This window comes from Pezoporus wallicus, unplaced genomic scaffold, assembly GCF_028554395.1.
Source record: "Pezoporus wallicus isolate ANWC-B61680 ecotype Strahan unplaced genomic scaffold, APGP_CSIRO_Pwel_v1 contig_818, whole genome shotgun sequence".
Taxonomy (NCBI): Eukaryota; Metazoa; Chordata; class Aves; order Psittaciformes; family Psittacidae; genus Pezoporus; species Pezoporus wallicus.
Window position 1 is genome coordinate 6,464,598 of NW_026636248.1, and position 217,143 is coordinate 6,681,740.

At 39.4% G+C, this 217,143-nt stretch overlaps 3 protein-coding genes across 5 annotated transcripts; 1 reads left to right on the top strand and 2 right to left on the bottom strand.

Annotated features, from left to right (window-relative positions):
• Positions 1-2,840: 2,840 nt before the first annotated feature.
• Positions 2,841-4,723, bottom strand: MC4R (melanocortin 4 receptor). Its single transcript, XM_057399243.1, has one exon. The coding sequence runs from the start codon at positions 4,258-4,260 to the stop codon at positions 3,265-3,267; it is 996 nt and encodes a 331-aa protein (XP_057255226.1). The 5' UTR covers positions 4,261-4,723; the 3' UTR covers positions 2,841-3,264.
• A 67,850-nt stretch (positions 4,724-72,573) lies between these two features.
• Positions 72,574-122,198, bottom strand: CUNH5orf22 (chromosome unknown C5orf22 homolog). 2 transcript variants are annotated; one of them, XM_057399419.1, is made up of 9 exons: positions 122,070-122,198; positions 114,915-115,060; positions 113,611-113,760; positions 109,060-109,516; positions 106,671-106,733; positions 100,062-100,183; positions 99,109-99,175; positions 98,363-98,502; positions 72,574-72,718 (listed from the first exon to the last, which is right to left on the bottom strand). In XM_057399419.1, exons 1-9 carry the CDS (start codon positions 122,154-122,156, stop codon positions 72,712-72,714), a joined length of 1,239 nt encoding a protein of 412 aa, XP_057255402.1. In that variant the 5' UTR covers positions 122,157-122,198; the 3' UTR covers positions 72,574-72,711. The 2 variants fall into 2 exon arrangements, with proteins under 2 accessions (XP_057255402.1, XP_057255401.1); XM_057399418.1 differs by lacking the exon at positions 72,574-72,718 and adding an exon at positions 96,581-96,987.
• Positions 122,199-122,238: 40 nt separating this feature from the next.
• DROSHA (drosha ribonuclease III) lies at positions 122,239-191,125 on the top strand. Of its 2 annotated transcripts, XR_008970918.1 has the most exons (33): positions 122,239-122,350; positions 124,453-125,310; positions 127,361-127,453; positions 128,434-128,665; positions 129,611-129,752; positions 132,427-132,581; positions 135,641-135,721; positions 137,465-137,551; positions 137,659-137,745; positions 139,481-139,552; positions 141,365-141,446; positions 142,716-142,790; positions 146,182-146,351; positions 150,988-151,112; positions 154,226-154,325; positions 158,682-158,789; positions 163,452-163,559; positions 166,190-166,328; positions 167,012-167,072; positions 168,987-169,046; positions 170,375-170,474; positions 173,159-173,261; positions 175,031-175,101; positions 176,182-176,226; positions 178,763-178,920; positions 179,778-179,883; positions 183,522-183,663; positions 184,472-184,554; positions 184,694-184,797; positions 186,778-186,870; positions 187,680-187,726; positions 188,208-188,317; positions 190,693-190,826. XR_008970918.1 is itself a non-coding variant. In XM_057399420.1 (32 exons), exons 2-32 carry the CDS (start codon positions 124,460-124,462, stop codon positions 190,821-190,823), a joined length of 4,011 nt encoding a protein of 1,336 aa, XP_057255403.1. In that variant the 5' UTR covers positions 122,239-122,350; positions 124,453-124,459; the 3' UTR covers positions 190,824-191,125. The 2 variants fall into 2 exon arrangements, 1 of the variants encoding a protein (XP_057255403.1); XM_057399420.1 differs by lacking the exon at positions 188,208-188,317 and having other exon boundaries at positions 190,693-191,125.
• The last annotated feature ends 26,018 nt before the right edge of the window (positions 191,126-217,143 follow it).

Genomic DNA, 217,143 nt, shown 5'->3' on the forward strand with positions numbered 1-217,143 from the left:
CAGAAGGAGCAGAGTATCTGAGAACAGGAAAATTATCTATGTAGGAGGTTTGCTGTCAATTTCAATAAATTATGCTGTAGAAGATAATACCAGAAATGAAAAAGTCCTCTTTAATAATAAACTCATTTTAAAATGTATGTGTATATATTCAGTTTTATTTAGCTTTATACAATAAATGTGTAAGAGCTGCTAAGGAGGCTCAGAGCTGCTAAAAATCTGAAGTATGCTATTTTTAAAAATTAGATTTCTAAATTAAATTTAGAGCTTAATGGGGTCACAACTATCTTGGCTAGTCTTTGTCCAAATAAGTGCAAAAGAGAGACACACCATTTTTGGAAACTACATAGAAACCATTGAAACAAATTCTCTTCCCCTTGGGTTGCAAATATAATTGAAATTGTTAGTTTTAAGACAACTGGGTATTCTGGAAGTAATGTATGGAAACACAGCCTCTTCAGAATTCAGATGTGTTTAAATTAGGTGTTTGGTCCTTATACAGCTTAAGGGGAGAAAAAGAGACTTTCGAGATAATGTTCAAAGGACCTAAGGTAGTATTTGCTCTTGTGCCACTTTCCACTGGAATCTCTCTGCATCCATAGATTACAAAGGGACCATCTGGAGCCAAATACCAGAATTTACAGTCATATAATAGGTATAGAAAATAAGGCAAAAAAAGACCAAGTGAGATTTGTGTCTTATTCAAACTGACATCAGCAATTTCTTTCATTATTGCCAGAGTATTTTTGCATCATGTCCCATCTCCGTCTGTGGGAGAGGGAAAGGCCTTTAATAGCATCCATTGGATTTTTTATAGAGTATCAATTTAAGTACATTTTTTTTTTTTTCCCTTGAGCTTTAATCCTCCTTCTTTGACTTTTTTTATTCTTCACCTGGTGGAACCAGGCAGGAATGTATTATTGAAATGTTTATAGTTTCCTCCAGAAGAAAATAAGTAGAGTTAATGTAATAGATATGTTTCAACATCTTCCACACTGCCACCCTGTGATGTGGCAATATCCTTTACTAAAGCTGAGAAAATGTAACAGTGTGTGTTGCAAGAAGTGTGGTGGATGGAGTGGCGCAAGGGTGTAGGAGACCTAAAATCTCTGCTGCTGGCCTTCCAAGGAACTTTGATGCACAAAGTCAAACAACTTTCTTGTTCTCCCTGTAAGTAAATTGAAGTTAAAGACACTGAGACCCACCTTCATGCTCTGTCCTGGGTTCAGCAGTAGCAGTCAATTTTCTCCTTCTTAGTAGCTGGTGCAGTGCTGTGTTTTTGACTTTCATCCTGGGAACAACACTGAAATAACAATAAGGGAGAAAACAAGGGAAGAGAATACAACCACTCACCATTCGCTAACCGATACCCAGCCAGACCCGAGCAGTGATCTAGCCCTTCCCAGTAACTGCCCCCAGTTTATATACTGCATATGACGTGCTGTTGTATGGAATACCTCTTTGGCTAGTTTGGGTCAGGTGTCTTGTCTCTGCTTCCCCTTGACTCTTGACTTCCCCTCCTCCCTGGCAGAGCATGGGACTCAGAAAGTCCTTGGTCAGAGTAAACATACTGAGCAGCAACTAAAAACATCAGTGTTATCAGCACTGTTCCCAGGCTGAAAGTCAAAAACACAGAGCTGTACCAGCTACTAAGAAAGAGAAGACTGACTGCTACTGCTGAACCCAGGACATGCTCTTTGACAGAAGACCAAATGTTGTCACAGTTTTATGATAGCCTGAAAAGTTAACCACCATTGAAAGATCAGTTTCTGTCTGGAGGAGAATCCCAGGAAACAGACATCAGGCTCTTCATTGTATGTCTTTTTTTAATGAAGGAACAAGCAGCTTGAGGTAACAAGCCCTTTCCAAGAAAACTAATATTTAATATAATTAATTAATTCACTACTCACCTTGGTAAAATCAGGCATCAAATATTAAAACCTAAATTATTCTTTAAATTTAATTTTGACTTTTTAAATCAGAACTTTCTGGGGCTTCTAACAGTTTTCACTGTGTTTTTATACACCCCCAAAGGTACTAAAATTAGAGACCTGAGGTCCTTTTTATAATCTGTGGAGAGAAAGTAGCATTTCAGACTGAAATGGAGCACATAAGTTAGACACCTGAAAAAGTGAACTGACTTCAAACAGTAGTAACACAGGGGGCTGACAGATACAAAGAAGGGGTTTACAGACTCACCAGCCACATTCTTTCCATGTGATGGCATTGCCCTTGCAAAGCTCATATGCACCTGAGGTGCTTAGGACAAATTAACACAACCTGAGATCTCTGTGGATCTGGAACCTGGCAGTGGGTCCCATCAGCTAATGCCACACTTCAGAACAGAGGACAGTTTGTCTCTAATTAGGATATATTTTCTTCTGAAGCAGAGAGCACTTCTTGCTGACAGCACCCAGCATCTAAGACCAAGGAAGAACTGAACGTTTAAACTGAATTCCTTCTTCATTTACATCAGGTAAATCTCTCAGTGAATCTTTACATTGATGCTGGCACTGTGAATGTTAATACTGTACCTGCTTCAGGCTGGATGCCAGTCTAGAAAATAAATCCATGGCTAACTGATGCTCCAGGGAGTAATTTCAACTTTGCAAAAGGTACTCTCAGTCATCATCTTGAAAAAAATAAAACAACTCAAACCTCAAACATTCAATTGTCTGTATAGCAGGCGTTTGAAAAATCTTGTTGTTGTAGGCAATAACTGTAACAAAGAACAGAATTACTGCTTGTGGAGTAGGAGGAAAAAAGTTCAAAATAAACGAATACTACTCATCGGTTCCAACAGCCTTTATGAAAAATCTGTTTTCTGACTCCAGAGAACCTCTAATCAACTAACAGAGAAGCATATGCTCTATTTTAAGCTGTGCATAATGTGATGGATAGCTATAATTACTTCAATAGAATAAGAACAGTATCAGTCAATACGTACTGTAAGTCATGCAAGTTAGTTATTTTTTCAGCAGTTGGAACAGACAGCTGATCATGTTTGTTAATATTTCACATTCATAATTATATTTATTTACCTACTTACAAACTGGTATGAAGTGCTACTTTCCAGCCAAATAAATCACAAACTGTAGATAACACAAACATTGTACAGAAATATGAATTACACGTGAATAGGATACAAACATGAGAGGGATGGGGGACAGAAAGAAGTGCTCACTCTTCATGATTTAAACCAAAATTCATCCAAAGGCTTGCAAGTCTTTGCTGCATGTTGTATACACTGTAACATATCCGCCTGGTTTAATATTTGCCAGGAAAATCACAAAGCCCTCTCAGGCTACAGCAGCATATAATCTCCTTGAATGTTTTCCTGAGCTCCTGACTCCGAAATGCATAGATAAGTGGATCGATGATGGAATTGCACATGATGAGAATGAGGTAGAAGTTAAAGTGGGACATGAAGCACACACAGTAAGGGTTGTAGGGGCAGGAGATGTAGAAAATCAGATGCAGGAAAAATGGAGCCCAGCACACAACAAAAACTCCAATCAGGATGGTGAGAGTGATGGCTCCTTTCATGTTGGCCCCTTGGCGAATAGGGCCAGTCCCTGGAAGAACAGCAATCTTTTTGATATGTGTTCGAGCCATCATAAACATGTGGGCGTAGAGGGATGCCATGAGAATGAGCATAGTGAAGAACATGCTAATAAGGCAGATGATGACAACACTGCTGTCAGAATAAATGATAAACAAAATGCCTGAGACGGTGCAAGCAGCCCATATGCATGTGATGATGACCCCTACGCGCTTCACCGTCATGATATTATGGTACTGGAGGGCATAAAATATAGTAAAGTACCTGTCCACTGCTATTGACAGAAGACTGCAAATTGATGCAAGCAAGGAACTGCAAATCACTGAGTCAATAACATTGTCAATGTTTATGGTAAAGCTCTGTGCATCTGTGTCTGTATTGTTTAGCAGCGTGATGACAATAGTTTCTGATCCATTAGATACACTCACTAGCATATCAGCCACTGCCAAGCTACAGATGAAGAAGTACATGGGTGAGTGGAGGTTCTTGTTCTTGGCTATCGCCACAACGACCAAGACATTCTCCAGCAAGCTGATGATGCCCAGAGTCACAAACACTTCAGGGGATACAAAGAGTTGCTCATAGCAGCCTCCTGAGGAATGGCCCTTTCCATTCAGCTCGCTGGCACTTCCATGCAGTCCATAGCTGTGGTTCCAGAAATGGAGAGGCTGGAGTGTCCCACGGTGCTGGGTGAAATTCATCTTATGGAGATCCACTTTCAGCTTCCTGCTTTTAAAACTCCTGGTCCCTTTGCATTCCTTTGAAAACCTTCTTTGCCTTTTCAGCTTGGGAAGCAAATTAAAATAGCTAGCACCAAGGCAGGCAGCAATTCAGAAGACTTTGACTGCTGTTGCAAAATAACTTTTCAAACACAGAAATTCTGATTTACTTTCTCACAGACGCAGTTTCTAATCATCATCGCATTTACCTTGGTGATCTATGTCACAGAGTCCCAACAGTCTGTTATTTTGCATCAGATTCTTCGCTATGGTTAGATCCCATTTAGTTCACTGGTAAGCTGCAAGACTTTTTTGTTCCCTTCCATTAAGAGAGGCAAACATAAAATGCCCAAGTGACAGCTGCAAAGCAGAAACTAATTTCAAACTGCAAGCACTGGTCTCACTGTCAGACAGTGCATGCCAGCTGCCTGTTTTATCGTGTGTGGAGGAGAAAAATATTCGGGGCAATCCCCGCCTCTGCTTTGCCTTCTAGCCAATCAGTCTGCAGAGCCGCAGAAAGCAGAGGGGCTTCTGATTCTGCAAATCTCTGAAATGTCAGACAGCGCAATAGATTTGGATGCAGCGTGAGCTACCAGCAGCTGCAGGAAAGCAGAGGGGCTGCCGGAGATTTGTTTCTCTTCTTTAACTTATCAGAATAGTATTTTAATACCGATTTTTAGTTAGCAATAATACAGGACTGTACTAGCAATCTTACTGCATTCCTGCAGCTGAACTGATCACTTTTCATTTTTCAGACTGTGATTTACTCCTGCCCCTTCTGGGGCACACAGGTGCTCTGCCTTGAAAGACAAGGAAGCAAGAGAATACTTATTTCCTCTCAGTTCTGTCTCCCAGATCTCCTTTGCATTGCTAACTTTTCTATGCCTTAGTTGTCATTTGCAAGATGTGTTGTTACAGGGTTGCATTATACTCTCTAAGCTTCTTATAATTTTAAAGAAATTGAGGCTATATAAGGACCAAAACCAGAAAGGAGCTAAAGTCACAAATGGCGTCATAAATTTTCCTAAGAAAGGAGTTTTCCCAAGGTAATAGCCTTCTTCATTGTCTTATTTCCAGGAATGAAAAGATGATGCAGTTGCAGAAGCCCTGTTGCTATCAGGAATTAGAATGTTGGGCAGAAAAAGAGAAGTCAGTATTTAGAGCAGATGAAGGAAAGCAATGGGAGACAAACTTGCATTCTGTAAGAAATGGGGCTTATCCAATGGAAATGACACAAAAGCATCAATAAACCCCTTAAAAATCCACCCAGAGGGATGTCCTTGTGCTTACCTGGAATGAGCTGAAAGGCAGCTTGTGTGCAGTATTTCAGGGAAAGCCCTTGAGAAGAAGGAACAGAATGCCAAATGAATATGAAAAGACAGGGACAAAAGTTGCTTTACTGTTTCCTCTTCAAGCATTGCAATTGAGGATTGAAAAACAAATTTACTGAGCAAAGCCTAAAGTACCAGTGTGTTTTAAAGGTATGGAAGCTATAGGAAAGTCAGTCATTACACCTGAGAGTAATGTTTGCAAGGAAGTTGTTTCAATGAACAGTCCCAGTCAACTACCAGGAAGGCTGTGGAGAAGTCTGTATCTGATGCAAGAGACTATTTTCTTCAACTTCTCAAACTTTCTATATCTTCTATGCTTTAGCTGATTTTAAGATGAGCAGCAATTAGGAACATGGCATGTATGTGGAAGCACAACTATCTATACTCAACATCCCAGTACCAGGGTGAATTGTGATTTTCCTTTTACATTTGGATCTGCTATAGATCTATGGTTATAAAGACCTATATGAGCAGAAAAGCCTCAGCCAATTATTTCTGGACCTTTCCCTAGACAGATTGCTTTATAAAGCTGAAACATAAATATCTAAGGCAAACAAAACAACTTGCAGCGCAGGAAATCCCATATTTATCATCTTGGAAAACATCTCTCACCAGCAGCATCCTTGCAAGGAAGGAATAGCTTGCTGCTGAGAGTGTGAGATTTACTTTCCTATCAAGACATAATGTAAGCCAGGATTCAAAAAGATTTATTATCTAGTTACTGATCCCTGGGCCAGTATACATTAACTCCTGCAACAGACAGGACTTACATGCCTAACCCTTAAGCACATAGCTATAATGTGAGATCAGTGAGAAGATTTATATCAAGACTGATGTGGGAGAGCAGCATCTCCCCAGACAAAGTATTTTTCTGTACCTGCAGCCAGAAATGTGCAATCTTCAAGTTATGCCAGGGAAACAGCCAGTCAGTGTCCCTTCCTCCATAACTCCCCTCCATGCTGGAAGCGCCGTGGTATAAGGATCTCTCCCTTTCACCTACTTTGGTGATGCCAGGGCAAGAGAAGCTGGCAAAAATAGAGAGGAACTACCTCCAGCCGATACTGCCCTATTTGCTCCTGATGTCTGTCTGTCTACCCCTCTTTTGCCTTTTCCTTTCTCTGAACATTGTCCCTGTTCCCATCCCCATTTTTCCATTTACTATGTCTCTTCACCCAGAAGCTATCCAGATACTTTTCTGTGCTTGATTCTTCTCTGGATGTGGTCATAAAAATGCAATAGCAGTTTATAACCAAGTAAAGAAAAGGACACTTTCCTACCCACAGCCATCGTTCACCTCAAAAATTTTACTTATGCTCTGTATTCTTGGGTCAAATTTGTTTTGGTGTATTAGCCATTCATATTTGTGGGATGACAGTACATGACTGGAAGCAGTAGACTTATGGTAGCTTAGCAACTCAGTTGAAGAGGTGATATACTATTAGCATGCTCTGACTAGAAAGTAAAACAAGTTACATGAGCACTTTTTAAAATGAGAGAAGATATATGTACGTCTAAATGCTTCTGTGGAAGAAAATGGATACATGTCTCTGCCTCCCACTTACCAAAAATCAAACCATATAATGTTAAAATCATTCAAAGGATCCTAATTCTCTCATGCCTGAAAATATGTTAATATTTCAGTCTCTTTAGTCATAGATAGCAGGAGTATTGCCTAACATATATTGCCTAAAATGTTTCTTAAATTTTAAAAGCAAAACCTGAGCTATTCTATCTTTCACGAGTGGAGGCTGGCAGTCTTTTCAGCACCATGGAAAACCAGCTATGGCTGCAGAAAATCATAAACTGGAAAGAATGATATGCAAATATGAGGTCCAGCTCTTACAAGAAATGAAAGATCCATGAAGATTTTTATACCAGCCTCCCCTTTTAACATAAAAAAAAGTCCATTTAAAAAATTCCTCCTACACAATTCCCTCTTGTCCTATGTTCTGTTTCCAGCTATAGCTACTCCTGGATGCCCATCCTCCAAATAGGGTTTAGCTATCTTCACCTCACAACATTTAAAGAGCCTAATTATTTTCTGACAGTTTCTTTTGAAACTCAGAAGAATTCATTCACTGGAATCAATAATAAACAGATAAGGTCCCAGTAGTGATACAGGAAGATGGGCACAGTCATAAGCAGTCTCTATAGGTCTACTATGGAAGAAAACGACAAGTAGAGGAAGTTAGCACAGGCACTTCCTGGCTCAAATGCACAGTCTGAGATCTGTTTGAATTCTATGTCTATATTGGTCAAGCAGGGAGATGGTATTCACCACTCCAACGGTTGTCAGTGAAAACAGAAGGGGTTGTGAAAAGCATAGTAGAAGGAGTACCCAAACAAACAGATTATTAACATTCAGTCATTCCTGAGAGTTGTGTGTGTGTGCCAGCGCTGTGCAAAATGTAAATGTTTCATTTACATGTGCAGGCATAATCAAAAGAAGTTTTTGTCACATGTGCTTGATCCAGTTTTTCAGTGTCCATAAAGCAGTAAAAAAGACTGTAGTATGCTTTAGCATGCCGAATTTGAAATACAAAATGAGCTGAGCAATTTAGCTTTGGAAGCTCCTACGAGATTTTAGGCTGCGTCATATCTCTAAACTACAGCAAAGGTAAATTCCTCCTAACTCTCAAAATACTTACCAAAAATGGCTCAAATAATGCAATGTACTTTTCCATCCTTCCCACAGATGTCATTGGAGGAAACATTTCTTTGATTCTTTCTAGCTCTAGTAAATTAGCATGTGATCGATACAGAGACACTTGTTTGTTCTTGTGATTTGGATTGGTAGCTTTTTTAAAGTAGGTTCTTGAATGTATTGTTTTATTTTCCAGCAAGTCTGATATATGCATGAAAAGACATATCAATACAGACCTGATTATCATAAACTTCAGGTGCTATCCTGTTTAAATTTATGATGTTTATGATGAAATATAGGATACAGAGAGAGCTGACACTGATTTTGGGTGAAGTAAAGGTAATGTCTATTGCCGATAGATAGATAAAAAAATCCACACAGGAAAAGGTCACTAGTTCGGCAGTATAGAATTTGAGATCTCTATGTGTAATGTTACTTCACAGGCAAAAATATGATTGTAGACCAAAAAATTACTATTCTTTGTGCTTGTACATACACGTTCTAAGACTGTGTAATGAATCGGTGGGGTTATTAGTCAATCGAGAATAAATTGTGGAGTCAAGCTTCTGTTCAGAGTCACAAAGATGTTGGTTGGATTAGACTTCTGGAAGTCACCTCATCCAGCCTCTGCTTTGAATGGGATTACCACCAATACTGGATTAAATCAGCTGTGGCTTTGTCTATCCAGGTCTTGAAAACTTCCAAGAAAGGAGATCCCACAACCTCCCTGGATAACCTATTCCTGTTCTGCATTGCTTTCCCAGTTAAAAAGCTTTTCCTAATCTGAATCAAAAAAAAAAAGACTATTTTACACACTCTACAGAAGGGGCAGAGGAAGCTGCACTGGTAAAGGTTGTTGAAGAGAATGCTAAAGTGTGATCTAATAGATTATTCGAGTTTAATAGCTAATGGAAAAGAAGGTACAAAACTTATAGGGCCAAGCTCCTTTTGGTAGTGCCAGGGAATACAGAAAAAAGCAATCACAGGTTGTGGTTTGGTTACACAACCTAAGCTCCTGCCCATGATGACAGCCCTTCAATGAACCATCTTCAGTTTCTCCACATCTCTCTTGAACTGCAGGGGCCCAAAGTTTAACATTGTTCCAGGTACAGCCTTGTCCATGGCAGGTAAGTGGGGATAATAACCTACTTCAATCTGTCAGCTGTGCTTTTTCTAATTTGGAAAATTATTTCTTATATTCAAGTTGACTTCCAATGTAACCCTTCTGCTGTCCTTTTCAGTAACACTGTTACTCAAGCAATCAGCGCCCATTGCGTAGTGATGCATGGGGCTGTTCCACACATGCAAAGAACTTCGTACTTCTTGTTCACTTTCATAAATATTCTGTTGGCCCAATACTCATGTCTCCCAGCATCCCTCTGGATCAAATCTCTGCTGTTTAGTGTGTCCACATTCATCCTCAACTTACTACAATCTGCAAATTTGTGGATGGTACATTCTTTATCAACCTCCCTGTTAGTGATGAAGATATGGAACAATCACTCCCAGTAGAGACCTGAGGGTACTCAATTTATTTCCAGATGTGCTGGTTTTGGTTAGGATTTTCTTTATGGTAGCTAGTATGAGGCTATGTTTTGGATTTGTGCTGAAAACAGTGTTCATAACGCAGGGATGTTATATGTTAGTACAGTTAGAGCTGTAAAGTACTTTCACAGTGTCAAAGCATTTTCTGCCTGTCACCCAGCCACACCAGTGAGTAGGCTGGGAGTGCACAAGAAGCTGGGAGGGGACACATCTGGGACAGCTGACCCCAACTGACCAAAGGGATATTCCAGACCATATGATGTCATGCTCAGCAATAAAAAGCTAGGGGGAGAAGGAAAAGGGGGATGTTCGGTATGATGGTGTTTGTAACCATTCCCCTCAATTAATGAAGATGTACTTTCCTGGAGATGGCTGAACACCTGCCTGCAAGTGGGAAGTGGTGAATGGATTCCTTGTGTTGCTTTGATTGTGTGTGCAGCTTTTGCTGTATGCACTAAATTTTCTTTATCTCAACCCATGAATTTTCTCACTTTTACCCTTCTGACTCTGTCCGCTGTCTCACAGGGGGAGAGTGAGTGAGTGGTGATGCTTAGTTGCCAGCTGGGATTGAGCCATGACACCAGCTATTAGCTGAACTGTTGCCCAGTGTCCGTTACTACCTTTTGAGAGCATTAGTCCAAGCAGTTTTCAACTCATCCGTGACATGCAAATGAAAACAATGGTCAGTGGGAAACTGGCCCAATATATTTTCGTCTAGCCTTTTATTTTGGAGTCCTGATTACCCTGTAATTTTTGTAACTTAATTTTAACCTTTCTCACCTGAGGTGAGAACAGTTTTTAACCCAAGGAGCTTCAGTTTTGAGAGCAGGAGTCTTTGTAGCTTGCCTCTTTTCCTCAGATTTGTTAGAAGAGCAAGAGGACTCCAGCCAATCTGTCTCTGAAAGTACAGAAATGTATATTCTGCTGGCAAATGATACATTTGCACTAATTTGAAGATGCTATAAATGTGCAAAACCAGAATGTTTTCCATTAAAATGGCATGAGGAGCACAGAGGGTTTAAGCACTTAACTGCTTAAATCCATTCTCATTTCTATTTTAGGTGATCACTGTTGTGATCATGGAGATCATTAATTTGCAGTCAATGCAACAATCACCGTCCTTATCCTAGTCTTTTCCCCCCATTCCCTCCCTCCCAAATAATCAATTTTCTTTTACTTGCTCATAGATTTACTTCCTTGTCTGTTCAGACTCATCTGAAGCACTTTGTTCAAATGACTACACAATCTCCTTAGTGTTAATATTGCTCTCCAAATAGATCTCTAAAGACATACAGCAGCATGCAGGAAGATATCAACAGCTGTGGTCAGTGTGTGCACGATATCATAGTGCTGGATGGCACATGCTGTAAAAAGCTTGTGCCTTCAGAGTTTTGGGGCTGAAATCCTTGGATGATTCAGGTGTGGGGGGTGATGACACGCAGTTAATTCTGAACGTGTGATAAAAGAAGAGGGAATATTACTCCTACAGAAATCACAGTCTGACAGCAACTTGATGCAGAAAAAATGTATTAAGGAAGTACAGTTCATTTGCTCCAAAATAAATAAACTCCAAGCAACCCAGCATTTAAAATTCAGTGTTGTAAATTTATGCTCCCAATGGTTTACAGTTATGGGGATTACATTTGCATCCAGCTGGTTAGTGCTTAATGTCTATGGCTATAAGAATGACAGTCTTTAGTTCTATACCAAATTCCAAATTCCTTGTATTGTTTCACTTATACATTGATTATCTGATTATGCATTTTCTGCATAGGAAAAGTTCACAAATTACTAGGCTACCACTGTTACCATGACATCATTTCTTTAGTACCTTTAGAGAGAGTTGTGTGCATAGCAACTGGTGTTCAAGATACATACTTTATGTCCAGAGGGGCTTAGATATATACAGTTACTGAAAACCAGATTATTTTAATCCTTCCTGAATGTTCTTCACACACACACACACACACATGTATATATAAGAATATAAACCTCACCTCTATCCCACCTCCATGTGGTGCAGCCATATTCTGTATTGCCTTGTGCTCTCTCATGTAATTCCACATACAGGAGGTAGGAATTAGTCTTCTAAAGAAAGTCTAAAGCAGCTTGTGCTCTGTTAATACAAATGGTCTCCAATTATGTAGCTGCATAGTTGACATTCATGGCTTCTACCTGTTTTGATAGCCCCTCAAAACACTGATTTTTAGCAGAGATATTGGACAAATCCTGGGCAGAGTCTACCAGTTCTATAGAGAGTGCTTAACCTCCTTTTGACTTGTTTTTTTCCATAGGAATTAAATTGTTTGAAAACAATTAGAAATACTGGAGTCGTGGTGTAAGACATAGAGGCACCAAGTCATATGTCAAATGAGTGAGTTAGCCAGCAGTGGTGTCAGGATAAGATTAGACTAAAGGACAGCCTGAGAGTGCTGTCTTGAGGTAAGAGCATCTTCATTGACATACAATCCAAAACAGTCATTTTTTTCTGAGAACTCATGCAGAAAAGGAAAATACAGAATGTCTAGACTTTTGAAGAACTATAGTGTGTCTGCAGTGACCTGGTTTCTTGGCAATCTCTTTACCTCAGTCATTAACATATGGTGACAAGAATACCCCATTTCATTTTGTGGCAACTGCTGCAACACCTGGAACTCTCTTGAAGACCTCTGATACTTAAAAAAGTCTGAATTAGAAAACTGTATTGATAGTGAAGCTAACTCACTGGAAAGCAGAGATATTTTATTTCCAAAGCTCTTATGAAAAAGTCATCTTAGAAAATGCAAGGACATAAATCAATTCAGGTTTTGGATAGCAGAGGTGGTCTATGCTAGTTCATTACTCAGAACTTCTAGTGAAGGGCCATTTTTATTAAACTCAGGAAGAGCCTCCTTTCTTTTCTTTTTAGGATAAGGAAGCATGAACTATAAATTGTTTTCCTCCCTACTACTTGGGTAGAGATTGGCTGGCTGTGAGAGGCTGATAATTTTCTGTCATAGCACTTTCAAGGAAAGAAAAGGGTGAATGGCTATATGACAGCAGTGCAAATAGAGTAGCTCTTGCCCTTTTGGTGTTCAAAACTCCATATTCTAAGGTTATTAGAAAAAGAACAGGAGGGAGAGGAGGCAGTCACATGAGTCACCCACCTTGTCATGAAATGGTGCAAAGCAGGATGGCTGGAATATCAACCTGGGCTAGAAGATGCTTTTTCTTCAATGGAATAGATAGCACTGGTGGGGGTCTAACTCCTAAAAGTGAATTAAAGATTGATAAAGGCTCAAAGGCAGTTTTTTTTTCTAGAGAACTGCCACTGAAAGTACATCATCTTCAAGACCTGACGAAGAAAATCCCCAGAGGCCTCAAGTTAGACATGGAATCTTTTTATATGTTAGTAATATTTCATCTGTCTTTGTACTGTCTTTGTACTATTTTGTTGAAGCTAAATGTTTAATTGAGAGATTAGAGGGTTAACTGAAACCTTTGATTGTTGAACAGGAATAGCCACAGTAGTGGTAGTGGATGCTGTGTCCAAACAAACATTGCATTGTTGTTTTTTTTTCCTTTGATTTTGGTCTTGGACCCAGAAATCACAGAAAGAGATCTTGGAGTTTGTAGGTGGAAGGGAGACAAATGAGTTTAGGCTATCCAAGAGTTTATACTTGAAACAGGTGAAGACGACGTTCTAGTTATATAGCAGGGGGTGGGGAATTAAAAATAAAGTCTGTAAAACAAAAAGGAAAAAACAGGGGTATCTTTGCTTGTCTATGAGACCCGGTTTGCTTAGACTTTCCATAGACAGCTGTTGTAAGCAGGGAAGAAGAGGTTAGAATAGTAGGAAGATTTCCACACCCCTTGCTGGAGCCAATGCTTTCTAGAAGAACAGGGAAACAGAGAGTAACAGAAGATCCTGACATGCCGTATACAGACTCTACAATGAATAAGGCAGTCTGCAGCCATGTAAACTAGGATGTCCAGTGACTTGCAGGCAGATTTATTCAGTTAGCCCTTTACTCCAGAGTGAATTTTACTGTAATACTGTGTGAGCAACAGAGATGAGATTTTTTTCTCACATAATGCTGTGCAAGAACAAGCTAGAGAATTGTAAACATGGGATGAAAGTGAAACAATGGCAATTTAAATGTGTGTCACATTTCCTTTCCACTGAAGGAGAACAGAAAACAAGCTAAGATTCCCTCCAGGGACTGCTAGCCTGAACAAACATACTGATAAGCCGGTGTCCTGCACCTTAAGATACTGTGCATTGCTGCAGATAACTAGAAAAGTATCAAAAGAAAAAAAAATTGAAAAGACTTCAGAAATTAGTTAGGTAAAGAGCATCAAAGAAAAATTTCAAAAAAATTTTAAAACTCAACAAAGAGCCAAAATGATTTTTCATCACCCTGGGAAGCTTTTAAAGTCTTACTCAAAATTATCATGGTATATAACTACACCCTGAGAACTGTCTGATCTAGATTTCTTTTTGAGAAAGGCAACAATTTACAGCAATTATCATTGCCAATATTAAATAGAACTTCCTTGGCATCTTCTTTTTAACAACTTTGAGTGGTTTTACCGGTTGTCTTCAAACTCAGTCAGATACACTATCTACATAAACTCAGACCACATCTTACATGTATTCCTAAAAAATTCTTTTTTATCCTTCTTTCTTTAATAAGTGAAATTCAGAACTTCTTTGAATGAAATTAATTATTTTTTTTCTCTGCCTAGAAAATTTCCTTTGTAATTTTAGAAAATGCTTATGAAAACAGAAGGAGAATAGTAAAATACAGCTGCAGGAGGGAACTAGCTGATTTGTGTTACTAAATCTATCTGCATTATCATATGCTTAGTCACAGAATAATTCAGTTATAATCGCAACTTTGCATCATGGCCAAAAGTACAGAGAAAGATAAAGGCACAACACTCACCCGAGACAAAAATCACAGTTTCTTTAAGAGAACTTTTCAGCAACATGGAGTACCTCTGCTTACTTCAGATTAGAAAGAGCTGTTCTTGTGACTGGTAGAGCTTCTAAGATCCCATCTCAAACCCACAGACGCTCTAAGAAGCAAGGAAAGTAAGACAGTGGAGGAAAGCAGCCTTAGCTTCAGCTGAGAACTACTGTGGGAAGGGTGCAACCTTCCCCCTCAAGTTCTCCAGGTGTAGTTAGATGTCTCTCATCTATTGGGAAAACACTGCTAAGTCCTGAAATACTTTTATTTTAAAATAGCCCTTATGAGCAACTCTCTGTATGGGTAACATGTAGCATGAAAAAGATTTTCTGCAATTAAAGGAATATAGCAAACTCCTTGTGAGGGCCATCAGCTTCTTTTCCACCTCACCTTGTACAAAGTCCACACAAATGACAGCTAGCTAGGTCATTAAAATTCAAGCAAGTGATTTTCTGCATTAGTGTGATTCAGATCACTCTGAGCCAGAAGAGAATAGTTTTCTGCGCTGGGGTCACGGAAGACATGTAATTGCATTTCAATTAATTTAAAGGATGGAAAAGAGAAACAAGGATGAAGTTGTGTAGGTCTGTTTTAACTATTAGATATGAGAATGTGCTCCCATTGCTTTCTATATGAGAATATCTAAGAATTTCATATTACACAAGCAAGTGATTTAAAGGCCACTGGTGTTTTAGTTCAGTTGAATAGCAGAAATCCTTCTCTCATTTGAAAAAAAGATACTATTTTCTTTAAATTTGCCCTACTTCCCCAAAGACAATCTTCAATATCACAGAATTGATGAAAGTAGCAAGATGAAACCTTTCTAATGCTTTTAGAAAGTCAGTGGCACGAAGGGCAATTTTTTTTAAAAAATGTGTGACTTCCAAACAGTCTATTACTCTCTGCAAGCAAGTATCTACAAAATTAGTGGACTGTCACTTTTAATCACTGAATTTGATATGAAGTGTCTGATATGTTTATGTGAAGGAACCAAATGAACATGGAACCCCACTATCCCAGACACTGTGCAAAATACAATCTCTTTCTTTTTCAGAAAATAGTTGGCATCTCAGAATGGATTATTTTTTAAAAAGAAAAGTAATCCTTGCCTGGCATCTACAATCTCCAGCTAAACTACAAATTTTTATTGCACACAGTCTCACGAAATACTCAATATGGTGCAGTTCGCACTATTTTTACCATTTTAGAGCACTTCCCAGGACTAGAGACCAACTTGAATCAAAATTCAACAAGACAAGCCATTTAAAGGAAAGGTCAAACTTCACAGGAGGCCTAACTTTGTGGTGTCTTTTAGTAGCTCCATCACACAGCATATTCTATCTAAAACAGGGTTTCCAAGCCAACACTGCAAAGGTTAATGACAGACAGAATTAATAAGCTATACTTCAAAGCAACAAGATTCTTGAAAAAAACTGTATGTGCTTTTAGGAAGCTACTAAACTCTCATAAATATTCCAGTCTAACTCAGGGCTTTTTATTGATTTCTTTTCATGCTTTCTAACCTAAGGAGGTATCCCCTTTTCTGCCTTTGTATGGAAAGTCTGTAACCTTCACCGGGGGTTGCTATGCAGACTACTTTTTTAATTCAGGCAGTAAATACACTTTATGTTTTACTTGTGTGTCTGAATTTCTTTCATTTGGTACTTTGAAATGACATAGAAGTGGTAATCTCTGGATAGAGACATCAGCATTTCTCACTTTCCCGTTGTTATATTCATGCAAGAGTTGTATAATCTCCTTTTAAGTTATTTCATGCACAGCAGGTATCATAATTTTGGCTGACACTACCTAGGTTTTCTGCTCAGACAGAGACACTTTCTGGAGCCTGTTACAAATTTTACTTTTAAACCTTCATTTGAATAAGTTCATTTTCTGAAATACTAATTCAGTTCCCTAAGTTCTTCTCAAACTTTTGGCAAGCTTATTCTAAGAAATGTAAGTTAAAAAAAACCTATAAAACTTTATTTGTATTTACCAATAGTAATGCTCTGAAACTTTTCAATTATATACTTTTTAGAAATACAATGTCTTCTGTTGAATATATTGCTAAAGCTCACCTGTTCAATGGAAATATATTCAGTCACTCAGCAATGGAAGCTGTCCAGAAATTGATGGCAACTTTTTACCAATTCATTAAAATCTTGCCTTTAGAATCTATCTTACTTACAAATCAATTACCCAAAGTCTGCCTTTGACTGCTATCTTTTGTTCAAGCGAGGACATACAAAACAAAAAAAAAGAAAGATCAGATTCTGAAGTGTATGTTCCTATTTATTTTTCCAAATAGCTGAGAAACCAGTAATTCATTCTTAGTGAAAAAGAGTATCATTATTCCTTTCTTTATAAAAATATTAATTTACAGTGAACATGACAAACTTTTGCCAGATATAGTATTGCACTTTCCAAAGCAACACAGTCTAAATGGACTGAAATTATGTGTCCCAAACAACTGTTCAAGCCTGATAAAGCCTAACTTTATGTAAATACTGTGTGATTGATGGTTTGGGATGAACACACAAAATTCCACTAATGCACAAATTATTACCTTCAAATCAGAATTTCAGAGCAATAGACTCTATGATATTTAATCTCTTAGCATAAAGCTGGAATTGTGCACATAAAACAGAGGCTTTGTGTTAAAATTAGTTTCTGCCTCTCAAAGTAAGAGTTTTCTCAACTCTGGTCTTGAACTGATTTAATATCATTCCTTATAGCTCTTTTACTGCACATTCAGATAATATGGAAAATTACATAATTTTTTTCAGGAAGGATGAATATTGCTTCATAAAATACTTTATTCACTGAAAAATTCTACCTCAGATTGGCCGAAATTATCCACAAAACTAATGAAGTAACATTAATACTCCCTGTCAAAAACATTTGATAGTAAAAAACCTGCATTTAAATATATTTTCATTTCCCATTTCAAAATTTTCACACTAAAATTGAACAAATTTTATTCTTAAACAGGAAATTAAATTAAAAAAAAAAAGTTTTTTCTTCTTAACTTGCAGTGTTTGGGCAAATCCTGATTCCTTTTTTCTGCCTTGAAGTTCTGGTTCAGGCAAAACAACCATCAAAACCCTGTAATTATTCACTGTATAACTCTGAGCTGATCAGGAAAAAGGGTGAGAAGTAGCAAAATGTACCCACATGTTGATATTTTTTTAACTTGCACATTTTAGTGTGCAAACTTAGTGTGCAAACTTACATACATTCAGGGCATTCAGCAAAAACATCTGAAGTGGCCCATATCAGCTAATCCAGACAGCATCTCTGAAAAGACGGAAACTAATCTGCTGTGGCTGTGCTTCACTTAGTAGTGACAGAAGACCCATTGACCAGGCATGGCATCTATAACAGAAACTAAAGCAAGAAGCTGTGCATGCAGCAATAGAAAGATCACAGAGTTTTCTTTTTTTTTACTTTTTCTTTTTTCCTTCGTGTACAGTCACATGCTAAATGCACTGAATGCTCTCCTTTTCTCTTTTAAAGGAATTCCAAAGACAGAATAGGTGGTTGTGACTCAGGAAAGAGGATGAAATAATAAGCTGTTCAGTCTCAAAATTCATCCCTGAACAAAATCATCAGGGTTGTTTTCCGGATTAAGGTGTTTCTCTGCTAAATGCCACCACACATAAATGTATTTATCCATCTCAGGAATGCATATAGAGTATGGGGATGGCAGGGGTGGGCAGTGGCTGGACACAGTTTAGCACAGACAGCTTTCACAGTAAGATGGCTACCATGTCCCAAATCTGCAGTGTGTTGCTCTTGTAGCACAGGACGCATTAATCTAGCAATAGCAACATAGAGTTTAGAAGGATTTGGCTATCACCTCACCCTCACAGTCAATTTACTTCTCCATCTGGATCCTATGTTTTCTCTGTCTGTGTGCACCTACCATGACCACTTAGGATGCAGAAAAAATATCTCTGATGCATTTTTTGCCAGAGGTAGTGCATGTTAACAAGGCATAGACTCCAGATACTCTTTTTGCCTACTATAGGTTAGGTTACTTTAGAAAGCAGACTTAGTGATTATATCCCACTGCAAGATTCTCTTTAAAACCTTTAAAAGCTGCTACCACAGAATATCTAATAAAAGTATTTTGTATAACACCATGAGCTAGACTGCATGTCACAAAAGCTTCCAACAGAAGCTGATTCTTTAGTGATAATTAACAATAGTTTTATAAAGATTCAGCTATCAAGTTCAAATGCAGTTTTCATGCAGAAAACACTGCCTGGTGGTAGTTAATCACTGCTGTGAAGGTGCAGTCAGACCAATTTTCCCAGCTGTTCTTGGGCTGGGGTAAATGGTTGGGATCAAAACCAAAAGATTCATTAGATTTTTAACTGCTTGAGGGGAACTTAATCCATGACTATAAAATCCAAGATTTCTTTGGACCGTTTGCTGAATATCAAATACTGATCACCATTGATGGGGCTTTATTACACTAAACAGCCTTAGATCATAGAACATAGAATATCTCAAGTTGTAAGGGACCCAAAAAGCATCATTATGTCCAACTCCCTGCTCCTCACAGGACTACCGAAAACTGAACCATATGACTAAGAGAATTGCCCAGAAGCTTCTTGAACTCTGACAGAGTTGGTGCCATGACCTGAGGACCACTTCCCTTCCAGTGACCAACCACCCTCTCAGGGAAGAACCTCTTGCAGCCTGATGCTCTGAGGACTGACTTCAAATGGCTCTATGATGGGGCTCCTTTTATACCCTGGCTGTCCAGTGTTCAGCAGTAGCAGTCATTTTTCTCCTTCTTGGTAGCTGGTGCAGTGCTGTGTTTTGACTTTCGGCCTGGGAACAGAGCTGATAACAATGATGTTTTGGTTTGGCCAAGGACTTTGTGAGCCTCATGCTCTGCCAGGGAGGAGGGGAAGCCAGGAGGAAGCAGAGACAGGGCACCTGACCCAAGCTAGCCAAAGAGGTATTCCATACCACAGCACGTCATGCCCAGGATGTAACTGAGAGTTACCCGGAAGGGCTGGGACTGCAGGGTTGGAGGTGGTATCAGTCAGAGCTTGGTCAGGCTGGGGGGGGCGAGTTGTCAGTCAGCTGGTGGTGAGATGTTGTATTCTCTTCCCTCGTTATTTCCTTTATCATTGTTATCATTGGTGGTAGCAGCAGTGATTTGTGTTATACCTTAGTTACTAAACTGTTCTTATCTCAACCCGTGGGAGCTGCTTCCTTTTCGGTTCTCCTCTTTGTCCCTCCGGGAGTAGGGGGAGGGCAAGAAGGGGGGGAAGTGAGTGAATGAGCTGTCTGACTGGGTTTGAATCACGACACTGGCCAAGTCTGAGCTGTGGTCAAACATGGCCATGTAGCCCCCATGGGCTCAGGGCTAAACTTCCTGATCCTGCACCCACTGACCACCACCACGTAGGTGGGACAAGAGCTGTGCATACAGTAGGCTCTCCAGGGCTCTTGTCTGTGGTGGGAAGCTTTCACGGGCTTTTGTTTGTCTTTGTCAGGGCTTTGGTCAGGGTGCGTGTACCTGCCACAGGCACAGATATACAAATAGCATTTCTAGATCATTTCCTGGAAGTCAAGCCAAGTACTGGAGAATTTAATGAGAAAATTTTCAAGTTAAAGTTCAGTGAAGCATCTAAAATTAAACTCTAAACATTGCAAGGTTTGCTGATCATTAAAATACTGATTTGAGTAAGCTGAAGATAGATTGCTGATTTTGTAAATGCTCTAGATAATCCTACTGTTCAGAGTAATGGAGTCTGTACCTGGCAGAGAGAAACAGACTGGAGCTGAAATAAACTAAAAAATCACTTAATTGATTAACTGATACCTAGATTCATAATTTATTGAAACAAAAAATAAAACTCATTTTTTTTAAGACAGATGACCAGAAGTAAGGGATATAGATGTCAGAGACCAAATAATAACAGTGTTATAGATCTGGGTGAAGAATGTACTTTGTGATACTCTTCAATTAAATAACTCTAAAATTATTGCAATGTGAATAATCACCTACTCCAGCATTGGGCAAGGCGCAAAAAAATAACCCCAACAGAATTATTCTGATCTTCACTTCAATCTACAAATACATAGCTTTTAATTACTTTACCCAGTTAGCATGTTTATAGGTGACTTCTACATAGAAAGAAATATTCAAGGTTCTCTGTAATGATCAACAGCAGCGATGCTCATTGCAGCTCGTCACTTTTCTTTTGCCCATGAATGATCTCTCTGCACATTGTCCCAGATGGGAAAAAACTTCAGGAATATGAGTGGTGTAAAAAATGCGAAGCTGAAGACAAGCATTGTTGTGGCTGATGAAAAAAACAATGCAGTAAAAGAGCAGACTCTACCTTCCGAGACCCGAGATCATGTTAACAGCAAGGCTTGAGAGAAAGGGGGAGACTTACCAGCAAGTTATATTTTATGATCTTCAGATTCATTCCTTTTTTTTTTTTTTTAAGGTATTAGTAAGGTGCATGTCAGTTACTACCTAAAGGTTCTGTGTATATTTTGATCCCTTAATATATGAGGCGTTGATGACTTTTGTTGGTTTATTCAAGGTTAGACACATAAACACAGCCTGCTCCACTGAGGACTCATGAGGTAGGAAGGAGCCCTCAGGCATCTTCAATTCTCTCTATGCATCTATATTGTTCCTGAGAGACAGGTCTCCAGCCTGTGTTTAGGTGGCTGGAAGTGACTGATTGCCTATTCTTACTTACGATTCTGATTCTTACGCAACATTCTTATTGTGAGAATGTTGTTATTCTCATGACTGTTTTCCTAAATCTTTGCTGCTATAATTTATGGCCACTGGTTTTTTTTCTCACTCTGGACCTGAAAGCAGCTGGTTTAATCCCTGTGCAACTGCCTCATATGTTTTATATTTACCTATTGGATTTATATCCCTCATTAGCTTTTCTTCTTTAGTTAATTCATTCAATCCTTCCTCATGGGTTATGTTTTCTGGACCTCTGGTCATTCTCATTGCTGTCCTCTGGACTTTCTCCAACTGGTCTGCATCTCTTTTGAACTATGAGTCAGCAAGGTTAATGAAATTCGGATTTATGCTATTGCATGACTGACGCTTATTTCTCTGAGCTTATTTTGCTAATGCTATTAATCTATATTACACTATTCAAAACAATATGAAAGGTTTGTCTAAGAAGCTTACGTTTCTTTTTTGTTTGTATCGTGAATGCATAATGTTTAGAAATCATCTACAACAATCATAAGCAATAATTAAAAAATAATCATTTCATTAAAAAAATAACCAGGAAGCATTTGGATAGCTCTTTTTGCAGCTGCAAAATTCAGAACTTTTCAAAATTGTTTAATTACTCACTTTCTATGCACTTCCGTTTCTGACAGCCAGGAAAACAGAAACATGGACCTGACTTTTGTACTTTTCATCCATGTATAATGCATTCCTTCATGCCAACAGAAACAGAGCAATTCTCAAATTATTGTCCCAGGCGTCTCTTTCCAAGTCCCACAGAAGCAAACATTTAAAACAGTTTTCTACAAAACTGTAGCTGTTAGTACACTGGTAGCACTAATCTGCATACTGTTGAGTTCAGCACCTTTACTGCGTCACAAGCTTTCATATCAGAAAAAAAAGATTTTTTCCAATGGCAATTTTACCCTGAGCTATAGGACTCATATATCTGAGATCTGGATGAATCTCATTGATTGTCTTGCTCACAGAATATACTGTAATTTTTCCACTGAACTCAGGGACATTAAAACCTCCAAACAGATTAGTTTTTCATACAGAATTCTGTACTATAGTGCAAGTAACTCCACTGCAATGTTGATACACAGCCAAAGCTACTGATACCTGTAATGGGGAGAGGTCATACAAACTTGAAGTAGCTTTCAGGCAGTAGACTGCACTGAAGGAGAACCTGTTAGTCTCTTGGAAAACTCAATTTACTCAACTTCATACTGCCCCTGGAAGAAGCAAAAAATATCTTAAAACACAGGGTGAATAACGTAGCTCATTCAAATGCTTGTTAGGAGTGAATAAAAGAGACACCGTGAGGGAATCATTAATATTTTACATTGAACAGATTCAGCACCCAATAACTACTGAAATGAATGACTCATGTTCCAGTTTCCATCAAAAGCCTATTGGTTTGACATCACAGGAGTCACTGGATCATAAACTTCTATTAGTTTTGCTCCTATATACTAGCAGCAATTGAAACGATACCTGTGAATATGCAAAAGTATTCTCTGGATAGAACTGGAGTGCTAATGGAAGGTTGTTTTCATTCTAGCTACAACTTGGCAGCTAGAGATATCAGCCATAGCCCATAACACTAGATGCAGCATAAAAATATCTGGTTCCCAGTGAGGATTGTTTTTTCATGCACACATGAGAAAGCAAAGGAACACCCAGTGCATTTTTTCAGGAATCTAATCCAGAAGCAAAATACATTGTAGAAATGTTTCAAAGTTATGTCATGGTTCTGTATTATTAGTGCATGAAATAAGCCTGACTGATCAACATCTGTCCTGGATTCATGATTATTTTTCCTATAGAAATCTTGTACCTACACTTATTCAAACCTCTAGCAAGAAAATTTACAATGCATTTATGAGCACTGCTATCTTAACGGTTTCATGATCTGCAAAAACTCAAATCTTATTCCAAATATCTTCTTCAGTAATGCACAATATCACCAGAACAAAAGTGAGTGAAACCAGCGAAGAGCATTTCCTAATTAGGAATGAAAAGTTGGGGAAATTAACTTAGTGCTATAAAGCTGTTCAAAATAAGAAAACTACAACAGGGAGAATTTCCAGGGAAACCTAAGAGCCTGCTTCTTGCTATTGTATACTTGCAAGACCTAAAGCCTCTGTACTGTGCCAAACAAAATTGGTTTTCTTTACTTGGAATGGGTAGGTGCAAGTATAAAACAGAGAATGCATTCACTCATTTTACTGTAATAGATTAGAACCACTGAAGATCAATTCAAACTCTATATGCCTTTGTCAAAACTTTTAGAGTTGCATACTCCAAAACTCTAGGTGCAGAAAAGGTCTCAGGAAGACAGCCTAAATTCTGCTTGTGTTCTCATGTCTAATATTACCCATTAGCTGGCTGAAAAAATGAAAAAGAGAGCTGAAGCCTTAATGCAAGGGAGAACACTACACCTGAGGATGCATGTGGAATTTGGTCTCCCTGAATATAAGTGTAAATATGTAGCCATGAAAGGGGGCATACTTATTAGATAAGAGTTGAGCAAATACAAGTGATTTAAATAGGAAAGCTGGATCTTCCTGCTGCATGTTCTATCTCAGAACTTGAGGCTTGTAATACAGTGCAGTGAATCACCAGAAATAATGTATTGAAAAACCCTTGAAGCTTCTACAGAGTTCAACAACTGTCTCCATTTTCTCTATCAACTCTGTCATGTCTTTCAGACTGTTTCTGCACTTAAAGAAAGTACAGAGAAACAGTGAAAGGGGAAGATTTTAGTTCAGTATAAATTATGTTAACTTATAAGAACCTTCTAGAGGAAAGAGTAATATGTATCACCATTGTGCAAAGAAGTTCACATAGAAAATTACTGGCAAGTATTAACACATACACATTCAAGAACATGCACCCTTGCTATAAAACTCATGTAGCTCCTCCCGGTGGGTCTAATTCTTCCTTCTACAGTCAGAATTCAGAGAGATAAACAAAAACATAATCTTAAAACCCTACAATGTTTGAACTCCTAAAGAGCAAGATTATTTTTATTTCAGAATGCAGCTGCATGTGGAGTTATGAAGACGTGAGTTCAAGATGTGAAATAACTCAGTTCCTTGTTTGTTAAAAAAATACAACAAAATAACACAACAGCTATAATGAAGCCTTAATACTGGGACAAATATTTTAACCACTGTTTAACTGAGTATTTTAGTTGAGTATTAAGATCATTAGGGAGATGCAAGAAGTCATCTCTCCATGCTGCAGAATCAGCATATTTTCCAGTCTTACTGTATAACAACCCACTAATGCTCCCCCAAGAAACTTTAGTTACAGCTTTGGACACTCCAACATGGTTGCCTATTTGACATACTGCAATAGATGCTCAGCTTCTGGAAATCAGCAAAGTCCCACCAGCATCACTGGAATTACTCTATTACCAGCATTAGAGGCTTGGCTTTAAGGTCCTGAGAAAAAGAGAGAATTGAGAGATAGTGTTGAGCTTTGCAATATTAACCTTTAAAACTTTCATAATGAAATGTATGGTTCCCAGGTATTCATAGTCCTGAGCTGCATGTGGTGGTTTTAGACTAAGATGTAAGACACCTTTAGGGCTGGGTGGTAGCTATGACAGGATTTTGAGGGCAGTAATTTTGTAGGTCATATTCCTACCTTGCTGTAAGCAGGTCTAATAATTCTCATCTGTTTGCCTAATAGTAAAAATGTATTATTCATAAAATGATATTGTGCTTCCTTTTATCTAGTTTCAGTGGTGGTTTTAAGCAGTCTTTTTGTTGTTTTCTATTCTTCGCCCAATTTAAGTATTCTGAGAAGAAATCGTGTATATGCATCCTCATAGCACCTGTCAGGATTGCAGCTCTAGAGAGGAAAAGAATTTGAATCTATGTATCACCAGTACTTTTTAACATGAAACATATTTCATCAGCCTAAATTTGAGCTTGCTTTTCAGGGACATTATATTAGCCTTCCAGCAACACTGATTAACGGGCTTAGAAAGCTTCTTTGTATTTCCCAGAGACATCCCATGGGCATTGATGTGGGTTTTCTTCTCTTATTCCTCACTCACTGCAGTAAAGATCACAGCCTCCCCATGAGGCCAGGGTGCCGCTGCTGCACTTCACAGGAATGAACTAGCTACCTGCACATTGCATCCAGTCACAACATCTGGGGTGTGCAAGTCCTGAAAAACAGAGAGGGATCAGTAAAACAATGCAAGAATTACTCTTGTTCTGGAAAAAAAAGAACCAGTTTTTCTTTGACTGAGACACTGAAGGAGATCACAACATATATGAGTAAGGGAGGTTAAGAGGTTACTGAATCACGGAGTATAACTGCTGTCATGTAATAGAGCATTTATATGACTGTGCAGAAAGGGTGTAAGTCACCAAGATTATGTGGGAGGTTAGCTGACAAGGTGTAACAGTTGTCTGTGACCTGACATCCAGATGCTGAGAAAGTTCATACTTTTAGCTTAAAATATTACTGATAATAACATGTCCTGACAAAAAGATATGGAAAATTATCTACCACTGAATCATAGCACTTCTGAGTGTCTTTTGAAAATAATTTTTTTAATGAATAAAAATATCTGGCACACAAAAGGAAATTTTGGGTGGAGCATCTGTCACAAAGATATCCAAGAGGTCAGACTAGAGCATCAACATCAAGTTTTTTCCAGTCTCAAAAGCCTGAAAGTTTAATAATTAACTGTGGGGTACCCATGCTATTAAATTTTATGGAGAATTGTCAGCAATGTATACTGGATGGCTTTGAAAACACTAATATGTTTATGCATGCAAAATTTGGGCAATATTTTGGAATTTCTATTGCTGATAACAAGTATTGACCAACTCAGGAACATACTGAATAATACATGTCAGCATACCATCTATATCAACTACAGAAGCTGTTTCCTTTTTTTTTAAATAATGCTGCATGCTTCCCCATATGCATGCATGTGTACAGCGCTCAACCAAACAGTTGCATAGCACTGTATATTCCCAGAGGATTCAGTAGTTGATTCCCAAAGTTATTTTTAACACCAGGGAAGTAAAAGAATGATCCACAAAGACATACAGGCACTTTTGAAATAATTGGAGCTTTGAATTGGAAGCACTCATCTAACTCATGCAGTACTCCAACATCCTTGATATCTTCAGCCACTGACGTGGATCCTATTCATGTGAGTCCGACCTTCATGAGCACACTAAGCTGTTGTGGGGCAACATCTGCTAAACTATCTTAGTGTTCACTGTGGTTTCAAATAGGATGAATATAAATTAAAAGATCCAAGTACTACAAGCAAACCCACCATACTTCATAGAATCATAGAATACTTCAGATATCTAGAATTCAAAATAGCGTGCAGAGATGACCTTGACATGATAAACACAACTACGTAAATCAGACTTAAAGTAAAAATATTATGCAGGAGCATTACTTGGAATTAGTCAAACAAAGTGTACTACTTGATTAATACATTCTGTGTTATTTTCCTGAATAATACAGAATGTTATAAATACAAAATGTAATTAGAGTGGAAACTGAGTAGGTAATTTATCTTCACTGCAGTTTAATTTTTATCTTCAGATGTCATCTAGAAGGACAAGCTTTCAGTTTATCACTGGTGAAAAATACCTTGCTCTTCTTAATAATGGTTAAGCATAAAAGGGCATAGGCTTGCAGCCTGAAGTAGAGAGAAATATTCTTTCCTCTCCAGTCATATCTCAGAAAAGACTAAAAATACATGAACACTTTTATCAAGGAACTCGTCACTGGTTATTTGATAATTCTCAATTTAGGCTTTCTAAATCTGTGGGTAGTATGTAAAATTATCATGGCCATGGCACAGATTTCACTGTGGAAGGAGAAAAATTAATCCAAATAAGAAACCTAAAATGTTGAAAAATTACCAGTGGAAATCTATTAATTCTTTTTCTTTTTTTTTTTCCAATGCCTGCATCCTTTGCTTTCCATTCAAAAACCAGCGCCTCAGACAGCATTTTCATGGTTAGTTAACCTCATGTTGTTTTTCTTACCTGTTAGTGGAAGAGTCTGTACTAAAAGCATGTTAAAAGTTCAGTGACACATACGCTGTTTCTCATTTTATTTCCTAGGTCTTTCTAAAATAAGAGGACCTGTAGAATGGCTCCCATATGATTTAATATATTTTTTAATGGATAGCACTTGATTCCTGTGGAATAGAGGTTCCAAGAGTGTTCATTTTAAAAATAACACTATAAAATATCCTTTTCCTAGATAGTCAGTGAACTGAAACACACTGTTTTTTCTAGAAGAATTCTAATACTTATTTATCCAGGCCTTCACATGCTTTGGCTAAACATTCAGCTAACAGTTTTTCCTTCATTATTCCTTGGCGCTTTAAGAGGGTCTATCTACATCTTGATCAATCATGATTATCAGTCATAAATCTCTCTTCCTTTTTTTCCTTTCCCTTCAAAGCCTCAAAACATACTTGACACCTTTGAACAAAAACTGATAGATTTTCCAGCATAAAAAAAAAAAAACAAAAAAACAAGCATCACTGTGAAAGTCATGGAGTAAACCAGATGCAGTATGGCTATTTAGTGAGATTACTAACTTCCCAATAGTAACTAACTTCCCAAATAGTAACTCAGATAAAAGAGAATCTCAGGAAATGTGAATTTTCCTTTTCTTTCAACAAGTGCAGAATTACAGCATGGTTGAAGTGGGAAGGGACCTTTGGATGTCATCTTGTCCAAGTCCCCGCTCAAGCAGGGCCAGTTAGAGCAAGGCCCAGGACCATGTCCAGTCAGGGTTTTGAATATGTCCAAGGATGGAGACCCCACATTCTCTCTGGAAAACCTGTGCCAGTGCTCAGTCACTCCTCACAGTAAAAAAGTGGGGGTTTAAGTTCCAACTGAAATGAATTCCAGTGATTTATGTTTTCCGATTGCCTATAAAATTAAATAATTTTTGAGGAAAATCAAGGAAATAAATATGCTACCAGGGTGATTTCTGTTAGCCTTCCTAATTCTCCTCAATTCCTCTGTAAAAATAAAAAATAATAATAATTAAAAAAAAAAATTAGATGCCTCAACTTTGGAGAAGACAATAGATATGGATTTATTTTAGTAATATTTTCCATAAAAATTAATTTGCATTTTAATAAAAATTTTTCTCAGTCACAAGATGGGCATGACATTTATGAAAATTGTATTTTTATCTGGCCTGTCTTCAAGCTGCTGTTACTGTTTCGAGATGTTTATAATCATCTCAAAGCTGATGGGTTTTGTTTTGGTCTTTGCTTCTGATCTCTCTCTGATAAGTTCAGTCTTTACTGCCTTAGAAATTAGCCAAATGAAGTGTGTGAACAATGTTTTATTTCTTGTTCCATGATTAAGGAATTTTTTTTTTGTTCTTTCTGACTCAATTTACCGATATTGTGCACTTCTTTGTGTACGTTACATGAGGCTTTTGTCTATAAACAGGTTAGATGATGCAATCCAAGTAAATAACATTAAGTTCTCAACTGCAACAGTAACCAGCCTTTCAAAAAGATGTAAGTACTATTGATCTGCAATTTTTCTGTGCATTAGACTGGACTTCAGAGTCTCCCCTAGAAGTATTTCTGAACACGTTTTTCAAATCCACTTCACAACCTAGTACTTTTATCACATAATCTGGAAGAGAGAATGAATGTTGTGCCCTAGAAGTTACCACGAAAAGCTGTACTTCCCATAAAATTGTCAGAATCTTTATTTTCTTACTTTAACTAATACATTTTTTCTTCACCTATGTCCCTGGTTTGGTCCTTTCACACAAATCTAACTTTTACCATTTACAGAGTAATCACCTGCTTGAAAAATTCTCATCCTTCCTCAGAACCCTAAACTCATCTTACTTCAAACAGGCAAATATGTGTCAGTTCAAGGTAAAGCAGCTTGACTATTTTGTTTTTAACAACTCAAAAGAAACTTGCATCTGTGTAAACAAAATCAACTTTTCTGTAGTTGCAGGTAAGTGAGATTGGCAAAAGAACATGTAAGTAGAACTCAGCATGCCCTGTAATGGGGTCTTGAAATGTTTTAACAAGTAAAACAAGCCAAAACAATAACACAGGAATGTATTCTAAGAATACTCATGTCAGGCACTAGGCAACTCCATTTTGCATCTTTATTAAGCAATTTCACAGACACTCCAATCAGTTCTTTCATGAAGACAGTGCAGTGTAGTTTTCTTGCATCTGAATTGCTTGGAGTATGTTAAAGCTTCAGGGAAATCAGTAAGAAAGAACACTTTGTGTATGTTATTCAGCCATAATCCTTTTGGGTCATGCTCGTTTCCAGCTTTCATTATGAGTGCAAATGGGGGTGAAAAAAGTGCAAACTGGCATCTTTAATAAACTTCTATTTATAGCAGTCAATTATAAAATGTGAATGAAAAAAAAAGGAAAATTTCACAAACTCATATTGTTCTGTTAGAAAGAAAAAGGAATTAAAATTTCACAATACAAAGAGCTTTAGCTTACTTTTAGAGGTTACACAGGAAGATTGTGATGGCTTATTTATTTGCAGGATAGTTGTTACTGAAGGGTCCAAAGAGAAATAAGTGTAGCCCATTCCTGTAGGGCTACTGAGTCATTGGAGAAAAGATCTATGACCAAAATGACAAATAATCTTTTAATCAACAAAAATGCAAAGAATGAGAGAAAGATATTGCAAAATATTGGCAGTGATTGAAAAATCTTCTTACACCTCTCTTCTGGAGCTTAGATAACAAACTGGCTGGTATCTTATAAGATTAAGTTTCTCTTTGTTCCTTTCATATTGTGTGAAGATCAGTTTATACCAGGTGTTCCCAAGAAAATGGCAAATGGTGATAATCTGTTACTGATTACCCTAGAGAACTTTAACAAATTATCCAATTCTATGAAGCTCTGAAACATATGGGTTTTGACATGATTTTCAGTTTCCTTCTATTATTTAGCTTCCTGATTTAAATCACAAAAAAATGATGATAGATTTTCTAATGCAAATCAAAACACAACTGAAGAGTTACAAGTAACAGTATTACAAAGATGGCATTGTTCAGTTTGTGCATGTTCCCACCATTCTATTATTTATTTTCTGCATGACTCTGCATTAAATATATTTTTTATCAGAGAATCAGGCTAAATCAGTCATTATCAAAAGGTAACAAAAGAAATAAGTTCCTCCTTGTTAAAGGTAACAGATTCATTCATTCTAAACAAATATAAATTTCAAAGATTGCCTGTTCTTTTAATACAGTTCATATTGTAATAGATGAAACGAAAGATAAATCATTTGATGGTATAAGAATGCAGAGCTTTCTGATAGCAATTCAGTGCTTTTTCAGCACAAAGTATTTTCTATTTTCATTGAAGTTGCCATAAAAAACAATAACAAAACTGTGTATGGTTTTGTATCATTCTTTTTCTTCTTGAAATGTGAAAATCTCTTAGTCTGCAGATTAGTGCTTTCTCTTTATTTAACATTATAACTAATTTGTGCTCTCATTGATCTTGAGGATACACAAGAGAATAATCCAAATCTCAAGTTTCAGTATCAATAATTTAAAACATAAAGCACCAAATCTTTGCAAAGTGAGTACATAAAATCTTAAATGACTAATAGATTCGCCTAGTCACATGCAGATTGAGTCCAGGACCATATATCACATTAAACAGTGAGAGCAGAACCTGAATTTTGTTGCACTGCAAGAGCAGGAATAGGGCTTTCGGGACATGAGCTATACTTAAAGGTCCTGCCTAGCCAAATTTTTCAGCAAATGATTAAGTTTTCACTTCCTTCAGATGTTTTGCTAGTCCTCCCTATTTTGACTATATAGATTTTATGAAGCAAAGACCATCATTATTTCAATTTTTGCATGGAGCCAAGAACAACTGCTTCTCGAGTGAGCTGACAACACTAAATAATACAGTTTTTTCTTATGTGCAATGAGCCAGCAAAATTGTCATTCGTCTGTGTCTTCCCTGCTCTTCTACATGCGCTTCAGTGTTTGGGCAGGGAAAATCAAGGGTACAGAAACATATGTTGAAGGAAGATTTTGCTTGTAACACTTCTTTTGTGTCTGCTACAGAAACAAGACTGAAAGTTGCTTTTGTAGTTTGCAACTCTTCCTGAACTCCTGAGTTAATAAAACTACAGTCTCTGTCATAGTAGCCAGTTTGGGGGTCATGAGAAAGAATGATAACAGTGTTTCCATTTGTTGTAGGAAACTTAGACACTCTGTTATCTCCTAAAACACAGGGAGATACTGCTGTTTATGCATGGATCACCGTGCTCTCCATAGCCGTACAAGTCCAGATCTATGAAATCTTGCAAAGGAAACAGAGGATGTGGCAATTCCTGACAGAGTAACAGCCTCCAGCATTACACTATTCAGAAAGAAGAGAGGTTTGCTTCTATATGGCCGTCTTTGAGGAGGTAAATGTGTGGTCTGAAATTCCTGCTCTCCCAGACAAAGGAAATAGGTTCAGCCTGCCTCTTTGAACTAATCTGTTCTATCAAAATGCTGAACCTTATATAATGACTCCTTTGTGGGGGTTTGTCCTACGGCAAATATACTTTCAGCATCAGGAAATGAGGATGATGCTTTCTGAGTCATTCTCCCAGCTGGATCATGTCTGGATCATGTTGTCAATAGTAATTTTAACATGCTCCCCTCCCTGCTCCTACATCACTACCACTAGCAGCATGAGATGTGAGCATTCAAACAAAATGCCAACAACAGATAACTAGCTGGTTTGGCCTTGCATATTCTTCTGCCTTTACTTCTAAAGCAGACAAGAAGCATAACTACTAAATGACTCATTATTTCTTTTCTTTTTTTTCCCTCTCTTCTGTACAAAGCAAAACAATGATTTGAAAACAAGCACTTGAAAGCAAGCAAGATGACAGTTTATCTCTGTGTTAAGAAAGAAAACCAACCTTGCAAACAAAGAAAAGAAAAATAAATAATGCCCACCATGAGACTGTCCTCTTGGGATAGCTTTGTAGTGCGCTGTAACACTGAGGCTTGACGGAAGTTCAGTGTTGTCACTGCTGAGTGATGCTGTTAGTCCATAAAACCTCCTTAGACCTGTGGCAGGAAGTTCAAATCCCTTTATAACGCTATTGCTGCCAGGAGGAAGCTGCAGCTTATTTTTAACGCTAGTTCTGAGCACAGAGTAAACACAAAACCAAAGCACTGTGAACTGATCACCACAGATGCATCACATAGCTCTGTTAGCCAACACAGAGGGTATCATTTGAAAGAGTATGTTTACTGCATTCAAATCTCAAACAAGGATAAATACAAGGGATGTGACAGGTCCATGTACTTGACATGAAGGCTCTGTTCCTCACACATGCTATTTCAACATAAGCAGATCTTGCTGTGGTGCCAGCAATTACATTCACTTACACTTCCTTTCTCATCCTCCTCACTGAAGCTTAGTGAGGCATCTGAGCAGAGAGTACCACTGGCCTCCAAAACCTGGTGCCTGAAACTCCAGAATCCTTTCTTTACCATGGCTTTGGGTCTTTATGGTGTTAAACTCAGAGGAGGTGGCCCATGGCACAAAGAGAGGACATTATTGCTGACAAACATCACAGTATTTGGTCCTTCATACCTGGAAGTCCTGAAGAGTTTGTTTCTAATTCTCTGCTATGAGGATGTAAAATAAATGGCTTGGCTCCTTTAACTCTTTCCTAAGCAGTGTCCTTGAAGCAGAGCTGCTCACTGTAATGGATGCAGGTGTCAAAAATCTGTGCCAAATAAATGGAATTAATCCATTGAGTTAAAGGCTCTTCATGAAAAATATTGCAGCAAAATATGATTGTCCCTCGTCTTCATATGCTGAATATTCACAAAACAGATTATAAAAAAGTCACCGAATGACATAACTATTCCATACCTCAAGTAATTCATCTTATGAAACAGCTGCATAATTACTCTAACATACAACATAAATTGATACAGAAGGGGGTAAAAGAAAAAAAAAATACAATAAAGACTACAATTTCTTAGTCACATAGAAATTATTTCTTGAACTCTGTACATACACAGTAAACAGAAGTGTAGCCATGAAGGCCCAGCCAGGAATTATGCACAGAAATCTGAGAAGGACCTTCACTGGTGCCCCTACTTCTCTATGGTAAAATGCTCCTTACAGGCTGTTCTTGTTCCTTTACCACTATTTTATTTCCAGGTTTTTTTCTGGATCTGGCTACATAATTCAAATACATTTTCAGCTAAAAGAAATACAAGGAGAAAGGTTCAGTTTCAGTACCCATGAAGCATACTTCCATTTTGTAAATACTAGTGGATGTAATACTCTTGATGAATTATGCATCATACCAGACTTCTCTATAATTTAATAACTATTGTTCATTGCATATATTGTATTTTAGATTTCACTCAAACTTTAAATAAAGGATAGGGTGTCTAATCCTGATTCAGTTCCTCACATGCCCTTGAACGAGTCTATCTTGTAGACTCATCCTTGAGGGTAAAATTATCAAAGAAACAACTAACTTCACACACAGACAGAGCCAATTGTGAGTATTCTGTTCAAAGAAAAGTCTTGTTGTTACATGATCATTTATTTGGCTCTTCATTACTTAGAAATATTTACCACCTTAATCCTGGTTGTTTAGTTTCCAGGATATTTCAGGTGATTGTGACTTTGAAACACATGATAAGATGTGCTAGGCTGTCTGTTGACAAATATGATTCAGTGAATAAACAAGCCTGAAATAGGAAGAATTAGTGCTGGTGAAAATTGAAATGAAAGAATACTCCATTTCCCAAGGTGAAAACACTTTGCATGTCACAACTAATGAAGCTTATTTACACCCATACACATGCTTGTACACAAATACTTTAGACGGGGAAGATCAAATTAAAATTTACAGATGATTGCTGTAATTGATTTGACTGTAATCTTTTAGGTCTGATTTATTCACCTGCTACCCCACACCTTGATCAATAAATACTATAGACTGTGATTTCTCAACGTAGACAAGCCTGCTGTGTTTTGAAGCCTTGACCATGTTTATGTGTAAATGTATACGATTTCAGTGTACAAGGACACATTGCATCCTCCCACATGCAAAATTATTTGACCCTTTCTGTTCCTTTTAGCATCAACATATTTGCATAATCTTCAGTACCGGAAGAATTTTTGCTCCCAGGAGATTTCACCCTAAAGAAGGAAAGCAGAGTACTAGCTTGCTTGAAGAAAACATGGGTTACTCAAACAGATAATAATAATAATGAAAAAAGAGCATCTGTGTTAACTGTTGTAGTATGTGCAGGCTTCCAAAAAATTCTGGCTGCTTGTGATATTAGCAAGGCAAACATTGCTTATACTGTTCCATAATATATACGTCTATACTCTGGGTTTCAAAAGCACACAACTGAGGGAACACACTTAAATACTGTGCTAGTGTTCCATGATGTGCTGCCTATATGTTGGATATGTTGGTCTAGCTGCTTTAAGATTACCACAGAAATATGTAAAATAAACACGAGAATAAAACAGATTTTATCCATTCAGGTGAAAAAGTTCATGTATACTGCTGCTTCACTGAAAAACTAAGAGGATAACTTCCAGTCGTTCATGTAAAGTAATGTAAACAGAAGGTAACATTGGCATTAGGGACCTGCTATCTTGAATCCACATGAGCGTACTGCTCCAGCTGAAAGTTTAAATTTGATTCTTTCAGTTTCAAGAGGGATCAGATCACAGCCTGAATGCTAAGACAGAGCTCATTTAGCAGAAAACAAATGAGATATGGAGAGCCAGTTCCATAATTACCAAGTAATTGCCAGCTCCTGTTTCCTGTTGTTAAGGCAAAACCAAAGATCCTGTCTTGCCTTTCCTTATTGGCAAGCTTCCATGTGTAGTATGAGTGTGTATGATGAGTCCCGACAGCATAGTTACTGGCTTCAGTTTTAAGTTTAAATACAGATAATTGGGTATTAGCTACAATAATCTAAATGCAGAACACAAAACACACCTTAAAAGGCCTGTGAAGTCCAGCAGTTTGTTTTTCTGTATTGATCAACATGCCACAAATTGGCTTTGTATTTTCTCAGAGCTGACCAAGGGTTTTGTCCAATTTTGCCCTCATTTCAAAAGCAAATCAAGATATCTCCAGTAGTGTCCCAAGGGTTTTTCTTGTATGGCCGTGGATAACATTTCTTCTGAACTAATTACACTGTTGAGACAGTGTTGAACATTTTCCACAGCTAAGCAAACTCACTGGCATGTTACAATTTTAAAATGGAACTGTAACTCCATTGAGACAGCAAAGCTTTTCCCTACTGAGTTCAGTAGGGAGGAGATGGCAAGAAACTATAGAATGACTTCAGTGTAGATAATGTAAGCTTGTGCATCTTGGGAGATGTCATCCCCACCCAGAATAAAGAATTTGCAACTGGTGGCTGCAGCTGAGAAAGGAGAGCTTTGAGGCAGATTACTGCACTAGATGGACTACTGGTTTCATCCAGCAGGGCATTCCTTAGAGGAAGTCTTCCTGAAACAAGGAAAAGTGCTTCCATGCAAAACTTTAAATACCATTCCTTTCCAATTATCTTCTAAAACATTTTTAACGAGTAGATGTCAGAAGTAACACAATTTTCCCCTACAGAACACTAAAACAATCATTTACAAGGAGACTAGGAAGGTAGATTTGAGAATAAGTGCGGACCTGGCATTTCATAGAAAAGACTAATGGATATATGCTGACAGAACTGCCTATTGCCATCATTAGATACCCTTTCATATGATTTTACAAAACAACACCAGCTTGAATATTACTATCTTTTCACTAGCACAGGATTACATCAGATTTAACATAACATAGACAGCTGCAGTGTATCACACTAGCTATCACAATAAATCTGGAAGTGGGACACAAAATAGCTGACATTTTAAAATGTGAGCTTCCTAAAGATTATTAAATGTCATTGTACATGTGAAGAACATGCACATATTTTTTCTGTGCAGATATGTTCTAAAATTATGAAGCCAAAATTGGAATAAACAAATTAATCAGGAAAAACTTCCTTTGCTTCTGTTCTGCAAAGATGTTGGAATTACTCCAAGGAGTCCATCTTTCAGAGAAATCAGCATTGTACATTTCAAGAGCAGGAATTTATTAATTCTTTCTTTTAAGATGAAAGCATCCTGTGTGTGCTAAGAGAAATTCATTATTTTAGCTAAAACCATCTCATTGACATAAATTGACAATAGAGATAAAAAATATGAGCTAAAAATCTTTCTTCTGAAATGTTCATCTTTCACAAGAGTCCTGCAGATCTTACATCACGGAAGGATAACTTAGTTATGACATTGCTCAGAGGACAAATGGCGTTTGATGGCTTGGAATTGGGAATGGAAGCAATAGGTAAGGCAGAATTTCTCAGTGTGAGATTCTGTTACTGGAAGTCACAAAGTATGAATACTGAAACAAGTTGTCATTACTATAAAATGCTCCGAAGCACCATTTTGCTCTGTAACATACTAAGGTGTTCTATCTTTTACAATAGATTTTAACTATTATTCTCTTAATCTTTATTAATTAGGCAGAGATTTTTTTAAAACCTCATTGTAGGCATTTGTCAGTGAATTAAGTATTCAGTGAATTAACTATTCCTTTGAATAAGGCTGTATGAAAATGAGAGTAATGGATTCAATTTTTTCAGCAATCAGATACAAGACAAAAGTTGCTAGTGTGTTCCAAAGAGTGAATCATTAATCATTTTTACCAAACATAGTTTTGGAACACACCCTTTGGGATTTATTTTATGCAGCCCATATATTTGATTGCATCTGCCATAATTACTCAAGAAAATAAAACCATTTAACAGGTTTAGAATGCGTATATATGTAGCAGAAATAGGTCTTTTGAATCCTTTAGTACACATACTTTCAAGCTCAGGATTGAAGTCTTTTCCCTCAAGTTCAGTGTCTGAAACAGATCCAGAACAGATCAGTTGGCAAAACTTGTTCTCTATAAGAAAAGCAATGTGTTTCTCTGATATTTACTTGTGTTCAAAAAAGGGACATGTGAGAATAAGCAGCACCAAAGTAACTGCTTAAAATAGATGAAACCAATGTTTCACACATACTCCTGTTTGGAAGAGGGAGTACATTTGAAAAAGTGTCTTTGATTGACCTGCAAACTCATATCTCAGGCATCTCACTTGCTGCTACTAATACCACAGAAATCAGCAGGCACATCAACACATACTTTTTGTGGAAATTTGAAGTAGTATTTCTGTTGGGTACTAGTCCTTATAATCTGCTTTAAAGGCATATTCTTATAAATATTGAAAAGCCATGTGGGATTGGGGTGTATTTTTAGTTTACTCATTATCTCCCTTCTTGACTTAATATTGATTTTGGTTGCTCTTTTATTTTGCTAGAAGGCATCTTGGACTGTAGCCTCATGAAAAAAAACAATATTTTAATTACCTTTTTTTTTTCCCTATTGTGAGTCCTTCAAGAATTATTGGCCACCCCCAAAGTGTGTTGGTGCTGTCTGTTTTATTTCTTCACAGTTGTATAGTGTCCTTCAGTCCTCTTTCTGTTGAAACTTTAGTCCCAGAGCTATAAATCACAGGTCTTTACAAGTCAGCTCTGAAGTTTCTTTTCAAAAAGAAATTATTTACTTTTTTTTGCTTCTGAAGATGAAAGTTTGAAAACCGTTCTGTCATAATTTCAGGTTTTTGAATTAAAACCAAAATAGAAATGATTCCCTGACAAAGGTCAAGAAGGCCAAGATACAAAGAGAAACAAACTCTGTTGAATGCCTTTCAGTAATACAGAAATATACTGCTGATATCATGAGGAATAGAGAAACCCATTACAAAAGGTAAAAGAACTTTTCACTTCCTTTTCAGTTTCAGCAGGCAGTTTTACATTGTAACATTGTCAATCACTTTTCATTTCGCTAAAATAATTGATAAACCTGCTCTTCTTATTCCTTCAATTGTATTCATTCTCTCTTTCTTGCTTACACCACATATTACATATGATTCAGTGAAAAGTTCACTAGAACCATACTTCAGACATCAAGAGTGACTTTTAGAAGAGGTGATCTTATCTCTGTGTGCATGTGTTTTTACTGTTTTGAAGACTGTACTTCTGAAAAGAAGACCAGAAATCTCCTTGCACTAGAAAACATGCTATTTTCAAGTGACATGCTTTCTTATCAGTAAATTGTCTCTTCTTTGATGGAAAGTAAAACCTGTAGTTGCATAGAAGGTTCAAGGTATATTAACTTTAATTCCTGTTCCTTGAAAAAATTGTGCATCAAATATACTTTGGTTTTGTTTGTAATGACAGAAAAAGAGCTGTATTCCCTGAGAAAAATCACAGAAATCTCGTTCCTTATTAAAGTGTTTGAGCTCAGGTAAGTAACCAATGAATAGAACATTCAAGAAGAACTACAGATATAAAGAAACAGTCAAATAATGCATTGCAAATAAATAAATGCAAGTATCTGTACTAGGTAAATGATCCATCATCTCTTGTTGCATTATTTGAGCAGCTCCAATATGAAAAATTATGAACACTTACTTTCCACAAATTTTCTTTTTAGATAAGGTGAAAAAAGCACACTCCAAAGTAGGTTGAGCAGAAACTCTTGTCTAAGAACAAAAGCACACAACAGATCCAAGAACATGAAATTACATGAGAATGTAATTAGTGTAGTGGTATATGTGAATGTTCTTTGACCATGGTGAGTCTTATAAAAAGGAACTTGCATATGATTTAAAAGAAAAAAAGTCAAACAAGCAGTTCTAAACTTAAATTCCATTTTATCATCCTAGTAAGTTACACCAACTGCTTGGAACAATAGGAGAAAGTTAAATCACAAGTCTCAGTATCACAATGGTTTAATATGAGAACCCATTTCTTGTTTTCTGGCACATGTGGATGTTCAAGGATTTTTCTTCTAGGTATGGGTGTAAAGATGAGTTACTGAATGCATGGGAAGAGCGTTCAATATATAATTCTAAACATTCTCAGTATTCAACAAGATGGGAATTAATTGAAAATGCTTTTCACAGGCATCAGGAACTTAGTTGTCCACTTGGGATTCTTCTATTGATTAGTTTTAAAAACCCTACTAAGTTCTATGCTATTGAGCACTACCCTTGTCAGTGAGCAGTGAAAAATGTGATAATTTTCCTTAGAATTACTGGTAGCTTTGCCATCTACCTCTACAACAGTAAAAACAAGACCACATTGTCTATATATGCAACCTAATAGAAATCAAGATGTAAATTTTGACACATTACACATTCATCAATTACAGCTGTTTATATGCATATTTATCATGTTTATATCTATATAGATATAAAGTTATATCTATAATAACAGAGTGGTTCTGAACACTACTCAAGTTATATTAGCTTGGGCACAGCAGCATATAATATACTTTCTAGCTCAGACGTTTTATAGAATACTATTATGCATTCCTACATAAATGTACTTTCTGCTGTGTATTATTCAGTATTTTGCAACAATGTTTCTGTGACAACCTATCTGGAAAAAAAAAACTATTTATTTGATTATATGTTACTACATTAGCTCTTTTGTTAATTTAATTGATTTAAAAGCTTACTGAGACTTTGAAACTTCCCCATTTCCCCAGCTGTCTTCTTGCTTTAATTATCACGTATTTTTTACCATACTCAAAACAATAAAAGGCCTCTGAATTTGTGAAAATTGCCTTCAATTTGGGAGAAAGCATTGAGTTTATAGTTTTGATACATAGAAAATTCCTTCCAAAACTGACTTCAGTTTCTTTAACGCATTTTTCACCTGGCACTTTATTAAGAAGTGCCTTAGGAGGTCATATGTATGTTTGTTGCATTGATAATTCTAGATTTTCACCTCTTACTGTGCATTAAAGAAGATTCATCTAACAAGAGCAAAGTTGCATCAAAGTTGTATAAGAAAACACTGTGCACTGATTCAACATTATTACCATGCATCAGAAATAATACAGTAGGAATATGACTTAGTGTTTGTCCAACAGGCCTCAGTGAAGAAAAATCTTTCAATAATTGGAAATTTGGATGTATTTAAAGTTTTTAATGGCCTTCATAGCTTCAATTTTTAGCTTTTCTACTAATCACAGAAAGCATGTAGTACTGCAGTGATGCCAGGTGAATAAAACTGTTCAAAGCCACAGTCAACTACACTGAAGAAGAAATTAGTTGCTTCCTAGAAAAGTAGCTTTGCTCCAAAATGTTAAAGAAATTAATTTATATTTTTAGGACAAAGTATGCATTTCCACAAATGATGCTTGGTTCTCCTGAATATGCATGAAATCAAGCATCTCCTGATCTTTATTTCTGCTCTTTTTTAATGTTTTGTTACCTTCTTCACTGGAAATAGTTATGAAATTAGTTGTTATCTCATGTTGCAGTCTGTGTCCAAACATGTATAATGTGAGATCCAATCTTGTGACCTTGATCCTGCCTTAATGAAAAAAAAAATGTTGTTGAGGTATGGCTCCTCCAAGTTTGTAAGCATGGGAGTCCAGAGAGTACTACATCAGCCAAGATGAGAAAAAAGAACACAGAGTACAAGAATGAGTGTGCTGAATTCGTAACAGGTTAGTAACTCAAGGATTCAGAAGTGAAACGCCCACATGAAAAGACATAAAATCTAACAAGCAAGTTTGGGGGGGGGTCACAGGATGGCAACTCTAGAAGATCAGGGATCAGCTTGCTCCCAAGAACAAAGGCTGGCACATCTTTATCTGCTTGGTGACAACTTGTACAGCAGATAGTGAGAAAGGTAAGCATACAAATATCCGGCCTTGAGGCATGCTGCTTTCAAGACAGTACTATGAGCATTAGCTCATAATAATGTAAGAAAATTATGTACTGATAGGCTGTGGGTATAATTCTGTTTTTATGTGTCCATGTACAAGTAAACCGACACCCAAGCAAAAGTGACTCAGAGATCTGAGGATTTACAGTATTATTTGTAAAATATAATAATTTGCCCCTCGACTACATACAAAGTCCAAAACTAGGAGTGAGGTAGAGCAATCAAAACAGAAATTCATGCCAAAGAAACAAGACAGACAACTGAAGGACAAAACAGGGACCCGCACCAATATTTTAAGAATCGATTTAGAGCACAATCAAACAAAGCATAATGCTTCCAGTGAATCCATAGGCCCTAGTGCTTTTCAGGACCTGTTTGTACTATGAAGCAACATATTCTAAATTTGGTGCACTGAGCTGACACTAGTTTGAGACACAACAGCTAGGAACGGTCATAATGACCTTTCAGCTAGCAGAAGCCTTAAGTCCTAGTGGCATAAATATAATTATACATATGATAAAGCTTTCCCATTTCTATATTAATAAAGTGATGTTGTAGCTCCTCAGAGGAAAGACATGAAAGAAAAAATCATGATGGCATATTTTTAAAACAATAGTGTTTAGAAACCTTCTCTTAATGGATATAAGAAACACTAAAACAGGTCTCTCAAGAACTGTCTGGTTGAGATTTATTTTATGCTTTTAAACTTCATTGCTTTACAATTTCATCTGTGATGAAATTGAAGCCAGTTTAACGAACAGCCTACTGGTGAGGGACAGTCCAATAAGACAGCTACAAACGTGGAAGACACTGAGTCGCTCTTAAGCAGATGTACTTTGCAGCTGCAACTAGGCTAGAAGTGATACGCGGATAGACTCCACAACTCATTAAAGTTGTAAGTAGGTATGCTGTATTCAGCGCTGAGGCGCATGACTGATAGTTCCTCCAAAGGCATGCAGACCTCAGCGTCGTTTCCCTTTACATTTATTCTCTAAAGTTATACATATGCATGAGGTTGCACAACACGCCTATATATATTCATGCCCTATCCCCGCTTCATAGTATAATGAGCTAAGAAGTCCTTTGCGCCTGCGCAGTGCCTCCTAGTGCTCGTGGGCAAGGGTCCTCAAGATGAAGTAAATGAGTCTTCCTCGAGCCTGAACTTTTCACCTCTAGTTGTTATGCATGCTCCCCCTGGAAGCTTTGTCATTGTCCAAAGCACAGAGCCAATTTCAGCTGGCCTAGGCATCCACAGGACGGGAATCAAGTCACGGTCCCTACCTCTTAACAATACCTATGTCCTTATTTCTTATTCCAGCATACACGGCAAGTACGATAAGCACGAACGAGTAGTAACATTGTTAAGCAAGTGCCTTGACCTACCCGCCCTGTACATTGGTTAACCCTTCGCATCAGAAGATGATACTACTAAACAACAAGATGATGATTTTGTTGTTTCTGTTTAAACATTATAAAACACTTGTGCAGCTCTCTACTGTTGGAATTTAGAAATAAATAGGACTGAATACCATGAATACCAAAGATGTAATAGAGGACAAAGTCATCCTCCAAGATATTTGAAATAAGTATCTTGCATAAAACATCTTGTCCAGTAAGTTTTATTCCATATGGTTAAATTCCCAAATCCCAGCCACAGACACTGTTCACATCTGCCTTTCCATTCCAAATTAAATGGGAGCATCAAAGAGAATCCTTGCTGATATCTTCAGTTAATATTCTCTTCTTGGCTTTTAACACTTTTATCTCAGTGTCAGAGTGCCATGGGGGTTTAGTGGGATGACATTTCAGAAGCAAAGTGAGGACTAGACAATTTCTCATAAAGATTTCAGTACTGCAAAGGAAATACTAAAATGGAAGAAAAAGATGAAAGTTACAGTGATTGAGACTTGATGGGGACAATTTATGGGGAGTGAGAGAACAGTTGAGAGCATTCCTCTATCACTGAAACTCAAAAGGCAGACTTTGCAATGTGATGGGAAGGGGATTAGTGACAGTAGTTAAGAAGTAATAAATTTGTAAGGGAATTGAGAAGCAATTCTTGCATGCGCTGCTACAAAAACACCAGTAAGCAGTGGTTCAAAGATCTGTAGTGGAAGAAGCTCTTGATGAATCTTAATGTTATGAACATATAAAGCACCAGCACAGAGAGAAAGACTAAATATTTAAAAAGGCTATTAGTGACTGCACTTAGCAGAACATTGATGGCACTTATGCCATTGTACTACTAGGCAAACCAGCCTCACAGAAATTGCTCCTCTATGTTTTTGCAGTGCTGAGAACTTCATGCAACTCCTGTTATCACTAATGCCTTTGGTAGGCCAAAAAATCAGATCAGAATATGTATCATGAAGTCTGAAATGTGATATGAAAAATGAAAGAGAGTAAGATAAAGATGGTTAGAAGTTACCTAAGAGAGATTCATTGGAGTGAGTCAAAATTGGTTAAATAAACTCCATATATTGACAATCATCTGTCAGACTTCACAGATGTTGAGGTTTAAGCCCAGCTGGCAAACCAGAACCACACAGCCATGTCTCTCTCCCCTCACCCCTTCCTCCACCTGCTCCTGAAGGAATGAGGAGGAGAATCAAAAGAATGTAACTCCCATGGGTTGAGTAAAGAACAGTCCAGTAACTAAGGTATAACGCAAAACCAAGGCTGCTACCACCACCAATAATAATAATGATAAAGGAAATAACAAGGGAAGAGAATACTGCTCACCACTCACCGACAGATACCCGTCGCACCCTGAACAGTTATCTACCCCTTCCGGGTAATTGCCCCTGGTTTACATAAAGGACATGATGTGTTATGGTATGGAATACCTCTTTGGTTAGTTTGGGTGAGGTGTCCTGTCTCTGCTTCCTCCCAGCTTTGCCTCCTCCCTGCCATAGCGTAACACTCAGAAAGTCCTTGGTCAAAGTAAACATTACTGAGCAACAACTAAAAGCATTGGTGTTATCAGCGCTGTTCCCAGGCTGAAAGTGAAAACCACAGCACTGCACCAGCTACTAAGAAGGAGAAAAATGACTGCCACCAAAAAAGACCACGTCTGTGACACCAGGGAGGCTCAAAGATCAAGCCCTCAGCCTGGAGCAGGATGTGCTCCTGAACTACATGGTTGCAAATCCTGTTTAGGTGGGCAATACCTACTCATGTCCTTGTGATTCCCTCCACTCCCAACCCCACTCCTTCTCCAAATATGAGTGTTTAAAAATGCCTGAATTGTTTCTTTTGTAGAAAGAGGACAAAAGGCAAGAGCCTGGGAACAACAATGCTCCCTAAGGAGTCCAACTGTCCTGATGTTCTCTGTCCAGTGGCACCCCATACGTGTCGCAAGGAGAGTAGATGAGGAGTGCAGGTCTACTTGTATCAGGGTCCAGAGGGTGTTCATAGGCCTCAATGCCTGGGACTGGCCCCCCTTTGGGACTTGCACTGCAGATATCCCCTCAGACCTATGTCAGAGCTTGTCATACACAACTATACGTATGACATAGCATAGCTGTTCTGTTCTATTCCGTTCTATTCCGTTCCATTCCATTTCACTGCATTCCATTCCATTCCCTGCGCTCTTGATAAGTTGTATGATGATGTGAGAGTTAGTTATTTATCTAAAATGTCAAGGGGATTTAACAGCAGAAACACTTTCAAAGACACAAAGCAGAACCAAATCAGGTTACAGGTGGAAAGAGTATTTTATTTATTTATAAATCAAGTTGCTTTATTCATCTCAGTTTAGTTGAGTTAATTTCAGTCTAGTTTAGCTTGGATTCTATTTCCTCTTCCTAAATCTGTCAGAGCTGGTGATCACAAGCCTTAACCCGATCCACACGCGTAGCCAGCATCAGGCTGATGCATTGTCGTGGTTTAAACCCAGTCAGGTAACTCATTCACTCACTTCCCCCCTTCTTTCCCTCCCCCTACTCCCGGAGGGATGGAGAGGAGAATCAAAAAGAATGCAACTCCCACGGGTTGAGATAAGAACAGTTTAGTAACTAAGGTATAACACAAATCACTACTGCTACCACCAATGATAATAATGATAACGGAAATAACAAGGGAAGAGAATACATCACCTCACCACCAGCCAACCAATAACTCGGCCCCCCAGCCCGACCAAGCTCTGACTGATACCTCCTTCAACCCCGCAGTCCTCCAGCCCTTCCGGCTAACTCCCAGTTACATCCTGGGCGTGACGTGCTGTGGTATGGAATATCTCTTTGGTCAGTTTGGGTCAGGTGTCCTGTCTCTGCTTCCTCCTGGCTTCCCCTCCTCCCTGGCAGAGCATGAGGCTCACAAAGTCCTTGGCCAAACCAAAACATCATTGTTATCAGCTCTGTTCCCAGGCCAAAAGTCAAAACACAGCACTGTACCAGCTACCAAGAAGGAGAAACATGACTGCTACTGCTGAACCCAGGACATGCATCCTTCAGTTTCTCTGGAAAAAGGCCTCCCTTGCAGGCTGAGGGAGGAAAGCCGGGGCAGGAGTGGTGCTGTGGTGGGGCGAGAACAGTGGGAGAGCCTAGCCAGAAAGGGCCAGGGAAGACCTGACTCGGGGTGGTGCTCAATGCTACAGAGGACAGCAGCAAGTCCTGGGGCCACGCTGGGGCCAGCCTGGGAGTCCCGGGGCCATGCTGGGGCCAGCCTGGGAGTGCTGAAGGCTGCCTCCCCCCGGATGTGGGGCACGAGGGCCAGCTACGTGGAGCACGAGCCACTGCCTTTGGGCCACAATGTCCCAAAGGAGCCCCGTGAAGGGGCTGTGCTCGGCTGCGGAGGAGGCAAAAAACCCCGGGAACACTTGCTAGTCCAGCCTGGGGGCAAAAAAGCCTTCCCCCCCCCCAGCTGCAGGACACGAGAGGCCACCTTCGTGGTGCATGAGCACCAGGCGATAACCCAGAGCACCAGGACCACAGGAGCCCTGGCAAGTGGTCACGCTCAGTGCTCAGAGGAAGGCAAAAAAACCTCGGGGCCAGTGCCAACCTGCCCCGGGGGAAAATTCCTTCCTGACCCCAGGGCTGGCGATCGGCTACTCCCTGAGCAGGGCAGCAAGACCTGCTCCTGGTCCACGGGCTGGTTATGCCTCCAAGGGGACACCGGACCTGCCTTTTCTGCCTCCACCCGGATCCGACTCAGGGACTTCCCACAACAGCAAAATGCCACTGGCCTCATCTGCCCTGGGAGCGAGAGCCCTTGGAGTGCCTGGCACTGCAGCTCCAAAGCGCTGGTGGAGGGCACTGGTCTTATACTGCCCCAGGGCATTGTGATGCTGTGTTGGTGTGTGTTGGCACTATGATACACGGGTGATGGGACCCCCGCAGCCCTGCCCACCACAGCCCCACTGCTGCTGCTGCCCCTTCACCCAGCATGCCTTGGACAGGCCTTTGGCATGTTGGCCTTGAGGAAGTCCTTGTGCCCAGGAAGCCCAGGGGGATGTCCCTGCCCAGGGCAGCCACACACTGGGCACCACTGCTGGGTGGCCCTGGAAATTAATCCCTGTGGTCGGACTGCATCAATAAAGGTGTTTATACCACGTCCAGTCTGTTCAATCTTCTCATCGATGATCTGGATACAGGAGGTGAAAGCATCATTGGAGAGTTTGCTGATGATGTTAAACTCAGAGGTGTTGTTGGCTCTCTTGATAGACAAGAGGTCTTGCCAGGCGTATCAAGACAGACTGGAGTATTGGGCAAACATCAGTGGTACGTCCTTGTTGGACAAGGTGTTTATACCATGTACAGGCATTTGGGTGTGGCCTTCCATAGGTCAAAGAAAGGGGTTTTGACTCGCTCTGCATGAACTTTGCAGAAATGTTCAGACAGACTGGAGTATTGGGCAAACATCAGTGGTACGTCCTTGTTGGACAAGGTGTTTATACCACGTACAGGCATTTGGGTGTGGCCTTCCATAGGTCAAAGAAAGGGGTTTTGACTCACTCTGCATGAACTTTGCAGAAATGTAGAGACCATACAGGATTTCCTCACCATTTCTCATCAGTACACCAATTGACATTTGCTACTATGCTGCTTATGGTGAGGTCTTCTGAACAAGAGTAGATGCTGAATTCTGCACCCTGGATGAATAAATGCCAGCTTCTTTTGTTTTAAACCCTGCTGGCAACGCAGAAGCACAGAATTGCTCACTCACTCCACCTCCCCTTCCTCCCCCTGCTCCCGGAGGAATGGGGAGGAGTATCAAAAGAATGTAACTCTCATGGTTTGAGATAAGAACAGTCCAGTAACTAAGGTATAAAACAAACCACTTCTGCTACCACCAATAATGATAAGAGAAGTAACAAGGGAAGAGAATACAACCGCTCACCGTTCGCCAACCAATACCCAGCCAGACCCGAGCAGTGATCTAGCCCTTCCCAGTAACCGCCCCCAGTTTATATAGTGGGCATGACATGCTGTGGTATGGAATACCTCTTTGGTTAGTTTGGGTCTGGTGTCCTGTCTCTGCTTCCTCCCGGCTTTCCCTCCTCCCTGGCAGAGCATGTGACTCAGAAAGTCCTTGGTCAATGTAAACATTACTGAGCAACAACTAAAAGCATTGGTGTTACCAGTGCTGTTCCCAGGCTGAAAGTCAAAAACAGAGCACTGTACCAGTGACAGGAGGAGAAAAATGACTGCTACTGTTGAACCCAGGACAACAGAGAATACATTTTAAATATAAACTCAGCTCATTTATAGAAGATAAAATCAAACATAGACCACCTCTAACAACGTATGGATTTGGAGAAGGCTGTGGTTCTTAATGACTTCTTTGCCTCAGTCTTCATTGGTAAAGGCTCTGACCACTCCACCCAAGTCTTGGAAGGCAGACGCAGGGACTGTGAGAATGAAGACCTTAGGCCCACCATAGGAGAGGCTCTGGTTCGAGACCATCTTAAAAATCTGAATGTACACAACTCCACGGGTTCTGATGAAATTCATCCGTGGGTCCTGAAGGAGCTGGCAAGCGAAGTTGCTAAGCCACTGGCCATCATATTTGAGAAATCATGTCAATCAGGTGAAGTTCCCGATGACAGGAAACAGGGAAATATAACCCCCATTTTCAAGAAGGGGGAAAATGGATGACCTGGGGAACTACAGACCAGTCAGTCTCACCTCTGTGCCTGTCAAAATCTTGGAGCAGATTCTCCTGGAAGGCATGCTAAGGCACATGAAAAATAACAAGGTGCTTGGTGACAGCCAGCATGGCTTCACTAAGGGGAAATCCTGCCTGACCAATTTGGTGGCTTGTGATGGAGCTACGGAACTGATGCCAGGGGTGGAGCAGTTGATGTCATCTGCCTGGATTTTTAAAAGTGTTTGACACTGTCCCATATGACATTCTTGTCTTTAAATTGGAGAGACATCAATTTGACGGATGGACCACTCGGTGGATAAAGAACTGGCTGGATGGCCGCACACAAAGAGTTGTGGTCAATGGCTCAATGTCCGGCTGGAGACCAGTAACGAGTGGTGTCCCTCAGGGATCGCTGTTGGGACCAGTCTTGTTGAACATCTTTGTCAGTGACCTGGACAGTGGGATTTGGTGCGCCCTCAACAAGTTTGCCAATGACACCAAGCTGTGTGGTTCGGTTGATATGCTGGAGGGAATGAATGTCATCCAGAGGGACCTTGACATGCTTGTAAGGTGGGCTGATGCCAGGTTTATGAATTTTAAGCATGACATGTGCAAGGTCCTACACCTGGGTTGGAGCAATCCCAGGCACAGCTGCAGGTTGGGCAAAGAAGAGATTCAGAGCAGCCCTGAGGAGAAGGACTTGGGGGTGCTGGTTGATGAGAAAATGAGCATGAGCTGGCTTCAGTGTGCGCTTGCAGCCCAGAAAGCCAACCGTATCCTGGGCTGCATCAAAAGGAGCGTGACCAGCAGGTCAAAGGAGGTGATCCTGCCCCTCTACTCTTCTCTCATGAGACCTCACCTGGAGTATTGTGTGCAGTTCTGGTATCCTCAACATAAAAAGGACATGGAACTGTTGGAACAAGTCCAGAGGAGGGCCACGAGGATGATCAGGGGGCTGGAGCACCTCCTGTATGAAGACAGGCTGAGGAAGTTGGGGCTGTTCAGCCTGGAGAAGAGAAGGCTGCATGGAGACCTCCTAGCAGCCTTGCAGTATCTGAAGGTGGCCCACAAGGATGCTGGGGAAGGACTCTTCATAAGGGACTGTAGTGATAGGACGAGGGGTAACAGGTTAAAACTTTAACAGTTTAAATTGGATACAAGGAAGAAGTTCCTTCTTGTGAGGGTGGTGAAGCACTGGAATGGGTTGCCCAAGGAAGTTGTGAATGCTCCATCCCTGGCAGTTTTCAAGGCCAGGCTGCACAGAGCCTTGTGTGACATGGTTTAGTGTGAAGTGTCCCTGTCCATGGCAGGGGGTTTGGAAGTAGATGATCTTATGGTCTTTTCCAACGCTAACTATTCTATGATTCTATGTCAGAATAAAAATTAGAATGTCTCTTCCCTATTTGCTTGCTGGTGGAAACTATCAACAATGAAAATTAGAATGCCAACTTGTAAATGATCAGTTGGCATCTGATTCTTCAGGTTTATTTTGTTGTTTTGTTGGGTTTTTTTCTTAAATGGCTCAAAGAAACCTTTCATCTAAATTTCTCTTCAGAATCCTTTGGTTTTGTTTAGACATCTATACACCTAAAAGGCAGATTTAGCAAAAAAACTTCATGAAACCTTAAAGATCTCCTGAGCTACCTAGGAGATTCCAGTTACTGATTCTGTGCTCCCTGTCCTCTGGGGGAAAAAATGGATTGAGTGATCATTTAAAAACAGATCATTATATATAAGTCAGAATATGATGCATACCTTTTATGTTTAGGCTAAGAAAAGTGCAAAAGAATAAATAGAGTACCAGAAAAAGCTTACCACTTAAAAAAAAAAATCAAATTATGTAAATTGAATCTTGTACTTGTTTTAAGATGCTTCTGAGCTTTCATTGTAAATATATGGTATTGTACTGTTTCAAGTGTAATCATTAGTCCCTATCTGTCTCTTGAGGTGTTAATATGCATGATTGTTCTTTAATTTGAATACAGCTGTGACTAGATTAGGAATGATTATTCTTTTGTTTACCTCCTCTGTTTAGTGCACCACTTCTAAATTACAGATACAAGTAAGCAAGAAACTGATTAATTATAAAGTAAACTGGGGAGAGGAAAACGAGAAATATCCAGTGTTATTAGTCTTGATAGAGCCAGATTGTTCTTAGCTGGTTTACTGAAGACTTTCATTCATTTTACTAAATGCTGTAAGTAGGTAACCAGAAGCAAATTACTTACTGGTATCTGTACCTTTGAAGACCGAAATAGCTCTCTTCAATTTGGTCTGAACTGCAAGAGTTTCTGATTCAATGACTCGCATGAAAAGATACGTATTTTGAATTTATGAAAAGAAACCAAAAAAAAAAAAAAAAACACTCCACAACTGATCTACAAACCAAAACGATCCAAAACACACCTTTCCAACAAGATTCTGAGAGGCAAGATGTTGGATTTTCTATCTCAGTGATTTCAGTCAGCTTAGCAACTCTTCAGCTCAGTGATTTCAGTGGTTTATGATTCAGCCTTGCTGGGTACTGCTGTAAATGATTTGAAGAATGTTCTTAGGTACCTGCTCTGCCAAAACATACAAACGGACTTTAACTGTAGTATAATGAGATTAGTAAATAAGATATAAACTCAGGAGCAGAATGTCACAGGTGAATTGCCCTAGATGTGTTTGTCTCTTGTACCACAGTATATCTCTTTAAGTTGCAACCCAAACTTACATTACAGGCAATTTACCTTCAGATTTAGGAAGGTAGTTATACTTTCTTTTTTAACAAAGAGGAAGAAACCTGCTCCATACCTTGAGAACGTGTGCGTTCAGCCCTAAAATTATTCTTATAATTTTGTACAATATTTTGAAATGTTGTTACTACCCTGACAAATGATAAAGAAACACGTTTTCTTTGAAAATTTCTTTCCACATTATATAAAGACATAATCATACCATACATAACAAATATCAAAAGCATAAGTTTTCCTTCCTTCTCCATTGCCACAGTATTTTGACCTAAAAAATATCATTAAATATTTATTGACTGGCCTAAATCACTGTTTGTAAAACACAGTCGATTTTTTCACAGTTCATTGATTTCTGTAACTCTGGCTTATCTTGCTATCAGCGTTTTCTCAATTTTTCTATCAAAGCATGGGGAAGAAGAAATATCTTTAAGTAAAGCACAAAGAATATACGAAGCTCCTCCAGTTTCTGTGCTATTAATCAGAGTTTGGTAGGAGAGCTTCTGTGGGAAGACTAAGAGGAAGTAACCCAAAAGGAGTGGGACATGCAGAGGGTATATTCAGCAGTGGCTCCCTGTTAGTGTTGTAGTGATTAAAAGTGCTAAATCAAGGGGGCCGTTCTAATCTGGCAAGTGACTCACTCAACAAAATTGGTGGTTGTGAAGCTGTTTATCATCCCTGTTACCTTTTTGGAGGTATTGAACCAAGTCCTTCTGGTTAAGGGTCTGTGTCACTGGAATTAACACTTGGGTTCCTGACAGGCCCAGGACATGTACCAGATTTGTTATTTTCTCTCCATAAAATCAATTTTGCACATTCTAATAGGTGTTCTCAGCTTTTTGTCTAAATTGATTGCATTTGGGTTTTGTAACACATAGAGCTTTTCGTTAGGTTTTGCCCAGATCTTTAATTCATATCATCCTAGACCCTTCAGGTGTGTCAAAGAGTAATTACTTTCTTATCAATACAGAGCTAGCCTGGATTATAATCACTGACTTGAAGTTAAAAGGCCTAGTAACTCATTTACAACTTCTTGAATCCCTTCTCTTGCCACTCTTCAGTTGTTTAGTTCTTTCCCCACTAACATTTTCTTATTTTCCAGAGCAGTGAATCTGTCTGTTAACAGTACCTACCTGTCTCCTAAGTGGAAACACAGAAAAATTTTATATCTTTCTCTCTCCTCAGCATATTTCTCTCAATAAATGACTTAAGAGATGCTCTGAGCATAAAACTTGTAATTCAGAAGGTTAAATAATGACATTATATCTCTGAGGCACAGAAGACCCTTTCCCTTTATCACACTCCCCCCTCCAAAGCAAGAACACTGTTTATTTGACATTTTGACCACATACAATGACTTAGAGGGCCTCTGGGCCTGTCCATAGTATTTACCTGTGTCTCTGGAAAAGTCTGGTATTTAAGAGTCTAATATTAACCTACAAAACAGATTTTTGTAATTGCTATCATGCTCACTAGACTCTTTTACAACAATTATCTCTTCCAGCAGCAGTTTGGCTATTACAGCCCATAGGTTAGAAGGGCTTACAAAACTTCTTCAGGTTAGTAGCTGGGTAATTAGCTCTAGCAGGCACCAAATTTAATAGTGTCTCAGCTCACCCTAGTGCATTTCAACCATATTTATGTGATCACAGAGTAGATGCACCCTTTGCCTTTCAGTTATAAAAATTGTATAAAAAACTATGAAATTTGATTTAAAAGTGTGCAGCAGGTGGTAAAATCAGGTTGCTTCCTTAGTTATACCTGCAGTGTTGCTTTGACTGTATGCAGGCCAAATGTATTTCAGCCCTTAATTCCCTGGGTGGTTCAGTGATGCCCCAGCCACTTCTCTGCAAAGATAAAATACTGGGCTGACCTGAGGCAATTAGCTGTCTCCAAACTAGGTCACTGAACCTTCACAATCAAGTATTTGATCAATTGTTACAGGACCTCAAAGCTGGAAATTTCAGGTAGTACTAGAAGCTCCCCCTAGCAGTTCCTGCTGCACCTAGTCCAGTTTGTGTGTTTAAATGCGTTAACAACCCAGGCGGAGCTTCCCAAAGACTCTCCTACATGGCTCTGTTGAAATGTCAATCAAATTGTACATAGAAAAGACATTTAGAAATCATCAACAGCAACTGTTCCTGCAGAAATGATCACATGGGACAGTCTTTTGTATACAGGAATGATATTAGAGGTGTTTTGTTCTTAGTAGTTAAGATATGGCAACTGGTGAATTATGCATGCGCTGGGCTGGTCAGACATGGCTACTGCTGCCTGGTTTATCAAAATTGAGCAGAACAGTACCTCAGGGCATCCCTTCTTATCTTCTTTCTACAAGAAACCATGCTAGCAGAGTTCCCATCAATACTGAACAGTAACTGATCACCCTATTTGGAAGATTTTATTTCCTCCTGAGAGTGTTACCCTAGGCCAAGATCCCAATAAATTAGTTTTCCCTTTTCCCTGTCCTTCAGTGTCTGTGAAACATCACCTTTTTCTTCTACAGCTAAATCAAACATAATCTTTTGTTAATATTGATAATGCACCAAGCTTTTTTAGGTTGTCATGCTGGAAGGAAAGTTGCAGAGAACCAATGACAAGCACAGTAGATTCAGTATTACATATCTCTTCTTCATAAGTCTTTCATTTCCTCATGCAGTTCTAGGTCCACCTATTTACTTTGAATAGTGTATTTTCATGGTACATCGAGGGAGATGTCACAAAATGTAGGTACAATCATAGAATAGCTAGGGTTAGAAAGGACCTTAAGATCACCAAGTTCCAACCCCCATGCCACGGGCAGGGACACCTCACACTAAATTGTGTCACACCCAAGGCTTTGTCCAGCCTGGCCTGGAACACTGCCATGGAGGAACATTCACAACTTCCTTCAGTAAGAAATGTACAAAGAAAGAATATATACAAAGAAAAGTTCTTTTACAGTCAAACTCCATTCTTTGAACCCCTGTGGGTGAGCAAAACATTATGAGATGGAATTTGATAGAACCCATTAATTCTAAGAAAAACATTCACAAAACAATCCACTGGGTCATTGGTATTAAAATTAGCAAACTAAAGGAACAACAAAGGCAGTATCGAACACCTCAAAAATTCAAATGCTTAGATTTAAAAGAGCAGCTTGAAAGAGAATTCAAGTAAGTTTGGCCAAAAATGATATTTTGTAGTAGTAAAACCTGGTATATTATTACAGGGGTAATGGAATCACCAATACCAAAAAGCCCCTTCGTATGCACCAGAACTCTGCTATGCTAGCAAACAATTAAGAAAAATAGACAACTTGGAAAGCTTGTCAGTATCTTTAGGAGCCTTCAGCTATTGAATGTGATAATTCAAGTAGTTTCAGCCAGATGATGGATGCTCAGGGTCAAATTATAGCCTATTGTTCTGAGGAAACTATTTCAGACATCTCGAAGGAAGTGCGCTGATTAACTGCCCGGAAGAATAACTTCACAAAAGTGTTAGAAATCCATGAAATAAGACTGTCTTTTCTCTTTTTTTTTTTTTTTTTTTTTTGTAAAGATGTTATGGTTTTGACACTGAATCAGGTGGTGTTGCAGTAATTGAGACATGATACAAGAGCACAGACAAGAATTTTTATATTTGTGACAAACGCTGCCAATTCAGGCAGAATATCAAGATTACAGTTGCTTTATATAAAGAAAAGATTCTCTTCAAAATGAAAAATAACTGCCCAACAAGAGTTTTTCCTGTAATGCTTGTTCATTTGGAAAATCCACTTTGCTTTCATTGAGAAGCAGAATGTCATGGAGAGAAAATGTCTGGCAAAGAGAAGAGGAAGCAACAGTTGTTGTATCACCCACTGGAAAAAGCGGATGACCAATATTAGCCACACAGCAAAGATACAACAGCTATTAGTAGCCTTATAGATTTGTGATTTTTGTAGCCCTGGTAGTCCACCTCAGAAGTGAATCAGTAATGTCAAACCAATTCCTAATTTATGCATCCATGTTAGTCTTTAGAAAGCAAACAAATTTGAAACAAAATCAACCTCTTCTCTCAAAAGAGAAATGCGCTTGACATTGGTTCAGCTGGGTAACCAGAGTTTGAATATATAGTGAACCTACATAGAAAACAATACTTTTTCTGAGTATCTCTTCCAGCTTTGCTTACGTGGATACGTTTAATAGTTTTATTTTGGGATATTTTATCATGCATTAAAGGTCATTTGATTTGCTGCTCATACTGCAAGATTTCCCATCTAACTTTCCTCATGCACTGCACCAGGTGAGTGAAGTAAAACCAGGATTTAGAAACTGAGGTTTTCACTGAATTCAGTAGGAAACAGCTTAATGACTGGGCTGCTATGAATTATACTCCGCCAACCACTGCTTCAAGATGAGGTCCCTTCATTCAGTTGTACTCCAGAAACGGTATGTCTTAGAGATTTTGAACTGCTCAAATAAACCATTTTTCACATTCTCAAAATATATTACAACAAATGAAGCACTTCCTGTTCTCTTGCTTTAGATGCTGTGCTGTGACCTCATTATCGCAGCATCACTGAACATGCTGGTAACATTTCTTATGTCTATACTGGTGGAAAATCCTGACACAGGTCAAAGCACCAATGTCTCTGCCAGCTCAAGAACTGCTATTATTTCAGAGGAGTGCAAGAGAAAGTACAGAAAGCTTAGATATAACATGTAGCTCATTTGATCTAAACATTAGGCAACTACAGAAGAGGAAATAGAGTCTGGTCCTGGTGTCCCCTGAAGTATGGAGCCTCATATTTTCAAAATGAAAAACCTTGCTTCCTGCTGCCACAGCCTCCTTACAAATCAACTGCTAACACTACATATGCTTGTTCATTTAACCCTTTGCAGTTGTACTTAGCAGGCTGCTACTCTCCAAGGTTTAGTCAAACACAGATTTCGGCTTTCCTGCTGTTATCATGCTTTTGGAGTCAATGCTTCTACATTAAATTAAATCTGGAAGAATGTATTTCTTTCAAAACCTGATGTCCAGGTTTGAACCAGGTACTGTTAAAAAAGCTTTTTCATGGAATCTTAAAAATCTCTTCAATGAAGATGGAAACACAAAATTTCTGGTCTAGATATTACCTCTATTGATTTAGATTTCATGTGGAAGTCATGGATGGTGAAAGAGGGTAACATCTTCAACCACCAAAGTCATTTTCAATGTCCAGATTTGTTCAAGAGCCTAGCATCTGTGCTCCTGATACAAAAGCAGAAGTATGACACAAGTCAGTCAGAAGTACTGACTTTTAATGTTAATTCTTTTTCATTTATTTCTAGATTAACATTTCTGACACACACCTCTTCTTTCCCCTTTCCACAAAAGGTGCCTTCTCACAAATATCTTGCTGATGGGCATATGAGATAGAAGTGAGGAAAAAGACACGATTGATTAATCAGTAGGCACTTGTGTTTTCCAATTATATCTGATTTTGATGGAGATCTCAAACATCGCACTGAGGGAGTATGCTAGACTGAGAAAACTGTGTTCAGGAGTATGGTCAAACCACCTCAAACATTCAATTTTCCCAGTGAGCCAGGCAAATGAACTTTCTAGGGAGCAGTAGTCAACTTCCCACAACACTTTTGTATAAAGGCACCTGGGGCACCCACAGAACCAGGAGGAGCTGCTGTTTTAGGTGGGGATTTGCATATTTATGCATAAATAACTCCTGTGACCTATCACTACGCAAAGCAATGTCAATGGGGAAGCTAAATCCTTTTCTGCAGGGCTTCTACATCTATTTGTGCATTTACAGAATACAGGCTTTAACAGGCCTTAGGTTTCTCTGGGATTAGGTGGTGGCTCAGCAGTCACTGGGCTGTCAATTGCTTTTGCAGGTGTCTGCATTTTGAAGTCCTGTAACACTCACATGCCCGAGCCCATCTTGGATCATATCAAATAGGCTAATTATTTTGAGCCTGCTGCTGAAAAAGAACAACAAAATCCATCTCCTTCCCCTCCAAAACAACGAGTAATTTAAGAGGTGCCAGTGGGAGGAACTAGTGAATTCTTCCTTTTGGGTTGTTGCCATAGCAATGCACTCAACATGTGATTTATCCCCTTGTACATCGGCCAGCCATCACAAAGCAATATCTCATTCACTAGAGTGTAAAGAAAATAATCTTGTCTACTACCTGAAGAGTTAAAGACACTTTAGAAAAAGCTGAAGGTTAATGTGTTTGTAAGTGTTCTTTTGTATACAGCAGATGAAAACAGAACATGAAGATTATTAACTAAAATAATTTGCTTGCATTTGGTTACACCAGGGAATAAAAGACAGTAGGAGTTAATAATGCAGAAACTTCCAACTATATGTGTGCAGAGTTTCCACAAACTTGACTGATTTCTGTCAGTATAGCTTTTTTACGTTTCATTTCCACAGAGATAGCTCTACTGCTAGCTTATATGTTAGTGACGGACAACTGCAAACCTTCGTGCAGCTCCACAGACAGTTGAAAATGATTAATAATGGAAATTGCTTTACCTCCTTCAGAATTCTTGTCTTACTGAAGAATATCTAAACTACCACAGGAGCTTGACCCCTTCATATTGATGGGCCTTGACACTATCCACCTGAGGGTGTTAAGAAAGCTGGTTGACATTGTTGCGAGGCTTCTCAGTGTATATGGAACAAGTGGTGGACATTGTTCACCTGGATTTCTCAAAAGCTTTCAATATGGTTTGCCACAGCCACTTCCTAGAGAAACTGGTGCATTTTAGTCTAAACAATTGGTGTGTGTGGTGGCTGGGGAACTGGCTGACAAGCTGCATTTAGAGGTGGTGGTAAATAGCTCCAACAGGTGACCTGTCACTAGTGGGATCCCCCAGGGATCCACATTCGGCCCAGTGCTTTTATTATCTTCATAAGTGATTAGCAATATGTTGTACCCTGACCAAGTTTGCTGACAATACTAAACTGAATGGAGAACTGGACACTTCAGAGGGGAGAGCCACCCTGCAGGATAACCTGGATAAATCAGAAGAGTGAGTTAACAAGAACCTTATGAAGTTCCACAAGGACAAGAGAAAGGTCTTGCACCTAGGAAAACCCAATCTAGGAGTGAAGCACAGACTGCAATCTACCTGGCTGGGGAACAGCTCTGTGAAAAGGGACCTGAGGGTCTTGGTGGACAACAAGCTCAGTATGAGAGAACAGTGTGCAGCTGCAGTGAAGAAAGCCAACAGGATGCTGGCTTGCATTAAAAAGGGCATCACCAGCAGAGATAAAGATGTCATTATCCCACTACTCAGCACTTATTAAGCCACACCAGGAATACTGTGTTCAGTTTTGGTTCCTGCTATACAAAATCAATGTGGACAGGCTGGAGATGGTTGAAAGAAGTTCTACAAAGACGATCGAAGGACCTTGAAGCCTGCCTTATAAGGTAAGGCTGCAAGAAATGGGTTTGCTCAGCCTCAAGAAAAGAAGGCTTAGGGGAGAACCTTATCACCATGTTCCAGTATTTAAAGGGTGGCTATGAAGAAGATAGAGACTCCCTTTTTACATGGAGTCACATGGAAAAGATGAGGGGTAACGGGTACAAGCTACTCGTGGGGAGATCTCGACTGGACACAAGAGGAAATTTTTTCACAATGAGAACAATCAGGCATTGGAATTACCTCTCCAGGGAAGTGGGGGATTCCCCAACATTGGACACTTTTCAGATCTGGCTGGACAGGGTGCTGTGACATCTAGGGCATGTTTTGTGAAGAAAGGTTGGACCAGAAGATCCTTGAGGTCTTTTCCAACATGTTATGGTGGAGTGCAGTACTTTTGCAACAAAGCAGACTTGCTTTCATTTCCACTACTTATCTGGAGAAATATTTCATTGTACTTGAATTTTATTTTGAAACTTGGCTGGAACGTCAGTGACAGAATGAGAAATAATGCAAAATGTTTGAGAGAAAATAAATTGGAATAAGGTGGGAGTAGGCTACTTGGATTAGATATTCAAAATAAAGTAGCACAGGAGTCTCACCCCTGAAAAAAGAAATTTTCTTAGCATGTTTCCTTCAGAATATACACTGAAGGGCTGTTACATCTCTGTTATGTAAAGAAGCTTAAATGAACAGTGATTTTTGCTCTGTGCCAGCAATTGACACATCACAAACTCTGCTGCAGGATGTTGGTAAAGAAAGTCACTTCACACACACTCCTTTGGAAATATGAACCCAATTCTCATACTTCATATCTTGTTTCCTTTAGTGAGAATAAACACTTGGTCCATTCCTGTTTGAAAGCCTCTGAAACTCTTTCACAATACCAGGAAACACAGCCGACTTTCAGTTCTGCAAGACTGAAGAGCAACTCTTATTTGGTATAGTAAGGTGACAGCAAACAAGTAGCATTGTCTTAATACCCAAATGTAAGTATGAAGCCACAGTTACCCAGTCTTTGTATATCACTTTTGGGGCATCAGGAATGGAAATCCCTCCCTCAGTGGGCCAGCTCTGGACATGTTTATAAGGACTTCTGTACCTGGGGAACAACCCCAAGCAGCTGGCTTTGGGTTCTCTGGGTAGGCAGAAGTTGAGAAGACACTTTCTGTCAGTTTTGATATGAGCATAGATGCATCCTCTTCCTGTCAAGACTGTGCCAGTGAAGACACCTTCAACTCTGTGTGCCTCCAGCTGCCCACCAGTTTTCCCACTCAAAGGACAGCTGCTCTCCACAGGCTGAGCTCATCACTTCCCTAAATTAGCCAAGTCAAAAAGAACTAAATCACCAGAGACCCCATTTGATCCAATCCTGCCAGTTTTTGCTTAGGTGTGTTAAGACAGGCTCACACAAACAACTGCATTAGCAGATAAGTGTCAGGGGTCAGTGCAAGCCACTGGGCAGAGGCCAGGTAGGGCAGCAGGTGCTCACGAGCCAGCAGGACCATACCTTCTTCTCTCCTCTTCCATGAGATGCAGTCCCACCACCCACCAGAAAGCCAAGCTTAAGGAGGGCTGGTACCCCAGTTGGCACCCCGGCTTGGTCAGAGTCCAGCAATAGCTGGGTAAAGCTGCAGCCATGAGAGTTCTTAAGGCAGAGTGGGAAATTACGAGGGCAAGACAAAGTCAAGGTCAGCAATGCAAAGGCAGGGCACAATGTACCTGCAACAAAGCTTGGGGAAGGGCTGCTGCCAGGCAGCAGAGAGAGCAGTTCTTTCTGCTGGCATAGCTGCAACAAGAACTGGCTATGGTCAAATCCTAAGTCTTGAACTAACTTGGCCTTCCTTCCCAGGCAGATAGAGCCTAAGGGAAGAGTCTTTTTCTTGTAAGAGCACTCTGATGAGTAAGCAGAAGGCAAAAGGGCTCTACTGTGCAGCAGGATCCATTACAGACTGGATTTCCTTTGCCCAGCTGTGCTCCTCCCCAGTAAATTCTCACCCAGGTTGAACGCTCTATTAGGAAGCCAGGCGAGAAACTTACGGTGCTCCCTGTAATAGTGGGGAGTGAGGGTTTAACTTCTACCTTGATAGTGTAGGTAGAGGAGCATGTTCATGTATGGAAAATTTTTCAAGGGAGAATAGTTTCAAAGATTAATAGACAATTTTTACTGATTGTCTGTTCCGCTAGACAGACTCTTGATCTGTCGTTTAAGAACACGTTATCTACTGCTTTATTGCAGACTTCTTCCCACGCAGTGAATTCTCATCAGCTCACAGAAGCAGTATGTTCCTCATCAAGTCTGTTTTTTTTAATGAGCTTTAATAGGCTTTGCTTCTTTACCCAAACCTCATCCCCAGTGCCTCCCCCACAAGCTCTATCAAGGTAAAAAGGAGTTTCCTTTTCAAATCAATTCAGTTAGCACAAACTCCTGAAAACTGGAAGTACCAAAATCAATTTGGACTCTATGCAACATTTACAGTATTAGTTACAGTGTGTGGTTTTCAGCAATGCTCAGGCATGTATTTCCATGCCTCTTGCAAGCAGGCCATAATCTCTGTGAAATTAAAGATGAGATCCTGTCCTGGAACAGTATTACTCTCTGGAATAGAAGAGAGTAAAAGACTGTAAAGGACTGAGTGCTGTTTCACTTGCAGTAAGCCTCTGCTGAATTGCAACTCATTAGAACATACCCTCAGTCTGTGTCATTTAGATGAAACTTGCTTGCTGTTCCTGTTCTTCTATACATTCATTTTTATCCTTGCTCTTGCGTCATTTTCAGTAATGATACATTACTATCCACTTCTGTGGTGTTCTTCTATTGAAAAAGCAATTGAACTTCGTAAGGTCTGACTCAGACAAACACACTGTTATATTTTATATAATAGCTCAAAGACACAGGCTAACTAAAGTGGATACAATGCTATATAGACTCGCTAGACAGAAAAAGATTAAAAATCACAAAGTCTGTTCCACCAGGAAGGCTGTTTTCAAAAAATTTACTTCATTTTCAGTCGTCTATCTCTTGGTGCTTTGCACTGGCCCCATGAGGAGCAGGAGCTCCCTAAACCTGTAATCACACCTCAGTGGCTTCACTGAAATCCTTCCTCATCACTCTCCTTGGAAGCAATGGCTCTTCCACACACAAGCGGGATGAAGCTGTTGCCTTGTCTACAGTTATCTCACTTCTCCTGGGTAACCTTTTTCAAAGTGTTTATTTATTATCTTCTCTTAGTCTCTATACATGAATTTTCAACTGGCATTTGTTTATTTGGATGGCATTTTGCATACATTTTGCCTTGTGATGAAGATGTAGACAGTACCAAAAGAAAAAAAAAACATCCCAATAAGAGGAGGCAAAATAAAAGCATCTCTACTTGAGTGACTCTAGCTGTCGTCAGTGTAGGATAACACTTTAGCTCCAAAGTATGAGATTTGTTAGACAAATCTGGCTATTTGGTTCATGTATTGCAAACATGAATTAATAAGCTCAGTGCCACATTCACTATTAGCTGCAGCTCTTGGCTAGATGTGAACGGAGATTAATCATGTTCTGTATACCAAGCTCAAACAGCTCAATACATTGATTCATCAAGCAAAAAGTGCCTGATTAATATTCAGGAGACTTTAAGTGGGTTAAGAGACTAGTATAAAAACAAGCACAAATGGAACAACAGAGCAAAAATGGGAAAGCTTTTGTGCTATCAATTCCCTTCCTGGTTCCAGGACCCAGCAAGGCCAGGCTACTTATGGTGTCAAGGACTGCTTATTGAAATATTTTTCTTCAATGGGATAACTAGTTCTGTAAAGAGAGTATGGGTGTGTGGGGAACAATAAATCAGATAAAATCCTCCATACCTGTCTGTTACAAGAACCCTTGACCCTTCAATACAGTTAAACAGAACGCACTCATCCTGCCAATACCTGTGTCTCCCTCTGACACAAGTTACTCAGAAACACACTGAGTAGGTTTCTGCCTGAAACAAACTTTAAGCATGATGCTAAACAGGATCTATAAGTAAGCAGTCATTCCAAGGGTTCAGATTTGTCCTTCTCCCTGTTTCCAGACTGCTATAAGTCTCTACATTTCTCATTTCACCTTTGGTCAGTAAAGAAGGAGGGGAGAAGGTGCTCCAGGTGCCAGAGCAGAGATTCTCCTGCACCTCTGGGTGCAGACCATAGTGAGGCAGCTGTGACCCTGCAGTCCACGGAGGAACCCAAGCTGGAGCAGGTGAATGCACCAAAAGTGATCCCATTGGAAGACCATGCTGGAGCAGGCTCCTGGCAGGACCTAAGGCCACATGGGGAGAAGACATGTTTGCTGGCAGGACTTGTGACCCTGTGGAAGCGACCCATGCTGGAGCAGTTCATGAAGAACTGCGCCACTGTGGGAGAGGAAGTAGAGAAAATTGTGAGTGAAGTTGAGCCCAGGGAGAAGAGAGGGGTGGGGGAAAGGTGTTTTAAGATTTGGGTTTATTTCTCATCATCCTACTCTGATTTGATTGGTAATAAATTAAATTAATTTAGCAGAGTCTGTTTTGCCTATGACAGAAATTGGTGAGTGATCTCACCATGACCTTATCTCATGGTGTTGTTTTGTCTCTCCTTTTCAGCTGAGGGGAGGGATAGAGTTAGCTTTGGTGGGCACCTCGTGTCCAGCCAGGGTCAACCTGCCATATACTTAAAGCAGCACATTATGCCTCACTCTTGCTTTACAGTCCTCAGCTTGCAAGAAACAAAGTTTCCTTATCAGAACTGTAATTTCTCAGCTGTCATTACCAGTGAGAATTGGATCTCTCAGTATTAAGTGAAAAAAAAAAACAGATTTCTGACTCAGATGTGTGAGCTTACATCTTAAATGTTTCATCGCAGATATTGAAACTCCATGGTACGAGAAACAGATTATCTGGAGAGATGTCACCAGGACTACAGCCATGACATCATATGCTTCTGCACCAGCACCTTAGCCTTTGACATACCCCTCTTCTTACAGATTTACATTACCCAATCACAAGTTGAATTTGCTATCATTTCCATAAACTTCACACAAAAATCCAGAAGTAGAAGGCATCAAAATTGAGGCCTACCTAAAAACAGCTTACCAGCAGTTACCAGTGGCCTTAGAGAAGGACATAATATTAAAGTCATTTATTGCAATGATTTGTCTTCAGATAAAAAAGCTGATCCTCCCTTACTGGCTTGCCAATGTGAGAATTCTTTGGCTAATTTAGTTTCTGTTGTTCATACTTTCATTATACGAACAGAAGTCTTTGAAGTTAAATAACAGCCATTTGCAAATTTTGAATGAAGGAGCACTAATAACCTCTCCTACTGAATTCCTCAGTCTTTCCACTTCTGTTTCATGCCTTCCCTGTCCCTGTAACCTTCTGATCACAGATGTCACTTTTCCTTCACCTAGCCAAAAACACCTGCCAGAACCATCTTTTGTCCCCAAACTGGCATCCAGTTATTGTTCACTCAGATGTTTAGAGTTCTTTTCTTGTTATCCATGCCCAATTTTTTTCTGAATCCATTCAATCTACTATCTATTAAATTAGGCAAACCAAATACTGGGCTGCATTAGGAGAAAGATGTCCAGCATACTCAGGAAAGGTATTACTCCCACTCTGTTCAGCACTAGTGAGGCTGCCCTGAGATACCAAGCCTAGTACTGTGCCTCCCAGTTGGAAAGGCATGTGGAGAAATAGGAAAAGGTTTTACAGAGAACAAACACCATGGACAGAGGCTGTGAGCAAGTGCTCTGTAGGGACAGGTGGAGTGATCTGGACTGGTTAAATTTGTTGAGAAGAGACTGAGGGATGTGTACAGCTAGCTACTTACAAAGCAGTACAAAGACTATGGAGCCAAATGCCTCCTAGTAGTGACAAATGGTACAACACGAAGCATCAGTCACAAACTGTTCCTTCAGAGGTTCAGTTTTGAAGAAACTTTTTCACTAACAGAGTAGTGCAGCACCAGAAAAGGTTGTGCAGAGATACCGCGGCATCTCCTTTGTTGGAGGCTTTGAAGACCTATCTAGGAACAGCCACAGCTGATCCAAGGTCATCAGTGCTCCTGGCTTTGAGCAGGGGGTTGCTCTGGATGACATCCAGTACAACTATTCATGATTTGTGATTCGAATAACCTATGCCAGCTTCAGCCACCAGTCAGCTAGAAAGTTTGTTTAAGCTCCTAGGGAGCAGATAATGCTATGAGCCACAAAGAACCCCCCAGCTCAGCTTTAGTGATAAACTCAAGAGTCCAAGGAATGAAACAGCGGAACAGAGAGAATTAAGGTTGAAAAATATTCATGGTGGTAACAAACATCTCAACACTTTGTCAGCTATTTACTTTCATGTTTCTTATAGAAAGGGAGAGAAATTTATCTTTTGCTTTTTTTCAATTCCTTGTTCCAGTTCTTTAAAGTTTTGACTTGTGATTTGTCTTTGCCAACGGGCTGCCTCGCTCAGTCCCTTTTGATGAAGATATTAGGGTGATCAAATACTTCTTTGTAGTGATTTATGCTCTCTTTTGTTTTCAGATCAGGCAAGCTAACACACTGTAGTGTAAGTAATTGTCATGGTTTAAGCCTAGCCAGCAACAAAATACGATGCAGCAGCTTGCTGCATCCAGTGGAATGGGGACGAGAATTGGAAAAACGTAAAAACCCATGGGTTGAGATGAGAAGAGTTTAATAATTAAAAGGAAGTAAAATACAATAATAATATAACGACAGCAACAGCAATAATAATAACTGGAAATAGAGAGAGAAAAAAAGAAAGAAAAAACCCACAAAAAAAGAATACACCCCTCTCAAATAAAAAAAAAACAAAACAAAACACAAGTGATGCACAATACAATTGCTTAACACCTGCTGACCGATACCCAGCCTGACCCAAGCAGTGATCTGGGCCTTCCAGGTAACTACCCCCAGTTTATAAACTGGGCACGACGTGCTGTGGTATGGAATACCGCTTTGGTTAGCTTGGGTCAGGTGTCCTATCTCTGCTTCCTCCCAGCTTCCTGTGCCCCTCCTCACTGGCAGAGCATGAGACTGAAAAGTCCTTGATTGGAGTGAGTGCAATTTAGCAACAATTAAAAACATTCGTGTGTTGTCAGCATTGTTCTCCAACTAAAGCTAAAACACAGCACTGCACCAGCTACTAGGAAGGAAATCAACCCTATCCCAGCTGAAAACAGGACAGTAATAGCCACACATCCTCTTTTTATTGGCTGGATTTATTGGGGGAAAATCTTCTTCTTCCTCTGTTTCTATTTCCTCAGGCTAGTACAACATACGCTCTGGATTATTTGATGGAAATCAAGTATTACACTTCAGTCTTTTCCAATAAATTCTTCAGCTTTCTGCCCTGCTCCTCCACCACCAAAACATTTCATTGCAAACCCAATACAAGAGTAAATAAAAAATGAACTGCCATTGCACCCTCCTAACAACACGACTGTATTAGATAACACTGTGTAAGAATTTCCAGTAAGTAAGGGTAATTTTCAAGCCCCATGAGTAAGTGCTCGAAGAACGGGTTATATGTCAAGAGATAAGCAGTGGTCTGGTCTACCAGCTAAGATAGCAATGCTAGAGATAACTCAGCACCTTCCAATGATAAGCAAATGCGAGTAAGATTTCTAAACACATGAGAAATGTGATACACCAGCACCAATCAAAACTGCCCTTTTCAGCAACATTTTTACAAAGTAGTATTTTAATCATTTTTTAAGCTTCTTTAAACTGGGACTGGAGTTAATGCACCTAGAAGCCTAACATTTACTGTGTTTTTTTAAGAAAATATGCCAAGCATACTTCTGCACACTTCACTATGTAATACTCTGGTCACTTTTAGCTTAAATTTAATTTAAGTCAAGTATTAGGTTCCCAGAACATTAAGACAATACTGAAATAAACACTTCCAAGATCAAAACTGACTGAAATCACAGAGAGGATTAAATGGCAAAGCAACCTTTTCTTCTTCTCCTGTAAATATGCTGTCCACCTGCCCTGCTCTGAATACTTGGCCAGCTATATTGGCATTTCATGTTGCTTTTTCTATGCAATTTGGCATTGCACTTTTCTGCTAGAGTGTTTTTTCCTATTTGGCCAAATGTGAGCCTGTGCCTGGGGTCCATTATATAGAAGGAGATCAATTCTGTAGACAGCTGGTGGATTATTGCCACTATCCTGCTACGGGGGATAATCACAGAATGGTTAATGGTCTGGATTTACAGTCTTGCAAAGATTTTTATGTAAGAAGACAGTCAGAATTGTAAGTTATTTCCAGCTACATTGAGAGAGTTAATTCCCTCTCTGCAGCTGAGTTTTCCCTCTCAGGTATGCTTCCATGGCAACGTATTCTTAGCTACTACAAGGGTGAAGTTAACCTCAGAAGTTAAGCTTTCCATTTGCTAATTTTCTGCATTAAGTCTAATTTGAGATCCTAGTAGCGCATAATACAAGTCTTTGTGTTACTTTTACTTTCTGATCTATTTCTAATTATCTTCTGTTTCAAGTAACATTTTTTAAAAAAGACTGCTGTACAAAAAAGACTAGTATTAAGAAAAACAGCTTTTGAATGAATTTTAGGCCAGGTTGGACGAAGCCTTGGGTGAGATGGTTTAGTGTGAGGTGTCCCTACCCATGGCAGGGGGGTTGGAACTAGATGATCTTAAGGTCCTTTCCAACCCTAACTATTCTATGATTCTATGAGTCTATAAACTTAAAGGTAAATAAGTGAAATTAGATTAAATCATACTTTATAGTTAATGCACCACATAAATTTAATAGTAGTGGAGGGACATCAGTTGAGTTACAATAAGTGGATAATAACTTGAAAAAAGAAAGACTGTGCACAATCAAATGTTAAAGCATATTCTGACATCAGCATCTGTGGAAAATTTCAACCAACATCTTCTTGCTCACATCAAGGTAGTTCTTTTTTATTGGGAGGACTTCCACAAGTTCTTCGCTAAATAGCTTTGGTAATAAGTGAACTATATGATTTTACTATTGAAAACAGGCTATTATGCGAGATGTCTGCTTGAGTGTCCATCAATGTTGATGTAGAACATCCAGAAATAGCTGGATAGTATAATACTTCTTAAAAACATTAGAGATGTTTTATAATTGTCAGTCTAACAAATTAGAAAAATCTAATCTGTTAGATTTTTGCACATTTTATTTATTTTACAGGCCTTCTAGGTGGAGCCTGTGATTGATTGCAACTGCTTTCCTGCTAAAGGACTACGCTCCCAGCACTAGCATAAATGAGCACTTGCATTATATAAAATGTGATTTTGGTTTGTTCAAACGCTTTCTAATTCTGGAGAATCTCAGGTTAGCATCAATGTGGTTAGATTAATTAAGTCATGTAGAATATAGGAATTTTCACACACAAAAAAAAAAAATTCTTGAGGAAATTTCCCAACACCTTATAGGAACTCTGCAGCAGAATGAGGATATCCAGAGGGACATTCAGCAATATCTTTAACAAAGAACTTTTTTCCTTCTTGCCTTACTGTAGATGGTTTTCAAAATAAGCATCAAATGGGAACTGCAACTGACATCTTTTTTATTGCAACTCCCTTTTTTTGTATTCTCAACAGGTGCACAACAAGCCTGTGGTCCTACTGAAAGTAGGCTTTGACCAGTTTATTTTAATAACTGTAACTAAGGATCCATTGGATTTGAATGGACAGTCTTTTTTCTGGTACTCTTAACTTGCAAGCGTCTGATGTTATGTAAGTATTGTCACTTCTCAACATGTAAGTATGAGAGAGAAAAACACTTGTCTGTTTTGGTTGCAAAGACAGCCTTCCAAACATGAACACAAGTAAATGTTGAAGTCCATTTATTTAAGGAATTATTCTCCTCCCATCCCTTCACTTCAGTTGACCTTACATGGCTTTCTTGGGTAATCTGAGATCGAGCATTACGATTGTAAAAGGTAATTCATTTCAACCATATTTAATAGCTAAGCAGAAAAGCAGTTTTTAGGCTCTTGGTACATTATACTACTAATGGATTTTCATGTTCTTAGGTATAAGTAATTGAATTTCCCAGTACAATTTAGAACTGTAATAACCATATCAAAGAATAACTACCTAAAAATGAGCAAAAATGCATTACACTCATGCTCCTTTCATTTTTACAGATTTGGTTAAACCTTCTCCCTGCCTCTCCATTTATTTGGTCACTTAAAATTGTATGCTTATGTAAAAAAAGTATATATCCATTTTTCATAGTTAAATCTGTGTCAGCTGTATGAAAGTGCTTAATAAAAGGGAGCAAAATAATCTTTGTGAAGTTATGAACTCCAGTAAGTAAAAAAAAAATAATAATAATTTCTCCCCTTTTGCTTCCTTCTTTTCTCCTTCTCAGCCTTTCTCCCAGCAGGAGCACTCCAGAATGCATTTCAGGCCCAAGAGAAGATACTGTAGTTTCCAGACCAATTTGATGTAATAAGCAAAAGAGGATGGAATAAGAAAAGAAGCATGCAATTTAACACAGATCTGACCAAAAAGTATCATAGCAGAAGCTTGGAGCCTTATCAGTAATACGAGTTGGAAGTTCTAGATTTTCCCATACACAATGTTATTGTGCTAGTGCATCACTCTTAATTATGTCTACAGTTTTAAGAGCAAAAGTAATGTGTCAACAAAACTATTCTATAATTCGATGAGTCTATAAATGATAAAAATAACAGTGAATGCTTGTAATCATTTTGCAGAGGTTTGTTTTGCTCAGCCAGACTGAGGTATTCCAAGAATCCATATTCTATTTAATAAAGTCAATTTTCAGTATGCAATACTCCTTTAAGGAACACCTCCAACAGAACTGTCTCTTCAAGAAGCTTTTACAAAATTCTTTTAGGAGACTTAATAAAAAAATACCCATGAGGTTTTCCAAAGAATGCTTACTGGAACATCATAGATGTGATCCATCAGTTTTCTACTTTTTTGATATGGGAAATGATTCTTGACTTTCTGATCACTAGGCTTGAAAAATCAGTCTTTTAAGAGAGTCTCAAAACTTTGAGGAGGAAAGAAACAGGGCATCTTTTTCTCATAGTGGAACATAAAAAGATGATAGAATTTCAGTATTTTTCAGTATCGCTCTGCAAAGCAGTAGCTGTTTAATAGCTATCCTCTGGCTGTAACTGATGATACCAAATACTAGCAGCAAATGTTTTATTAGTGGGCTTTTTTTTTTTTTTGGCAGCCAGTTCAGGGGTGATACTGTTCAAAAGCAGAACAATTACTCTCCAGCAGTTTGGGTGTTCTGAAATGCAGACTCATAGAGTCAAAAGGGCAATTGTATCTGGACATTTGAGTCTGAAACCTTAGGAAGAGTTGCAAATCTGTAACGTGTGCTGACAGCACTTCCTTTAGGAAGTGTAATTACTGGCATTTTTCTTCCACATCAGGGAAACTGCTTTTTCAGCTTGTGTCAGCATGCATCAGCCACACTATTTCCATTCTTCTTCAGCTGGTAGTTGAAAAAATAATTTTCTTTCTTTAAGTTGTCTACTTGCATGTGCTCAGTGACTGCAATTCAGTTGAAAAGGCAATTCACATGTACAAACAATGGTCAATCAATCACTGAAGTCATTGATAAGGAAACAACAGGAACCTGTTCTCCCATCCTGACTTTTAAATAACAGCCATAAAATCATGTGTCAGATACCTCTTCCGGATCAAGTAACTCACGTACTTTTTATGTCAGAAGTTAGAGCAGCAGCCCAGATGTGCTGGAGACAAGACCTTCGCACCCTCCAAGCTGGCATGGAAAGAAGTTAGGATGGCATTTTCCCTCTGATTCTGGACGGTTTCTCTCTGACATGTGAGAAAACACACCCATTCCCACTGTAAGAAAGTGGGAATACATCAGCTGACCACAGCCAGAGTGTGTTTCCAGTGGAATAACGAGTTGCATATTGTGGACTTTGTGAGTATTACCCAGGCAGGAGAAGAGAAAAGATGGTGAGCTAGAACAGGTGATTTGCTTAGGAAGATTTACCAGACTCCAATCACCAGACAAAAGCAGAGCTGCTTTTTCCTTAAAGTCCTTTCCAGCGGAATGCAGTTCAGCACCTTTTACTCACACAACACTCATGCTGGCCTTTACTGTTTGAGGGGCACAGGGGACCATGGGCTGGTGATGTCCAGGAGAGGTGATGGCACAGCAGGTGGCCGGGCAGGCTGGGCAGTCAGGGAGGATAGCGGCCAAGGCAACTCCCAAGCCTGAGGTGAATCCCCCACCGAAGCCTCTCCTGGTTATTCCTCATCTGGCTCCTGTCTGGCAGCCACAGCCTAGGTCCTGCCATAGAGGGGAGGCAGAGCCCGCTGCAGCCTGCAGGGCCCTTCCCTGCCTGGACAAGTTTGGCCATATCCGTGCTGCTCTTGGTCACTAATGGGTGAGTGCCTGTGAGTCCCCAGGGATAGGGAAGAGAAATGCCACAGTAGTCTGATACACAATGACATGCCTTAAGTCCAGATAGAGCTAGAGTATGAAATGACAGCTGCTCAGAGGGACTGAGACAAAGGAGGAAGAGATTTATATTTAACTGAGAACTTAAACAAAACAGGCTTGAGAAAGCTGTGTAGCAGCTTTTCACAGTTAAGGCTGTAGCCAGCAGTGCAACTGTGATCTCCACGGACATAAAACACAGAGATCATATTCTTGTCAAAACTAGCCTGTTAATATAAGCAGTTAGAAAAAAACAAACCAAAACCCCAAAACCTAAACCACACACGACAAACCCACATGAAAAACTCCAGTTTTGTTGTGTTTTTTTTTTTATTAAGAGCAGGCTATATTTGTGTTTGCTGAGATGATTTTAAGCTAGCCAGTTTAGGAAATTTGGGCATTTCAGCTGCAAATTTTGTTGGCCATCTTGTTGCCACAAAATCCATCAGAGATCTGAATAGCCTGGACTGAGTCTTAGCAGCCACGGGGCAAGTGACTTGTGTGAAGGATGTCACAACTCCATTGATGTCCTCGGTGCAGGGAGAATGTGCAAAGTACAGGAGTCTCGCAGGAAGATTAAAATTTCGTAGATTTAATTGTAGCTTTTTGGTAACACTTTCAGAAGAACATATCAATTCAGTTGCGGAAGGATTCCTTTTAATCTCCCCTCCTGGTTTTCACCTATGTGGTAAGGAGTAAATCATCCATAGCCCTGAATGACAATTGACACCTTGGAGCTACTGAACCTGAAGTAATTAGTTTTTGTGAACTGACCTATGTTGCCATGTGAACAGGTTTACAAATTCAAACTATTACGCAGGCAAGAGGATTTAGCCTGTAGAACTGAACTCCAGCAAATGTTGGTCTCAATGAGAGTTCATTACCATCATCACAGTTTGTTAAACAGCAGTCACACTAATTTTGGCTGTCAGAATGAAAGAAAGTAGTTGGAATCACCCATGCTGCAGTGCAATGAAAATGCACATTAACAAAGCTGATACCATCCATGGTTACTAAAAGCAGCCTTTGCTCCTACAAGCTTCATGTTTGCTATCAAGTCATTGCAATGCACCCAAGAGATAACATACCTCCTACAGAGACTGAAAGGTGAACGACAGTCTGGGTTTCCAGTTCTCTATTTAGACTAATCCCTAAGCTAAATTTACTGCGGTTCACCCAGAGCATCTATTCAAGGTAAATAGGTAGCACTACCTTGGAGAACCAGTATCAATTTTGTACCTTTGATTCTGAAATTTTGAAGTCATATCCATCTGACTGCACATAATTTTTTTTCACCCACAACACAGCTTTTCTGGTTTTATACCTTCCCAGACACAGCTGCATTTCCAGAACTGCTCTGTGACTATCCAGCTTAATGTTTATTCATTGTGAAAGAAACTGGTTTTTGCCAAAATCTGCTTCACAGGCTTGAAAAATTCCCAAATACATTCCTTATCCGTTCTGAGAGGGATGGGATACTTGCTATCTCAGCTCAGCATGTTCAAGCCATAGCTAGGCAATTCTTTTGAAAATGTTAGACATCTGGCTAGCCCAAATTTTGTAGATGTTTGAAGAAAATTCTCACAGCTTTGCATTCGGAGTGGTGTTTGAAGTTTGAGTAGAAAGTATTTTCCTCACCCTTCAGCTAGCAGTCATCAAGCTCTACAAGAAAGAGCATACAGGAAAGAATAATAACAAAAATTCTTTTTCCTGAAAAATTGATACAAAGTTTTCTTTGAACAATGTAAGGTCTTTTAAAATAAGTAAAAAGAAAAAAAAAAAGAAACTCAAACCCAACTACTTGCCATTACTAGCTGTGTCAGACAATTGTAAGCTACATTTATTCACATGCATTGTAAGTTTTAGATCTAAAAAAAACCCTCAGATAATAGGCTGAGATTAATCATTTAGATCAACAGTTGTCAGACCTTGTCAAATGCTGAGGTTTACATGGGACATGGATATATAGATAAGTCAGAGTAAATGTACAGATTTTTTAAGTTATAAAGTAGTCCAAATGTGATACCTGTTGGCTATGACTATGTGATTTAGAGTGCTGAAGGATTATGATTTGAAGACTTGGAGAAGTAATTTTAGTTCAAGTCAGTTTCAGGTATCAAACAGCTAGGTTTCCTACAGAATACTTTTCTAATCCACATGTCTATGCCTTTGGAGCCTGAGCAGGCAGACAGATAGGAGCTGATAATGACAACGAACATCATAACTTTCTCATTTCTTAATATGTGGGGTTTTGACACAGATTACCCAGATTAATCTGAGAGATGTACATCCAGTGCAAGCACACAGGGAAAGTATGCAGTGAGTGTTTGTGCTGGGGCAGAGTTGATTTTCTTCATAGCAGCTAATATGGGGCTATGTTTTTGACTTCTGCTGAAAACAGTGCTGATAACACAGGGATGTTTTAGTTATTGCTGAGCAGTGTTTACACAGAGTCAAGGCCTTTTCTGCTTCTCACATCACCCCACTAGTGGGTAGGATGGGAATGTGCAAGAGCCTGGGAGGGGACACAGCTGGGACAGCTGACCCCAACTGGGTAAACAGATATCCCAGATATATAATGTCATGCTTAGAATATAAATCTGGGAGAAGAAGAAGGTAGGGGAAGATGTTTGAATTGATGGCATGTCTTCCTCCGTAACTGCTGGGAATGATGGAGCCCTGCTTTCCTGCAGACGGGTGAACACCTAACTGTCAATGGGAAGCAGAGAATGAATGTCTTGTTTTGCTTTGCTTGCATGCGTGGCTTTTGCTTTACTTATTAAACTGCTTTTATCTCAACCCATGAGTTTTCTCAGGTTTACCCTCTCAATTCCCTTGCCTATCCCACCAGGGGAGAAATGAGCAAGCAGTGATGCAGCGCTTAGTCACTTGCTGGGGTTGAGCCACAAAAGTATTGACACCTGCAAGGCCTATAGCAGAGTCCTGAAAATAACTTGCTCTCCTGTTACCATGTGATGAGAACCTCTATCCTTGAGAAATAATATTTAATGAAAGCCACAAATCTTCAATATATTTTAATCAAGTTTTCACTACATGCCATTGTTTATCTTCCTTGCCAACTCTTCTGCATTATTGTCACCACTTGAGCATCTAACTAAAGTGGTGTTTAATATTAAACTAGAGGGTTCATCACTTTCCTTGTTGTCATATCCTTCAGCAGTCAAAAATATATTTTCATCAGAATTAACACTAACAGTTCCTTTAATTGATGTTAGGTATGTTAGGTCACTAATGTAACAGTCTGCATTGTCTTCTCAGTAAGGTTTAAGCTTCATGTATTCATTAACAAATTCTTTTTGAACTGAAGGGGGTTTCACAGTCACAGGACATTAACTGTGAAGCAGTTACTGATTTGTTAGGATCGTTATGAATGCATCTTTTGTCAGCAAAGTAATATTAGAGGAGATACAGCATACAATTGTAAAGGCAAATCTGTACATAAAAATGAAACATGATAACTTCATTTTAATTCTACTAAACCCAAGAAAATAGGTTCTTACAGTTGCACAAAAGGTGTATTAAAATGTATCAGCAAACTGATTCAGACAAATTTGAACTCGTGTTAATTTGTGGTTTGAAGTCTATATCTGAGCTGGGTCTTAAGAACAAAGACAGATCTTAATAGAAGCTATTTCTTATGGTAAACTGACAGATCTATAATCAGCCTCATTGGTCTTCTATCTTCCTGTACAGAGGTGTGACATTTAAACACTACTTAAGAGCTTGTTACCGTTCACTAAAATGCTCTGAACTGTCAAGAAAGACCGACAAAGATATCTAGATTTGCAGATTAGAGCTGCTAAAAGTCTTCTGGCTGGTAGAATCTGCAGCAGCACAATGCTTCACTATGAAGAACAATCAATTGATTCTTAAGTGGCCATTATTTGCGAAGTAGACAGTCTGTTCATTAGTGGAACTGATGAAGAGTGAGATGTTAAGAGAGAGTATTTTACTTTCAGCTTTCAGACCTGCAAGGGAAATATGCAAGGGAAAGTGAGCCTCCAGAATCTCCATTCCTCATCATCACAGCCATATCCTTAGAAATGCAAAGAAAGCAGAGGAACAGCTTTGATGACTTGCCAAAGGCTGCCTTTTACAGCAATTCATGCCTCAGATAGTTTAATCATATCATGGTGCTTTTCCTCAGATACTAGTTTGAGAGAAGTCGAGTCATGTGGGTGCAAGAGCCTAGTCCATTTAGCCTTGATTTGTCAGAAATTTGTGATTCTTCCTCATACAGGAAAAATCCCAGTCTTTCAAATAGTGCAGAACTACAAACACAAGCAACACTACTGTCTTCTAGTAGTGTACTTCTTTCACAGTCCTACACAAAAGTGGAATTGATACTACTTGTGAAGGTTGTGAGGATGCATGAGAAGTAGGTTACCACTTGTAGTGCCCAAATATAACCTCTGCCCTTACTGCAAAACTCCGCTTCAATCAGGCTTTGACCCTGAAACTTTAAAAGTATGGTATGAACAGCTACACTCTAAGAAGACTACTTACCAAAGATGGCAACAATAAGACTTGCTTTTAAAATGTTGATAATTGGTCTTAAAGGTTTTGTTCTGAAGCTCTTGCTGAGAGAGAACGAAACAGCCAGGTATGGCTTCATTTCTATCACTTCTGCTCAGAAACTGGTGAATGCAAAGGACAGGACAACAGACCTTTCCATGTTAAATGTATGACACGGTCATACTCTTGTTCCCCAGCTTCAGAAGGGAGTTTCAGCTCCGGCAGAAAGATCATTACACCTAAGTGTTTGTCAAACAGTTATTAAGACAGGATTTTCTTCTATTCCATGAGGTTCTAGAAATTCCTAATGCTTTTGAATGTCATGGTGACATGAGTCAAATTGTAGCACTTGTTTATTCATTTGACAGACTGCCACATATCTCAGAAGTTCAGGCAGAAAGTTAGAAGGCCCATTACTATAATTAAGATCCACAGTCTTAGTAAATTTGAGATACTTGGGGAACTGATCTTTTGGGGTGAGCTTTTGTGTCTTGCTGACCAGAACCTGCCATTTAGAAAAGGCTGCAACAATCTTTTAATATTGAAAATATTAAATATATATATATATTTATGTAAATAGATATATATATATATTTAGGGTTTGGAACTAGATGATCTTAAGGTCCTTTCCAACCTTAACTATTCTAAAGTATTAGGTAACTGAGCTGTTAAGCTCTCAGTGAAAAACACTCTTACCTTTTCAAGCTTGATATATCTCTATTTAAGGCAATAAATTTTGACATCTTGAAAATCATAATAATTTCTTCTGGTTACATCTTGTTGTTAACATGTCATCTGCAGAATTTATAGTACTGCCACAGGACCTGTAGTACAATTGTTTTCATTTCAGATTCTTAGAGACCAATGAGGGACACAATTAGCTCCAAATACCATCTGACGATAAAAAAGAAGTTCTAACATATCTAAATATTATAGCTGGCAATTTTCACTTTAGATATCAGTAGTGTTTTCTGCTATGTTTTGCATCTGTTCATAGCTTTGGCTTCTATCTGTGCTGCAGTTTTCTTTGATTTTATATCAAGAAGTATATGTTGGAAAATATTTACAATTTATTATTTATTTAAGGAATCTTGGCAAGACGAGTTTTTTTGGTTGGTTTGTTTTTTTTTGTTGTGTGTTGTGAAGCCTTCCTTCTGTTCTTGTAACAGTCGGTTTGAAATGTGAGAATTTGGTTAAAACTGAACAGTTTCTTCTCTTTTAGTCACACTTTGCGGTATATTCCCAGAGGTAGCTGTAAAAATACATTACAACTGGAAGCAAGTATGTTCAGAATAATTTATTTTGTCTGAAACTGGACATGCTCTATGTGTAGTGATAATACAATTTTCTTTTTTGGTGTATATTGCATGCAGTGATGAAATATATATTGCATCTGATGATCCTAAACAACTAAGCAGTTGTCACAGCACTGGCAAATCACTGCATAGCAGAACATTCAATGCAGCTGCTGGAAGCCTACATTCTCCTGCAGCAATAGTAAATAGGTTGCAGACTCATCAACTCAGTAAGCCTCAGATTTTTATTCCCAAGGAGTTTCTTTCAGTAAGACTCAGCACATCCATTACCCAAACATATTGACCTACAGTTATTACTTCTCCATTAAAAATAAAAAAAAATCAATGACATGACCTTTCTCAGTCTCTTCACACTGAAATACTATAACGTAAATTCTTACTTCTGAATGAACCAATTGTACGGACGTAGATGAGAATATCTTGCTCTATGCTTGTGACATCCTACCCAGTAAAGACGACAGAACCCTTTCTGTCTAGGACAATGAGTGAAAAATTAGGTTCTATTCTGCATGAGTACCTCAATAAATTTATTATTTTCTAAAAGAGGCTTTTGAACCTATACAGCCATCTTCTAGGAAAAAAGGTTCACATTGATACTCAGCTGCCTTTGAGGATTATTGCTAATTTTGTTTCTGATGGGTATATGTGATTCTTCTATAAATCAGGGGACAGTACTGCATGATAAATGGAAGATGACCTGTACATTTCAAGGGAATGCACTGGCCATGTAATGGAGTCACTTCTGCCTGGAGATTTGAAGTACCACTTGATTAAATCACCCTCAGGCAGACTTGGAGGCTGGAGTTCTACTGCCTCCAAAGCAAATAACAATGCTAAGTCTGCAACTGCACAACTTAAAGCAAAACATTACGTAGCTTCATCTCTGTGCTGGCCTTGCACACGCTACTGCCAACAGACTTCCTCTGAATAAAAAAGCATGTTTTACTCCTATGCTCCCTTCTGCAGTTTCCATACTCTGACTCCTCTTCCTCAGGACCTCCAGTTTATGTATCTTGCAGCCTCCCTGACCTCCCCACAGGCAATCAGTCCTGTCCCCAGCCTCTCTCTCAAGGACCTGTGGGAAGGGAATTTGTAAGGCTGACATACTTGGACCCTTATTACCTAACACTTGACAATACAGTCCCTTTCCCAGATGCCTTTTCCTCTCTCCAGTCCTGGAGTTCCCTTATATTCCAACTGTAGCAGCCAGCAGCCAATAATCACAGTCAAACTGCCACAGTAGTAGTAAAGAAATAGTATCACCTGCTTGTCTTTGAAGCCTCGAGTTGTTCTGGCAGTAGCCTAACCTGTTATTTTCTCCATAACAAGAAGCATGGAAGACTACTTTCATTCCTTGGCTATGACAATTTTGGAACCAATGACAGTCCTTGATCTATGATATCTCAGTTATAGGATCAACATTCCTGTAGCAATCTTGGACTTAATTGTCTTGGGAGTTCTACTCAAGAGACTAAACACTCCTTAATGTACACCGTTGTCCTGGGTTCAGCAGTAGCAGTCATTTTTCTCCTTCTTGGTAGCTGGTGCAGTGCTGTGTTTTGACTTTTGGCTTGGGAACAGAGCTGATAACAAGAATGTTTTGGTCTGGCCAAGGACTTTGTGAGCTTCATGCTCTGTCAGGGAGGAGGGGAAGCTGGGAGGAAGCAGAGACAGGACACCTGACCCAAACTGACCAAAGAGGTATTCCATACCACAGCACGTCATGCCCAGGATGTAACTGAGAGTTACCCGAAAGGGCTGGGAGACTGCAGGGTTGGACAAGGTATGGGTCGGTGCTCAGTAGGGTGGGGTGGGGAGAGTTATTGGTCGGCGGGTGCTGAGGTGTTGTATTCTCTTCCCTCGTTATTTCTTTTATCATTATTATTATTGGTGGTAGCAGTAGTGATTTGTGTTATACCTTAGTTACTAAACTGTTCTTATCTCAACCCGTGGGAGTTGCATTCTTTTCAATTCTCCTCTCCATCCCTCTGGGAGCAGGGGGAGGGCAAGAAGTGGGGGGAGTGAGTAAACAAGCTGTCTGGCTGGGTTTAAACACAACCGTGAATAATGCTTTTCTTTCCCTTAAAAGCACATGTATGCATAAACCAAGATACATAACCTTGAAGATTTAGACGTTTTCTCACTGCTGTAAGCATATGAATTGAATGACATCATTAATATTTAGACAAAACCATTCACTTTTTATGCTCTTTGTGATCAAGAAAAGCCCCTGATGATGTTGAGAAATTCTGCTCTGTAATTTCTAGTTATGAAGCAGAATTCACAATACTCTATTTTTAAATTGAGATTAACATGACTTTTGACAACTTTGATAATTTCTCTAGTTATACCATTATTTTTTATGCAGAGCCAAAAATGTGAAATAACTTTCAATCATACGTGCATGTCCTAGGCAATAGAACCTTTGAGGCATGCTTGTACATCATTTCCCAATGTACGGAAAGAAGGGGAAGTTAAGTGGTAACAATCAGTTCCTCCCAACACTGTTTCACATACATTTTAGCTACCCTCAGCTTTAAACCCTGATTGATCATTTGCCTAGATAAGATAATTAAAAAAAGAGACTTTGCAGATATTTTTATTTTATGAGAGCAACAGAAGCAAGGACACATTTTAGAATTATAATCAAAATACATTGACTTTTTTTTTCCTTGCCCCTTCCAACCTAATAAAAAATGCAGTATCCCAAAGGTATGTTCTCTATTGCAAGAAGACCCCTACTGAGATGGACTCTGTAGAGCATAAATAACCTTTTCTAAACTGGTGTTTGTCTCTGACATGAGGCCTGTCACCCGCCATAAACAATAGCCTCTTCTTAATGCTCGTCTTGCAGCTTTGTCAGGGCTTGCAGCATGGCTTTGTTTAGTCTTTGAAGAATTTTCTGTAAACAGTGATCAATTTTTCTCTTGATTCATGTTACCATTTAAAATTAATTGTGGCAAAGTTTAAATGACAGCATAACAAATTAAACAAGAGGAGTCCCTAGGCATTTATAATGTTAACAGCTGGAGCACTATAACAAATATTTTTCCAATTTAAAAAGGTCTAGCTCATTAAGTGTAAAGGAAAGATCAATTCAGATTTTCAAATACAGCAGGCTACTAAACAGTCAACTAACTTTTGAGTCCTGTCTTGTTCTCCAACATGAATGTTAATAGAACTTTATTAATTGATCATTATATCTAAGAGAGAACAAACAATCCAGTTCAGACTTAGTAATTGCTTAAATGAGCCCAATTACAGGACACTCTTAATGACAAGTATTACATTCACAAATTCAGCGTTATGTACAGTCTGCATTATATTGTCTGCATTTGAAATTTAAGTTCTGTGCAGTAACCAAAACAATGATTATGCTGCAATATTGACAGTAATGGTTACAGACAGCCAAGGTTACATTTTCACTTTCATATAAGCAATTTTATCATTCACCACTTTTATCCATTGCTTACTATTTCCAGTCATGCATACTGCAGTTGGTATACATGTTGCTGTCTGGGTTGATTTTTTACATTCTTAAGGACATCTTAGCATGCACAGAGTCCACATGTAAAAAAAAATATATATATTTGGGGAAAAGAACCACAGGTTGAGCTGCAGCTTGAAGTACAGAATGTTTTTTATTCTGCCAAACCGTATGCTTCACTCTAAAGAGAGCATTAGAGATGGCAGAAAAAAAAAATCTATAAGTTACTCAGGAAAAAAGAAATTCCCAGAAGTAGGAGTAGAGAGATGATAATTTGCAAAGAAGCTTTTAAACAGAAAGGTACAATGCATGGAGTTTCAGCTCAGATGAACCACTACAAAGCAGGAAGTAGCTTCTTGTTGTAGGATAAAATTAGATGAAGTGACGTGACGTATCTAAATGTATGCTAGAGATCTACACAGCCAAGTTCAGAGGCTGAGTTTGTAGAGACAGAGTTTTCCACACTCTATCATTTCTCCTAATTATGAAAGAAGAGATACTAATGCTTTAATCAAGAAGACATAGTGAAGATGGAAACTACAGATTTGAAGTAGGAAGATATTTGCCCTAAGAACAGGGAGCTCACAGAAATGTTCAGATTCCATGTATATGTACGCAATATTATCTTCAAAAGCAACGGCTACTGCTTAGTTTTTAAACCAAGATAACGTTTATCACAGGTGTTTCATGGATATGCAACAGGGGACATACATTTTGAAGAAAAACTTCTTAAGCAGAAAGTAATGAAGAAAACCCTGTTCACCAAAGATAACTGCAGCCAGTTATAACCCTCCAGAGAGGTGGGAGGCAGGCAGATCTGAGTCTGAACAGAAAATCTGTTTAACAACTTTCCTCAGGCATGGGAAGACTGAATCAACTTCAGAATATCTTGGTTTCATCCTCTTTAGTTTCATTTTTAGTGTTCTTAGAGAAGTTCTACTTGTGTGCAACTGATTCTTGAGAATTCCAGTTTCATGAAACAAGAAGCCCCAGATCAGAAATTCCTAACCTCACTTGAGGTGCAAGGATCCAGATCAGGGCCACCCTGAGGATTTAACACTCAAGAATGATGAACTGTATCTGGCCTGGGAAATAGCTCCCAGCTCCAGCATGTTTAACTGCTTTTCGTCTGAAGATAGTCATACTATGCCTAGAATCAACTTCTATCCATGTGGCAGTGAATTCTGATTTAGATAGAAGTGCTCCCACTCACTATTTTGCCACAAATCTCAGAAAGCATACTACATTTTGAGATTGCATGCATAACCATATAGAGAGAAAGCAGAATCCATGAAGCTATTTTGCCCAGAACAAGAGCCGCGTTGATTTATGCCTTGGAAAAATCAAAGTTTGCAGTTGAATCTAATTCTAGTAGCTTGACAATTTACATACACTACCAGCTTTTACAAAAAAAGAAAGAAAGGTTGGAAAAGGGCAATAGCCATTTTTCTTTTTTCTCTGCAGTACATTCCTCTTTGTTTCTACAGAGCATGTCTTCAAAATGTTTTTCCCTTCTGTATCTATTTCTGAAGAAATATTTATTTTCATTCTGACATTTAATTGCTATAACCTCTCGCTGGATGCCATGTCCCTTCAAACAAGGAATACATGCCTGCATTTCTGTTTCTTTTATGAAAGTCTAATCCTACTCTCTAAGGTTTAAAGATTACACTGGTATTTTTGTATCTTTTCTGTTTTGTATCAGAATGTAACCATAGTTTTAATTCCTTTTACTTGAAAGTGAGTAAGAATCAGTGAGCATTAAAGGCAGATTCACGTTCATCCTGAAGAATGATTTATTTCAGGGAAGAGAATAAGATGGTACAATAAATGTAGTATTCTGACATGTCAGTTTCATTCAACCCGTCTCCACAGGGGAGATTCAGTACAGATGGATTTCAAAACAACAGTGAAAACGAAATTAATGTTAAAGAGCAATTCACTTACTATGTGCAATCTCAAGATACTACACTCTTTACATTCCTATGTGAATGCAATTTGTTGCTATTATTCTAGCATATGCAATTTTCTTAAGAACTAAGATCACAACCTCTTGAGGAGTGAATGAAGATAGCAGGAGCAGTTTAACCTGGAATACTAAAATTATATCTGAAGCCGTTACCTCCTGAGGAGACAACTGCCTCAAAAAGTAGGCACCATGAGAGATGTTTCCCAGAAAAAATGTTTTTACATCACGACAGTTCTGTCCCATTCTTGAGCTATTTCAGCTGAGAGAAGCTGAACAAGTACTTACATATATTTAAAAAAAAAATGAGTGCTACCATCTTTCCTGGTGAGTTTCCTTGCCTGTTTTCTTGGGCTTTTCTTTCTCTCAGAGTATCATCATTTTATACAAGATGGACCAGGATGGGTTAGTATAAGATAAAATTTCTTTAAGATAAGTAGGCATCTCCTGAGATTTTTAAATATCTCTGGTTTATATTATATGAGAAAATGCGTTCCAAAAACATTTTGAAGTTTCACTCAGAATAATCTCTTTTGAATGCTTTATGCTGCCATTCACATCCAGAAGGAAACTTGAGCAATATGTAAGAAAACAGGAGGAATAATCATTGTCTCAAGCAAAGAGTCTTAATATTCAAGAAATTAAAGACATTCCGAACCCAATTAAGAAGTCTAGATTATAAAACCTAGTAAGTAAAGACTTGACAGAGTGATATATCTTTGCAAATCTGTAGAGGTGTCTGCTTTGAAATAGATATTAACCCCAACCCTGCCATATTACTGGCATTTTCATACACAACTTAGGAGAACCTCCTGTACATCAGTCAGCAGAGTAAGACACAGGACTCACCTGGGACATTCACTGAAAAAAGCACTGCACAGTCCATTAAAGTCTAGTATTAGGAAGAGCCTTTAGCAGGTGACATCATGGAATCAAGCTTTTCCCCAAATAAATATTAGGTCCTTTTAAGAAAAAAGACCAAGTTATTTTACACTGTGTATCAGCCTATATGCGCTCCTTCCAAGCCCACAGAGAGGAGTTTTTGACAGGACAAGAGGCAATGTGTACAAACTGAAATACAGGGGGATCCCTCTGAGCATCAGGAAACACTTTTTCTGTTCTGAGGATGACAAAGCACTGGCTCAGATTGCCAGGGGTGATGGAGTCTCCGTACTTTGAGACATTCAAAAGCTGATTGGACATGGTCCTGGGTGCCGTGGTTTAAGCCCAGCCAGCAACTCAGAACCACACAGCCATTCGCTCACCACCCACACACACTTCCCTTCCGGGCAGGATGGGGAGGAGAATCAAAAGAATGTAAACCCCACTGGCTGAGATAAGAACAGTCCGATAACTAAAGTATAACATAAAATTACTACTATTAATAATAATGATAACGGAAATAACAAGGGGAGAGAATATAAAACTAAAATGGGAAAAGGAAAAGAAAACAATAAACACAAGTGATGCACAATACAATTGCTCAACACCCGCCAACCGATACCCAGCCCAACACCAAGCAGCATTCGCTCCTTTCTGGGTAACTCTGCCTAGTTTATATGCTGGGTATGACATGCTGTGGTATGGAATACCCCTTTGGTTAGTTTGGGTTAGGTGTCCTGTCTCTGCTTCCTCACGGCTTCCTGCCCCCCTCCTCACTGGCAGAGTATGAGACTGAAAAAGTCATTGATTGGAGTAAGTGCTACTTAGCAACAACCAAAAACATTCATGTATTATCAGCATTGTTCTCTGACTAAAGCCAAAACACAGCACTGCACCAGCTACTAGGAAGGAGAAAACTATCACAGCTGAAAACAGGACATTGGGCAACTGGCTCTAAGTGGCCAGTTGAGCAAGGGGTCAGACCTAGTGGCCTCCAGAGGTCCCTTCCAACTTCAGCCATTCTGTGATTCTCTTTTTACTACTTTTGGGGTAGTTCCCATGGCTGTAATTCACCTGGAGGCAACCTGACTTCCATTCCTAGATCCTAAAACTTTGTGCAGAAGATATAAGCCTTTACGGAACCTGTAATTTTCCAGTCTTAGCACTTCCAAAGCCTAGGGTTTATATAATAAATACTTATCTTCATGTAAAAGACAGGCTGAAATCCTGAAGGCTTAGTAAGCAGCAAAAGAGAAATTTTAACTCATTTGTTTCTGGAGGATCTGGTTGGAGTCAATAACTTCTCTTGAGCTCTTCCTGTGTGAAATGACAAATTCCTAAGTCTGAACTTTTACTGATATTTTACTTACATATTTAAAAAATATGGTTTGCTAATGTCTTTCTATGGAAGCTTGAATCAATCAGTGCTTCATAGGGCTTAGGTCTTAATTGCTTTCAGGTTTGTGAAGTCTGCAGGCTGAAGATTCAAACAGTCAGGCCTTCTGACCCTTCTTTTGATTCTCACTGTTCAAAGACAGTAAAGATCCCAGGTAGGTAAGTAGCTTCATTCAGAGTAGAACATTACTCCCTCTTTTGGCAATTTTGCTTTCACTGCTTTCATGTAACACCTGTGACATCTTGAAAGTGTACTTCCCTGGGCCTTTTATTTATTGATGTGAAAGCTGAAGTAGTTCTCCTCCCCAAAAGGTATTCTTTATTGCAAAACATGAGACAGAAAAAGTGATTAAGACCCGTTTCCTTGGCCAACCAATAGAAAGCACGGATCAAGATGTTCCAGATAGCACCAGAGCTTGCTTAGTCTAAGAAAAGCTCAGATATGCATCAGATGCAAGGCAACAGTCATCCCCCTATCTAGCTGGGGTCCTCTGTCAAGGCTGAGTTGCTAGACAAGGAAGCACAACTACAGAGACAAGTGGCCTGAAGGAAGGTACTTTTCCAGACCAATATTCTCAATAGCTAGGGAGGAGGATGCATGGGTGAAGAAAAAGTTTGAGCAGCATATACTTCCATTGGACAGTACATGCATAGACAGGCCTACCTTCATAGAAGTGAAAGTGTTTAGTTTAGAATAGTTCAGCATATTTCTCACAAATACAGGTTAGTCTGCAGAGAATGATATTTAGTCAGAGAAACAATTACTATTTCAAGTACAAAATGAGGAGGAAACATTATTCAGTAACTGTGAAAAAAAAATGAATCATATTTATGCGTTTTATAGGCAATTATGCAGAAGTATCAGAATAAAATGTTATTTTAGCTTATGCTGACACACGATTTCAATAGGCAACTTTATTATACAAAATACACATAACAGATCAATGTGAAGTTAATTTTATTTTAATTAAAACTTTCTTCATATTTATTATGACATCCAACTCTCATTCACTACATCCCTTTTGTTCTCAGTGACTCAATGAGTACATCCTCTAAGAAAGGGAATATCATCAGCCAGGAGTTCACAGATCAAGGATGTCTGCTAATAGCACAGTACTTCTTTGGGCTGAATACACGAGTGACTTGAAGTTTCTTAATGTTAAAGTTTTCCCTAGCCTAAAGTACCTCCAATCATAGGATCCATGGTGATGCCGGCTGCACTTTGTTGTTGTTGGAGGATGGCACTTTGAAAGGATTAGGTAAAGATAACAAGATCCCACTGTTGCAGCAGTTGTGCTTTTGGGTAGAGGAAGGCAGGGACAGCCTACTTTTCCACTTTTCTAAACACATGACAATATTACACAGTTCCCATTGTCAGCAATAAGAGAAATCCCTGGGTTACATTTTCATTACAAGGGCACACCAAAAAAAGAGATACTGGCTTAAATCCATTTGGGAACCAATGCTGTTTACCTAAAGCTACTAAGATTAAACAGTATGCACTGCTCCTGGTTATTTTGGTAGCCCTTCTAGTTTCAGCTATAAAATTCAGCAAAGAGTTGGGAGCGCCAGCTAATTTAATTGATAGAGTAGGGTTCTTTTCATAAGCAGAGGGTAACTCCATGTCTCACTCTAAAACTCTGAAACTAAAAACTGTGTTTTTACTGTCTCACTAAAAACACTACCTATAGTTTTAATGATCCAATTTTTCAGGAAATACTGTTCCCCATGTACACACAACCAGCCCCAGGTATGCTTCCCAAAGCCACCCTCCAGTTAATCTCTCTAGTTTCAGGTCTTCTCTCACCCACTAGTTGATTAAAGAGAATAAACCCAGTAATGCCTAGTCCCTATTTGTTATAAATATGCACATCGCAGACCACTTTCCAATACAGCCTGACTTTCAAGCAGCTCTCCAGACCCACCTCACAGCTTCTTCACCCTCTTCTGCTTTTCTTTTCTCACCATGTCACACAGTCTCTTCACCAGCTACCATCTGCCAGAGCCACTAAACACCACTTGTGACTCATTACAGCTACCGATTCACCCTCTGGAGTCACTGGCTCCTCAAATCGTATCATTTTCCTAGTAGAAGTAGAGCTTGTGGCATCTCCTTTTAAACATCTGTCATCATCCCCAGCATTCTTTCTATCTCCTTTATGTAAAAGAGTTATAACTAGTTACACTGAGTTGGGGAAAACTGTTGCCCTTACGGCAGGCAATTTAAAGATCAGAATTACCAAATAACTTGACATCTCTAAATGGCACACTGAGCTCTGCAAGTAAAAGTAAATGAAGCATTAAGCTATGCACAAAAGCCTTTCATTTTCTTACAACAAAGAATTATTTGACTGTATAAGACCAAATGATGTAATTTTATTGACAGATCTAGAACCTTCCAGGTGACTGAAAGAACACCCCTCAGTAAAGACCTATGATAAGCTGCTGCAGCAATTAAATACTCCAGGAGAAAAAAAAAGAACGAACTAATTAAAAAAAGAGTGTATAATTTTTGTGATTATCCCCTGAGTCTTGTGTCTGGGTATGCACTTAAAAACTAGCAGGAATGAAATCTGCTGTACACATTTATTACTGATTACTAAATTTTTATAGGAGATAATGTCCAGACCTTTTAAATGTCTCGAGGTCCCGGGTTTCACTTTTCAGAATGAGGAAGTGAGACAACCTTTAGCAGCTGTTTTATTTTCCAATAAAAAGCCTTCTAAAGTACCAAAAGGGCTCAACTTTCAAAAGGATCAAAATTGTTATAACTTTCCTTTAACCCACAGAAAAGGGAATAACTACAGTTTGCAGTAAATGGTTAATTTAGGTATTTTTGGCTTTGATGCTGCTGTTACTTTCCTGATTCTCCTTGGACTGTCAGGCAATTTCTACTCAACCTCCAGCAACATAAAACTCATCAGTTTCAGATTACCTGGAAAACACTGTGTAAGAGCTCACATTTGCTTCTAGCATCCCCCTTTCCTGTTGTTAGAAAAATCTCCAAAACCAGTAGATGTCATCATAGCCTCTGTCTTTCTCCCAGGCTCAGTGCTGCACAGAGGTTTCTTATCTTGGGCAAACTGTGGTGCAAAGAGCAGCTGTATCCATTGCACCCTGAGTTACTGAACTTGATTTTAACTGTGTTTTCCTTCTGCAGCTGTTCTGGAGCTGTCTTTGGTCCCAACAAACCTCTGGTTTGCTGAACCATCAGTTTTCTCTTCATCTTCGACTACTGCATTGTTTCTCATGGTTGTGTCCATACTGGATGTGTTTGACTCTAGATGCACAAGAGGAGACTCCTGGGGTAGATAGCTTTAGCCCAGACCATAGCAGGCTGGGTGAAGACCAGAGAGATTCAGATCAACCAGAACTAAGGAGGCTTCTTTCTTTGGCAGTGATGTCTTCTGTGTGTTGCCAATGTGTCAGAGAGACTGAGCGGGTACCAGACCTCTCTTCACCGCTGGGGGGGTCCAGAAATGTGTACGTAGGTGAACACATGCACTCTCTAGAATCTAATAAAGAATGGGCTCATGCTGCTGCCTCACTGGAACCATTTTTCATGTCTCCTTCCAGTCTGTCTGTAGTTTGCTTTAAGAAGATCAACATAATTGGCACTTATTTGGGGGAAAGGAAAGGTGGAGGACAACAGTAACTTCCACACTGTGGTGATAGATGTCTCATTTCTTTAGTAGGTTACACATTTTGAGAACTTCTCCACCTCTACTCTTGGCAAAATTGTTTCTCTGTCCTCTATCGACATAATGGTTAGGGTTTAAAGTGGTAATCTAGCTCCTTTTGCTTGATAGCTTATTACAAAGTGCTGGTAAGAAAACTGTTTTGTCCATAAATTTCTTCTCAGGTTTATGGTTTGCAGCTGGAAGATCAATTTTCCAAATGTGGCAAATACAAAAAATACATTATTTTCCTTGTATGTTACATTCTTTTCTTTGAAGAAGAAAAAAGTTTTCCCCTCTTTCTAGCTATCACTGTTTGAAAATATATGTACAACTTGACCTTTAGCAGCAGACAGCTGATATCTAATGCTGTTCCATCCTTAGGAAATAAGTAATTCTGAAAATCAAAACTATACCTTCAAAAGATAGCCACAGTATTAGCTTTGCTGGGCACAGGGAGAACTCTCAGAGAAAAAACATTTGAGATAATGTCAAAGGCACTTCATATACTAACAGTCACCCTTTCAATAACAACTTACTAATTCCTGTTTTCACCGGTCAATCAGAAATACACATAGAATCAGGAAGATAAAAATTCTGCAGTAACAAATATGACAAATGACGGGAAAAGAATTCCTTCTCCTTTACTCAGTGGAAAACCCATGGTGATTGAGAAGGCTCAATAAAGTGTAGGTTGATTAGAGTGATGCATGTCTCAAGTCTTAATAAAACATGAACTGCTACACACTGCATAATTACAGGTTATAACTGTGCGTACAGTTATAAGCATGCACTAATGAACATATAAGGGATTGTACTGTTCAGATTCTGCTACAGAATTTAGCTACAAGTTCTTCTAAGACCGGAGACCAACAGGCTGTTTGTAACTCTATGTAATGTTTTCTGTGGGTAAATCTCAAGACTCATTGATGATGTATACCATTTATACATGTCTTATATTTACAAATTAAATCAAATATTAAGTGACTCTTTATATGCCATGTTGCAAAGTGTGATCAATACAATGATCACTTTGTTTTTTTACCTATGTAGGAAGCTGAACATAGGATGCTCATAATCACATGATAAAATAACTTTCTGTTGGAAACAAGTAAATACTGGCCTAATTTGAAAATCATCAAAGCTAAGATATGTGCACAGGCAAAGGAACAAAGCTATCAGGAAAAAAAATACATAAATATAATTGTGAATAAATAAACTCTATAGTGTAAAACCCAAACATTTTGTAAAGACATCTTTCATTCATGCAAAAAAGCAAATAATTGCACATAGCAAACCAATCTGCAAAATCCAGAAGAAGGTTCTGTTTTTTTTTAAGAGGGGAGAAAGCTAAATGTAGTAAATAAATTATTTACAATAATTAATCTATCTGCTAAAGCCCCTGCATCAATTTTATTGATTACTCCTGTGGAACTATGGACGTCACTAAAAGGAGGGTCTTGGAAGCAGACTTGGAAGTCGCTGTGACTTGCAGACCACCGTGGTGGATTTTTAAATGAACTTTTTTTCTTTCACATTACATAACGGGACATAAAATATGACAAGGACTGCTTCTGGAAGAAAAACTACAGAAGAAATTAGGTACAATAAATCACCAACCCATAAATGCTGTAGATGGTATTTTAGCATCCTGGTTGACAGTATTTTTCTTGATTTTAGCTACAGTCACTTTGTTTTGGTTTTTTTTAATCAGAAAAATATATTTTCCTTTTTAAATATGTAAGTTGGAAGATGCTTATATTTTCATTAAACCTTTTCAATTTTTAAAAACTTCATTTTTCACATTGAAGCAAATTAAAAACATGAACAGTTTTTTAACAAATCGGCAAAATTTTCACAAACTAGTAAAATTACAGATAAAAATGATGAAGTTTCATTATTGCCAGTGAATCAAAAGAGAGGAAGATTTTTTTATAATGATTGGACCAATATTTACCAACCATGAGTTATAAAACTAGGCATCAAAATTCCAACATCAAAACACAAATGGGAGAAATGGAAATGGAGGGAGCATCGTTGGCAGGGTAGGGAAGGACAGAGGACACAAAAGAAGTGGACAGTACAGCACATTTATATTTGGAATTTCCTCTTAAAAATAACCGTGATTAGCTTCTCTTCTGTTTCCTATCACTGTTTAAGAGGTTATTGACGTGTGTTGGGTATTTACCAGGGCTTCCTCAGACACCTGAAGAATCACAAGCAGCACCAAAAATAAATATATTAGTGGGAGGTTGTCCCCACTAATATAAACCCTAACCCCAGCAGTGTTTTAGTAAATATAATAAACCCTAACCCCAGCAGTGTTATAGTGCTTTGTTTCTTCTCCATGCAGCCAGTCCCAGGCACTTTGTTCAGTGACCAATCCCCCTTTCCAGCTGATGGACCTAATTATGAGGCCATTTTGGCAAAGGGCTTAAGCAGCACAACTGTATAAGTAGATACCCTTCCTTTAATAAGGATTATAGTTGGATGATTTGAGTCTTACTTAGTCTGTATTGTGCACAGGGTTGTGACTTAAAGTAGGATATTTAATACTATGGCATTCAGGGCTCAGAGGTGTCTTGTGCCTCATGTTTTTTTAAGGCTGAATGTTGGACACAGCTCTCAGCTGCAGCACACCAGCCTTTCCTCCAGTAACAAAGAACCCAGGCAAAAGAAAGAGCCTGGAAATTCAAGGCAGTAGGAGCAACTTCTCCTCTTGCGTGAATTGAATGAAAGAAGCTTTATAATTGATTAATACAAAGGCAGACAAATAAAAAAGATGTTTTGCAGAGTAAGTCATGAATGACTTCTCTAGAGTCATAAAATATCAACTGAATTGAAGGCTTAGAAGCAAAGAGAAGAGAACCAATGTGAAGGAAGCAAAAAAAAGATGAGCAGGTGAGAGGGGAAGGAACAGAGGTTTTGTTGCTGGGATTGCTTGCCTCCTTGAAATCCGAGCTACAAAGGAAAAAAAAGGAACTTCTTCTATTCTTCTGGACTGTCTAATGATACATGAAGTGACTTGTTAGAAAAGAAGGAATAGCATCCTCTTCAAAGGCAGGAATTTTGACTCACAGATTTCATTTTATCAAAGAACAGTATGTCTTTTATAGAGACTGAGGAATTTGCTTCTTTTGGTGCCAAGCACCCTATAAAAACTGTAGCATATGATATATATTTTACAAACATATTTCTGTTCTTCTTGCAATTTGTAAATAAGGAAACAAAAAATCCTGTAGGTGAATCTCTGACGTGATATTGTTGCCTGCATTTAAACTTTTGGACTACTTGGGAAACAGAAGTCACTAATGCCCTAGTGTTGATTTGCGCTTCTGAGGAGTTTTAATGAGCTAATTGAGAGCAGTCTCCTATCTACTTGAAATGAAATAGCGCTTAGAGGCATGGAAGCAGAATCCACCCAAGATCTGGTTTTAGCTACAGGATTTGCAAAATGCCATACTTAAAAAAAAAAAAAGTTGTCTTTTCTTTTACCATGTTCAGGGTGTGAGGAAGGACAGAGATTTATCACAACAGAGTTGCTTTTACATGAAGAATTAGCCCTGTGTACTGACTGAGAAGGACCAGCCACCTCCCAGTTTAATGGCTAGCCTGAAGGCAAGGGAGAAAGGGGCTCAGAGAACAATAGGCTGCTAGAAGCAAGGAGGCATTCGATTTTGGGCAGTAGGAATTACACAGATGATAGCAGAAATTCAATGTTAACTGGAATTGGGTAGCTGGTGACCTGTACTACCTTAAGTGAAAAGGTAAATACAGCTGAAGTAAAAAGAAGAAAGCCCCAAGGCAGGTTCTGAAGCATTGAAGTGATCAATGCATCAATTCAAGGCATTTTAATTACTTTGGACATTAGCTTTCAGAGCTCACTGAAATCAAGCAGCAGGGAAGGATCACCTTGTGTGGGGCAGTGTTCCAGAAAGCTTTCATGCACCCTGGAGTACTGTTAAATCTGTGTTTTCCCAAACATGTTTATAGCAATAATAAGAATAGGTGGAAGAGATGCTGGGCAGCAAGCAGAGTACAAAGGACATAAACATGGGAACAGAACATAGTACAGTGACAGTCAGCACATTATCTCAACTTTATACTAGTAACACTGCTGTGAGATGTTTCTTGCCTGACACTGATAGAATAAATCTAAGACTTAATATCAATTAGAGCAGGTGAGGGATGGGCATGTGTTAGGCCTGGTTTAGGAGGTTCAGCCCTAAGTTTGCACATAATGGACCCCATTCTGTAACATAGTGAAAACCAAACACAAACGTAATATTATTTTTCTTTGTTTTGCCAAGGGCCTTGAGTAAAATTATAGGCTAACGATTCAGCTAAAGGGAAGCAATGCCATAGGAAAGCTCCCTAGTAGACAGTGCAGGTCTCCGTGGCAGATGTGCAAAACCATTTGGACATTTATGGAAACTGCTGAAAATACATAACTAGCATTTAGCGAGGGAAGGTTGGAATGATTGCATCTCTCCAGTGAGGTGGCTCCTTCCTTGAGAGGACTAAATATTCCAAATATCTGAAATGATGTATGTTCAAAGTGAATTGAAATTAATCTGTGAAAACACCCAAAACAGAACTAGATGAAAATTCAGACCAAAGCCATTTCTTGAATGTTTGGGGAGATAGTTAATAGCAGCTTTTCCTTGCAGAAGAGAGTTCCCTTATCTTAGAGAGGATGGAGGTGGGAGCTGCTATAAGGCTGAGCACCGGCAGAGAGATCCAGGACCTTCATGAGCTGGGCTTGTGACAGAGAAGTGGGGCAGCCAGGGGCTCACAGACTGAAAGAAAGGCAAAGAATTAATTTGCCTTTGCAATGGTGTCAGGATGTCTACCTGTGCTCACTGTGTATGTGGCCAGACTGCCTCTCTCTTGAGACAGATCTCAAGCTGATGAGGGTGAGGGAGGAGGTCAGTGCCAAGGCAGGAGCTGGGACTGGGCTTGCTGGGTCCGTGACTTCCTATCTGCACTAGGACATGGGAACTGCATCTCTGCTGTGGGGACAGAGTTCTTCCTGCGACAGACACTGAAAGCTGCCAGCAGAAAACTCTTTTGTCTTCCCTCCTGAGAGTGGATAGGACACATAAAAGGTTTGCGGCACTTATGGGAACCAGATCAGGCAGGCCGGAAGGGGCTATCACAGGCAAAGCCGTCTGGAGGCGTAAGGAGACAAGACCCTTATTCTGGGTCTCCTAGAAACAGGTCTCTTCCCACTAGATTGACCTTGCTGAAGCACAATTTTCTTCCTCAATAACAGCAGCAGAAGGAAAATGTTTATGCAGCTGACTCTTCAACCCCACATTCCAGCTCTGTCCCTGACTAGAGAGCTCAACTCCTAGTGCAGGGGAAGACAGAGCTACCAGAGACAGGAAGCCTACAATGAGAAAGAAATGATAACAGAAGGTGCAGTAACTCAGTCATCTGGCTCATCCCTGTCCATTTTTCCTGAAAAAAAACCCTCTTTTCATTCCACTGTGACAAGAAGGAAAACTCCAGTGCGGCTGGGGTGGAGAGCTGGTGATGCACAGGGAAGATAGTAGCTCCTCAGTATGTATCTCGATCAAGACATTATTTCATATTGCACACAAATGCATGATAGTTTCAGTTTGTACCAAGATCCTCAGGCTGATGGTCCATCTCGGAACCTGAGCCACAATTCAGATAGCTCTGCATACCTCTGCTGCTGAGGAATATTTCTAAATGCCCTCCAAAGTGGGCATCCTCATTCTCCAGCACTGCTGCAGGAAGGAGAACTGAGAGGGACATCCAGCTACAAGCAACAATGCAAAGCTGCTGTCTCACTGCTGCGCCAATATCATAGAATCATAGAATCGTTACGGTTGGAAAGGACCTTAAGATCATCTACTTCCAACCCCCCCTGCCATGGGCAGGGACACCTCACACTAAACTGTATCACCTCGTCTTGAACACCGCCAGGGATGGAGCATTCACAACCTCCCTGGGCAACCTATTCCAATGCCTCACCACCCTAACAGGAACGAATTTCCTCCTTATATCCAAGCTAAACTTCCCCTGTTTAAGTTTTAACCCGTTACCTCTTGTCCTATCACTACAGTCCCTAATGAAGAGTCCCTCCCCAGCATCCCTATAGTGTGTTTATTTCTAATGGGCCTTCACGTCCCATCCTTACAGCACTGATTAGAGGTGTTAACAGTTTTGCTATCTTGCTCTGCATAATAGGTATTGAAATAAGCTGAGAGGAAATTGATGTAGGCACAGGTAACGGAGGATCTGTATATGCAGTCAAATAAATAAACCCTATCCAGCATAATCAATAAACAGAGATACCTGTTTCTGGTTTATTACCTTTGCCAAGGTGGAAAACAACCCTGCAAATGTCCTTGAACTGTAGGAATTAATATCTTTGTAATTATCTAAGACTGACATTTTCTGGAAAATACTGCACACCGTGCGTTAGTCATAGATTTCAAATGATACTAATTCAACATTCATGAACAAAAACTGTGCCTGAAAGGAAGATTTCTTAAATAATTTGGCTAACACATAGACAATTCATGTTGCTCCTTTAATTCTACAGAACCATAGTGAACCTGTGTGTACGGGTCCAGAACGACAAAGCCACAGATGAAAAGCAGAGTAAATTTATTTTCATTACCTTGCCAACCAGAGGATTCCCGCAGTAGCATGCGAGCAGAGACACACAGGCAGGGAATGCAGCTCAATCCATGCTAGGGGATCTCTCAGTTGGATCCCTCAGCCCTGGCTGCCGGGCACCGTTTGCCCTTCCTTACCCAGGCTTTTCCCCAAGGTGCCCGTGGCTGAGGGGCTCAGCTCTGCCCTGCAGTGGGGCCTTTGGAGCCGTAGGACCGGCTGTGTCTGGCACCAGGCAGCACTGTCTGCTCCGCACACGGGATGCCTGGGCAGCACCTCACTGCTGCTGGTGCTGACAGCACTTGGGCACCTGCACCCGATACATGCTGATGTGCTGCAGGTACTCTGGTTTGTGACATGGAATAGGGTATCGGTTAGCCAGGCAGAATTGTGCCATCAGACCCTGCACTCTCCTCTTTATGGGGCTAACATAATTCATAGAATCACAGAATGGTATGGGTTGGAAGAGACCTTAAAAATCTCATCCAGTTCCAACTCCCCTGTCATGGGCAGGGACACCTTTCACTAGAGCAGGTTGCCCAAAGCCCCATCCAGCCTGGCCTTGAGATTCTCGGCAGCATAGGAGTACACCTCACACCTCTGATCCAACAGTGTTTTTTTGGTTTTCTATAACCCTACTCAAACTCCAGCAAAGAGCATCTTTTACTTTAAAGAAACAAAATGTACACAAGCAGTACGTGATCTGACTCCACTTAGTTTCTGTATGCAGTGTATGCCTATTAATGAAGTATTAAGGATCTTGGATCCAAGGCTAGCCATGCCTTGGTACGAATACATAAGCACAAAGAAAATGGGTCCATGGTCATGGAATTTATTCTACTGGGAGAAATGTTTTAAAATAATTATATATTTACAATCTATAATATTGTCATATCTACAGCAAAAGTTTAAAAAAAACTGTAAAAGTGCACAAAATCTCTGTTAGCAAATGAACTTAACTACTTCAGAAGAAATTACAAGCAAAATTTATTCATAATAGAAGACAATAATTTAGGCGGTATTTTGTCTTTCCCATTTTAGTATCATTCCCGAATAAATCCTGTATGGTTTTGTTCTCTCTCTGCAAGTGGCAGTTTTCTCTAGAACCTGCTACAGAAGGTTTTACTGCTGACTTCAGTAAAGCTAAATATTTGTTTCTGAAGTAACCATCAATTTAACTTCTTACAGGATTCAACAGATAACAGCATTCACTTCCACTCATATTTTTTACCCTCAAAAATATGCAAAAATGAAAATACCAAACCCGTATCTGTACATTATATTAGTCACCAAAGGAATCCTCTAAGGCAAAATAAAACAATATTAATGCAACAGAGTATAAATACAAATGAAATGCTATAGAAGGGGCAGAAGCCATAAGCTGCTCTAGAAAAATGAGAGGTGGATGCCTGATCATCTCAGGCACAGCAGTTAAGAAGTATCACTACGCAAACCTAATGTCTTATGGCATTATTGAGGTAATGTTTTAAAAGGTACAGTGCGGCAGGAACATGTCTGTTACCAAACTCCATCAAAAAAGTTTAATTACAGAAAATAAATTATTTTAAGTTATATATAGTAATTTTTTTTCTTTTTTACAGACACTCAAGGAAATCAGGTGACAAAATACATTTTATGGACAAAACCAGTTTCTCTTGAACCAGTTTATAGAAGCAAGACAGTAAAAATAATAACCACAGAACTAATCCGAACAGAGCCAGTTCAGATGCAGCTAACTTGGAAAAAGCAATCTGACTCAAACCTGGCTCTGGGTCAGCTTGGGTTCTAGTGCCACCTGCTGAAATAACAGCATTTTCCCACTTGCAACCACAGGTAATATGCAATTTAAATTAATCCATTGCATTAGAGGGCAATACATGAAGAAAAGTCACACAGAAGATGAGATGCTTGAGTAATCTAAGTGCACATCAAGAGTGCCATACACTGAACCCAGTAAATCGAGAACCTTCTCTTGAATGAAGTCAACCTGCTCTGAAGGGCAATAGTCATCCAAACTTGATCTGTAACAAGGAATTGAAAAAAGCATGAGTACAGGTATCACTACCATGACCACATTTTGTATTCTTCTAATGTTCTTCATCAAAGTTGAAGCTACTTTCAAACTGTGATGAGTTCTGCCTTGCAGTATCCCTTCAAAGCATAGAGCTCCTCCTCAATACTTTCAGTGGTAACCATTTGCAAGTTTAATATAAAGTCTGTGGCAGAGCAGGAATGTGACTTATTCATCCTTCCAACTCTACTCTCTTCCTCACTCCGACACAGAACATGCTGGCAGTCAAAGTTAAAGCAAATGATGTATTAAAGGACTGGTGAAAAGTTAAGATCAAAAAATTCAAATGCTATTAGCAAAATAGGTAGGAAAACTTGGAAAAAAAAATCTTCACAATCCTTGGGATATAACATTATTTACAGTATCTATTAATGAACTGCAAACAGCAAAAAAACAGAGCTGACATTTCTTGGGTTTTATGTCTGTCAAGACCTACATAAATGATTCTGCTTTCCCTGCAAGAGTGGATGATAACCATGCAGCCAGCACAGGAAATACAGCTTTCTTTTATTGCAGGTGTTAGTCATATTAAATCTTGTTGACAAGAACAATTTCATGTCAGCTTCTGCTATTGCTGACTTCCCTTTAAGGGCACACTTACTATTTTTTAAGTGATTAAATTACAACAATTTGTTAGCAGATACACTGTTGTCTTCAAATTAAGTTTTCCCAGGACAGATCCCTAGTTATCCCAGGTCCCTGGCCTCAAACTCCATCCTTTTCTCCCAAATAAAAGCAAAACTTTTACCCCACATAAAGCTTTACTAGAGCTTTCTAGAATATAAATTTCTTTCAGCCTACCAGATGAAAGCCACTTCCATTAGAAATTTTGGCAAAACCAAAAAACCTATCTCTAGTACAGTAAGCCCTCAAGCAATAGAAAAAAGAATGTGTGATTTCAACCCATGCAAGCTTGCCCAAGCTAGCTTTGCTCTAACTAGCACAATACAAGTAGTGGAGAAGTATGAACCTCAGCGACAGCTACCAATCTCAGCACACTCAAGGCCTCATCACAGGCTTTGTACAGCCTGTGTTGAAGCTGATTAAGTCATCATATGTTTTTACTGCTTCTGCAATCTGTGCTAGCTATTCTAAATCCCAGTAAAATCGGCTGTCAGAACAGAACCTTCCCTTAGCTGTGCATATACTGTCAATGCTTTATGTCAAATTGACAACTTTATCAGATATTAATTTTCACTACACTGTAAGGTTTACATTTTAAGACAGAATATAAGACGTGCCAATCATTGCTATATTGCTAAAATCATTTAGCTATGTAAGCACAGTCTGAGAGTTTTAAAGTAGAAGTGTCTATATAGTCTTACCGAGCAATTGTCACAAGCGTGGGCTTAGGCATATCTTTTAGCAGAACTTTAATGGATTTTATGAGGCCTTCGATCTCCTCTTCAGTGCTAACATGGTGAGGAAGCTCCATATAATCACAGGTCAGACCAGCCTGATGAACCTACATGTAAATTAAACAGAGATCCAATTTCTGATGATGAATTACTGATGTAGCTTATGTGCGCAGAAAGCCTCTAAAATAACATCCCTAGCCTAGTAGGTAACTTACTCTCCAGGCAATAAGAGCTGTTTTTTTTCCCCAACCTGTTCTTTAAAGAAAAAGAATAAAATTCAGAGGTTATATTGATTGCTTCATTATCTTCAGTACACTGGACTTCTCCTACGAATTCAGAGTACGCTGCAGTCCTTGAAACTGACAGGTCTGATCTTTTACAAACAGGTAACTTAAGTTCTATAAGGTATATCAACACACTCTGGTAAAATGAAATCATCTTCACAGGAAGCAGTCTGAGATGTCACAGTCCTGAGAGATCACATTAATGTCCTCTAAATATAAACAAGAATACTAGAATTTTAGAAGCCTGAAATAGAAAAGCTGGCCTAAGTAACAAGACGTATAAAAAAAGGAAAACTACCAAAATCTCACAAATTCAATGTGAAAATGAATCAAAAAGCAAGCTTTACATGAAGCATGATCTTTTCCCTCCCTTTTGAAGCTACACTTTTGAAATGTGTCTACTTTCTGGTCTTTTACCTAGTCACCTACCATTTCATAGTCTGGGCTTTCCATCCTGGTTTTCAAACTGTGAACTAGTTGAACAAGTGGCTTCATTCTGGAGTTAAAACAAAACCAAAACTTCTTAGAGAAACAGCTGGAGACATATAATTACCTTAAGTGTAAAAGAGAGGGATGAAAAAAAAAAAGGAAGAAAGGATTTGGCTTAGGATATGAAAATGAACTTTGCCCCTCTGTCATCTGGCACCTGAGAAAAACGAAAATTATCAGTACTATTGTAATGTCTCACCAGTTTTGGGGTTTTTTTTTTGAAAGCCCTTATATTCATAACTGCCTCTGGCAAGGCCTCTTTGTACTTCTTTTAACACAGACCTGCAGAGAAGCTGTTGTAACTCACAAGTCACATGAACTTGATACAAAATGCTTGCGGTCACTGTAACACAGGTCTGGCAGTAACAGCTGCATTTGATGGGGAAAATGTGTGATTTTCCTATGAACGGAAAGCTCGGACTTTTGTTGTTTCTTTTAAATTGAAAACACTTAGTTTAAAAGCATGTTGGATGCTTCTGAGACACTCTGTGAACACTGTCACTCAGGTGCAGCCTTTCATCCACTTACATTTTTCCACAGAAAGCAGAACCTTTGTGAATCCCGTTGAAGTCTTTCACTATAGCCTCCATAGTTTGGTGCTTTTTTGAGAGCTCTGCTTCACACAGATCACTAAATTTTTAGTCACCAAACATGCCTCCCTCCACAGGCAACAGAACTTGCATGAAGCTTTACAAGGCTGATCTTGGAAAGCTTACCATGACACTGAAGACAACAGACTGCTTTTTCTTTTGTTTTGACTCTCCTCTAAAGGAAAAATGGTAGCCTTGCATAGATCCTATCCAGCCTCTCTCCTTTTCTGTTAGCAAAGTGGTGGGAAAAAGTTCAGTTCCCAAAGTACTGTTTAGATTTTAAGACATTTAGAAATCTCTTACCCAGGATATGAAGCCCACTTCTGTACGGTTTCTTCATCATCACTGTCACACAAATCTGCAAATGCTGCTTCCAGATCTTCTAGCTGATGAACACGGTTTTCAACACAATCCAGCAAGCCCTCCTTTATGTAAGCACATATAAAAGTATGTTAGGAAAAAAAGAGGTAAGAATGTCATGGCTTACCCTATGATTTAAATTCTGAAATTACTGATCTACTGGAAGTAGGGCATCAGAAAAAACTGATTCATTACTACAGAACATCTTTTCAAGCGAATAAGAACAAATACCTGAAGAAGCCTTCATAACCTTCAGAATTAAACACCTGCATTGGCTCTGTCTTTCCCACAGAAATAAATAAATAAAAAACCCCAATAAAAAGCCACAGCTAAATTCTGGAAGAATACAACAGAGAGCTAAGAAACTGTATACAAGTAATTACTGAATTTGTTTCTATAGCACTTAAATGCTCAGATGAGTACAACCTTTACATTTTTCTAATGAAAGGAGAATTTAATTTTTTAGGTAAAAAAAAAGAAGACTATTACTAAATAAAAAGCATTTTCAGGGAAAAAAAAGGAAAACACAACAAAACAAATTATTTGATGCTTTGAGGTTGTATCAGCTCTGTGTGCCTGAAAATACATGGAATTATATTAATGTCAGTTATTGCTCTGATTCTGCAAAGGTTTATGCCCTTAAAAAGTTCAGAACACATAAAGAGACATTCTTCGTGAAGTGAAGCTACATACATGAATACAGTTGTATATGCAAACATTTGCAGAAAAAGATCCTATATAACATCAAATGAAAAGCAATACTTAGCATTTGGTATAAAAAAATGTATCAGGGTGTAAAAATTATTAAAGAGCACACTGGAATAGAACAGTAGAGGGAGTGCGGTGAACAGAGTGGGTCGAGGCAGTTTGTGCGGGCAGGCGAGCGGGATGGTGAGCACTCGTCATATGACTGGGTCCCGGTCTGGGAGCTCTGCTCTGGTTGCCCCGGCGGTGGCCAGCGTAGGCACCCGGACAGAGCCGATGAGAGGGGAGGCTGCAGTGCAGAGCTCAGGGTATAGAGGGTGCCTGCACTGGTCCCGTGAGGGGAGGGTGCACAATTGGCAGGGCTGCACTCGATGTTCCCTGGTGGAGGTCCTCCTGCAGCAGGAGCTGAGCTGCGGGATGCTGTCAATAGGCTGCGAGATGTCAGGGAAGCTGAGAGAAAGCAGGAATGCTTGCACCTGGCCCAAACTGTGCAGAGGCCTCAAGCGTCCCCTCTAGCTCATGGAGGAAAGAAGGAGGCCGTTAACACAGGAAGCTGGGAATTAGTGACAAAAAAAAAAACACAACAAAAAAAGGAGGAAGAGGACTATTAAAAGCAAGGGGCTTCCTCCTAAATCTGTTGTCCCCAGGCAAAACCACTCTGCTATCCTGCAGGGGGCTAATGAGGAAACTCACTCCCACCAGAAACAACCGGCTGATGCACTGGTAAAGAAGATCTCTACTGGTGCTGCCAGGAAAAAGCAGTGGGTCGTAGTAGTAGGGGACTCTACTTTGAAAGGAACAAAGGCACCCTTCTGTCGGCCTGACCCCGTCTCAAGGGAGGTGTGATGCCTACCAGGGGCATGGATGAGGGATGTTGCACAGAGGCTGCCTGCTCTAGTAAGTCCCACTGACTATTACCCACTTCTGGTGATACATGTGGGTGCTAGGGATATAGATGGTAGTAGCCTGGAGAACATAAGGACTACAGAGCCCTGGGAGAGGTGGTTAGGGGCTCTGGAGCTCAGATAGACTCTTTGTCAATTCTCCAGGATACAGGGGAGGACCTAAAAAGGCTAGGAGGATTGGTCAGGTTAATAAATGGTTAAAAGGGTTGTGCCATAGTCAGGGGTTTGGCTGTCTTGAACACGGGACCCAAGTTTGTAGGCCAGGGCTACTGGGGGGTGGTGGAGCTCGTCTGAGGGAAAGAGCAGTTTTGGCAGGAGGCTTGCCAGACTGGTCAAGGAGGCTTTAAACTAGATGTGTTGGGGGAGGAGGGCATCATTCCATCCCAGCGCTCCCAGTCAGTTGCCAGCACATACAATAAATGCTCAGAGCAATGTAGAGATGTCCCAGCCGCTCCAGCCAATGAGCTGGCTTCATTTGGAGCTCAGCTCAGATGCCTCTATACAAACGCTCGCAGCATGAGAAACAAACAAGAGGAACTGGAGATGTGTGCACGTCTACGGGGGTATGATTTAATAGGCATCGCAGAAACGTGGTGGGATGGCTCCTATGACTGGAGTGTTGGAATGGAAGATTACAGGCTCCTTAGGAAAGACAGGTCCGGCAGGCAGGGAGGGGGAGTTGCCCTTTATGTTAGGGATAGGCTGGAGAGTATGGAACTCTGTCTGGGGACAGGTGAGCAGTCAACAGAGAGTTTGTGGGTCAGGGTTAAAGGGAGGACAGCAATGGGGGACATTACTGTGGGGATCTGTTACAGACCACCTGATCAAGGAGAACCTGCGGATGAAGCACTCGACAGACAGATAGGAAAAGCCTCACGCTCACAGGCCCTTGTTCTCATGGGAGACTTCAACCACCCTGATATCTGTTGGAAGGAGGGTACGGCCCGGCACAAGCAATCCAGGAGGTTCCTCGATTGACAACTTCCTTCTGCAAGTAATAGAGGAGCCGGCAAGGAGAGGTGCCATGCTTGACCTCTTGCTGACCAACAGGGAAGGGCTCGTTGGAAATGTGACACTCCAGGGCAGCCTTGAATGTAGCGATCATGAGATGGTCGAATACAACATCTTCAGGACAGTGAGAAGAGCGTGCAGCAAGCTCACTGTGCTGGACTTCAAAAGAGCAGACTTTGGCCTCTTCAGGAACCTGCTTAGTAAGGTTCCATGGGATATAGCCCTAGAGGGCAGGGGGACCCAAGACTCTTGGTTGATATTCAAGGATCACCTGCTACAAGCTCAGGAGTGCTGCATCCCAACTAGAAGGAAGTGCAGCAGGAGGGCCAGGAGACCTCCTTGGATGGATAAGGAGCTGCTGAGGAAAATTCAAATGAAAAAGGAGGCTTATAAAATGTGGAAGCAAGGACAGCTGGCATGGGAAGAGTACAGGAATGTTGTCTGGGAAGCTAGGGACCAGGTTCGGAAAGCCAAGGCCCAGTTAGAATTAAACTTGGCTAGGGATGTTAAGGATAACAGGAAGGGATTCTACAGGTGCACAGCAAATAAAAAACAGACAAGGGAGAATGTAGGCCCTCTCCAGAAGCTCTCGGGAGAACTGGCTACACAGGATTTGGAGAAGGCTGAGGTTCTGAATGACTTCTTTGCCTTGGTCTTCACTGGCAAATGCTCTGACCAAACCACCCAAGTCTTGGAAGGTAGACGCACGGACTGTGAGAATGAAGACCTTGGGCCCACTGTAGGAGAGGAACTGGTTCGAGACCATCTTAAAAATCTGAATGTACACAAATCCATGGGACCTGATGAAATCCATCCGAGGGTCCTGAAAGAGCTGGCAAATGGAAGTTGCTAAGCCACTGTGAATCATATTTGAAAAATCATGGCACTCAGGTGAAGTTCCCAATGACAGGAAAAAGGGAAATATAACCCCCATTTTCAAGAAGGGGAAAATGGATGACCCAGGGAATTATAGACCAGTCAGTCTCACCTCTGTCCCTGGCAAAATCTTGGAGCAGATTCTCCTAGATGGCATGCTAAGGCACATGAAAATCATCAAGGTGCTTGGTGACAGCCAGCATGGCTTCACTAAGGGGAATTCCTGCCTGACCAATTTGGTGGCCTTCTATGATGGGGCTACGGAACTGATGGACAGGGGTAGAGCAGTTGATGTCATCTACCTGGACTTGTGTATAGTGTTCGACACTGTCCCACACGACATCCTTGTCTCTAAATTGGAGCGACATCAATTTGATGGATGGACCACTTGGTGGATAAAGAACTGGCTGGAGGGGAGCACGCAAGACTGTGGTCAATGACTCAATGTCCAGCTGGAGACCAGTAATGAGTGGCGTCCCTCAGGGATTGTTGTTGGGACCAGTCCTGTTCAACATCTTTGTCAGTGACCTGGACAGTGCGATTTGGTGCACCCTCAGCAAGTTTGTCGATGACACCAAGCTGTGTGGTTCGGTTGATATGCTGGAGGGAAGGAATGTCGTCCAGAGGGACCTTGACATGCTTGTGAGGTGGGCTGATGTCAACCTCATGAAGTTTAACCATGCCAAGTGCAAGGTCCTACACCTGGGTCGGGGCAATCCCAGGCACAGCTACAGACTGGGCAGAGAAGAGATTGAGAACAGCCCTGCGGAGAAGGACTTGGGGGTGCTGGTCGATGAGAAAATGAACATGAGCTGGCAGTGTGTCCTCACAGCCCAGAAAGCCAACTGTATCCTGGGCTGCATCAAAAGGAGCGTGACCAGCAGGTCGAAGGAGGTGATCCTGCCCCTTTACTCTGCTCTCGTGAGACCTCTCTTGGAGTATTGTGTGCAGCTCTGGTGTCCTCAACATGAAAAGGACATGGAACTGTTGGAACAAGTCCAGAGGAGGGCCACGAGGATGATCAGGGGCTGGAGCACCTCCCGTATGAAGATAGGCTGAGATAGTTGGGGCTGTTCAGCCTGGAGAAGAGAAGGCTGCGTGGAGACCTCCTAGCAGCCTTCCAGTATCTGAAGGGGGCCCACAAGGATGCAGGGGAGGGACCCTTCATTAGGGACTGTAGGGACAGGACAAGGGGTAACGGGTTCAAACTTAAACAAGGGAAGTTTAGATTAGATATAAGGAGAAAATTCTGTCCTGTTAGGGTGGTGAGGCACTGGAATAGGTTGCCAAGGGAGGCTGGGAATGCCCCGTCCCTGGCAGTGTTCAAGACCAGGTTGGATGAAGCCTTGGGTGAGATGGTTGAGGGGTGTCCCTGCCCATGGCAGGGGGGTTGCAACTAGATGATCTAAAGGTCCTTTCCAACCCTAACCATTCTGTGACTCTATTCTATAACAATTCCCTCTTCAGAGTCTGCTGGCTACATCATATAATAGATGCTGCTTCTTTTGGCCAGTCAACTGGGGCTAATCTTTAAGAATAGTTGAAGGCATCAACTCTTCATGAACTACAGATTTATGATCCTATTCTGGGGTATGAATAAGATACTTTTCTATACATCACCAGTAACTAACCTTATAGACATGTCTGATCCCTCTCTATACTACATAATACGCAAAACCAACCGACCAACCAAAACCAAACAATACATTATTATCTTATAGTATGACAGAAATGTACATTGAACTACAAAACCAGATTTTAAGAGACTAGATATCTAGGATATTTTCTGAACCTTTGAAAAACACAAAGCTCACACACTTTCTACCTTCAAACCCTTTAATTGACTATCTCACTATAAACCCATCCATGAATCTAGTCTTGACTTGCTCAGTTCTATACCTATCCACTACTCACTGCTAACCATTTTAGTTGTCTCCTATACATTTATTGGTTTTTATAAATAACTTATGTCCTGAAATCATACTCAGCACTTAAATCACAAACGTTTATCATTTTTATGTTTAACTACCTTTTAAATAGGTTTATTGCTGATTCACTATGAAATGTGAAAATCAATTTGACAATCTTCCATATATCTCAATCTCAATTTCTTTATACACACATTAATTAAGTTTCATTTATCTGTGATAATTATGCATGTTGAATCTCCCCGTAATAATGTTAGGATGAATTTATGAAAGCAAAGACAAGATCTTGTTTAGAAACTACTTGGTGTAGTGACTATTAATATGGCTGTCTCCATGATTTGAATTCAGGGCTAAACAACTATTTTGGCAGCTACAGCAGACTTACATTTCCATGATTCAGAAGCACACAACACATAAAACGAATAATACATTACAGAGTGCAACAACTTCCTTTCCACATATAAATAGGTTTGAAAATAAAATAAAACAAAGAAACACACAAAAAGCCCCAAACCAACCAACCAACACCAACCAAAAACCAAAAAGGCCAGGCTGGATGGGACTTTGAGCAACATGGGCTAGTGAAAGGTGTCCCTGCCCATGGCAGAAGGGTTGGAACTAGATTCCATGATTCTATGAAACCATGCTATGATTCTATAAAAATACTAGTTAGGCATTGTTAAGACATTGAGCACAGCTCTGAATATCAAGGAACAGCAACTAGGGCAGGGAAGGGGAAAGGTGGGTGGAGGAACAAACAGAAAAAAACAAACCACCAAAACCAAACCAAAGCCTCACCAAAGCAATGCTCTGTTGAGACATAAAAAGAACAAGACTGCAAATGACTTACTATGTTTTCATTTCTTCCTTGTCAATTACCACTTGTTTACAGAAATTAATTTTCACACTCATGCTAAATATTTCTGCAATTCACATGTTTAACCAAAATGTTTAATAAGAAAGAATTCCTAAGTTGCTGCTAATTAGCATTCAGCCTGCTGCATAGCTTAAATCAAGGCCACTTCATTTAGCACCTTTCACAGGTTCCTTCCTTCTTGTAACTCATTGTTATTGGGTAAACGTAAAAAGAATCATACCCTCAAACATCCAACAAGGATATACCATACCTCTGTCGCATTTCTATGAGGCTTCTTGAAACTGTACAACTCTTGCAAAAGCTCATATTCTGTCTTTAAAAAAGAAAAAAAGAGGCAAAAAATTAGACTCTTCAAATAAGAAACAAAACCTTAAAAGCCTTCCTTCTTCAAAAAAAATAATTTGATCACCAAGATCATTCCTCTACTCTGGTACTGCAGATAGCGCTCTATAAATGCAGGTGAGGAAGAGGTGGTAAGGCTTGAGAAAACAATACTTCATGGCCTCAGCTAAACATTTTGCAATTGTTTAACTTCAAACCTGACTTCAAAACCACAACTTTAAAAACTAAGTATTACAATCTGATAGTTTAAAAATCTCTGAAATTAATCATACATGCTGCTGAACTAAGGTCCCAATGAGATGCTGAGTAAAACTGAGATGGCAGAATTAGGCAGACAAAACCAACCGGAGAGTTATGGTCATAAAGGAAAACAGGACAGGTAAAGGCTTCAGGGTAGTTGGACAACAAGTTCACACCTAAACTATTACAGGGGGTTGTCAGCCCTACTCCTTGATCATATTCAAGTTTAATTAATCAAGGATAAACAGATCTTGTTATTTAACAGCATTAAAAAGGTGAACACTCAACTTTTCAGAGCAGAGGTAGAAAGGAAAGGTAGACTATTCAACATTTATAGAAATACAAACCATCTTTAGGACAACATTTTGGATTTTAGTCTTTTTTTTTGGTGCGGAACACAATACTTTTCTGGAATGGTGCACTATATTTGGTTTTTAGCTTTTCCTTGGATGCTCACATTTCAAGTGTTAACCTGGGAAATTTTTTGAGAATGGAATTTTTGCAACTTAGAATAGGAGGAACATAGTTAAGAAATATGAACTACAAATGAAATCATTATATAAAAAAGATACACAGGGTGCTCTGCGCAAGTCCACTTCCAAAAGTGGCTCCTAGGACTGGGAAACTATCATAACACGAAACAAACAAACAAAAAAGGCAATAGAACCAAAACACCCACCCCCCTAAAAGAACATGAACCAACCCCCCCACCCCCTTAAAAAAAAAACAAACCAAACCCTCCTCCCAAAACTCCTCCATTATTTTATTCAGAATGTATTTCAAGCCCTAAGAGGGGTACTGTCTTATATGGCAAGACCCTCATGGTGCTTTCCCTATACACTTCTCTATGCGATTCAGAACAACTGGCACTACACAATGTCTGAAGATACTGTAGTCATAAATACTTAATGTCAGAAGCTAACAGAAGTCAAGGGAAACTGTATTTTCTTTTTCTGGTGAACAAGGAAGCAGTAGCCCAGTTGAAACTCAAAGATGCTGTATGTTCTTTAGCACAGACTGAAGTTAAAACAATGTTAAAAACTAGATTTAAATGCTAAAACCATTAAGGATATTGCAGAAGAATTCGTAAACCTAAATGCCACACCCAACTTTCAGGGCAGATTAGTTAGTTCCTAAAAATCCTGTTCACATCAAGAAAACTTCAACAGAGGAAGGTCAGGGTAGATATAAGGAAGAATTTCTTTACTGTGAGGATGGTGAGGCACTAGAACAGGCTGCCCAAGGAAGTTCTGTATGTTCCACCCCTGGCAGTGCTCAAGGCCAGGCTGGATGGGGCTTTGAACGGCTTGGTCCAGTAAAAGGTGTCCCTGCCCATGGCAGGGGGATTGGAACTGGATGATCTTAAGATCCTTTCCAACCCAAACCACTCTATGATTCTATAAAACCTACAAACTGCTTTGCTCCTTTGAGGATCTATATATTTATGACTCTATACAGATGACCTACCTTTGCTGAGCAGCCAAGTTATAAATGAAATAGAATGCAGAGTCTTAAGATTTAAGTGATGGCATCAGAGACAACAGCTGCTTGCTCATCCTTATAGTCAGCACTTCAGATAAAGGAAATGAGCATTAACAGCTTCTCATCAGGACAAGCTATTACTCTTTGGATAATCAACACCACCATTCCTTTTGAAACACAGAAGCTCGCCAATAGCATGCTGTAGGAGGTAAAAAATCATACAATCTGTCATCACTCTCTGATAAACCTTGTGGGTATTTGGAACATTACCTTTGGAAACCCAAGCATAATTTATGTCCCAAGCAACAAGCAGAAGCAAGCCATTCTGTATACCTCTGAGCTTGAATATACACTTGATACCGATTTCAAATATAAGGATCTACCCCTATTAAGCTGTTGTAATTCTTGCAGCATACACTCCCTTAGAATATCTCTCCTTCAAATATTACCTTGAATCACAGAATCATGATTAGCTGATCTGCTAATTTAGCTTAGATGAAAGTTTCCCCATAGACACAAACACTAGGACTGCTACTCTTTTGTGAATGGTGAGGCCTCCCCATTGTCATGCTTACCTGTGTGTACATTTCTTTGAATGGATTTTTAACTGAAAAAAAATCTAAGTCAATGTCTAAAACATACGCATCCCCTTTCTTCAGTACTTGGCAAACATCTTTAACAACATTCCTTATTGGGCTTTCACTGTTTCTGAGAGAGCTTGAAGCTGAGCACTCTAAGGTTTCTGTCTTGTTCAGGGCACTTGTATTTTGCACTTCCTTTTTCTTCACATTTGTTGTGCTGTAATCAAGGTTAGGAGCCACTGATGAAGAGGCAGAAGCAGTGCTTGCTGTGTCATCTGTATTTAGCTTCAGTCTCTTAGCAGATGCTACTTCACCATTTTCTTGCCAGTTGTTTGATGCTTCAGTAGGATTGATGAGAATGACGTGTAAATTCAAAGGCTTCTGGTTTTCCAGCTGATCAGCAGGGACATAAAGACCATCACTTAAAAAGTAATTATCTGTACCTGTTACCCTACAATTGACAAAACCTCACAGTTAATATACATCTTTACAAAGAGCTGGGAAAAAAAACGTGTACACTTTACGGCTACTGAGAAGAACAAATAGATGTTTGATGGGTAACAAAAGCAATAAAACTGTGCACACAAAATTATTTATTTTAGTCTGCAGGTTTTTAAGTTGAAGGTTTTTCTACTTCTACTTCTTTATTGCTGAATAAATATATTAAAATATCACTCTATATTTTTTATGATAGCCCTGCAAGGTTTTAATGAATAAAGAAAAGATTCTACATTATGTGCTGCTAAGATTAATTTGCCATTGAATTGCATTTTAAAGACACAATCCAGAATTTAACAAGATACTGTCAATATAAAGCATACAACATTTCAAAGCTATGATATTTTGTGTTGGATTGTGTTGGTCCTAATTTTTAAGGAAAATTCTGTTAGTTGTGTTTGAGAAGTACCCTGAAAGCCACTGATAGTGATTTAGTAAAATATTATGAATTTTGATTTAATAGGTAGCACTTAACATTTTTTTACCACCAATAAGATTCCATAGTCTAAGTGGGGGAAGCTGGTAACTTGAGAGTGAATAGATACGTATCAATGGAATCCACTTAATTAAAAAAAAACAATCACCCAAACAAACAAAAGCAGCAATGTTAACAATGTCTGCTTACAGTGAAAAATGAAAGAACCTACATTTTCAAGCCACATTTCAGTGCATTAAGCTTCAAGCATCATAAATTCAGTTTTAAAAATAAGCTTAAGAAGAAGCATGAACTTCTGCTCACTCGTGTTAAAGCCTCATTTGATTACTAGGTATCACTATCAATAAACAAAGACAAATAATTTCTTAAGCAGCAGAAATTTGAAGCTTAGTTCCCCAGTGTCTCATGGCTGGATTATCCTGAGCTTGCTAAAATGAGAATATCTATTGCCTATCCAGCCACTTGTTGCCAACAAAACTTTTAGGAAGTTAGTATTTCTGAGGACTCTTTATCTTTCTTCCTTCATGATTTTTGTAAGCCTAGAACCTAAAGAAGAGGTACCTGACCATCTTCAAAAGGCATCTTAAAATGTTGTTTTCAAGACTGCTATGGTGACCACAGGATCTGTGGGAGATCTATGCAGCCATCATGAAGTATTTCTACATGTGTGCTAGTTCTCCTGGTTAAATGTAATTGAAAGCACTATTTTTGTCTTATTATTTATGTTTATTTTAGACCTCAGATTCAGAATTGTAGAGCTTTAGTGTTTTATTTAAGGTGGTAAACCAAAGCATTTTTCTGCTTTCTTCTGTTAAACTTGCTTCAAAAGATTTATTCCAAAACACTGGTAAAAAAACACTATTTCTACATGCCCGTTCAAGCTGTACAAAATCAAAATTCAGCGAATATGGCACATGTGAAATTGCCATGGACTGCACGAATCCCACAGGTCTCTGATCGGCACTTGAATCACAGATTGACTAAGACTGGAAGAGACATCTGGAAGTCTCTAGTCAATCATCTGATCAAAGCAGAATTAACTTCAAAGATACATGAGGCTGCCCAGGGCCTAGTCCAGGGGAGCTTTGACTTTATCAAAGAATGGAGAATTCACCACCTGCCTGTGTACATGATTCAGTGCTTAACTAGTAGTCTGACTTCAAAACCAAAAAAAAAATCAAGAAAACAAACAAAAAAAACCCAAGCCCACACCAGAAAAATAGAATCATGGATGATACCAAACAAAAATTTTGCTAGCAAGATCAAAGACTAAACAGACAGAAGCTGAACTGCTTTTTCCCATTCCCATCCCCTAAAAAAAAAAAAAAAAAGAAAACTTTACATGCATTAAATACCCAGATGCCCAGTTTTGTCACAATAAAGATGACAAACTTTGTCCTGACTGGTACATTTAGGTTCTATTTAGAAAATGAAATAAAAGCTGTCTTTCATCTTCTGTCCAGTGTTTTGCTATAATTTTACTGAACACAAATCTCTGAACTTCAAGGGTCAGTCAGTCCTAGTGCATTTAACCACGTAAGCACACCCTGAAGGGAAACTTATCAAAAGAACTAGATGAATATAGCTGGATATGAGTACAGAATCAAAGCAGACCAAATGATTTTTTTCCCACACAGCCCTAATGTGACTCCTCTGCCTGTTTTGATCCTGAACAGTAAAAAACAGTTTGTCTTAGAACAGTTTTCTTAAGTATGTTACTATGTTATGCAATTGCGTAAAAAGTAATTATGAATTTTGTAACATTTGTATCAGTATCCCCTTTTATGTCAGGCCAGTTTTATCGAAGTGATCTCATTTACTTAATTATATCTTATTTTTATACTGTACTATGAGTTAGGTTAGAATTTGGCATTCTGTGATTTATTGGTAAAGCAAGAAGGATATCCCATCAATAATTCTGTTTTAGCTGGTAGAGAAAACAATGGATGCACTGAAAAATTACAATTTCCTTATGTTTAAAAGTATTTAATATCTATTATCATATGATCCTCTGTTTATAATCCTTGATATGTACTCACTGGGTGCAGTACAAGGTGGGTGAAAAAACGGCTGGACCAACAGATCCATGGTGGTAATCAATGGTTTGAAGTCTCGCCAACAGCTAGTTACCAGGGATTGTTACTGTTTTGACATTTTCATTAATGCCCTCAGCAATGTATTCTTAGGAAGTTTATAGGAAGCACTGAATCTTGGGGAATAGCTGATACACTAGAAGACAGGTTGGCCTCCTGAGTGACCCAGACAGCCTAGAGGAACAGCCTCTTATTAAGTTAAAATAATATACATACAAGGTCCTGCATCTGGGAAGGAATAACATGCAGCAGTACAGGGTTGGCACAGACAAGCGAAAACCTGAAGAACAGGAACTGGTAATCCCAGCAAAAAGCAACTTGAGCATGTGTGAGCAGTACACCCCTGCAGTGATGAAGACTAATCACAGAATTTCATTGTATAAGCAAAGGTCAAGGGAAGAGATTTCTCCCCTTATTCAGCAACGGTGAGGTCACACTTGAAATAATCTGCCCAGGTTTGGTTCCCCAGGACAAGAGAGACACCAATAAGATGAAAATCTAACAAAGGGCTGCTAAGGTGTCATGGTTTAAACCCTAGCCAGACAGCTTGTTCACTCACTCACAGTGAGTGGTGCCGGGCTGAGAGCAATTGAGGCCCCCCCCCCCGCCACCGGGGCTCTCCCCTTCCCTGCTCCCGGAGGAACGGGGAGGAGGATCAAAAGAGTGCAACTCCCACGAGTTGAGACAAGAACAGTCCAGCAACCAATGTACAACACAAATCACCACCGCTACCACCAACGACAACAATGGTAAAAGAAAATAACAAGGGAAGAGAATACAATACCACTCACCAAGAAACGAGTCCCACCTGGAAGCCCATGTCCTTCCGGGTAACTCCCAGTTACCCCCCACCCCAGGCATGACGTGCTATGGTATGGAATACCTCTTTGGCTAGCCTGGGTCAGGCGCCCAGTCTCTGTTTCCTCACGGCTTCCCCTCCTCCCTGGCAGAGCATGAGGCTCACAAAGTCCTTGGTCAGGGTAAACATCACTTAGCAACAACTGAAAACATCGGTATCACCAGCACTGTTCCCAGGGTGGAAGTCAAAACACAGCACTGCACCAGCTACCACGAAGGAGAAAAATGACTGCTACTGCTGAACCCAGGACATAAGGTTATTAGAAGGCTGGAAACTGAGGGAACTAGGCTTGTTTTGTCCTGATAAAGGAAGGCTGAGGAAGATCTAATTGCTGCCCTCTGTTACCTAAATCCTCTCTTAAAAATGACTGCTTTCTGAGATTTATTTACTTTAATGAGACCTAATTTAAAACCTGGGTAGCTGGAATGAAATGTGAATAGCTAGAATTCTTTCTACAAAAAGAATTACCTATTAGAAAAAAAAAAAAAAGGCACATCTTCACTGTGCCCATTCACACAAATAGTCACATTAGGTCCTAAGGAGATCACAAATACAAATGAAATTTATATCTTTATCAAAGAATTTATAAAAAAAAACCTCCTATGAAAAGCTATAGAGATAGCTTTTATATTGCTAGTATAAATCAGCAGAGAATTTACCTGATTGTAGTTGTTGATACATCTTTCCCAATTAAAAAATTGTGTTTTCCTTCTGAGATCTGCTGAGCCCAGGGTGGGTGAAGCCAAACTACCTGAGAAATATGGCCAGCATAAACAGCAGGCATAATCCAGTTCTCAATACTTAATTCACTGTAATGAATGCAGAAAAACAGGAAACAACACAGTTACTTTCCCTGCAAAACATGGTCAAGAACACCACAAACATCTTCAATATCTTGAAAGCCCCCACGCAAATTATCTGAAATTAGAACCCTGTGTAAGGATCACATCATCAAAGAAAGAAAAAGGAGATCTTTATTCATAAAACAGACCTACAATGTCTATAGCAATTTCTTAAAGGTTAGGATTATGCAGTGCAATCAGCTTCATTCTTAGCATGTATGGCACTTTGATTATAAACTACATAGCTTTGTTGTCCTTTTTCTCTTGATCCATCAAACAGAGGAAAGTGCAAGGAGAATCATCAATGCTATTCTTAGTGACTTCAAACTGATCTCCTAAGAGTATTTTACTGTAAACTGATCTAAGTAGATTTAAATATAATCTCAGTAATTAAAAAGAGTCAATTAGTGTCTATAGATTAATCTTTTCTCATTATCAACAACCTTTTTTTTTCTTCAGGTGTACAATATAGCCCACAAAACTTTTTATTTATCCAACAAAGAGAACAAAATCTTGACTATGGGTAGGATGACATAGGTACCTACAAGCATCACCTTGTTATTGCTGTAAAGTACCTTAACATGGAAGCAGAGAAACACAATAGCAGGGATCACTCTGCGGCTTGTTACCTACCTACCTAAGAAGTCAGGGAGAAATACTGATCTTAATGATCTTAGCAAGAAAATCTTGTTCAGTCATAGTCACCATGTCAACATAGGATATATTATTTCAATTTCAAAGCCAATTTTTCAGTGTGAAGAAAGAAAGGCTATTTTTAAATTACAGCTCTTCAGCCAAAGCATACACTGAGTGATCTTCCGTTACCCAGAGGAACAACTTGGGCTAATAACATGATATACTACTGAACGACTGAAAAAAGGAAATTCATACATCTTAAATTGCTTGATACGCAATGTAACCATTTGACTGCATTCACAAAACACAACTTTTTCCAATTAAAAAAAGTTTTAGACATAAGTGAAAAGGAAAAAGATACAACTTGAACCTGACTTATGCCTCTTTGGTTCATATTTCCTATGCAGTCATACCAATATTCAGTGTAAATCAAATGCAGCAAGAACTAGACTCAGAGGAACTCTGATGCAGTATCTGGGACTTACCTAAAAAGAGCTTCTTTGTCATATACAGTGTCTGCAGGCATATTCACAGGAATAAGAAGGTCTGGATGGGAATCGAGATGAACAAAGGTGATGTTACTGCCAGGAAGATGCTTTGAACCAATGGCACGATAGATGAAAGGCAGCACCTGAAACACCACAAATAAAAACACTTCAATTATAACCAGTGGGCTGAAAAATGTGACAGCTTTGACAGCAAAAACACCAGTCCCACTTTTATTTCTTCAGAATTTGGATTAGAGGGATGAGGCGATAGAAGACAATACAAAGGGGAAACAACTCCAGTGGCAAGAAAACTCATGAACTGTAATCATAATGAGCCCAAGTGTTTCACACAAGAAGGTGCTGAAGAATCAGCACTTTACTCCCTCTTTCCTTCTTTATAGGAAGTCTTGTTTGCAGTAGCTCCTCTCACTAATCATTCAACTCAATTCCTAGTTGTTTTTTTTATTTCATTTACAACTGAACCCCAGGAATTCCTTTCCTCCTCTAAAGAACATTGCTCTTGCATTGCCTTATCCATGCAATCAAGCTTCCTCGCCATGTGGAGAGGAGATACAAACATTTCATTACTAAATGTTCTAAAAGTTAACTGATATAGGAGTGAAAACTGTCCCCACCATGATTTAAACTTCAGCTGATCTTTAAAACTATTCTCCTTGCAGAAAGGGCTTAATTCCTAATTCCTACATGACTTAGTGGCTACAATAAAGAGGCTACTTTTCTCAACTGCCCAAAGTCATTCCATGCTGAAGGTCTTCATTCAAAGGTGAAAACCCAGGAGATAACTCATCAATCAATAGCATAGCAAACCACTGAAGTTAAATAATGTAGGGTAGTAAAAATGTGAAAACTGATGGCTGATTCCCGATACCTCTTAGACTGGACTGCAGTACATGAAGTGTCTCCCACAGCAACAGGACAGTAACTGCCTTAGCTGCCAGAGCAAATCCAGCCAGGATTGTGCATCACAGGGAATGTGAAGACTGTAAAGGTACTGGGCAACAAAACTTACACATGATCTCTACATTACAACAGAAATGGAGGTATGTTGTTTTTTGGGGGCAGAAAACTGATTAAAACGACAAATCCCTCATACTGCATGGACATACCTTTAAACATGACTGCCAGCTGAAATGTGACTGCATTCCATCTGTCTAGGAATAAATTCCACCTTCTACCCAGTACATGTGCAGTAATATGTATACTGCTGTAATAGTAGCTAACACAAGATAAAAAATATCAAGTATTCCCTCATCCATGACTTTAACTTCTTCAGAAAAAGGAAGTAACCTGAACAACCTACAACCTTTGCAATTAAAAGTAGTTTCATCTCAGGTAACTGTTATCACAGATTGTGAGACCTTGCTACTGCCTGATTTCAGTACTTGTAGAGAACAAGGTCTTTTGAGTTTCCTTTTCTCCAGGCTGAACAATCCCAGTTCTCTCAGCCACTCCTCATCAGACTTGTTCTCCAGACCCTGCACCAGCCTCATTGCTTTTCTTCGCACATGCTCCAACAACTCAATGTCTTTCTTGTAGTGAGGGGCCCAAAACTGAACACAGTATTCAAGGTGTGGCCTCACCAGTGCCAATGTCCTGGTTTTGGCTGGGATGGAGTTAATCTTCTTCCAAGTTGCTATTAGACTGCTATGTTTCAGATTTAGGATGAGAATAATGTTGATAACACATTGATGTTTTAGTTGTTGCTAAGCAGTGTTTACACTGTCAAGACGTTTCTGCTTCTTACTTCATGTGAGAAGGCTGGGAGTGCACAAGAAGTTGGGAAGGGACACAGCTGGGACATCTGACCCCAACTGACCAAAGGGATACCCCATACCATATGATGTCCCGCTCTATATATAAACTAGGGGAATATCTGGTCAGGGGCCACTGCTCAGGAACTGGCTAAGCATCAGTTGGCAGATAGTGAGCAACTGCATTGTACATTGCTTGTCCTATATATTGTAATCCTCTTATCATTATTATTTGATCTTAGTTTCTGTCCTATTAAGCTGTCTTTATTTCAACCCACAAATTTTACATTTTTTTTCCCCGTTCTCTCTCTCATTCCACTGTGGGTGGGAGTGAGTGAACAGCTGTGTGGCTTTTAGCTGCCTGCCAGGTTAAATCATGACAGTCCTTTTTGGTGCCCAATGTGGGATATGAAGCATTGAGATAATGACACATGTGACCAAAGCTTGTAAAAAAAAAAAAAAAATGTTATAAGCATTCATTATACTAGTTTAATGGTCACTGGTCACAATGTCAATTTATTTTCTCTCAAGGGTTGCTGTGAATGTTCTCAGATTTGTGTTCTGTAACACTTTAATTGCTGCATATGTTCCCTTTTGTGTGCTGTTTTATCACCTCTGGGGGCCGTGGCAAGGTTATAATTTGGTTGCACTTTGTAACACTGGTTTATGATACTGTTAAATTGCTGGTCCTGAGACTGATCTGGTATTTGTACTTAGCACTGCCACAATCTCGTACTTCGGGAGCCATCTATTGGGTACTATCAATAATTACACCTTCCGCCTTTTCTTGGAGAGTCAATCTGCAGGGGAGATACTTTCCTCCATCTTCTCCTTCTCCCTCACGCTAATTACAATCACTCCTGACAATTTTTAATATCCCCAGGATATTCAAACCAGCACGTTCCTATTGCTATGTCTCCTAAATGTGTTTCAGGTCTTGTTTACAGTTAAACAGCTATCTAAGAATACCACCCAGGGATCTGCCCAGAGACTGGACAGTTATGAGTGGCAGGGTGTGTGGGATAGTATGAGCAAGTACCTAGGACAGTGGGCACCTCTAGTGTTCTGAAATTTCACCCCTGAACCAGTGCAGAATCCAGAAAAAAACAGTAAAATATTTTGAAAAAATGATGCTATTACCCTAGCAATTCCAGAGACAAAAATCACTGCTATGTGCTGGGGCCTGGCCCATGCCTACAGAGCCCTGCTCAACACTCTTCAGTACCCTCAAGGAGAAGAGATGGTCTCTGGATTTGATAACAAAAGGACAAGTACTGCAGCTACTCCAAACCCCAAGACAGACACAGCAGCTGAAACAAAGAACCAACCTGTGCCAGTATCAGTTGCCCCTGTACACAAGAAGAAATACTGGAAGAAGTCAGCCCATGTGGTAACGAATGAATGAGCTGCTTCTAAGAGGGAGTAGAAGGAAGTGGACAAGGCAGATTTCTCTGAAGTAGGACCTTCACAAAAATCAAAAGAGTAAGATAGACAGTGAATGCGTGGGGAGGAGTAAGGGTTATAAGTCATAAATGAATGGTAACCACCTGATCTCTATTCCTGAGTGAGCTGCAAGATACACAAAAAGATTTCAACCACTGTCCAGGCAAGCACATTGTCACCTGGCTGCTCCAGTGTTAGAATAACAGGACCAGTAGCCTGGAATTAGAGGGCATGGAAGCCAAATAGGTGATGGGATCCTCTTCTAGTGAATACTGGATTGGAGAGCAAAGGAGTGATCAGCACGACCCACTCACCATCTAATAACCCCATATGACCAGTGCAAAAGTCTAACAGAGACTAGAGTCTACCAGTAGACTATCGTGGCCTGAATGAAGTCACACCACCATTGAGTGCTGCCATACTGAACATGCTAGAACTTCAATATGAACTGGAATCAAAGGTAGCCAAGTGGTATGCCACAATTGATATTGCCAAAGCATTTTTCTCAATTCCTTTGGCAGCAGAGTGCAGACCACAGTTCGCTTTTACTTGGAGGGGGGTCCAGTACACTTGGAACCGATTGCCCCAGGTGGAAACACAGCTCTACCATCTGCCATGGACTGATCCAGACTGCACTGGAACAGGGGCAAGCTGTAGAACACCTGCAATACACTGATGACATTATCGTGTGGGGTGATACAGTGGAAGAAGTCTTTGAGAAAGGGAGGAAAATAATCCAAATCCTTCTGAAGGTCAGTTTTGCCATAAAACAGAGTAAGGTCAAGAAGGGACCTGCAAAGGATATCGAGTTTTTAGGAATAAAATGGCAAGATGGACGTCATCAGCTCCATGCAGATGTGATCAAGATAACAGCAATGTCTCCACCAACTAATAACAAGAAAACACGAGCTTTCTTAGGTGCTGTGGTTTTTAGAGAATGCACATCCCAAATTACAGTTCGACTGTAAGCCCTCACGTGACCCAAAAGAATGATTTCAAATGGGGCCCCAAGCAACAACAAGCCTTTGAACAAATTAAACAAGAGATTGGCCCTGCAGTAGCCCTTGGACCACTCCGGAGCAGGGAAGACATGAAAAATGTGTTCTACACCACAGCTGAAGAGAATGGTCCTACCTGGAGCCTCTGGCTGAACGCTCCAAGGGAGACTTGAGGTCAACCCCTCGGCTTTTGGAGTGGGGGATACAGAAGATCTGAGGCCAGCTATACCCCAACTGAAAAAGAGATACTGGCAGCCTATGAAAGGGTTCGAGCTGCTTCGGAAGTGATCGGCACAGCTTCTCCTGGCACCCCAGTTACCTGTGCTGGGCTGGTTTTTCAAAGGCAGGGTCTCCTCTACACATCATGCAACCCATGCTACATACAGTAAGTGGGCTACACTAATTACACTATGAGCTTGAATATGAAACCCCAGTAATCCAGGCATTGTAGAAGTCATCAAGGAGTGGCCAGAGTGCAAAGATTTTGGAATGTCACCAGAGGAAAAAGTGACACGTGCTGAGGAAGCCCCACTGTACAATAAACTCCAGGACAGTGAGAAGCAATATGCTTGATGGGTCCCACCATATTGTGTGAAAGCATCAGAGATGAAAGGCAGCTGTATGGAGTCCCCTACAATAAGCTGCAGACACTGCTGAAGGAGAGGGTGAATCGAGTAATTTTACAGAGGCCATCCAGCTGGCCTTGAACATTGCTGAACGAGAAAAACGGCCAGTACTTTACACTGACTCATGGATGGTGGTAAATGCCCTGTGGGGTGGTTGCAGCAACAGAAGCAAAGCAATTGGCAGCTCAGAAGTAAACCCATCTGGGCTGCTGCATTGTGGCAAGATATCGCTGCCTGGGTGCAGAATCTGGTGGTGAAGGTCTGTCATGTAGATGCTCATGTACCCAAGAGTTGGGCCACTGAGGAACACCAGAACCAACCAACAAGTGGATAAAGCTACTAAGATTGAAGTGGCTCATATAGACTTAGACTGGCAACATAAAGGTAAATTTGATATAGCCTGACACGCCCATGACACCTCAGGCCATCAAGGCAGAGATGCAATGTACAGACGGGTTTGTGATTGAGGGGTAGACTTGACCATGGACACTATTGGCCAGGTTATCCACAAATGCAAAACGTGCTGCAATTAAGCAAGCCAAGCAGTTAAAGCCTCTTTAGTATGGAGGATGGCTGAAGTACAGATATGGGGAGGCCTGGCAGCTTGCTTATATCACACTCCCACCAACACACCAAGGCAAGTGCCATGTGCTTACCATGGTGGAAGCAACCACTGGATTGCTGGAAACTTATGCTCTCATGCCACTGCCCAGAACATTATGCTGGGCCTCGAGAAACACATCTTGTGGTAAAACAGTACCACAGACCCCAGAAAGAACTGAGTCAGACAACAGGACTCATTTCCGGAACAACCTTATAGACACTTGGGCCAAAGAGCATGGCACTGAGTGGGTATATCATGTCCCTTACCATGCACCAGTCTCCGGGAAAATCGAACAGTACAATGGGCTGTTAAAAACTACACTGAGAGCAATGGGTAGGGGAACTTTCAAACACTGGGATACACATTTACCAAAAGCCACCTGGTCAGTCAACACCAGAGGATCTGCCAACAGGGCTAGCCCACCCCAGTCAGAACTTTTACATACTGTAGAAGGGGATAAAGTTCCTGTGGTGCACATAAAGCATTGGCTGGGGAAGACAGTCTGGGTTATTCCTGCTTCGGGTAAAGGCAAACGCAGCCATGGGATTTCTTTTGGAGAAAAGGAACACCAGTGTCAGCAAGTGACTATATGAAGTTTTTGTCAAGTTCTTACAGTTTGAGATGAACAGCCATTTATGTTTTATGCAAACAGACATACTTATACTGAAAACACAGTGTATACATTTAGTATGAGCAGACTTGAAGCTAATTGAAAACATTAGTAGACAGTAAAACAAAGAAGGATCATTAGTAGTCATTATCTCAGTATTCCTGCCACAGTAACACTCCTTAAGTCCTTGGTTACCATGAAAAATCAGCTATCACAGCATCATATGTTTTGCCAAGTCTTAGCAACAATCATCTGCATTAAGCTACTTACTTGCAAATTCAGTACATTATTTTAAATTTCTTTAATAAAGTTTTTTTACACTGAAATTTTCTGTTTGCGAAGAATCTAGTTCAGAATCTGCTTACTTAGGACTAAGGCCTCAGCGTATGCCTATAAGCGAATCACATGGGGAAACAGAAACAGCAGTTCAAAAGCAATTCCTTCTTTGCTCCCCTCTTAAATGACTTAACTAAAAAAGTTTCAAATTTAAAATTTTTCATCAAGTAGCAATCAATCTGCTTGTTAGGATATGACTGTATTTACTAATTTGCTGTCAACATGTCACATACTGAAGAGCTGAGTTTCCAAGTACTGCACTAATGCCCAGCTAATTTTAAGAGCAGTTCAATATAGGCATTATTTCCTTTTAACTACAGCAATCACAGTCCAAAGACTAATGATTAAAAACATAAAAAGTCAGTAATAATCCCTTAAAAAGATGCAAAAAATCCCTTAATGGGATTAATTAGCTGAACCCGGGAAGGAACTCAGGTCAGGTGGGCACTGAACTTCATTTATGTTTCAGCAGTGACAGCGAACGCAGTTTTAAGGTCTGTGCACGGCTGTGGAGGAGGGGACTGTTCTTGTTCCTAAAGAAGAGTCCCGAGCCGGGAAAACCTGGCTACATGGCAGGAAGAGGCTGCTGGCAGAGTACAGGGGAGCAATCCACCGGACACCTCCCTTCGCTTTCACCTACCAGACTAAGCCTCCATGCCGCACAGAAAGAAAAGAAAGAAAGAAACGAAGTTACTCCCTACACAGCCCCCGAGGGACGCCTCGTTCCGCCGCCCAGTCCCACCGCCAAGCGCCAGGCACTCACGTCCTGGTGGTCCTCCACCACCCACACGGGCAGAGCCGGGTAAGCCCGGAGGCAGCCCCCTTGGGGCCCGGCCCCGCTGCCGGCCATCGGTCACCCGCCGTTCATGTCGCGGCGGCGACGGGCCGGATTTGGCGAGGCCTAGGTTTCACGCCCCACTCTCACCCTCCTTCCTTTCCTCCCTCCCGGCGGGTGGTACTTCCGTCTGGAGACCCCTCCCACAACCTTCCTGTTCCGGAAGCCGAGGCGCTGCAGGCCCGGTGGCCTCGCTGGCGGGGCGCCAGGTGGGCTCGGCGTGCCTGGCTACCTGCGGGGCGGGGGGCGGGTCGGGGCTCCTCTTTCCCCGCGGTGCCGCGGTTCCCCGCGCGGCGCGGGGGCCCTTGTGCTAGCGCGGGGGGGAAGGTTCTGGGGGGGAGGCCCCGCGGCGGTGTTGATGCTAGCTGGCTGCTAGGTGTTGGAGAGGGTCAGGGTGGCGGGGCCTGGCTGGCCTGCGGGTGGGGAGCCTTCTCCGTGTGGAGAATGGAGCCGTGCGGCGGGAAGGCAGAGCCCGGGCGGGTGCCGGTGTCATCTCCGGGTTTGTCTCCGCTCTGTTTACCTAGATCCTTCGGTGGCTGTTGGAGGCAGTTACAGACTGCTGGGAGGCAGTGGTTGGATGAGGCCTTTTATAAGGAACCTGTGTTACTTTGTGTGGCGGCTTCCACCATCATAATACATTTCTTCTCCTGTGTTTGTCCTTTCCAGTGTTTTTGAATTTCCTTAAATTTAAATGAAAACCAGATGTGACCAAAGTTTGCAGCGGAGGGAACTTTAAAATAATTGGGGTGTTTATAGTCATTCCATATAGCTTTTTTGTTTGTTTGTTTGTTTGTTTTTAATTAGGATTAATAATAACAGTTGCCAGCCAAAATAATGGCAATACATTCCCCTCTACCCCTTGTTGTTTCTTTTTGAGAGCCTTTGCAAGGTTTGCAGGTACAGAGAAGGCACAGACTGACTGGAAGGAGCAAGTGGCTTTTTACCATTGTGGCTCCTACCTCCTAAAAACTTTGTATTCTCACTTACTTTGGCCTTTGGTTGTTCTGGAGAGGGAATGAATGTCACTGCCACCAATTCCAGTGGCTTCCACTGAGCTGTGTGTGTCTGAGAGACGTAGGTCCTCTTGGTTCCTGCTTCTTGATGTCAGTCCTTTCGCCCCTTCATCTCTTTTCCTTTCTTCCTCTGGTTCCAGAAGTTGTCTGCTCTCTCTCAGCAAGCTCCATCTTTTGCAGCAGTGGCACAGAAATGCAGCTGAAAGTAGTGCTCTGAGCAATCTGGTTGGGCTGTGTTGCATGGTAGCAGGCAGGAGAATAATCTGTATGTGCACTTTAGCATCAGCAAAGCCTCAGTAAAAGTGAGACTTTATCTGGTGATCTTTCCAGATCTTTCTCCTTCTCTTCCTCCCCCTTAAAACAGGATTTGACTTCTGTGACTACTTAACTTTTTTTTTTTTTCCTCTTCCTCCATTCCAGCCAAGACACCATGAATGATTTCTTAATTTAATTTTTGAAACCTAACATTGTAATTAAAAAATTAACTTTAATGAAGCACAGTGGTTTTCATTTATAAACATAAATACAATGCAATAAAGACATGTATAGTTTTGAGCAAGACTTAAGCCTAGTTGAAGCAGTGGCACTTGCTGGAAAGGTAACAGGACCAAACAGGCAGCTGAGGGACTTTTTCGGAGCTATGTATTTCAGTGGAATTGAAGTAGCAGCACAGTCTACATAATTTTTATTTCTGTAACCTCTAAGATTCTCATTCCACAAAAATATACCTACCTAGTATAAAATACTTTGAAATATCTGTAGAATTCACTCCTTTGCTAAATTGGATCTCAATTGTGAATGTAGATTGCTATTATCTCATTTAAACTTTACAAGATTTGTTGGACCAGGTAACTTGCAATGAGGTGTTAGTAAAGTCATTCTGTCTGAAGTGTAGAATCTGTTCCAGAAAGGACTCCTTATTTCAGGGCTTTGGATGACAATAGCATTTGTTAAAATGAGTGGTTTCTTTGGTGTGGGGTGCCTGAAGGCTTTATATCAAAAGTGTCTAGTTTTGCCCCAAGTGATAGAGCATGCTCCAGTTTGGGTTCTGGATTAAAGACAGTAGGGTGCTTTCATGGCTTAGAGGCTTAAAGGAATCAAAGGGGCATGTATGACCTTCACTAGAGGTCTGAGTAGCGCAAAGCTCCCAGTGAAAATCAGTGGACGTTGTTCACCGCTTCTGTTAAAGGAAGCGGCAGGAGCTGTCATTTCAGCCCCCCTGGAGTAGTTCTTGCAAATGCATTAAGGACATTCTACAAAAATTGTGTGGCACTGAACTTTTATTTTCCTCATTAAAGGTGAGCCATGTCTTTCCATTCCGGGCGAGGATGTCCCCGTGGTCAGGGGGGACCAGGAGCAAGAGCTTCAACACAGACCTACCGCCCTCAGAACCTACGGCAGCTTCACCCACAGCAGCCCTCCGTACAATACCAGTATGACCAGCAAACTGCCCCTCCAACAACCTATTCAAACCCTCCAGCCACTGGTTACATGCCTCCCAGGCCAGACTTTGTGCCCTATCCTCCTCCAGTGCCCCCTTCCACACAAAATCCCATCAGCCAGTGTCCCATGAGGCCACCATTTCCAAACCACCAGATGAGGCAGAGCTTCCCGGTGCCTCCGTGCTTCCCTCCTGCTCCTCCACCAGTGCCAAATCCTAGCAATACTCCTGTGCCAGGAACTCCTGCTGGGCAAAACACCTTTCCTTACATGATGCCTCCACCCACAGTACCGCATCCTCCCCCTCCACCAGTCATACCACAGCAGGTCAACTACCAGCCTGTATACTCCACAGGGTATTCGCAGCAGTCATTCCCACCACCAAATTTCAACAGCTACCAGCACAACTCTGGCTCCTTTCAGAACAGCACTACCAACAACAGTGGTGGCAGCACTCATTTTCGGCACACGGGTCAGTACCAGGGAGAGAAGTCGCAAAGCGATCGACGGTCTCCAGACAGGAGCAAACACTACGATGAGCACAGACATCGTGAGCACAGTCACATACATGGTGACAGGCATCGGTCCACTAACCATGGGGATCGTCGGGATCGCGGACGGAGTCCAGATAGGAGGAGGCAGGAAAGCAGTCGGCACCGGACAGATTATGACAGAGGAAGGATATCACCTCATCACAGAAGTTATGAGCGTAACAGGTAACTTGGGGTATTTTCTGCTTGCAGAGAGAGAGCTGTCATCATTGTTCCGTAGTACTATGGCATCAATGCAATGTTCTTCTATCACCCTTGTTTTCCCCTCTAGCTGGGGAGGTTGCCAATATTTGGATGTCATGGAAAGAGCTACTGTTTTGGTGCCTTTTAGGTATGATGCTTCTGCCTCACCTTTGTGAGCTGGCAGATTTGTTGCCCTTTTTTTGGGCATCTAGTGATGTAGGCCAGAATATTCAAAAAGATACTGGAAAGGTATGTATTTACATACTTACCAGGGCGCCCAGATCACATGCTTTTATTAGGAAACTGAGCTTTCTCATGTCATGTATGGAACACTAATTCACACACAGTGTATGTGGAAATGAAGCCACTTTGATTTAGATATGCAAAGATTTAATTGCAGAACCTTACACAGCTGTATTTCAAAAACGAATAAACAAACCCCTCCAAACAAACAAAAACAAAATCCCAGACCTCATATTCAGTAATTTTTACTTTGATTTCCAAAAGATATTTGTAGAGAGCAATAAGGTCTCTCCTGAGCCTTCTTTTCTCCAGGCTGACCAACCCCTGTTCCCTCAGCAGTTCCTCATAAGACGTGTTCTCCAGACCCTTCGCTAGCTTTGTTGCCCTTCTCTGAACCTGCTCCAGCACCTCAATGTCTTTCTTACTGTGAGAGGCCCAAAAGTGAACACAGTATTCAAAGTGTGGCCTCACCAGTGCTGATGTCCTGGTTTTGGCTGGGGTAGAGTTAATTATCTTCCTAGTAACTGGCATAGTGCTGTGTTTTGGATTTAAAATGAGAATAATGTTGATAGCATGTTGATGATTTAGCTGTTGCTAAGCAGAGTTTATACTAAGTCAAGGACTTTTCTGCTTCTCACATGAAGTGAGAAGGCTGGGGGGCGCACAAAATGTTGGGAGGAGAAGCAGCTGGGACACCTGACCCCAACTGACCAAAGGAATATTTCATATCATATCATGTCATACTCAGTATATAAACTAGGGCAAATCTGGCTGGGTGCCACTTCTGGGGAACTGGCTGGTTATCCGTCAGTGAGTGGTGAGTAATTGCCTTATACATCACTTGTTTTTTATATTATAATTATTTTCTTATCGTTATCATTATTATCTTCTTCCTTTTCTATCTTACTAAACTGTCTTTATCTCAAGGCATACGTTTTCTCAATTTGATTCTTTTGATTCTCTTTCCCATCACACTGAGGGCTTTTGAGCAAGCAGCTATATAATGCTTAGTTGCTGACTGAGGTTAAATCATGACATTGGACTACAAAGGAAGGATCACTTCCCTAGTCCTGCTGGCCACACTATTTCTGGTACAAGCCAGAATGCCATTGGTCTTCTTGGCTGCCTGGGCACACTGCAGGCTCGTGTTCAGGTGGCTGTCAACCAACACCCCCAGGTCCTTCTCCACTGGGCAGCTTTCCAGTCATTCTTCCCTAAGCCTTCAATTAATTTAAAGGTCTTCTGACCCAGAAATTTAAGTGGTCAAGTTCTCTGTGTCTACCTGAAAGTTGAGTCTTGTAGATGAGATTCATAGTTTCAGCATGTGGCAGGATTTCTGTGTCTGTCAGGTTTTTGTGTGTACTTGAGGTGGCTGTCAGGAAGAGATGGCTTGCCTGAAACACTTGAGTGACTGCTGTGCTTACAGAGCAATTGTGCGTGGAATAGGTTTTCTTTTCCTTCTTGAGGCATGAAGAATGGTTAAAGATAGAATAATCTTAGCCTTTGCCATTTGTAACAGGAGAAAAGGAAGAATGTCAGCAAGTCTTGTGGTGAATTTATAAAAGGTACCTCTGTATGGTATGAATTAACCCTTGTATTGAGATAGATGGCTTTATGACAAAGGTGGAGGAGCTAGGTGTCTATCTTTTACAAATTTTGTGAAGGTCAGCATTCAGAACGTCTTGTGTGTTATTTTGAGTAACAGTCTCAGCCTACTTCTGTGCTCCTTTCAGGTATGGAATATATGAAATGCCAGTTTACGTATTTAACTTATTTTTTGAACTCCAAGGGAGAGGGAGAGAGAGCGGCATAGGCACCGTGACAGCAGAAGATCAACATCACCGGACAGATCCTACAAAAAAGATTACAAGAGAGCAGGAAGGTAACAAAGCTTACATTCAGTCTTCAATGTATTTGAGGCTCTGTGCATCCATGCATGTGGGTTTTTGTGTTTTCTACATGTGTATTTGTGCCTGCTTTGAAACTCAGAAAAGATGAGTGTCTTAAATATATAGCCATCTGCGTATACATGCAAATGTCAATTGTCTCAAGACCTTGCACAGTTAAAACCAGGATTCATCTCTGGAGAGGGGGCTTCACTGCTGTGTCCTAAAAACTTCTTCTTACATCTGCTTCCAGTCTGTAAAGTGCCAAGATTATTTAAAGTTGTTCTATGTTTAGCTCATCTTTTAGGATCTTTTCTTATATTGATGCTCATTTCTTTCTGAATCCTGGGTAGTTGAAAACAGTGCAACATTATTGGCTATGTAGACAGAGGAGATCAAAAAAATAAAAGTAGTTTAGTAGTTTTCCTACATTCAACTTTTAAAAACAGTACTCTTGCAGTACATAAGGAATATCACAGGTTGTGTGTTTCAAAGGAGTGCCAGAGCTAGAGTAACACAAGCAGTTTGGCTTCTGTATAATTCTTCTAATAAAACCCTCTTTTATCATGCGGATAGTTTGTGGGCTATATATGAAACTTTCTTTGTATTATAACTTTTAGTTGAGAGTGATGTGACTTACTTTTTTGTGATAAGGTTCCAAACTTGGAACAAAATTGAAAGTCACCTGTAATGCAAGTAGGAATTTTAATCTGAAATAGCTTTGCTTTTTTTTTTTTCATTTTAATTCCTGAGTAAGGTTTAAAATACAAAAGCACTTTCAATTTCATGTAAATTTTTTAATAGTAAGAACTACAAAGTACTGTACTCTTTGCATGCAAGTTAGGAGGAAGAGGCAATTGGATTTTGCTGTAATTTATATGATGGAATATGTACTGATCTGAAGCAGTTTTTCATTAGAAAATTGCCACTGTTAAAATAATAGAGTTTGCTTTTTTGTTTGCTTTCTCGCATTAAGCCGATCTCCAAGCAGAGAGAGAAAGAGACCCCGATGGGAGGAAGACAGAGAAAGGTGGTCTGAGAACCAGAGCTCCAGCAAGGAGAAAAATTATGCTGCTATCAAAGACAAAGAATCGGAGGAGAATGCATCTGAAAAAAATGAAGAGGAAGATGAGGAATTACTTAAGCCAGTCTGGGTTCGCTGTACCCATTCTGAAAACTATTACTCCAGTGATCCTATGGATCAAGTGGTATGTTTGTGAAAGAAGTCTAAAATTACTGTACACAGTTCTTTTATTATTTGTTACTTTATTAATGTGAATCCTTCAGCAGGATCATGTGTTGTGTCATTTAATCCTTCTCTCCTCCCAGACATCTTATTCCCTTAACCCTGTTAAAGGCTTTATTTATTAGTATTCTCTGCTTTCTTTAGTTTCTTCTGTTTGCATTGAGATTAGCAGTACATGGATAAGGGCTGGTTTTTTGTCTCCAGGAGGGATGCGTTTTTTTTTTTTCTGTTACACCTGTACTTGAGTAAAAGTGCCTCAAGCACCATATATTCCCACAACCTTGGAGAAATTTTGTACAGAAGCAGGAAGTCTGTATTCTTTGTACTTCACAGTAACACTTCACAATAACTACATGGTGTGGTGATAGAGCTGCATTTTTTGGTTTGTTTGTTTGTTGGTTGATTGGTTTATTTTGGCTGTTTGTTTTGTTTGGTTTTGTTTGGTTTTGTGGTGTGGTTTGGTTTGGTTTAGGGTTTTTTTTGAGAATGACATGGAGAGTGAATGACATGGTAATTCAAACCAGGCAACAAAATGAGCTGGGTTTTGTGTTTCATGTATCTGATAAAATTCTTTTTAATTGCGAATACTTTTACAGGTCTCTTGTTTCTTCTAAACCTGTTAAAAATCAATGCTTAGCTTTACTGAATATTCCTACCCATAGTTCTGCATCATTAGGTCAACGGTTTGATGATAATGCATCAGCAAATTGAGTAATTTCTCTGCTCATTCACCCAGTGGACAATGTGATGGTACACTAGAGCCTTAACTAGTATTGCCATGTTTCACTGAACTATACAGATCTGAATTTTTTGCCCTCTTGCTTTTCATTGTGAAAAGCTGGTTCATGTGCTATTTTAACACCATCTTTTTTTTTTTGTTGTTGTCGTTCTGTTTTTTAATTAACAGGGGGACTCTACTGTGGTAGGAACAAGCAAGCTCCGAGATCTGTATGAAAAGTTTGATGATGAGTTAGGAAAGCGACAGGCAAAGGCCAAAGCAGCCAGGCCACCGTGGGAGCCACCAAAGACGAAGCTGGATGAAGATTTAGGTAGGCAGAAATGATGATGAAGATCTCAAATGGAATAATTCGTAGTTAACCTGGTTTTGGCAGTTGTGTGTTGGTAGGGCAATCTGTGTTTCTTAAATCCTTCCTTTGTATTGCACATCCATGGCATTGTTGCTTCTGACTGCAGAACAACTAGATTCTTTACCCAGAAAGCATAAGGGAGAATGGAGAGTATCCAGCATTTGTCTTATGCTAAAGTCTCTTCCATGACATGAAACATGCTGAGCATGATCATATAGGCCAAAGCATGGCACAGAAGAGGCTTTCAGGAGCTCCTGGACTTACATTTCTAAAAATGAAGCAAGAGTAGTGGTAATAATCTATGTTTTGAAACCTGAGACTTCTGCACAAGATGCTAGTAAGCAGAGCTGCGCAGCCAATATAAATGATGAACTCTGTGCAGTAACAAGCAGCACCACCCATATGTATCTTCTTGCAGTGAAATAAATCTAATAGCCATATCAATTTAGGGGCAAATACTGGTTGAATTAGCAGAGCATACTTTTTGATAACAATTTGCCTACTCAGAAGTCAGCGAAATCTATTTTTCTGATTTTGTTTTGTGAGAAGCATTAGCTGTTCTTTTTGCACTTTAATTATTTCATTCCAGTTAACATTAGTTCAGGAAATTCTCAGGCGTTTCACATTAATTTAGATACTCTGTTGGTATTGCTTTTTCACTTATGCTTCATTTTTGCCTGCTGAACTGCTTCAGACTTACATCTCATGTTAGTAACTGTTAAAAGTCATATATCAAAAATTCTGAAGTTAAAATGCAGGTATATAATGACTTGGTCAGCTACATGGTGGCAGTATAAAAAGGTATAATAAAGATGAAAGAAAAATAAATACAGGTGAAATAAAATGTGAATTCACAAGAATTATTACCAATTTTAACTGTAGGGTTTTTCAAGAGGTATATTTTCACGTGGGTGAAGCAAGGACAAAATTGCTACATTCAGCATACCGGCGTAAAGCTTTACTTTCTCAGATCTCTGCAGAAAGCTTTTTTGTTGCTCCAGTTTAAAATATGATAGAGCCAAGAGCAACTTCTCTGGGTTTTTTGCCACTCTTTCTGGAGTACCCAAAGGCCCTGCATCTGCATTGGTCCTCTGGGCTGACTAGGTGTCTGTGCCAGCTTCTGCTACAGCTATGGTTCTAGCAGTTAATAGTGTCTAATAGCTTGTCTTATTTTGTATTTAAGTAAATTCTGTCTCTGTTCTGCCTTTGTTAGCCATAATTGTGTATTGTAGTGAGATAGCAGTGCAGTCCAAGAGCACTTTTATATCATGAAAAGCTGATTTCAATGCATGAAATCCAGCAGTTCTGGACTGTTTTTTCAGAACTCCAGCTGACTGTCATAGGTCCCACACTCCTTTTGCACCTAAAATTAGACTTGTATAACCGATTAATGGTTATCAGAGAGCTTTTAAGACTCAAGTGTTTGTGAACATTTGTAGCACATCTAGATGAAACTTGATTTCAACTGAGCATATATGACCTATGTAAACCATAGTGCCAAGCCAAGTGTGTATTTTAATAACACTTTAGGCTGAATTATGGACTGTATAAAATATATCTTGATTTATTTAAAAAAAAAAAAAGAAACATTTTACTAGTAATGTTCTCTCATTGTCTCTCTCCTTCTCTTGTATTCAATAAATACACATATTTTTAACCATAATTTCACAGTATTTCAAAGCACTGGCAGTTTTTTTCTTTTAAGTCAAAACTTAAGAGAACAGTGCTTTTTTTCCCTCTTAAGTCAAAACTTAAAAACGGAAGAAATGTTGCTCCCTTCCAGAAATAAACCTTAATTGCATCATGGTATATGTCATGGCTATGAAGGCATTTAAATTGGAGCTGAGGGGAATCCATGGAAATGAGTGACATTACATGCGTAAGAAAGGGAGTCACTTGTATGTAGCACAGGAGGTTAGAGATATGTGAGGTCAGGGTCTGGGTGTTCTTTTTTAAGTCCAGACACTTACTACTTTGATAATACCACAAAAGAGACATTTTAACCAGTTTAAGACCACCTGTTCCTTCAGTTAATACAAAGAAAAATATCTTTAAAAAAAAAGTAAGTAGGGAGGAAAACTCAAAGAACAAGGCTTCCGAAAATCTTGTGACTGACTTCAAGTCAGCTAGTAGGTAAAGTTTGGTTGTTGGTTTTGTTGTTTTTTTTTTTTCTAATTTCTGATTTCTAATATGTGATAATGGATTTATTAGAAATAACTGATTTTGAAAAATGAGTCTAACAGTACATGTTCTATAATCTGTACGTATGTGCTGTTTCAAAACAAGACAGTACCTTGCAACAGGCAGGAGCATTTTTAGGTAAAATGAAACTACATATAAGAACTTTGCTCATAGCAAACAACTGACTATTAAGAGGTTCTGTTCAGTCATGCTAATGACATTATGTGTATTCTTCTCTCATGTGTGCAAACAGGTGGTGCAGTTGTTATGAGCATTTAATATCCATAGCATTTGCTGTCATTTTTAATTAAAATTACAATTACTGTCCCTCCTTTTTTTAGTAACTTTCAGAATGCCACAGTTAGCTATGTCATGTTAGAGAATGAATTACTATTGGAAAAGAGAGTGCCTGCTGGTGTTTTTCAGCTGACTTTATTTTTCCTGTGTGAATTAGAAAGCTCCAGTGAGTCAGACTGTGACTCTGAAGATGACAGCAGCTGTTCTAGCAGTTCAGATTCAGATGTTTTTGACGTCATTGGAGAAATTAAGCGTAAAAAAGCACACCCTGATCGTCTCCATGAAGAACTGTGGTACAATGATCCAGGACAGGTATAGTGAGAGGAAAAAAGTACTGTGTACTTGTAAGTCATTTTCCCCTGAAGACTGAAAATACTGCATTGTTGTCAAACATGCTGAGTGACATCTATTTCAGTATGCATTTTTTTACCCCCCTTTTCCCTTTTCTCTCTGATCTTCTTCTTCAAAGCACTTTGCTTTTTGATTTTAAGACTGTGGTTCCAGATCATGAATCCTGGGGATTATTGCGCTGGAATCATGTTTGACAGTGTTAATAAAACCTGAATTGCTAACAGTGTACTAATGCTGTCCTCATAGCCCTGAAATAAAGGTACACAGATGAACTCTGGGATGAAGCAAACACAACATGTTTACCTCCTTTACAAATTTTCCACCGAAAAGCTCTCAGCTCATAATGATAAATAATGTTTTAAATATGCAGTTAATGCTTCCAATTTCTTGTCTAGTGGTTCTTTTGTAATTGCATGGAGATTATAGTTTTCATTAAATGTAATTGCTAAGCTCATGAAGTGCTGTTTTGAATGTATACATTGCACAGAAGACTAGTTTTTGTTTGCAAATTTGCCATCTTCATCTTTCTTAAAAATTTTAACTCATTGTCACATGGCATCTCAGTAAATTTATTTTTCTGGCATTTTGTTTGATGCATGAGTTTAGCATGCAACAAATCATAATGCGAAAAGATACTGCGATGCTTATTGCCACTGTGGTAATTCAAAGGTCTGTTGAATATTCTATTACAGACTCATATTTATCCTTCTAGTTAAAAAAAATAATACTTTGAGCACTGCTAGCTGTTTTTATTTATATGGAAAGCAAAATAAATGAACTGCTTAGATATTTAACTGAAAAAAATGTGTAGCTCTTGGGCACACTTCAAAGTAATGTTCTAGTCAAGAATATTAGCTAAATAAAAAGAAGTGGAATAACTGTAGGATGAGTAGTTTCAAGAATGCGTGGTTTATGAGTTTCCTACTGAAAAACTTTCTTTCCCAAAACTTCCTTGAGATTGACTCTTCATCTTTCTCAATGGAACGAAATCTGAACATGGTGAGCTTATCAGTGCTGTACTACTTCTGAGTAGGTTTTATTTGAAAGCATTCAAAGTTATCCTAGATATTTATCTGGTATGCCAAAATGCTTTCTAACTATCACTACAGAAAACAGGAATGATTGCTGTGCACACTAGTACATACAAGTACACCTTTTGACATCAAACCAGCTTTTTAGGACAGATCTTCCCAACCCTTTAATCTGAGTAGTGTGTTTATTACTTCGAGCAATCTCCAGCAGTGCTAGCAGTTGCCAGAAAATAAATTGCTAAAGTCGATGCCATTGCAGTGGCCCTTTTCTTGCGTTATGTGCTTGTTTGTGTTGTCCTGTTGGTCAGAGAAAGAAGTCATTGCCTGTGTAAAATTGTGATCTTTCAACATTATTTTGTCATTATTTCATGATTGCTCTTCTGCGATTCTTTTCCAAGAGCAGTGTCATTAGGGACATGATAGATAGGTGTCTGACTTGCTTCTCATGCCCTGGGCTTCTACAGGTACTTCACATCTCTATTTTGGTTTGCTCTTTTAATATAAACAGAGGCATTGTTACTGCTTAAGTGTTCTAAGAATTAAGGGTGAGATTTTAAAATAATAAGTGATTATTATTTTATTAGCCTCAGTAAGCTGATATTTTGGGGGGAATGAAGAGCAATTTGACATTGCATTTTTAACTCTTCTGTTTTACGGCTGCATAAGACAGTGAGGAAGCATGCTTTTATCTATGAGCATGAATCAGTTTCATTGAGCCTGTACTTTTCTTCAGGGTCTCAGAATGTGGAGGGGAAAAAAAAACAAAACCAAAAACTATATGAACGAAAAGCTCTCATGTCACTCTGTTGTTAAGATTGCATGACTAAGTTCCCAAAGGAGTCGTGAAGTGCCCTCCTTCTTAAGTTCCTTTGCACATATGCTTTATGCCAGTCTGAAGAAATTAAATTGAGATGAATATTCAGAGAAGTAACATAAAAAGTAAAAAGTTGTGTCCCTCTCCCAGCTAACAACTACATTAACAGCAGTTTGGTGGTTTTTTGCTTTCTGAGGTATCTTCACATTATATTTATTGTGTGATCATGATGTTTAGCCCCACTACTGACGCTGTTTACATTTTCAGAGAGCTTGTAATAGCATGGAAAGTTTTGCTTTTTGTATCTCATTGCAGGGTTGTTGGTTTTTTTTTTCCCTGAGTCTAAGAATATATTTCAATTCTTGGATTCAAGCTTTGGAAAACTCTGTTAAAGCCTGGGGTTGGGAACTTAATTTGTTTCTCTGGTTTGGTTCTGGGTTTCTTCAATGGGCGTGATGTTAAGAGCAGAAGGCTTTAGCGTATTGCAGTAATTGATAGTCTGCATTGAACCTGGTCAGGAAAGTGAAAAGAAAGACAATAGCTTTATACCGTGTGCAATGGCCCTTTTCAGTATAGCTACTTCATGCACCCATGCTGAATACTGAAGAGTATTTCTCCCCTTCTCTCCCCCCCTTTTTTTTTTTTGACTGATCTGTTCACAGGATGGATTTGAAGTGTTCCCATTAGCTCTTTAAAGTACCAAGTGAAAATCTTCAAATGGTCTGCTTTGGATACCTTGGGTGATAGCCTTAACACATGGCAGAGGGGTTAGTCAGGGATGGGATTTCAGTGAACTTAGTGGAATTATTTGAACATGGAGATTTCAGCAGTTAAATATTTGCATGTGCCTGTTTAGGGCCTGAATTTTATTTTAGGCAGACAGTGTGCTATTTGTATGTATGAAAAATGAAAAAGATGTATATGATAGTAGAGTGGTACAGTTCTGATGAGAGTGTTTTTCCGTCTTGTGCTTCTGAAAAGAGTGGTGAAGTTGAGTGCTATTGTGCAGTTTTCTTACACTAGTCTATACTGTTTTAAATTTTATTGGCTTAAGAACATCCACTTAATCTAAGCATGACAGGCTTTTAGAAGCATCAGCACTCCAGGCATTAAAACTAACATACTTTTCCAAACCCATTTTTCAATAAAACAAAATCCTATTTTGGTTTTGACAGATGAATGATGGTCCTTTGTGCAAGTGCAGTGCTAAAGCCCGGCGAACAGGAATAAGACATGGCATTTATCCTGGTGAAGAGGTAAGTAATTCTGAGAATTGCAATTATGAATACAAACTTACCGCTGTAAACCCATACTTGGGTTGATTTAAGGTTTTTTTTTTTCACATGATTTACAGGCTGAGTAAAAAATCCTGTGTGACTTTAAATCATTTAGTTATATAACCTCATATTTAAAATTCAGTGCTGGTAATGAAATCCAGCTGAAAACTATGGAAAACTTTTGCCTGCATTTATTTAGTTCAAGGGTTTTGAAAAATGGTGTTGGAGTATTTTCCTTAGAAATATTCATTTGTACAGAGTATGCTTTATGATGAGTAACATTTTTGGAAATAAAAACGGTGCTTGGATGATCTCAAGCTTTGTTATTTTAAAAAAAAAAAAAGTTTGTTCTGGTGGAAGGATTTGAGGACATTAATATGTAGGGTTTACAATTTACCCATGTAATTTTTCTTGAATAACTTTATTTTTCAGTATGCCTTTTCACTTATATTTACTGAAACATTCTTTTATTTCTCTGCAGTTAAGGATTTATGAATGCTTCTGTGAATTATTCCAGTTCAGAAAATTGGCTTTGGTTTGAAGCTTATTAATCACGCCAGTTCAGGATCAGTTCCTCCCCACATTGTCTGTAGTGTGTTTCTTGTAAAGAAGAAGGGAGAAAATTTAGGAGGAGAAAATTGATATATAAAACTTGCTGCATGAAGGCAGCTGCTCCCTGAAGCACGGCCAGTTGGGAAATTTTCTGAGGAGATTATCTGAAACCTCAGGATATACTAGTTTTAGAGTGTCCTGTAGATAAAACTTCTTAGCTTCAAACTGGCTGGTTTGTAACTGTCTTTTTGCAGCAGTGAGAAGCTTAATTTGGAGCTGAACAGCCAGAGTAATTAGCCTCCTTGCTGGATGGGTTATGCAAAGTGCACATTGCTGCATGTCACTATCTTGCCATCACAATCAGGCCAACTTTTGTAATACTGTTTGGAGTAGTACCCATTTGCTGCAGTGATTTTTTTTTTTTTTTTTTTTTTTTTTTTCCTCATGCAGAGAGATGTATTCTGAACAGGCTGTTGTTAGCCTCTAAACTGCAGCAAATTGGATATAAGCCATATGAGAAACTGTTTTTGTCTGATTGCTGAGGAATTTTAGGTCTTTAAACTGGATGCTTCAGAACCTGGAAGAAAACACAACTTCCAGGCGTTTGGTGTGTCAGTTTGCGCAGAGGGCTGGCTGCCTTTGAATCTCTCAGGCTGACAGACTGGGGTTACCAGAGCTGTCTCTGTGGTGATAATCTGTTCTCTTCAGGACCCATATTTGCCCCGGGCAGATGAGCTGATATTTGTCTGTCTTGATGACATACTTTGAGATCTTCTTATGTGAGGTCCAGGTTCCTTTTTGTAAGCTTTTAAAATCCATTTCCTGAAACAGATCTATATAAAAGAGGAAGTTATCATGGTATGTAAGCAACTAACTGCTGTGTGTAAGAAAGATTGAGTCAAATGGAAAATGAAAAAATTACAGCAGTTTTTCACTTTTTTTTTCCCTTTTGAATAGCTTTAAAAATATTTATGAAAGTGAAAATACAGATAAGGCCTCGCTTTCCTTCTTCTCAGATTTTATTTTTTATATTTCTAATCTTCACAGATTTTATATTTTATTTAATTTTTCTTAATGCCTGTTTCATGGTTATTATAAATGCTTTATTCTCTCTTTTAACCTAAATTTGCCTTGACTCTGCACATAATTCTATTTATCTCTTTCTTTAAGCCCATTAAACCATGTCGCCCCATGACCAACAATGCTGGAAGACTATACCACTATCGAATTACTGTGTCACCTCCCACAAACTTCTTAGTAAGTACTTAATAAATAATTCTAACTAGGTCTCTAATTTTGTTTTCAGTGATGGGAGTAGTACTGCTTCTTGCTTACTCTGTGGTGATTTTGTTTGCTTTTTTAAGACAGACAGGCCTACTGTTATTGAGTATGATGACCATGAATATATCTTTGAAGGGTTCTCAATGTTTGCACATGCCCCACTAACAAACGTAAGTATGTTCATTACTATGTATGTGGGATTTGTTTGGAAGGTAATCTTTTTGTGCCCTGAAGTAGAACTTCTCTAAGACAACGTGTGTTACAAACATCTTTCCAGCACTGTGGATAGGGTAAAGACATTTGTGCTAATGAGTCTCAAGTTTTTAAAGGCAGTTAGTTTCGTTTTGAAAGGAAGGAAATATAAGAAGAAAAGGACATGATTGGTATCTGACTGCCCTTCTTTTCCAATAAAAGCTGTTAGCTATATCTGAATGAAAAATATGCAAGTGCTTAATTTCTGTACACTTGAAGATTTTTTGTTATCTTAATGCTTCAAAAACTGTTTTTTCAGATGCCATAATGTTTCTTTGTTTCTTTTAGTTTTATTCCTCTTACTAGCTACAGCACCAGTGCCAAAACCTGGTACAAAAATGGCTATCAGTACAGGACTGGGAAGTAAGAATACTTGAACTGAGAGGCATTGAGAAGAAAATATTTTTTTCCCTGAAAGTTTGCTTACATAGTGTATATGGCAGCAGTTTACTTTTGGTGAGCAGGGGAAGGGTCTCTCATTGACAGGAAGTCATGGAGAGGGTGGAATTCAGCCTCTGGCATGGCAGTGTGAAGCATTCCTGCCCAGTAGCAGTAACTCAGCCTTGGGATTCAAGGCAGATATGTCTCAAGGCTTTACATTTTCACTTTGCAAATGTTTGAAAATGAGCAGTTTTGGCTTACTCCCATTTAGAGGACAGAGAGAACACTTTATATCTGTGTGCCTACTGCGTGACAGGAAGGCAGAGAAGTATGGCAATTTTTAATACACAGAGAACAAAGAAGACTTTTCTCGTCTGACACAAATAGTGAAGCCATTGAGCTTACTCTTACTGTAAAGTACATGTGTGCTTTTTCTCATTCCAAATTGGGGAAGTGATAAGCATCATTTTTACAGAGTTGGAATAGAAAGCAATGCTGTATTGTCAGTTCCGGTTACTAACGTGTATAAAGCCCTTTGGAAGGAATCTCTTGGTGTCCTGAGATGATTATTGGCAATATAAAACCTGCTGTTTGAGAGACATTTCTGTAGTCTATTAGAAATTTAGCCTTTTTGTGTTAAAACATGCCATTTAAACAAACATACACACCTTCAGCAGTATGTGGGCTTTGCAAATGAAGGCACCTTTTTTCTGAGGAGAAAAGAAAGGAATTAAATGGTTGTCTTGCTAGTTAGTTGAGTGAACTTCTGAGAATATTTATCTGATGAAATTAGTGTAAAGCTATAGATTTATTCTGAAGTTCTTACATTGTGCTGCTATGACTTAAAGCTGTTTTTTTTAAGACAGTATAGCTAACAGAATTGGCAGTGTGCTAAAAACACCTTGCCTTCAGGTCACTGTATCAATCTGACATATGTCACCAACAATAAATTCACTTCCAAATATACAAGTGAGAGAAGATATGGGTTTCCTAAGCTACGCTTTTTCTTCTAAAGAAAATTTTATCTCCAGTAGATGGCATTATTTAATCTTCCTTTACCATCCCTCCTGTCAGCCCTGTGTTACTACAGAAGTAGCGGTTAGAGCTGTTACTTCTCTTTTATGAGCTTGTGTTCCCCCATCTTTGCATGATTCCCCAGAGCAGCTGTTTTAGTGCCCTTTTCACTAGACAGTAATACCCCTGCATACAAAATTGTATTAACTATACATTTTATGCTGTATAGTTTTTCATGCTATTTCATTTTCCTTTCAGATTCCACTATGTAAAGTAATCAGATTTAACATTGACTATACAATTCATTTCATTGAGGAGATGATGCCTGAGGTAAGAAGGATAATTAGTCAAAAAGTCAGGGTGGGTTATGAGTTGTTGATATGCTTAATGGTTTAAACTCTTTAGAATCCCACCTTGTGAAGTCTCTAAGAGATGGGCTGTGATCTAAGTGAATGGCTGAATAGGAACTTGCACTCACAGGTACTCCATCTACCTAGACTATTAATATATTATATTAATATTATAGAATCATAGAATAGATTGGTTTGGAAGAGGCCTTCAAAGGTCCTCTAGTCCAGCCCTCCTGCAATGAGCAGGGACATCTTCAACTAGGTAAGGTTGCCCAGAACCACATCCAGCCTGGTCTTGAATGTCTCCAGGGATGGTGCATCTACCACCTCTCTGCGCAACCTGTGCTGGTATTTTACCACCCTCATTGTGAAAAATTTTTTCCTCACGTCCAGCCTTATCCCCTCTTTTAGTTTAAAACCATCACCCCTCATCCTATTACAGCAGGTTCCACTGAAAAGTATCTCCCCATCTTTCTTATAGACCCCTTTTAAGAAACGAAAGGCTGCAGTAAGGTCTCCCTGGAGCCTACTTTTCTTCAGGTCAAACAACCGCAGCTCAGTCAGATTTTCCTCATAGGAGAGGTGCTTCACCTCTCTGGTTGTTTTTCTGGCCCTACTCTATTACATATTAAAATCAAATAGTAGGAAGTGCTTATATCCATAGTTTCTTTTCATTGAAGTTGTATACAATATATATATCAGATACTCTTATCTGAACTACTGAGTTAGGCATTATCCTTCTCTTACAGATGACAAAAATAAGGCAAATGGAAGTACTTCCTTGCCAGGACCACATAAGTCAATGGCAGAGCTGAAACTTAATGATAAGTTTGAAGGTCTGAAGATTGCTTATCAGTACTTAATATAAGTTGTTGCCAAAACAAATTTTCTGTGGATACAAACAAAGCTCATACAGTTAATAATAGAAATTAATCCCTGGTGAAACCACTTTGTGAAGTAAATTGTTGCAGTGGAACAGCATGTGTAGTCACAGAGAAAACCCTGCATATTAACTACAAAGATAGGATGAGTGTTTAATTTAGTCACATACACTTACATTTCTTTTTCTAGTTACTTCTTTATTTTTTTTTTTTTTTTTTTTTTTTTTTGTGACTCAGCAGCATCTTAATGTATGCAGGAGCCCTAAAATTCCTCAGCAAGATTAATGTGATCAAAGCAATTAATTTCTTGTTAGTGAATCTACTGTGTTGTCTCCAAATCTTGTTCTAAAACAATAAATGGCCACAAAGCAAAACAGAAAATAGGACATTTTTTGAACTTCTACTTAAATGGCTACAGCAGTTGGCTGCAGTGTTATTTGCAGAGTCTTTACTAATAATTACTTCCAATGGAAGTTGTGTTAGGGGTGTGGAATTTATGGCCGGTATAATACATGTAGAATTTATATCCTGATTTTGTTGTTGTTCAGGAAAGCTTCTTAAATTCCTTCATTGCTGAATGAAAACCCCTTGCTTTGGAGGAGCTGCTTCCCCACTTGATGAGAATCACCCCTCTGCCTATACCATGTTGATTTGAACATTGAATAAAGAGTCTTAATTACAGTGCTTTCTGAAGAAACCACTGTGTTATGTTGCAGTAGATGATTACAGATATATCAGTATTGTTTCCAAAGCCCAGTGTCTAGTGGTTGGCAAATACGAATACACTGGGTTTTTTTGGTTGGTTTGTTTTGTTTTTTTTTCATTTAATTTTTTTTTTTTTTTCATGTCGTATGTGGGTGGCACTGTATGTATTGTAGTATTATATAATTCTTGTCTATTTCTTTTCCCAGAATTTTTGTGTGAGAGGTCTTGAGCTGTTCTCTTCATATCTATTCAAAGATATTTTGGAGCTGTATGACTGGAATCTTAACGGTAACTTATTTAGGGGAAAAAACACAACAAACCAACGTACCCAAATGCCAATTGATTGTAGCTGTTGTAAATAAGATTGTTTTATTAGGCTCTTTGGCATAAAAAGAAAAAAGTGGAGAGTCCTCAAAAGAACAAAGTTGTATGCTGTTTTATAACAGAGGGACAAACGTACCCTTCCCCGAGAAGATAAAAACTTTTTGGAGTTCATTAATGTGGACTGGAGCAATTAAAATACACAAAATTAACACTGTATTCTTGCATATAAACTAAATTTCTTTCTTAATCCAAACCTGATACTTTTAATCAAACAGTAAATATTGTGTGTTAATATTGCATAGTATCGTGTGCATGGTCTTTTGAAAGTTAAGGTGTCAGGTAGGCTATTCTCTCTGGTTTTATGAGCTAACAAGTTACGTGTATGCTATTTCTCTACAGTCAACATACAAGGCAGTGTCATAGACAGCTGTAGAGGGATAACATGTCATTATAGCTGAATGGTTTTGACTTGACAAGATGAAAATACATGTTTCTGTGAAGTCTGCAACAAAGGAACTTCAGGGATGATACTTCCCTTGGTCTGAAAGAAAACAGTATCAAAGGAATTTCATTTCAGAATCTGTAGCTGTGTTTTGGTGTCTTGACTTTGTCTATGGAGTTGAACTCTGCACTTAGTGCAGTTAAACTGAGCAGCATATGGGTAACATTTTGTGTAGCCTTTGGTTTGATACTAATATCAGTGTTGTCTTTTATATCACTGGTTCTGATTATTCTTTCTTTTTTAACACCAGGTATTTACTGGTTTTGTTTTTCTTTTCATGAAAAGCTTTGTATGATGAAATAGGAAATGAAAAGAAAAAAACCATCATAACATCATGCAAATTTCCTTATTATTTTATCTTTTGTTACTGTAACCAAAAAACACCCCAGAAATAGGGAGGGACTAATAAACTAGTGCTAGTGTCTGTAAAGCTTAAGCAAATTATATAAAACAGTTTTTTATCACTGTTTTAATTAAAATTACTGTGTTTTTGTTAGATTCTTTTTAAAGTTATTGTAGCTTTCTTTGAAATTGTGCATGTAAAAGCTTTCACTAGAAGTTGTTATTCTGTTCCTCTCTACTGTGCATTTTGTTATTTTTCTCATTGAAATGTAGCCCTATCAAATGTAATCACCATTTACTGATTCTGTTTGTGGCAGGCTTGCATTCTTTTTCTTCTTTTGCAAATATTTTGCTTTTCATAAATATTCTTTATTTTTTTCATATTTAAGGTCCTTTACTTGAAAATGATTCTGTTTCCTGTCCCAGATTTCACTTCATGCCACGATTTGTGAGATTTCTTCCAGGTAATGTTTGCATTATGTAGCTTTATGGTAATTAGATCTAAAACTAAAGAAAACAAAAAAAAAGGAAAACCAAACCACAAATGCCCCCAAGAGCACATCCCCCCTCCCCACTCCTCAGAAAAAAAAGCAGACTTACTGTAAACAGTTCAGTCAGTATAGAGATACGGTGCTTTCACCTGAGGTCTGTAGTGCCTGCTGGCAGTGTGGATAGTTTACTCAGAACTAGGATCAGGCAAGCAGGCCAAGTCCCAGCTTTTGTCTCTGTCATGGTGAGTTTAGGCAGTGCTGAGTCATTCTTGTCTTGCCTTGTGATGGAGTTGTGGCATTCAAGGAGTACTGTTACCTAATGTCCCATGTGAAACCGATTTTCATGTCCCCTCTGCTCTTCAGGGTACCATGAGATTCTATAAAAATTCTTGATGTGCAATTTTGAGGGTCAGCATGATTGGCATTCCTGAGCACATGTTGTTCTGTTTGTTTCTTTCTTGATGCAAACTGAAACTTTGAAGCAAATGGTGAAAGACATAAAAACACCATTCAGTGCAATTCCAACACTAGCCTGCCAGCCAAGGACAAACTTTAGCGTGGAGCATTATGTTTATTTTGAGTGAACAGCTAACGCAGGCGTTTAACATGTCCCTGAGATACTAGGGCAGTCATTCAGTTGATACAAATGTCATGGCTCCATTGAAAATGTGTCCTGCTGAGATCTTGCCAGTGATTGCACCATAAGTGTTGTGTGGGCCAGAGGATGCATTTCATCTACTGGACTGAGGGAGCAGATGAGACATGGAACAGTCTTTGTCAAGAGGGCTGTGGCCTGGAGGTGCTCTCTGCTCTGGGCTTTGAAACTTAGTTGAGATATTAATTATTGCTGCAGCTAAATGAGGTTTGGCTCATTACTGTGGAGAGTACTGATGGCTAGATGACTATATTTCTAATTGTTGTTGCATCCTGGATACACAACACTGTTCAATCAGAAGCAGAGCTCTGGGGCTTGCTAGCAAATATTGATTTGCTTTTGCTGAAGCAATTTACGAAATAAGCCATCAAGCCACATGTGGCTGATTAACTTGACCTCATCACAAAATGAGAGCAAGTTTGACCTGCCTGGTTTGTGTAGCTTGAGGGTGTTTTCCTGTTAGTTTGGGGGTTTTATACTAGGATTTATTTTAGTTTAGTTTAGAAGTCAGCTTTTTTTGTGCTTTTGGATTGTTGTAGAGAGAGATGAGTCTCTATAGCATATATTTCTGTGTGCTTTCACTTTTAAGTTCCCAGCCTTCTAACTCTTTATAAAAATGTCTTTTTTTTTTTTTTTTTTTTAATATTACTGCATATATAGTTGCCTTTCAGCGTATTTATGGCAGGTTTCTTTTTTAATCAAGTTTGCATTTTGTATTGATTATTTTTGAGATATCCTTAGATATTTTTAATTTCCAGGGAGTGGGAATCTATTTCCTTCAGGTATGTTTGCAGACACTATCTGTGTCTAATCAAAGGAGACAATGGTACAACAGGTTTCCACACATCCATCAATTGTCTATTTAAAGATAAAAATGAATTGCTGTTTTCCTATCCCCTTTGCTTTTCTTTCTTATTTTTCTAATGCAGTCTGAAAATAAGAGGTTTGGGATGTCAGGTTTTCTAGGTAGATTACTTAGGACAGGCCTTGGGGTAGCTCTGAGCTTTAAGCTAATCATACGCGGTTTACTGAGTGTCAGAGATGTGTACCATGCAGAATAGTTGATGTATTGTATTCATAGTTGTCGATTTTTATGGTGATTGAGAGTAGAAAATTAGGAAAAAAATAATAAATCTGTGGTCCCAAACACTGCATGTTCTGACCCAGGAAAGGTCAGGTCTCTAACTGCTATTGAGCACACTATTTGCAATGACTTGTACCCTTCCTGTACATGGCCTTCAGTAAGGATACACTTTTTTTTTTTCTGTATGTGTGATTGGTGGACATGGGCTACCTCTTGTGTAATAGTATGATCTGGCTGTTGACAAAGACAATAGTCTTGTAAACTGAATCCCTCTTTAATCTGAAGGAAAACTTTGTATATTTAAAAATTTACCCCTGTAGCTATTTAGAAGTATTTTTTGTTTCCAGTGAGGTTTGGAGTATATTTTCCCCATTTAAGATTGCCTCTTGGAGTTTGAATGAGGTTAATTGTTCTGAGAGGCCAAGTTATATCATTCCCTTTCATCTTTTCTGTACCATAGCAATGTAATCCCAACTGAAATAAGAGAAGTGCTTGTTCCCTTGTGTGTCTTGTAGAGGAAATCACCTTACACAGCACAGCCGTTACGCAGCAGTTCTGTGAGGCTTTTCCTATGTGCCTGTGGTCACATTCCCTGTGCTGTGGCATCATCTTCAATATTGCTATAAGTCTTTACTACTGTCTTTTTCCTCCATTACTCTTTTCTGTGTATGTAGTGATAGAGAGAATATACTTGGGGGCAGGTATCAGATTGCTCCTGCTTCCTGGGATAGGGAAATCAACATTTGTGCTTGGTGAGGATGAAACTTCAAGATGCTTCCATACCTACAGATTAATACTCTGTTGGTGAAGGTGGGGGTCAGAGAGATGTGTGTCAGAATTAAAGCACTGTAGTAATGTGTCTATCTTTTTACTCATATGAGCAGACATACTGAATTTGAATAGTCAGTGGGTAGCAGTCTGTCAGGACTGTCACTCATCTTCCCTGTTTGCATTTTCATATCTGTAATTGGCTACCTGGAGCCAGTCAGATGTTTATTATACTGTCTTCCTTTGTTATAAGCACCGTTTGCTGTTCATGTTTCCTGGGGTTTACAGAAATATTTAGTAGTTTTCACATGCCCTTAGTTCATTTAGTGACAGAAGATGGCATGTGGCTCTTTAGTCTTCATTACTGCAGGTACAGAATGTAAGCACTGCAGATGAGCTTAAAATGGAAGGATAACTTGTTTCATCAATCTAGAAGTATCCTGTAAAATTTTGAGTGTTCTTTAAAAAAGCTGCAGAAATGCCTAAAGGCTTTTTGAGCTATTGTAAAAAGAATGATAAAAGTGTGAAAAGGAAGATGTAACTGGACAATATAACTGATTGTTCTGCCTACTCATTTTAAAGTTTTTTCAGGCAAGTTAGAAACTTCAGCTTTACAGTATGATGAAACTGTTATTCTTGCTTCCATTACCGTTACTGCTTCCAGTTTTAGCTAAGTGTTTATGTATGTGCAGTATTCATCAATAAAACATTTGTCTTCATATTTGTCAAGTTGCTTAAGCATTTTGCATTTCATTTTGCTCATCCAAATATTTCATGTGTTCTGCATATTTTCTGTTTTGCTCGTGCTTTAGGAGAGTAAATACCTGAAATGTGGTGTATTTATTTATGTTTTTAAGATGGAGGGAAAGAAGTGCTATCAATGCATCAGATTCTTCTCTACTTGTTACGATGCAGTAAAGCTCTGGTGCCTGAAGAGGAGATTGCCAACATGCTTCAGTGGGAAGAGCTGGAATGGCAGAAATACGCAGAAGAATGCAAAGGGATGATTGTTACCAGCCCTGGCATGGTAGAGCAAATAATTCTGTTCTGCGAACAACCCAATGACGCATACATGTCTTGTTTCAGAAAGATTGCTGCAAGCTGAATTAGAAAGGGAAAAGATGACCGGTGACAGTTGCACATTGCTATAGGAACACTCCATTGACTTTTTCTGACCCTGAGAAGAATTGCACCCTCTGCTGCTCTGCTTAAGGGCAGATTTCCAGATGAGCACTGTTTCAATGTGCATGTTAAAAGGAATGGCTAAATTTTATGTGTTTGAAACTGCAGTTTTCTCCTCTCCTGTCTTATTTCCTCAGACTGTGTGATCTCATTTTCTTTTTCCTGACACAGGACCGGAGAATTAGTAACTATTTGCTATTCTCTTTCATCTTCCTCTTTTGACCCCATAGATCTAGATAGAGTACTCTATCCAGACTCTGCCCTGAATATGGAAAAGGTCTTTTCTGCCTATGTGTCTTTTTTCCACATTTTCTATGTTGTTCTCACTTACACTGAGGAATTCTGTGTACATTAATGAATACATCCATTAATTTACAGTGCCAAGCTTGAAACCCCCATGGCCTTATTATTTGTGAAAAAAATTAGTATTTTAAAACATAATTTCTCTGAACACAGCTCCTTTCAACTGCAGTGTTATGTGAATTTAGCCCATTTTTCTAACTTTTACACTTAAGAAATGTGGGTCACAAGAATAGATGATGTCCACCAAAAGCTGCAGGATTCTCTCTGCGTGGTTTCATCAGTATTGCAGTGGTATCTCAGCACAAGAGGCATGTTTTGGACTTATATTATAGGCTGCCATGCAGCTTTCTTTGTTGTAACACCTTTCTTCCTCTGACTTAATTTTCCTTCTTTGCTTATAGCTTAACTTCTTAGTTCCAGCAGAAAAAGTGTGACTTGGTATCAAGCGTATGGGGAGATTTTGTTTGCTAACTAATAAACCTGTCCCCAGACTGCAGCCGTGATGAGCCCTAATTATATTTTTCAAGTTCATATTTTTAAGTATGGCACCATTATATTTAGTAAGCTACTTTAATACTTTATAAGCTAATCATAACTTGGGCGGGTTAATTTATTTTTCCCTTTATTTAATTCTGCACAGTTTTGCACTGGCTAAAACTTCCTAAACCAAAAGGAAAATAAGATCATCTGTGGGAACATGAAATACAGAGTATACATGAACTCTTGCTATGAAAAATTCTACCTGATCTGGTTAAAACTGAGGGCTAACCCAGAATCTCATAATAGAAATTGTTAGACAGCCTTAAATGTTCACCATTGCCTGTGTTTTTTGTGATACAAGATAGATGCTAGTGCACAAGTTGTCAGCATCTGAATGGTGTATGCTAACGTAACTTCAGTGGTCTTGATGAAGATTTGCTGATTTCATCTAGCTGAAAACTTGTTTTTTTTTGTTTAGCATGAAATATTCCATCCCTGGCAGTGTTCAAGGTCAGGTTGGACATGGTGGACATGGTCTAGCGTGTGGTGTCTCTGTCCGTGGCAGGGGAGTTGGAGCTAGATGATCTTAAAGTCCTTTCCAGCCTTAACTGTTCTATGAAGGAACATATACATGCTTGTTCCTTGAATCACTGAACTGTGAATGTCTGTATTCACAAGGCTGTGCAGTTTGTGAGTGGTATTGTGAATTTTGAGATTTTCTGTGATTTTTGCTGACAAACTTTGCATTCTACAAGACAATGTTTTTAGAGATGTGTGTGGACATCAAAATAGGTAAGTATAAAAGAAATCTGCAGCACTTTGAAGTGTTGTCATGTTATAATGCCATCATTAGAACATTTTTTCTCAAGAAGATTGCAATGACTTTCTCAGTTTATGGATTTTTTGTTCATTGCAGCATATTCTACTGAGTATGAAAGCATTTTCTGTTCATTTTACAGTGTTAGAAGATAAAACAGTTCTGTTATAGAGACAATGTGAAACAGTGTGAGAAAATGACAGCTCCTCAATTCAATTTCATGCACTTGACACAACAAAGTAAACCAACTAAATTTTATTTTGCTGCCTTCCTCCACAACATCACTTCAGAAATAATAATTCCTCTTGTGAGCAGATCTAGGTTTTATATATGTATTTTATTTAAAAAAAAAAAACACAAAACAACCAAACCAACAAGGTGCATATTTGCATGATGGAGAAGGGAAAAAAAACTTTGATAGGCATATAAATCCTATGTGCTTAAACAGCTAACAATAGTTCAGAATTATTTAAGTTACTCATGGTGCTTCTTTAGTTCCATGAAACTTGTGTTGGAATAGATTTAAAGGTTCACTAATTTTAATCCTCTTTAATACTTTATTCTTCCTAAAATATTGCTGCTTCTCTCTCTGGTTCAAATACATGTGTATTTTATCATCTTTTGTACTACATCTGCATGCAATGTCATCCTGTCTTCTAATATCAGCAAAGCCTTGATTGATGAGGTTTATAGTAGGAAAGAAAGGTAGTGGGCCTCTGTTCTGTAAGAATTTCTTTGGTTTTGATGAAATTTTTAAAAGCAAGGTTGTAATTACTAGAAGTCCTCTCACAGCACATTTGAAAGAATGCAGGGATAAATTTCCTTGCATCTTGTTTTCTGGTGCATGATTTATACTGTATGTTTCTGTATGGTGCTATTTGTTCAATTAAACTTCAGAAACAGCACCAGAGAGGAAGCTAGTGTTTGCCCTGCTAAAGGAAAAAAGCATAGTCTAGCTACAACCCTTGTCTTAATCATCAGTGAAGGAACAATTGTGATTAAATTTTAAAGGAGTTCCTTTGTCCTGGTTGTTATCGGCCATCTGTGGATGACAAAACTCCAAGGCAGTGTCATAAATAGTCTGGTTTTGAGTAATCCTGAAGCCACACATTTCACACAGACCCTGCTATAGGCATATTGAAAACTCTTCTCCCTTTCATGCTCTTGAGGATCAGTTTACTTCTATTTAAGTATCAAAAATATGAAACATTTGAATAGAAGAATGTTGTCTGTATTTTAAAAAAATATATAATTGGTGTATTGAATATAATTATTGTTTCACATTCTGCTAATTATATTTTGCCACTTCATAGAGTAGTTATGTAGGAAAGCTTCTTTTTTGAGGGGGACAGGGATGAGAGAAGCTCCTCATTGTTAATGTTAAAAGAGGGGAGAACCAATGAATAGCTTTCGTGTAGATAAAAATTTCTGAAATTGGCTTTGTTCAAACGCCACAAAACCAGATGAACTTAAATTTCAGGACTTTAAGCTGTGGTTTAGAGAACATCATTCTGCCTGCTACAAATCCTCCCCATGTGTTTCATTAGATTTTTCTGTCCCAACCCTTTTATTGGAAGTGCTGTGGGAAAAACATTTTCTTTTTTAAATATGTTTTTTAGGCCAGGCAGCATGAGGTAACTTTTTTTTTTCCCTGTTGTGTTTTGGCTGGGAAGGTATAACCTTATGTTCAGTCATCATGTCCAGAGGGAAGCTAATAAGCATTTTTCCCTTGGAAAATGTTTCTCTATCTGAATGTCAAAGTTTTAAGTAAGTTTTTGTTTTTCTAGAATATATTGGAAATGTGGCCACCTGATGAGGCTTACTTTTATTTGTAGAGTTGGCTTTGCTTATCCGTGCAGAACATAATTCCTGTGAACAGTTCTACCAAGATGGTTTGAAAGGTGAAGGATTTATTCCTGACACAGTTCTTACTGTTTTGTGAAGAGAATGGTGGGAGCTGTTTCTGTAACTCTGAAACACATCTTCAAGAAATTCACAGTGTTAAATTAGAAGTTTTGAGGTGCGGGTAACTAGAAGTAATGGCCTTTTTCTGAAGCCTTAGGCAAGCAGAAAATAGTGGCCTCATCTAGCTGATTGCAAAGTGGGGAGTAAGCAGGCACATAACAAAGCAGCTTGCCAGGTAATGGAGATAATGTTTACTTGGAGACAAGCTGTGCAGCTTCAGCTGAGTTTTTAAATATGTTACAAGACCCCTATTAGGAGCAGTTACTCGTTTTCTGTATTTTTAGAGGTATTTTTAGCAAAAGTTGCTACTTTCTACACTGTCCTTTTTAACTAAAAAAAAAACCAAACTTGTGTTTGGAAGTGTAAAAAGGACAGAAGTCTCCTCATCATACAAGACTGTATTCCTGTCTGTACACATCGGCTAAGAACCCTTTCTAAGAGTAGCATGACAGATTTTTTTAAATTCTGTTTAGTTGGTGTGATTGAATGGATCTAATAATGGCTTCACTTGCTTGGGAAATCAGGAACAGAACTAAAATCAGAGAAGGTAACCTGATCTTAGTGAACTACTCAGGCATGTGGGAGCTTGAATGCCAGAATGCTAATCCTGATTTTATTTCCTGTGTAATGTTTGACTGAAGAAATCTGCTTTAAGTTCTTAGAAATAATCTAACTGTAAATTTCCTGACTTGTAAAATAAAAATGCTTCCTTTTTTCGCTGAAAGTGCTAAGTTGATTAACTTCATTTCAGACATTGTCATTGCCAAACATTTATTATAATATTAATGATTAGTTTTATGTGTATTTTAGTAAACTTGAAATATTGTTGCTTTATGGTTCTTGGATAGTGTCAGCTACAGGCAGTTTATTTTCCATGGAGCAATTGTCAATTAAGTGTATTTTTTTTTTCTCCTAGAAACCCAGCTCAGTTCGTATTGATCAACTGGACCGCGAACAGTTCAATTCTGATGTAATTACTTTCCCTATTATTGTCCACTTCGGAATACGACCTGCTCAACTCAGTTATGCTGGAGATCCTCAGTAAGATGCTTTTCCTTACATCTTTTGTTCACAAGCTCATTACTGCTGTCATTTGTGGCTTAAATAGGGTTTGTTTATGTGCCTAATTGAGTCCAATGTACAGCTTAGTGCTTCTGACATTGGACGCAAGCTTTTGTAAATTAGAGAATATAAGGTGTAGCTTCTTCTGGCATCATTTAGGATCTGCTGAAGTAAATTCATGCGTGTGCAGTATGCAATTTCTCAACCTGAAAACGGCTTTTCTAGCTCAGATAAAAGATTTCTCAAGCTCCATGTTATTTCTCTGAAAGGCCAGTTGCCAGTTCTTCAGATAGAATAGTGTAACAAGAAGTCAGAGGGGAAGAAATACTTACCCAGGCTTCCAAAATATATGGACTTCTGTGCTAGAGAATGTATTTAGATCATTTTAACAACCCTGAATGGAACTTCCTTTTCAAAATTTCACAAATTACTGTTTGAATCTTTTTATGCTAATGACAGGGTAATCACTTTCCCAGCACCATTGTGAATTGTGTAAAAAAGGACTCACTTGTTTCAGAGCTGCTACTTGATCATTTAATTTAATGCTTTTCAGGTCTTATAGCTAATAAGGAAGAAACCAGCCATTTTCTGTTTGCTTTCTTAATGAAATTTGTTTCTTGCACCCTGCCATATCCTACTTAGTTGTCTCTTCCTATGCCTTGGAAAATTGAGTCTATGTAACTGTTTCCTAGCTTGGAAGCTGTTGCATCCATGCTGCTTTTCTCTGTACCTTTTATATCCTTATAGAGATTGGGAGGAATGTAGTGAAGGAGTGGAAGCAGAATTGGAACTTCAGGCAAAGCAAGCAATACTGTTTCACTGTGGGTTTGTGTAGTGGCATAAAAGTGATTGCTGGATTTTATTCACAATTCTTTTCTTAATTTCTGACATTTCATAGGACTTTTTCAGTGATTTGGAGATCTGAATAATGGGCAGTATAAAACTTCTAATGCATGTATAGTTGCAGTTGGCTTTCTTTCCTCATACGTTCTAGTGTCTTTCAAGGACATTGGATTTCACCTGTAGTTTTGAGGCCCTAACAGTTAGAATGTGCATGTATGACAGATGTATTCTTCTACAACTGCCTGCTGAGAATTTTAGATTTAATATTGTGGGAAATGAGAAGAGTGAGTGCTTATCCAAGCAACATATTTTCTTTTGGCTTTGAGCATGACTTTCAATCTTCCTCATCTTTTAGTTTTCTTACCCACAAAAGTAAAATAATTAAAGAACATAAGAACCACCTCTATTTTGATGCTAAATCACTTAATACCGGTAAACTTCTAGTGCCTTGCATTGAAAACAGTATAAAGACACAAAAATTGTTCTTCCCACACTGTATATTAACTTTCTTTAAAATTTCATATTTTTTTTCCTAGAGCTGCTTACATAATTTAGGTGTGCTTCTTTTCATCAAAGTAGTTTTTGTGAAAGGCCTCTTCATAAATCTCAGGCTGAACTCTGGTATATGTGTGAAATAGGTAATGCCAAGAAAAGATTTTCCTCCAGTGTGTATTTTTTTTATGCAGTTCAAATACAAAGTTTTTGTTATTGTAATCTGACTATTAATTCTCAAATTTAACTGCAATAACAAAGTCTTTTCCACCCACGTTAGCATTAGTAGTAAAACATAGATTGTATATAATAATTTCAGGTTTTGGGGTTTGGGTTGAAACCTCCTCATGGCATTTATATCTTCTGTGTAGCCAATTCATTCATTAGCTCATTTTTCTTCTTTGGATGGGAATTTGTCAGAAATAGATGTGCTGTTCTGCAGATTGCAGAAATGTGGAGAGCAGAACATAAGAAAAATCTATGGCGTGACCATTTCAGACGTGTCTGTAGACTAAAAAAAAATCAACATCTCTGGAGGCAGAGTATACATTCAATAATGCTGCAGAGAAATAGCTGTGGAAAAAAATGCCAATAAGAAAAGATCCATTTGTGTGCCTGAGAATGTGGGATGCTGGGAAGATTATGAAATCATAGAAGAGCTGCTGCTTCGTTTTCTGCTTTGCCTTTGTAACTTCCTACTAAAACCACTTCTCTAAGGTGAGGCTGAGGAGGGTCATCTGTACAATGTAAATATTAAAGGATATAAGTTACTTGGGTAAACTTTTTCCTTCTGTCCTCTGTTTCCCTGCTTCTTCTTAGAAGTCTGGGCTTATGGGTTTTCTTGAAAAAACTCTACAGAGATGATAGTTATTCTGAAGATAGCATTGTTTCCGAAATACACAAGGTACTTAGGAATGTCATAATCCTCTTGGTCACTCCTCCCATAGTAACTTTTGAACCTGTTGGTCAGTTGCAGCTGAATGTAAAGGTGGGGTGTTGTGTATAATTATAATAGAGTAAGTTCTTACAAGTTTTGTGAAAATCTGTGCCAGATCACAGAGGAACTACCACCGAGAAAAAAGTTCTGTTACTGAAGTTCACGTGTAATTAGGTACCCCCAAAATTAGAAAAGGCTAGACAGTTGGAGAAAAACAGAAACCTTAAGTATGTGCTAACCACAGAGGAAACTTGACTTGCGGTTTCCATTCAGCACAAACCCATAGGGAATTAAGCTTTTATTTCACAGTTCACAGAATTGCTTCATGTTGCACATGATTTATAGAGCTCTTCCTCATGTGCTTCACTGAAATGTTTCAGACAGTGTACAGACAGACGCTTCCTGGGAAAGTTCACTACTGCTTTTCAGTGAATGGTAAGTAAACCTTGTTGAGAAAAGAGAGAAGAGAGAGTTTTCACCTAGAACGTGGGCAAATCTTATCAACATGTAGAGGTGGCCCTTTGGAGAGGATAGGTGGGTGTCTAGGAGACCTGGGTTCTGCTCTGAGTTTCGCTGTTCACCTCACTGCACACTATTGCCTCCTGTCTGCTCCTGTGTCTGCCCCACTGGAACAGCTGCAGAGACACTGTCAATGTTCTTGGAAAATACTTTGAGATCTTTTTCTGGAGCAAAAAGATACTTGTAGGCAATGCGTGTGTATATGGGTGCATTATTATTAACAGCTGCTGTGTTCATAAGGACAAAAGGTGAGAGACTGTTGTATCGACCAAAATATTTGTTTTCTGGTTTTGTCCTTCAGATACCAAAAGCTGTGGAAGAGTTATGTGAAGCTGCGTCACCTGTTGGCTAATAGTCCCAAAGTCAAACAGGCTGATAAACAGAAATTATCACAGAGAGAGGTATGGTGGGCCTTCCTATACTGATAATGAATACAGTAATTCTGGATGGAACAAAGCCGTATGACTGCCCTGTTTGTGGAAACAATAGAAATCCTTCACGAAAGATTTCCTTTTCGGGCTGTTAACCCTGATTTTATTTTTATCTTTTCTTGTTAGTGAATGGATTTATTTTTTTCCCCTTTTTTAGCTGTCAAATTACTGAAAGCTTTTTACCCTATTATAGAAATGATCGTTATAGAACTGTAATTTCTTTATAGCTATTGCCATGAATGGTTTCAAGAATTAGCTCAGAGAAGGACTTCTTATTTCTGAGTGCACTTTTAACTGGCTCATAATTTTAAACATTTCTCTGCTGAGATAAAAACTGCCATGCTTGTGCATGGTTTTAAACTGTAAATTATTAGGCAGTCTTAGTGACATTCCTTAAGATCTTTGAAGCAAAATCATCTGGTTGTTGTGTTCAACAATCTTTAATGAAAAATGAGGTTTTCATTGAATTTTTGTCTTTGGTATCTCTCTCCCCCCTGCCCCCTTCCCTTCCCTAAAGGGATGAGCAAAAAACATTTCCTAAGTGCAGATGCTCAACCAATTGGGAATTAAAATCAGAAAAATAAAGTACTCTAAATGTAGAATAAAGCAGCCTTCTCTCAGGTATCTATTTGGACTGAAGCTTTGAATTTGTCTGGTGCTTGTCTACTGGGCATTAATTGGACAACTTACATAAAGAATGAGTAGAGGAGAAATTAACTTTTTTGGTACCGGATGGAATTAAATTAAATGATGGTGTATTTTCATCTGTTGATTGGAAACCCTGATGATTCATAAAATCATAGAATATTCTGAGTTAGAAAGGACCTGTGAGGATCATTGAGTCTTACCCTGTTTGCTAATTGTGTGGCTTTGGTTGCAGCGAAAGTTTGATACATTTGACATTGCACCTGTTTTTTATTACTACTGTAAAGCATAGTATATGCTGTTGCATGAGCAAGCATCTTGGTTAATATTTTATTTATGCTGATATTAAATAAGCCATTGGCTTGCTTACTTGTAAACAAGGGAAAAAGCACAGTGTTGACTTCTTTGCCTCGGTCTTCACTGACAAAGGCTGTGACTGTGTCCCCCAAGTCTTGGAAGGCAGACACATGGACTGTGAGAATGAAGACCTTGGGACCACTGTAGGAGAGGAACTGGTTTGAGACCATCTTAAAAATCTGAACGTACACAAATCCATGGGACCTGATGAAATCCATCCGAGGGTCCTGAAGGAGCTGGCAAATGAAGTTGCTAAGCCACTGTTCATCATATTTGAAAAATCATGGCAGTCAGGTGAAGTTCCCAATGACTGGAGAAAGGGAAATATAACCCCCGTTTTCAAGAAGGGGAAAATGGATGACCCGGGGAATTACAGACCAGTCAGTCTCACCTCTGTGCCTGGCAAAATCTTGGAGCAGATTGTCCTGGAAGGCATGCTAAGGCACATGAAAAACAACAAGGTGGTTGGTGACAGCCAGCATGGCTTCACTAAGAGGAAATCCTGCCTGACCAATTTGGTGGCCTTCTATGATGGGGCTACAGAACTGATGGACAGGGGTAGAGCAGTTGATGTCATCTACCTGGACTTCTGCAAAGCGTTCGACACTGTCCCACACGACATCCTTGTCTCTAAATTGGAGAGACATCAATTTGGTAGGTGGACCACTCGGTAGATAAAGAACTGGCTGGATGGCTGCATGCAAAGAGTTGTAATCAATGGCTCAATGTCCAGCTGGAGACCAGTAACGAGTGGTGTCCCTCAGGGATCGGTGTTGGGACCGGTCTTGTTGAACATCTTTGTCACTGACATGGACAGTGGGATTGAGTGCGCCCTCAGCAAGTTTGCCGATGACACCAAGCTGTGTGGTTCGGTTGATATGCTGGAGGGAAGGAATGCCATCCAGAGGGACCTCGACACGCTTGTGAGGTGGGCTGATGCCAGCCTTAGGAAGTTTAACCATGCCAAGTGCAAGGTCCTACACCTGGGTCGGAGCAATCCCAGGCACAGCTACAGATTGGGCAGAGAAGAGATTGAGAGCAGCCCTACAAAGAAGAACTGGGGGGTGTTGGTTGATGAGAAAATGACCATGAGCAGGCAGTGTGCGCTCGCAGCCCAGAAAGCCAACCATATCCTGGGCTGCATCAAAAGGAGCGTGACCAGCAGGTCGAAGGAGGTGATCCTTCCCCTTTACTCTGCTCTCGTGAGACCTCACTTGGAGTATTGTGTGCAGTTCTGGTGTCCTCAACATAGAAAGGACATGGAACTGTTGGAACAAGTCCAGAGGAGGGCCACATAGGTGATCAGGGGACTGGGGCACCTTCTGTATGAAGACAGGCTGAGAAAGTTGGGGCTGTTCAGCCTGGAGAAGAGAAGGCTGCATGGAGACCTCCTAGCAGCCTTCCGCTGTCTGAAGGGGGCCCACAAGGATGCTGGGGAGGGACCCTTCATTAGGGACTGTAGTGACAGGACAAGGGGTAATGGGTTCAAACTTAAACAGGAGAAGTTTAGATTGGATATAAGGAAGAAATTCTGTCCTGTTAGGGTGGTGAGGCACTGGAATGGGTTGCCCAGGGAGGTTGTGAATGCTCCATCCCTGGCAGCGTTCAAGACAAGGTTGGACGAAGCCTTGGATGATATGGTTTAGTGTGAGGTGTCCCTGCCCATGGCAGGGGGGTTGGAAGTAGCGATCTTAAGGTCCTTTCCAGCCCTTACTAGTCTGATTCTATGTTGTGACATAACTGTGCCACAGTTGTAAGGAAAAAACATTTTGTCCATACAGGAGACTTGTTTTGTCTGCTGCAGCTTTCTACACTCAGAGCAAGTAGAAGGGAAAACCATCGTTTTATGGACTTCTTTTCATTAGATGGCTAATGGCTGTTTGTAAAATTGTAGGGGATTGGATGTAGAAGGGTGATGATGTTTTGCTTCAAAAGATAAAATGCTTCTTTGTTATTTATCACTTACTGTGCAGTGTGCTGATTTTTGTTTCTAGACCATGTTATCTAGGATAATGCGTTTATCAAGTAGTTTGCCATCAGTCATATCAGCCTGAAGCGGAAGGTTTATGTGGACATAACCTATGCATTTTGCCAGTGGAAGTACCAGTAATTTAGGAGGAGCTGTAGGGCTGCACCTGATTGTTACATGGGCTTTTAAGGATTATGAATCTTATGAGTAACTGGAGTGCTTCTGAGCTGGTGAGCCTGAAAGTATGGGCATGTCTTAGCAAACATTGTAGTATATGTCTCAGAAAATACCCAGTGACACAGCCTCAAAATGCAAATTTCAGACAGTGCACAAGGGCTGCAGAGCTGTAAGCACCTCTGTTCCCTCTGTGAATGCCATTCACTACTGTGAGATTGTAAGATGTTACTTGTGACAAGGTCGTGCTGGGGGCTTTGTTCCTCCAACCTAACTTTGAGCATTTACAGCAGGTGCATAAGTTGGGATCTGAAGGCTCACTTTGAAGTCAATGAAGAGAAATGCATTTTTTTTAAAGCCATTTATTGCCCTTCATTGAATATAAAAGGAGCCAGGGCTAACTAATGTCTGCCCTCGATATCTTAGTGTTGAGCTGTCTGAGATTTGATGAATCTGAATCTGGATGGATGTTCCTCTTGGAACCACTCTTGGATGTTCCTCTTGGAACAGAAGACGGAGCCTGTTCCTGCCAAGAGATGCTCACAGGCTTCAGATTTTAAGCTTGGAAGAGACAGCTTTGAGCAAATGCCCTGTAGTGAAAATGAGGAAGAGGGGAAGGATGTAGCTTTGAAAAGTTTTGTGTTCTGAAGAAGGAAGAGCACTAAGGGAGTCTTTACCATTAGTGCATGCTGCGTGGGGAGCTTGCATCCCTGGGGGGCTGTGTAGTATTGGAACCAGATCCTGATCCAGGGATGATATATTTTAGTTGGTTTTCTCTCATTCCATTTTTACAGAAAATTCTTTTAATAATTCTGTGAAGGTCTTTTAATGGTTCTGTCCCTTTCATAATTTCTTGAGGCAAATAAACTTTTTACGCAATAACCAAACAGCCAGTGGTCAAGGTAAAACAGATTTTTATTTTATTTTTTGAATTGAAATTGTATTAGTAGATTTCATCATTATAGGCTCCAGGACTAGTTTTGGTGTACCAAAACTGCTGTCTGTGCTGTATTCCAGCACATTCATCAAAGTCTGTGGCTTAGCAACTACAAGACTTGGTCTAGTCTTAGAAACTGCTCACTAAAATTGAACCTTAAAAGGATATTGTGGAGGCACTTGTGCATTAATACTGCTTTGTTTTAGAACGTCCTTCGCAACAGGTCCATTCTCTCCCTGTTTAGGAAGCACTGCAGAAAATTCGTCAGAAGAACACAATGAGACGTGAAGTGACTGTCGAGTTGAGTAGCCAGGGATTCTGGAAAACAGGGATACGTTCTGACGTCTGCCAGGTGACTAAACTGAGAGATGTTTGATCTATCTTCTTCCTTGATAGCTGCCATTTATCTCTTGAAAGGGTTTGCTGTGATTCTGTGCTGAAGAATGGAATTAATACCCTTGCCTGAAGATGTATTTATTTAAGGAACTATTCTAGTCTCCCATCCACACACAGAAAAAGGTATTTAAAAATATTAGATTGCTTGCCACTGGTTGATCAGAACAAGGAAGAGAGGATAGGAATGGTCATCTGGATGCTGGTCATTAGCCAAGTGTTGAATCTTATGTAGAGCTCCTGGGGCTTCTTCATCAGCTGGGTTAGTTTTAAATATTTTTATTTTAATAAATTTTTATATTTAGATTTTTTTAAAAAACAAATTTTACATTGGAACATAAATATCTTTTTACTTGAAAGAAAAGAAAGAAAAAACTCCACAATAACTAACTTCTGGATTAAAACAGGTGACCATCAGTAGAATGGTCACCTTTCAGATATTACATTCCATATGCATGACATCTCCAAGGTACAGATCTCTGGCAGATCCTATTGTGAAGTAGTTGACAGCCACCAGCTTTGTGATATGGTAAAAATAAGTGCATTTTTAATATAATATTTGATTAGTAAAATTCAAGTTGTTACAACAGTTAACTTCAAAATCTGATAAGGCCAAAGGGGAAATTCTTACAGGAGAGGAATGCTAATAACTAAATTGCTTTTCTTCTGTCTGAACCATTTCTTGTGATTCTGCTATTGCTTCTGAAGTTGAAGAAAGAGAATAGTGGAACAGTATCTTCTCACATTGCTTAGGAAAATTACAGTCCTTTTCTAATTTTTATCGTGAACTCTATCTATTTTTACAGGTTAAGTAAGCAGTGTAAATTTCTAATTTAGGAGCTTTGAAACAGTTCCGTGTTATTCATAATATCTTCTGTGATTCATCTGTTAATGTCTTCTTCGATTCATTTTGTTGTTGAAGGACAACAAAACATGAGGGAATGATGAAAGTGAAGCTATTTCACATTTTTGTGCCCATCTGCAGCATAACATCTAAATCAGCCAGTTCTGGTATGAAGGTCCTTTGATTTGATTTCTTTGAGAGGCCAAGAGTAGGCAAACTGTGTATCTGTAAAATTAAAGATTGCTGCTGTTGCTACATGCTTTCTTCCAGATTAAAGAAAACTAAAACTTAATATGCATAAATCAACTCTGTGGGCAGAACTAAAGCTCAGTGATTTAAAATTAATACTTTTTAAAAGCATTGCAGTTTGGAAGATTGAAGCTCTTTCAAGTCACTCTAACAGCTTATAGTTAAGCTCCACATAGCAGTAATGACATTGGTCTTTGCAGTCTCAGAAGTGAACCACTTGCAGGGTGAGGAAAAACGGTGAGTGAAGTATTCCAAAAATGTCAAATCATTGTTACCTGCCAGGCTCACTTGAAGTTGTCCAGTAGATAAAGTGCACTACTAGCCACTAAGCTGGGCATCCCTTACTATGCAGTCTGGCCTAATGGGGCCACGCTGAGAAGATACACCTCACATACACCCTCACCCACCGCCACCCATCATTGCCAGTATTGTTACTGGTGTGCTCTCAACGGCAGTGTTAAGTGTTCAGGTGAGAAATCAGGCATTTCAAAATATTTCAGCTCACCTGGTTCTTCTAAGTAGCTTCAGGTCAGGATTGTCTTCCAGCCTTGGGGGATGGTGGTACTAGCTGGGGCACCTGAGAGAGTTCCTGCCTTGCCGTGCCAGCTGCAGCAAGAAAAGAACATGCAGCATCATAGTTAAAATTACATATGTTTAAAAAGAGAAAAAAAGAAAAAAAGTTACTTGTATGTTTATAACCAGATGCAAATACGGTATGGGATGTGGCCATATGGTTTCAGGAGACTTTTTTTAATCACTAGCCATTCTTCAGCCTAATAGAATTTTTAAAGCATGTATTTTGTTTTCTCATAAAGCTATAAATAAGTAAAACATCAGAAACATCAAATAGCTATAATCCAGTTTGATGCACATTAATTGACTCAATCCAGTATTTAGTGCCATGAAAGCAGCACTTGGTCAATATAACTGCAAGAATCAAATTAAAGGCCCTCTGTGTGCTCCCAGAGAGATGTCAATTCTTCATTCAGTGCACCACAGCTGATAAAAATCTAAAACTTTGTATTTCAGTCCTCAAACTTAGGGCTACAAGTATTGGTAAAAATAGTATTAAACCTTGCTTGGGGGACATTTTTTTGCCTAGTGTAGCGGAATATATAAACAGGCAGGGAAGCAGAGTTCCCATGAAACAAGTTTTGGGTTGGCTTTTTGTTGGGTGTAACCCATCTCCAGCCCCCAAATTGCTTCTCAGAAGGAAAGCATAGGAAGCATACCTGTATAGTTTATATGGAGTTAAGAAGGATGTGCCCCTAGCTTACAGATTACCCTAAGAAAACTCTAAATGAGTAACATGGTAACAAAATAAAATTTCTTTGCCTGGAATGTTTTTGCATTTTTCGGCCGCCATTCAGTGATCCAGACAAGTGTTTTGTTTTGGTTTTTTTCTTGCTGCTAATTAGTTAGTTCCATCTGCCAGAGAAGGACCGGGGGTGCTGGTTGACAGCCAGCTGAGTACAAGCCAGCAAGTGTGCCCAGTTGGCCAAGAAGGCCAATGGCATCCTGGCCTGCATCAGCAGCCGTGTGGCCAGCAGAGCAAGGCAAGTGATCATCCCCCTTTACTGGACACTGGTGAAGCCGCATCTCAAATACTGTGTTCACTTCTGGGCCCCTCACTACAAGAATGACATGGAGGTGCCAGAGTGAGTCCAGAGAAAGGCAGTGAAGCTGGTGAAGGGTCAGGAGCACAAGTCTTACTAGGAACGGCTGAGGAAACTGGGGTTGTTTAGTCTGGAGAAGACTCAGGAGGGATCTTACTGCTTTCTACAACTACCTGAAAAGATGTTGTAGCAAGATGGGGGTTGGCCTCGTCTCCCAGGTAACAAGTGATAGGACAAGAGGAGCCTCAGGCTGTGCCAGGGGAAGTTTAAATTGGACATTAGGAAATTTTTTTTCACCCAAAGGATTGTCAAGCACTCGACCAGGCTGCCCAGGGAAGTGGTGAAGTCAGCATCCTTGAAGGTATTTAAAAGACATGTAAATGTGGCACTTGAGGACATGGTACAGTAGTGGAGTTGGCAGAATTAGGTTAATGGTTGGACTCGATGATAAATGATTCTGTGATTACTTTCCAACTATGTTTTCAGCTCTCAAGAATTTTTCAGTCCTTTACTTAAGCAGAAAGTATTGCCGTTGTTTATTCTTAACTTCTCAACCCTGTAACATTCACCAGATTTTATTTTCTGTGGTTCTTTAATGACATGCAAAAATCCGTAACATCATTTATTCCATAAATTATACATAATCTGCTTTATACGCTTGCTTTTCTTGATTCTGCCCACAGTGAACCTTCATCTTCTGTAATCATACACATTCCTTTTTCTGCAATTAATAGTGATAGCCCTCAGATTTTGATTCCCTTAGAACACATCATTCTTTTGAATATATTCCTGTCATGTCAGTAGTTGGAATGATAAGGAGAACTTAAATTTGATGTCAGTGTCACAAAAATGATCATATGCATGAAATTCTTTAAACTGACGTTTTTCCTATAACTCTTACTTTTCACTCTTACGCAGTATTTTTGATGTTGATATCATACTTGCTATACTGCTATACTGATAAACTGTAGTACTTGCTTATTTCAACCCAGTTCCATTTGAAGTCAATATTAGTGTAATATTCCTGCTTTAAAACACAGGAAAAGGGGAGAGTTTTGTTGTTGCAACATAGACTTAGTTAAATTTTTATGAAAATTTCCCTAACAGAAAAACATTATCTGTTTCCTAGATGATCAAACAGCAACCTTTCAGATATTATTTTTTTTTTTTAGCACATTACGCTTGGAAATGCCAGACTACAGCATTTCAGAAAGCCCTTAATTCTTCCTCAGAAGGAAATGAAACAAGGCACTAACAACTGTGCTTGAAAATCAAGTAGCTACTATTGTTTGGTGAAAGCTGGTTAAAGTGATGCATCTTCCTTAATTTTATGAGGCAGAGGGGAAATGATCTTTCTTCATCTTTGGTACTAACCTAAAACCACAGAGCATTAAATGAGAAGGTACAAACATATATCATTGATTTCAGTAATGGCTTATTGAAATTTGAAGTTACTGGTGACCAGATATTTTTTGCTTCTTTCAAAAGACTTCAGTAGAAGACTGGTTTTATGTGTTTGGATGGGGCTTTATGTATTGGATTTTATGTATTTGGGAAGGGCTTTGAGCAGCCTGGTCTAGTGAAGGATGTCTCTGCCCATAGCAGCAGGACTGGAACTAGGTGATTTTTAAGGTCACTTCCAACTCAGACCATTTTGTAGTTCTGTTTATTTATTTAGTCTGGGTCGGGTGGTGTCTCCATTATGATTATACAGATGGAGAAATGTGATTTAGTTAAGTGCTCTGATGATGAAGGTTGGGAAATAGTGGTTTGTTTTTTTTTTTTCTCATTTAAACAAGCCAGTAAAACTTAGTGTTGTGACAAATGGAGAATGTTTGTATTCACAGGTTAGTCAAAACTGAATACTCTGTATAGTGAAATTGAATGCTTTTTTTCTATTGATGTTTTTTAGCATGCGATGATGCTTCCTGTTCTCACCCACCATGTCCGCTACCATCAGTGTCTGATGCATTTGGACAAATTGATAGGCTATACTTTTCGAGATAGATGCTTGCTGCAGGTAAGATATATAAAAAGCCCTACTTGCTGGTTTGTCCTCCTAATATTATAGAGTTTATCCATAACCCTGACTGCTGTGTAAACTGAAGAAATGCATTGCTTTGCCACAACTTGGATGTACTCGATTGCACTGCAATCTTTCAAAAGTTTCTATTATTCCAAAGACTTCTAAATAGAGACATCTGTTGTGCAGGTAGGGATACACCTACCTTTGCTCCAGTGGCAGGTCTGGATTTGCTTGTAATGTTTAGAAAGACAGAAGTATGCTTACTGAAAAGATTGTCAGGTACATTACTATTTCTAAGTTCTATATTTAGATATTTATGAAGAACATGCAGATGATCATACATGCCTTGCTTCTTCCTTTTATAGTCTGCTGTTCCAATTAATAACTTTAGCATTGCCTTTTATTTTGCATTTTAGCAAGTGAAAAGGAATTTGCAAAATTCCGCTCTTGACTTCTGCAAGTATGTGATGAAATTTTTGCATTTACAAACACGGGCAGGAACCGAAGAGAGGAGAATTCCATATTTAAATACACACATGTTACATGACCAGTCATTTGTCTAAGTGCTTATTTGTAAATGATCAGGTCTAAAGGCTGACTTTTGGGGTGGTGGCCCCTTTCCCTTGTGTGCTTTCCTGAAATTACTGAAGGAAAATTGAGACTTCTGTTCAGGATTTCCCCCTGAAATGAACATAAGCTCTCTCCACTGACTGGGGCTGAGAAAGATGAATTTTCTCCAAGTTAAAAAGATGCAGTTTCTGTATGCGTGTAGGGACTTTACTCCTGAGCTACATTAAGCAGAGGCTTATGGGAAAATGTGTTCTAATAGCTTCTCTGTTTTCTAGAAGTTGTTTCTAGAAATAGAGCCAATTTTACAGGGTTCATCCTACTGCAAGTTACATTAGACATTGAGCATCTAGTGGATTTGGTTGTCTGCAGCCTGCCATAGTTTTAATATGAAAGATAAAAATGCAATGATGAAAATCTTCGAAGTGTTGAGACCAAGCATGCAAACCAAAAAGCAAATTGCAATTGAAAATGGAAGAAACCATAAAATCAAGTGTGCCAGCATTAGTAATTTTAGTATTTAGTTATAATAAAAGTACTTTTTAATGCTTGATCCCTATGCAAATTTATTTAAAACCTACAAACATGTTCCAGAAGAGGATGAGCTTTTTAAAATGTATATAACATCAGTCGCCTATTTAAGCATATTGCTTATAAGCATAAGATTATTTGATAATTCTGCATTGATTTTTACCTGTTTCATCAGGATGTATACTTTCTAAAGTACAGATATCTTTGGGCAACAAAGATAACACTAATTTAGCTATTCAGGGAAATGTTTCATCCACTTCAGATGAAGCAGAAGTTGAGAATGTGCATATATGACAAACTTAGTAGTATTAGCAAGGAATTAAAAAGGACTTGGAGAAAGTTCTCATTGTTGATTAGGTGTAATTTTACTCTCTAACGAAATTAAAGTAACCTTCCCTAAGTACTGTTTTGGAAAGCCGTAGACAAGGTTTGAATGAACTACTGTAATGTCTTTGCTCACAGCCCACATCACTAGTCCTTCACTCGTTTCAGAAGTAACTTTCTGCAGCTTGAATTTGCCAGTGTATCTCTTGATTTATATATAAGGTGTGTGTACACATTTATAGATGCATGTTATCTTTAGGTGTGCCTGTGTGAAAGAGAAAATACATGATTTTACAGGGTGGAGTCAGAAAAGCTAGCTGTAGTTCTATATACTGCTGCCATTTTTGTAGTGGTGAAGTCAACAGCAGAGTTAGCTTTGATAATGCTAGATGGTATAAATGGAAACAGATGGAAGAATGATACAAATGGGAACAGGTTGCCCAGAGAAGTTGTGAATGTCCCATCCCTGGAAGTGTTCAAGGCTAGGTTGGATGGGGCTTTGAGCAACTTGGTCTAGTGGAAGGTGTCCCTGTCCATGGCAGGGGCCTGGAACTAGATGAGTTTTAAAGGTCCCTTCCAACCTAAACCCTTCTATGATTCTGCAAAACAGATCAGTCCTGCCATTGCTGTTCAGTTCCAGTTGAAGAGTGGCCACATACAGTCATGAAAAGTTCTTCTGTAAATAACCATGTTAGACATACTTTTTTTTGTTTGTTTGAAGTAGGAAAGTTTTATAGATATTTAAGTAACCTAAATCAGTTATATGAATGGTTGAGAAGCTCTTACTTGTTCATAGTTTTAATATGAATATTTATCCTGCAATGTTAGAGTGAATATATGTTTAAATAAGCAAATGTATTAAAATCAGGTCAGCAAAGCTGCTAAGCAAAATTCTTAGGGCAAATTGACAGTTCATGCTTTTTCTCTTCTAAACTAATTTTTCTTTAAAGAAGAAAACTTGTTGAAAGTTAATTAGTTAAACTGATGATTGGGCATAAATACTGCTTCTTTCTGACATCTGAAATAGTATATACTATGTTAAAATTACTGGAACCAAGCTACTGATGGATGACATCACTTTATAGCCTTTCTTCAAGCTAAAAAATAACAATTATTAGCTACCTGTCTGAGATATTTTTTTTTTCCTTTTATTTGCAAAAATATACCTAAGACTTCTTTTTCCTGTTTGTGCTTCACTACAGCTTGCCATGACTCATCCAAGCCATCACTTAAACTTTGGAATGAATCCAGATCATGCCAGAAATTCATTATCCAACTGTGGGATTCGACAGCCAAAGTATGGAGATAGAAAAGTTCACCACATGCACATGAGGAAAAAAGGTATGCCGTTAACACCTCTACCGTTTTTCTCTCACCCTCAATCAGTAAGAAAACCTTTGTTTATTTATTTGGCCATTGTTCTTCTGAGAGATCCCCTCAGTGGAATATGTCTATGGTTATACACTGACACCAGTGCGACCCTTCTAAAGAAAAAAAAAAATATTTTGCAAATGAATCAGCAGCTAAAGAGCTGAGAAAAAGCAAGGATGATAAATGGGAGGATGTATTTTTTTTTGACTTTCGGCAAATATTGTTTCCTTAATTTGCTGCTTGGCATGGCGATCAAACTTGAGGATATTTTTTAAAAATGTCTCATTAATGTGGTCTAATTGCTGCAGAATATTCCCCTTAATTCACAGAATATATTCCTTAGAAGTATACTCAGCTGTAATGAAGTATTTTTTCGTTGTTGTTTATGTAATGTTTGAAATGTCTTTTTTATGCAAAAATGGTGTTTTTATCTGGCTCTCTGAATGCACAAATACAATAGTACTGTAATGGGACTACGATCAGTTAGGCAGAGATCGTCTGTAAGGATTATTTTTGATGTGAGTAAACCCTGTAAATAACAGGATGATCCATGTGCAGCAGTTACAAAGTAACATTTTAAGTAATTATTTTCTAAGCCTATTCAAATTGACTTAGTGGTTGTTTATTTAATAGTGTATTGTTTATATTCCTAGGGATAAACACCCTGATAAATATTATGTCCCGTTTGGGACAGGACGATCCAGCTCCTTCCAGGTAATGAAAATAATGTTTGCAAGTAGGAAGCTGTTGCAGAGAGAGATGTTTAATAAAAGTAACCAACTTACTGTCAGTAATAGCTTTTGTAAATAGTTGAAATAAAAAGTCATTTTGAATTGACTTTATATTATGAAGATATGCTGAACCTCCATTAGCAGTGACATAATAAATGTTTAGTCATGCCTGCAGAAAGCTCGTGAGGAAGGATTGCACAGATAATTCTATCATTTTTGTTTATGCTTGAAATGAGGAGGACTTTTTAAAAGGCTACCTTAGCTTTCTGCAGAATAAAAAATAAGAATTTTTTGTTATTGTTATTATTGCTATAAATTGGATTCTCCATCATGTTTCCTCATAGTAGTACCTTCCTGTTATGGCATCTTGTCAACATGAGTGTGATACTGAATGTGAGTTTCGCTGATTTACTAGTCCAATTTAAAGACATGTGCAAAACCCATTAATGATGTAATGTAATAATCTTCAAATGACCACTAAGAATTCTGTGTGAATATATAATGTTTAAGATGTGGTTTATAGCCACAGGCACCATGTTTATCCAAAGCGAATAAACAAAGCTCATAGGACTAATGCACGAAGCAGCTGTATGTGAAATCTCATAAATGAACTGGAGGGCAGAGTGTATTTCAGTTAACTAGCGTTGTAACCACGCCTTTTAAGAGTGATCATTTTGGAGGAAGCTTGGGGATGGGAGAAGTTCAAATCTGAATAAATTATTGTTGCAGTGTTCCCCAAATGCTGTTTCAGCTAGACCATGCCCTTCTCTTCAACAGTCCACTTCAAGCTTATTTCACTCCTCTTAAGATAACATGACATAATGCTAAATTGCATTAATTCTCACAAAATAACATAAAAATATAAAATCCCACTTCTGAGATCTGTGTAGGAGCTGTAGTTTTGCTCACACTTTATTGTTTTACACAGCAGAGGTATTTGAATTCTTTCAGCCCATAACAAAGGCCTGCTATTTCAGAAATTAGATTTACTGTATAATTGCTGGGGGAGTGCAAATTACAGTAAAAGCTGTCAACAGTTGCGAAGGATCTTCTGAATTAAAAAAAAAAATCTTGTGGCAATGGCCTTGATTCTTTTACAATCGTGTGAAGTCAAAATGTTGCTACTTAAATGCTTTGATGTGTAGAGCAGAAATTTGCATATATTTGAAGACAAACTCACGTTCTTTTTCAGCTGCTGTGTCCTGTTAGTCCTTTGTTAGATAAGCAGACTGCTTGGAGGAAATGAAACTTTATGCAAAACAAAGGGAAATCAGGAGCAGTGATAGAAGAGAAAGAAAACATAGGAAATACATTATTCTATTAGCTTAATGGCATCTTCAAATGCATCTTCTTGTACAGCCTTTTTTTTCTTTGGATCTGAAAGGAAGTTGCAGAAAATAGGGCATTTAAAGGTGCTATGATGAAAAATGAAAGTACTTACTCCCTTATAGCTTTGCCATACCAATGAATCAGTTGCAGAGTCTTCACACTCTGCAGGTGTTGATATTAATTGCATACACTACTCTATTTGCATGTACAAGACTGAAGCCAGGCTGTTTCAATCACCTGATGCCCTCTGATGGACAAAAGAAATCTGACCTCAGTGCCAGTCAGCGTTACTGTTTCCGTTCTCCATTTGTTAAGTTTTGACAACAGCTCAGAAAGGAACATATGAAAATTTCAAAGGTGGTGGTGTCAGTCCTCAGTTTCAAGATTTATGTAGTGGTTGTTCTGTTTTGGACAGGATTGTAACCCAGAGAGGGTGGGGGAGGCCGCAAGAATGTCTGTCGTGGCTGATTAGCAATCAGCTCTGATTTGCTGTCTTTAATTGTATTGTGTAAATAACCAGAATATGTTACTTAGCTGATAGTAAAATTTTAGATGTTTTTTTTTTCAGGATTAACCACAATGAGCGTTTAGAATTTCTGGGAGATGCTGTGGTGGAGTTCTTAACAAGGTAAATAGGGAATTCTTTAACAGTTTTCACCTTTGTGTGGTATTGTCATACCATTGAGCTTATTAAGCTTTGCACCGTCTGCTTTATGACTGTGTATGTTTGCAATCCTGCCTGATGGTTGGAGCTGCACGCAGCTCTCTTCAAAATTACTTCAGTGCTGAAGATACAAGGAAGATTACAAAAGGAAAAACTAGAGCTTGTTTCGTGGAGTGCAATTTTAAGTTGATTGGAGTTAGAGATTATTCAGCTACAGACAAGTTAACTTTGTACCTGTTGTGTTTTTTTTTTTAAAAAGGAAAGATATTTTTCCTAGCATGCCATTTTGCTTCCATGGGTTCTTTTTTCCCTAGTTGCAAGTAAAAAGCATTGAATGGTAATATTGAATGTGTTGGAGTTCTTATATTTCCAGTTATTAGGGCTACAGTCTACATGTAGGCTTTAATGTCTATATGTAAAGAAAGTAGTCAAATGCAAATATAATTTATTTTAAAGTAATAACAAAAACCTATAATTTGTCAAAAATTGCTCCAGTTTTGGTCTGGTTTGAGTATTCTGAAATTGATGAAAAATACAGGGATATTATCAGTTATCTCCATGGGCCTCTTTCACCTGAGTACTAGAGGCAGGCATTGTACACACAAAAAAAGATTCTAATCCATTTTGAGGTGCTGTGTTCTGCTGTTTTTAATAGGGGACTAGTCTTGTTTGCTGTAAAGCTTCTCTTAAAGCAAGTTTGTTATATGAACTGCCCTTATATCTCAATTCTCTGCTAGCCTCTACTAGCCATTAGCTACTCATTATTAAAAGTCTCTAAAGGTCTCCACTGCCCTTAAAACCCATGGCCTTTTCTCTCATACAACAGTACAGGCTGGAGGTTGTTGAGTTCTGTTGGCTCCATCCAGCCTAAATCAGTAGTATCATTTTAAAGCATTGTGTGCCTGCAACACAGTTTCTCAAGGCTAATTGTTCCCTTGTGCTTTATTCTTCAGCATCCTCTAGGTGTCAACCTTGCTGAACCCACTGCTGCTGCTATGTAGATGCTTTCAAATGAGGGAACTGAATTGTTGTTGCAGGAATTTGGAGAATATGTGCTGCCCAGTAGAGAAACAGCCCCCTGCCTCCCCTACTGCCGGTGCTATCCAGTCAAATATTCCTGAGCATTGTTTTAATGTTTGTTCATTTACCTTATTAGAAGCTGAGTTGTCACCTTGGGAAGGGACCTGTGTTACCATCTAGGATCTGAGAGAAAGGCATTGTTCCCTAGAAGCACACATGATGCATATTTAACCAAATGCTGACAGCACCTGATCTGATATTTGTTTTGCCAGTGTCCATTTGTACTACCTGTTTCCCACTCTGGAGGAAGGAGGATTAGCAACATACCGCACTGCCATCGTACAGAACCAGCACCTGGCGATGTTGGCTAAGGTACAGTTTTATACGTCTCTGTATTTGACACCCAGAGGTAGGATACCATGGATCCTAGCACTAGGGATATACCTGCTTTGAACATCAGTATCCTTACCATGTTTTGTGTACAAGATTTGGGATACAGCAACTCTTTTCAGTTTGAAAGTAGATTCTAAAGATAAGTAGGACTTAGTGTTTTCTTCAAAGGCAGAAGGATAAGTTTTTAGGGTGCTTGAAGGTGTGTGTATGTTTACCTTCATATTGCACAGGTAATGAAGCTGATGGTAGAAATTTAGTGAAGAAAAAGAAACAAGCTGGTCGTTCTATAAAAGGACTTCCTGCTAGAAAATATAGGGAAAATATGGCAGCAGGTGGTAGAGAAAGTAGGGAAATAATAATTTTGCCTGCTTCCTAACCACAGTAATTTTCAGATTCACTGTGAACTATGAAAGAGAAATATGTTAGGCTTTTGGTGAGAACTGTATTATCTCATGGGGAAAATTGAGATGCCTCAGAATTTTATTTCATCTAATTCTGTGAATGACGGAACCTTTTTCATTTCTACATGATACAGGAGGGTGTGAATATGATGTAGAAAGTTTATTAAGTCTCTGTTTGTAGGTAATCTGGTATTCCCTTATTCATACTTGATTTTGCTGGAGTGTTTTTAAAGAAAACAGTCTGACACTTACTGATGTCATGTATTAAGCTGTGCATGCATGCATACATGTCCACTGCTGGTAGTTTTCAAGTGCTCTTTTAATCTTCTCTGTTCATGTTCACTCAGTAATTTAAATAAGCATATCTAATCTTGAGATTTTGGGGGAAAAAATGTATGATTTCTAAAACATCATCTTTTTGCTTAATTCTCAGGAGAGGCACAGCGTAGGGGAGCAAACACAATAATTTTCTTCCAGAGCTTTCTTTAATAATTTAAATAAGCATGAATTGATTGAAATTTTCAGATTGGGGTTTTGTTCTACAAATATGGTATTGAACTACCTGACATTTGAATTCGTGCTACTACTGAAAAACCTGCATCCAAAAGCTCACATTTTCTTAAAGTCTGTTCACAGCCTTTATCACTGTACATGGAGAATTCCTGAATTTTTTTGGAACATTTTTTAAATTGTATTTATTTGTATTAGATGTAACTGTAAATATTAGCTATCTATGTATTCCTCATTTCTGAACTTACCCTTTTTTCCTCTTGTATATCTTACACAGTGTTCCTGGTTTCATCCCCTTTAATTATTCCCTGCAGTATCATGTTGCGTTCAGTTTACTTAATATAATCCTCAGCTCCTCAACTTCTCTTGTGTGTGGAATGCTGTTTTAATTGAGAATCAAATGATAAATTTCTGTAGCTTCTAAGGGGCATTGTAGCAGAAATTTTAAAAGTAATCTGAAACATTTTCTGATAATAAAATGAGAAGAAAAACACATGAGGAAAAAAAAGCTGAATGCAAGCTCTGGAAATAGCAATAAGCCACTGGAGGTGGGGGAGACAAAGCAAACTCTCAAACAACACTTGTTAGCATGAGCAAATGACAATAATCTGTGAGAAGTTTAAATTTGATATAAACCAGCTAATGTTCCATTTTTATGTTGACTCTAACAGGTGCTCCCCACTCTAAAAGTGCAGTGGAACACAGTAGGAGCTAATGTCCTGTGTTCTGGATCAGTGAATAAGCTCTCATTAATTGAAAATGGAACACTCCTTTTTTCCAGTTGCAGCGTGTCTGAGCCATGCACCTCAAACAACATAGTCTTCCTTTTTACATCTTAAATATACTCCAGGAGGATGCAGTTGAAAGTTGATGAGAAATTCGTCAGTAGAAACTTACACACGGTTGTGAAGACCCTACTCTCATACAGACTTTGCAAGATGGAGAAATCTCTTCTTTAAAAATCTCAGTAATGATTTTGTGTTATGAAGATGACTATGTAAAGAGAATCTAGTGGCTTTTGCATGCATTTCTATAGCAGGATTATCAGATAATATGTAGGATATCTGACTCACTACCTGAGATTCTGACTGGCAGGAACAACTATGGTATAGGCAGCAGATGAATGTTAATGATGCACATAGGTGGCACTGTGGATTAAAATATCAAGTCTTCTGCTTGCAGTGCCTAGAGGCCATTGTTACTGCCACTTGTTGACACTCTTAAAGGAAAAAACACATGTTCAGTGGATTGTGTCTACCAGAGTTCTTGTTCCTCACTATTCTGCTTTCTTATTCTTGTAGACAGAATCTTTTTCCTCAGTGTTAACTTCCCTCCCTTTGAATGTCCCTTTGGTATTTCTGAAAGTAAATTGCATGAGGGCAAACTGCCAGCAAGAAACAAAGCACATTGTACCACCCAGTTGGTATAAGCCTATTTTTCTGTGACACCCTCAGCCCCCATCTTGAACTCATTCCTAAATCTCCCTAGTAAAATTTTTTGATCTAGCTTCCCTTGAGAATTTGGTTTGATAATTCCTAGCATTCCCATGCTATCAAACTCTAGTTGCTTGCCTCTGATAAATATGAAGTCTTCTAATTTTAGCATATGTGTGTGAATTGAAACTATGGAGAAAAGCTTCAAAGTTCCCTCAAACCCAGTTGATGCATAGTAGTGTCATGAACTCTGGTGACTAGACCTGGTACTCTTGTACTTCTAAAACCATGGTTTTATCTCTTTCCACATATTCTGCAGAAGCTGGAGCTAGATCGATTTATGCTCTATGCTCATGGGCCAGACCTTTGCAGGGAATCGGATCTCCGCCATGCTATGGCCAACTGCTTTGAAGCCCTAATAGGTAAGGCATGTGTATTTGTGTGTGCAGAGTTGTTTTAATATCTTTACATGCCATGTTGACTGTGGTGGAGGAGACATGGGTCTGTCTTGATTAGTGTTAGTAAGGGTAGGCGATAGTAAAGCTTCTTAAATCTTCTTTGTCTCTTTCGTGCACATATACTGAGTGTGTAACATAAATGTGAAGTATTACAAAGGAAATCTCATCTTCCATACCCTGCCTCCCATGTGCTGAAGACGCACCCATTTCATAGGGTTGTGGTGCAGCACTGCTGTCCACCACCACAGAACTCCACCTCTCATGAGCCACCACCCTGCCACCCGCAGTTATCTGAGGGGAGTAGTTCAGTCACTGTGAAAAGTCACGGCAAAAAAAGGGCAGGTTCACTGCTTCCAGTAGGACTTGCACAGAACTCCAAAATGCAGAGTCGCATTTCAGCCCTGCATTTTAAAACTGCAGCTTGCTTTCTGAATGCACCAGGCACTCCCAACCAAGTCACCAACCCGCTTCCAGCCTGCCCTGCTGACCTCCTGTGAATTAAATGTAACATTTGCCAAGAGAATACTTTTTGGTCTTTGCATTCTCCTTACAAATAAAAAGTAAGGCAGTATGCCACAGCTGGTGTAATAGAGCTACTAAAACTCTAGCTGAGGGTGAAGGGGAGTTGTGTCAAATTTGCTGGTGGACATTATGATGCTGATTAGTGACTGGCTGTGCTATTTGATAAATTTATGTTGGAGGAGAAATCAGGAGTGCCTGACTACAGTTACCAAATAAGGCAGCAGTATGGTGGAAATCTGATCCATTGTATCCACACAAGCTCTATTTTAAATAGCATATATTTATAAAACTTCTTTGAATGCACAAAGCAAGCTAAATCTCACTGATTTGGCTTCATATTCATGCAGATGTACTGTACACAATATTAGCTATGGCAATGGTTTATTCCGCATCCAGGTCTTTACATACTACAGAAGCTCCTAAAGCATTTTGTCCCACTTTGAAAAACAGATGATAGTTGGCTTACACATCAACAGTTCTATGCATTCTGCCTTGGGCTAAATTGCATTTCATCTTATCAAGAAATAAGAGTTTTCTTTTTAACTCTGTTTTTGCTTTCCATGAGTGCTTTGATCTTTAATTTAAAAATAAATAGAGGAGGAACACTAGATATGTATCTGTGGCTTTGTTCATATACTTGAGCTTGTCTAGGATGTAATGACGAGGACTATTTGGCCACCACTGAAATCTGCTAAAAGAGCAGGCTTGCAGTTTAACCTCCTATACAAAGTTGTTCACAAAGTTAATTGAGCTAAATTGAGTTAAATAAGGTTTTGTCAGGCCCATACCTTACATCTGGGAACTTGTTAAGGGACTATAAAAGTATACATGGGATCTGGAGCTCCTACTTGAGAACATTTGTAGCAGTCTGGTGCTTCTTCCCCGAGATGAAGAAAATAACTAGAAGTATAGGCAGGTTGTCTTGGGCCTGTTTGAAATTCTGTGCTCTCATCATATGTCTCCGGCAAGATAGAAACCCCAAAACTTCTCTCCTTCAGAGAGTCCAAAGAGAGCAACTGACCTACTGAGGAATTAGAAGGGGAGAGGGGAGTGAGGGTAGGGACGGAGAGTTACAGAAGGCAGACCATGTTCCTTCTGTATGTATGTACTAAAGAAAGTATGCTTTTAAAAATTGAATGTATTGAAGAAGGCAGAGATTTTCTAAGTATTAACGCCTTATTGACCTTTGAGGTATTGGTCCCCTCATGCAGGAGCTGTTTATCTAGAGGGGAGCCTAGAAGAAGCAAAACAATTATTTGGACGTTTACTCTTCAATGACAAGGTATTTATGAATATATATGATTTTTTTTCATTTAAAAAATAGCTGAAGACATGATTTCTTCTCTTTTGCTTTACTTGAGAATCACAAATGAACAGATACATAAACCTTTTGTACTTAGTTCCTGGAAACTGAATGTGGCATAGCATGCTTGGGACAGCAAGCTGCACTGGCTCAGACAAAAAAAAATTGGTATTTCCTCAGGTGTGTTGTTTGTTGGTTGGCTTAGGTAGGAATGGACGGGTGGCATGGGGACCCTGCAGACTTCCATTCAATATGCTGATCTAACAACGGAGATGGGTGTTGTGCATCCAGGAGGCATGCTTTGGGAAGGGATGCACATGTAGAGCAACTGTTCTTGTTTCATAATTTAAATCATCCCACCACTAAAAGTTTTAAAAATATATTTGAAAAAAAAATACAGGGGATTTCATCCAGTGTTTACTCACTTGTGTAATTAAAGTCTGATCCATTCTTGCATACTGTGTCTTAGGTCACTGTTAGTTGGAATTTAACCTAAGAGAAGTAACCAGTACATACTGCTGGGACAATACACATGGCAGTGGTGATGGGATGAATTATATAGTATTTTCCTCTTGAAAGTCTAAGTCTGTGAAATGACAAAGCTTATTAGAGATAAAAACGTTTTGAAGCCTATTGTAACTCAGTGCTTATTTGCTGCTCAGTGCCTGTAGTGAAAAAGCCTATACGAAATAGAAGGAAATAAGTGGGTATTTTCTTTTCTAGTCCTTGCCTTTGGTGAAGTCAAACTTGCTACTGAAGAGTACTTGCAAATAAAGTTAGTCCTGAGGCTTAAATGAATCTTTTTCTTCCTTTAATCACTTTTTATTTGGTTCAAGGTTTTTTCCACCTCTTTGACACAAGCTAATTGGGAAAACTACAGGCAGTTTGAACAGCAAATACACAATTTTAAAAATTAGTTTGCCACCACTATTGAATTTGCAATAAGCAGGGTCAGCATCTGAAACAGTTCAGTATTTCAAGTAATGACATTTTATTTAGTACTGTGGAATTTGTTAAATGACTCCCTTGAGCATTGAAGGCATTTCTCTATGTTTGCAGGACCTGCGGGATGTATGGCTTAATTATCCACTACATCCACTCCAAGTAAGTGTATCCCTTTTTGCAACAAATTTTATAGCTCAGTTTAATTTTCTGGGATGCTTTCCCATAGGTTTCCATTTTAATGACATCTCAGAAATTTTGCTACACAGTAGCCAAAGGGTATCTATATTTGCCTTTGTGTTTTGTTTTTTCCTGGGGGAGGGGGGGGGGGGGGACTGGTGAAAGTGGGTGGTGGTGTTATAGGTAATGAGTGTCTGCCTCTGAGGATTAATCACTCACCTTCCCTTGACTTGTGTTTGATATATAACTGTATTTACACCACAAATCTAGTGAGAGGTAATGTTTTGGTGTCTTTTTGTTCATGTTCTTGAAGTTGCAGGAAAACTGGTACAAAATCGGTCTGCATACATATTTTTTTTACCCGAAATTAAGACTGAAATCTTAATAGTAGGAAGACAAGTTAGTTGAATGGAATAAGAGTGTGATTCTGATTTTTGTGTGTGTGTGTGTGCAATGATATCATGGCTGTTTTGGTGATTCCAGTAGCTTTATTACCAAGTAAACACTGAAATTATGAAAGTATCTGAAGGCTGATTTATCCTCCATGTATTGAAGGATACAAGTTTACAAGGCTAGAAGTTGGGAGAATGGTTTTCCAGTCCTTTTTCCCTGACTGAATTCTGGGGTAGACCCAGAGTAAATCACAGAGGCCATCTGCGCTGTAGCTTCTTGTTTTCACAGCAGACATGGTAGTATTTTCTGGCTGTGCAGGGGTGCTGCAAGAATAGCTGTATTCAAATCATCATCCAGTCAGTAAGGTTTTCAGGGTCATACGAACATCTGAGAGGTTTCTTTTGTACAACCAAACCTCTGATGTTTCGTGCAGTCAGTTTGACTTCTTTGAAACTTTTTATGAGCACACCCTTTCAGCAGAAGGACACTTTGAGGCCTCCATCTGAAATGTCATATATATTTGTACGAATTTTGCAATGGGTACATAGACCAAGTCTTCAGCCACAAATCAGTGCACATGAAGTGTTTTTATGACCCACTCTCTTAAGTGCAAATAGAAGAGTCTTAATGGGAAGATAAGCTTCCGAGATTCAGCACTACCTATCCTGCATGTAAAGACAAGTCCTACCTCACAAATGAAGAGGAGATTTTAGAGGAGACAAAAAAATATATAATGTCGCAGATGGTACTGTATGCTGGGTTCCTAACTGGCTGTTGGAAAGGCACTCACAAAAAGCTTTTAAAAATGTGGTGGTGTTTTTAAAAAAGCAGAGAATAATTAAAAAGAAGCAACCCTAGCAAATACTGTCAGTGCTTACAAGATTTAAAGGAATGGCTGAAACATAAGAAATGGAGGAGTCAAATGACACATCTTACAAGGAATAGAGGTCACTGGCAGATTTCCCTAGGGATCTCTGCTGAAGTGCAGGCTGTTCACATCAACAGTCTGGGAAAGAGGATGAATAGTGAGGTAGCAGTCTGTTGACAATACCAAATTATTCAGGTTAGCAGTGACAGTAGGAGGCTGAAGAATTGCAGTCTGATTGTGAGAATGCAGGAGTGCCTAACTATGGAGTAAGAAAGCATATGAAGTTCTGTGTGGGTAAACATAAATGACTACATAAGGAAGCAAAAAAGCAGTCTCAGCTCCACATGCAGCTGAACTCCAAACTGACCATTATCACCTGAACATGGGATTTTGATGCTGAACTCAGGACACCAGGGTATGTAGTTCTGTGAAAACGCCAGCTGAAAGCTCAGTGGCTTTTAAGGAAAAAGACAAATTGAATGTAATCAGTTAATAGAGAAGGGGCAGGCAACAAACCAAAATAGATCTTAATGCCACTTTAGAAAGCTGTGGCTATTCTTATTTTTCCTTTAGGCATCCTCATCTGTACGATTGCTCCTATAATGCATTGCTATAAAAGAGGGGTGCCCAGAGTGGCTGGAGGAAATGCTTAAGCAATTTCCCAGATCCAGAAAGCCATTTAAATGTCACCACATCAAGGACATCAGAAAAGAAACTGATAAGATGCTGACCCAAAGTGACAATTTTAGTTTTCTTGTGTTATTGTGCCCTTCTGAATTTCATATACTAAGTATTTATTCTTGATTTTTTGATACTAAAAGAAAGTCAGAGAAATAGATTTGAGTTTTTGTCTCATCTTGACATGCTGTCAGTCTGCCAGCGTATTTTTGAAATTTTTGAATCTGTTGCTCAGTTGCAAGCAATGTGATACTAGAAAACTCAGACATATCTGACTGTACATGTTTTAGCAAAGTAAGTAGTAGTCCTTGCTATCCAGATGTAGAGACAAGACCATATAAGCAATATGTTATAAATGTCTCAAATGGTAAAAAAACATTTATCAGAGCAAGCACCTTCTTTGAGTACTAATTATCCAAGACAAAAAGCCAAAGCAAACTCAGTTTTCTTAGTTAATCTGTCCACAGAATGACGAGTTCACTGTATTCTTTGCCCTTGGCTTACAGAAGACTTCCTCTTCTCTGAAAAGTTCTGAAACAGTGTCGGTTTGTAATTATTTGGACTTCATTTTATTTACAGCTGCAGGAGTCTAACACTGACAGGCAACTCATTGAGACCTCTCCAGTTCTTCAAAAGCTGACAGAGTTTGAGGACGCAATTGGAGTCATCTTTACTCATGTTCGGCTACTAGCACGCGCATTCACTCTGAGGACAGTAGGCTTTAACCATCTGACTCTGTGAGTTTGCAGCGAGTCCTCATGTAGCTCTTGTAGCATGTTGGTCCTTATGTTAATATCCCAAATAGCTTTCTTTGTAAACAAACTGTAGATGATATATTTCTTCTCCAGAAAAGAATAGAGCAGCTATGGCTCAGTAAAGCCTGCCTAGCTCAGTATCCCATCTCTAACAGTAGTCAGTAGTGGATACCTTGGGAAAGACTATAGAAAATGTTAGAGAGCCATCCTATTGTTTCTTCTGAGCTTCCTGCATCACTGATATTTGCACATCACTCCTGAGACAGTAGCAAAACATACTTGGAGGGTACATTTGGATAGAGGAAATAAGTAAAATCATGCCCTTGGTCCAGGTGCAGCCCTTGTGTTCTGTGGTGTGTAGAGCTGCCAGGCCCCATTTTAAAGCAAACAGTAGAGCTGTACCAGTGATTACCCACTCCAGGATCACATGAGTTTAAATCCTGATACTGTTATTTCTCATGAACGGGCAGATCTTTTTCTCTTTTGAAGTTGTTTCATTCATTAGTTCACTTTCTTCTAAGCTGCAGGTAGTGACCTTATCTCATTACCAACTTGATGTCAGCTGCTCTTCTCCTTCATTTAATCCCAGATCTGTGATCTAATAATTGTGTTTATATGTAGCTACCCTGATTTGCTTTCTCCCTGAAAGTTGGTGTTACAACAGTAATGAACTGTGTTTTCATCTCACCTGGTTAACACTGTAAGACTGTCTTAAATGCATTTGGAAATGAGCAATGCACACTTTCATATCACTATTTTAATTTGCATGTGCATGCTGGTTTTGTTTCTTCCTCCGTGAGTGCTTATTGATTTTGCTGCATTGATGTCTCATTTTTCAGAGGCCACAACCAGAGGATGGAATTCCTGGGTGACTCCATAATGCAGTTGGTAGCCACAGAGTATTTATTCATACATTTCCCTGATCATCATGAAGGGCACTTAACGGTAAGACTGCCATCAATCATGCTTTCCAGAAGAGCATGAGTGGGATGGAGACTGAAATTATGGGAATAGCTAGTGAATTATTCTGGATTTGATTAACAAAAGAAGCCTCAGCAACCACTGCTCTTAATAAGGCTTTGTTCATTTTAAGTCATGAGCCCTGCAATGAATAGGAAACAGTGATTTATGAGCCCAGTGCAACAATTTTTGTTCTGTCTGTGAAATGGATTAATAATTTAAAGGATGTCAGTGATGAAATTGGGACAGAAGACTAGTTCTTTTTTAAAGATGGGTGTCTTAAACTGCTTATTTAAAATAGGCACATGACATTTTTTTATTCATGACGTCTAGTCTGTTGAACCTGCAACCAGGCAGGGTTATGTTTGCTAATTAAGAAGTTTTTACAATCTATTTTAGACTTTTTTTCCTGTTGTCTTCAACCTGGAGCTCATCTGGTAGCTTTTGAATTTAATTTTACTGTTGATTACTGTAGCCTTTCTGCCTCTCACATCTAGACTCTGAAAAAAAAACAGTTTAGGGCTCTTTCAGCATTTCACAGTACTTCAAACATAGGGTGGTATTATATGGAGGTTTTTTCCTGATTGATTCATTTAGTACTCCAGCTAGACAGCTGTGGCTTTGTGTTAGAAATTTTCTTAGCCTTACAAAATTTTCCTCAGTTATCAAGTCTTGAATAAAAAAAAAACAGTACAGGTATCAGGAATGTGAGTCGTCTCCTAGTTAAAATTAGGAAGTGACACTGTAGGTTTCTTAGCTATTTGGAATGTTTTTCTCAGATCAATAAAGGGATGGTGATGCCAAGTCTCTAGTAGGCAATGTGTTTTCAAGAATATGCTTCTTGGGTCGTTTGGGGTAAAGCTGTTTACAAGAAAAAGGTACGTGCTCTGACTAAAAATAATTTTAATTTTTCTTCACCAATTCTTAAGTTTAATTTACCTCTGTATGGAACCTTCTACACCATTCAGGAGATAGAGTAAAGTCTGAGCTTTTGAAGTAAAAGTTAAAAGGGGAAGAACCTTGTCATATTCTTCACAAGAAACAAAAGCCTAAGGCAGAAATCCAAGACTAGTGGAGTTTTTTACTTTATAGGGGACTTTTAACAATGTAGGCATCAATGTGGTTATAGTAAGGTAATCTTTCAAGAACTATTAGGCAGGAAGGATATGAAGTGTTGCTATTAATGGGTGCAAATACGCAGAACAAGGATAAGATCATCTTCATTTTGCTTAATTTAATGATTAGAGCATGTAAGAACAAATTGCACAGTCCACAGTTCATAGGGGAAACTACAAAGCTAGAGCAGAATGAACGCTGAAAACACGTAAAGATACTAAGAACACTTCGGAAAATAAATTCAACTCTGGGGATGTGCATGCAGTGAAAAAAAAAATTGTCATTGAATATTTTTAAATGAAAAGAGGCTTGTGATAAAGGAGACTAATGATGGATCTGAAGAGAAACAGTAAACACTGAGCTCTTTTTTTCCTGTTATCTGGGAATGTACTTACCTTTGAAATAATAACAGAGCATCCCCTGAATGGTGTCAGTAGTACTGAGGGCAATTTTGGCTAAGGATAGGAAGATTTGACTAGCAATGCAGTGGTTTACCAGTGTGCTGTGATTACATGTTGAGAAATGACTGTAAACTAACTATATTAAAAAAAAAAAAAAAAGAAAGGAGAACATAGTCTTGTCTACACATTTTGAGAAAGTCAAGTGATCTACTAAAAAAGAGGATGAAATTTTGTTAGCTGTTGGAAGATAGTACTGGCTTATGCTACAGTCATGGGTAGTAGTAAGTTGCGTGATGATGGAAGGATAATTAAAAAAAAATTAAATTGCTTTGTAATTAGTTTTAAGCTCCAGTTGAGCATCCATCACATATTACAGCATCTGCAGTGATGCAGGCTGTGTGTTGTCAGAATTGAGACTAGCTCTAAGAAAGTTGCTGAAAAGGCACACATACTGTGTCTTTGACGTATCAGTAACGGGAACTGAGTTTCCTGCAGTAGAGGACACACTTGTAGAGGAGTCAAATTCTAATACAGAGCAAGTTGATAACCACAGTACTAGAAGTATTACTGGTTTGGTGGGGTTTTTTTCTTTCCATCTTTAGTTAACTATATAGTGTATACATAATTGCTCTTTGTTTTAGGACACTACTTACCATGATTAGGGGTCCCATCAGAATGAATACTCTGCAAACAACACCTTAGAAGAGATCCTTCTCCTGTTACAGGAAACAGATTTTTGTCATGTTACCGCACTTATTTCTCTTAGGTTGCATATCTAATTAGGAATTTGTTGGGGAAAATATTGTTATTTTATCTTAAGGGCATAACCGAGCTTTGGAAAGGAACAAGTAGAAGATAAGTTTAAGCAGAGCTTAGGGAGGCAGGTAATAATCCTGTCTGCAGTCTGCCTAGTTTGTGAAGATCAAGTTGTGAGTATGGGCTTCATACATCATTGCCAAACAAATTATGAACATATTGTTCTTTATTTATCTGTTGTCAGAGATGAAGTATCAAGTGCAGCAAATAAATCTTGATTTTTTGTAAGCTCAGTTGACATGCTGGAGCCAGGTAGCATATAACTTGTATCTAATAAGCTGAGCAAATGTGATATGGAAGACAGCGAAAAAATGTTCATGCAGCTTCTCAACTCTAGATTACACGTAAATGGTGGGAAGGAGGGACATTCTTTCCTTTTCACCCCCACCTCCTATAATATCCCTGATTTCTTAAATTAATGTTGTTTTATTTAAAGCAAAAAGGAACAGGAAAAAATCTCAGCTTAGCCAGTGGTTCAGAAAGTTTTTTGGAGCTGTAAGATTCCAAAATATTCCTTTAAGGGATTGTATCTTTGGTAGAGCTCCATGTTTATTTAAGTAATCTGCCTAGAGCCAGGGTTAAGCATTTTGGGGAGCTCCGCTGGACAACCAGGTGTCCTGGATGTCTTCATACATTGAAAATGTTAGAGCCAAGTCTTTGTCAGGGATGCAATAGCTCAGGTATACTGCCTTCAGTAGAGCAAAAAGTACATACAGGCTGCCCAGCTATGCATTTTGTCTTGCCAAAAACGAATGGAGTGGCTTCCTCACCTGCTTGTCCTGAAACACTAGACTGTCTTGCTTTAATGCACATTTGTTTTAATTGCTGCCTATGAATTTCTTATTTGTTGGATACTAGGGACTGCTCTACTGACTCCAGAAGATTATATGTTTAGACTTTCTGTGAAAAAATACATGTAACTGTGTGTTACTTAAACTAGAAAAATGCAGATTAGCTGAAAAAGTACAGGACTGATTAAGCTATGGTATATGATTACAAAGAAGCTCACAAACAAGCATTTTAAATGCAAGACACATCTATGGAAGTGATATGGCCATAAAATAAATGACATTTGGTGAGAAGAATTGAAACAGAAGGAAAAATCAGCAGTAGAAAGAAGTGTGTTTGTGTATTTATGTAAATTACTTGAGGTGGGCTGAAACAAAATGTCAATAAGCTGAGAAATGAGAATCTACAAGGATAAAAGTAACTTTTCTCCCTGCCTCTCCAAACCTTTCATGGTTTGATATTGCTAATTGTTACGACTGAGTGGAACCTTTTCTGTTGCAGTTGTTGAGAAGTTCTTTGGTGAACAACAGGACGCAGGCCAAAGTGGCTGAAGAGCTGGGTATGCAGGAATTTGCCATCACTAATGACAAGACAAAAAGACCTGTAGCTCTTCGAACTAAGACTTTGGCTGATCTTTTGGAATGTGAGTTAATTTGGTTGTAACAGCCAACTTACGCAATTTGTGCAATTTCTTCTTCCTCAGGGCTTGGTTAAGGAAGCCGTTAGAAATCCCCCAAATCACTATTAAAAATGTATGTCCAGGTTTACAGATGAATTATACCTATGTCTCTGAAAGCCGGATATTTCAACGCTAGCCTATGTTTTTGAAGTCTGTATGAAAGCATGAAGGAAGCATAGTTGCAGATACAGAGTTGTAGGCTTAGAAATTTAGGGGTCATCATGACCAGGTCAAAAGCATGTCAGAAAGCTAAATTTTTTAATCTGAGCTATTTAGCAGCAGTTTCAATGTTTCATTAATATGTTCTTGTTACTGGTTTAAGGTCAAGTAGTTCCTTCAACAGGTGAATATTTCTGGGGTTCGACTGCTTTTTAGGAGGATTCAGCCTTTCAGACCCTTTGGCTTTTGCCAAACCCTCTAAGTAAATAGGAATAGCACATGAACCAGACTGATTTATATCTAATTTTTTTTTTACGGTATCTCTTAGTGATCTATTTGTTAGTACCCATCATCTCCTGGTTAAAATGTGAGATTAGGAGCTGACTGTTGTTTCTAGCTCTTTAAATGAGTGAATTTTGGTAACTCAGTCTCCTGGTCAACTTTATTTTTTCCTATATATGCAGGATAATAATACCCTCATCAGATTACTGCTGCGAAATCTGATTGAATATGGCTTTAGAGTACTCAGAGAGACTTGTTTCTAAATGTGCAAGCTATTAACATATGCTTTGAATGAGTGACAGCACCTTTTTTTGTTTGTTTGTTTCCCCAGCCTTTATTGCTGCCCTGTACATTGATAAAGATTTGGAATATGTTCACACTTTCATGAATGTATGCTTTTTTCCACGGCTAAAGGTAAGATTAGTAAGGTTCCTACCTTCCTGCCACTGTGTTTTAATACATTCATACATTTGGGAATCTTACTAATTTATTGTGGTTTAGACTCTTACAATAATCTCTCAATCATACAAGCATCTTTGTGAACTTCTTACAGGAGTTTATTTTAAATCAAGATTGGAATGATCCTAAATCTCAGCTTCAGCAGTGCTGCTTGACTCTCAGGACAGAAGGAAAAGAGCCAGACATTCCTCTTTACAAGTAAGAGCTAGCATCTTATGATCTAATTATCAGTCTGTCCTGTATATGGACGAACATGTGATCTGATATCCTACTTTTTTACCATAGTTTAATTTTGCTGTAGTTATACAAGCCCTTCAGACTCTCTTTGTCTGAAGATGAAAATGTTGAACCAGTGTTTTGCAAGCTTTAGGTGTTTTAAGCTATCACGTGGAAGAATTAGCAAGCATTTTATCTTGCAAGGGAAAATAATTTTTTTATGTCTGCATGGACTATTTAATTGGCATCATTCTACATTTATTCTCATTTTATTATAAATGAAGTGAATGGAACAGTGGCTGTTTGGGTGTGAAGTCAAGACATTTCCAGTCTATTTTCAGTAACAGTATAAAGTTTCTCTACATTCTACATTATTATGCAGACGTACTAAATGCATTGTATTACACATCTTGATTATAGGCTCCTTTTCTAATTCACAGTCAGGCGCTGGAGGGCAACACAAGTTTCAGACATTTTTGCTGCGCAATTCAGCCCACATGTGTCTTCCTTTTTAGTCATAGAGTAACTCAGGGCACTGAACCTCTTAACTTGTACACCTCAGTTAGATACCTGAAGCTGGATGGGAAGGATCTCCCTTCTCTCAGTTGTAGTTGCAACATAATAGTTGCTTCAAAGAGGCAGTAATAAACTTCAAATTGTATATTGTATCTATATCCATTCAATTAAGATGGGAATCGGTGCAATATTAGCCCTCAGAAGAAAGAGATAAAGGCTATGAAAGTTCAGGGCTTATCCTGTTTGTATTGTTACATCAAAAATGTATGAAGAATGAAAGTCGTAAGTGCATTTGTCACATTTACTGAAGTAAAGTTTTCAATGAAATGTAGCAGTTCAGTTATAGTGACAAACAGTGCACTTCAGAAATATGGTTGCGTTGACACTGCAGCTGATGTTCTGCAAATCTGACTCCTCAGTGTCTTGTATGAGGGCTCACAGCTTTGTCTTGAGTGAAGGAGATGAATACAGTAATGCCTGATTCTTGTAAAAACCACTGAGTATCAAGTACCAAATGTTTGTTTTGTTTTGCTGTGATGATAAATTGATTTTTATAGTACAGCTTAGAGCTAGTGATATGCTGTTATCTTCCTGTTACTTGTTAAATTCCTTTTCTTGGGTTATCTGTTTCATTGCAGTCAGTACTATTGCTTTTAAATTTGGGGTGGGTTTAATCTGCTCTTGTCACAGCACATGGAGACAGAGCGCTATAGTTAGATACGTCAAAAATTGATGTGAGATTGGTCCTCCTTCCAAAAAGAAGCAAGGAAGTGGATAGAACTCAAGCTGACGGGGGGGAGGTTTGGGACAGCAGGAAGAAACAGCAGAAGCAGCAATTCATTGCATGTCTAGGGAATTACCTTCCTTTACTGCTTTAGATGGTTGTTGATGTACGTCATAGACTTTATCTCAAATGGAAAGTTTGTTTTGTGACATACTGTAACTTTTCAGAGCTGTTGGAAAATTTATTTTTACTGTGATCATTCAGTATATAGTAAGCTATCATGTCCAGTATAAAATCCTTTTAAAACCTTGCTAACTGTTCAGCTCTCAAGGACTAAAATTTTTTGTTCATTCAGTAGTCCTGTTGGTGTGAGTAGTTGCACAGCTATGCACAATTTATATAACCTTTTCACAAGTGTTTTCACAGTGTTTAAGGTTAAAGTTTTAATTCTCATATGGTGCTCCTGAGTGAACCTGGAGAAATAAATATATCCAATATAATTAAGGTGTGTTTTATGTAAATTTCTCTTTCTTATTGCTCACTGCACTGGTAATCTCTGGGTTAATGTGATTTATGCAGGCAGCTGTCAACACTTGCTCTATGCTTTGCACTAATTCCACTATATGTATTGACCAGACTGAAAGCTTGGTGATATATGTGCCACAAGCAGATTCTGGTTTTTAATACTTCCTGCTTGAATAAATCATATCTTTTTATTTCAGGACTTTGCAGACAGTGGGACCATCTCATGCTAGGACATACACAGTAGCTGTTTACTTCAAAGGAGAAAGAATAGGATGCGGTAAAGGCCCAAGGTATAGTGAAAAATTAATCATCTGGTTTTAAATTTTGAGTATGGCAGTGTCCAAAGTGACTAGCCATGGAGATAGACAAGTGTGTGGTTAGCCTTAGAAAAGGAAAGCTATAGAGCCTTTTTCGAGATATGCTGAATTTCTCCTTCAGGAATACCTGAAGGGTTTCATATCTGTATAGTTTTGGGTCTTAAGCTTTTTTTGTGAACTTGCCTACAAGGTGGCTAGCAGTGCTAACCATTTTGTGTCTGTCAGACTAGAAACTGCAGAGCAGCTTCTAGGAAATAGCAACTTTATCATTGGCTTTGCTACTGAATTAGAGTCCAGCTTAACCTGGCAAGTTAAGAATGCAAGGCTCTCAGGGTTATTTTTTCTGATGCTGTTAGTTGTTGGCATTTTAGAATGGTTTCTAAAGTTGTGGAGACGTCAAGCATGAACCACAAAGCCCTCATCTTACTTTCTGCTACCAAATCTGACGGTGATTATTAAAACATCATTAGTTTTACAGCGTTCGCACCTCTGTGATTCTGTTCCCTTCTTTTCCTCCCAAGAAAAAGCAAATGCTTCAGTGAAGAATGGACTAGAATATTCTGTTATTGATCTAAGTTTAAAAATATTCTACAGGAGCTGTAGTGCTATTGCTTACATATTTATGGAAAAGCTGATATATACTCTGGGAATTACTAACTACTGGTTATCTAAAGAGTTTTATTACAAAAAATAAAAGTAGCTAGTGTTTCACTTTGTCAGAAACTTTAGTTTATACTGTACAACGCAGATCTCGTAACATGGTTTTGTTTTGGTTTTCACAGTATCCAGCAAGCAGAAATGGGAGCTGCAATGGATGCACTTGAAAAATGTAAGATATTTGGGCAACGAAGAAAATAATGTACAATTAACGTCCTTGGTCTTTAGGGAGATGAGGTGCAGGTTTTGTGAGGGGATAATATTTGAACAGAACACATATGCTGAATGTTGTCAGCTTCTAAGCAGCAGGATTTTCTTTTACTACTTTCAAGACAATTTTGTAACAGGTGAAGTTAATACGATACCGTAGGCATTTTTTTTAATGGGAGTTGGTCAACTACAGAGGTTGCACTTTAGAGGGAAACCTGTGCAGTGAAATCTCATTGAGATTTTCCATTATTAAATATGCAGTGGGATAAGACTGCTTAGCCTGTGATGGTGAGGTTGTCTAGTCCTCCAATTTAGTGGAGGAGGAAAAATTACTTTTCAGTTACCAGTTTAGAAAATAAAACTTGATCTCAGGTTATACAGTAGAGTAGGTTAAGTCTAACAGGCAGATCTGCAAACATTGTAAGTCAATATTTATCTGTTAGGAAGAGTTTATGTCAGCTAAGATCCAGTGATCTATGTGTGCACCTCTCAAAATTATGCACATAATAGATAGCCAGCATGGGGGCAGTCCTTCATTGCAGTGGAGTCTCAGGTATGAAAGGAATGAGTGTATGCGAGCTTCTTACATGAAATAACTTCGGTTAGGTAAGTCAAAGTGTCAGGTGTGGATGTACTGTAAGCAAATAGATTGCAAGCATTTTTGTGCAGCAGAAGCAATCTGTTCAGAAGAACATCAAGAGGTATGCTTTTTGTATTCAATTCAAGAAAAAGACATACAGTTCCTCAGATGCCAAAGGTTTTTTAAGCCATTATCTCTGCATGTGGAAATCCCAGGGCTTAGAAGCTTCAGAAGACAATGAATACATGTAATTCCTAAATTTTTTTATATCGATCTGCTAGGTGTATATTTCTTGCCACCAGCGAATTTGACAAGTAGAAAAATGTAACTTCCCTTCTCTGCTGAATATTTGTAAAATGTTACTGAATTTTTCTTCGTGTGTTTTTTCTTGTGACAGTATCATCACTCAGAGCTGTGAACTCCTATCAGTCCAAGGATTTCACAGCTCTTTTCTGACATACATATTTGTTTGAACACTGCAGACCTCTAGAGGTCTTTGCTCCAGCCACCCTCAAAACAGAGCCAACTTTCAAGTTAGGTCATGTTTCTCAGTGCCTTACCAGTCAAGGTTTGACTGTCTTTAAGGATTAAGGCTCCACAGCCCCTGTGGGCACCTGTTCTATTATGTAAATGTTTGTGGATTTTTTTGGTTTTGTTTGGTTTTGACTTTGTTGTTGTGGTGTTTTTTTTTAATGTATAAATAGTTAATTACAAGTAAAAGTAATTTTCATGTACTTATTTATGATAGCCATGATGACTTTATTACATAATTGTCCTCAACATCTTTAACACTTTATAAACAGATTGCTACTAAGCTGAGTTCTTCAGAGTTCTAAAGGAATCATGTTACAGGCGCAGTGCTGTAAACCAGATTTTCATTTTGTGGTGCACATGAGCAACAAGATATCTCAGAACTACATTAAACAAAGCGCTAGTGTTTTTAAAAAACAAGAGCAATTTAAAAACAATTTTGTTTAGATTGCTTTCTGGTTTAAATAAATATACCCATCTGTGACAGAGTTGTAAATAACTGATGAATAAACCTTTTATTCCTTTAGTATATAATGAAAAGCACAAATTTCATTGGCCAATAGCACAAAGCAGTCATTCCGCTTTACCACGAACTCCTGCAGAATATAGGGCTTCTGCGCAGTGTTGTCTGGCTGAACAGATCTTTGCTGTCTGGGACACAGAAAAAGGAGGAGAATGCTTGGTGCCAAGGGACTCCTTCAAGAGGAGTCTCAGCTTAATTCTCTCTCAGTAGCCAACTAGAGAGAGAGTCATCCTTTGCCGAGGCATCTTACAATTATTTTTTTATGGCTTTAAAGGTCAGTGCAGTAACATTTTGCATTCGCCTCAGACACAGATAGGTAGCCAGTGCTGATCCCAGAGCTCTGTGTGATCACAGGATTTACCACCATCTACAGGCTGCCGTGCACTCCACTACCTCTTTGTTTTCTGGAAGGTGCAGGTCTGTGCAGCACAGACACACAGATGAATGTCAGCACACTGGTGATGCAGAAAACGTCGTGCTCTTGTCATCTGAGCACTAAATTGAGAGCAGTCCTGATCAATTACGTAAGCTGGTTTTACAGCTTCAGTTCTAACTAGTGTATAGATATACCAGCCAGTGGAAAAAATGACTGAAATCAGAAGCATCTGTCCCCCTAGCTATTTTTCCATCACTAAAGCCTCATCCAGCCTGTTTTAGCCCGTCCTTCACTCATCCATGCTCTTAGACTACTCTTAAGGCTGTATTCTGGTACATAGCCAAGCATTAGCTTTCTCAGGAACAGATTTGACTGCATTCCTTTTTGCTACACTATTACTTTCCCATTAGGAGCCCTGCCATAACATGGGACATCTAGTGGATTCTGTGTGGTCCAAAACAATAATAATGGAAACATCTGTACAATGCTTGGAACCAAGGGCTTTTTTAGGAGTAAGAACAAGACAAAACCCCTGACAGCATTGACAGTAGTCTCACATTCATTTTTCAGTATCGACCGCCTGTTGGTAAGGGAACAGAATGTAAAATCCAGGTAATACCTGGCCATGTTGCTATATCAGGATTTTATATTTTATTTTTGTGAGTGTATTAGATATGGCAGTGCTTTGTAGCAGGGGAAACAGATGTGGAAATAGTAAAGAAACAGAAGTCGTATGACACGCAGCCCTGGTTTACTGTGGAATTTTAGAAATAAATGAGTAAAAATGATAATAACATTATTCACCGCTAGCCCTACTCTTACCAAAGTTTAAAAAAAAAAAGAAAAAGTAAAGGAAAACCTGAGGATTTCTGCGTTACCAGTTTGTTTATTAATGTAAAATATTTCTTTTTGTGTCAGATAACTTTCCTCAGATGGCCCATCAGAAACGGTTCATTGAACGGAAGTACAGACAAGAGTTGAAAGAAATGAGGTGGGAAAAAGAGCTTCAAGAGAAAGAGCCAGAGGAGACTGAAGAAGCAAGGAAATAAAAGGAGGGCACAGAAGCAGTGGCATATTTACTTACTTAATAACTCTGTGGCCTCTGGAGACCTAACCTAGTTTCTTGCAGATGATGAATGAAGAGTGCCTGTTGATATCAAATAGAAAATCATAATCTGTACTTTAAAAAAATGTGTGTGTATATATGTATTTCTTTAGTTTTAAGTGCAAAATTTGTTTGGCTTTTTAATAAGATATGGTTTAAAATCCCTTCAGTTTTTAAGAGAAGTTGTGGGATTACTTTTATTATTTTTACTGTCTTGTATGAAGTAATAAAGTATTAATTGCAAAAGCCTGTAGGAGAAAAACCTGATTAACTACTGTCTTCTATGTCCAGATACTGTTTTCTAGTGACCAGCAAAGTTAATGCATAAACTCTGCTCTGAAGGGGAAGGTGTTACAAGAAACTAATTCAGCAGAGCACTTAAGCTACCTACTTTAAGTTTTGCAGCTAAATGTACTTCTCGACTCTGCTAAACCAGAGCCATAAACTTCTGGCCCTTTATAGAAACTGGTACAGTAATTTAAGCAAAGGAGATACTCATTTTTGTTTTAAACAATGGACCACATCTGGAATGTGACACAGGTGTGTGTGGAAGGTTGGGGTTTTTTTTGTCTTTAAATCAGTATTATAAAACTCTTAATGAATATGGTAATTAGAAGCAAGAAAATGACAACTCTTTTCATAGAGATTGTACTGAGTTTACAAGTTTAATTTTATTCTTAACTTCTTGCTTTGTCAAAGTGGTGTCTTTGTCCAGAAGATACAACTATGACCATAATAATGAAATGGTGTATTAGAAATTCCATACAGGTTCTGTTCCATATAGGTCCATTGAAAACTGTTTGTATCCAAAGGAGGGCAGAATTTATCCCAATGTGTAGTTCAAAAGTAGCATACAGTTTTAAGTGACTTAGTTTCCTTGATTTTTGGTGTCTGTGGTTTGTATTACAGACAGATGTTACTTCTATGAAAGCTCACAATGGTACCAGAAGTGGAGCATCCACTGTATCTGTTGGTGATGTTTCCCACTGACAACCAGTTTCAGTGAAGATGTTGGTGCTTGTACTTTTAATTTGCCTGCTTCAAACCATTCATTTCAGTTATGCTGAGTTCTAAGTTAAAACAATCCCTTAGTATGTACGGTCTGATCAGTTCTCTATCTTTTGTGATAAATGAACCAGATACAAGTCTTATTTTCCTTAACTGCACATTTTCTTCTTGCTTCATATGCTTTTTGGTGAGTCATTTATGCATCTTTTCTGATGTAAGCAGAAAGGGTGTATGTGGTAAGATACCCGGCAGCTTCATGAGCTTGGATACACAAGTCTAGCCCAAAGAATTCATGCAGACTCCTGAAAGAAAACTTTTGCCCAATGGCCACACTGCACTGAGCAACTAGTTTAATGGTTGTCTGAAACACCTTTCTCTAGGTGTGTGATGGGCATCCATGAAAGCACTTTATTGCAGGTGCCAAAGTAGATACAAGTGTAGCTGAAAAGTTCAGACTACCCAAATGTCTTCCCAAAGTTTCACTTCTGAGCTAATCAATATGCGTATTTTCATAAGCACATTTTTGTACGCATACAATGTGAGATGTCCTTAAATACGTTTTTTTTTAAACCTTGGCCCCACAGCACTACCTCACTTCTTCCAGCTTCTATGATTGCCTTTTCTTAATGGTTTGACCCTTTTTTAATCCATTTCTGAGGATGAGAGGAAAAAAAAACACACAAGTTCTGTAATTTAGAAAGTGATAATAAACCATTAAAACATATAGTAGGGTATTAAAAACAACAAAAAGATAAAGGCAAGGAGCTGCTCTCTGCTGGATGCTGCTGTTCAGTGACTTTTGAAAAGTGATTGTAACTCCTTATAGCTTCAGTCTGTAACAAAAATGCTGAAATGCCTCTGAACAGCAGCAGGCTTGAAAAGCAAGCAGTGAGAATTTCCCTGCCTTCAAGGCTTTTGTATTTCAAATTTTTTTGTATAGTTGCCCATCTGCTTTTAGCGATAAGTTGAAATGGTACATTGACAGAGGGTTAAGGGTAAATGTGTACATCATTATTTTACTTTTCCCTCTTAACTGAGAGCAGATTCATGTGTTTAACAAGTAGAACGTACAGTGACTTCATTTTCAGGTGTATGGTTGCTGTGCAAATTTCTCTCATCATGTCTTATATCGCCAGAGTACTCCAGTGGAATCGTTAGCTCACAGTTTAACATATCTTTAATGCTTCCTATACATCATATCACTTTTCAGCCTTAAGAAGACTGTGAGCTTTGTCATAAACATTTGCATAAGAATAGATTGAATTTATAAGATAACGTTGTTTGGGGGGAGTAATCCAGAACTGTTCTCTTATCTTCTTTGACCCAGGAATTTCTTGAAAATGAAAAAAAACTTAGAATTATTTCTCCGTTCCACTACTACAGTTAATGAACTTTAGGTCTTTCTAACTAAAATGTAGATTATAACTATTTTTTCATGAGTAGGCTATTTTTCCTTTTTTTTTTTTTTTTTTCCAACGTATAAGTACAGGCTAGGATGATTCCCTTTGATTTTGTTTTCTGCCCTCAAGAAAAGGAAAACAAAATTTCTTCAGGCAAAGAAAGTAATATTTCCTTTTCTGTGTCAAAACTGAGTTGTCTTTCTGTGTACGCACTGTCTAAAAACAGTGGGTATCAATGTTTGTGATAGTTTAAGGACATGCAGAGAATGTATAATGTGAGTGCAGTCCTTTATAATACACACTGAGGAGAGAAAAGTTTTTTAAGTTGCCTTAAGTTTGGGAAAAATTATTACTGAGTTCATGCTAATCAGTGGAACAGCTGTAGTTCATAACTAGGCAACTTTGGCTGCTCTTTTGAAAATGTGAAAGGGTGTCTGGCTTAAAGACTGTAAGGTCCTTTTCTGATTGCTCCAGAGTGTGCTGTGTTCTCATGTAGAGGTTCTCATGCAAGGTTCTTCATTTGGGTACAAGCAGATGAATGAAAAACAAGACCAAAATCTATGTGGCTTCAGCAGGCCCTGTGAAAGCATATATGTCTTTTTCCTTTTTTTTTTTCTTTTAAATGTATGTATGTACAGAACATTGAATTGTAGGTCATTTGATTAGGAATTTTTATTGCATTTACATAAAATTCATCATTGTTATTTGCAGAGCCTAAGTTTGCTTTGTAAGTTTTCAGTTTCTGGAAGGTTATTTAACAGTGAAACTAAGTTAATCTTGGTCTCCATGACTGCTGTAAACACTGTTGCTAATAAAGTTTTCCAGAAAAGACTCCAGGCATAGTTGTTACTTGCTAAAACAATTTGGAAAGATCAAAAGGCAAATCCTGATCATCTGTCTCCCTACTTCAAAGACTCTGATTATACAGGCTATGTAAAAAGTTTTTGTTTTGTTTTAGGTTTGCCTAAATGGGGAATAATAACCAGAAAGTGGTTCCTGTTTTGAAGTGTAGTAAAAACTTGTAGTCTGCTGTCTTCTGTTACCTGCAAGCGTAAATATTTAACTCTTGGAATGATTGATGTCTTACTGTGAACAGGCTTAGAAATGAAATGTGACACATCTCATTGGTTACTGGTAATTATTCTTGACCAGTAAGCCATGGTGTCAGGGGACAGGTGTTCTGGATTCTGCTATCTGTTCTTTCATAGTTAAGCGAATATAGTAAATAACTTAAAGAGGAGCTGATAAAATAAACTGGTGGTCACATAATGAACTTGCACTTACTTAGAATAGAATAAAATAATAAAAAGAAATAGTTGCCATAACAATATGGTGGGTAGAGCAGGGAATCAGATCTCTCATATGCCGTGGACACATCTCAGTATCATTTATTATTGCAGAGGTGCTCAACAGACTATCTACCACTGGAAAATAGGTTAGCTCCTTGTATTTTGAAGATGTAATTTGTCTTCATATAAAGACTCCAATTAAAATGGATTGCAAAGCTGGAGGTGTACTGATAGCTTCAAATTATAGGCAAGGTAGAGATTTTTATTTTAGCAAGAATGGCCTTTTTAAAGTACTTTGTTACTTTTTCTTCTCTCATATTCTGATAAGTGTTCCCAGCTTGAGCAACAGATGGTGTGTTTCTTAGCAAATTGATCATGTTTATGGATATACTATTGTCGTGGTTTAAACCCAGTCAGGCAACTTGTTCATTCACTCCCCCCCCCCCCCCTTTCTTTCCCTCCCCCTACTCCCGGAGGGATGGAGAGGAGAATCAAAAGAATGCAACTCCCAGTGGTTGAGATAAGAACAGTTTAGTAACTAAGGTATAACACACATCACTACTGCTACCACCAATAATAACAATGATAAAGGAAATAACGAGGGAAGAGAATACATCACCTCATCACCAGCTGACCCACCCCGGCCCGACCAAGCACTGATCGATGCCTCCTCCAACCCCGCAGTCCCAGCCCTTCTGGCTAACTCCCAGTTACATCCTGGGCTTGACGTGCTGTGGTATGGAATACCTCTTTGGCTAGCTTGGGTCAGGTGTCCTGTCTCTGCTTCCTCCCAGCTTCCCCTCCTCCCTGGCAGAGCATGAGGCTCACAAAGTCCTTGGCCAAACCAACACATCATTGTTATCAGCTCTGTTCCTGAGCCGAAAGTCAAAACACAGCACTGCACCAGCTACCAAGAAGGAGAAAAATGACTGCTATTGCTGAACCCAGGACAACTGTATCTACCTAGCAATGAAATGTTAGGTAAAACTATCACATCTCCTTAGTGTTTCTCTGGATTCCCCTTTTAAAACAGTTCTGTGTCTGTAGAAGGAAGTAAAAGTCAGTAACTTTGCACTGGACTTGTTTCGTTTTCCTTTTTTTTTAATCTTCATGGTAGCCTACCTTGTTGCTGTTGCAGTGCTCCAAAGCTTGCAGAAGAGAAGATTGTCCCAGGTTCTTGTGTCTGTGCTTTCTGCTCAGAGGCACATTCTTGATGTGAAAGGTCACAAGACAGTAAGGAGCATTGCAGACTAGAGCATTGGTATCAGCATGCTGGAAGATCTGATAGGGAGTCATGGAAGCAGTGCAGTCAGAGAGGCTGACCCTACAGCTGCAGCTGTGTGTACTGGCCAGAACAAGTGGTCTGAGTCTGTGAAGAGAAAATAAAGGAAATACCTCCCGCATTTTTAAAAGTCCAAAGACAAGGGCTGCTCAAAGACAGAGAGTGATAATCTTCCCCAACTGGTTCCATGCCTGGTTTTTCAGGTTATTTCTGAGGTCCCAAGATGAAATAGCACTCCAGCCACTTGGGTTTCCCTATCCATCAGAGAGCGGTTTTACCTCAGAGGCCCTCTTCACCTGCTTGCTACAGATAACAAAGAGAGCACCAAATTACACCCAAAACCTCACTAAACTAGCTATCTTTCCCCTTTTCAGGATGTCTGTGGTAGGTCAGTGTTGCCTTGTCCAGTGGATGTCTTACTCTGTGGATAAAGGATCTTCTCTTCGAAAGTCTGCTACGTTTCTCTTCCCTTGCCCAGGACTGCCTTGGAGGCATGAAAAGACAAGTTAGATGTGCAGGCTGGGCACCATCACTCTCATCCCATTTTCCTGTGGAATCTTGGGAAACAATGATTGAGAAGATCTCCAAAACTGGGGATTCTGCTGTGAGAAACCAGAGCCCAAACAGTGTGTAGCCTATACACATTTTTATAAGTAAATAAATAAAAACCTCCACTTACATCAGACATTTCAAAAGTAATCCATTAGCAAAGGACAGACTCTTGAGCTGATAAACTGTGAACTTTTACTGGTGGCAGTAGCAGCTCATACATCAATGGTCCAGGAGCGATGCAGCAGTGATGGGTGAGTGTTTGTCACTGGAGGTAGCTTTTTACTTTATTTAAAGATGCGGATGGTGGTCATGGGAACCCATGGGACCTCACAGATGCAAGCTGAGCCAATGTTACTTCCCTGCAGATTTCTTCCTGTCATTACTTCAGTCATTTACTGTGTCAGAGCAGTTCTGACATGGTGACCAGTTTTTGCTGCCAACTAGAATTACAATTCAAATACTGCAGCTCAGTGTCCAGAGGGATACTTGAACTGGCAAACATAAAGCAGCCACTTCCCAATCCAGCAACACTTGAAAATGCTAATATTATTCAGTATCCACATATAAATCTATTTCTTCTGAAAAAAAAGAAAAAAATCTAATTAAAATCCTCTAGAATAAGAATTTTTAAAGACTTCATTGGACAAGTCATCCAAAATCGCTGCTCTTAACTTTTGGTCTTGTGATGATAAACATTGTCAGATACATGAAAATCTTTTACCTTTGTCATCATTAAGAAAAAAATTGACATCATGCCATCCAAAGGAAAAAAAAACCTAAGTTTTTTTTATTATCTTTATTGTTTTAAATTCTTGTCAGTCAACAGTTGTCTTCTGCCTTTTTCTGAAAAACAAGCCAAATATTTTAAATATGTTTTCCATCTGTCAGAATGTGTCAGATCTTACAACCAATATCCTGTCTCAGGAGGTGTCTGTATACTAACAATCGAAAGCAGTCTAGGCGACTTGGTTTTTTGGATCAAAGCTTGACCAGGCATCCAAAATGGTGGGATGCTGCCGACCTTACAAGCTCTCAAAACTAAGAGAGAACTCAATTGCTTTACCCAGCAACAGGTTTTCAAGACTTCTCATCTTCTTGTGACTTTTTCACCCATTGCTTTCAGTGTTTGGTGGTGTTTCTTTGTTTTTAGTTTCTCAATGTTTTCATTGATTGAGTTTTGGTTTTTTGTTTGTTTGTAATTATGTCTGTAGCACTACTCTCTCCTATTTCAGAGTTCTTACTTTTGGTTAGCAGATAGGCATCAGTTCCTCACCTGCTGTGAGAAAATAAAGTAAATGACCTTAGACTCTTTGCCCTTGCAAGTCATACCATAACATTTATATTGGAAATCAAGTGCCAACAGCAAGAACAAAAGCTTCGCTGCACCTCCATGCAAATAAAATACTGAATCATTCTAGCACAACTAAGGGGGAGAATTCTGTCAGACATTTTAAGAGAGACTGTGAAGTCTTCAGGCATGTAGTGATGCACTTTTTGCAGCTTATATTGTAGATTTATGCAAGTTTGGCATCTATTTCAGCTGTCAGCTTATTAAATGGACATTTATACATGTAAGCAAGGAGAGAATGGTAACAAAAGGCAGAACTGTTACCTGAAACACTAGAAAAAGGCCTATTTCAACAATGACGGCTGAGAAGCAGATTGATTTGGATAGAAAAATATTTTAACCACTTCCAAATATATACTGAAAAATACGGGGTTTCATTGTAATGTGAATATAAATCTATGCCATGTGTTTGGGATAATGATGGCTTTGAAAAAATGCATTTGAGTTGAGTTTTACATGAAGCCAGAGTATAAATCTTAAAGATGAGGTATAGCAAATCAATACTTTTTATTAGAAGTAAAAGTGAGGTGCTAAAGCTTTACTATCTTAATATACAAAGGTGGGAAATAATCTAATAAAATTGTAATAGGTGTCTAGAATTTAATTAGGAGCATTTTTGAATATGTGTGGCTGGTGTAAATGCAGATATATTTATTTATTTATGAAACATCTGATATTTTTACTCATTGCAACATGACACTTTTTTACCAAGGGAAAAAAGTCTCTTCTCTTTCACTGTTTGTTTAACAAGTATTTAAACATTGTTTGTATTGTAGTAGTATCCAGAGATCTTCACTATCACTGAGGCTTTTCATGCCAGCCAAGATGAACACAAAATGACAGGCAGTCCCTGACCCAGAAAAATATAGAAAGAACGCAACCACTTATTCAAAGTTACCAAGCAGGTCAAGGGTAGAAATGAGAACAAAACCTGAATCTGTCAGGCCCCAGCTGAGAGTCATCCTCTCTTCATACCACATAGCTACTTATTTACAGCATTTAGCTTTGGATATAGTAGTTTTGGTTTTGCGTTAATGTGGGCATTTTAAATTTTATGCACAGCAAACTAGAATGCAGTTTTGCATGATCTCTTTCATACAAAAACTCCATAAAAGTAATGAAAAAAGTGAAAGAAAAATCAGTGGCTGCTGCTGTGTGGCAAGAGTTTCCATAGCCAGCATGTTCATGTTTCCCTGCCTTTGCTGTTGAGCTCCTGCTGTGGCAACTCAGGCTCATAGCTCCAAGGTCCACTGCTCAGCACATCATGACAGTACGTGTGACAAACGTCACTTGGGTAGTAACAAGCAGTGTCGTTGTGCTGTGGCAGAGCTGGCACAGGATCCATTATACACACACAGGACAAGGCAGGCCTCTGTTCTTGCTTCTCAAAGTCAGGAGTTAACGGTTGTTGGTTTTTTAAACCCATTAGAAGTTAGTATGGCTCTGTGCACATATATATTTCCAGCGTGGTTATAAAAGAGAATAAGCATGCAAACAGCTCTGCTCTTTTTTTATGCAAAGTACTTGATTTCAAAGTGCCTAAGTGCGTTCCTTGGTTCCCTGAAAAGAAATTGCTTGAGAACTGTTTGCCTTCCAGTAATAGCCCCAGATAGGTAGTGGGGGAAAAGAAATTGCTTGAGAACTGTTTGCCTTCCAGTAATAGCCCCAGATAGGTAGTGGGGGAAAAGGGCTAACATCACTAAAAGAGCGTACTATCTCCTTAGTCTTGTCCTGGCATGTGTATTTACTCCTGCAGGATTATTAGTGGCTTCCAACCCCTCACTGCAGTATCGGAGGAGGTTGGGGAGGGAGGATGGAACGTGGAGGTGGGGGGGGGGGGGGGAAGCAGTTGCCAAGTGCTTGAGTATAGTCCCCAGACTGGGAACATGGGGCACCAGTGCCATGACAGGCTAGTGGAAACACATGCAGTGCATTTGCAGCTAGTAAGAGGCAGTCAGAGAAGTGAGCATGGGTTTTAGCCTATCCTTGGCTGGCAGAAATTGGTGGGATGGGAATGTGAGATGAATTACAGCAGGACCTCTCTCTTTACAAGCTGTGTAAGTCTTTACTCTGACTGAAATAGTAAAATAGTATTTCTTGCATGGCCGTGAGGAGGAAGACTAGAGGTTCAGAGGACAGTACACATAGTTTGATCAGCTGTTGCTGCCATACGGTTTGGTAATGGCTTATCTCATGGCTTCCTGTATTTTGAAGGGATTTTTGCCTGGTCCCACACGTGCAAACGTTGTACAGGCATATGTGTATGAGGTTAAACAGAAAAGAGTGTGTTGGTATATGAAGAAGCTTGGGACTGTGCGAGTGTGGGAGTGAAGGGGGCCCAGAGAGACAGCTGCATGATTCCTTCGCCTCCTAGGCAGATCTGTCATTTCCAGCTATGGGATTGGTTTGTTTATACTGCTTAATGATGCTGACCTTTGTGTTGAATAGGTTGGCCTGTTGCAAACTAGGATTTGTGGCCTTTTGGGACTTCAGTTGTTTGGAAGACAGGATATTCTTTACTACATCGGGTCCAAAGAGAACAACTTCTGATGACCCAGCTGATAACTCATTTGCCCTTTACTTTTGACAGACAAAATGACTTCAGATTTAGTCATATGTTAGAGAGTGTGTAAGCTTGAAGAACATGCTGGAAATTAATTATGTCTTATGGAAAAGGGAAGTTGAAAGTTCTTTTGAAAATTCCTATTTTTACTATGTATTGCATGTACTTTCTTGGGGGAAACTAATCCTGAATTTGTAGTGTGAGTTTTAGAAAGGATTTATCTTGAGAAGTAAAAAAAAAAAATTATAATTTGCATACACTGCAGGGAGTATTGCTTCAGACGCTATTGTCTTCCACAAGAGAATTTACACCAGTGTTACTTTATCTGTCTCTGAAAGAGCAATCAGGTTCCCTCTTACAATGTAAGAAACTGTCATAGAATCATAGGATAGTTAGGGTTGGAAAGGACCTTAAGATTATCTAGTTCCAACCCCCCTGCCATGGGCAGGGACACCTCACACTAAACCATGTCACACAAAGCTCTGTCCAACCTGGCCTTGAACACTGCCAGGGATGGAGCATTCACAGCTTCCCTATGCAACCCATTGCAGTGCCTCACCACCCTTACAGTAAAAAGTTTCTTCCTTATATCCAATCTAAACTTCTCCCGTGTAAGTTTTAGCCCATTACCCCTTGTGCTGTCACTACAGTCTCTAATGAACAGTCCATCCCCAGCATCCCTATAGGCCCCCTTCAGATACTGGAAGGCTGCTAGGAGGTCTCCACGCAGCCTTCTCTTCTCCAGGCTGAACACCCCCAACTTTCTCAGCCTATCTTCCTACAGGAGGTGCTCCAGCACCTGATCATCCTCGTGGCCCTCTTCTGGACTTGTTCCAACAGTTCCGTGTCCTTTCTATGTTGAGGACACCAGAACTGCACACAATACTCCAGCTGAGGTCTCACGAGAGCAGAGTAGAGGGACAGGATCACCTCCTTCGACCTGCTGGTCACGCTCCTTTTGATGCAGCCCAGAATACGGTTGGCTTTCTGGGCTGCGAGTGCACACTGAAGCCGGCTCATGTTCATTTTCTCATCAACCAACACCCCCAAGTCCTTCTCCGTAGGGCTGCTTTCAATCTCTTTTCCCAATCTGTAGCTGTGCTCTGACCCAGGTGTAGGACCTTGCACTTGGCATGGTTAAACTTCCTAAGGTTGGCATCAGCCCACCTCACAAATGTGTCAAGGTCCCTCTGGATGGCATTCCTTCCCTCCAGGGTATCAACCAAACCACACAGCTTGGTGTCATTGGCAAACTTGCTGAGGGCGCACTCAATCCCACTGTCCATGTCACTGACGAAGATATTGAACAAGACTGGTCCCAACACCGATCCCTGAGGGACACCACTCGTTACTGGTCTCCAGCCAGACATTGAGCCATTGACCACAACTGTTTGTGTGCGGCCAGCCAGCCAGTTCTTTACTCACCAAGTTGCCCACCTATCAAATTGATGGCTTTCCAATTTAGAGACAAGGGTGTTGTGTGGGACAGTGTCAAACGCCTTGCACAAGTCCAGGTAGCTGATGTCAACTGCTCTACCCCTGTCCATCAGTTCCGTAGCCCCATCATAGAAGGCCACCAAATTGGTCAGGCAGGATTTCCCCTTAGTGAAGCCATGCTGGCTGTCACCAAGCACCTTGTTGTTTTTCATGTGCCTTAGCATGTCTTCCAGGAGAATCTGCTCCAAGATTTTGCCAGGCACAGAGGTGAGACTGACTGGTCTGTAATTCCCCGGGTCATCCATTTTCCCATTCTTGAAAATGGGGGTTATATTTCCCTTTTTCCTGTCATTGGGAACTTCACCTGACTGCCATGAGTTTTCAAATATGATGAACAGTGGCTTAGCAACTTCATTTGCCAGCTCCTTCAGGACCCACGGATGGATTTCATCAGGTCCCATGGACTTGTGTACGTTCAGGTTTTTAAGATGGTCTTGAACCAGATCCTCTCCTACAGTGGGCCCAAGGTCTTCATTCTTACAGTCCCTGCGTCTGCCTTCCAAGACCTGGGTGGTGTGGTCAGAGCATTTTCCACTGAAGACTGAGGCAAAAAAGTCATTGAGTACCTCAGCCTTCTCCAAATCCTGTGTAGCCAGTTCTCCTGAGAGCTTCTGGAGAGGGCCTGTGTTGTCCCTAATCTGTCTTTTATTTGCTACGTACCTATAGAATCCCTTCCTGTGATCCTTAACATCCCTAGCCGAGTTTAATTCTAACTGGGCCTTAGCTTTCCTAACCTGGTCTCTAGCTTCCCGGACAACATCCCTATATTCTTCCCAGGCCTGCTGTCCTTGCTTCCACCTTTTATAAGCCTCTTTTTTCATTTGAATTTTCTTCAGGAATTCCTTATCCATCCAAGGAGGTCTCCTGGCCCTCCTGCTGCACTTCCTTCTAGTTGGGATGCAGCACTCCTGAGCTTGTAGCAGGTGATCCTTGAATATCAGCTAAGGGTCTTGGGCCCCCCTGCCCTCTAGGGCTGTATCCCATGGAACCTTACTAAGCAGGTTCCTGAAGAGGCCAAAATCTGCTCTTTTGAAGTCCAGGGCAGTGAGCTTGCTGCACGCTCTTCTCACTGTCCTGAGGATCTCGTATTCGACCATCTCATGATCGCTGCATCCAAGGCTGCCCTGGAGAGTCACATTTCCAATGAGCCCTTCTCCATGGGTGAGCACGTGGTCAAGCACGGCACCTCTCGTCGGCGCTTCTATTACTTGCAGAAGGAAGTTGTCTTACACACAATCGAGGAACCTCCTGGATTGCTTGTGCCGGGCTGTACCGTCGTTCCAACAGATATCAGGGTGGTTGAAGTCACCCATGAGAACAAGGGCCTATGAGTGTGAGGCTGTTCCTACCTGTCCGTAGGGCGCTTCATCCACAGATTCCTGTTGATCAGGCGGTCTGTAACAGATCCCCACAGTAATGTCTCCCATTGCTGTTTTCCCTTTAACCCTGACCCACAAACTCTCTGTGGACTGCTCACCTGCCCCCAGACAGAGTTCCATACTCTCCAGCCTATCCCTAACATAAAGGGCAACTCCCCCTCCCTGCCTGCTGGGCCTGTCTTTTCTAAAGAGCCTGTAACCTTCATTCCAACACTCCAGTCATAGAAGCCACCCCACCATGTTTCTGTGATATCTATTATATCATATCCCTGTAGATGTGCACACATCTCTAATTCCTCTTGTTTGTTTCTCATGCTATGGGCATTTGTATAGAGGCATCTGAGCTGAGCTCCAAATGAAGCCAGCTCATTGGCTAGAGTGGCTGGAATATCTCTACATTGCTCCGAGCATTTATTATAGGTGCTGGCAACTGACTGGGTGTGTTGGGATGGAATGATGCCCTCCTCCCCCAACACATCTAGTTTAAAGCTGCCTTGACCAGTCTGGCAAGCCTCCTACCAAAAAAACTTTTCTTCCCCTTGACCAGCTCCACCAGCCCCCAGTAGACCTGGCCTACAAACTTGGATCCCGTGTTCAAGACACCCAAACTGACTATGGCACCACCCTTCTAACCATTTATTAACCTGACCAATCCTCCTAGCCTTTTTAGGGTCCTCCCCTGTACCCTGGAGAATTGACAAAAAGTCTATCTGAGCTCCAGAGCCCCTAACCACCTCTCCCAGGGCTCTGTAGTCCTTCTTTATGTCCTCCAGGCTACTGCTATCGATATCCCTAGCACCCACACGGATCACTACAAGTGGGTAATAGTCAGTGGGACTTACTAGAGCAGGCAGCCTCTGTGCAACATCCCTTATCTGAGTCCCTGGTAGGCATCACACCTCCCTTGAGACAGGGTCAGGCCGACAGATGGGTGCCTCTGTTCCTTTCAAGCAGAGTCCCATACTACTACGACCCACTGCTTTTTCCTGGCAGCACCAGTAGAGATCTTCTATATCAGTGCACCAGCTGTTGTTCATGATGCAGGTGTGTTTCTTCTGTAGCCCCCTGCAGGACAGCAAAGCAGTTCTGGGTGGGGACAACAGATTTAGGAGGAAGCCCCTTGCTTTTAATTGTCCTCTTCCTCCTTTTTTTGTTGTGGTTTTTTTTTTTTTCTGTTTTGGTTTGGGTTTTGGGGGTTTTGTTTTTGTATTTCTTTGGTTTTTTGTTGCTGTTTCCCAGCTTTCTGTGTTAACGGCCTCCTTCTTTCCTCCATGAGCTAGAGGGGAAGCTTGAGGCCCCTGCACAGTTTTGGCCGGGAGCAAGCATTCCTGCTTTCTCTCAGCTTCCCTGACATCTCGCAGCCTATTGACAGCATCCCGCAGCTCAGCCCCTGCTGCAGGAGGACCTCCACCAGGGAGCACCGAGTGCAGCCCTGCCCATTGTGCACCTTTCCCTCACCAGACCAGTGCAGGCACTCTCTACACTCCGAGCTCTGCACTGCAGCCTCCACTTTCATCGGCTCTGTCCGGGTGCCTACGCTGGCCACTGCCGGGGCAGCCAGAGCAGAGCTGCCGGACCGGGCCTTGGTCGTAAGGCGAGTACTCACCATGCCAGTCGAACTGCTGCACAGACTGCCTACCGGCGCCCCAGTTCGCCGCGCTCCCTGGGTCAGGTTTTTACCCAGCCAGGGCTGGTGCCGCCCCTCCTGGCTCCGCCCCCTGTGGGTTCCTGCTCGCGCCAGCTGAGCTGCCGGCTCCTGGGCACGTCCTGTCGAGGACTTGAAGCTTCCTCGGTGGCTCTGCCCGCTCCGAATTAAGGCTCCTGGACGCTGAGCTTCCCCCCGGCGCTGAGCTTCCCGCCGCCCAGGTGCTAAAGGCGTTCTCTCTCGAGCTACTCACCTCAGCAATTCAATGTCCGCAAACCTTGTGATTCCACAACCTGCGGAAGCTAAGCAAATCTGTCAGGACTGGCACAGAAGGGTTCACACCTGAGATGGTTTGCAGCACACCAACAAATAGCCTCATTTGGTTTTTAGCCCCTAGACTTGAAGTGGCCCTGATCCTGCAACGTTTATGCCTAAGATTAATTTAAAGTATGTGACTATCTGCTGAGTTGAGCACTTCGCTAGGATTGAGAGCTTGTGTTGGTCTGACTTGCATGTTATCAGTAGCAACGGCTTTGTAAGCTCTGCTTGTAGGTACAGCCCTCCACTGTCTACAGCAGGAGTGTAACAGTGGTCACAGTCTAGAGACCCGCAGGCTGCCCAGCTGGCCTGGAGTTTAGTTAATAATCCCATAAATATGTGGGCCAAAAATCCTGTCCTGTGCTTCCCCTTAGCTATATTGGTTCTGGTGGGTGGGAAGCAGAGAAGGAGGAGATAGTGGAGAAAAGACTGAGGGCTGGTGTTTTGCTGAAGGTGAGTAACAAGAGACCTGTGAATGTATCAGGCTCAGCAGAATAGCCTCTGTTTTTTTCAAGTACCTTAGCCAACATAGTGGAGGAAGCATGCTGATTTGGCTTCTGCTGCTCCAGGATGAGTTTTCAGTAATATTTGTCTTCAGCTTGCATGCATGTAAGCACACAGGGCAGTGGATTGAAGCACAGGCTGGCACAACAGGCTTTTAAGGGCCATGCCTGAAGTTGCGATCTCCAGCAAGTTGTATACATAGAAAAAGAAAATGCCCCAAACATGGGAACTCTAGGCAAGTTCATCTACTGTACTAGACTCTAAGGTTGAAACTCATCCTACTGAATAGCAGACACTGAAGTCATAGCTATGGCCTTTATACCCCTGCAGTGGTAAGTAGAGAGAGAAAGCAACTAGCTCGCAGCTTAGGCAGGATGAATCACCCACTCTTGTCTGAGCACCAAAGGGTGACACCTCTTTTACCTTTAATTAGTCCAATGCCCATAGTTAGATTAGTTGAGTTGAAGAGTAAACATTTGTGGCATGTAGCTGTAATAAGACATTAGAGCTCAAACTGAGCCAGCGTGGCACATCCTCCTAAACACTTTACGTAGGCATTGCTATGAGGAAGACTCTTCTTTATCCCCAGATGACTCCTTCAAACATCCCCTTATGTGCAGATGTGAACAGGAGTGACAGTTTCTCCAAAGTGAGAGTATTTTCAAATGTCAAGAAGCTTTATTTTTTTAATGTGTTAAACCATGTAAAATCCCCAGATAATATGCCTCATAAATGAAATGAGACTAGTTAGTAGGAAGGTAATGAGAGAGCATTTACAGAGGTTACATCCCAAGGTCCGGTAACTGCTAGGAAAATGTGGGAGAGGGGTGAAAACTGTAATCTGCTTTGCTCCTCTAGTACTGGCATACATAGATGTTAATTAACCCTGGCAAGGGCAACTTGACAATGGGAAAATGAGAATAAAACTGTCAAGGGACTATGAACTTCATCTTTCCTTTCTCTCCCCTTTACCTCCTGTCAGTGTCCCTAGAGTGGCAAGAGCTCCTTACTGCTACACCAACCTGCCTGTGTATCCATAGTGGTGCCGTGGCTCCATCCAGCTTTCCCTACATTGCAGCCCCACACTGAAAAGCTTTACTTTCAGGTGTTTTTCCCAGGAAAAGTTTAAGGGCTACTGGGACACCACAGAAGTCCTTTTGGCATAAGTCATCAAGGTTATGTAGGTGCCCAACTCCTTTTTAATTGACAGGCAATTGTCCATCTGCAAATGCAGAAAATAGCACTTCCTGACCTTGCAGTATTGGAAGTATAAGTCTAATGGTTTTTTGAGCACTGGCAATACAAAGGTATGGAGAATTGTGTGTAGACTTAAAACAGACTATTGAATTAGAATGCTGTCTATGATAGCAGAAGTAGAGGCTATTATACTGACTGCAAGGTAAAGGATCCAAATGGCAAATTTATGTTCTGAGTTACTTAAGCTTGAATAGAAGTAAAAGGTCTCATCCTAAACTCATCTGAGTTGATAGGATCCTTTCCCTTGACTTACTAAGTGTCTATATTGAGCTGAAAGTTGAACCTTGAAATGAAATGTTGGCATGCAGGCAACTGAGATTTTAAAAGCATGAATTTACAGTTTGTCAAAATATCAAGGAGATACTGCTGATGAAACAACATCTGCTGTGTACTAAATCCTAATGCACTTAGTGAAACACAGATGTCTCCTGAAAGGACAGACCTATTGAAAACCTGCCCCATGTTGAACAAGGGTCATCCATTTGCACAGCTTTTAACAGTCAACACTTACACCTGAATCACTGCAGGCTGTCTTGGAACATGGCAGATCCAAAAAATGCTTGAGGTAAGTGTAACTGAAGAAACTTATGGTCAAATCAGTATTCACTGTAAAAGAAGCATCTGTGTCTACGTACTGATTGAAGGAGCTGGGTGGAAAGGGAGCAAAATGATGAGATGAGGAGATGCGGTGACTCAAGTATAACTAATGAGAAGTCAAATAAAAAAAATAGAGAAAAATACTGATGTCAGCTGTCACAAAAGAAGAAAAAATACAAACCAGCAGGTGTAATGACTAAACAGGTATGTTGCATGTAACTGTGCCAATCTGATGCTCATCAGACCATTGTGGAGAAAAATCAGATAGGGTGCCAAGGAAGGTTTTCTTCATTGTTTCCTCTCAAAACTTAAATTTTACTGATCTGCAGTCTTCATCATTTTATTCTTGGTCCAGTATTCTTAAATATGTACATTAGTTGCATTTCAACTACCTTTGATTTTTTCACTAGCCTAATTACTCTTAGATTTTTGCTCATGTTTAGCCTAAACTTTTCCTTCCTTTGCTTGTGGCCATTACTTCTTTTTCTGTTTTCTTCTGAGACTTGGTATAATTTCCTTCCTTCATTTACATTGTTACCTTGAAGATATTTACAGGCTATGTTCGTTTTCCTCCTGAGGTTTGTTTCTCCTGTGTTGCTCTTTTCAGTCCCTTTCTTTTTTCTTCTCTTTCCCTAATTTGTATGCTCCCCATCTGTTTTTATCATTAGTACAGCTAAGCGTTGTGACTAATTTTTCATGTGATCTTTTTCTCATATGTTAAAAACTAATAGTTAAATAGCAGAACTGACCTTAAAATGCTGAAGGACAATTGCACAAAAAATACTGCATAATAGTCTCTCTTTTATCACACTCTTTTGTGCTTTTAATGTCCATCAAAAACAAACTACTTCTATTGCTAAGCTAGCTGCAGTTATGCGCAAAGCCCAAAAAAATAAAGCTATAGCCTTCATTTTTTTTTCATGTAGCACTTTATATACCCATTTAATTTCTTATTGATGCATATCTTGTTTGCAAGCTGCCCAGATTGCATATATTCTGCATATATTCTGCATAACTTGCAGTACATATCTGCGTGTGGTGCGTGCATTTGAGCAAGCAGGCAGTCTGTGCTCCACAATTAAAACACAGGAATGGTATTCAGTGTGCATGTCCTGCTTTGGATGCTTTTCCACTTAAGAAAGACCAGGCCAGGTTTACAGCTGTATTTAAACACATTGACCTGTATGTAGATGTCTGACAGGGTTTTCAGAAGTGGCTAGGCAGGCTGAGTTCCTAATCCTAATTTTCCTGATTTTACTGGTTTACACCTGAATTTCTTCAGCTATCTGCTGCCTGTTCTTGGTAAGTTTGCTGGGTGGGAACTGCCATTTCTCTGTGTACAGTGCTGAGAAAAGCAGAGCCCTGTCCTCACGAGTTAGTAAGCAGTACCAACCTGAAAATACCTCACTACAGCAAAACAAAAACAGAGCTATGCAGTGGGAATTACTACAATGTACAAGGAGCCAAGAAAAAAGAAAGCATGCAATCAGTTCATCTGATGATGAGAGTGAAGAACTGGTGATCCAAACACTCTCAGTTCAAGATGAGGCATTGCTTTTCTGTTCTTTGAGTATGAAGTGATTAATAATATCCCCAAATAAAGAAACAGGTTAGATGTACAAAAAAAGTGCAAGAATATACTTCTCTTGCAATCTTTGGCCAAATACTCGTTTATAAATAGTATAAGGATAGATGCAATCTGAGAAGACTGCTTGCGTTGGCAATACAGTGCTAGGGAATGGGAATCTCAAGTCTGTCGGAAAAAGAAATGTGTATAGTAACCCACAAGCTTGAGAAGATACAGCTCCTTTGCCCTGAACCCTCTCTTGTCACTGACTGCTGTCAACTGGAGGGTTTGGTTTCAATGTTTTAAGAATCCTTAAGCAATCTCACGCAATGCAAGTGAGAAAATGACATCCCTCTGATGATGCAGCCAGTTTTCCTGATCAGCATGATTGTATGAGAGCTCTGTACTTAGTTACATCGATTTGTCTCTGAGAGCTCTTTCTGCCACATAAATCTCATCGAAAATCTTTAAAGATCTTGCCCCAGAAGGCCACTACGTTTTCTTTCTCAGAAAAAGAAGCAGAGCCAGGAATTCATTTCTCAAAGTTTTAACTAGAGTGGTCCATTTATGAGGCAGATCTGAATGCAGCTCTATTTTACATTTTGAAACATTTAAAATAACTGCTGCACTTTGTGATTAGCCTTCACATCTAAGCAGTGCTACAAAGAGTTGTATCTATCTCTTCTCCCTTTCTCTCTTAGTTTGAGAGGCTTGAATAAAGAAAATCACCTTTCTGTTAGATGGAGGAATTTGAAGAAGCATTGTGCTTAAAAGCTCAAGCTTTAAGTACAATAGACACCACATTATAAAGATTTTATTTGTGTCACTCTAGCTAAAAAGACTGTTAGGGCTTCTCTGATAAAATTTTGCTTTTTGAATAACTAAAATGATTTTTTTAATAGATAAATATTTTAAATTAAGAATCAGGTCTTTCATCTCATTTCTTCCAGCATGTATATAAGTAAATGCAAGAAAACATAAGAAGTTTGACCTTTCTTTTTCCCTTGAAAAAGAGTAAAAAAAATAAAATAAAATGAAAAATGTTTATTGGGTCTGAATTGCCAGCAATGCAAAAAGAGCCTGTTTGTGTAAACACATACATGTGTGACTTTTATGCTGTTCAGGTACAGAATAGCTTGTATGCTGGGGCTATAAATGTTCCAATAACTCTAAACGTTTGGTAATATTATTTTTTCCTCTTTAATAACCTGGTAAATGATTCCTTGTCTTGCTCTGTCACTCTGAGTTTGTCTGTCCCATGCACTGTCATAGGAAACGGGGGACTTCATTTCCTTCTCCTCTTTTTTTTCTTCTGAGGAAACTAGTTCCAAGACCTTTTACAACCAATATATGCCAAAGCAAAATATCATTTGTTTATTCAAACTATGCAGTCCAGTGCAACCTAAGTGTAATTGCCACAGAGCAGAATGAAGCTGACATCATAAAACCAGGAGATGGCAAGCAACCTCCTACAGGTGCAGCACCACTGACAAGAAAGGAGGATATTGCATTAATCCAGGAGGTAATAAGAAATTAAACAGGCCACCATTTTGTTATTTATTGCAGAGAGATACACTAGGACATTTATATGGAGACAGTTTCAAAAAAGTGAGCACTCTACCTGTCCCATCAATGGAGCAAGTTTGTGAACATGGCATTAATTGTGCTAATGAACCCTGGCCTACTGTATATTCACATTTTTGTGAGTTCTTTCCTAAGCTTGTGTTGTGGTTTAAACCCAGTCAGGCAGCTTTTTCACTCACTCTCCCCCTTCTTGCCCTCCCCCTACTCCCAGAGGGACGGAGAGGAGAATAGAAAAGAATGCAACTCCCACGGGTTGGGATAAGAGCAATCCAGTAACTAAGGTATAACACAAATCACTGCTCCTACCACCAATAATAATAAGGATAAAGGAAATAACGAGGGAAGAGAATACAACACCTCACCACCAGCCGAACTATCACTTCCCTCCCCCACCCGCCAGACCAAGCACCGTCCAATATACCTCATCCAACCCTGCAGTGCCCCTAGCTCTTCTGGGTAACTCCCACTTACATCCTGGGCATGACATGCTCTGGTATGGAATACCTCTTTGGTCAGTTTGGGTCAGGTGTCCTGTCTCTGATTCCTCCCGGCTTCCCCTCCTCCCTGGCAGAGCGTGAGGCTCACAGAGTCCTTGGCCAGACTAAAACATTTGAGTGGTAACTAAAACATCGGTGCTTTCAGCACCGTTCCCAGGCCAACAGTCAAAAACACAATGCTGCACCAGCTACTAAGAAGGAGAAAAATGACTGCTACTGCTGAACCCAGGACAGCTTGTCTAAGTATTCTGGTTCTGACTTTATGGTAAATTAGTGGAATTTGCTACAGAAATGGAGGAGAAATCTGACTCAGTGAAGCAGCAGGGTTTTTAAAGATTGGAATGGACAGTTCCTGACAGAACATGTGGTAATTTTGTCAGGAGGGTCAATTCTCATACCTGCAGCATATCAGCGTGTCTTCATAAGTGTGGAAGCGATTTTTCAAATAACAGTTCAGTCTGATTAGAGTGTGAATCCTTGTCTGAAACCTGAAGCATATAAGGCACCAATCTTTCCCAGATTTATGCATATATTTCATTTTATGTACCAGGACAAGGGCCTTTAGTTTCAGTGGACTGAGTGAATAATCACAAAATACAAAGAAATTCAAAGTCAATTTCTGAGCCACCAGCAGATTCTAGAAACCAACTCCATGTTTTTTTAAGCAGTCTTTGAATTTTTGAGCTCTCCTTCATCAGCTCTTGTGTGCCTGCCATATTACTGGTTCATGTTTGTGGGAGAGGTGTAAATATGCCCACTAACCCTATATGACAGTCCAAGTTATATTTCCATCAGGAGCAATGTTCCTCCAGCTGACTTTCAGCACTCTTTTACATTTCCTGTAGTGCCCTTTTGTCCTTAGGTGAGACAAACACAGACAGACTTGTCTCCCTTTTCCATGGTTTGTACCAAGAGGATGGAGAGGTAGGAAGAAAACACTATCTGGCCACTGTTTTCATAGGAAAAAAGGGCTTCCTGAAGCTACTTTCTGGGCCTTTCTTTCAGCGCTGGAGGAAAGATATTTGTATCCTTTCCTGTACTCAACACCACACACAGCAAATAAAAAAATTTGCCTTATTTGCTAAAAAGCCTAGAAAGACTTCTGGTGGCCTCTCACTCACTGCTGTCTCAAAGAGATTGGGCAGTGTGGGAAGGCAGTCTAGGTGGAAAGTAGTCCAGTTATCTTCTGGATTTTGCATTTTCTCACTTCATCACAATACTAGCTCCAGTGATGATAGAAATAACTTGAGTGCTGACAGAACTGCACATATAGAAAAGGTCTTTTGGACTTTACCAATGATTGAAAGGTACCTAGTGAGTGCCCAGAACTATGTGCGTCAGTGAAATGTGAATAATCCATTCACATTTGTAGGGGTAAACCAGAGTGTGGGCCAAGTCCTTGGCAGACTTTCAAAAGACAAGGTGGAGTAAAATGATAAGACTGCGTTATCATTAGCATAACGGCTTTATACATATATAGTTAGTGTATAGTGTAAACGTTTATGAATGTAGGTAGGCCAGAGGATGAAAGAAAGAAAGAAAGTGCAAGAACAAGAGCTGAATGAAATAAAAGTTTGCAGTTCAGCTGTGGTCTGGTTGGTCTAGAGGCTAGGTGTGCAGGAGAGGTGGCCAGAGCTGCCACAAAGCAAGCACTGCTTGCAGCAGGGACATGACCTTCCAGTGAAAGGAAACTAGAGAGAGCAGGGAGACAGCTGACAGGATTTGATGATGTCTCAGCTGACATACAGTGGGGATTGTTGTTGTTGTTTGTTTGGTTTTTTTTGTTTGTTTTACAAGGTAATTGTTAGCAGGCAATAAAATGAAATACTGAAGATTTGGCACAATGTTTTATATATTATGATCCTCCTGCTAGAGATCTTTGTTAGCCTGTGGTTCTTTTATTTCATAGTCCTCAGGAGTATCATCTTTAACCTGAATCCCTTTGTCCTCTGCTGCACTTCATGCTGGTCATGAAACAGTTAACCTGTACTGTCTTTCAGGAGTCCCATTTCACTCCTGCCAGAATCAATGATAAAATTCTGACTGCTAAAGCAAGTGAGCCTATGGGCCAGATGGATATTTGGTATCAAAACATTGGAAAGACTCTTTCTGCAATAAAAAGGTATATGAAACATTTGCTCTAAAGACAAGTACCATTCTCTTGTCTCCAGGGTATTTGTAATCAATATTATATTACAGGTTGATTAAATACCAAGATATTGGAATGGTGAATCTCAAAATGTAGTTTTGGCTTTTCTTTGTTTCTCAAAAACAGTTGTAAAAAATGATTAGAAAAATGTTGACAATACCAGAAAACAACAAAAACAAAATAGCAACATGGCTACTGCTTCCGAACATGCAAACTTGACAAGGGGGAAACACTCATCACTGGGTCATTTCCCAGCAGATGCTGTAGGTGGGCAAAATATCATAACCTTGTGGGCTAAATATTTTGGCCATTTATCTTGCATTATTTGCAAGTAGGCAGTAGAACATGTGAAATAATCTCTACATGTAGCTTCTTAGACTAGAATCCATTATGTTAATAAAATGTGGGTGCCTCTCAAAAAGTCAGTGACATCCACAGGAAGAGAAATGTTGAAATCTGTTGTCTTCATGTTGAAATATGGGATGTGTGTGGAAATCAAAATTCTGGATTTGATATATTTGACACTGTCACAAAAAAATGGGTAAGCAAGAGAATGAAGGCCATGTGAAGAGGCATGGCTAACCCAGCTATAATTTGGAGCAGTAACACATGGCTTGGCCCTCTTGTTCCTTTTTATCCCTTTAGGCTTTCTGTCTTTGGCAACAGGTATTAGGTTCATGTCCATCTGAACATGAGTAATAAAGTCTGAGACTGTGAGAAGTAGGAGGCAGAGAGAACCTGGCTCCATACTCTAACTATAGATAAGTTGGGCTATCAAAATGCCCAACGGGGGGGGGTGGGGGGGGGGTGGGTAAGAAATGTAATGAAATGTAAACAAAATGAGTAACAAGGTGAAGAGTGCTCCCTCTGTGAGTTGCCAGTAAGCGGACTTATAGAAAAGCTGGGTTGGAGACTGAGTCAGTTGGACCCCCCACTTTCTCTTGCCCCTCCACCTGCTTCTTCACTCTTTCACTTTCTAGAGCTCTTTTATTCAGTCCTCTTTTCAGTGACTTGTTACCAAAGTTTAGGTTTGTTCTTTGGGGACATTTTTTGTTTTATTTTGTTTTATTAAAGGTGGTTTGAGAGTTTGTTTGTTCCAATAAGCAGGAGCTGTAATTGGGAAATGGGTTAAGCTTGCTTCCAATTAAGATAATTGACATGAAATACCCAATTGCATCCTGAGAGAGAGAGGGAGAGAGAAAAATAAGTTCCCCAGCTGAGCTGCAGAAGAGAGCAGCTTTGTCTAACAATGTAGGTAGAAGCAGATGTTTAGAAAAACATGTAAAAGCAATCAGGAGGGGATTTATTCATTTGTTTATTAATTAAGATGCATGCATGAGCAGACAGCAAAGTTCTGAGTTAAGAAAGTTCCAGCAGGGGTTATAAGGAAAGGGGGCTTTGATTGGTTTATATATATATATATATATATGTATATATATATATATATGCATACATACATACATATATATACACATATTCAGGAGGAACCACCCCAAAGTTTTTTTTAAGATTTAGGTCAGCACATCCCCTTGATCCTTGTAAGTTTTTTCTCTTTTGTTTAAATACAGTAAGATACATGATAAGATCCTATCATGCCATGAGTATCTATCTATCTCCACAGCTAGTAAAAATACACATGGCTTTGTGCACTGTGTGGTTTGCCAAGTTTAAAAGTGCATGATGAGTACTACAGTGATTCTGAATAGCGATGGAGCACTCCTGACAATGCTCATGTTTGCTTTTAAATTTGTGGGGAATAAGGAAATCAGCTTTTCTGGTTGGAGGGACAGAGATTCTTGGGGATCTGATGTGGGGACAAACAGCCACTGTGAACCTGCTAGTTAGAGTGGTCAGTTCTGAGAATAGAAAATATAGAGGGTGCTTAATTGTTAGATAGCTGTCTGTGCTAAAAATGGGGAAATACGTACTAGTGCTGATAAGAAAAAGGAAAGGCTTCAAAGGCTTTAGCTGAGAATATGTACTTTTTAAATTTTAAAACGTTTGTACCTTATCCAAGGAATTTGGACTTCATGTACAACATCAAAGGTAACACTATCAGAGATTAAAACTGGAAGGGCCAACACAGAATTCACTTGTCTGCTCATGTAAGTGATCATTCCTGCAATTTTTCTGCAAGTATTAAAGCATCAATTAAATGTATTGTTCTTCAGTTTCCTTGCACGAGCTGTCCTTGAAATTCAACAAGGACTGATTAAGTGTTTTTAAAGAAAGAGACTATAGACTTGAGTGGCTAGCTTGCCTCTGTGGTGACTTTAGGAGCATCAAGGAGAGATGAATATGGGGGTGGATCGTGTTTTGTGTATTGTTTGTTGGGGGAGAGTTAAATAGATAAATCTGGGAAACTAATGTCTGAGAATCAAACATGTTTTCTGGATGAAATGCTAGCCTTTAGGTAACTTTTCTTTGCGATTGAGGTGCTTTTTGATAGTCAAATAAGATAAGAAATACAGCAGATTCCTCTTTCATGTAAATAGAAGTGGTAGGGTCTTTCTGTTCTGCTTCTGGCACTCAGGGCCTCAATAGACATGGAGGGTTGCAGAGCCTGGACCATGATTCAGCAGGTGGATAACCAGGATTCCTGCTGCTGCACCTGTCTTCATTTAGAAGATGAAAAGCCTAAGCTGATGTTTTGTGAAATTTTGTACGGCTGCTCTAATGCAAAAAGTAACAGATCCAGGAGATGGGGTAACTGCAGGCTCTCTATGCTTGCAATTTTAAGGGTGTGTGGGGGAAGGACATGCATCCTCCATAGTGTATAGTGCAGTGTTTAGTTTATGTGATTTGGTGTTCAGATAATGAGATTTTTTTTTGGGAGGCATCGCTTATCACAGAATAGTGATCCTATTGCTCTTACAACATGTTGCAAGCCAGACACTTACAAATGACATTTGAAAGACTGAATTTACCCCTGTGTCTTAAAATATTGTGGAATCTTTTCAAAGGCTTATTTCTGTGATAGTGTTGTAAATATAAAACATGGAATTAGAAAAAAAAAAACGAGTTAGAAAAAACCAATTTATTAAGTAATATCATATAAATAACTTGTTACAAAAATCAATTTGCAAAAAGGCAAATTCATTCTGTCTGTGAGAAATTTTTGTTCAAATTGGTTTCTCATTAAATCCTTAAATTTCATTTTTCCTTGTCCCCCAACCCCCAAAAAGAAGCCAGTACAGCGAACAGGAAACATAAGGGAGAGAGTGCACACTTGCCATCTGACCATAATGAATTGCCCATCCACGCTGCAGGAGAGATAATTGTTCCAGCATGGATCCCTTTGCAGCACAGGGAAGCTTCTAGGTGTAAATCTCTTGGGTGACAAAAATCTTATAGCATGCAAATGTCCCTCTAGGCTGAGCAGTGATCAGATCCATCTGATGCTGAGGCTCCCTTGGCACAACCAAGGATGGCATCACCAGGGACTGTGTGCCTGGAGCATGCCAGCAAGTAAATCTTCTCAGGTGGAGGCATCAGTTTCAATTTATGCTTGGAAGTATTTTAATTAAAAAAGATCAATACCGAAAAGCATTTATTTTAAGGGTTTAAAAATCACAAATCGCAATAGGAGTTTGCCAGATTGATTTCGCTCAGCAACACAGTTAAGATGCACACAGCATTTATTATAAGGCCTTTCTTTTAAGTTTAATTTTTCAAAGCAGTGAATGTAATCACAGAATTAAAACAGTACAGTGATTCTGAAGGAATTTTTATGTGTCAAAATCCACAACAATTTTGTGTTTGCAGTGTTGTTTCTTTGTTGTGTTCACCTGAATACTTAATAATCCTATACATTTGTTTCTTTAATAA

Excerpts from the sequence above, each read along its gene's own strand:
- CUNH5orf22 (XM_057399418.1), bottom strand. The coding sequence starts at position 122,156 with ATGGCCGGCAGCGGGGCCGGGCCCCAAGGGGGCTGCCTCCGGGCTTAC. Across the intron at positions 99,176-100,061 it reads AAGTGGGCTTCATATCCTGG|AATGAAGCCACTTGTTCAAC; the intron begins GTAAGAGATTTC and ends TTTTAACTCCAG. Across the intron at positions 96,988-98,362 it reads ACGCTTGTGACAATTGCTCG|ATCAAGTTTGGATGACTATT; the intron begins GTAAGACTATAT and ends TCCTTGTTACAG.
- DROSHA (XM_057399420.1), top strand. The coding sequence starts at position 124,460 with ATGTCTTTCCATTCCGGGCGAGGATGTCCCCGTGGTCAGGGGGGACCA. Across the intron at positions 129,753-132,426 it reads GAAGCTGGATGAAGATTTAG|AAAGCTCCAGTGAGTCAGAC; the intron begins GTAGGCAGAAAT and ends TGTGTGAATTAG. Across the intron at positions 132,582-135,640 it reads GGTACAATGATCCAGGACAG|ATGAATGATGGTCCTTTGTG; the intron begins GTATAGTGAGAG and ends TGGTTTTGACAG.
- MC4R (XM_057399243.1), bottom strand. The coding sequence starts at position 4,260 with ATGAATTTCACCCAGCACCGTGGGACACTCCAGCCTCTCCATTTCTGG.